At 37.2% G+C, this 288358-nt stretch overlaps 1 protein-coding gene across 3 annotated transcripts; it reads left to right on the top strand.

Moving 5' to 3' along the window:
- Nucleotides 1-75389: 75389 nt before the first annotated feature.
- unc13c (unc-13 homolog C (C. elegans)) lies at nucleotides 75390-243425 on the top strand. 3 transcript variants are annotated; one of them, XM_028475041.1, is made up of 34 exons: nucleotides 75390-75778; nucleotides 84235-88490; nucleotides 102331-102353; nucleotides 102837-102883; nucleotides 104623-104701; nucleotides 109036-109041; nucleotides 110118-110189; nucleotides 117697-117916; nucleotides 120012-120239; nucleotides 131665-131806; nucleotides 137270-137439; nucleotides 140549-140664; nucleotides 140890-141053; nucleotides 149919-150075; nucleotides 152757-152825; nucleotides 162202-162291; nucleotides 165127-165255; nucleotides 178372-178505; nucleotides 183531-183616; nucleotides 204284-204410; nucleotides 208009-208105; nucleotides 210026-210169; nucleotides 210387-210464; nucleotides 213369-213446; nucleotides 214182-214208; nucleotides 221391-221479; nucleotides 221837-221974; nucleotides 223697-223820; nucleotides 224656-224715; nucleotides 227889-227969; nucleotides 231537-231684; nucleotides 237235-237327; nucleotides 240564-240723; nucleotides 241680-243425. In XM_028475041.1, exons 2-34 carry the CDS (start codon nucleotides 84416-84418, stop codon nucleotides 241963-241965), a joined length of 7737 nt encoding a protein of 2578 aa, XP_028330842.1. In that variant the 5' UTR covers nucleotides 75390-75778; nucleotides 84235-84415; the 3' UTR covers nucleotides 241966-243425. The 3 variants fall into 3 exon arrangements, with proteins under 3 accessions (XP_028330842.1, XP_028330852.1, XP_028330861.1); XM_028475051.1 differs by lacking the exon at nucleotides 109036-109041 and having other exon boundaries at nucleotides 110136-110189; XM_028475060.1 differs by lacking the exon at nucleotides 214182-214208.
- Nucleotides 243426-288358: the final 44933 nt, after the last annotated feature.

The raw sequence follows: 288358 nt of genomic DNA, 5'->3' as shown, positions 1-288358 counted from the left end.
TAATAATAATAATAATAATAATAATAATAATAATAATAATAATAGCAAACCGGTGTATAGTCCGGTGCGCCTTATGTATGAAAAGAGACCCAGTCACACCCATTCATTGATAGTGCGCCTTATAATCCGCTGCGCCTTATAGTCCGAAAAATACGGTAATTTAAAACACTATTTAAGTGTGTGATTTTTTACATTTGACCGTAACCTTACCCCATACAGTTTTTGGAGTATAGAGAAACTCATGCATCTGGTAACCTTGCTTACAAGATGGATTCTCCTGGTGTTCACGAACACCAGAATCCATCTTGTGCTGTTCCCGCCTTTGCCTTTCGAATCCGAACCGAACCGGTTAGAACCAATCATGAGGCAGTGTTGTGGTTTAGGGCGGGATATCCGGGTGTGACAAAGGCAGAAGCTCAGAAGCAAAACTGGAGCATGCACATTTGCGGGGAGAGGAACTAGCTGGTCTACCGCTATTAGCATAGCTCTGAATCAAAATAGAAAGATGTCGACGCAGGAGGATGTTAACGTGTCCTTAACTCACATACTTGTGTTGCAAAAATGGCAAAAGTCACTTAACGACATAATGACCCTAGCATTACTATCCCAAAAGAAAGTTTTTACCAGCGGCGCATGACGATGGTGACATCATCATGTGTTACAGTGTGTTTGGCTAAAACAAATCATGGTGGACAGGCACTTCCCCCATCAGCTTCTAGCATTCTGTTCATGTCCCTCCCTGGTTCCAAAAGGATTCGCGAGACACAGGTGTGGAGAACTCAAGTTAGAAGGGGGGCTACACATCAATCTGGCTCTTGCCAGGTTAAACATCTGGGACAGGGGTGTAAAACTCATTTTAGTTCAGGGGCCAAATACGGAGTAGTTTGATCTCAAGTGGGCCGCAGATTTTATGTGGGGAAAATGAGCAATTTCAACATTATTGTGCCTGTTTGCATTTCTGACAATATCCAAGCAATAAGTGATAAATATCAGTCCCAACTGGATCGTCACATTAAGTATTTTTTCAATTGTTTAACATTAAAAATTACTCTAATCATGCAATATAAGCACCAGGAAAACTGTGAGCCCCTGCAAATATTAAATTACACAGTGATCCATGTTTTCTCTGTAATTATTACTTTCTCCTATGGGCCAAATTGGGTGCTCCAAAGGGCCAGATTTGGCCCCCGGGCCATGAGTTTCACATGTGATCTGGGAGAACTGAATGGAAATCTGCACTTTTTGAACGTTTGTCTCATTCAAACTCAGTATAATTTGTGGTCACATTTATCTTATCCTTGATTGTTTATAACTTGGATGAGATTCATGTGAATGTTGGTTTTTAATGGAAACAGTCCTACAGTTGTCTAATAGTTTACTACATCCTAGCTGCATTGTGAAGGTTTGACCTTTCTGGAACTGCAACACTACAAGCTTCATCAAAGTAAAGTTTTTCTAACGGAAATAGAGTTAACAGAATAACAGAATGCACACTAAAATAGTTCAATTAATAGTCACAGCAGGAACAGTTGAGGGATTTTAGTGAAACATTTGCTAGTCTCAGAGATGTTTTCTTATAAAGGTAAAATGTTCTGATAGAAGGTGAGCGTGATCTCTTTTATTGTCTTTAGTGATCTGCTGTTTGTGTTTTCTAAGTACAACTGGGTTTCTGAGGACATCCTACTTGATTCCCCTAAATACAGGGTGCCCTGGCTGTACTTTGTCAACCCAATGACCCAGTAGAGCTGAACTTGTCAGCAACAGATGTTACTAATGAGATTTCCAACCATTATATCTGTTCCCAACAGTGACGAGGCATGTGTTCAGTAACAACTTAAGCAGAGTAAATGCTCTGTACAAGCACTTCTTATATTGCTGAGCAGATTAGATACATTGAAACACAGCAGTGATTTTACTAAGTGTGTTTCCATGGTGCTTTGGGCAGATTTGGTATAAAATTTAAAAAAAAAGAAACCTATTAAATGTAGTTGGGTATCAAGCATTGTGTTGCGAACGTGTTGATTCCATCCATCTATTTATCATATTCATTTTATTAATTAAAAATAAATACCGGTGGTGCTCATGCCTGCTTTTAAAACCTCAAAAAAAAAAAATCTCAATTCTTCAAAAAAATAGCATTTTGGTGTTTTTCATGAAAATAGAAGCTCAGGACAGAGCTCTCTCACGTTTTAATATAGCAGAATCCCTTAGCAGGAGTCTTTTGAAATGTCGGTGGCATTTGTTGCAACTGTATGAGAATTTTTAGAATTAATATGTTGCTATTTGCACAAATCGTAGATGCATAGTATGACTGAAAGCCTTAGACAGCCCACTGGGCTGTTTTCTCATACTAAGTTACTGTAAGTGATCCATTGTTGAGTTTTCAAACCCATCAAAGCCGAATATCTAAAGAAGGATGCTGATTCCACCGAGATTTGTCTTTTTAGTTGTTCACGAATATGGTTTGTATTTTATGTTTGTCATGTTTCTAAATGAGAGCTAATGATATTGAATACTATACTTTTTTTTTTCTTTATGAGGGTGTTTGAACTCTTTATGGTTCAGAACAGAGGTTTCCAAACTCATTCCTGTAGGGCTGCAATAGTGCATGATTTATGCTATGTTCATATAGTAGGTCTTAATGCACAACTCAACATTTTTTGTGTGTGTGTGTGTGTGTGTGTGTGTGTTCATATTAGACACTAAATACAGCCTTTATCAGTATGGACTGTTTATATAGAAGTACCGTAAATATGGAGGCAACTTGTCTCGTCGTGTGTGCGCGGTGCTGATGGAGATTCTGTACAACCAAAGTCTGCACCATTACAGTCAACTAATTTTAAGAAGATGATCAAAAATAATTTCCTCCTCCTATGACGCAAAATTGTGTGGTTTATCGCGTTTCAAAGCTGTAAAAGGCCATATAAATGCGACCTGGCCGTCAGCAGTCGCATTGCAGAAAACAGATACATTACGTGTCAGCTTTAGGACATGAAAACAGCCTGCTTGAGTCGGATTTGAAAAAAAAAAAAATCGGATTTGTGCTGTCTTTAAGAGATGGGATACAGGTCACAAATAGTGAAATAAAAATAATCAGATTTGGGACCTATTTGCCTACAGTCTGAACATAGCCTGAGATCTGTGGTTCAGAGGAATCAGAATGGCCTGGCTGAACACTAGATGTGTTTCCATTACAGATTTTTGCAAAATCAAATCAACATTTCTAAATGTCGACAAAGTATAATTGTGCCTTGAGTGCGTTTCCATTGAAGGTTGTTTTGGGCAGGAGTCTCGTAACTCCCGTGAATTCTCATCCCGTGAGACTTCGCTACAGGAAGATGGAAGCTCCAAACCTCCTTACTGTATAAAACTCTGTATTCCTTTGTTGTTTCACGTCTGATGTGGCAAAAATAGTTTTTAAGTATAATGCTAAGGAATGTCCTGGTCTCCTCTTCGGTTTACATGTACCGCGCCCTGTTTTCTTCGAGAGAAGTGGTCAAGTGACCAGGTATGTCACGTCATATGACCACGTACATCACGTCACGTTCTGTGACATGTATTTGCAGAAAAAGTGTTTCCATAGCGCTTTTGCGACACATTTCAATATCGAAACATCTGAAATTCCCCCTCATGAAAGCGTGAAAACGTTTTAGCGAGTGTTTTTTTCAAAATTCAGGTGATCCGCTCTTTAGATTTTTCGCATTTGCAAGGGTAATGGAAACGCGGCTAGTGTGCATGAAAATTTGAAAAATCATCTTTGCAGTCAAATCATTTTATTATTGCTGTTCTAAAACATGTGATTGCGCCACTTGGGCTTAAAGTTTTTACCCATTTTGTAGAAATGTTGTTGCGATGGTTGGGGAGGGGGCTTAGATCTATCCTTGTTCTATACCTGATATCATTGAGATGCACCTTACAGGCTCTCTGCACGATCACAACCTCATCAGTCACAGCTTTATTAAGCACAGGGAGCGTTTCTGCTTTATGATGCACTGACGAAGCTTTAAACTTATGAGCACTGGTATTTGTCATTGTTAGCAGATGGAAGTTTTGGGAGGTGTATATTTAAGCAGCCTGTACTCTAAAGAAGGAACCTTCCCTTGGTCGTGCATCACTCGTGTTGGATATCAGTTTTAAGCGTAAAATTGAATTCACTCCATTGGTACGATTTAGAAAATATATAAATAAAAGGTAAAAATCTTTGTCCTTGAGTAGATCTTTCAACACAAACACACAGGGTTTGTTATTTAATCTATAAAATGTCTGATGTTCCAATGTCACTGAAATACATCCTCTTTAAAAACATATCAGCAGACGGTGCTGCTTGGATAAATTGTTAAGAGATGCCAAGTTCAATTGGTTTTTGTGGATGACTTATTTAGAGACCATCATTTAGATTCATTCTTCTCTTTAAGGACATGTGTCTAAGCGTCTGATACCAGCAGAGATGACTAAAAGAGGGAACAAGGCCAGATAAAAACACGTGGTGGTATTACCTAAGACCGTATGTGTTACTCTAAGCTGATTCTGAACTGTGATGAGAGGCGACACCTTTCTGAAGCAGTAAGAGCCTCCATGAATCACACTGCGCTCACCGCCTTCTTTCCGTCCCTACATCTCACTGCGAGTCCTCATTTACTATGTTGTTTTTCCTCCCTTGGGACTAACTGTGAGGCTGTCTCATCCCTGTTGGTTTCTGCACTGACACACGTACCAGAGAGCACCATCGGCAACATTAAAAGTGCAGCAGGAACGACGTGCATTTGTCACCGTTTTCACACTTATACACTGTTGCTGCCACATGCTGTTCAATCTATTAGTGTGTTTTTGTATTTTCCTGTCTCATCCTCTCTGCCTTTAAAAGTAAAGCTATAACTGCTGATGAGATGACTTGTTGTATTCAGCACCATATAATTAAAGTTCAATTAATGATGACTGAATTACAATGGTGTCTTATCAAAATCACAAAAGACTAAGTATTACAACTTTTAATTTTAAAAGTGTTTCATTGACTGTTTGACTAAATGAAGAACAAAGTAACAGATACTGATAACTGATATATGGTTATGATAACTGTATGATAACTGTATATATATATATATATATATTTATTTGTCTAGTTAAAATACAAACTAAAATAAGAGGCATTCATGCGTTTTTTTAAAATTGTGTAGCATTTTTATAAACATGTTTAAATTGATTGCGTTTAAATGATATATCTGTTTATGTGTTCATTAGATCCCCATTAACTTCCACCATGGTGATTGCTAATCTTCCTTGGGTCCATACAAAATAAAATAAAGATTCTAGTACATGTAAGAACAGAAAAAAATTAAAGACAGTTATAAATGTACAGAAACATTACATAAAATGGTGCATCACGACACATTTTAATGACACCAACAAATAAATAAAACAAAAACATGATAATATACATTAACATCGATAAAAATATGTTAAAGGGGACATATCATGCAAAATCCACTTTTTTAGCCCTTAAATGCATTTTGTTGTATATTTAGAGTGTTTAGAAGTACAGAAAAGTTCAAATTAGTCTCTTCAGGTGCTCCGTTGATATCTTTATTTTCTGTTTTGGTCATATTTTTCAATCTGTTTCGATTTTTCGATTCTCTATTACGTTTTTTGAACAATGACGTCACAGTATTTGCAGCGGAACTGCCAAAATCGACTCCAGGTCCAACACTTCGAGCAATCCGCCATTTTTATTTCTCGCTTTTATTTTGTAGTCCAAGCTCAAGGATGCCAAAGTTACGAGAGGATAAGTCAAAATGTTTGGTTGTTGGATGTAGTAACCCACACGCTTCATTACAACGTCTCCCAGCATCAGAACCTTTTCAAAGTGCCTGGTTGAGTTTTATTTTTCACGGAAATGTACCCACATCTGTGGGTAAGATCATTTTTGTGTGCGTGAAGCACTTCAAGGATGACTGCTTCTGCAACCTCCGCCAGTATAAAGAAGGATTTGCCGAAAGACTTTGTCTGATTGAGGGTTCAATTCCTTCTATCTTTGGAGACGACGAACAGAGCACTTCGGTAAGCTGTAAATAACGCTAAAAAGTGTGATGATAAGACGTCCCTGTCATTGTTTTGTTAGCATTAGCAGTTGCACCGTCTTCAGACTTCATATGTTAGCGCTGTGTGCTCGTTTTAGATCCTTGATGATATGGCCCACGTGGTTTAATTTAAGTCTAAAGTTTTCATTAGTCATTTCATTTTGCCGTTTTTGTCTTTGAAAAGACTGTATTAAAATGCATTTCGTGACGTTAGCTTGGCGCTAGCTCGGTGCTTGTGTTAGCTCACTTGTTAGGGTTCTGCAGGTTCATCATCTTCATTTTCATTTTCATCTCGCTCTGACTCTGGCTCAAACCTGTAAGGCTGGATGGACAAGTCTTCTGTTGTTGACATTTTGTAAATAACCTCTGAATAAAAAGTTTATGCGCCGCTCCATAGCCGTATCTCTTCTATCAAACTACAAAAATGGCCGAGCAGGGTGGAGTTGAACCGAGTGTCACCTCTGCAACCTGGAGAGGGGGCGGGGTATGAAGTGTCTCATTTGCATTTAAAGAGACAGCACCAAAACGAGTTGCTCTCAGAAGCACATCAGAAAAGGGGTAGAAAAGGGGTGGAGCTATAATTATGAGGAATTCAGACCCAAGCATTGCAGTTCCGCTTTATATAGACCACAACTGTATGATTTATATGTAAAAAGGAAGGATTTAAAAGCATGATATGTCTCCTTTAAATGAAGTTGACATGTCTTTCAGGTCCCTCTGCAATTTGTTGTAAAAAAGACAGATATGTGTATATAGTTGGTATTAGGACGATTGGTGACTATCAGTCAAACTCCTACTTAGTCACTGACTAAGTAGGAGTTATTGAAGCAAGTCGAATATTGTTCAACTAGATATGATGAGAGCATTTGACCTTTTCTTGAAATAATCTCGGTTGGCCAGTTAAAATAATCTTCTTCATAATTATTAGTAAATTATAATGCATTTTAGTTTCACTGTATATAAGCAAACCTTGTATTTGTATGCTCACTGTTGTTGAGAGAAATCTTCAGCAATGAGCGGTGCTGATAATCAAAGCTGACTTGCTACTTCATGTGTGCAGGAGTAATGGTACGACACTCTTTGGGATCTTGTTGTGTAAGCCTGTGTGTGTGAGTACAATTGTTTGTGTGTCACGACATTTGTACAATTTTCTAAGGGCAAAGAATATCTTATGACGGATGGAAAGGAGGATGAAGTGAAGTGGGATGTTGAGTGATGTGAGGAGATGTGCTCGGTGAGCAGAAATGTGTTCTGGGCTGGCAATCCCAAATTCAACTCTCAGATTTCCCTTGTGTCTATGCAGCAGATAGAATGTACACCAGTGCTGACTACTTCAGTCTTAAACTTTAGTCCTCTTGGATTCCTGAGAAGCCTTCAGTTGTTACATATATATATATATATATATATATATAACTTCTGATACTGTCAAATATTCTGGCCCCTAGTGGTGAAATAACTCCTTGTGCCAATTAGTTTTGTGTAATCATTATCGGTCTGGAATGATGTCATCAGGATCATTTAAATTAGGTTAATTTAAACTAAGTTGATCAAAACTTAATCAATAAACCTGATCAGATTCGGTAAATCATTGATCCCTGAGAGGAAATTGGGTGACATTAATTCTGTTCTCATACATCTTTATATGACATAAATAATTAAAAAGGAGCAGTCAGAATAATCTATGTCACTACAACTTATATCTACTTTTTAATTGTATCTTTATTTTTGACATACATTTTTGTTTAATTATGTGTTTTTTTATTTATTTATTAGTATTTATTTTGGTTCCTCACTGGAGTTAAAAACAAATATTTTCTTTTAAAAAAAAAAAAAAAAAAAACGCGGAACTTAAAAAATGAAAGTGGAAAACACGAAATTTGTGAAAAATTTAAATGGAATTTGGGAAAAAATAAAACAGATTTCATAGGGCCCTTTACATGTGAAAAAAAAAGTCAGATTATAGCAATATATGGAAGAAGGGAAGGGAACAATGCTCCACTGTAGTGCGCCACATTCACTGGCAAGCGACAGTGCAGACCTGTCAGTTCGGGACTTAGATGGAAGCTGAGCAAATAATGAGAGTAAAAATGGCATTAGACCATTATTTTTCCCACAATGCCAACAAGGAACAAGAGCACACAGAGAGTGCAAACTTCAGCCAAACCCAATATCCCTTTATTCAGATATGTACCATTATCTAGATTGGTGCTCATTACTGTGTGGCAATTCTGAGAATTTTAGTCCTGGCCTGGTGCTTTGTTTTATCAGTAATATTTTGTTATTTGTCATAACTGTTCTCTTTTGTCATGTTATATTCTCTCTGTATTTTAATATTTTTACATTTTAGGTTACCTTTTAAAATTTGGCCAGGGTCACCAGATGAAAACGAGCCTTTTTTGGCTAAACCTGGCTAAGTCTGTTTATTATTGTGCATTGTCCCTTTTAAATGATCAATAATTTCAAATTTTGTAGGGACATGGGTTAGGAACCGGAGGGTTGCTGGTTCAAGTCCCGGTGCGGACCAAAAATACGGAAGTTGTTCTGGTAGCGGGGTGCCCTAGTAAAAGCATTCCCACTCTGACATCTCTCCATTAATGCATGTCCACAGGTCCTGTTTGTGTGGGAAGCATGTCCCTAGAATAAAAGAGTGTAAAACCCAAATTTCCCTTCAGGGATTAATAAAGTATTTCAAATTCAAAAGAGCTCCTGTATATTTTATTTTATTTTTTGCACCCTGCTTTGGACCGGAGCACCCAAATTCATTGCATCACTGTAATGGCAATAAAAAGTCTATTCTATTCTTAATGTATGGGCACCCCATTTTTTTTAGAAGGGATAATTGGGGAACCAACTTAACATAACTGAGTCAAATTTCATAAAAATCAGTCATTTACAAACCGATGTATGAATTTTTGAAATTTTGCTAATGATGAGAGATAGGGATTTATTGATTTTTGAAACTGATCGCGGAGGCGTTTTATTTTCCTGGTTTTACACAGCTTTCTCTGTTTAGGGAAATCAGTCTCAAACTGGCCGTTTTTTCCCCTCACCCCTCCTCTCCTCCTGTTATTGATCCCTTTTTCACCTAAATATGTTTGCGCCGCAAATGGCTGCTCCGGTGTGTTGATGTGTATTCTTTCGCTGCAACTGCCAAGTCAAATTCCTCGTATTGTTCTAGACCTGGCCAATAAAGTTGATTCTGATTCTGACAAAACCCAGAGGTTCGACCTAGCCTGAGACAAAACCCAGAGGTCCTGCCCTGCCAGGGAAAAAAGCTAAAATAAATAAGTAATTGAATGAATAAAGAAATAGGTTAGTATACAGTGATTTTAAAACATCTTCAATTCATTACATTATGAATATCAAACCTCTTTTTGAACTGAAACATATTCGGACATTCCTTTAGTTGTATATTTAAACTGTCCTATAGTCTCACTCCACATAAAGAAACACTTGTTTCTTTTTTTTTTTAATGATTGTTATGAAATTGCATTTAAATCGGGATCCCTTTCACTAAATTATGTTATTTTAAATATGACCTAGTTGTGCTTCACCATTGGGGAATGGGGAAGCACATAACAGGGTGGTGAGTGGGCCACGTAGACTAAAGACCAATCTGGAAGGTGCAGGTGGGCACAGTGGGGTGGTGGGCCTTAGGGGTTGCATTGGGTGGTGTGGCTGGGGACTGGTATTGTGATGTCGGTCTGTATTGGTCTTGCGGTGTGTGGAGGGGCCTTTTTTCTTCTGGTGCGGCTCGGTACTGGCCGCATGTCTTAATGTCTTTGCAGAGGGTCGGACTGGGGCGGCAAATCTGGCTGCCATTGGGGGTCGGTTTTGTTGGCCACCTTATTGGGTTCTTTAGTGGGGGAGGCTGTCGGTCACGCACCGATCGCGCACGGCGACCACTTTGAGTCCTCGCAGATCCCCATGACTGTACAGGGTCCACCGCACATACTGGTGTCAGAGGGAGAGTGAGAACAGACGCGATAAAGTGCGTGCAAAACTAAGAGAAGCTCTTTCAAAGTGAGTTCATTTGCAGTATGGATGCGGAGTGATGGTTGTCACTCTGCCCTGAGTGCCTTGCTCAAGGCAGTAACTACAGTGATACGTGCATTCATGCCAGTCTCTAAAACATCAGAAAACTCTCCAATAACACGTGATAAAGTTCATACATTTGTAACTAATCTCCATTGAGAAAAAAGCCGCTAAGAGCGTTCACAAAGATACAGTACCAGTAAGTGAGGCTAAATTTCGGTTTTGAAACGAAGCAGAGAGATGATTCTACATACTGCAGCTTTAATAGATTTAACTGTTTAACACAATTTCTATGTATTAACTTGATGATTCAGTGTATTGTTTGCAAATTCACAAGATGCCATTAATTGTGATTAATTACGTCAGATTTGGTCACCTCTTGTTGAAACCATAAAATTAATCAAATTTCTTCATCCTTTTCAACCCTGAACATGCAAAGAATTAATCTACGTATGCTGTGTATGACTCAGTACAAAAACAAATGTGTGGTCACTAAATTGAGCACATGAGCATCTGTGTTTCTCTGATTGTATTTTATTAGTTTAGGTGTATTATTCATGTGATTTATTAGTGAACCCTGTCTTGCTCCCTGATCAGGAGCACCTTAGGCTACAAGGTGACTAGAATCCACTAGTTTAAGAAAAAAGAGAATATATAAATATTATCTAAGATGGTTACTGTCCTTTAAATCAATTGTTTATTTGAGTATGGGCTCATGTATCACCAAGTGTGTATTCTAATAAACACTGCTGTGTGTGTTAATGCATGCGGAGTTTCTATTATTGATTTAAATGTTTATTAATGACTGTGCGTATCAGAGGTCATGTGCATGTGTTTTGTATAAAAACACAACTTGAAAATTGCTTATTCATGGATATGAGTTAAGTGTATTTAACATAGACATACATTTCATCAGTCCTAGTTAAATGTAATGCTGCTTTAAATGAAAGTGTCCATTTTTGAGGCTGCAGAGTGGTAGTTGCAGCCAGCTGCTCTGACACTAAAGCACTTCAGTATTTATCACTCCTCACTAGTTTTATGAAGCATTAGACATTTGTTAGCACAGCCTAAGAGCTTTCTAGATGCTGAATCAGAGAAATACATATACATGTCAAACTGTGCGTAGGTGTACTGCAGCTATTTCCCTTTGTTAGTTTGCAGATTGCTGACTCCTGTGAGGATTGTTTTGATTTAATTAAATAGCTTTTAGAGCATTTCTCTAAGCTTGTTATGGATAACCCCTCGGGCTCTGATGTGTAGACCACCTGACTTTAACACTCAATCCACTCTCAGATCATAGTTTGCATCACAATCGGTTTTATCTCTCTTGAGTATGGCCAAAGACAGATAGCTAAAGTAAATGTTAAGGATTAGTCTTGTTGGTGACGTCATATGGAAAAACAAATAATGTATTTGGCCATTAATTGGTGTTTGTTGCTTGTCATCGTCTTTGTTCAGGCCAGATCTTGCTTTTATTAGAGATGCAACTGTTTTATCAAGTGACAAACAAATATAGTTTATTCTTGTGTTTATCTTCCATACCTACTACTTTCTATACAGGGCAACAAGGGTCTGCTATCAAGTATAATTCAGGCACACACTGACGCTCATTATCACACAGCTACTTAGAGCTTGTCTATGTAAGGAGGCTGAGCAGGATCTGCATTAGGACAGCATGGACAATAACAATACTCTGGTTTGGAGAAGATGAACATTCCTTGGTGCGTTCGCTGTGATATCCTCATGTACGTGAGTTTATCGCCAAAGTGTTGGAATTAACTTATGTAAATGAGGAAAAAGCAATTACAAATTCATTTAGCGGAACAATATGAGCAGTTAAGTTAAATATGAAAGTAAATGTGTTGCAAAATAGTAGAGCTTGTTGAACGTGATGTATAAATGTGACTGTTTACTGCAAGGCCTGTGCACATGCCTCTGCATACATCTGTTGAATCAAACAGTAGTTTAGTCCACTGTGCTTGTTTTCTTTCAGTCTCCAAGCGTCTTCCTCCCCTTTCTACTTTATTCCCTGGGTATTGGGAAGCCTCTCCAAGCAGTCGAGCGTCATTTCATGTCACCATCATGTCTGCAGAACTGCGTGGGGAAATCGGCCCCAGTACAACAGGATAAAATGTATCACACAATCTGTTCAAGGTAATAGGTAGAAATGTGTGTGTGCTCATTCGTTTTGGTTATGAGCGCTTAATCAACCATTAGCATTAAAAGATTTAAAATTAAGGTTTATTTTTTCACAAATCCTTCCCTATGCTCCTTTATTGTCTAACTCATGTTAGATGCAAGTAAAGCAACCAGTTTTTTTTTTTTTTCTTAGCATTTTTCTCAAAATGGCAAAAAGTTTTCTTTCTTGCTTATTGGTGTGTTGCAACCAACTTGAAAAAGTGCATATCATCACCTACTGTACTGGAGTGTGTAAACTCATCTTAACTCCCTTCTCCTCTCTTTGTTATAATTTGTTGCAATATAATGCATAAAATCCCACGGCTTCCTTCAGTGATCTTTAACATTAATACATTCATGGGAATAATCACAGACACGGCCTTTCAACTTCTTACTTTCCCCTGATTGTTTTCCTTCGCTGCACATCGTTTCCCATAACCATCTCTCTCTTTAAATATGTCCACTTCCACCTCAGAGTTCCACTTTCATTGCATATTTATGAGCAGAAGAAGAAAACTTCCAAACAAAACCTATTCTGTATGTTTTTGTGCTTAATGTTGAACTCAAAAGTTTTCTAATATTGAACAAAAGTAAAACTGGTGCAGCACCCTGTGCCTTTGTGAGGAATGCAGATGTAGTTCGTACGTGTGAGGAAGATAGAAATCTGAGCACTGCATGTTAAAACCGGGCTGATGAATGCTTTAACCTTTTTATGAATGAAGTCTGCATTTAAAGAAGCACTTGAACCTGCATACAGGCAGATTGATTCTTCTTTGATGTTCTCCAAACTTGACAAACCTGTCAGTGATGAGAATAGTAATTGTGCCCTTTGCTTTTGATACACTTTTATAAATAACAAAAAAAAAAAAAAGAGATCTCAAGAGATGTGTGTTGTCGAGAATTGATTCTTGCAATGTAGAAGCCATGTTCCTTACGCTCTCTGAAACTGGATTTATATGTTGATGCAGAGCAAAAAAACTTGTATAGATCTGTTTTGTCATGTTTTAAATAGATTTTCACAAGAATGTCATGTAATTACATACTGCAAAATGATGGCCTCCTTCCTAACACTCTGTAGATCCCTGTCTTGCAAATTTCTCAAACCTTTGGGGTCAAGGACTCGTTACAGGGTGAGAAGTTGAGGTTGGATATGTCTTGGTTTGTGTGGATAGGCAAAGCATTTTTCATCCCACAAATTGAAATTATATCCCCACTTTTGACTGGATCTATTAGGGTTCATTGTGACAGACATACTGTATGAAATATTACGATTTTACGATTATTTGTGATTATCAACATAATGAAAATAAACAGAGATATAGTAGTCCCTCGTTTATCGCGGGGGTTACGTTCTAAAAACAATCCGCAATAGGCGAAATAGTCAGCTGGTAGGACCAGGTAAAAGTTCTCTCTGTAGCACTGAGCTAGGATGGCATTAGCCGCTAATCACACCGGCTTTTTTCACCGGTGGTTTATGTTTATGAGAGGAGAAAAAGAAGCGCAGCTTCTTGCTTCAGCAGGCAGTGAAACTCACAGAGTTGGATGTGTCACTGGTGGGCTGGTGGGTGAACGCAGTATTAGCCAATCAGAACACAATGCATGTTCATACACTGTAAAAAAAAAAATGGATGCAAAATTTCACTGACAAAAAAAAATAGCGAAACACTGAGGCCGCGAAAGATGAACCGCAATATAATGAGGGACTACTGTATACAGATTTTTTTTGCCTTTTCAAAAATGCTTTATTAACATTAGATCTTGGAAAAAATAAATAAATAAAAGTTTTGAAAGTATTAAATAATCAATAAATAAAAAACAAAAACTAAATAAATACCACCATAAAATAATAACATTCATAAATTGGTGATCTAACATGTAAAAAAGAGAACAATTATTGTATTATTATTTTGCAAAAGTAATAATAATACTTTTTACTGTAAAATGTAATCAGCCAGAGCGTGCTTTGTTTACCCAGCACATATGATGTCTCTCTACTTTCCCTTGGCCTCACCTCGTGGCTTACAGCAGCCTTGTAAATCGCAACACTTTCTAGAAACTTTAACTAGTGGAGTGGAATTATACTTTTTGTACCTTTACGTGGACAAACTGGGAGGGATGATTGTCTCGAAGATGTTGTATCATATTGGAAGTATTGGCAGCAACTTTTCTCCGACATGTTTTGCATATTCGATACCCGTTGGCTCTTACTGCACCCTGGTCGTCTTTAGAATATCCAAAATAGTCCCACACTGCCGACTTTATTTGTTTTCTGGGTGGATGCGACTCCGGGAGTTGCTCCTTGTTCTGCCATCATTCAGAAGTGAGTGAATGCACTCTCTCCGCTGACCTCCGCACAGTGCTGTTCTCTGACCATTGACTGGAGAGTGCTCCGCCTCAGGAATCCTATGACTCCAGACATATCTGCGGTATGCCGTGGGTTCTAAAACCCCCACGGTTAACCTGCCGCGGCCGAAAATATTCACGGTTATAGAAAAATCAGTTAATCTTTACATTCCTACTGTAGAGATGATGAGGCACAAGAGGCCGACTAAGTGTTTATGTCAGGCTGGGCTTGCAAATAAATTAATGTAGTGGCCATTATTTACAAATGAATATTCATGAAACCAAACCCATCTGGCCCAATGTGTAAAAGTAATTGCCCCCCAGAACCTGATTAGCTGGTTGTGTCGCCCTTTACTGCAACAACTGAAATCACTAAGTGATGACAAGTCTTTTATATTACTGTGGAGGAACTTTGGCCCACTCTTCTTTGCAGAATAATTTTGACTCAGCCATATTTGAGGGTTTTTAAGCATGAACTGCCTTTTTATGATCACATTACAAAATTTAGTTTGAATAGAATTCCAGACTTTGACTTGGCCACTGCAAGAACCAATTTGTTTTTTTTAAGGTGGATTTTCTGGTATGTTTTGGTTAATTGTCCTGCTGCACAACCCAAGAGCTCGTGATCTTTTAGGCACAAACTGATGGCCAGACGTTCACCTTCAGAATTTTACACTAGATGGCACAATTCATTGTTTAATCAATTACAGCAAGTCGTCCAGTTCCTCAAGCAGTGAAGCAGCACCAGATTGTCACATTGCCACCAACATGGTTGACTGTTGATATGATCTTCTTTTTCTGAGTCATTTCTATTTTTACGGCAGATGTAACGATTCAGACAACTTCCAAAAAGTAAAATTTTTGTCTCGTCAATCCACAGAATATTTCTCCAAAAGACTTGGCGATCATCAAAATGTTTCTTGGCTAATGTGAGACAAGCCTTTGTGTTCTTTTTTGTTGGCAGTGGTTTCCACCTTGGAACTCTCCAATGGATCCATTTTTGCCCAGTGTTTTTCTTATGGTTGAGTCATAACACTGAATAAAATTGAGGCCAGTCAGATCTGCAGTTCTTTGGATGTCGTTCTGCGATCATTTGTGACTCCGTGTCTCAGGTAGTAGAGGGGTTGTCTTCTGATCGGGAGTTTGGGGGCTTGATCCCATTCTATACCTGTCTATGCGTCAAAGTGTCCTTGGGCAAGTCACTGAACCCTAAGTTGCTGCCAGTGGTTGACCAGCGCCTTGCATGGCAGCTTAGTCCCATGGATGGGTGAATTGTTTGATATTGTAAAGCGCTTTAGGACTACTTCAGTGTAGGTATAAAAGCACTATATAAATCAATACATTTTTTTTTACCACGGTTCTGTCCCCAGTTTTCTTCTTTATGGATAAAGCTCTAACTGTGCTTTGCTGCAGTCCCAAAGCCTTGGAAATGGCTTTGTAGACTGATAGATTTCAATCACTTAGTTTTTCCCATCATATCACCCACCCCTGAAAAAGCCTGCATTTATTAAGCTTGTGTAGGAACTTCCTACATTTTCACATTTGGAAATTAAACAGATGAGCGTGTCTCATCACTCTCCACTCTGTCCGTAATTCATTTTTGTCTGATAAGACAACAGACATCTGTCATCTCTGCAGTGTGAACTCTAACCTCAGATTTGCGTATCCGCTGCGTAACTGCAGCGTATGCTGCTGTCCGGCAATCCCCACCGCCTCCGGTTTTGCTGCGTATCTGTTGCAGGAAGGACTCAGAAGATCCCGCAATTTCACATGTAATCGTGCAATATATGTATATCTTAATCTTAATTTATTTATTTAAGTAGGGACAATACATATTAATGAACATTCAAAAAAATGTAAATATGCCAGATTGTAGCCAACGGCTAATTTCCATCTGCTGTCCCTAGACAGGCTGATGTAATAAAATGTTACACTTAACAATAAGACATGGCAAGACACAAAACAATATATAAAAAGATTACATACAGGACAAAAAAAAAAAAAAAAAAAAAACATAGGGATCATAGAATACAGCAACATTACATGTTAAATGGAACACTGGGACCAGAACAACTACACACAAGAGAAAAGACAGGATGCTGTGGGGCCAAGAAATGTACAGGGTAAAGAAAAGCAGTTCACTTCCACATAGTCAGGGTTGGTCAATCACAGGAGTGCAACAATAAATTTACATTATCATAATAATTTATTTAAAGTGCCACTGTGCATTGCAAAGAGCCCTGAATTGCCTTTTAATAAAAGAAATTAAAAAAATAAATAGTTATAATAATAAAAATATATATTTATTTAAAGTGCTGTAGTGCATTGCACACAGCCCTAATGTGCTTTGTCTCATATTTGTTTATTTATTTAAAGTGCTGTAGTGCATTGCACACAGCCCTAATATGTGATTCAACCATGGATAAATCCAATATTTATTTGTAAAATAAGATTTTTAAAGTACTCAGATCCAGCCAAACATGGTATCAACGGTCAGGTCTGGGCCCCCCGAGTCTGAATATATAATTTCTGTTTTATATTTTTAAACCTGCTTTTATTCCTGCATTATAAAAAAAATATTATTATTATTATTACACATTCTGTTAAATGCACATAAAAAGATGGGAAAAATTCCCTTTGCTTCGATCGAGGGTTTATTTGTGCATATGTGTACTTTGTGTTGGAAAAAACCTCTCAGAAGTGTCCTTGTGAGGCCTGAGGCTCTCCTACATGTGACATGTTGCATTACATCATATCTGTGTCGGCCAATTGACGCACGCACGCACACACACACACACACACACACACACACACACACACACACACACACACACACACACACACACACACACACACACACACACACACACACACAGAACTTGGGTACATGTACACAGAAACAAACACGATGAATTGCTGGATTAGGAATGAATTCCTCCCTCTCTCTGCTCACTCCACTTACATTTCCACTGGGCTGTGATAACACACTCAGAGGATGAGGCTTTTCCTTGGATTAAGCTCCCTGCCTCCGACTGACAGGACAGTGGACGAAAATCACATGAAGTGGTATCTGCAACTCAAAGACTGAGAAATCTACACAAAATAACAGGACGTCCTTTTCTGTATGCATACACTTAAATGTAAATGAAATCAATGTCTGCATAAAAACACATTTGGTTTGATGCCTTAAAAAAACAGGCATTTATTACAGTATTCATAATATTTTAATGATTATGAAGATGTGTGTATGTTGTGCTGAATGTTGTGTGAGAGGTATATTCACGATGTCGTACCATGTTTTCATCACAGTGAAGCTGCATGACTTCATCAGTGCCAGAGGCAGCTAGCCACAGATTACAGTAAACCCCATGTCTATTGGTGTGTTTGTGTGTGTGTGTGGGATTGTAAGCCATACACCACGTGTACACTGTGTGCGTTACTCATGTGTTTGTAGATCTCAGTGTAAATCCTCAGTTTGCAGTTTGGAGTTATTAAATGTCTCTCATTTCTCCAGGGATGGTGGGATTAATGGTGTGGGATTATTTTTCCTTTAGATCCTTGAGTGAGTGTTTGATACACTGGGGTGGGCAACACATCTACTTGTAGAGTGGTCGTTTTCGTTTAGTCAGAAAATCGATCATTCCCTGCAAATGAGTCGTTCAATGTTTTTCGTTTTAGAAATAACCTCTTAAATTAAGAGCTTTTTAGATTGTACTCATGTAAAACTGTGAATGAAACTAATTTCGGTTTGGGAATATAATCGTATCTAACCTTCCTGGATATTACTTTAATTACACAGGTATAAATTGAAGTTTACATGTTTGTGTGGTTGTTCTTTTTAGAATAAAGCAATGATTTGACTCAAACCATTTTTTTGGTCCTATTTCAGAATTTTCACATTAAACACACCTTTTTTCTCATCTTTTAAAATGAAAAAGAATGTACCCAAATCCATCAAATCCCATCAATGTTATGAGTAATGCTGTCAACAGGCTCAGCTCAAGATAAAGAGCGTAATGCCACATAAACCAGCACCAGCAGATTTTTCTTGCCACTCACACACAGCAGGAGCCGTTTGCACATCTGGATCAGTTTTTAAACCTGGAGCAACAGCATCATTCAGAAAGACTTTTGCTTTCAACAATATCTTAAAGGTAAGATGACAATGTAGATCTATCTAGATAACTGTAAGGTGCCATATTTCCATCAGCCTCTGACAACTATTATTAAAACTGGTTGGTTTAAGCTCAAACAAATTAATGAAACTTTTTGTATTTGCAGTACTTGCGTAAAGCACAATGCATTAAAAATGTATCATATGGATATTTTTAGGACTAATAGTCTTTTTTTGTAATGTTAGTTATTCATATTAACTGCAATGTAACTTGTAGCACTAACATACCATTCTCAGAAGGTATAGGCATTTATCTTCACCAGCAGTAGCAGTAAGTAATATTTTTTCTTTTGATTAGATTTTTAAAGTTGTCAGTTGTAGTAAATGTGTTCCCAATTTTTTTTAATGCAAAAAATTATTTGTCATTTTGAATTTCTCTTTGCTGTATCTTTCACTACCTTGGTTTTCCAAGATGCAGTTTTGTGTTTTTAATTCAAATGCAACTAATGTAGTATAAATGAACTATTTCCCTCTCTGGCATCATTACCTGCGAGGCAAAAGTGTTTATAATGAGACTTGTTTTTATATTGTCTAGTTTTATACTCTGTTTAAACCGAGATTTACTTCAGTTTGTGGCATGTTTCACTTTATTTCCATTTTCTATGTACAAACTGATCTACCCTGAAACCCCTTGTCTCTAGTCAATCTCCCGCCCCATCACCACCACCCCGCCCATCCCAGACTCAATCTTTTCACCATTCCAAATCCCACATGGAGCAGATTTACAGCAAAGTAATGATTTCTGCCAGAGCCACCTGTTTCAGGCTTTAGAACTATCTCACTTTTGAGGAAATCTCAACTGTAAATCTCCTTACATTGTGATTTTTGGGGCAATTGAATGGACAGATTGATACTTCACTTGGTATTCTCATTTCCTCTTCACATTGATTTAGTTTGGCAAATGATATGTGAACTGTGTGTCTGTGCACATAAATGTTTATCTTTCCCCAGAGCACATCATCAAAGACAGTTTCCCCCCCGAGTATTTGAAATGTTGATTTTCATGTGGTTACTGTATCTTCTGAGTAATTTAATGGTCAGGCAGAAAGGGACACAGATGTGAGCTTTGAATTCCATAGGATTTAACTATTTGTCTTTGCTAATTGCATTTGTTGGATAGTTTACAAGAAAGAGATGTTTTGAAACGAAAGCCGCCAAACAGCTCCTGTTGTTTGAGACAATGCTGTTTTCATGTTACTGGCAGTTTGAATGTTCATCTCCAGTGTAGTGAAAAATAAATACCTCAAACTGCTGACCAAGAGTATTACCGACAAGTTCATCATCGGTGCTCTGATTTGTTGTGACATTTTCATGATTTTCTGCTTTGAAAACGCTCATAATATCCTGCTTATATTTACCTCCGCCACGCTGCCATGAATGCTTTTCACTGTTTCCCTTTTATGAGAACGTTACATCAAAATAATCTATTCTGACAGATGTGTGTCTGAGTACTATAGTTCTCCCGCTCCAGACGTGTGTGGCTGTTTTGGAAATAATACATCTTATGGAGAATGTTGGACGAAACGACATGTTTTTTCCAATTTATGTGTGCACTTTGACGACAGTTTGAGGACTTCATTACCTTTGGATACCACTAGTCTTATTAATGCTTTATGGTTGAGAAGTCGAGCATAAAGACAGAGCCTGTACCAACCAAGGGTTGAACATGGATTTCAAGGGAATTTCAAATATCAATATCAGTGTTTTGTGTCATTTAAGACGAGAGAGATGAGTGAAAGATGTGCAATTGGATGCTGAGAAGGTGAAATGAAGGCTGACCTCTGGAAAATGAATAAATTATGTTAGAAAATGTATAAACAACTCATTCTTAACAAAATGTAAGAGTGTTTTGTACGCGCACAGTTTTGACTGGAGTCGACTGTAACAACATTGGGTTCGAATGGTTAGGGGCCATATTCTATCTGGCTTGGCTCGTGTCTCGTCTAACTTTTAGGGCCTGTACTACGAAGATGAATTTCCTCTTATCGCGCTAACTTCCAGGATTTAATTAGTGCATGCTGTACTGTGAAGCTGGTTAACTTCTTACGGGGATAAATCACCATGGTAACCTGGTCGGGACCAGATTTTGTTCAGGCTAGAATCTGAACAAGTACTAAAGTCCCGCCTCCTGACCAATCGGTTCTTTTAGAAAATGACCTGTTCAATAAAAGGTGGATCATTGTGAACACGTAGCTGTGTGGATCTGATGTGACGCTGACAGGAGAGAGAATATTTAAACAATGCAATCCTTTTCATTTACCCAATTTCATCCCATAATAAACATATAGATAGGTATCTGATGACTGATCTACATTAGTCAGCTGATAAAGCCTGCGTGCATTGGGTACTTTCAGACTGATAAATTAATTAATTAATTTATGGATTTTAATTCTTCATATTTTTTAAGAATTATTCCCCAATTTTGACGGAAGTTGCTCTACTCAGTTTCTGCCTGTGTGTGATTGGTCTGCCGCTGTAATCTCCACCCCCGTCACAGGAGCGCGCACGTAGCAAGGCCGAAATCAACTCGCCTAACATGGTGACACACAGAAAGCTAATTGAATTGCGATCACGGAAAACATATTGCACTGTGAATGAGAGGACAACCTATGAGTCATATCGAGATGCATTTCGCATTGCAAAGGCAGGTCAATCCTACTTCATCTGTGAAATATTAATCTTGCCTGTGTTCTGTGAGGATGGGAGAAAACAAGCCAAACTAAATGCCATCCCGTCCAGCACTGCATCTCAGACATGGAATATGAAGTGGAAGAACAGGTGCTGGATGCTGTCACAAGAACCCCTTAATTTCTCTTTCAGCTATGCAATGTCACTCAATTAATGGTGTATGTGTGCTAAGGCTGAGCAATATATCAAGATTTAAGATATTTCAAGTTTTCTACTTTGGGGATATGAAAAAAATACAATATCGCCTGTAATGATATATATATCTATATATATATATATATATATATATATATATATATATATATATTTACAGCTTATTTTGTTAAAATACGTTTTTTAGGAGTCACTGCTTTCACTACTTCTCAGAACATCATGAAAAGTACATTTGGATGAATTTCTGAGTGCGTCCTAACCCAGGCCTTCATCTAAAACTCTAGAACTCACTCACACATGCTGTCTCTTATAGTAGTCTGGTCTTTTAGGGGAATAATTGTGCAAATGTGTCTACAAGCATGAAATTTGGCATACTTTGACCTGCTGAATTTAAATCTGGTGGGAGGCAGAGCCAATTCTAAATGGGGTCACCATATTGGACAAAAAACAGGTTTTTCTGTTACTATCCAACCAAAAGTCACATCATTCAAATTAAAAATACATTTCTAAAGTTCTGGACCTCAGGGATTCTAAATATGATGCTTATTTGACGCTAACCTTGACTGGCATTGCCATACTGGAAAATCCAATATGGCCAACTGTGAATATTTAACGTTGAACATTTTTCAAACAAAAATGTCTACAACATAGAAGCTTAACAACCCAGCTCAAGGTAATTTAAATTGATCAACTGTTTGTTAATAAATGTCTGTGTGGCATTTTTCATCAACATTTTTTCCCTGAATTGTCTTACTGGTCAGACTTCATTTGAAAAATTATCGAGATTTATATTGAATATCGCCATTTTGAGAAAAAAAATATCATTGTATGAGATTTTGTCCATATCGCCTAGCCATAATGTATGCTATATTGAATACCTCTCTGTCCAGGAGGAGTTTCTGTGCCTTCATCTTCTGCCATCTTGCACTACAGCAGTAGAAATATTCAAAGCTTTCAATGATTTCATGCGGGAAAATTGTAATGATTGGGGACCCTGCTGTGGCTTAGATAATGATGGTGCCAGGGTGGTACTGGGTCATCACAGCGGTTTGGTCATCCATCGCCAGGCCTTGGCAACCAAGAATATGCCAAAGCAGCATGGATGAGGCAGTAAAAATTGTACGTAACCTAATTAAATCGTCTCTTTTCCGTTCTCTGCAATGAGATGGGCACTCGCTTCGGAAAGCTGCTGCTGCGCTGGCTGTCCTGGGGCTGTCCTGATGCGTTTATGGGAATTGCGTGAAGAAGTGCCCCTTTACCTTGCGGGAATCAGCTCTCCATTAGTGAAGCATATGAAGGACATTAATTGGGTCATAATGTTGGCGTCTTTCTGATATCTTTGAGAGGATAAACACACTCCACACCTCCCCTGCAGGGCACAGATTACCATGTCTTTTCGGCACATGATCAAGTATCTTTATTCAGGAGAAAGATGGACCTGTGGTGTTGTGTTAAATGAGGCTCGGTGGAAATGTTTTAAAATTTCACAGCTACAGTATGTTTACTGCAGCTCATTCCAATGTATTTTTTAGTCTATAAACAGCTGTAGTTTTATATACTTTATTTTTCAATGAAAGAGAGCAAGGGGATACAGAAGCAAGCTCTAAACTTCCAGAAGAAATAAACACAAATGATGTTTATGTATTGTAGCAGTTTCAGTCAAGCTTCAAGAGACAAAAGCATATTTTCAGCATATGTCATATTACATTGAAGTTATAACTGACCTTGAGAAGAGAGAAATACTCCATCACAGTTAAAAAAGACATAATATCCAAACATCAACAAGGTCAGTGTATATTGCCTCAATCACTGTTCGTTGGCCTTTTGTTTTGTTATTATTTAGACCTTCGGCCAGTGCTCTGCTGACATTCCATGCCTGAAGTCCAATGTGTTTGAATCATAACAAGAGATGATGGTTACTTCCTCCTCCTTCGTGCACAATGCTTGGTATCTTAATCCTTCACCTGGCGTAGCTTTGATTTGATAATCCCGTTATTTTATTGACAGTCTTTACAATTGTACCAATAACCAACTTAGTTAACTTTAACACATGTACAATACACGTTTTCAGTGTAATTCATTACTGTTATTGTTCTATAATGTTTGCTTGTCACCAAAGCAGGAGAGAGTGTAAAAATGTTGCCTAAGATGTCATTAATTGTAATGTGATCTATACAAGCACAAAATGTTCAGTACAGTTGAGTCAGCAGTAGAAACGATATTTAAGTGGATACATCTTGTCTCTCTATGTATGCGGTAACTATAGCAAAAGAACAAAAAGCAGTTTTGCAGATGATTATAAGACTCTTATTAAACGTTGATGCAGGTGGTTCTATAGCTTCCAGTAGGAGAAATTATAAAGGCATTAAAGTTCTTCTTTATTGCATGAGACATCGTGTCTGTACTTTTTTATGACTGGAACCAGGTATTCATTTAGGGGTCTATTCTCCCGTCTGGACTTAAGCACTTTTTTGCGCGACTGCAGTTACGCGCTTTTCTTCTACGCGTATTCTCCGGTCCAGGCTGCTGACACGCCCACCATGGGTAAAGAGCCAAAAAGCACGTATGTGTGAATGAAGGCAGGTTGAAGGAAAGGATGCAGTGTTGTCATTTTTTTTTTGGGCTGTCTAGAAATCACAGAACATGGAGTTTTCCCAACACTTGCAAATGTCATTGAAATCCGTGAAAATGATAAAGTTCACTTATAATTTGAAACGCCTTCATTGATCAACAATATAACAGGTTGATTTGATCAGATCATTGATCAGATTATTGCAGTGTGACTGAGGATCGGCTGTATTCTTCCGTCTGAGTCACAGTTAAAATCTCTCTCCTTGATCATCATCATCATCATCATCATCATCATCATCATCATCATCATCATCATCATCATCATCATCATCATCATCATCATCATCATCATCATCATCATCATCATCATCATCATCATCATCATCATCATCATCATCATCATCATCATCGCTGTAAAGCGTGACCATGTAGAGATATGAGGAAATAACCCGGCCGCAGAGTGTCTTGCTTTAATACAGAGGGATGTTTGCAGTGAAACACAACTATTGGCTTCCATAATACGCAGTTTTAAATATAGTTTAAAGTCACCTGAGTTCAACCTCATTAAAATATGTGTGGGAACAGTTTCTGGTCCATCCTCATCTGCATATGACAGCTTGTTTCACTCTGTAGTGGATCAAACTGTGACTTTATGTTGGACATAGTATGAAAATAGTTGAATCACTGTGACCAACGTGGACAGAAGTCTGCGTCTGTCAGAGTTTTAATTAATCGTGCAGCAGCAGCTGAGTGATCACAGCTGCTGCTGCACGACGCACGAGTCCATGTGGCTTCAAATGTAACTAAGTCCATATTTCTAGTGCAACATAATGTTTCACCTTATTGGGGCCCTGCAGTTATTCCAGGGTTAGAAACGCGTAAGAGGAAAAGGACTTACGCACACCGGAGAATGCGGGTAAAGCCAGATTTGAATGGGAACACCCACATTTCAGGGCTGCTCCACCCACAGTGTGTAATTGGGATGAAGGCGCATAGTGACTGACTTAAGTACAGGAGGAGAATAGCACACAGCCAAAAACAGCGCCGCTGTGCAGCTTTTTGGACTTACGCGCATGGGAGAATAGAACCCTTAATGTTTTTTGCTCAGTCTGAGTGAAGCGATCACTAAAAACCATATCATTAATGAACTAAATACTAAAAGTTTGTATTGATGGAAGTGCAGCAGCCTTCAAAGGGCATTGATGTTGACAGTGATGAAAACAGTTAAACAGAAGACGAAGGTTCTTTGAACTGTTCACCTTACGTTGAACCCAGCAAAGTGCAATGAGCTACATGTTGGTGAGGCATGATTCACTAGAAGCAGACTGATATTAATCTTGATGTCTCGATTGCTCATATCACTACTCCCTGAAAGAAGCCTCATTACATCACACACGAAAATGCAAACACATTCCTTTTTAAGTTTTGAATAAAGGCAAACCTTTCATTCTCATGATGATAATAAAGGTGTTTTATGTGTCATTGTTAGAATTAAGGAAATTGCCAGCATTCTTCTCAATTGTTGCAGAAGCATATCCATTTTTTAATATGTCAATTAAAGAAACAACTTTATTTTTGTGCCATCTTTTATAGAATACAAACCGAGCGCACACTGTATGTGCATTTCTCCCATTGCCCAAATGGTGTTGACTTTGGGACTGAGGGACTTAATAATGAATTATGTTTGTAGCTCTGAACTCTGATTAACTCTGAGCTAACTTGTTTTGCAATATATATCAGATTAATAAAAACGACTCAGGGAAAACCAAATTATAGTGTGTTTCACTTGAAATATGACCACTTTTTCACTGAAATGAATCCAAATCATTCCTTCTTCCTTTATCAATGAAACTACACTTTTTTTTTTTTTTTTTTTACAGCTAATGTAAACATTTCAATAGGCATTTATCACTGTTTATTTTTGTTATTGTGTGCATGTGTGTTCGTTTGTGAGACAAATTATAAAAACTTTGAGCTATTAAGCTCAGTTCACATGCTCATTACCCCTACCTTTTTCACACTTGCTTGCAGACTTGCGTGTGTGTTTTGTATGGAAGTGGGATTGCACTGGAGCTCGTGTCTGTGGCCTTCAACCTGGGTAAAGCTGTCTAGTGTGGAATGTCACAAGACATCACATCACTCCTAATGTTCTTAGATCGTCTTCCATTCACTTGAGGAGTGAAGGCAGTAATGATGAAAAGAGAAAATGCCACCCTGAACACACCTAAGGCACACAATCAGGACTAGGCTAGATTAGAGAAAAACTGACCACCAAACGGTCCAATTCTGCCACACTTTAAAAGTTTTCAAAGGCTTTAGTTAACCTGTGGCTTTCAAAAAAAAAAAAAAAGCATAGACTGAAACTGCAGTGCATATGTTTAATACAGTTTCTTAGTGTTTGGTTGTGTTTTGGTTTTTAGACATTAGGAATTTTGTTGACTTGGCCCTTTGCATATGGTCTCGGGTTGACTCTGGTCCGTTCCGTAGCTGCTTTTTATTTTTATATATCATAGTAATACACACTAAAGCTCACATACTTTTATATGTATATATTACCACTGCCAAGAATGTCGTTTTTGCCAGCGATTATATTTTCATGAAATTTCCAAAACTTGCTAAAGAACTGGTGGAATGATCCAGATCAATAATTAAATCTGGATTAGTTTTAAAAATAGATGAATCCCTATGTTCAGCTCTTTGAGCTAACTTTCTACAACACCTCTTGCTGGTGACTTTGTGCATTACATGCTCTAGTCATGAGTTCCGTTACACTTTCTGTTTTGAGCATACAACAGTACAGCCATTTGCTACACATTTCTTACAAGCCTTTTAAAGTGTGATTGATCATGGTACGATCAGGTATGATCAGGATCACTGATCCAGATAACTTCCAATATCTGGCAAAGAGGATATATGGCACTTATGATTATATTATATGATTAAAATTATTCTTTATTGCATGAGACATTGTGCCTGTACTCTGATGCTTGATTCCATATAGTGCTGTCAAGAGATTTAAAAAAAATTTATTATGCTCTGTAATTAATTAATTTAATTAATCTCTTTTAATTTGACCTGAAAATTCCTGAGAAATGCCCTTCATTTAAATGAGATTATAGTGGCAGATCAAAAGATTGATATACAGTATAACAAAGTGGCTTTATAAAGTCATTCATTGTTTTTAACAGACTTGAACCTTTTTCATTCCGCTATACTGGAGCCTAGTCCCATGGGCTGCCTGCCACCATTAGTTTGGACCATCATTTGGCTCTGAACCCTGTCATCTTGTCCGAGTGTCCGTGCCAGCTGCTATATGTTTAGCATTGAGGTGGTGGTGGGGGCTGCAAAAGCTCCGGTGATTGGCAAACTATTTTTCACAACTGGGCTTTTGTTTTCCATCCAGTGTTTTTAAAAACCAAAATTAACGCAAACGAAGCTGAGAAACTCGGCACTCTCCCTTTTTGTATTATAGTCTGTGCATTAGTATTATTAGTAAAACGAGAAAGGTTCCTGTTTGGAGTGGGGGAAACAACGCTGTAAAGAACGAATAAGTCATTAGCTGTCAGAACCTGTTACAGTCATTTAAATTAACATGTTCCCCAAGATGCATTCAGGGTCCCTGGGAAACCAATGCAGACAAGACATGAAAAGAGTACATGTACGGGTGAAACTGGACGTACGGTTACCCTATTGTTTCCTGTTGTTATCGTGGCCAGTTGCTGCAGTCATTTGTGTGCATCTGAAATACAATCTTTTAGATAGACAGCTGACACGACCTTTCCTTCAGTATCATGACCAAGGTAAAAAAAATCTGAATAAAAAAACTTAGTAGGCCATTACATTTCCTGAACATATATTTCTAACTACATTTTACACACTGTGTTAGGGCTGGGCGATATACCGGTTCATACCGAATACCAGTATATATTTTCGTTATGATTTATTTAATATACCACCTTACCGGTGTATTTGATTACACCGGTAAGGCGCCGCATTTCAGGCTAGACCCTTTTCAACGTTGCACTTCTAAATAGGAAGGTAAACAGTAGCGCTCTGGTGTTAGTTACCGTGTAAATCATACGTGTAAATGGATCAGAAAGACACAATTGAAAGCTCCGAAGTTGCATGTGACAATGTGCCTGAGTGTGCATGCTTCTGCTACAGGAGAACAACACTCACGGACACGGAGGCACGGTTAGCTTAGCATGTCGGCAGTTCAGCAGTAATACACAAAAAAGAGAGCAAAGGATCGCAATTTGTAATTCCTATTACGTGGAAATAAGTCCTGATGGAGCTGCAAACAAAACACTACCTTATTCACCATAAGAAACCACCACACCACTGAGTATGCAGCATTTAAAGCTAGAAATCAAGCTAATGCTAAAGCTAAGTTTGTGCGGCAAAGAGCCATTCGGCTGCTGTTGCAAACTTGTATTATTACTAGTGTGGAATTATTCTATAATATTTACTCATCGTGACAGTAAAATAGACCATCCTAAGTCAATCTACTGCAGTAACTCCTCTCTCAACCAGTAGAAAATGCTGTGAACACCCAGTTATGTATGAAAAAATAAATACCGTCATATACCGTGAAGCTGTTAGAATTTTGAAAAATACCGTGATATACATTTTTGGTCATACCTTCCAGCCCTACACTGTGTATCTGCTCTTGGAGCCTGAGACTCCAGAGTCTCCCTTTAGGTGACTGTATTTGTGTGATAGTGGTATGTGACATTTGTGTTTTTACATGACTGGTCACTGTTGGCTCTGTGACATCAGTCACTTTGCATTGGCGATGGCCTGTCCGGTTCATAAGCTCCACTCGCTCTATCTGTCAGAGGTAGCCTTCACGTGGGTGATAGCCACGTGTCGGTGACTTTGTGCTCGTTTGTCAGACAGTATGTCTCTGGAGATGTTACCATTGGCAACCAGTTCATCAAGTTCCTAGGTAAAAAGCTCCTTCAATATAGAGACCTCTTATACTTTTATGATGTATAGTGACTTGACGTTTTACAAATGATTAGAAATGTCAGAGATTACAACTTTTTTCTTCTCAAGGAGAGGTAGAATATTGCCACACATTATATATCAAGAACAAAACAAGAAACAACACCAAAAATGAATCCCTATTTAAATCAGAATTTAAATCAAAACCAACAAAAACATTTAAAAGAAACATTATTCTATGAAATGATAAGAAATCTCAAAATTGCATTATATATTAATATCTGTTGTTCATCATTGACTGATTGGATACATTTTACAAAGGTTAAATGATGAGTCATGCATGCTGTTTTTTCTTGTCTCTGTTTTAGAATTGAAACTTTGTGTATAATATCAGTCTATAAAGTTTGGGCTGCAGCAGAAAGAATGGAAATAAAATAACTCCATAACGTTGATTAATAATGCAAATTTTCATTATTAATCAGTCCTGATATCATTGTGATTGACGAGAGGTATTACGCATGCTGTGATTATTGCATTTATGTCATTTATAATAACACAGACAATGAATTTCTCCTCTTTAGTTGAACTAGTTAACAAACTGGTAGGAATGCCCATTAAGACATTAAACTGTGTTGTGTTTAAGCAAATCATTTATTCTCTTATCTTTGACAAATAGTTTAGTTTTGTTCGATTTTTGTTTAAATCATTATCATTACCTACACTACATTGTTTGTCATCCAGCCAATTAATTGCACATCTTAACCAATAAACAGCATCTAATGTCTTTGTTTGCCTAATAAATCACATCAAGGCTCCCCTGGTTGATAAATGACATTTCCAAACAAAAACAATATAAAGTAAAGTATGTTTGTGTGAATGACTTGTTCCAGGGCAACACCCTACAATGCAAGAACAAATATATTACATTGTCATTTAGTCATTATTATTTATTGTTTAACAAAAGTAACATTTGGTTGATAAAATGTCGAAGCACAAACTATCTGTACTTTTAGAGATAAAGCATTTAAGGGTTCTTCACATAGTCAATATCTTTTACTCCAAACCCAACTCAATTTCCATTCCGCCATTTTACATGTGTCGTGTTTTAATTTTCCAAGTAAGGGAGAAAAAAAAGAAAGCTCTCATCCTCTTGTTTATGTGACCTGTGGGATGAACCACCTCATTTTGTCAAAGAAAAGACCAAATCCTGATCTTGAAACAAAATCCTTTAAATTGAATATGATGATAATCTAACACAGCTACTCATAACAGACAGGATATTGGTGACGGCAGCCATGATGATGACTTGCCATGAACTCCCAAGACCTTTTTTTGCGTTGATTGGATATAGCATGACCTATTCTTCCTCCTAACAGGAAATTGATTTTCCATAATGAAATTCATGTGATCCAAACTCCTATAATGACAGTCATTGGCAAGCATGTCTGAGTGGACTCATGGGGTACAGGCTCCTTCAATCTGATTCAGCTAGTCTTGCTTTGGAAACCGTTCATATGGCAATGTTTCATCCTGGTGTTACCATGGAAACAGTATCACTTGCCTTAGTGCGGTGGTTCCCAAACTTTATATATTCCCATACCCCTTCATACATTTAACCTAAAGCCATGTACCCCCTACTCATGCACACTTAAAAATCACAATATTGTAATGTCATGTAGCCCTACAGTGAAACTTGTCTTTTAGTTTTACCTATCCTGTTGAGGAATAATATATAATAACAAATAATAATAATCTGTATGGACACAAGAAAACATCTAATTCAGAAGTATTACTTGTTTTCTTTATTCAATTAATTAATCGAAATCATATGAAGAATGGCTGGAAAACAGAATGCTGATGCTTGATTATTTGTTTAGTCTATATTTCCACCCACTCCCTTTCGAACACTGTGTATGCAGTAATATACTGTATGTAATTGTTTTCTGGAGGGAAGCCATTTGCATCAAATATTTTATTGTAATTTTTTTTCAATTATTGCATTTTTTCGAAATAAAAACAGTATATCAACAATTAGACTATTGACATTTTCAGTGTTAAATCAATCTTCTTCTTTTGGAAAAAGAAATCTAGCAAACATTTGTTGATTTGTTGAACATAAAGCAGTAATACAGGCTCCTGACTGCTGCTCTATTTATATTTTACTTTCCAATTTTGTTAATGATTCAGTGAAAATAACATTTAAAGATGGTTAATTTAATATTAAATCAGATTTTGGATGGAGATCATTGGTGAATAGAGCTCTTGAGATCACCTCACATGGTCCGTGAGGGCTACTTCATGTGTTGATGACCCCTGGTCTAGGCAATATCAACCGACCAGCAGCAAAAAGGGGCGTTTTAGTTTGTAAGCCGGTACACCCCATTCAAAGGCAGAAACATCCCATTTTTCTTATTCGCTTCTGAATTGTAACTTAACATCCGGTCTTCATCTGTATTTCATTCGACCAGCAGGAAAAAGGGTTAGGGTTAGGGTTCGGATTAGGATTACTTCTGCCTCTACTTCGACAAAAGTCAAGTAGCTAAAATGACGTTTTTTCAAACCCTTTCTGATTGGTTGGTGAAAAGGTACCGCAACCCCCACTGAGGCGGTTTTGTAGCTCATCCGAAACGCCCCACAGCTGGCCCGACCCTGCTCGGTCTAGGACCCATTGCCACTCATGGCCATGGCCTGACTCTTTAAGAGAGGAGAAAGTACATTTATCGAGAAAAGCCAACATTGTTGTTGCATACAGCACTTAACAGAACAGATAGATAAAGAAATGTTAATGATCTTTACTTTATTAGAAACATAAAAATAAACTTGCATAATGTATAGTCCTCTACAATGAAAAGTACAAGACTAACTATACATGTATCAAACATAAAAAACAACTTTTGGTATATGTGTTGGTTCTGGACCCTTACTAACAATCTTTATAGCGTCATTACAAGCTAATATCTGTTCCTTTCCGTGTGCTATAATTGGTTATGGACTGTCAAATGAATCGAGGCAGAATTTACACTATAATGCAGCGGTTTAGGGATGAATATTTCCACTTGTAATTGCCAGAAACTGGGTTTCATATCCTGTTTAACCCCTCGTAGTTTCATAGTGGGAAACTAAGGACTTTTTCTACTGCTTTGTCTTAGGTAGACTTAGTTAAGTATGTTATGTATCTTAAAGTTCATTACCAAGGAGTTAAATTATTTTCCTCCTGCATAATTGGGAGTAACAAAAATACAAGATAAGAGTTAGTGGTTAGCGGTTAAAGTTTGGATGACAAGAAATTGGGTTGTTTTGAATGTATTCACTTATCTACAACTTTTTAAAAGAACTCCCATAATTATAAGAAGTCATATGTAGGCCAACTGGCCAATATGTAGTGGGTCATTTTACTTATTTTATTGTGAGGACACTCACACTGTGCTCTTATATTTCTATAATGTGAAACTCATATGTTCCCTGTACAAGCTTGCAAACGGACATTTCGTACCTTCAAAATGGTTCTGTGCTGCAGGGTTTAGTTTCCCTGCTCAAGCTCATTACACTAAAAAAATGTAGCCATTAGAATAATTGTTTCTTTTTAAAGCTTTTCTAGCTTGGTAATGCATTAATATGTTGATATGAAGTAGTGAAATTCCAAATGTGAAAATTCTAAAGCTATAATATGTGAGTTTTTCATATGATCCCAGCAACAGACGGACTGCTGATACTGTACAGCTTTATTCTCACTGTGCTTGTACTCCACACCAAGAACATTCATTTATTATTTCTGTCAACATTCACATAGTTTTACGCTGCAGTTCCCTTCTTACTGTCTTTGAATCATCAATTTTTGATCAGACGTTTTTCAAAGGTAGCTTGTGAAATCTTCCTCTGTCCCTTCCTTTTCCCATTGTCATTTGTTTTGTTTCTGTTACGTGTGTGCGTATATGTGCATGTGTGGATACGTGCACATGCAAGCGAGCATGCCATGCAGCTAAGAAAACAAGATGTGGGCGTGTGTCAGCCTGGATTACACCCAACCGGTCTCATCACTCTGGCACCCCCACACTCCAGGAAACTCTGATGTAATCTGAAGAGTCACACAGCCTAAGGATGAAGGCTGGAGTTGTCTTCATTGGTGTAATTTGTATGTTCTTGTTCTTCCCACCTATATATGCTGTGGTCCTTTGAGGTCTCAGCAGCAGAGAGCAGTAAAACAACCAACTGCAGAGATGCTTAAAGCTAATATTGAATGTAGTGTATATTGTTTGTGGGTATCTTTAACAGACGTTCCACTTTGTGTTTGTGTGCACAAATTATCCTTTTATATGTATTCCTTTTATTGCTTAAGGTAAATAGAAACCTAACAGAAAACTGAGAAATGGTGATATGCTCTACTGACAAAATGAAAAACATAATTCAGACTGGTAATGGTCCCCATTACACTTTAATTCAAAGGAAGAGGACATCTGAGTGGACATGAACTTGCTCTCTTTTTGCATTTCGTCCATATCTAGAAGGCTAAATAATGTCCAGCACTAATTCCAGTTTCTGTAAATGTCTCTTTGCTGTAAAAATGTCTTGTTGCCTGTAAGAATATAATCTCATAGCTGCAAATGTAAGCCTCATGTAGACAATTTTAAGTGAAAATGCAGATGTTTTTTTGCATTTGGCTGTTTGTTTACACGGAAATGGTGTTTTGGTGGTTGAAAATGGACCGCTGGGGGGTGTCGCTGGTGCCCCACTGTGCCTGGGGAGTGGAGGGTGCTGCCGTGCTCTGTGGGGCCAGTATGGTTTGGTGGGTGGGTTTCCGGCCGTGCTGCTCGGCACGTCCCTGGGGCCCGTGGTGCCACGTGCCCGTCTGCAGCATCTATTCTCTTTGATGGCCCGCTCTATGGACGGGCCGGACTCACACCAGACAGGCCTCCTACATGGACACTTCACTTCACTCCCAGCTGGTCTGGCTCACTCATATTGTGCACCACACTCCTGTCCAACCCTTGGGGGGCTGGATGGCAGGGCTGAGGGTAGGGGGGGGACGCCGCTTGTGCTACCATGTAGTGGCACGGGGGCGGCACTCCCTCAAACTCGCCTCAGATCATTCCACATGTGTGCAACACTCATGGATTTGAATAATGTTGGGCAGAAATTGGTTTGAGTTTAAAGAGAGATCAGCTTTATTTGGGTTTGGGCCATATTCTGTTGGGTCGGGTATAACTTTGTAGGTCAAATTTAGGCTCTACTCTTACTTGTGTTCAGAGGAAGTGTTTCTGCACAAGTGTTTATTTTGGTTCATTGCAAAATTACACAGCCATCTGTTGGCCTGGCTTGTATATTACATCGTTAATAGTGTTTCCCACGGTCTCATGTGAACAAAGATCATTTTGAAAATGTTGTCGTGTGAATGTAGAACTTTTTGGAACCAAAAACTGAAGCAAAACGTTGTTGTGTCCGGAGCCCGATTTTTCTAAAGTTCCGTTTCCAAGCACTAAAAATGTCGTTGCCGTGTAAACGGACATCCAAAACGCAGCAAAACATTTGTATTTTCACTTGAAACATTGTCCTACATTGTCATACAAAGACATCCCAGCGCGCCGACATAAATCTTTTCCTCCATACAAAAAAAAAAAGGCATCCCTTCAAACTGCAGACACTCCCTTTTTTCCTACATATCAAAGGCTAGGGATCTTCTTTGACCAACACGCAAACCTACATCAAAAAGACTTCCACAGACTTGTATCCCCTGCTAAGTAAACCTCCAGAGCCTAACCTCTGACTGACCAACACAAAAACAAAGATACTTGAACTGTTTAACAAATTTGAATGCAAAGTTCATATTTTTGTCATGCTGCTTTAAGAATCTACGCACTGGAGATCAGACTCCCAAGGTTGTAAGGTTGCATTAAAACGTCAATCTACTTGTTGATCTTTCTAGGTTTACACAAACAGCTACAGAAGTAATGCATACAATAACTCCAGTATTCACTTGCTATAAAATATAATTATCCAGAGTATATTTATGTAATTTTAAAGAGAAATTATGTCAGTAATGTGTCTCAAGCATCATGTCACGTTTGCTATCAAAATGATCAGAAAATCATGATCTATGTACCTATCTTATGACTTATGAGCGGCATGAAAAAAAATGAATAAATAATTACTTTTATATAGCGCTGCTGCACTGAGGCTGGGCTGACTGAGCGCCCATCGTCATAAATTATGAGGATGTTGAGGTGTGTTTGAGGTTGCCCGCCCAGGGAGTAATTTGTGTCAGAACTTCTACTGATGGTCATGGTACCTTTTAATGAAGAAAACTCAACATTTAGTCTCGATATAGAATCATTTTTGAATGATTTTTTTAAAGAAGACAAACAAACAAAACAATATAATATGATACCAATCAGAAATACACCGTTTGGTTTTTCCGTTTTCCTGTTTCTGGTTTTAAATAAACAAATAAACAAAAAAAAACTACCCGTTTTTTCTATTTTTTAATTTGATTTTGAAACAAAATAACCAAAGAACAAAGGGTACACGGATTATGGAGATTTGAGTAAGAAAAGCTCTCGAGCCATCCCTGACTATATGGTGGCTTCCCTCGGCCTCCTCTGACCAGGAATCAGTAAAGAGAACCATGATACAGGTCAAAAGAAGAAGAAACATTCTGTAATTAGGGCAGACCAGCTACAACAGATGAGATCCTTGATATACAAGCAGAAGCTACAAAGAAAGGGCAAAAAGTGATATATGTGCATGGTGTTTAAATCCCTGGATTGTGAAAGCAAAGAGTTCCAGATAGTATTGAGGACATTCCCCCCAACAACATCACTAGTATTGATTCAGGTCTCCTGTACCTTTAAAAACCAAAGGTTACATATTATTCAGGTTATTTTAGAATGACATTTAGCTTTTAGCTTGTTATATTGATAGGTGCAGAATGTGGAGAATTTAAGGAATCTTTGAGACAATGCCTTAGTGTAAAATGCAATAGATTTTTCTGTTGGGCCAGCAAACAAAGTAGTTTCTGCAGCATGGAATATAGTATATCTGATTCTATTTCTAACCCACACTAAAGTACCTTTCCCTGTTGTTGTTGACAGTCATATTTAATCAACCTTCGTCAAACAGAGGGCTATTTAATAGTACACTGTTTGTGTGGATGACATTATCACAAAGATAATTTGTCATAAAGTCAGTAGCGTTCTTGCATCCTCTGCGGAGCGCCGAATTCTAACAAAGGTGAAAAGTGACATATGAATTGATTGGCCTTCTAAGAAGTCAAAGCCACTTTAACTGCTGTCATATTCATTTGGATTCCAGTGCATAGCTCTCAGCAGTGTGCGCTCTTTGTTACGACCTCAATAACTGATGTCACTGGGCATCGCAGCCACTGGTTGGAAGAAGCACCTCTGGGACAGCCCTTTTCTCATCTGTAGTAAAAGCAACAAGGAATGTCGTCTCCCTGGGCTCTCATAATGCTGTTTTCTACGCGGTTGTAGAACTAGCCAAGGCCAGTAGCAATTTAGCTTCCCCTTCTTACTCAGACTTTGTGTGTTTCATTTTCTGTGACACACATACACCTAAATAAAATGTGTCAACAGTGTCAGTGTGGAACACCCCCTTTTCCACAAAACTGCACCTCTATTTCTCTCACACACGCACACACACACACGCACACACGCACGCACGCACACACACTTTTTACCACATCCAAACCAATTTGGTGGGCTCAGCTGTTTAACAGGGATCCTTTTTCCTGTCGTAACAAAGCAACCCCACCCACTGTCACCCACACAAGCTACTCTGTCTTACTGTGTGATCAGTAGAATTCGTAAACATTTGTATCAAAGGCTGTTGGTAAGGATTTCTGATGTTGCTGTTAAGGTGAAGAAATGACTGAAAACTAGGGGCTTGCTCTCATATGTCACATCATGTAACCTGTCTGCGTTTATCCTCTGTGTGTGTCAGAGATAGGGAGACAGGAGACAAAACTGGTGTTTGTCACTCATTTAGTGCAAATATGTGTGAAAAAACAAAAATAACAGGGACAGCCCTCAGCAGTTATTATGGGCTGCCAAGTCTTCTGAAGGAGTGTAGCCATGACGAATGACTTCACATATACAACTCAAATTCACATTGACAATATTTGAAGACCGGAGACCTCCGCCAAGCAGCTACATGGTAAAACTCAGGATTACAATGACTACCTGTCAACATTGAGCTGTGTTACCATGACTGGCAGGTTTAATGCCATCCTAGAGGAAGATTGAGTTTGTTTACTTTGTGAACTAGATGAAATTAAAAAATTATATTCACCTTTTGTTTTACTGTCCATTGTATGATAACATAAGGAATGTTCTTCTTAAAAAAACGTCTTCAATTTATGTAGATTTTTTTGGTTGGATGATTACAAAAAACCTGAGGTGAGTTTCAAGAAAGGAACCTTTGTTAAACCAAATTTTATTTCAAAAGCCTGTAAAAAAGAGACAGAACACATTATTCAAGATGGAACTGTGCCAGGAGCCTGCAACTTTGTAATGTTATATAAAGTTAATGTAATTCAACTTTCCAGTGTCTTATAAGCCCATGAGGGTTGGGAACATTGTGTGCATGACGTGAAAATAAATGCAATCAATCAATCAATCAATCAATCAATCAATCAATCAATCAATCAATCAATCAATCAATCACTACCTGTCAACATTGAGCAAATGCAAACTCCATTTCATTTCCATTTTCAACCATAATACAATATCCTTATACATTCTCAAACCTCTGCTATTTTCATAGTTCAGATAGGTTCCTTAAAGACAGTGATGTGTGTTTACTGAGAACTCCCAGCACCAAACGAGATTCGACAGAGACTCAGACTGAGACTTTGTTTATTGTCATTCAAACTTGAACTTCACAGTACAGATGAGAATGAAATTTTGTTGCACTGGCTCGTATTGCAGGATAAAAAACCAGCAGTGAGTATTACAAGGTAATTAATATTTAAAAAAAATAAGGTGCAGATACAAATAGATGTCATATTTGCCACAAATCAAATATATAGAGTAAGCAAGATTGTATTACATCATTGCAATGATTTTAAGGTTCTCTGGCTGGTTTTGAAGTGTCTTAATGGTCTTGCTCTTCTTATCTTTCAAAACTGCATTTATCCTATGGACCTATGGATCCTGAGGTCCTTTGGTGCTGGGCTTTTAGCAATCCCTAAAGTCTGGACACACTCATGTTGAAGTGTCATTCCAGTTTAATGGACCCCATCTGTGGAACAGTCTGCTGGAGCACCTCAGAGCTGCAGGGAATGTTCATGTTTTTTATTATTTTATTTCATTTTAACTTTTCATTGTATTGTATTCTACTACTTTCTCTAATTGTATCATTTTTATAGTTGTAGGATTCCTATCTTTCTTTTACGTTGTTTTTATACAGTTAGGATTACTATATATGTCTGTATCTTTCTTTGTGATTGCTTTTCCCCAGTGTTTCCTCAAATGGAGCGCTCTGCACTGGGAGCTGTGACGGGTCGTGGCTGCAGTGGTGCTGTCTCGTGGTTCCTCAGTGGTTGTAAACGGTTTCTGTCATACTGCTGTGCTGGGGGCCACAATCTGAAATCTGCTCCTGGTGCAGATGACTCCTTGTGGTGGTGTCTCCTCACCATTACAGATTTCCACAAAATAAAAGCGATGTTTCTAAATGTCGAAAAAGTATAATTGCGCTTTGAACGTGTTTCCACTGAATCTTGTTTTGAGCAAGACCCTCGTAACACCCGTGAAATCTCATCCCGCGAGACTTTGCTGCAGAAAGATGGACGCTCCAAACCTCATTATAACGCTCTGTATTCCTTTGTTGTTTCACGTCTAATGTGGCAGTAATCATTTTTAAATATAATGCTATAAAGAAATGTCCCTGTCTCCTCCTCTGTTTACATGTACTGCACCATGTTGTTTTCTGAGAGAGAAGCGATCATTTGACCAGGTACCTCACGTCATGTGACCATGTACGTCACATTCTGTGACGTGTATTTGCGGAAAAAGTGTTTCCATAGCACTTTTGCGACACATATAAATGTCAAAACTTCTGAAATTATTCCTTATGAAAGCGTAAAACCTTAATTTTAACCTGTGCATCTGTATGTGTCTGTGTATGGTGGACGGGGTATGTCGGGCGTGGGCTTTTTTAACCTTGTACTTGGAGCTGTATTCTTTTGTATGAAAAGTGCTTTATATATAAAATATTGATTGACTGATTGATTGATCAACAAAGGATTTTTGGGAGTGGTTGAGCAACATTGGGTGGGACACCAGTGACAAACCAACTTGACTATTCATTCAAACCACCATAACACATACTGCTGAGTAAAGTTGCAAAAGCCTCTATAAAGTCGTTCACACAGTAGCACTGTAAAATAGTTTCCTTTCAGCCAGTTGCTGAATTTCTCAGACTAGATTCAATTTAAAGACTTGAACTTGAGACTGTGGGCAGGATATTTTTGTTGCGACCTGCTCAGGGTTTTACTGGCAAAGGTGATTGGGCGTGACCTTTTAATGCCAACTCGAAGCCGGGACAGCGCAGCTCCAAATCAATCCAGAGACGCATTTATAGATAGGTGGCCAGTCAGCAGCAGCAGCAGCAGCAGCCAACCTACGGAACACACCAGCCCCTTTGCTAGACTGTCTTGTCTTTTCCTTCCTCCTCAAAGCCAAAATACTTTTTTTAATGACTGAACAGCCGGGAATACAACTGACAAAACAAAACAATCCATCGGAAAGAATTTCGTTTCTACACAGAAGGGGTGCAGCCATTCACCTCCATCATTAACTCCACAAGCACATTGGAGATCAGCTCAACCTTAGCAGGGTCAACAACATCATTATGGTCGATGACATGGCCAAGAAAATGGACCAATCTCTGTAAAAACTGACATTTCTTGAGATTTCCTGCTCTTTGTCTCTGGAAGACTGTCCAAAACTGACTCTTCTGTAAGCCTTTTCACACTCTCGGAAATCTCGCTCTCGTTCAGTTCTCACATGGCCTTGGCTGACAACGTGTCTGACAGAGATTTAGATTATTTTTCTCGTTAGGGTTAGGGTTAGATTGCTTGAAAGATCTTTTTGTGGAAACGTAGAATCGGTCTCCATGGCAGAAATGCCGAGTTAGCTGCTAAAGCTAATGCTGCACAAGAGCTGAAAATTCAGGTTTTTCTTGGCTTTTTAAACAGTGACCAATCTGCTGATCAGTGCGGTTTCACGTATCGGCCTGTTTAGTGTCCATGTTGTGCACTTTCTTCAAATTTGTAAATTTCATTGAAATAATAGCTTAATAAAAAATAATCATAGACCTGGTTAGTTAAGGGTGTACCTCGTAAATGTACCTTTTCAAAGTGTAAACTCACACTGTCCTTCTCATACTCATCTTGTCCCATAAATAACAATGATACATTTTGTTATAAGCGCTTTTCAAAAACTCAAAAAGACTTTACAGTTGTTAAAGCAACTACACAAATCCAAAAAAGAAACTAACAATAATAAAGGTAAATACAGAAAATTCTTAACAATCACAAGTTAGCTTTGGAGAAGGAATGTGGAAGCAGAGGAGGTTTGTCGCTTTAATACTGCTTCTCCCATCAGTTTTTCAAAAGTGCTCGGATATGTGCATCATTCCCGGGTAGAGTCCGAATTCCGCCCACTGGAGACACAGGTAGTCTGTGTTTTCGTGCACCAGGTGTAACCTGTGTGGAAGCGACAGGACTGCCCTTGCTTCTACACTGCTGCTGAGCTGCTCCCATCGGCTTTTAAAAGTGCTTGGATTGGCTGAAAGTGGCTTCCGTAGAAGACACTTGTCCCTCCTTGAGTTTGAATATGTGTAATATTAATAATACGAACACTATTAAAACACTAACAATCTCTGAAATAACATTACAAACGCTGTTAGATTGGAAATATTAACAGAGGGAACGAGCTTGTTTACGTTTATATCCCTCTCGACCTAAGACCCCCCTTGGTCGCGCATACACAGTTCCAAAGTGTGAAAAGACTTATTGGAGCAAAGACGAGAAAGTTGTCTTAATGGCACAGCAGACTTGTGATCCATCCATCCATCTTTCCATCATCTTTTCACCAAATATTTAAAATAATATATTCACAGATAACTTCACACTAGAAAATACATATGTTATTACTTAGTTTTACTTGTTATATCTCTCTAAAGACAATTAGTATTAAGTGATAGAATGCTAGCATTAATTATAGAAGTCTGCTTGATTGTGTTTGCCCTGTTTCGTCTGCACCTTTGGAGATACTTGTGACTACAGACTTAATGATAAAAGGCAAACAGCTTGTTTGAAAATGATTAGATTAAATGATCCTTGGGCATCCACTTCAGGTCTGGGAATTTATAAGAACGTTTAGCTCTTTGAATCCAAATCATTAAAGGATTTCATCCAACACATTAAATTAGAACCATCTGGCTTCCAAGGCGACGCAGTTTTCAATGCATGATAAATTTATTAATTATTTTATACTAGTGCAGTGCCCATAGGAAGCATGTATTGCTATAGAAAAGTGGGAGGTTAAACAGTTTTTTCATGTATGGCCAAATGAGGTTGTGTTTAATGGTGGGACGTCAGAGACATTTAGGTTTGTGTGTAGTGTGATAACTGTTGATGTCATCATCAGTTTTTCCATTGACTCAGGAGGTGGGGCAAATCCAATGTTGCCTTGAACCAAGCAGCAGCCATGTTGAAACTCTCAAGTCAGTTTGATCCTGATCTGCAGAGATATTTGAGGAACACACAGACACACAGACAGAGATTCCTTGCTTAGATAGAGAGATTGTTTAATATCACAATTTTAAGCATTAATTCAATTTAACTTTAATTATGTAGCGCCAATGACGATAATAAGTCATCTCATAGCTCACATCACAAAATATAAAGTTGTTAAGAAACAACCAAAAAAATCCCACATGAACAAGCATCAGCGATGGTGGGGAGTCCACAGCTGTTGTGCAATTGTCTTGCAAGCATTCCTTCCTTTCTGGCATTTGCAGCAGAAACAGTGTTATTTTAGGCCTAGATTATTCATATTTTTTTTTAAATAATTGTTCATCCATAGTACGTGACGTAAGCTGCTCTGCACGGTTTTTCCGTGTTTGTGATTGGTCAGACGCTGCAAACAACACTTTTATCTGACTGCACATGCAGGTTGGTATCACCTGGCTTAAATTAACGTGTTGATAACCAGTTTTGTAGTACAGTTGCTCTGGGATTGAGAATGTGTGGTTAAGCTAAGCCCACAAACGGATAAATATCCCTAACATATTTATCCAGTTTCATAATATAGGCCCTCAAAGTCTTGTATTGGAGAATACTAATGATAGAGTATAGCGTTTGAGTCCCAATTCACTCAAGGCACTGCAGCCTTGATTGAATTAAGAAGTGATTCATGGACATATTAGACTATTAGCCTGAACTCATAGCAGACCGTTATGAAAGCTGCAACATATCCTCACCAGATCTGACAAAAGAAACTTGCGACCCTCAAACTAATTTTGTGTGGCCCCCAATGCAAATGCTCATATTGACTTCAAAAACAGACACATGGACAACAAGAACATACACATTAAAATTCCAACAAAAATACATAAAATGAAAGTAGAATATACAAAACCACATGAATCACAAAGACATTAAAAAATGACTTCATCCAAAAACACATGAAGACAAAGAAACATAAAATGACAATAAAACACGGACAAAACATCAAATATGGAACAAAAACACTAAAAATGACTCCAAAAACTAAGTATTATCCCAAAAACACACAAAAAGACAAAAAAACTTAAAAAACAAGAGAAGGATATACAAACTGACAGGAAAAATACACAAAATGAGAGCACAAAATACAAAATGAGAACCAAAACACACAGAATGACTCCAAAAAAAACATGTAAACCCCTTTTGTCTGCATTTAAACGTAGACTGGTGATTATTCTAAATATTGACATAAACAATCTGGTTTTGAAAGGTGGTACGGTAGTAGAAAAGTGTTGTAATAGCTATTTGCAATTGCTTTCTATTATATTTTTTTTTGTTTTTGTTAATATGTATATATCTATACATGCATATGTATACATATATACTGTATATGTATTTTTTGTTTTGTTTGTTTTTTCTTTTTCCTCATTCAAGTGCAAAATAAACACAATTACTTATATATGGATAACTGACAATCACATTTTTTGCTCTACTAGAAGTTGCCCATATCTGCTCTAGTATCATACACCATCATCTCTTGATGAAACTTGAAATTTAGGTTTGTTAAGTACACTAACTATTCTGGTGACAAACAACAACAAAATGTAAGCTCTTGCTAAACGGCTTACATTTTGCAAGGTCAGAGGCCACGTTCTGTTGCATGCAGTCATTAGAATAAAAATAATGAGTAGTCTTCACAGGGTTATATGTTGTATATATAAAGAGCAGGATATGTTTATCAGTGTCTATGATTTGCATGATATTTCTCATGTTAGGCCAATTAAAATGAAAACATGAAGAGAGACGTTGGACCAAACAGCCTGGGGAAAAAATCAATCAAAACCCAAGACTTGGACAGATTTGTCTGGATCATCTGATTATTGTGCCAATTAAATATTAGATACATATTAGAGCTCTGTGGGCATTGCTCAGACTCTGGAAACAGTGCAGAATATCATTGGCTCTAAAGGTGACTATGGACAAAAAAGGGTTGGTCTATTTCTAAGAGAATCACTTGAAAAGTGTTCAGGTATAGAGGAACCACATTTTCAAAAAACGGTTGGCCTGTGAAATATTGGCTCACATCAAATTTTCCGAAATTAAACAGTGATAAAACTGATGTTTTAATAATTGGGACAAAATCCACTCTAACCAAAACTGACAGCCATTGACAATTCCTCCATCTCTCCCTCTCATCAAGTTAAGGGTTTGGATGTCCTCCTCATCAGCAACACTTTCATTCACTTCACACATCAATAACATCACCCGGTCAGCATACTTTTCGTCTTTGCAATATCAACCGCCTCCGCTCATCTCTCACACCTCACACTGACACCATAGTAGTACAGTCTGGATTATTGGAATTCCCTCTTGTTTGGTCTTCCTAAAAAAACCCTCCATAAACTACAAATGGTCTATTTCTCCTTTTTTTCATTCTTTTTTTTCACTTTTCCCCCCAAATTTTTTTCTGCCTTTTTTTTCTTTTGAAAAATGAAAAAAAAAAAAAGAAAAAATAGAAAGGAAAAAAAGAGAACCCCTTCTACTCACCACATCACACCCATCCTGCAGCCGCTCCACTGGTTACACATCACACATTACATGTATTACAAAATATTACCTCACCTTTTTGGCCATCCATGGTAACCTTGCTCCCCTGCATCTCTCTGACCTTCTTCACATGGCCATACCTGCTCACTCACTCACATCCTCCTCCTACATTCACCTCCGTGTCCCCTCTGTGCATCTCACTACCATGAGAAGCAGAGCTTTAATCGCTCTGCTCCTTGGCTACTGTATGAGTTTTCACTTTGAATAGGTAAATTTATAAGGTAATAATAGTAATAATAATGATAGGGTGTGCTGGATTGGACTGGATTTAGATTGTTTCTGTACCCACACTGCAGATTCTACAGTTCCTGTCATCAAGCAAATTTAAACATTAGTCAAAGATAACACAAGTAAACACAATGCAATTTTTAAATGAAGGGTTTTATTAATGAGGAAGAAAAAAAATCCAAAGCTACATGGTTCTGTGTGAAAAAGTGTTTGCCCCCTAAACCTAATAACTGGTTGGGTCACCCTTAGTACCAACTACAGCGATCAAGTGTTTGCGGTAACTTACAATGAATCTTTTACAACGCTGTGGAGGAGTTTTGTTCCACTCATCTCTGCAGGATTGTTGTAATTCAGCCACATTGGAGGGTTTTCAAGCATGAACCGCCTTTTTAAGGTCATGTCACAGCATCTCAATAGGATTGAGGTCAGGACTTAGACTAGGCCTCTCTTCATTTAGTTTTTCTTCAGCCATTCAGAGGTGGACTTGCTGGTATGTTTTGGATCATTGTCCTGCTCTAGAACCCAAGTTTGCTTCAGCTTGAGGTCACGAACAGATGGTCGGACATTCTCCTTCAGGATTTTTTGGTAGACAGCAGAATTCATGCTTCCATTTATCACACCAAGTCTTCCAGGTCCTGAATCAGCAAAACAGCCCCAGACCATCACACTGCCACCACCATATTTTACTGTTGGTATAATGTTCTTTTTCTGAATTACGCTGTTACTTTTAAGCCAGATGTAATGAGACACAGACCTTCCAAAAAGTTCAACTTTTTTCTTGTTAAGTCCGCAGAATATTTTCTCAAAAGTCTTGGAAATCATCAAGATGTTTTCTGGCAAAAATGAACCAAGCCTTAACATTCTTTTTGCTTAGCAGTGGTTTTTGTCTTGGAACTCTGCCATGCAGGTCATTTTTGTATACGAAAAACAATAACAAGTGCAAGAAAAATGTTACTGCTAAAATACTGCTCGAAATGAGTCGGCCCTTTACTTTTGTCTGCATTTAACATACACCATGGACCATACAGTGACACATAAGTTATACCACATTATCTATAACTTTATTTCATTTTAAACAGACATATGATCATTGTTTCTGAAGCTGCTGTGCGGCATTACTCACATTAGCGGTTGTAAGATTGCATATCCTGTAACGGCTGAAAGTTGCTGATTCATGTCTCTCAAAGGTCGTGGAACGATGCATCATGCAGACCAGTCATGACATGTTCCCAATTCATCAAAGCATTCTTAACAAGAATAAAATGTTTTAATATTTAACTTGTGAGATCTGCACACTTGGATCAATGCAAGTACACAACAATTTTTGACCTGGCTAATTTAATGCAGGCATTAAGTCACAACTTTGCTTCATCACTCCTGATCACGTGGGAGATGTAGTTCAGAAGTAGGAGGAGGAGGTGTTTGTAGTCCTGACTGCACAGCAATGAATAAAGTAAATTAGAGAGAACTAACTGTATACACAAATAAGCAGTATGCAAATAGTTTGTATCCAATGATGGGTGTAGAGAGCTGCCTTTGGACATAAATGGTTGTCATCTTGGGGAACTGACTGCACATGCGCAAACACATAAAAACACGCTATTGGAACAGAGGTAGAGCAGCAACGTGCCTTTGAGAAGGGGTGTGGCCTCAACCTGCCTCCTGCTTAGGAAATAGCGATGTTTAGCGATTTGGGCTTTGAAAAGCACAAAATGCTGACACTTTCAAACTTATAGGTACTGTAGGATATCGGAAATTGAAAAATAAATAATTTATAATTATATTATAAGTTAAACAAATAATTAAAATATCAATTCACCCTTGGGTAGGCACTGCCTACCTTGCCTACCCTGACTGCACATCACTGTCCAGAAGGCATTCAAAAAAAGTGGTTTGGTTTAGGGTTCGGGTTAGGTTATAATCCAATATTGCAAAATTTTTTAGGATTAGGGTTAGGGTAAGGTTTAGTCTTAGTCACGTGACCTAAACTGGCCAATGACTAACCTATCATGTGACCTAAACTGGCCTAATAGGGGCGCAGCGTATGGATAGAATGTTGATATATTGATACGGCAACCGTACGGATAGCTACTGCCTTCAAAAAATGCTTCTCACTACAGACCAGCAAATACAGCCTAAGAGATCAATTATTGTTTATTATACCAAAAGCAAGATTATAAAACAAAGATGTCTGTCTGTTCTAGGGGTTCATTTGTGCAGTACCAAAGCTTGGTAATTATTTATTTTTTTTACTTGCATTGATCCAAGTGTGCAGATCTCTTTTTCACACAAATATGTTTTAAACTGTGGCACCTTTGCAGATTTGGTCATGAGTGCGGTGATTCTACCTTTAATCTTTTATTTAAAAATACACTACTCTGAGAGAACATGCACAATCCTTGCGGAGAAGTCCCAGGGAGGTACTCTTACTCTACACTGTAAATGAACCCAGGCCTGCTAGGAGTGCTAAACACTGCCCACACTTTACCAATCATACCCAATAAGCCATTAGGGCACATTTCACATCTTTTATGGTATTGTGTGTGCACCAAAGGTGCAGTGACTGTTTCACAATGCTCTGAACTGCATCATTTTTATGACAGCTTTTCAAGTGACAAAAAAGGAAACTTTAAGATGTTATTTCTGAAACTTTTTGGTAAATGTCATTTGATGATAAATGCACAGGCTTTCATTGAATCAGTTTATCTTCTCAGGTCAATAGAAAACATTAAGAAATATGTTATAAGTTACTGAACCTATAAATGTCATACACCCCAATACATAGTAAACAAATATGAACTAAAACACAAGTCTAGTGTGTTAGTCTAGTTTAGACCTTCTTGTTTTCATTTAGAACATTAGAACATTTCCTACCAGTGTAAAACACCTTTTTTTAAAAGAAAATATGTCTTTCTTTTTAAGTCAACTAACTGAAAAGATCATTTTACAAAACTTCATTTAGCTGATTTTGAAATTGAATAGATACCAAATTATGACAAACTGAGTGTGTCATCTCATATATATTTTGTTTGGGGGGTGGGGGGGGGGGCAGGTTTTCTCATGCATCACTGGCTCTAATTAAATAGAAAAGTGGTTCTAAAAGCATTTATCATAATCTAAAGTTTCTCGTCTAGCTTTGTTCCAATGCAAGCTTTTTTTTTGTCAATGCTCCAGCAAAGCCTTTATTGTGATGCCTAACAACACGCAGGGCATTTGTATGTTCTTCCCAGTCAACTTTAATAGCTTTCGTTTATTTATGCGGACAGGATTGAATGAACTGCTTAATAAACAAAGTAATTGCTCTTTTTTCTCTTTTAAAACTTAATATGTCCTGTTTTATTTTCTAAGGCAAATGAGAACGCAGTTTATGGCTAAAGCATGAATACAGCCACATTTGTCAGTGTGTGTGTGTGTGTGTGTGTGTGTGTGTGTGTGTGCGTGTGTGTTTTTGGTGTATATTTTGTAGAGGATTTTTTGAAGGCCATCTGTTTCAAACTCACTTGTCTTTCTCATCCTGTCCAAACTCCCACTGCTCTTCCGCCCACAGCTTCCTTTCTTTTATGGCACTCAGTGTGTATTTTGTTGACTACGTCATAGTTTTCGTAGAACACTTTTCTTTTTAAGTGACGCTAACTACACTAGGGCTAATCAATTATGTCTACTAATACAAAACTAAACAAGAACATTGTCACACATTGATCACATCAAATCTGTCTGTGTGTTTTTACAAACATTAACATCCCATATCAGGTTGATAAATGGCAAATCATTCTGTCGACCAAAACTATGTTGTGTTTTATTCAAAAGACTGACTAAAACTAAATCAAAATGTGCTCTCAAAATGAACACAGATAGCACTCAACGTTAACACTTGCGTATTACATTACTACATGGTTTTAGAATACTGCTTTTGCTTCGACTGCATACACCCATTGATTACTCATGTGCACAAGTGACAAAAGATCTCTCCAAATATCATCACAGCATCTCAATACTCCTCTCACCATGCAGGTCAGATCAAAAGAGTAAAAATCAAAAACAGATTGTTGTGGCAGGTTTGGATGAAATGAGACGGAGTCAAGTTTTAGGGTTGCTGGTCAGATGCGGACACAGGGTTTATTTGGTCAGGGGGTTTTGGAAGCAGACCAGTCTGGAATTCAGAGGTTTCAGTGTGTCCCCAAATGATTCTGCCGTTGTTCTGTGCTCTCAGTAGTTATGTGCTCTCAGGGTTTTGAATGTTGCTGATAGTGGTAGTCATAACAATGACAAAGCCTCCGAGAAGAGACCTTGGTAAATGCTATCAGTGTACGATGGTATCTGGCCTGCTTAGGGCAATCTGACCAGGGGAGATTCTGTAATCACGTATCACAGATCATGGGGAAGTATTCTAAATCACATCACATCCATGTTGCACCTTTTGGAACAAAAGACAATCTTATTAATCTTACAACTGATACTTAACTAATTCATTTGCTTCATCTTTGCGTCTTGTTTACATATCTGCACAGTACCCTCAAGCATACGCAGAGTTTGTGGGTGGGTAAGGGCAGCATTGCCCCCCTAGTGGTGAAAAGTTTTCATTACAGTTTTCCCAAATTCATTACAAAAAAATATTTTTTATATAAAATAGTTTTCTGCTGCTTTGCTTCTAACATATTACTGTTAGTTTTATGTCACAGATGTTAGTTCTACCTCAGGTGTGTAGTATACGTTTTCAGTGAATTGGTACCAAGCTTTTGAGACTTTAGGTTGGTTCTTCTTCTATTGCGCAATTCTTCTTCACCATGTAATTTACAACGTTAAACGACCCATTGATGCAAATTTTTGTGGTCAACATTACCAATTATGTTACTAATCATTTTTGCATTATCGTATATGTTACACACATTGTGGTTGGTGCAAATCTCGAGACTATATTTATTTCTATTTTTTCATTTGCCCCCCCCCCGGCAAGAATCTCAAACTCCGCCTATGCCCTCAAGCCAATAGTGTTAACCATCTTTTGACAGTAAATTGGGAGGCACGATTGGTTTTCCATGACATCAAGTTGAATCATCCCTTCCTTTGAATCCCACTGTCCCAGTAATGAGCAAACACACATTTCAACAACTCCTATAGGATTCTTTGCATCAGCATATTTGTGCCTGTAATTAAAGGGTACAGTAAAAGCCAAAGCCTTTAAAAAAAAAAAAGTCACAGAAAGCATCACATTGTAACAGTAAAATCAGGGATGACATTAATAACACAAGTATGGACTTTGTAACTCCATGATAATTGCTCTCAAAGGAAATCCAGTGTTGCAATATACAGTACATCTGTGGATGTGTTTGTTTGCATGAGTAAAAAAAAAACTGTGGAAAGACAGTGAGGCAGTGGCAGATAAATCAAAGCAGGACCAGATTTATCAGCCAGGCTGAAACATAATTAGTCGACTATAGCTTGGGTGGGAATATTATCTTTTATCTGGTTGTCTCTGCACAGACGGTTACAGCTTCATTCTAGCAGAAAAACCGCTCATGTATTCATGCACAGTATATGTCTTTGTAAGTCTTTTTGAATACATTCAGGAATAAATGTACGTATTGGACTTGAATAATCAATTGTGTGGATGATTAAGTCTGCTGAACTCAAGTGAGGCTTTTCAGCACAGAAATGACACATGATGGACCGCTCTCTTTGTTCCTTTTTTACAGTTTGAAGATTGACACCAATCGAGGAGAGGGCAGACAACTCATCCAGCAGACAGCCAAACGTTTGGGAAATTGGTATGACCTTTCAAAACTGTATAGTTACTGTTAGCGTTAATGTTGCAATGAAACGTAGCAGCCGTCGACGTCATTTGAGTCGTTTATGCAAAACCTGAGGATTTTTAGAAACCATCAATCAAATTTCAAAATGGTCTTAAAGTTTGACCTGAAAATGTACATGGTCTCTATATTCCTGTGTTAAATACTGCACCAAAGACCTATTGTCATTCATTTGGACAAAATTACAACAAATGCATGCAATGAAAATGAATGACATTTTTTTTAATGTAATCATTAAAAATAGCAAGCAAATTCAATTTAAAAGTAAGATAATGTGGTAAAAACCTGACTAAATATGAGTTTTTTAATTTTTTTTGTGCTCAGTTTTTTTTTTTTGATTGAATAATAAAGACACAAATGTACTACCCATAATAAAAAAGATGAATAAAAAAAACATATATATATTTGCATTTGAACACTCAATATTTTTGATTGAAGTGATAATTTTGTTTATTAAAGTGTTTTTTTTTTTTTTGATTGAATAATAAAGACACAAATCTACCTTCATACTATGAAACCAAATAACATTGTCCATATTTTGTATTACATTATGTCTGATAGTTGCAAAATGATTGTGTTAAAATATAATTAAGGTGTTTTCAAAAATGCTCAGTTAAATGTAATGTCACCTTATTCGAAAAAAAAAATAGAAAAAGAATTTAAAGCATATCTGTGCCGAGCACATTTAACATGTTTATAGATAAATCCCAGTCAAACTTTCTGTGAAACTTTTTTTTGAATATGAGCTATCATAATAAACACCTTGGATATTTTTATCCACGAGTTTACCTTAAGAGCCGAGGAAGATATTTGCTCTATTTTGTACAACTAATAATATTGATGTTGCACAGAATGGAAGCGTCAACTTATTTCAAATAGACATGAAAGCTGTTTTTCAGGTGTTTATGATTGGTTGTCCTTTTTCCCTCAGTTCGGATGATGACACAGAACGGTGGAAAAAAGTAGAAAAGCTAAACCGCCAATTACATGTCAAATAAAAGGTAAGACATATATTATAAACACAAGTTATAAAGCTATGTTGTGGGGGTATGGAAAACATCAGTTCAAATGCGTATTAATCTCAGTTTGGCCTTTCATTTTCTCATGAGAGGGTAATATTTTCTAATCCAGTTCTGACTTTTGAAAAAGCCTGTGACAAGCTAGTTTTTAAACATGCCTACAAGTCCCTTTTTGTGTTCTTATACAACAGTTTGATGAGCTGAAGACTGTCAGTTCCTTTGTTAACCAGAAAATAAATGACTTTGAGTTTTTCAACTTCTTTCTTTGGCAGCATTTTTGTTTTTGTTTTTTCATCATCTTTTTTTTGGAAGGCAGTAGCTGAGTTAGGCCTCTTGTTGCTGTGGTTACAACACAGTGTAAGAAGAGCAGTTTATGGGCTCATATTAATACTTTGCTCTGCTAATACTCAAACTACATTTATTCTAATATTATTCTAATTTATTTTCACTTAAGTTCAACTATTTTTAAAGGTTTGTTTTTTTCACAGAGCTTTTGAGCCTTGGCATAACTAAGTTTTTGCTTGGATAGTTTAGGTGCATTATTGCTTCACACTGTACATCCACTCTATCACAAGCTTTTGTCTCTATCTATCTCCCTCTGTTCCTCTCATGCACTGGGCTATTTGAGCCAGCACTGCTCTTAGCATTGATATAACTGATGCCACTTCTGGTGGTGACAGGTGCTATAGTGGCTCTGGCACATTTGATGGTGCTTTTATCTACCAGCGTGCTTTGTGCTGTTGTTATCTGTCCACTGCAGCCTGCTGCAGGACAAACCAGTAAACAGGAAGTGCAGCGTTGACACTATGCACAGTCAAGAGACTTGCATAGTCTCTGCTTATTATTAGCTCAAAGCTAATAATAAGCAGCAATGCAACTATTCCAGTTTGAAGCATCACAGAATTCCACCTGAACATGAGCGCATATTTGTGAGCTGGCATGCAGACAGATATTTTTTTCAGTGGGAAAATAAATGCCAAAAGAAATCAGGAGTATTTGGGATCCTGTAGTAATGGGATATGTGGTAGTTATTTAAATCCCAGCACTTAAATATGAAATCAACCAATCTTTCACACGTGTTCACCATTTTTATTTGTGTGCATTTTTGGGCATTTTTCTTCAGTTTTATTTTGGATAAAGAAGTTGATGAAATGAATCAGCTTGTGTACGCTCCACAAGTCAGCTGCAGGTGAACTAACTCATGGATATGGATGGAAATATACGGCATAGTTTCTCACCTTCATCAACTTAGAAGTGTGAACAAAAGAGAAAGATAAACAGTTCCCAGTCAGGCTGAATCATTAAGCATTAATAAGATAAGATACTATAAAGGACACCGCAGTTTCTGATGACAAGCCCTTTGATGCTCTACTGTTTTACAGAAACTAAAGGCCAAACACTAGTTTGTAGTAGGTCAGAAAATGATTGTTTGCTTTAATTAGGTAAGAATGAAGCTTTCTTTGCAAAAGGTAAGCATGTAGCATCCCATTGGTTTAGGTGAAATAAAATGTTCTAGAGTTGCAGTGCAAATGCTCACTTCAGCTGACAAGTTTGAGATTTTTGAGATATTTTGACATGGGCGACTGTGGCTCAGGTGGTAGAGAGGTCGTCTTCTGATCCAGAGGTTGGGGATTTGATCTCATTCTATACTTGTCTATATGTCAAAGTGTCATTGGGCAAAACACTGAACCCAAAGTTGCTCCCTGTGGTGGATTAGTGTGCCTTGCATGACAGCTTTGTCCAATTGGTGTGCAAATGTGTGTGTGAATGAGCTGATATGAGCTATGGGACTACCTCTGTGGTTATAAAGCCCTACATAAATCAAGTCCGTTTACCATTTGACGGATGAACTGGGAGTTCAGCAAAAAAGCTGAGTTCTGAGTTGTCTTGAACATGTTTCTCAGTCAGCTCACTTCTTGATATTTGCTACATTCTGTTACACATCAAAAATCACAGGTCATGAGTCAGGAGTTAGTTGTTGCCTTTCCCCACACAAGAGGAGATTTGGTTGTAAATACTGAATAAGTTGTATATTTACAGTTCCCGGCCCCGACCGTCTCAGAGCTGATTACCATAACAGATTCACTCTTAACACACCTCAGACTACAGGATAATCATATAAAACAATGTTATAAAAGTGGGCATACTCTGTGCAATTTTTGGCCCATTTTTGAGCCGATTTTTGACTTGTGCGTCTTTGATCAGACCGAGTCTCTGCTAAATCGTGTGTCGTGCATGTTTGAAATCATTGTGAAGTTATCACTGCCACATCTGTCCAGACAATTCCTGGTCCATCACATTGCTACCTTTTCTTTTTTAGAGCTCTTTTTGCTGAGAGTCACACGTGTCTATCCACTTCTGGGTTCTTCTTCTTCTTCTTCTGTTTTGATGGCGACACTTCAGAGTTCTTCTCCTTCTTTTTTTTCTGATTTTTACGTTGTATTTCCGGCAACAAGACTTCGACGTGTTGTGTGAGCGGTCAAGTTGTGTCAGAGTGTCGGTTTGTCTAGTGTGAGAACATGATTCCTGAGCTGCGAACATTCGGACTCTGCACTTGAGTCACCTAATTTGAGCTGGAGCTGAGTACACTGATTGAAAAAATTGCACAGTGTATGCCCGCCTTACGATTGCCATCCTTGGTTGGAAAGGGGGAAAAGCAGAACAAAAAAAGGCTTATTATTTTGTATGTATGTACCCCGCATGCTATGCTGTGCCGAAACACAAATGCCCCTCCCCTTTCCTCTCATTTGACCTGCATTCAAACTTCAGAATTTCTGTCTTGTTCAGTTGCTGCTAGATAGTATCGTCGATCCAAATTTGTAACAAACACTACCACTTAATCCAATTAATTCTGCAATTGCTATTTTAGTTTTGGATTGCATGGTGCACATATCATCACAACGTTTCTCATATTGTTTACGTAGCAGTGCGCACGCTCACACGGGACAAAGCCTATTGTAGTTTGTATATTGAGCATGCCTCTCCCAATCACACTTTGCCAGCAAAGCATTCCACACTCAAGCAAGCTACTGTTTCACTCATACTATCCTAATAAAGCTTGGGCAAGATACAGATTGCATGGTGTGAGTAGGCCCAGGGCTAATGCACAGGGATGGACAATAGACACGTACAGATTTACTGAATTCAGAAAACCTAACAGCTTGATTGTTGTAAATATCTGTATCATATTATTATTATTATTATTATTATTATTATTATTATTATTATTATTATTATTATTATCCATCTATGTGTATCTAATCCTTATTTTTAACAGTCTTTTACTTAATTATACACTTATTTAACGTTTATTCTTTCTTCCGTCTTTGTTAAACATTTTATTCTTTTATTTGTGATTTTAGTTTTCATGAAGTGGCTGTAACAAAAGCAATTTCCCCTGGGATTAATAAAGAAATTCTGATTCTGAAACCCCCGTGAACCTATGATACACTTTTTGACGTTTTAAACCCATTCCTGCATTCAATGGCAGCATATACATTTGACAAATAGACTATTTTTAGTATTTGAAATGAACCTAGTTATTAACATTGTTACCTCAAATAACTATGACAATTAAATAATTACAAATTACACATCCCAGGACACTTAACTCCAACCATTCAATTTGGATTTCGAGTGTTGAACAAAAGAGACTTTCTGTTAAACTGGAAGGAAATTGAAGTGTAGACCATTTGCATTAATTGAATGAATTGTAAAGAGAGAGCGAGGGAGTGATTAGTGCAAATCAATGCAGACAAGTTGGGACAGTAGCTTTAGATTGCTCTAGCTCAGAAATACCTGCAGAAATACACACACATGCACTCCAGCATATAAATGCTACAAGAGTGACTGAGTGAAGAGATGTTCAGTGTATTAATTATTAGATGTGTGGCAACATGAGGAAATAGAATCCCAAACTATGAATGGAATTTTAAAAAGTTTTAATCTCACGTCAGACGTTAAAACACTCTAGTGATATCTTTGAAATGTAAATTTGAGACCAGCAGTATTTCAAAAGGAAATCCCAAATTGCTTGAATCTTCTGGGATGACAAAGAAAAAGAGGCCCCACAACAGAATCCCTTACATTTTAAATGAACTTGTTCAGCACAAGCTCCCTTTTCCTTCCAACATAAAGATTTATGCAAACATCCAGTATAAAAACAAACAAGCTGAGATCTCAGATGAGCTCGAGAACAATCACTATTTGACTTTGCTCGTTTTGGTTAAAGGAGAATTGTGTGGTTTTTTTTATGAGAAATTAGCAGTAGAAATGAAAAAGAGACAAGTTACTCATTTCAGCAGATGTAAAAAGAACTTTACGATTGAGTAAACAAACAAGATATTACAGCAAGTGAATGGGCAGTGTCCCTGAGGTAATGTAGGCTCAGCTCAATATCAGTCTGCTTCCTCATTATAACAATCAGGGAAATAATTGAGAGTAAGATGAAAGAACTGTAACACATTTAACAGAGTGCATTCCAAATCACCTCCAACTGCACTCTGACAGCAAATCACTCTTACTAAGGGTATAAACAGCAATGGCAATTGGGACCATTTTGCAGTAGAGCTTACATACATACAGTATATATAGCACAGCACAGAGGCACTCATCATGGCTGCACAGGAGCAGGTCTTGAGCACCAGAGCCATAGAGGCAGAGATCTACCACACCAGACAAGACCCCAGGTGTAGACTGTGCAAAAAGGCCCCTGAGACAATCCAGCACATAACTGCAGGGTGTAAGATGCTGGCAGGGAAATCTTACATGGAGCGCCATGACCAAGAGGCTTGTATAGTGTACAGGAACATCTGTGCAGAGTATGGGCTGGAAACCCCAAGGTCAAAGTGGGAAACACCTCCAAAGGTGGTAGAAAATGATCGAGCCAAGATCCTGTGGGACTTCCAGATACAGACGGACAGAATGGTAATGGTGAACCAACCAGACATTGTGGTGGTGGACAAAGAGCAGAGGAAAGCCGTTGTGGTCGACATATCAATACCGAGTGACTGCAACATTAGGAAAAAGGAACACGAGAAACTAGAGAAATACCAGGGGCTCAGAGAAGAGTTGGAGAAAACCTGGAGGGTGAAGGCATCAGTGGTGCCCGTGGTCATTGGGGCACTCGGGGCAGTGACCTCCAAACTGGAAGAGTGGCTCCAGCAGATCTCAGGAAATACATCAGACATCTCGGTCCAGAAAAGTGCAGTTCTAGGAACAGCAAAAATACTGCACAGAACCCTCAAGCTCCCAGGCCTCTGGTAGAGGACCCAAGCTTGAAGGAAAAAGAGAGACCGCCCGCGGTGGGTGAGGAAGAGTTTTTTTTGGTTTTATTTATGTATCACATGTTGACAACAAACAAATTCTCATTTGATGGAAATATTTGTCTTTTAGCATCTGACACAGTGTTCTTCAAGGACAGATTCTGATTATTTAAGCAAGGTGTCTCACTTACAATCTGCACTCACTTTACCTACTGCAGTCAACAGAAGAGGTGCTTATTATGGTAGCTTAGTGAAGCAGCTCAGAGGAACTCAATGGGAGCGGAGGGACAAAACGTTTACAAAGGACTGCATCGACCCCCTTGTTCAAAAATGAATGGCTTATTTTACCTGTAGATTGCTGCTAGCTATTTAGCAACATTGTGACTATTACACTTGTCAATACGAGTGAAGCAATTCTTCAAGAATAAAAGATCTGCAACTTCTCATTGTGTGTCCTTGCCTGCAGATTAACAGCTGCTTTGTTGTTACGGTGTCACTTGTTTATTTTAATTTTCTTCATGGGACAGTGTTAATGTCCTCGTGTATGATTAAGGAACAAGCAAAGGGATGTGCTTTGGTGTGACTTTTTAAAAAACATAGTTATAGTCCGAGGGGAACAAAGCACTAAACTTCATTACTTGAGTGTGCACATGCTCCTTGGTAAAAACTACTATAGTAAAAGTAAAAGTAGCTTAGTCCAAACGTATGAAGCATTTGCATTAAAAAAAAAAAAAAAAACTCAAGTATTGAAAGTAATTGACCATCTCAAACATAATTTTCTTCATCATAAGTAAACTTAAAGCTGCTATCCGGAGTTTCTGAGAGGACGTCTCGATGTTCCGCCCTTGACAGCTCCACTTCCTCCCACTGCCTCTCCCAATCTACCAGAAGCCACGCCTCTACTTTTCTGTGCGCGCATTGCGGAACATAACAAGGTCACATCGGGTTGCATTGATATAGATCTATGTGTCAGGTAAGAGCCAAAATCATATTTACCTGTTTGCTGTTGTGACGCGAGGCCTTGTTTCCGTGCACAGTTCCGCATTCACTTTGATTGACACTCTCAAAAGCAGGAAGTTAAAGCCTATTGGCTGGGCTCACTCTGCGATCGTTTCCATTTGTATAGGGGTCTATAAGACGAAGGAGGGACTTATATACATTAATGTATATGAATGACCACCGGCAGAAGACCATAGTAAAAAAATAGGTAATTTTATGAATTTCAAAAGAATCATACATAAACATATTTCTCAGAAACTACAGATATCAGCTTTAATAAAACACTGATGCAGAATCTGTTACATGTTTATTTCCACAATAGGAACCTAGTAGTAGTGTATGGGAACAACACCCTGTGGTGTTTCATTAACTACCGTAACACTTGGGTTTATGTTTAGAAACCACGTTAAATCAACAAATTATTGTTAGTCAGAAAAAAAGGGCTTTTCAACAGGATCAACAAATAAACACAAGAAGTCTCAATAACCAACTCCTCTGCATCAACCAATACAACTGTTTTATATTGCCAAATAAACACATCTAACCAACAACTGTGTTTTTATTCGAAAAAAAAAAAAAAAAAAACCCCGCATCATGGTGATTACTTACTAATAATGCGGTATTTAGCGTGTTTTTGTTTAGATATCCAGACTTAATCTTGCCTGCATTAAATTACTATTTTGAGTTTACAAATGACGTTTAGCTTCAAAAACCTTAAACATAAACCTATACGGCAATGGATGCTCTGACAGAATATCTTTGTCTTTCCCAAGGTCAATCTCTACCTAAGTGATTGTCCAAATAACAACCCTTTTATTCAGGACTCTCGTCTCTCTGATTAGCTCTTGCATCGACGAGCATGACGTATTAAATGTAGTACTGCGTAAAACCATGCAAGGCTTAACTGAACCTTCTTTTGTAATAAAACTGAAGCAATGAGGAAATTGCTTCATGACATGAGATAAAAAGTTCTTAGTTTTGAAGACATCAAAAGAAAAGTAGTGGAGTCAAAAGAACAGTATTTGTCTTTGAAATGTGGTTAAGTAAAAGTAATACATACCCATCAAAACAGATACAGTGACAGGTAAACTAGAGATACTCAAACATTGACTTAAAGTGTAACTAAACCCCAAAACCACTTTTTCTGCTGAATACAAATGTATTTGGAGATGAAGTAATGGTGTTGCATTTTAGTTAAAATATTTCAATTTGGCATATTTTGTTGTAAAATGTCAGTGACTGCCCTCTATGGGGTTAAACCCGGCTATTACAATTGATTTACTAGATCATGTGACATTTTGGGACCATCTTGCGTCACAAACGAGCACTTTTGTAAAAACTAGCACCTGTTGGCTTTACAATCTGTGGTGAGTAGTTTGGATTGAGAGAAGAGTGAATAGAGGTATATTGAGTAATGAGTAGCTAGTTAGCATAGCATAGATTGTTCATTGGATATTTTATAGTATAAACTGGGCGTGTCTTAACTGCTCCAGGAGCCCCGCCCAAATTCAAAGCATTTTTTGAATTTCCCTCCTAGTGGCTGGTAGGTTACTTGATTACTGTCCACCACTGGTTATAGTATAACTAAAAAAGACATTTTATCATTGCGTTTCCAAGCCTGTGCCCTTTGAAAGGAAAATTACTGTGACAATATGTTTACAAAGTATGCTTTTTGGAGGTTTTAATATACTCTTTTCAATGGGGTGTGATTAGTAATTTTTAGTGACATAACTTTATGTTGCAATATATAATCTGCCTTTACAAAGTGTGCTATAAAGCATGAGGAAGTGCTCTTTTGTCTCAATGAGTTTATGTTGTGTGCTAAAGGCTGGCTGAGTAGGACTTTATCTGCAATGCAGTAGTTGGATGAGTTGGAGAGAAAACTCAGACTCAAACTCCCTTTGATTAATCAACAGCATTCTAATTAATACCATGTAATATTGAACTGTCAATGTTTGTCCATAACTTGCCATTTCTGAGGCAAGTTATTGGCAAAAGTTATTGTGTGTGTGTGTGTGTGTGTGTGTATGTGTTTGTGGGGGTGGTGTGGCTTTGTAAAATTTTCAAATATACATAAATTGTTCTGTCCAACACTCATTGTTTAACACACTTAATGTTGGAGCACTACATAAACGTTTTTACTGCAGCTTGGCATTGTGGGAAAAGAGATATCTCTGATTATTGGCACAATCTTTAACTCTGTAGTGTTTGTCCCATTTTCTTCATTCTTCTTCATTGACCCTGTGTTGGCCTGTAGCCTAGTGGTTGGACACCTGGAAGGTTTGATCAGAGCTCAACAGTTGGTAACCTTTCTTGCTTTAACCAGCGGTTCAGGCTGGCTAGAGCTTCAGGGTAAACTCTATTTGACTTCAGCAGCAGTGAGAACACAAACATCTGGATTTGGCTTCTCTGTTTAAAAGTGTCATTCACATCTGTTCAATGTAGCATTTAATAAAACCACAGCTTTTGTTGTTTGCCAACCAAACCACCAACAAAACATAAGAAGAGGAAGAGGAAAAGAACAGGGGAAATGGACACTTGGTACATGCACCAATACACCTTTATTTGTCTTAACAAAGAAATTAATAAAGCAGATCAGTTACGAGGCATCTTCATGGATACTAGATTATGACTTGATCGTTACTTTGGGCTCCTTGTGACAGTGAGACAGATTCCATCAAAGACGGAACTGACAAACACTATCCTTGTACACAACAGTACACGATCCGCATACTGTTTATTTTTTGGCTATTTCGTTTCAAAACAAAATGAAAATTACAAATAAACTGTGTGCTTATTTTGTTTTACTAATTTAAAATCAAAACAGAAATACAGAAAAATCAAAAACCAGACAAGCAATGGTTTTCTGTGGTGTAATGACTCTACTGGTGCTCATTGTATCTTGTAATCAACTTCCGTGTATGTTGACGGCTGAACGTGAGCATCTTGTTACAGAAACATCCACAGACTGCATGAAAACCGGAGCAGAACCTGAAAACTGCCGAAACAAATCCTAAACAGTCCTATTGTGTGTTTGGAGACATGTTCCAGGACCTGGGGAGGGCAACCAGGTGCACCGTAGTGGTCTCGTTCGCTCAGATTGTGACGTGTCGAGGGACCGTCACTTGGTACCAGCGACAGCTGCTGGTTTCTAACTGTATTGCAGGAGATACAAGTATTAAAAAGTTACAGATCGCATTTGCCAAATGTGTTCCAAAAGTCCCGTGCACAGAGACAGCCAATAGAATGTCCCAGATTGATGACACACATGCGGATGTTAATACAGATGGACAGATTGGATTACACACAGACAACTTTGTTTACAAATCCTAATTCTACACACACGGATTGAAACACACACACGGATCAAGGTACGGATACACAATTTGTATTACGCACAGACAACTTAGTTTACAAATCCTAAATCTACACACATGGATTAATGTACAGACACAGAAATTGTATTACGCACACACAAATAGTTTTGTTACAATAATGGCTGTGCAAGAGAGAGTTAGGAGCTCAACAGCCAAATTATTTCCTCTCAAGTTTAGTAATGTGATTGCATAGACATGTTTGACATCCAATGGGCTGGTTCTCTAATTTAATGATGACTGGGAAAAAGCTAGAGAATGTATTCTCAAATGTTTGTGGCAATATTGCCTGCTTATAGTCATCCCAATGCAGGAAAAGTCATTAAGCTGCACTTACAGCACTGATGTCACAGCATAATGTAAAAGCAACTAAAGCGTTTCCTCGGGGGAAAGAAGTGTAATTTTCTGGGGCGGGCAATTTAGTCACCTGACCTGAATCCAACTGTATCACGCCTTGTGGAAGAGGTGGAGGACCCAGGAGCAGAGAGGGATGGAGGCAGCAGACAGGCATAGCATTCATAGATCCAGTCCATGTTATATTGTAAACAATAGCTGGGTTTCATTACCCTTGGAAATGCGCAAAATCTAAATAGCCCAATAAAAACTGATGATGGAAACACCTGAATTTTGAAAAAACACTCAAATATTGCAAAAAAGGAGGAGGAATTTCAGATGTGGTTTTATTTATTTAGTTAGATCAGAAATTTGTTAGTTTATATAGATTGGATACCAGATTCTGGATAGAGTTTTGGTAGTTCAGATAAAGTTGAGAGGGTGAAAAAGTTGGAAGAATTTGGAGAGTGATGAGAGAGCATTAGTATGGATGTATGCATGAAATAAGAGATTACGTTACTGTTTATCTCACAATTCAGCACTGTTAATTCTTTTTCTTGGTCAACACTGTTATTTCTGAATAAAATCTCCCCTGTACATCATTGTCCAGGTTACACATGCATATTCAGTGACTCCTTTCCTAATTCAACACGTGCTTTCAACAACTGCTGTCCACCTTCCTAAGGTGAAGGGGGAAAAAAATATTACACAAGATATTATCAGTTTAAGAGATTGGTGGCTTAGCAGTTTGGGAATATGGCTGAAATAATTGTTGTAGGACTGGAGAGGCTGGATTAAAAAAAACTGTTTAAACCAAAATTTCCATCCAGAATCCATTGATAAATATTTTATTACATACATGTGATTATATATGTAGATAAATATATTATTCATACATTTTTGGGATTCATAGTCATTCCCAAGAGCCACAGAACTTCCCAGAAAACACAAAAATCCAATGCATCACAATTTATGTGAAGATACAGCTGCCTGTGATTATAAACCTGGCCAGTAGGTGGTTCCGTGTGCACATGAAGCTTTGAGAAATGAACCCTTTCTCCAACCAATTGGCTCAAGTAATGTATCATGGTGCTTTATCTCACCATCACTAATCGTCAAAGAAAAACAGGAACACAGGCAGCAGGTGACTAAACAAAACGCAGCAGTACATGAGGACGAGGAGGGTAATAACAGACAATGAACCAACAATCATTCTGTTTCCAAACACTCAGCTAGTAAATAGTGAGGGAGGCTTGATTGGGAACAAGCCACACCTGGGTGCAAAACATGAGGCAGTCCTTTACTATCCACTGTTCCTTTATCCCTGGAAATGATGAAGAGCATCCAAGTTATTTAAGCTGAGGAAAAGAGGTTATTTTTTTTTTTTTTTTTTTTTTAATCTCCTTTAGCCTAGGAAACACTGATGCATCTTTTACCAAAGGAGATGAGATAATGCTGACCCACAATTCCTTGAGGCAACATCATTTAAAGGAAAATGCACACCTGAGCGCTCACGGAAACTCACAATGTCCGACGGAGATCATGTAAGTTACCAATGCAATATTATGCCTTGAGCAACTTTAAGTAATTAATCTAAAACTATGTGGTTCAAGAAAAAGGAATCAGATACATTTTTAGCCACAATATGTTTTATTCAACATAATTCATATTTCTGAGTAGAAGGTGAGTGTGAGTAACCATTGTCAATGTAATGTTCTTTTAGTTTCACTATTTTTCCTCGTATCCTGGTAGCCTCTTTTCCTTTCATTTACATTCAACCTTGTGATAGCTGAGATTATATCAGCGGTAAGCGGCACAGGGGAAAGTGTTATAAATGTGCTTTTAGTAGTCCATTTTCTCCCTGTAGCTTTAAAAATATATGGATTTGGTATTTCTTACAGAGGGTATTGATGATTGATGACATTAACTTCAAATACAATTCTGATAAAACAATTGGTTAACCCTAAAATAAATCACATTGTGCAATAATTCTGCCACCTTCCTACTTCAACTCCTACAACCTTTACGGACCATCATTGCATTTTAAATCCCTGCTAAGATAACTAAACTAACAAAAGACTATTCTGGAACAAAAATAGACTTTATTTGTGTGGGGAATGATTTATTTATTTGCCAAAATGCCGGCTTAATATTAGGGGTGAGTATTGGCAAGGATGTTACAATACAATAAGTATCGCGATACTTGGGCCACGACACAATATTATCGCAATAGATACCAAAAATCAAGTTGCTGGATATGTTCATCAGAAGATATTGATCATTCAGAGGACAAATTGAGTCAAAACTATTTGCTTCAAAACATCCAATTTATTATTTATTATTAGTGTTTTTGGGCATTTTCACTGAAAAAAAGAATCATATAACCAAGTGCAACATATAACCATTGCAACGCATTGAAAGCATTGTAACCACCACTGAAATATTGCACAAATACACAAAAATATTGATTAAATATCCAAAGAAAAAAAACATTGCTTTTTTAAAATTAATAAAACGATTTAAAATCAGCACCCCAAAAATGCGATATATCGTGAAATCGATTTTTTTCACACCCCACTTAATATGCATGCTTGATTTGTTGCAAGAAATTAGAAATTAGCATGTGACATCACATGATAGTGTTATCAAATTCAAGTTATTTTTTGTAGCCCTCAAATACAATAACTCGTAAAATTATTCAATACTGTTTTAATTGTATAGAATTTTATGCACTGCATTGTCTTTATTGAGAAGGGATTTTTTTTTTCTAGCTCCAGAAGGAGCCATATGGTTGCTAAGTTACCAAGGTGGTGCTAAATGCTAAAAACTACATGTCCATTCCAATATTCATGGACCAAATTATCACTGTCAATCTGCGGAGAGATTGTTTTTTTTTTTTTTGCTTTCCCTTCAGTATCTTCTTTACAAAATACAAAGAAGAGAATCCTCTGTGTATTTTAATAACTTTGAACTGTAACTCACAATATGTTTTTATGTTGAAAATATTGAACAATATCCAAGTTGCTACAGTTCACCAGGTGCTCATATGATGAAAATGTTAATGCTGTCAAATAGCGCTGAGAGCAGCCTGCATGCATGGCAGATGTGTGTGGACAGCTGTATAATTTGAATATTCTCTTTTAATGTGCACTCTCTCATCTTAGCATAAATGAAAAGATATTTTCCTTCCAGCTGATCGGCATGGTCTAGATTTAATGCTACATCAGCCTTGGGGGAGCTCTTTATGCTTCAGTGGAAAAAATGCTCACTACTAATAGGCTACATGAATGCCATCTGCTTGTCTTCTTAGTGCCAACTTCTCTGTTTTTGTACCTCCTGATGATAAGTTCTGTTATGGAACATAGATGTTGCCCAATATATATATATATATTTTTTACCTATGTGGCATTTTTTTTTTTTTTTGCTTTTATAGCTGCATGGCACTGACTCCCACGTGATCAATAGCAAAGATCAGAGTTCAGAGCGTTGGACATGGCAAATAAATGAAAGAATAACTGGACTGGAAAGTGTTGATCTGTAGTTATGTTTTATGTGGTACATCGTGCTAAGCCAACATAATCAAAAAGAAAAATACAATCTGCCAAGCATATAAAGGGGAAGGAATATTAATAATTACTGGAACTTGGCTGACGGAGAGAAGAACACATTTTATGTTAGAACTGGGAAGCTGTCTAAAACTAAATGTGCAGAATCCAATTTACACCCTCAACAATACACAACAAGAAAACTGCTGAGTTTTTTTTTTTTTAACACAAACCTTGAGTTTGAAAAAGCATGTGTTTCTTTTTCAGAAGATTTTGCCCTCCTGTCAGGGCTTGGTTTTTTATAGTTATCAGCTGCCCCCCCCCAATTTGATTAAAGCAGGGGTGTCAAACTCATTTCAGTTCAGGGGCCAAATAATAATAAAAATAATAATAATGCATTGGATTTTATATAGGCCTTTATCATAGACACGCAAAGCGCTTTGCAGAATTAAGGCATTATTCTTTCACTCCACACTGAGTGGTGGTAAGCTACTATTGTAGCCACGTGATATAACATGATATACACAAGTTATTTTCAAATTAGTATACATTAGGGTGACCATATTTTGATTTCCAAAAAAGCGGATACTTGGGCCGACCATGGCATACTCAAAAAGTACTCAATGTTTTCTGGAATATACCTTGTACTTACTAAATAAAATATTGTAGATAATTTAGTTGCTATTGTCCATAACGTTTAAAATCTCACTTCTAATTTTTTTTTTTTAATCTTTTTATAACAAAGATTAAAAATATGATCTCAAATCAGTGGTGACTCATGTCAATAATTGACCGTCAGTCGCCTTTATTATAAATCAAAATAATCTGTCTTTGAAAAATCTCTTATACTGTACTGTATATACAAAGATCTCTGTGATTGAGGTATTACCAGAAACATCGCCTCCAAGAAATTAAAACCATAATTATAGTATTTATGAATATACACCATTAAATGACTGTAAAAGTGTGCATCCCATGCTGATGCTAAGCTTTATTCAGTCTATTGAGGTGTCGACCCAATTATTATTCAGAAATCAGCTGTGAAACAACCCATCATTGCACTGAGGTCATCCTACTAGGAAGTGGCCGAGTTATAATAGGTGTAATATTCTCCACCATGGCTGTGGTGGAGAATATTACAAAATGTATTCATTCTAACAATGAATGTGTGTAATGGCTGCTGACCTGCTGAAATAAGCCAAAGCTGGTTAAAGGATCTAATTTGCACTGTATCTATAGCAAGCAAACATCCATCCACTCATCCATCCTTGGCTGGTTTTACATCTTATCTCTACAAGTTTTAATCAATCGTTCTGTTGCATTTATCATAAATATAATGGCTTTGCTTAAAACAGATGAACCAACATTAAAGTGTAATACTTTAATAGGATGAATTATGTCTAGAACTACCTCATTTTGGTGTCAGCATCATTCAATGAATTTCAAAATAGTATCCATTGGGGTTGTACAAAATACAAAGTTCACGAGACAAGACGATATATGACACTGGGCACAGGGAAAAAAAGGACCAAAAAAAGCAGTTTATGCTGATATTTGTCTAACTCACATACACTAGTCTGGGTATAACCTTTTCCACTCAATAGGACATTAAAAAATACATATATGAATAACTAATAATACTAATCAACTAGCACAATTGTTAGTATTTAAAGTGTAAAAAGCTGAACTCTGCAAATAGAATGTAAAAACAGAGACTGACATTCATACCAGACTAAAATTAAACCAAATCATGTCAACATCACATTCTTCAAAAAAATATTCCTATCTGTGATCTTTGCATAGCAAGTTTTTTTTTTCGTTTTAAACACCCAACAGTAACTGTTTACACAGCCCAGATTTTATATACACTATAACTTTTTCCAGTTTTTTCCTGAAAATGATTCAGTTTATTGTGCCATTGCACTCTGAAATGAAAGAACAGAACAAATAAGCAATTTGATTTGAAAAAGAAATCATGGAGTCTATGAACAATGCTGTTCACCTGATGCTCATGAGGGTTTGGTACCACCGTGTGTTCCAACACTGCTTTTATGCAGACAGAGGGGGTTGGAAGTAACCAAGAAAAGTTGGAACACCTGTAGGAATTAATAGCACCAACTTTCAAGGCTGATTCAACCTTCATTACTGCAGAACAGCTTTACATTGTTAACCCACTTCATGTTCCCTGAAAAAGGCCTATTTGTATAATTCTGATATGTACAATATTTTTCACTTTTAGGTAACCAAACCTTTTTTTTTTTTACCTCTGGCTGTTCAGTCCTTACCTTTGTACCATTTCAAGCTATTCATTGGACTCGCACAACTTGAATTGCACTAAATAACTGGAAAAGTTAGGGTGTTTTAAAACTTTTGACCGGTAGGGTTTATACATTTTTATTTTTTATATATATATATATTTTTTTTTTTTTTACATTATTAGCATGACTATATTTTGTGGCAGCAATTGAGACTTTTGGAAATTTACTTTATCTCCTGCCGTTGAAAAAACACTCACTTGGGATAGATGTATGGAAAGATATTCTTGTTCATGTTCTTCTTTCTGCCTGCTTTTAAATACACTGAACAAAAATATAAACGCAACACTTGTGTTTGCTCTTATTTTCATGAGCTGAACGCAAAGATCTAACATCATCTACTGTATATACACACATAATACCTATTTCTCTCAAATATTGTTCACAAATCTGTCTAAATGTGTGTTAGAGAGCACTTCTCCATTGCAGAGATAGTCCATCCTACCTCAGAGGTGTGGCATATCAAGATGCTGATTAGACAGCATGATTATTGTACAGTTAGGGTGTGCATTAGGGTGGCCACAATAAAAGGGGGGATGGGTCAGAAAACTAGTCAGTATCTGGTGTGACCACCATTTGCCTTCACATAGAGTTGATCAGGTCATTGATTGTGTCCTGTGGAATGTTGGTCCACTCCTCTTCAATGGCTGTGTGAAGTTGCTATTAGCAGGAACTGGAACATACTGTCGTATGCGTCGATATAGAGCATCCCAAACATGCTCAGTGGGTGACATGTTTGGTGAGTATGCTGGCCATTCAAGAACTGGGATGTTTTCAGCTTCCAGGAATTGTCTACAGATTCTTACAACATGGGGCTGTTCATTATCATGCTGCAACATGAGGTGATGGTCGTGAATGAATGGCACAACAATGGGCCTCAGCATTTCGTCACAGTATCTCTATGCATTCAAAATGCCATCAATAAAATGCATCTGTGTTCGTTGTCCATAACATACGCCTGTCCTTACCATAATCCCACCACCATCATGGGCCACTCTATCCACAACATTGACATCAGCAAACCTTTCACCCACATGATGGCACACAGGCTGTCTGCCATCTGCCCAAAACAGTGAAAACTGGGATTTATCCATAAAGAGAAAACCTCTCCAACGTGCCAGATGCCATCGAATGTGAGCATTTGATCACTCAAGTCCGTTACAAACTGCAGTCAGGTCGAGACTCCGATGAGTACGACAAGCATGCAAACGAGCTTCCCTGAGACTGTTTCTGACAGTTTGTGCAGAAATTCTTTGATTATGCAAACTGATTGTTGCAGCAGCTGTCTGGTTGGCTGGTCTCAGACGATCATGGAGGTGAATATTCTGGATGTAGAAATCCTGGGCTGATATGGTTGTGAGGCCGGTTGAATGGACTGCCTAATTCTCTGAAACGCCTTTGAAGACAGGTTATGGTAGAAAAATGAACATTCAATTCACGGACAACAGCTCTGTGGACATTCCTGCAGTCAGCATGAAAATTGCACGCTCCCTCAGAACTTGCGACATCTGTGGCATTGTGCTGTGTGATTAGACTGAACATTTTTAGAGTGGCCTTTTATTGTGGCCACTCTAATGCACACCTGTGCAATAACCATGCTGTCTAATCAGCATCTTGTTATGCCACAACTGTGAGGTGGGATGAGTATCTTTGCAAAGGAGAAGTGCTCACTAACACACATATAGACAAATTTGTGAACAATATTTGAGAGAAATAAGTCTTTTGTGTTTATAGAAAATGTTTTAGAACTTTGAGTTCAGCTTTGGTTTTAAAATGATTCAGTCTTTTTGGACCCACATTAAAACTTAATCATCTTAACGGAGTAAAAGCAAATTACATGCTTGGTTTTTACTGCATAGAAAACAGTGTTTTTGGTATTTGTTAATCTGCTCAGATTTCACTCTTTACCAAACCCTTATATTTTGGTTGCACTTTGGTTAATGATTTGAATAGAAAAGTATAAAAAGCCTTCTATGCTCCTTTCTCCACGATGCCACATCCCACAATGCAATGGGCAAAGATGTCGACAGACGGACTGTTTACGGTAGAGATAAAAATAAACTTTCAAGCGCCTATTGTGACCATTTCCCTTACTTTTTGGAGTAAATGATGTTCGATTCATTGATCTGAGGCATACACTATAATTTTATCTAATAAAAAATGTGTTGGTAGCAGCCTTAATCTTAATCGGGTTCCTACAGTTTCAGTCAAATTAAATTCAAGACTTTTTAAGACTTTCTATTGCCATTTGAAATTAAATCTAAGACTAACTCCACAGTAAACCGAATTGGGGGAAAAATTGCAACTGGTGGCCACCAAAGTAAACATGCAAAAATACACAAAATGACAGTAAAATCCACAAATGAAATAGATAAAAATAATAAAAATCATTCTGAAAACACAAAAAATGACTGCAAAAATAGCCCGAAATCTATAAAACAAAGAATAAAAACCATGAAGAAAAATGTTCGTTGGACAGGGAATTTTTGTTAAATTTACATTTCCCCATGGTGTTGTTTGTCCCACTAAAACCACGTCGATGTCTTGTAGTTGGTTCCGCTGTCGTGATTGCAAAATGTTACAGTAAATTACACATTTTAAAAAAAAAACAAATGTTACCATTTATTTTGAAATGTGACACTAATTACAATCATACGTTCAAACTTATGTGTTAATACTTAAGACTTTTGAAACTTTAATGTAAGACATTGTAATGACAATTAAGCCCTTCTTTTTAGATTAATGAATTTAATGCCTTTTAAGACTTTTTAAGGATTCGCAGAAACCCTTTTAATGCACATACAGATACATTATTAAAGGACAGAAAAAGATGTAATAAATTGGTTCTACTGTCACAAGCCAATGGGATTAGTGAGAGTGGCGAATGGCAATAGAGAAGACCTCTGCAAACGTGGCCAGCTGTCCTCCTGGCTGCAAGCATTGGGTCTCTAAAAGAAATAGGGCACAGAAAGGAAACCAGGCCACCTCATAGTAAAACGTACTCACTTCAAAAGGACTACAGGTAGTCTGGCCTCATTCCACAATGACCTCAAACCAAACGTCAGAAACGATAATAAAACATCATTTTGCTGATTCAGGTTAGGCTGTTGGATTCAGTTGTTACTCTAGCCAGCAGGGGGCGAATGAGGTCCACATTGGGATGTCAGGCTCTGAAACCTTCCTCCTCCATCACCACCTCTCCATCCGACCACTTTCCCATGTGACTGAGAGAAAGAGGGAGGTAGAAGAATGTGATTTGGCTCCAAGGCCAAACAATTAGTGGCTGTTGAAGGAATGCATGACACATCTCTACTGGGACACACACGCACACACGCACACTGATTGGTTTTGTATGTGTGTAATCACACCACCAATGCCAGGGTTGGGCTATTGGGTTGAAATGATGCAGTTCATCATGTGCCTCTCCACCTGCTTTGTTTTACAACTATATGTTCATTCATTTGTTCATGTCCATCATGAAATTAGAGCTGCAATTAGGAAAATGTCACACAAGGACATGCAGTATTAAAACAAGTGGCATTTTCTAGTCTCCTTATACTGTATGCCCTGCAGATCTCAAACAGGTGCAGTCCTTCAAAAACAATCCAAATCTGAAGGTGTTTTATTATACAGTATACATCAGGGTTGGGGTCAATTATAATTGTAATTGCGTAATTGATAATTAATTACAATTATGGCAGGATTGTAATTTTAAAATATGTCATAATTGTAATTAAATTTTCATTGAGTTGAGATTATTGACTTCATAATTGTAATTGCCATGAACAATTCTATAAAAAGAATGAGTTATAATTTAACGCAAACCCAGGGAACCATGTTACAGTTCTATGTACATATCTACACATATGTAGTTTAAAAGAATTATTAAAAAAATAATGTCAAAATACAAAAATTTAAATTGAGGGGTATACTGACACAAAAAAGACTCAGATGTCCACAACAAAAATATTAATACCTATATTTTCATTGATTAGGAAGATTAACAAAGTAACTAATAGACAGGAAAGAAATTACATCACATATATATATATATATATATATATATATATATATGATGTATAGTGTGTTTTATGGCTGATTTAGGACATGGGTCAAACTGACCCATTATCATAAGAGATGCTAACACCAGACGAAGGTTAACTGTTATTAGGTTATTTGTTTGAAATTGAAATTTAGTAATTGAGATTGTAATTGACTTTCTGAGAAATAAAACTAATTGTAATTGAATTACAATTGGAAATGGGTAATTGAAAACGTAATTGTAACTGAAAAATGTAATTGACCCCAACCCCGGTATACATCCATGACAATTCTGCCCTGCCAATGAGCAATCATGTATGATGACGTGTCCACTGAGAGGCACAATTAGATGATGATGATGATGATGATGTGTGTGTTCTGAGAATTGGCTTATAGTGACTTTATGTTTGCCTCCATTATAAACCTGTGTGTTTGACTGTAAAATATGAGTGTGTGCGTGCCCATAACCCATAGGCCCCGCCCACCTACTACTAATGGCGGGAAATAAAGATAAACACAGAAAAGAAATGTGACTACAACTAGTGTGAGCGCCATGACTGGGGCCAAAGGGGTGGCCCGCGGTGGCACGTGCCACCCCTAATTTCTGATGTGCCACCCCATCCAGATTCACCCAGTCATTTGTCACTGTGTGCAAATATTGGGTAGAAATGCAACATTTCGATTGCTTTTGTTCCTATTATTTGTAAGTTGAAACAAATGTAAAAGTCTGATTATTTTATTACAGTTGAAGTCTCAAACTGACTGTCAGCCTGCAGCTGGCTAATAATACATTTCCCCACTGTGGGGTCAATAAAGTTACTCTACTCCAGTGTTTCTCAAATGGGAGTACGTCACAAATTAAATTGTAGCTTGCACATTTTTTTTTTTTTTTTTTTGTTGTTGAAACAATGATACATCTACAGGGGTCACCAACCTTTCTTAAACTGTGAGCTACTTCACAGGTACTGAATAGTCCAAAGGGCTACCAGTTAGAGAAGCATTTCTTAAATACTACATTTTCAAGGTTTCACTTTAAGTTTCTGAGAGAACTTCTCGATGTCCCGCCCCCAACAGCTTTACTTCCTCCCCTGTCTCTGCCAATCTACCAGAAGCTACGCCTCTACGTTTGTGCACGCGCATTGCAAAACATAACAAAGTCGCATAACGACACTTTTATAGTTAGAGTGCCATAACTTTTAATCAAAACATGTTTATTACCTGTCCATGAGAAATGTCGCCAAATCCTGGTCCGTTCGGACTGCTTTTAAAAGCAGCGAGTCCCTCCACTTTAGAAAAGCAGCTCCGAGATAAATTCTGTTGTGGTCACGAAGACGTTTATGTACAAGCTTTGTACCCGCACTTTTCTTTTCTTTTTTTTTAGTAAACGCTTTATATGTTGGCAATCATGGAATGGGTAACTAGAGTTTCATAGTGCTCCTCCATGTCGCTATGCTGCTCAGTGATACCGGTTTGCTGTTGTGATGGTGCACGCGCATTCACTTTGATTGACAGTGACCCACTCCAGCTCCAAGTCAAAGCCTATTGGCTGAGTGAAGTCGGCGCTTTCTTGCATTTGTATAGGGGTCTATAGGACGAAGGCGGGACTTATATACATTAATGTATATGAATGACCACCGGCAGTAGACAATAGTAAAAGACTAGTTGGGTATTTTTTCGCATTTCAAAAAATGATACATAAACATAGATTTCTCAGAAACTCAGCTTTAAATGAGGTAGAAAATTATTCCAGCAAGTATTTTTGTCTTCTTTTTGAATGATATGTTAAGGTTTCATTTATTCAGACAACTGTTTTTCAAATCAAAGCGATCAGCAGACGCCTCTAAAAGGCGGTTGACAGTCGAAACATGTCAGGGGATCAAAGTAAATTTCCCGAAAAACAGTTGTCTGAATAAATTAAACCATAACATATTAAAGGTAGGAAATGTTGAGGTTTCAACATGAAACACTTGTTTTCTCCTAATTTATGCAATTGTTTCATTTTCATTGAATTTAATAGAAAATGCACCTTGTTTTTGAAAATATATATTATATACTGTATATCTATTCTATATAACATACCACGGATCATATACCAGACCTGCAACATTTAATGATCCAATGAAAATAAACATTTAAAGATGGTTAATTTAACACTAAAATTTTAATTTGACTATTTTTGACAAATTTTACCAAGTACTACATAGACAAACTGACCAACCAGCCACAGTTTGTGAGGACAGAGGACTGTGTTTCTGACCTGGTTATCTGCAGTACGGGGGTCCCACAGGGGACCATTTTGGCTCCTTTCCTTTTCACCCTGTACACTGCAGACTTCTCCCATAACACGACCAACTGGCACCTGCAGAAGTTCTCTGATGACTCTGCCATTGTTGGCCTCATCACCAATGCAGACCAAGGGTAGTACAGAGAACTCAACCTGGACTTTGTGGACTGGTGCCAGCGGAACTGTCTCCAGATCACCGTGCGTAAAACCAAAGATCTGGTTTGTGGACTTTCGCTGGCAGAGACCCATCTCCTCCATACAAATGAACATTCAGGGAAAGGACATTGAGATAGTGGACCTGGTGTGGACCTGGGTGTTCACCTGAACAATAAGCTGGACTGGACTGATAACACACATGCTCTCTACAAGAGAGGCCAGAGCAGACTTGACCTTCTGAGGAGACTCAGGTCCTCAGGAGTGCAGGGAGCACTCCTGAGGACCTTTTATGACTCAGTGGTGTTATCAGCTATCCTTTACGGAGTGGTCTGCTGGAGCAGCAGCACTGGTGCTGCAGACAGGAACAGACTGAACAAACTAGTGAAGAAGGCCAGTTCTGTCTTGGGCTGCCCCCTGGACCCTGTGGAGGTGGTGGGAGACAGGAGGATGATGAAAAACTATCATCTGATGGAGAACGTCTCCTGCACCCACTGCATGGTACTGTAGGAGCACTGGGCAGCTCCTTCAGTAACAGGCTTCACCACCCGCGGTGTCTGAGGGAGAGATACTACAGGTCCCTCCTTCCTGCAGCAGTCAGACTGTTTAACCAAGCCTTCTCCCAGCAGATCAAAAAACACACCCACAAACCGGACAATTCACTCCTACTTCTTGTGCAATAAAAATGTCACAAGATGTCATTACCACCTGATCTTATTTGTATTTGCATTGCTATAATAATTTATGGGACCACTTGTGCAATAACATGTCCATCCTTATATGCACTGTGTGCATGATAGTGTTCATACAGTGTATACAGACTTCCTATACATCTTGAAGTTACCAGCTCTTTTTCAAATATTTTCTAATGCATATTTATTTTTACATTTTTATCTAATTTAATTTTGCACTGAGTGATTTTCTTCTGCAATCCTGCAGAAATAAGTAAATAGTCATGCATTCATCACTCTAATCTTAGAAATGTTCAAACTTTTGTCCTGGGTAGGAACTTTCAGAGCTGGCATTTGATCTACAGCATGAAATGCCCATGTTGCAAATAATGATATAATTTAGGGTAAACGGTATTATTCACTGGGATTTTTTATTTTATTTAGTGTGCCACCATAATCCGAGTCTGTGCCCCCGCAGTGTCCCCTAACCAAGATTTCCTGAACCCGCCCCTGCTGTGCGCGCGTATGACATCATCACTCAAAGGTTTCTGCGGGAATGTGCAGCGCTTTAACGCCAGAGACGAACTTTTTTTTGTTGTTGCAATAAAAATACATAACCATCTAATTGTATGATCCATACTCTCTTGTGTTAGTATGTTATGGTCATGCACACGCACGGGATTGCGCACAAATGTATTTTGAATTTATGTTCTCGTCTCTCCATTACAATTCGTCTAATTGGATCCTATGTGTGTGTGCGCGCGCGCGAGTGAGTGAGTGAGTGAGAGAGAGAGAGAGAGAGAGAGAGTTGGTTGTATTTTACATGAGAGGGACGGACATATCAGCCACTACACAGAGCCTCAGTCTGGGCACCAACAGCAGCAGCACCGCTGCATGGCTCCATCACCACACCGTACCCATTTAGATCTAAGGACCACACACACACCCCGAGCTGTTCCACTGTCTACGTCTGGATAAATAATAGACTTACAGCATTAGAAACTGGGGGAGCACAGTGAGGCAGAAGGGGATACCATACCGACACTGGCGTGGATGGAGGATGCGTGTGCGCGCAGAGGCAGGGATGTGGTGTCTGACGGGGAGATGATGCTGTGAGCTCAGGCACCAGCCCTCCCCTCCCCTCCCCGTGCTCCAGCAGCTCCACACGGATCTTGCTCGGCTCACCATCACCGCTGGCGTCCCGCACAGAGGGGATCGTGCTCGGTCCAGGTATGTGTGCAGCCACGGCCCTTATTTCACCCTTTCGGTTTGTAATGGCGTGAGCGCATCTTGGCTGTGACTTCATCCCGTGGCTTTCTTGTTGCTTCCCTCCATCCCTCCGTGGCCCTGTCAGTGGATCAATGAGACGCGTTTTTTTTTTTTTTTTTTTTGAATGGTGTTGAAATATGGCATCGTCTGTCGATGTAGCTGTTCAGTGCAACGCAAACACGACCAAGTGTTGATAGTAATCAATCATTTGGTGATTTATAAATCTGATATTAACACTGTTTATCCAAAATCTCACCTTCCTCTGTGCGGTTACGCATCACGCGCGACATGAACGCATGCCATTCTGTGTTTTCAAACTGAGAACAGCCTCTTGGCACTGATACGGAAATATTTTTGATCTACAACGGACGACAATCTGTTGTGATGTTGGCTGGTTTCCCTGGCAGATATATCTGCTGGGAAGTGGAGACTGCTTTATTGGTTAAGAATAGGGAGGAAGGAAGACTGTAGCCGAGGATGGGTGTGTGAGGGCAACATGATCTGAGGATACACACACACACACACACACACACACACGCACACACACACACTGCTTCTCTTCCCGCTTTCTCCCATAGCACCAATTGCACGCTTGAAAGCAATCATGCACGGAGGCATGTGCTTAGTGCACATGTGTGTATGTGCATGCACGGCTGCACACACCCTAGTGTGCACTAATCCGCGCTCATAACCCATTATCATGTGTTCTGGAGACATGACGTAACACATGAGCATCTCTCATGTCAATGCCTTCCTTTCTAAAAAAAAAAAAATGATATGGCATCGAACGATATGGCATCACATCATCATAACCCATGTCAGGATGTGCATTCTTCAATTTATTAAACTTAGAATTTTATTTGGAGAACTATGTAGTTATAGAAGAAATAGGTTAGTATGTCTCAAATTTGACAGTAAATCTCATCAGAGGAGAGTGGTAGAAATGGTACAGGGAGTGGAGGAGTAGTGGTTTAGAAAGCTTTGGTAATCAGATGCCTTAGGAAAACCACTGGGATGGGTGTCTGCCTGGAAAGCAGTGCAGGGGGATTTAGAGTAGTAGCAGTATTTGAGGATGAGAACATTGAGGGTGGGTGTGGCTGAGGTACTCCCCACTCTGGAGATTTTGTCAGCCTTATTCTAGGATAGGAGGAGCTGCACACTAGGACTAAAGGGATTCCCACACTTCTTTTCTTGCAGCAGGGAACGCTATGTTAAATAAAGAGTGGGGTAGCTTAAAACATGTTGGGGATGGTATGATTCCCACCGAAGAAACTCAAGGTTTGGTGCCTTGCTTAAAGTGCACTGTAAGCTTTAATTGTTAAAGGAACACATGTATCACACAGAATGTATTGTGAAGGTAGAATACTGTATAGTTGTGTGTGTTGGATCAATAGCTGTACATCCATTGTGAGTTATTATGAATGAATAGCAGGTGTCCTGCAACCAGCAACCACAAATCCTATCACCCAGTAGAACACACCCAGTTAGCTCCCATTACGTTACCATCCCCAGTGGAGAAAAACAGTAATGCATGTCTTCCACTTCTCGATTAAAACAGCATGTTTCAATGTTTCTCGCATCTTTACACCAAAACTAGGAGTAGTTCTTGTTTATTATTTTTTTTTTATTTTTGGTTTGATTAATTTTAAAACATGTATTTAATTAAGTTTGCCATGCAACATAGCTTTATTGTCTAATAAAATTAGTAACTATTTGAGAAAATCAGGCATTTATGGAAATGTGCATTTTAGGTCTGGTCATGGTTTTCCTCACCATGCCTAAAATGCATTTTCCTTTTTTTTTTCCATATGATTTTTATTGAACAAAAGATACAAACAAAAAGGCCCCTTTTCACATTGATACAGATTATAGACAAAGTTAAAAGACAAAACGAAAAAGAACCAAGGGGCTAAACAATGTGCTTACAATCAAACAATAGATCATTGAAAATGTATTTATTTTTTTTCATAAATGAAACAAGTCAAGTACTGGCAAAATGTTCAAGCTCGTTCCTCCAGTGGGTAAAATGAGGCTTAGATTGGAGCAAAATATTTAAATGCTTTAACTGACTTCCCAGTTTAAAGAGGTTTTTAAGATATCTTTATGCAACATATTTATTCCACACTGAATTAAGAAAATACAGTTTTTTTTCCCGAACACCAACTCTGAGTACGGTATAATATACAGTGTCAATCGAGATCTACACAGGATCCTGACACCCGCACTGGGGACAGCACTGGATAAAACGGACTACAATCTAATCCTGCTCATACGTCACTACACACAGAGTTAGTGGACTACCAATGACCACATACCCATTCAGGAAGTTGTCTTCTGAAGCTGAGCAGTCTGAGAGACCGCTTCAAGACCACAGACTAGTACACATTGCATGGGTTGCACAATGACAACATGAGCTTGGACACCCCCTACAGTGCATCTTCAACCGGAGGTTGGGACTGGGAAGGGTTCCCTAGCTGTGGAATACACCCTGCATCATCCCAGTCCCTAAGAAACCACATCTTGGTGAGCTGGACAACTTCAGGCCCTCTGCCTTGACATAACACGTGATGAAGACCATGGAACGACTGCTGTTTTATCACCTGATGCCACAGACCCACCACCCTCTTGACTCTATGTGGTTTGCTTAAGGGGTGAAGTTGGTAGTGGAGGATGCCATCATCTTTTTTGCTCCACCAAGCTGATTTCTCTCTCACCTGGACAGAGGCAATGGTGCTGTGAGGATTATATTTTTGGACTTCTGCAGCGCCTTTACTGCCATCCAGCCTCTGCTCCTCGGAAACAAACTGACAGGGATGTCAGTAGGATCAGACCTTGTGGAATGGATAACAGACTACCGGACTGACAGACCTTATACAGTATGTGTGACTGAGGCACTTCAGGTCCAACACTGACTAAAGCACTGGAGCACTGCAGGGAACTGCACTCCCTCTAGACCTGTTCACTCTGTACATGTCCATCTTTTAGTACAACTCAGAGCTATACCTCATTCAGAAGCTACTGGACGACAACGGCCAGAAGAGTACAGGGAACTGATTCAGGACTTTGTCACATTGGCCAATTTTACATGGGAGCTTTAATTCCTCTTCAATTCAGAATTAAAGTTAAATCTTCTTTAAACTGACCTTGTAAACACTTAATTCCTCATGCAAATTTAATTCAGAATTAAACTTAAATCCAAATTAGGTGGCTAGTTTATTTAAATTTTTAAATTCAGAATTAAACAATTCCTTTTTGTTGTAAAAACTCCACTTTAAGTTAACTCTTGTCGATCTGCGCATGCGCGACTTGCCGCGATGACACGCTGGTGACGACATAATCCAGGATGGCCACCCGGACTGGAGCCAAGACTATTTATTTGATAAAAGCCTTAAATAAACATGGATAAAATGAAAAGAGTGTATGGACGGAAGCATAAACATGAGGACATTCACACGGACACACCAACTGATTAAAAACACACATGGACATCGGCAAACGGAACAGGCTTCATCAGGGCATGAGAATCCGTTTATCACTCATTCAGTCGTTTTTCATTATGTAACAAAAACATGAAAAATGTACAGAAAACAAAAAACGAACACCTTCATCCATTTTCTCCATTACCAATTGGCCAAAGTACGTGACCCCGGAAGTGAAGCGTTACACATTCCGCGATATCTTTAGCTTTGCAACACTTAGGAGTCTAAATCTTCCGAAATGTCCGTGAGGAGGTTCTGTGCCCAACACCAGCTAAAGCAAAAAGGACACGTTTCTGATGCACAGCTGGAAGCAGTGATCTTGTCATGCCGAACTGCCGTTAGCATAGCCGTTAATGTTGGATGAGAGTACACTTCTGGGTCACGTACTTTGACCAATCAATAATGGAGAAAATAGATAAAGGTGTTCGTTTTTCGTTTTCTGTATGGAAGCAAGAGCTTGAATTTGAAAAACAAGGCGTTTTCCGTTTTTTCATTTTGGTTTTGGAAACAAATGTCAAATGAGCGTTTTTTTTAAAAAATTTTCATGGGTTTGTTACATAATGAAAAACGAATGATACGGATTCATGAGCTTCACTAATGACGCGCTAATTGTTATAAGTACATTTTTCACTCGATGTCCTGTATAATGGAAGTAAAGCAGCTGTAGCATTAACAGCTGGCTTTGTGTGACCAAAGTACGGTGTTCTATTTTCTTTCTCCGCTGCTCTCCGCGGAGCAAAGTGAAACAGTGTGTTAGTGTTGAGCTGCTGCTTCAAAACTACACTAAAAATAGAAGTGACAACAGTTCTTATTATGTGGTCTTCTATGTTGTAGCCAAAAAGAAAAGGTTTTTATGTGTGTTTTTTCCGATAGACGTGAATACGTCACTTTCACCCCGTCTAATTAGAGCCCTTCCCAACCCCCAGACCTAAAGCGAAATGGAATACAGCCGAATAAAGCAGTTTTCCATGTAAACCTCATTTCGGAATGACTATTTCTATATCTATCTATCTACTCCAGTTTTCTCACTCAGACATTTTTTTTTTATCTGATTCTCAGATCACATTGCTGTAACACACACAATAGGGAACAATATAATCTAGTTATCTATCATTCTTTTCTCCTAATCCTTGCATCATTACACCCTAATGGGACGTTACAGGCGGGACCTCCTGGGCATTACCAAGACATTTGCCCATAAACCCCAGCTTTGGAAAAGAATGACGGCTTCATTTGTCAAAACGTAACATGGAGATGTCAGGATGTTGACTCTGTTGAACAGAAGCAGTTCCCTAATTGGTGATCAACACTCATTAAAACTCTAGTACACTTACAGTGTGATCTGTCCAGACATTGTGCAGCTACAATGATGTAATAGTGCTCCAGTGTCAGCTGCAAAATACACACCGATTCTTCTTGAGAGAATCAGCAAAGACAAGATGGTTATATAAAGTTATTATATTTTTTTGTATTCTCTCAAAAGATAAAGTATTATTATTAATATAAGAATAGAGTTTCCACATATTGGAACAGCATATATGGTAATAGAAGTTTCTGATCCAACATGATTTTTATTTTCTTGGTATTTAAATGAGTTTACAAGCATTATCAGAATGGGTATTTGCTGCCTCACAGTTGAAAGGTTAATGCATTGACTTTTGGTGGATTTGATCCCTGTTACACTCGGTTAACACTTTAAAATGTGTCATAGGTTTGTTGGTGTTTCGAAATTGAGTGCAGATTTAAATAAATAAATGATGTAATATGTTTATTTGTTTTTAATTTGAGGTCTCAACTTTTACTCATTGGTAAACTCCTTGAAGATAAAATCCTTCCCAGTCCCAAAGTGGGTCATCCCCAGCTCTACAATAGTAGCATATTTTAGTGACTCCTTCTCAGCATGTATAACCTGCATTGTACCTAGAATTGTTGTTGTGGTCTGAAATTGGTTTGATCAGACCACAACAAGAGCTGTTATATGCGGGACAGACTAATACTTATTATTTTTTTTTACCACGTAACATAATAATAACAATGTATTTACTTCGTTATTTTAGGATGATTTCAGATGTATCTATTACTTCAAACACAGTGTTGATATTGTTGTCACTGGAATATAAGAAATAATAAATGAATTAAGGAACACGTTTGCCTTTAAGGAGGTTACGTGTTTAATTGTTTATTATAAGAACAAATTTGTTTCAAATAACAAAAACTTGGTACCTTGATTACCTCCACTAAGCAGGTAATATTTTCACAGGTGTTCATTTATTTATTTGTATTAATTGTTTGTTAGCAGGATTCAAAAGTACTTAGCACATTTTGACAAAGTGTTGCCCAAAGATAGACCTTACGCCATGGAAGATTCTGTTAAGTTTGAGAAGTGGATCCACATTCTGAATCAGCTTTAAAGATGGAAAAATATCTATCGCTTATCATTGTCGAAATTAAAAAAATAAAAAATTGAAAAAAATTGCTTGATTCGTACTTGATTGAACTTTATGAAATTTTATTTCACAGATATCACACATGTTAGCAAGGGTTTTAGGAATGGCACGGAATCATTTACAACCATTTTTCTTTTAGTATGCAGTAGGGATGTAACGATTAATCGTAAGGCAGTTAAAAATCGATTCATAGGTATCACGGTTGATATCACTTTTCTGAAAATTGAATCGCAGTACTTTTTTAACCAGCAGAGGGCGCTATCCACAAGTGTAGGCGGCGGGCGGAGTCTGCTAATACTTTCTTTCTGGCCGCCTTTACTCTTAAATATGTTAATAAATGATTAATTACCCCTTAAGCACTGAAAGAATATCTGTAATATTACTTGAATATCTGTGAAAGTCACGTTTTTCTATTAGCTCTGTCTGCTAGCAAAGCTTCTCTTCTTCACTGCAAGATATCTGCATGCCAACTGACCACTGTGTTACCAGCGCTCTCTGCTGGTCCAAACAAATATGACGTAAATCAGTGCAATCACGGTTTTTTTTTTAAAGTCCAATTGTTAAGGGACAAAATACGTTTTCAGTTGCACTTTTAAAAGAAAAAGAACTATTTATGCAGTTTTGCATTGTTTATTATAGAACCAGAATTGAAATTAATAGGCTTCATTTTCATTTGTATCATTCCTTTATTTATTTCATTCAAGATTTATTTTTAGTTAAATTGCATTGTTTTGAATAGTTTATCAAGGAATTCTTTTGACAATGAAAAATAAAAGGAAAATAGTACAGTATTTGTCTACAGTCCCATTTTGTAAAATAAATCGTGAGAGAATCGTATCGTGAATCGAATCGTATCGGGAGTTGAGTGAATCGTTACATCCCTAGTATGCAGTATTCTGTAGAAGGCCATCCAGCTATCCATTGTCATCTATACAGATAATTATTATTATGCATTTAGTTCCAACATGTTTTTAATTCTTATTATTCTGTTAAATTTGGATTTACAAATGTATGTCTATCTTGTCACAAGTAGACAGTGTTTTTGTTAAGTGTATAATTATTAGTTAAGAATGAAAATATGATTCTGAGTCCTAGTGTATACACCTTTACACTGTATTTGTTTATGTGAGGCACAGGTTTGGGTCATGACCCATCTGTTACCAAAGGCTGTTCTTGGCTTCATGCCAGTCTGTGAGAGCGCTGAGTCATGAACCTGCTGATGCTCGGAAAGATGCTGTGCTCCTTCTTCCCTCCTCATATTTGCAAAGGCATATTTAATTTTTATTTTTTTTTATCAGAATCTTAGAATAACTTCATAATTGGATTATAGTCAAAAAGCAGTATGCTGTGTATGTTACATAGGCAGAATGTACTCTTGTTACAAAGTGTTTATTTCTTTAAAATGTACCCATCCAAATGTGATCACTTGCTGAGATAATTTGGTTCTGCAGTTTTGTTGAAAAAAAAAAAAGTATAGCTTAAGCTGTGAATCAAATGGTCGATTTCTCCTGTACAAGCTTTATTTGTTCTACTTCAGAGGCCAGCAGTGACAGATCACTGTGATGCTGTCTTTCACCACTCATTTACAGTGAGCATGTATGACTTTATGGTCATGAGTCTGTCGACGTGTAAAGCTCAACAACCCTGAACTAATGTGCAGCAGCTGTCAGATCCTCTGCACAACAAACATTCCTCTTATGATTCAGTTGACCACTAAATCAAAAACACACCTTTTGAGAACGTCAAAGTGAATTATCATGAGTTCAGAACAGTGTTGACCAAAAGATGTCTGGTCATTGCTTTGCAAAGGCGCTTAAGTACTTCATTTAAACTAATTAATTTCAAATATATTTGACAGCATTAGTAATTAAGTAAACCATTAAGGTAATGAAAACATTCATGTCTACATAATGACAAAAACAAATACTCAACATTACACATTCTAATTAGTTTTAAAATTTAACAATTGAAGCATGCTATTGGTTGAAGTAGGTCATTCACGTGTTTGAAGGGCTCTTACGTACCTACCTCACTAAGTGTACCGTTGCATTAAAGCAGTTACAATAATTGGCTTCTTGTCAAAGTTGGATATTTCACTGCAGCTTGTAGGTATATTGAATTGATTTAGCTGAGGTTTTATTGTTCACACACCAACATTGTATTTTTCTCCTAGTAATGCATGTCATGCAACTTGCTCTTTGCAATTATACAAAATGTGATTGGATTGCAAAAACTGCATATTGTGTCTGTTTGGTTTGAATTTTTGAGTGTAGTTGAATGTTGTTAGGAGGGGTTTATGTAATTTAATTGTTCTTATGCAAATGACAATAAAGGCTTCTATTGTTCTATTCTATATACCAAACCAAAATCATCAAGATTTAAAAAAAAAAAAAAAAAAATCTTTTTTTAATTAGTGATCTTTAAACTATATGCAAATCAACGTCATATTTAAGTATCTTCCATTCATGATTTTATTCTTTTCTGCTTGCAGGGGGATGTTCCTTTTCTGGAGTAAGGCCACAGGATTCTGAAGTGATACTGCTTGCAAAAAATTGTGGGCTGTTTTCCAAGAGTCAGACATAAGTTGATTTGTGCTTGGCTCACCTACGCTGTCTCTCCAGCCAACTACTCCTTTCACTACATGACAAAAACAGTCGACAAGATTGCCATCCATGGTTTCTGCCCTAATCAAGACTATATCATCCTACATTGAAAAGATTTGCAAAGGAATGTTTACAAAGAAATTGGCAAACACAATAAAGAAGAAAGAGAGAATTGAGAATAAAGAGTCGAGATTGGCCACTGATTTACAAGCACACAATCCAAATATCTCCACCACACTAAAGACTACGGTCAAAAAGATTTCCAAATGCTCTTCGGCACGTAACATATCTCTAGAAGATGAGGATGGAAAGAACGATTGCTCTTCTTTGTCCCCCACTTTCAGTTATCGTGTAGCTATAGCAAATGGACTCCCGAAGAATTCTCTTCTTTTGAACAATAATGAAAATATTTTTCCTGAAGTTCTTTCAAATGATAGTAGTGTTTCTGACTCTTTGAGTGAGACGAAACCTATTCGAAGACTGGATGAACACAAATCACACACAATGCCAGTAAGACGAAACAGAAAGAGCCTCATCAGTTTGGCTCCTTCTGACGGCAGTTCAGAAGGGGAGCGAGTGGAGCGGTCTAGTCTACAAACACTTCGGCTTGGTGCCCTGCGCAAGTTAAGAAAATGGAAAAAGAGCCAAGAATGTGTCTCTTCAGACTCTGAGGTGAGCAACTGGAGAAAAACCTTTGGCATCCGGAGCAAATCCCTGGATCGTGCTGGACGGCAACAAAAAAGCTCTACCTTGGAACCTGGCTCTTCCTCAACAGGTTGCATCAATCAAACCCAGGATGTGATGGAAATGATCTTTAAGGAGCTTCAGGGAATAAGTCAGATAGAGACAGAGCTGTCAGAGCTTCGTGGCCATGTAAATGCCCTAAAAAGCTCAATTGATGAGATCTCCAGCAGTGTTGAAGTAGTTCAGAGTGAAATTGAACAGCTACGGTCAGGATTTGTTCAGTCAAGAAGGGAAACACGTGATATCCATGACTACATTAAACAAATTAGCCACCAGGCCAATAATTCAACTTTGCGGTTCCTCAATGTTCCAGAAGAAAGGTCAGAGAAAACAGAGACTGTCATATATAAAATATTAAAAGATAAAATGGGTCTCACTGAAGCCCTTAAAACAATTAAAATTGAGCTTGCTCATCGGCTAGGGCAGCAAAGAGAATGTTCCAATGCAAAACCTCGCCCTATTATAGTCATTTTTGCAACCCCTCAGGACAGGGATGTTGTCTTAAAGAAATGTTATAAACTGAAAGGAACTGGAATTATAGTCACTACTGATAGTTTAACTCATGATGGAAAAGAGAAAAAAGATAAAATGATTTCATTATCACAGACTTATGAAAGCATGGATATAAAAGTCTCTGGAAAAGACAAAATAGTAGAAAGTGATGACTGGGACTCAATGGACAGTGATAAAGAGTTAGATGAGTTAAGCAAAAATAAATATGCAATGGTAATTTCCAAGCCCGTTCACAAAAGCAAATCAGAGAAGAGGAGGTCCCATGATCATAGCAGATCTGGAGATGATACAGGCTACGCAGGCACAGTTCACTATGCTGATGACTCTTACTATGACACAGAGAAGCACGGAAAGGCTTACTACTCTGATTTGACACCTGGCTGGCTGTCCCAAAGTGACTATTCAACCCCAAAGCTAAGTCGCTCTGAGTCTGACTGCTCAAAACTTTGCCAATCATATTCAGAGGACTTTTCAGAAAGCCAATACTTTACACGGGCAAATGGCTATACGTTGTTGTCCTCCTCAGATCAAGAATTGTGGCAAAGAAAGCAAGAAGACATGGCCTCCTCTTGGTATGCTAGTCCTAGTGATAATCTCGGTCACGATAATCAAACATATGAACACAATGAAGGCGAGACTACAGAAACAATTGACAGTGGGGTCAGCAATGGACTTGTTTGCATGTCTAGAGATAGAAGCCACTACAGTGGCTCCCAGCCTTCTTTGCAAGGTGACCTGTCACCATGGAAAGATTGGCATCATTTGGAGCAGGGCACTGACTCTGGCTTGGAAGCTTCTATTGAAATTACAAGTCCCTTTGACCCATCAACTATTCCTGGTTTTCCAGAGAACATCACAAAATGCCAGGAAGTTGATTTACAATTTGAAGGAGATGAAGAATTTATGATGCTTGATAGAGAAGTATTACCACCCATAACAACTCACATTATTGCTCCCGTCACCGAACGGGAGACTGTAATTAAAACATCGTCCCGACATTCTAAAGAGGGATGTAAGGTAATTCCAAAGGAAAGCACCAAAGTATCTTCTCAAGAAATTTCTAAAACGGCTCCTAAAACAACACACAAACAAAACAAACCCGTTGCGAAAGAAGAAGCTAATAAAATACTGCCAAAAGAAGCTCCAAAGGTGTCTGCTAAAGTTACACCTAAAGTGCAGACCCCCAAAGCAGTTTCTAGAGAGCCAGCTAAAGAGTTGTCAAAACATGCAACTAAAGAACAGTCTCAAGCCCTTCTTAAAGACAGTGTTAAAGTCACAGCAAAAGACACTACAAAGGTAAAAGTTAAAGAAGCACCGAAAGTGACATCTAAATTGTGTTCCAATGAGCCAACCAAAGTCACCTCCAAATCAGCTCCAAAAGAAGTACCAATAGTTACTCCAAAAGTAAGCCCTAAAGAGTCACCTAGAGACAGTCCTAGACTAACCCCACTGGACACTCCAGTCTCAACTCCTGTCTCAACACCTAAAGAGTCTCCTAAACAATCCCCTAAAGAGTCTCCTAAAGTATTAGTCAAAGAGCCACCACCACTTACACCCAAAGAAGGTCCAAAGGTTCTTGCTAAAGAGGTAACCAAGGAATCTCCAAAAGTACCACAAGAAACACCAAAAGAGATTCCTAAAGTACCATCCAATGACACTGCTACAATACCTGTTAAAGAAGTAGCCAAGGATCCACCTAAAGAAAGCCTTAATGTTGTTTCAAAGGAGAATCACAAGGTGATCTTAAAAGAACCCGCGAAAACAACTGCCCCATCAGAAACCCCTAAAATACTATCAAAAGCTCCAGTGGATGCTCAAAAAGATACTTCTAAAAAAGTTCCTAAAGAAAAATTCCCAGAGCTTGATGTAAATCATAGCTTTCACCAAGCTCCGAGCAAATCTTCATCAATGTATCGTAGTCAGAGTGAGATTCGAACAGAAAAGGTTGAGGAGGTTCCCAAGTCGTGGAGCAGTAGACTTAGTATAGATCTTAGTGAAAAATCTTTTGGTTTTGGGTTTGGATCCACCCTGCAGCGAGCAAAGTCTGCTCTAGAAGTTGTATTGAAAACTGGTTCTCCGACCCCTGCTCCTCCTGAAGAGCAAACAAACTCCTCTTCATTTATGGGGCGTTTCCGCACCTTGCCAACTCCCAGTTCAAAGACTTCATATACTACAGTGGAATCAGAAGTGAGCAAAGAGCCTGTCATCAACAAGGCTCAAAAAGAGAGAAAAAGTCCAGAGGTTGTGAAACAACCAGTGGATAGTGAGAGTGACTATGTGGAAGTAATGGAGCAAGTACTTGCCAACTTAGAAAATAGAACTAATACTAATGACACAGATGTTACAGAAGAACCTTTGGAGTGTCAGACTTCCCAGGACTATGATGAATCTGAAGATATCGAAACCTCTGAAAATATGCAGGCTTCTCAAGATATTGAGGCATCTCAAGATTTTGAAGCCCCAGGTGACAATGAGACAGTTAAAGAGACACAAGTTTTGGAATATGATTGCAGTTTGGAGGAGTACTATGATAAAGAATTAGGTGAGGACGATGAAACTCAGCTCACTGAGGACACTGCTGAATATGATGCAATGGTGGAATATGTTGATATAGAAGAACCAGATGAGATGGAAGACAACGACTTGACAGAGGAGATGGACGTGGGTGATGAAGAGTTAGAGGAGGTTGAGGAGATAACAGAGGAACCTATAGAGGTGTCTGAAAAAGTGGAAGAGCAGCAGAAAGGTGAAAACAAAATTGCTCCAGAGGAAGAGAAGCCTGAGGAAACCCCACCTAAGAAGCGTGTAAGACCCACATTTAAGGAAGCAGCTTTGAGGGCCTACCGGAAACAGATGGCTGAACTGGAGCAGCAGATCCTGGCAGGAGGTATGACTCTTCTTTAATCAGTGTTCATCAATGTCACTTTTTATACAATTTTTATTCATTTATACACTTTTTCTGACTTTTTGTTGTGAAAACTAAAATTATTGTTAATTATTCAATAACTTTCTTGATACTGAATTGTAAAACCGAGTGTAACAGGTAGTTGGCCTCTCATGTCAAAAGGTAAAAATTGCACTGATTAGCTGATTTTTCCACATCAAACAAAAGTATCTTTGTTTCTTTAAACACAGTGGGAGTATTTTCATATTAATGCATTTGAAGAAAAGATCAGGACAGGAAACTGGGTAATTTTAAATAGTTGATTTATTGATTGATGAAGGCACAAGTCTTTGACCTTCTTGAAGGGTATCTTTGATATAGCTATTGACTTAAAGCTAACATTTGCAGAGATGGGTGTCTCTTTGATAGTGGAAATAACTTGTTCCACTGACCTTGTATTCTAACTCTTGTGGCGCATACTGAATTTTTATGCATTAGACTTACTTTCTCTGAAGGTTTGTCATTTAGGATAAAAATTGAAGAAAATCTTTAAAATAGTTGACTTTCAAAACTCATTTTCTGTTCCAAAGGAAATAAAGTTGGACTCTTTAAAGAGTCATTGTGCAGGAAGAGAGTTAAAGCAGATAGAAACATTAGACTGTCCATTTTGAGCCATTACCAACAAAACGTTTTTTGTTTTTCATTTGTTATTCTACAACATTGTGGCAGAATAATGTTGCCATTGTCTTGTATGGTTCTCAGTGTAATTTATTTACCAAATACAATTGTTATTGTTTTTATAGGTCATGGATCAAAAGAAGCAGTTTCATGACTGCAATCAAATAAGAAACAATGGGAATATCCTCTGTTACTTAAAATCCTAAAGCTTTTGACCTACTTAATGAAGCTGGGACTGTTATGGTTTAGGAGAGAAATATTCTACATCATTGTGATCAGTATTACACACTCACAAACGGCTAAGATAAAAGAAATGTCAATTTCCAGCAGAATACATTATTTATTTCACTCTTGTTCGATAATGAACTTGTGTATTTTGGGACAGAAATTGCCATCTGTCACAGTGTTATTTGACATTTAAAGATAATATTTGATTGATTGAAATGTGTATTTCTAATGTAAAAAAAAAAAAAAGAAAAATATTCAACAGATATTTTCTTAATGGATTTTAAACCAGGCTCTAAATATACAATGTTTTAATATTATGTGCTAGGTTTGATTCAGACAGACTATTGACTCTATTACCTGGAACTATCTGTTATGACTGCTCGAACCGAGGGTATGAATTTCATCCTGTGTAGATTTATCTGTCACTTTTGGCTGAGTATCGTCCCTATTTGAGGGTTTAAAGAGCTGATGTCTCATTGAATGAAGAGTCCAGTCTCCACCTTTTTTAAAGCTAACTGCTGAGCTGTGAAGGGTAACAGGCAGCATAATTCTGTTTCTGATTGATATGGGTCACATACACATAGTAGCATTATAGCAAGTATTCAAAATGGGATTAAACACAGATCTCAAGAGAGAAAATAAATAAATAACAGTGTTTTGTGTAGATAACTGCTATAAACTAAAAGTTACAGGACATTTCATTGGAAAAAGAGCTAACCATTTGTACTAAGCAGTGTGCCAGTATTTTTTTTTAGCTATTCTGCAGAGTTTATTTAAAATACGCTTCACTTTTTAAATGTGGATGGGCTGATTTGTCTGGTTTTCCCATCCGATATTCTGTTTAAGTTTTTCTTATGTATGCGATTTCACATGAGCAACCAAATGTAAGGCCTATTTCCTGGTCTTATTATTTAGAGTGACTGGACCTGCTTAGTGCTAATTTACTAAAGAAGCCTCTTGGGTTAGAGGTGAAACTTACTCAAGAAAACTATTAGGAACGCCACCTGAGAGCGGCCACGTGAGCGTGATCACTGCTTCACAGCGCATTGATCAAGGCTGATGTCCTGCTGTTCCCCAGTCTTGCTGTGTACAGATTGCTGGGGGTTTTCTTCCTGGTTATTTAGCGTCTTTTTAGTGTTGCTTTAATCACAATAGACAGTTAATGGAAACACAAACATCATCAGTTACAATCAATACATATTATGTGTATTTCATAATTTTATTATAAAACTGTGTAAAATGGCCGCAAATGCAAGCCCACTCTGTAACCCACTTAATTATCTTGATGGGTTCATTTCTCCTGTCGCCTCTCTGTGTTCATCCTGCATGTGCTCTGAAGCATGTGGGCTGGTCTATGTGGGAACTGTGTAGGGAGTCTCAGCAGAGCTGTTTCTCCTGCCAGGCCTAACTTCAGCTATAGCTACAGCAGCGTCTGTATTCAGATGCTAATTCACAATCCCAAAGGCATTCTCTAACCAGGGCAGCCTTGCTTAGAATATTTATAGAGGTCTGCTGCTCGTGAAATTTGCTGTTTGCTCCCGGGAAAGCAACGTAGATAGACCCTCTTTACGCTTAGCGCACAATTTTTCAAAGTATGGCTTAGAATAATGCATTTTGTCTTTAGTGATGCTATCAGATCCCTTCTGAATCCATATTGTTAAAGGACAGTGTAAATAACAATGCTATCCATGACAGTTTAGATTCTCTTGCAAATTATCAAAAGGTATAGAATTATCCTTAGAAACATTTTCCAGTGTGGGGGTTAAGCACATTTTTTTCACCTAATTGAATATGAATATTAGGGATGCACCGAAATGAAAATTTGTTGCAGAAGCCAAAGCCGTATGAAATATAAACGCTTGGCCGAATACCGAATAATACTGAATATTGAATGCGGGTTTTCAATTTTTTTTTTCTTAAATAGTGCATAAATATCTTAGAATACATTTTTAGACGTGTTTTTAAAAGATTGTAAATGTTTATTGAATGTTCTGACATTTTTTAAATATTCCAGTAGCCTATGCTTTTCATAAAAAGCACAACAAAGTTTTTCCATTTATATTAGCCATTAAAATAAAACAAAAACATGCATTCCAAAAAAAAAACTAAAGTGCATTAAAGGGGAAGTATGATGAAGAAATCACTTCATAATGGTTTTGCTACAGTGATATAGATCCCTTTAGCCTCATTCAGAGGGCCAGAGTTTCCTCCCTCCCTTGTTATCTCACAATTTGTAAAAAGTCAGCTCCAAACGGATGAGTTGGATTTTGCCCACGTTGGTCAGGTGGCATCACCTAACACGCCTCCTAGAATGTGAGCTCCTCCCTCGCCAACTATCCAGCAGCTAAAACAAACACTGCGGTTTAATATAGAATATATATTATACTTTATTGCCATATATGTAAATGCAAACTGCACTACTTTTTCTGTTGCCGATCGTGTTGGGAGTCACTGCTTGGAGCCACGGACCCATTGCTTACACACATCAGCTGTTAGCACATCGTGCTAATGCTACACGAGCCTATGCAGGGAGACCCTACATCACTTGTAAACTGAGGAGAAATGATCGGGATGTTTACCGATTTGTGGATTTTAAGGAGAAAGTCCGTCTGTGTTTGTGTGTAGAAAGGCGGAGCTACTGCAGCTGCTCCTGCTGCTCTGGTTCTGCAGCAACGCGCAGACACTTTTCCGACTCAAAATCACTGCACGTTGTTTGATTGCATCATTGCGTCACACACAACTATTCAGCCTTGCTTTTAACTCACTAAACCGAAGCCGAATGTTGCTTTTTTTGCAATATTCGGCCCAATATATTCGGTGACTGAATATTTGGTGCATCCTTAATGAATATGCCTCCTGTCATGTTATGTTATTCATTTTGTTTAAAATTTCCAAATAAATAACTGATGTGACAATATTCTGCCACTTTAAGTGCTTAAGCCTAAATCATGCTTCTGTGTCACGAGCCACGGCGTCGCTCCTCTGTAATGTACCGCCATGCTGCTAGGTGGTTGTGGCTGTGTGTGGTTGTTTATCTTTTGGTTACAGTAAACAATGTTTTATGTCTTAAGCATCTTAAAATGCAATTTCTTTTGGGAATAATACTTACCTAACCATGTGTGTATGTGGTTAGAAACAGACATTGGTTGTGTTCAAAATCGTATACTAATGTACTACACATACTAAGTCTGATGTCAAAATGTGCATGCGCACTACCGGAAAATTAATTTTTGCCAGTTCCACTGTGAGTTTTGCTCCTTCCGCCATGCTGAGATTGAAAATTAAATTTCAAAGCTAATGTTCAAAGCTAATGTTATTTGACGAGTGCTAAATGGCCCCCTTTTTTTGGGGGAAAAATGTACAACTGCTCAATATACGAGGCAGGAGAGGTTCCAACGCCACAAAGAAAGGATAAACAGGTTAATCTTCTTCATGGTGAAGGGTGATTTATTTTCCAAAAAAACATGATTATAATATACATTGCAATAAATAACAGTTAACCTAATCTAACTTCACACGAAATAAGATGTTGCATTCATATAAATCTGATCATGACAATCATTTTTTATTTAATTGGTCGATTTTTTTTTTTTATCGAAGGTCGACTGATGTGATGCTTTAAGCATTTTTAAAAATCCGTACAGCAATCTCTGTGCATGGCTAATCCAGCACGGATACATCTCAGTATGTCGTAGTCACATACTGAGATTGTAAGAGAATCTCATTACTAAGGTAAACTGTTTGAGTGTACTTCTGTACTGTGATTATAACCCTAACCCTAACATAATCCAATAAACAAATACAACATGTGTACGTTCACTTTGAAAACAATAATCAATTATTCATTTTTTAGCAAAAATTCATTTTCCGGTAGTGCGCATGTGCGCATATACAATCTCAGTACGATACGCACTCAGTACATGACACCGGCTTCAAGCTAAAAGTCAAACATTCCCTTTTCAAAATAAAAGCATCTCTTTTTGTCCTCCATTAGATTTTTAACGCTTTTGTAAAGAAGTAAACCGGAAGTTTTGTCACTAGCACAACGGCTCTGAATATCTCTGAAATGTCGGCATGAAATGTGTATATGTGAGTTTTATGGATCAAATGACCACATGTTAATATTTTACTTGGTCACTTTCTCGCTTAAAATGGTTTCAGAACTTTCAAAGGTAAAGATCAATTAGGGCTGCTCGATTATAGAAAAAAATGAATCATGATAATTTTAGTCATAATTGAAATCACGATTATTTGTCAACCAAAAAATTATTTTTTTTTTGTACAAAAAAACATAAAATATATTCTTTAAACATAAATAAAATCCTTCAAACACTAAAATCAAGTATGTTCACTTTTGCACAAAACAAAACACTTCTTACACGAGATGTCTTTGCTCTAGATGGAAGCCATAGCAATGACACCAACATTGAGTGCTGAGACAGTTGATGATCTTCTGGATGAGTATAATAGAAACGTCTGTAATGTCATAGATGTGGTGGCTCCAATCAAAACTAAGAGAAAACCAAACACACAGAAAACACCTTGGAGGAGGACTGAGATAATGCAGAATTTGAAATCTGACTGTAGAAGAGCTGAGCGTAAATGGAGATCAAGAAAACTCCAAATTCATCTAGAACTGTACAAAATAAGTCTGCGAAAATTCAATGATGGCTTGTTCAAAGCAAGGCAGCAATACTTTTCTGAAATTATTGCCAAAAATGTCAACAACTCTCGCACGTTGTTTTCTGTAATTGAAAAGCTCACAACCCCCCCAGATCAGATAGCCCCTGAATTACTGTCAGCTGGAAAATGCAATGAATTTGCTGTATATTTCAATGAAAAAATACAATCAATAAGGTCAAACATCAGAACAAACCAGCAAAATCACAAAAAGCTTGAACAGCTTCAACCACTGAGGGATGAGTCAACTACAATGTTAGAGTTTATTACAGTGAACCCAAAAACAATAGAGGAGACTGTTCAGCAGCTGAATCCATCAACGTGTTGCCTTGACACAATACCCTCAAACTTCTTTAAAACTGTTGTAAAGTCAATTGTCACTGATTTGTGTCAGATTATTAACTGCTCATTCCAATCAGGCACCGTACCAAAATCCCTGAAAGTAGCTGCTGTGAAACCGCTGTTAAAAAAGAGAACACTGGATGCCTCTATACTGGCTAACTATAGACCAATCAGCAACCTTCCATTCATGGCCAAGATCATTGAGAAGGTGGTCTTCAACCAACTGAGTCAATTCTTAACATTCAACAAAATATTTGATAAATTTCAGTCAGGTTTTCGTTCTCATCACAGCACTGAAACTGCTCTTATCAAAGTGATCAATGACATAAGGTTGAACACTGATTCAGGAAAAGTATCTGTTCTCATTCTGTTGGATCTAAGTGCTGCATTTGACACTGTAGATCATACAATTTTGTTGCACAGATTGCAAACATGGGTTGGACTAAATGGAAAAGTAATGCAATGGTTTAAGTCATACTTGGAGGAGCGAAGCTATTTTGTAAGCATTGGAAACTTTGAATCTGACAGATTACCAATGTCCTGTGGGGTTCCTCAGGGATCTGTTCTTGGACCCCTTCTGTTTAACCTTTACATGCTTCCTTTAGGACAAATTTTACAGAACTGTAAGGTTGATTATCAGAGCTATGCAGATGACACACAACTATATCTATCACTGAACCCAGATGACCATGGTCCCATTGAGGTGTTGTGTGACTGTTTAGAAAAAGTAAACTGCTGGATGAGTGAAAACTTCCTTCAACTAAACCATGACAAGACGGAGGTGATTGTCTTTGGTAACAAGGAAAAGAGGACTGCTGTCAGCAATTATCTTGAGTCTCGATCTTTAAAAGCTAAAGACCAAGTCAAAAACCTTGGTGTTCTGATTGACTCAGATCTTACATTCAGCAGTCAGATCAAATCTATCACAAAAACAGCCTTCTACCACCTAAAGAACATCTCCAGAGTGAAAGGTTTAATGGCTCAGAAAGACCAGGAGAAACTGGTCCATGCTTTTATCTCCAGCAGACTGGACTATTGTAATGGTCTTCTGACAGGAATCCCCCAAAAGAGCATCAAACAGCTACAGCTGGTTCAGAACGCTGCAGCTCGGGTCTTAACCAGAACAAAGAGGTCAGAGCACATTACTCCAGTTTTAAAGTCTTTACACTGGCTCCCAGTCAGCCTCAGAATAGACTTTAAAGTTCTGCTGCTGGTGTATAAATCTGTGAATGGGTTTGGTCCAGAATACATCAGTGACATGTTAGTCAGGTATGAACCCAGCAGGTCTCTCAGATCTATGGACACAGATCAGATAGTGGAGCCCAGAGTTCACAGTAAACATGGTGATGCTGCTTTTAGTTGTTATGCTGCAAAGAAGTGGAACAAACTGCCAGCGGAGCTGAAGTCAGCATCCAATGTGAACATTTTTAAATCAAAGTTAAAGGCACTTTTTTTCTCTACTGCATATGATTGAGAGAGAGATTTTTTGTCATGTTGTTGATGTAATGATGATTTTACTGATGATTTTAATTGATTTTACTGATGTTCTTATTGATTTAAATGTTCTTATTGATTTTAAACAATTGAATGTTTTATCATGTAAAGCACATTGAGTTGCCTTGAGTATGAAATGCGCTATATAAATAAATTTGCCTTGCCTTGCCTTGCCTAGATCTTCATCATCAAACCCGAAGAGTTCTCATAGAATTTCACTTGCCACTTGTTTACAAGGCGTTTTTGCTGTGTTTCTCCTGCCATATTTCAAGACCACTAGCAACAACTTTCCTCGTGTTGGCCTGCAGGCTAGCTTTGGCTTTGAGAGGGGCGGAACGGATGGGAGGAGCTTGCATGTGCACGGATTAAACAACTCAAAGTTAGTATTAATGTGTGTGCCAAGCTTTATTATTTGTAGATGTCCGAATTAGTGGATTTGTTTTATTTAGCGAATGAAACATATGTTAATGAAATTAAATAAAACATAATCGTTTTGTTGTCTATGATGTTATTTTTGTAATTGGGTGTAATAATCGAAATTGTAATCAAATTTTGATTAATTGAGCAGCCCTAAAAATGGAGATATTTAGCCTCAATGCGGTTATTGTCATTGTAAGTTCAAAATGAACCTTGGGAAACTTGGAAGTATACATCACAGGGAATGGTCACCATACTAGTCATACTAGCCGTACTAATAGTATATAGTAGACAGTATTTACTCATTGATGTGTAGTCTATAGCATGGGTTCCCAACTCGTCTCACCCTGGGACCCACATTTTGCTTTGGTCATTAAATCGCGACCCACTTTTTTTTTTTTTTTAAGAATGTATTTTTGTTTAAGTAGCTGTTGAAAACACACATATATAGTGTTTTTTAAAAATCTACATATTTTCCTGTGCAACATGTATTTCACAGCATGCCTAACAAAACAAAAGTTTCTTTCAAAATAAAAGATAAGTCCGACATGAGAGACATTAAGTATTTATTTATTTTTTGCCAGCTGTCTGCGACCCACCCTGTACAGGTCCGCGACCCACTTTTGGGCCCCGACCCACCAGTTGAGAATCACTGGTCTATAGTACAATAGTATGCAATTTTGAACACAGCCACAAACTCCAAAACGTGCGCTTTATTATTCAATATAAATATATACAAAGTGCCAACATTTGGTATAAAAACGTACTACTTTCATGTATCAGGCTTTAAACACTTCATGTTTGCGGTTCTCTGTAATCGGAGGGTTACCGGTTTGGTGACACTAGTCATCACTCTGTCCCTTAACCCTAACTCCTCGTGTTGTATGTCACTTTGGATAAAAGCATCAGCTTAATGAAATTGTAATTGCAATTGTAATTAATATTCATTTGCTTTTCATGAAACACACATCCTCTGTTTTTGATGAAACACACAAACACACTGTAGGTACAGAGACATGGCAGACAACCGGTAATAACAGAAAACACACACCTTTTGTCTTTGAATGACTCTGTTCAGCAGTGATTCACTTGTGGTGTAGCCTCAATGTTCCGCAAAATGTAAAAAAAATGGCGGTGTCGACAGAGAAATGAGCATCTGAGCAGACCAATCGTAGCCCTTGCGGGATCCGCATTGCTTCAATGGCGCTAGGGGTCTGCGTTGACGCAGAGGACCACGCGTAGCTACGACAGCAACATGAAACAGAAGCATGGTGATATTGGGTTAAGGAAATAGTGGTTAAACTGTGCTCCCATTGTGTTTTGATTTATTTTTGATAGTTATATCCATCAAGGAGGTAATGTTTTCACCATCGTTTAATTCTTTTTTTTGTTTGTCAGGATTACATCAGAAGTAATTACCAGATTTTGACAAAAGTTTAACCAAAGATAGACCTTATGCCATGGAAGATTCCATTACATTTGGAGGGGATCCAGATCAATATACTGATTGTTTAGATATGTTTGAAGAATCAAAAAATCCCTATCTCATCATTTGTGAAATTTCCATAATGAATATCTCGGTTTGTAATCGACTGATTTTTAAGAAATTTGACTGTTATGTCGTGTTGTTTCTGGACCAGATTAGAAATACTCATTTTATTATGATTTTTCAAAAAAAACAGGGGGTGCCCATACATTTGGACCTACTGTATTGGTAATTATGGGGATTGAGATTTCTTAAAAGCCTTTATAGAATGTCTGATCATGGTACCATGATCAGGATTAATGATCCAGATACAGTAACTTATAATAATAATAATAATAAGAACAAGAATTTCTGTCAAAGAGGAGATTTGATGCAGAGGTTTGCGCTTTCTGAGTGCTCTTGGTAAAAATGTGATAGTCTTATGCTCAGGTCTTCTCAAAGTATAATCAATGTTTAAACAAGTTGTGCCAACTCAAGTCTTAAAGTCCCAAATCATTGAGTTTTGATAGACAATATCTTACTTCCATAAAATAATGCACTCAATTCTAAGATGGCACATTTACATTTCTGCTGATTGCATGAAACACTTTTGTCCCCCTAGCATCTGTAGATATATGTGAGGCTCAGGTTGAGTTTAGTCATGGGGAAAAATGCAAATATTTCCAGCTTTTTAGTGTTTAGCCATCTGTACCGTATACTATAATGTATATCCCCACTGCTAGCAAGAAGGTTCCATCTGTTCCAGCCTTCTGAGTTTGCTTGTTATTGGCTGGACTTTTGCCGAGTAGCCTACGTTGATTATGGTTTTCGCTAAATAACAAACATGTTTGAAATCTGGATTTCTGAATTAACTGTCCATTGTATGATCTTGTAAGAGATTAACTAGATCCATTGTAACTAGGCCTCACCATGTTAAGCATATAAGATGGATGAGTGGATTGTTGCTATATATAAATATATACACACACACATATGTTATGCTATAACAAAACAATTGCAATATGACACTGCAATACACACAAGCAATTGCTACACATGGTGTTCACTCTTTGGTCAATGCCTGTGTGTTATTGGCAGACCACACTGTACTGTTAGGCAATGTGTACTGATCGTGTTTCAGTTATCAGTCACACACCTGTTCCTGACTTGTTTTTTTAAATTACATTTGCCATTTAAAGAAATAAAAACACAGCAGAACTAAAAATCCATGAAAACTTGTTGACCATTGCCAAAAAAGCTGTGATCACAAGTCCCAAAAAAGCTTTGTATTAAGTCAATAATTTTAATTCATGTAGTGCCAAGAAAAAAATAGCAACTGCTAAAGACCTTGCAGTCTTGCAATAAACCGGTGAGAAACCCAACAAGTCAATTCCCATGTGTGCAGTGGAGAGGAAAATCTTTTTTTAACCTCCAGAAACCTTGGAGTGAGCCAGAATTGAATGTGAGCGCCCATCTCCTATGAGTGGATGGAGTGAGTCGAGAGCAGACATAGGAAAGGATAGCGCCTAGAAACCACACATTGTGTGATTTAACTTTTTCAGATGCATGCTAGAGAACTTAGTGGTATAACCTATAAGTTGTTTTTCTTTCGGCTAATGAGTTTTCAAGTCTACGAGTAAATCTGAGACATTAAACATAAACAACAAGTACATGCCAACCTCTGGTAGCATCTCCAGCAATCAAGTGTTTGTCGTAACTCTCTTTTCTCTTTTGAGAATAAGTAAAAGTTAGGAAAGCCACCAGAGGTTTAACCATCTATCCATCCATCCATTTTCTGACCCGCTTGTTCCTGTTTTTCAGGGTCGCAGGGGTCTGCTGGTGCCTATCTCCGGCTCACACTGGGTGTTAGGCAGGGGAGGTTTAACTAATAGTACATTATTTTATGAAATGCAATCTCTTGCCAGACTTAAATTGTTAATTTTTTTTGAGCATCATCAAAGTGTTTAGGGAAAATCCAAATGCCAGTCCTAATGTTGAACTGTGACCTACATTTACTGACTCTACTAAATGAAATATACTTAGTTATATAGAGCTATTGAATAATTTGTCATACTTATTGGTAAGCTGACCACTCATGAATGATCAGCACAGTTCTATCTATTCTTTGGGAATTGCAAATGAAGAAAATGAACTTTTGAACAAAGTATGATGTGTAGCTTTAGATATTTTCTTTCATCTTGCCAGGCTATATCTCAAGTGATTTCATCAGTCTTGCCGTAATCAGGCCTTTTAGTGGCTATTGACATTGAACTCAGTTGTCCAAAATATGTGGTTGAATCAATCTTTGTCAAGTTTTTATAAGAAACAAATCAATGTAGCAAGCTCTTTCGGTGCCCCATTCTGTGTGTAACCTAATTTGGCTGTGGACCCATTTGGTCAATGGTCAGGCCCCAAAGCAGTTGTCTGACAGCAGGGGCACCAGCCCAAATCTACTGATTGTGTGTGTTTGTTACTGTGAGCACATTTTTAACAAAGGCAACCTGGAAGAGGCAGGAAGTAAATAATCATGATAAAGTAGATTAATGCACATTTTAAATTAAGACAAAAATGTGTGTTTTTAACTGTTACTAATACTTGTAGCATAAATACGTTTTTATCTATTAATCAAGATCATTGTTGCATCTACAAATAAAAAAAATGGTCTATATATTCTGTATTAAGTTAGTTAACATGTGTGAATGTGTCCAATTCTTAATGTTTGACTGCCTTAATTATCTTAGAGTTCAGTTTATTGGCCTGTTGTTATCATTGTACCATGTTTCTTTTTAAGAAAAAAAAAAAAGCTTTTCACTATTAGCAGGATACGGTGAATTAACTTGGTTGAACTTTTTAATTCTGGACTACAAGGAAAACAAGACGGGGTTTATTTAAATATGGATGAGTACAACTGCTTGCTAAATAACCGTCTTTTAAAAACAACTTAAGAAAAACCTTTACACCACATAACACAATATCATCGTTGAAATAAAAGCATTTTCAATTTCAGCCCATCCATAAACGCACTCATTATGAAAAGATCTTCTCTGGTAGTGAACACTAATAGCGTTAGAAAGCACTTTGGATAAAGGCATCCGTTGTACTGTGCTCTCAGTCAACAAGCACGATTGTTACTTTAATGATCATCAATTATTATTTTTCATTTCAACGAGTGGTGACGTTGGAGTGGACAGAGAACAAATCTAAGTGAAAGAGACACAGGTTAGATTAAAGCACATTTTAGCACCACACAAAGTGGAGTGCTATCCAACCGCTGCTGTACAGTATGAGTGATGCATTCACTTCATATGAACAACAAATGCTCTATTCTGTTGTTTCAACCAGAGTAGCAACTTGATCCATGTCTTGTGAACAGCTGTTTCCTCTTCGTAACACATTAGATCACAATTATGCAGCTATTTATCACTCATGGATCAATAGCACAGTAATTACACCTTCTGTTGTGTTCAGTCACATGGCTTACTCTCTTGCACTCAAAACAACATGATACGAAATGGTTGTGCTTTAACCTGTTAACCAAGATCATTTCTTATCAGATAAAATGATAGTGTATGCCTCATAGATCAATGTCTAGAACATCTCCAAAAAATTGTCAACATCTTCATCCTTAATATTCAGTTTGTTGACATTTTCAAGCATTGCATTGTGGGATGTGGAGTCTTGTAGCCGGATGCCTCAAAGTGTTTTTACTTCATTCTTACTGTGATTTCAGTTTTTTTCTTCGCCAGACAAGGAATACAGTAATTCTCTTTAGGGCAGATGCCGATAACGATTTTTTTTCCATCAGTCCTAGCCGGGGACCGATACGCACTGCCGATTTTCTTGAGCTGAAATTGGGAGCCGATACTACTTTTGCTCCCTCAATTTACGTCATAAAAATGTTGAGTCTCTCAGTTTTTTTAATGGAACATTTATTGAAATTAACAAAGGAACAACAACAAGTAAAAAAATTGAACAAAATATTAAAAACAGGTGACGTAGAACAAGAAAAATTAAATAATATTTCTGCTCTCTGTAAATGATGCGGATCGGGAAACGCAGCAGCCCGCATCGGCCAATGCCGATACACGTAAAAAGCACAAAAATCGGCCGATAATATCGGTCTGTCACTAATTCTTTTGACATCATTGTTGTGTTTTCTAGTTTTTTCCCAGTTTTTCTGTGATATCACAATGTGAATAAAAACACTTCTATACACCATCTCTGCAACTGCCTATCCCACAATGCAATGCGCAAAAATGTCAACAAATGTAACTTTCAAGCTGCCTTTTTAACCTCTTTCCTTTCTTTTTGGAGTAAATCTTGTTCGATCCAATGATCAATGAGACCTACACTATTATTGTATTTATTAAAATAATGATAACGGGTAGCAGCGTTAAAATATTTCCCTTGTCACCATTGGTCTGAGCTTACACTTTTGATTAATTTGAAAATATACAGTAACACTGCTCTAAGTAACAGTATTTGTGTCATAAGATTAATTCTAACTGCTCATTTTCATGTTTTTCTTTTGTCTTTCAGACATCAGTGCTTTGGATACTCAGGTTTTAAGTCAATGTTTTTTACAGTTGGGCACTTGTGATCTCATGTGTATGCACGTGTGTTCTGGTGCTGTGTGATATATATCTATATATATATATATATTTTTTTTTTTTTTTTGTGTATGTAAAATGGTCTTAAATTAGATATTTGGTCAGTGAGGAGGGAGCGTTACACAACAGGCAAATCTGCCCTGAAGCTGGGAGAGCGGCAGAACTGTTAGTCTTGAATCCACAAATTACATTGATGTGGAATAATTTGTTTTTTGCCTGTGGTGCTTTTCTCCCTCCTTCCTGTGCTGTTTCCCTATCTCTCATATCGTTTGTTGTCCTGAAATGACCCCAAATAGAACTCAGATATTATTACCTTAGTGTCTTAAACTGATACTGTGTTCTTCTCACTGCATGTAGCTCTTGTTTGCTTTGTATACCTTTTCCGTTGGTTGCCTGTGTTTGTTGTTTGACGCTGTTGGTTTCCTCTCTCTGCAGCCTCGCAGTATTTTGGATCCCAAAGTGCTTGGTTTGCAGTCTGGAGGGTGAGTGGTGGCTCATTTTCCCATGTTATTGCTTCACAAATAAACAAAACGGGGCTGTTCTGTTGTTCAGTGTTGTCATGCTGTGACACATATTGGCAAAATGTTAAAAGCACACTGATTCACTAGCAGGGTTCACCACTTCATCTTTTTTATTTTATGTGGAAGCTCTTTTATATCACTGATGGATTTTTGTAGACAAGATCTTACTTTCAGGCCATGGATTTAACAAACCCTGTGGGATGAAACGGTTTATGATCATATTTAGCCTTAATTACCCTTACACATGCTGCGAAAGTGCAGCCATCTGTAACATACATTGCACATACTAGCAGCCAGGGCACCCTGGTCAAGGCAAAAGCCTGTGCAGCTTGTCAAATTGTGTATCTTTGGGTCAAATCACTGATGTCGCCAAGGGGGCTGACAGAAAAGCTTGAGGAGCTTTATCTGTGTGGAGGCACATTGAGGTCAATAGAAAGGCTTTGACTGACAGCTGAGGTGATGCTACTGAGAACCTCATGGGAAAAGAAGAACAGAGTGAGGAAGCATCAACATGTGCACATGGGAGTTAGTATATGGAGATAGCACGAGGAGTAAAGCTGAATTCTGAGTGACAGTAACTGCTCTTAAAGCATTATGTGAAAATGTTTTGCCATCATTTGAACAAAATTCCATAATCACCTTTGAGTATATTGTAATTCAAAGTGTTCTGAGTGGACAGTGGACCACTGGACCTTTACATTTAGGCTTTAGAGATCCAGGAGCGTGACGCTAGATTTCAGTCAATCAGAGATCTAATCCAGAGTGCTCAATCAGCTGTTTTGCACGTTACTTTTAGCTGCACGACTGAAGTCAAGCGTGTTCACGTACCAATACGATACGTTTCATATCAACTTTTCCCCACTACCTGTCAGTTCTCTTGAGGATAATTTTTCTGCGCACAACAGTTACACGGCAAGGCAAGTGGAAAAAGGAAGACCAACGTGGAGAAGCAACAGTCTAAAGGCACAAACATACTCAGATGGAGCGGACTCACAGAGGTTCCTTTGACTCGGTATGTGGGGTGGACTGCAAGCGGTCCACTTTCAGTCTGATCGCAGTCTCGCCCACATACCGAGTTAGAGTGATAACAGGTGAGATAAATTGCTTGTAAACCTAAGAGAGGAGTATCCATGGTGGAGAGTGATACGTGCATTCATGTCAAAGTCTCAGTCTAAAACAGCAGAAAACTCTCCAATAACACAAGATAAAGTCCCTACATTTGCCACTAGTCTCTATTGAGAAAAAAGTCGCCGGGGCACCACAGTTGTGCGCATTCACGAGGATACCGGTAATGGATGGTAGGTTTCGAAACAGGGAGGGAAAGGGGGGAGTGTGGTTCTTTCTATACAAGTCTCACTATTCTACATACTGCAGCTTTAACTTGCCCTTCTCTCAAGCGTAAAATAATGTGTTCGACTGCTTTTTGCTGCAAAAAAAGTGACTAGTCCTGTCCTGGTAAGCATCTGGAATCTATGCAGCCATAGAAGATCAAAATGAAGATGAGAGTAAAAGCATGAGGTTGTGAGGAATGTGAGGCATATGAGGTGAAGAGGAAAAGGTAAGTCAGGTTAAGAAGGAGCCATGATCCATAGCGTGGGCTGACTGTGTAAATCATGACTCCTCTTTTCATTGCTGTAATGTCTCCCCCAGCATAGCATTATTATGATATTAATACATCTTAAATCTGTCTGCTTTTACAGGGTTGGCAGTATTCTTTACGGTATTGACAGCATGCCAGATTTACGCCGCAAGAGGACAATGCCTCTTGTCCGAGACCTGGTGAGTCATCTACCTCAACAAGGTTTTGTGTGATATATGTCAAAACTATTGAAGACCCCGTGTTATACCACCATAGTAGATTGATGGCTGGGGTGAGTATGGATCTTAGGGGAAGGGAAAACATTTTCACTATTAAAGCTGACTGAACACATAGTGCTTTGGAAAAACAGTGTTTATATACATATAAAGTTCTAGTATAATTTAGAATAAGTTCTAGATCAAGGGTTCTCAACATTGGGGTTGCAAGACACTGGGAGGGGGTCTCCAGATGCCTTCAAAAAAACTAAGAATATTTTTTATCACATTTTTGCTTATTCTTTTACATTTTTTACACCAAACTTGTCATATTTTAACTCATTTTTTATACTTTTTTCATGCCATATTTTTGCTACATTACTTTCATTTCTGCCACTTTCAAGACATTGTCAGCGCTTATAAACCCTTTGGACCACTTTTTCCACCTCACTTTTAACCACTCTTTTTTGCTTTTCCAAATTAACCATATTCACGATTTGTCATGCCCATTATTTGCCAGTTTAAACTAATTGTTCCTACTTTTCGTCCCACTCTTGCCACTTTTAAGCCAACATTGAACCCTTTTTACCACTTTTTTTCTGTCTGTTTTAGGCCACTATAATCAGCAACTTTTAGCCAATTTCTGTGGTTTTTAAAATGCCATTTCACCACCTTTTCCACAATTTTTGGCCATTTTTCTGATTTAAACAAGGATTTACATTTTTAAGATGACTATATATATGGGCCAAATCATACTAAACTTCCTGGATAACAGAACATTATTCAGATAAATAAATTATCACAGATTCCTAGAACAATGGACCATAATTTTGCTGACTTTATGGATGGGCCCCAAAAAGCTCTCCCCTTTATCCCCCCTTATAGTTGGTCCTGTTTCCACATGACTGTTCTTCTATGTTCATGTCTGTGTTCAACCACCTTCAGGTACAGTGGGGGGTCCCCTTTCTCTGGAACCCTTATTTTGGGGGCCACGGGCTAAGAAGGTTGAGAATCACTGTTCTAGATCATCACTACAACCTGCAAGATTAAATTCAATATAATGTATGCCACGGAAATCGTCTATAATGAAATCTGGCTATTAAGATGTGACTTTGTGATTACTTGATTAATTAGTCAATGAGCTGTTTATGATGCTGCAACACAGTGATGTGCCAGCTTTTGTTTTTATTGCAACATAATGTGTCATAACATATCCCACAGTGCAGTGCAGTCCAGTTTAGCGCTGTAGCACATGGCTAGTCTTTTTGTCAGATGACAGTCTGCTGTGATGCCAGTAGTATTCATGTGTGTTCATAACTGTCTGTCTACGATGTGCTGCACAGATTGTCTGTTCCGTGTTTGTCCGTATCTCATTTTCATTTGTTTGATCTTAAATTGTTAAACCTATTAAATTACTGTAATAACTTTATTAAGACAATCCATTAAAAGCGCTTTTGTTTGTTATGTTTATTTGATGGAAATACTGATTGATTGAATAATGCAGCTTGATATTATAAACATAGATGCTGATGAATGTTTAATTCAACGTGAACAACATGAAGTGATGCTGTATTTGTTCATATCTCTTATGAATTAATAACCAACAATGTCTTGGTAAGTATGGGTTGTCGTTTTTTTATTAAATTTATTCATTTATTTTAAGAAATATTTTTGGATTCTGCGTGTATATTTGCCATTCCTACATAGACCCATAACAGCTATGGGTGATATTTTTCAGTGAGTTGTCAGATTTCAGCCTCGCCGAATGCTCACAGTGGAGCCAATTTCTCCTATTTTGTCGTCCGGCAGGGGTGAAATAATTTGTTTTGAACTTGAAATGTTGACAACTCAGCCCAAAAATATATCCAAGAGACTTCATTGACTTCTGATTTAATTGTGTGAGGCTTTTAAATCATGTAAAAGTGACACTGAGCAAGCCTTTTACACGTGGGATGAAGTCAGTAGTCGGCTAACGTTTCGGATCCCTTTCATGCCTCTCCTTTGTCAATGTCCCCCATTTGCTGTGCGATTGCTTCAGGGCAGCAGCAGCGTTCTATTGAACCGGGCAGCATGGGTTCCCCCATATTACAATGGGATGCAAAAAAAAAAAAAAAGAGTGGAACAAACAACAAGTAAAAAAGTTATAAATTGATTTACTACTCTATGCCATAGCTGGATAGATAACATCTGAAAACTAGGATACTTATTGTAATGCCTGCAGCAACCTCAGCAGTGCTGGTGCATGTTGATAAACTTACATCAACACTCACAGTTCATGTAGAGGTCGCATTCCCTCCGACATTCTCCATGGCCTCCATGGATCTTTACCAAAGCTGGGATGTTGAGACTTATGGATGGTGGTAAAGACCCATCCAATATTGTCGGATGTCCATGTCTGCTATTCTTTGTTATGTAATCGTATATGGGATATTTGTTTATCAATCTCAGCTCACCCAGAATAAGTACAGGGTTCTCGCCAGCGCTCTTGAGCGTAGGGGCCCCCGACGTTGCAATTTTCTTCCCCTATGGAGCAATGGCGCCCCCTACACTCAGTTTTCAGCAATGTAGGGGGGATTTTCAGTTGTTTTTTTTCCTTTTTTAATTGGTACCGTCGTAATCATTGTTGCTCACTTGGACACAAAAGGGATTTCCAGGGGTCAACAGGTGGTTTTAATTCTCTTTTTAATCTGCATAACCCAGAAACACATACATCAGCTGCGCCGTCTATTTAATACAGGCGATTTGCTTGAACGCTCCCATCTTTAGCTGAGGACCCCAAGGACCCCTGCAGCCACTTAGCTGCCCTCGATGTTGCCTGTGTGCACCGTCCAATATGAACAGTGCTTCAACCAGACGTATTGTGTCGCGTACATGAAGCTGCTCGTCATGTTTATAACTTGTAACGGATCATTCTACATGCACACACGGATGTGAATACCGTCGGGTTGAAACACGTTCGGGCTTAAAGAGAGATTGGCTTCATTCTGGTCAGACAGGTTCAGGCCGTGTTCCCTCAGGCAGGGTCTTCTTTTTTCGGCCCGATTAAAGCTCTGCTGTGTGCATCCTCCACGTGTGATTGTGTGTGTGTGCGTGCGTCCTCCACGTGTGATTGTGTGTGTGTGCGTGCGTCCTCCACGTGTGATTGTGTGTGTGTGTGTGCGTCCTCCACGTGTGATTGTGTGTGTGCGTGCGTCCTCCACGTGTGAGTGTGTGCACACTCAGTCTCCGTGTGTTCCATTACGGCAGGTCCCACATTATACCTCATTTAAATTTGAAAAGCGCGTCTTTGAATCACTGCTTTGAATAAAATGTTATTTCTTGTCTATACAGTGTGCGTGAGTATTTATTATTGGAGGACATATATATATATATATATATATATATATATATATATATATATATATATATACACACACCAAGCATAAGTAACTCTCTAACTACTACATTCATCATCACCTTCACCAATTCAACAAATAACTTTTAGCTTTAAAGTAAAGCTGGAACAAAGATATAAAAAAAAAAAACACAAAAAAACCCAACTTTAGCTTTACTTCACAGAATTTGGCCCTCTGAGAGTTATACATTTCAAAGTTTTCCACACCGGTTGTGCTCACTCGCGGGTTGCGCAATCCCCCTATGCTGTGAAAAATTCCTGGTGAGAACCCTGAAGTACTGTATATATTTATATTGCTGTTTTTTCTTCTACTTGTGTGTGTGCGTGTGTGTGTGTATGTGTTCTCTGTTCTGTGTCAATGAGGATGTCTCTTGATGTGTTTTTTTAGTTTGTTTTAAAATTGTTTGTGACTGTCTGGGCAAATATGTGTGCGTACATGTGTCGTTGTTCAAGTGTGTCTGAGTTTGAGTCGTTGTGCAGTACACTTGGTTTCACTCATTTGTGTATTTGTGTGTGTGTGTGTGCGTGTGTGTGTGTGTGTGTGTGTGTCTTGTGTTTCTTTATTTGTGTGAAACTAATGTGCAGAGCAGACAGCAGAAAAATATGATCAAAGCTTCATCCAACAGAGAACTGAATCTAAATGCCAAGCATGACTGCAGTTTAATGACTTCCAATGCATGAGTGGATAAAGAACCAAGCCACAGCTGTATAATCTCACTTGATGAACAGTTGCATATTTCTAGAGCTTTATGGCTGAATCCAGCAGTCCTGCATGGCAGTTGAGACACCTATCTATGCGCTTAGTGTGGATAATAAATTAACTACCTCTGCTGTTTGTGCTCTCGGTGTTTACCCTCTCGCTCCTTCTCTAATTCACTTCCTGTCTTTCTTTTATTTTCGACTCATGGCCTCCTGGAAATAACAGGCTCTGGTAAGGTCACTCTCTGTTTGCCCTTGTGTATGAGTTGACTTTGAGTTTTGAACTATTGATTTTGAACTTAGCTCAGACTTGTCTGAAATTAATAAGACATTCAGCCTCAGTCATAAACATCAGTAGAAAACAAAATTGTGTACCCTTTGTTCTGTGGTTATTTTGTTTTAAAACCAAATCAAAGTAAGAAATACATAGTGTGGTTATTTTGTTTTACTGACTTAAAACCAAAACAGAAATACAGAAAAATGAAAAACCAGACAGGCAGTGTTTTTCTGTATTAAAATTAAATTTTTTACGGGAAAACTAGAACGAGAGCTTAATGATTTAAGCTCACCACACAGAGAGGACCCACAGATGGGGGTGGACTTTTACATTTGGACAAAAAAGGAGCAATACATAAATAAGGCAAGAAAAAAAAAAAAATATTTCACGTAAATCATGCACATATGTGATTAAAGGAACCAGAGGTGGTGTAATGAATCTACTGGTTCACCTCGTTTCTTGGGATCAACTTCCGTGTGTTTTGACGGCTGCCGTTAGTGGCTAGTGGTATTATAACGTGCAAAATAAATATTTTTACTGCCCTCAAAAAAGCTTTGTAATTGATTTTGCAAAAGTGTCAAATCATAGAATTCCGCACATTTATTGTTCCTCACACCTGCCTCACAGTCCATAGTCAGTCACCAGTTTATTTGGATACTATTTGGACCGTGACGCCACAAAACAAAACATTAACGTGAGCAGCTTTTTACGAGCTGAAACATCCACAGACCACAAGAAAACATGAGCAGAACCAGAAAACTGCTGACATAAATCTTAAACAGTCCAATTGTGCCCGAAGACCTGATGCAGCGGACCTCAGTTCTCTAATTTTCCCATAAATATCCAAATGTCTCATAAACAGAACAACACTGCTTATCTGGTTTTGGTTGTAAGTCAGTAAAACAAAAATAACCACATTGTTTATTTGTTATTTTGATTTGTTTTTAAAAAGCAATAACCACTGGGTACACAGATTTAAACACTTTACAAATGCCAATAAACATGCTTCTGTTTCGCTGCTTATTCCTTAGACTCTCACTGCTCGAAAGGCAGGCATCTCATTTGCTCTGGTGAACCGGTCCACGCTGAATAATGAGGAGCTGGTGAGTATTTAAAAAACTGTTTGATTGTTGTGACTTTTTTTTAGAATTTATTATTTACTTACGGGGAAATTAAACAACTCAAACACCAGCTTTACCTTTTACTTAATTTGCTCAAGTACTCGAAATGCTTTATGGTTTTCAGCAGCTGTTCGACAAAGAGGTAAAACATTAAAGGCTCAGCTATCCTTTATTTATGTCTGAAAACCAATGTGTTTATTTCAAAGCAGTCTTTTTTGCCACTGCCTTCATCTTTGTATACTTTAACATGGAGGCTACGAGGTAGAGATAATAATTATATCCATCGATCTTTATGTGAGTAGCACTTTTCATACATGTAAAAAATGCAACACAAAATTCCTTACATAATGAAAACAAGAGGAACAAACAGAACAAAATGCACACACACACACACACACACACGCACACACGCCTATTTTAGTGATAATATTAACAATAGAAGTACGATATAATGATAGTACTTTTTAGGAAATATAAAAAATAAGAGGCCACGAAAGGTTCCATCTTTGTTTCTATTTACTTATAAACTGCTTTGTTTGGTTCGTATTGGTACACTTTCTGAATACATACAGGTATATGGAAGAAATGTGTGTTCGTGGTTGGGTATAAAAAGCACTGAAAGTTATAGGTGTCCCGATGTTCCAATATTGTTTTCAGTCTGATATGAGGAAAAAAAATCATTGAATTATGAGATAACTTATAATAGGAGAAGATTAACTTTATTGTCCCCGGGGTAAACAGTAAACAAACTAGTTCTAAAATGTCTAATATAAGCGCTCCAATGTATTGTAGAATGTAAATTGTAGAATATGCTAATGTTTCAGTTAAACTAGTTGTTAGTTTTACTTTAAAAATGTAAATTTAGTTTGTATTGGATTTATTGATGATTATTTTCAAGGGTGTTCTAATTTATTTTTTATTTATTTTATTCAATTGTAGAATATTCTTATGTTTAAGATTAAATATGAATATAATTTATATTAATCAATGGGTCACTTTTTCTCATACCTGCCGTTGCTGATTATTGTTCTCTGTTTGAGTAATATCACCATTTTTAACATCCACACTACAAAAAAAGAAATGGAGGTACAGTATGTATGATTTTTGCTGATATCGTGTCAGATTGATATCAGTTTCGGCCAGGGTTGGGGTGAATTACAAATTTCTTGTTCCTTGTTCAATTACAACTCAATTACAATTACGTGACCTGCATTTCTTCCAATTAAAATTACAATGATTATGTACCCCCTGAAAGTAAATTATAACTACATTCTGATTTACAAAAGTTAAATTACATATAATCACAATTACTGATAGTTAGCTTTCTGTTATCTTATGATAATGGGTTAGTTTTGACCCATGTCTTAAATCAACTGTAAAATACACAAAAAAAATAGTTTTTCATCTCTGGGTTACCTTGTTAGGTTTCCTTTACCATAAAAAATATTTTTAATAATGTTTTTATTGTGCGCATCTGAGACTTTTTTCTGTCAGTATACCCCCGAAAATGGTAAAATTATCCTCAAGTTAACTGACAGGTAGTGGGGAAAGTTGATATGAAACACATTTTAATAATTAAGTACATATATGTAAGCCATGGAACTGTGGCGTGGTTCCACAGGTTTGCATTTAAATTGTAATGGACAGTTCTTATAGGATTTCCATGTCAATTACAATTACAAAGTCAATTATCTGAACTCATTTACAATTCGAATACAATTACAACAGTAACAGATTTTTAAAAGTCAGTGAGTATTAGACACAACCTCGGCGGCGTGTGGGGGGGGCCAAAGGGTGATGACAATTTGTTTTTGTTTCAGGCTAACACTTTAGTAGCCCTGAGTCTTTGGTCTCAGTAAATCCAATAGAGTGCGATCAAACAGCAATTGGCTGAGATATCCTCTCCATCTTCTCCAAGATCGATTCGATTTCACGCAAACGCTCCAGAGTATCCTCCTGCTTACTTTGAGTTAGTTTATCATGAGATTCTGATGACTGGCAGCCTTCCCAAAACAGCTGCCAACATACTACAGACTTTATGATAGGTCAGAAAGCTGCCAGCTCCAATCAACAGCATTCTTACTATCATGATTCCAATCATGTATATATCCTCCACATCCTCCACGAGGAGTAAAGCCAGGCACACGACCTTCCATCAGTCCCAGGAATCCATCATGTATCCGGCTGAAAACGTTCCGTTCGGACACGCAGGCTCACCTCGGCCTGATCTTCTCATTGAGAAAATTTGATCAATAGCATTTAGTGACCAGCTGACCAATTCATAATATCTGACTACATACTCGCCTTTATTCAGTGCAAAAACAAAGCAACAAGTCCCATCATTTTATTTACACAATTCTCTGAGATTGGTAGTAAGCGATTGAGCACGAAGCTGCAGAGAGATGGAAGTGTGTCTCAGTTGATGGTGTGAGACACTTTTGTGTTGACCTCTGAAGCTCTCTGTGCATTAATTGATTGCAATTCTGGCCTCCCTGAGGGAAGGCAGCGTAACAGGAGGCAAACAGAAGGAGAGAGAGCAGCTTCTCAGCAAGACAAACAAGCAGACAATTTCACATCCACTGATGTGCAACAAGGGGCTGCCTAAGCCTACTAGATTATGGGATATAAAACTCCTCATCACACACAGCACAAAGATTTTATCTTTATTGAACATCATCAAATATTAATCTTGGTATGTCTGTCTATATCTTCCAAACATTTATTCGTCTCACACAATTGCTCCTCGTTTTTTACTGATGTTCAGCTGCTGGATGGTGACATGGTCCGGATTGCTTACTAATAGCTGTGGCTTTGATTAAAGAGGCTTTAGGGATGAGCAAGTCGTGTTCTACATAAGGAAGAAAATATGTCGGTAATAATGTGTCGGACAAAAGAAGAACCATGTCATTTTTGTTGCAAAATAAATGGAGTTTGGTTAAACAGCAAGAGAGATTGCCCCATTAAAAAAAATAATGAATAATAGTTAATCATGAGAGCTGATGACTGCACCAAGCTGTAGATTGTGTGGTAAGTAGGACGAGCAGATGTCTGAGTTTTATCGGCTGCATTAAGTCCATGAGAGTATGTGGCTGTGAGTGCAGCTGAAGTCAACAATCATAAGCTGTTTACGAGTGTAGTGGAGTCAAGGAATGAGAGGAAATGGAAAAAGGGACTATTGGGTAAGAAAAGAAGAGGATTTAAGACTAAATGGGAGAAGATCAAAGCAAAAAGTGATGTGTCGGGACCTGCTGGCCTCGATTTTGCTGATCATGCTTAGGGAGATATAAAGCACTTCCCTTTCAAATTTGCATCATATTGCTTTTGTAACATTTTCATTCAACTTGCTTTGGTTTAATTCGATTTGATGATTCGTTCTCCCTTAAATTACTTTTGAAACTGTTCCTCTTGATGTTATTCTCTTTTGCATCTATTGTTTGCTGCATGTCTGCGGTTTAGAGCAGAAAGAGACATTATGTGTGGGCTGATAACTGGCTGCTTGTTCGCTCAGTATACTGTGCTGCATGTGATCAGCGATTAGGAGTCTTTTAACAGTGGCTCTTCACAAAAAAGCGAGGGCGAGTTTACATGCTGAGACAAATCAGTTCATCTAAAGCTTCACATGGGTCAAAAAGTAACTGGACTATGGAAGTGTATCGCTGCCACAGCGGAATAAATATACTGTATTTTGGATTGTACAAAAGTGATATTATGTTGTACAAAACATAACATACTTGTATTGAACGGATAATATAGTATATTATACAAACATGTACAAACGTATATTGTAAAAACAATGTACTTGTATTGTACAAACATGATCATATATTGTACGAACAATGTAATATCATGTTTGTACAATAGAGTATATTGTACTATGAACAATATAGAATATTGTACTATGAACAATATAGAATATTGTACAAACATGATCATATATTGTACATACTATATAATTATATTGAATGAACGTAATAATATAATGTACAAACAATATCATTATATTGTTCAAACATAATTTTATATTGTACAAACAATATAATTATACTTTACAAACCTGATTTTATATTTTACAAACAATATACTTATATTGTACGTACAATATAGTATATTTTACAAAGATTATCATATCAGATTGTCATGTTTGTACAATATACTATATTGTACAAACACTATACTTATGCTGTATGAATAATATAGTATATTGAACAAACAATTTTATTATGTTGTACAAACAATATAGTATATTGTAGAAACATGATATTATATTGTACAAACAATATAATTATATTGTATAGACTGATTTTTTTGTACAAACCATATACTTATATTGTACGAACAATATTGTATATTGTACAAACAATATAGTATCACGTTTGTACAATATAGTGATCAAAAATATATTTTTACATGTGGCAGCTCTACGCCTCTGTAGTAAACAATGAAAAACGCTGTTTGGCGTGTCATGTCGTTTCATCGAGATGATGGGTGTGTGTTGACTGGTGTAGGTAGTGTCAGTGAAATGGTTGTCAAGGACAATAGGTGGTTCAAATTGGAAAGACAGAATGGAAAGTAGAGTGGAGATTAGTTTTCTCTCCATCTCTGTGTTCTGGCAGACGCTGCAGCTGTCAATCAGTCACAACAGTGTCATGCACCACATCACCTTGGTTACTTCACACACTAACACATGCAATGCTCCCTTCACATCTTCTGCACAGTGTGATGTGATTTAAAAAAAAAAAACTGAGAAGAAAATGTAAGAAACACAAGTCTGACAATGAAACCGTGTGAAACAATGCAAAAGAGAAAGAAACCCGGTCTATGTTTAAAAACAATCCGTGTACCATTCGTTCAGTTTTAAAACTGAATAACCAAACTGGAATATGTGTGGTTATTTTGTTTCACTGACCTAAAACCTAAACAGAAATACAGAAAAAAAAAAAAAACCAGACAAGCAGGGTTTTTGTGTTTTAAAATCTTCTTTTTGTGTGATATTTGGATATTTAAGGGGAAACTAGGACGAGAGCTTCATGTTTTAAGTTCACCACACAGAGGGGACCCACAGATGGGGGCGGACTTTTACTCTCGGACAAAAAAGGACCAACGCATGAGTCACATTACTGATGAACTGGTGAATTGAAACATTATTAATACATAAATTAAAAAAAATGGATGTTACGAAAAGCACACATGATATGTGATAAAAGAACCAGGGGTGGTGTCATTAATCTACTGGTGCCCCTCGTTTTTTGTGATTAACTTCTGTGTGTGTTGACGGCTGCCATTAGTGGCTAGCAGTACAATAACATGCAAAATAAATATTTTCACTTCCTTCAAAAAAGCTGTGTAATTGTTTTTGCAAAAGTGTGAAACCATAGGTCATCATCTATTGTTCCTCTCAACAGCCTCGCAGTCGATAGTCAGTCACCTGTTAATTTGGATACTATTTGGACTGTCACACTTCTTGCTCTGACAGAATGACGTACTTGAGCTCTCGCTCTAATTTCCCCGTAAATATCCAAACATCTTACATTCAGAACAAGATTTCACCATTAACAAGTTAGTTAGAAGGACGCTGCTTTTTGGTTTTTTGTGGTTTTAAGTCAGTAAAACAACGGAATCACCAAAGAACGAAGGGTACACGGATTAAAAAAAAAAATAGAGGCTCATTAACCCAATTTAAATCGTTGAAGCTTTTGGTATTTTGGTCAAGGCTTCCTGGTGTGAATACAGTTGCGCTTGTTTGCAAGCGGCGGATAAATGTCAGACATCTGCTTCATCTCATCATGGACAGATTACAAAGGAAATCTGTGTGGCTCTCAGTGTTTCATATGGACACTTCCACTGTCCAACAGCCTTTCTGTTGTATCAGCAGAGCATCGAGATCCTAGATAGCCTTCTTGTCCTGTCATCACTGTCATTGAATCATCTCATTCGCTGTGAGCAGTGGACTCAATGGAGTGCACAGCTTCTATGCAGGTGTTAAAGCATGTTGTCAACACACTGGAGACTGGCAGTGGGACCATGAATGAGGAGAGGGATTCAACCTCTCTCTCTCTCTCTCTCTCTCTCTCTCTCTCTCTCTCTCTCTCTCTCTCTCTCTCTCTCTCTCTCTCTCTCTCTCTCTCTCTCTCTCTCTCTCTCTCTCTCTCTCTCTCTCTCTCTCTCTCTCTCTCTCTCTCTCTGGATAATGCTCACCTTTAAAGGCCTTATTTACAGCATTTATTGATTCCTGAAGGAATTGGCAAGCTTCTGCCTATATCCCAGGCCTTGTGGATAGCAAGGCTGCTGCAGCAAAGCATTACGTTTGAAGAGTTTTCTGTTACACAACAGTGAGTCTGGACAAGCCTTCCAAAGACTTTGACGTTTAGTTTTGGGTAGAGATGTCCCAATACAACTTTTTCATTTCCAATATGATACCGATATTGCAGCCTTGCGTATCAAGTAACAAAGTACAACACTTCTGCTGCTTGTGAAAGGCTTTTCAGCAGCAGGACTCATTTTCAGAACAAAAAATCGCACGTCTCCATTCCAGAAATCTGGAGTACATGATTTTCTTGAGACTAAATTAAAAAAAAAATGAAGTTTGAGCTTTTTTATGTTAGGTAGGCCCCTTAGTTTTATAGTATTTAAAGTTTTTAAAAATGTTAAACTCAAAGCTGCTCTGGGTTTAATTGAGCATTTGCAGTTATTTTTTCTTTGACACATTTTATCTACAAATTGTATTTATTATGAGTGCTAAATTCTGCAAGTGTTCAAAGGTAACAGATTTCACTTGTTTCCATGTACCAGTATTCTACAAGTTCTTAACAATATATATGGAATTTGATTAAAAACCCTGTCTTAAAGTAAAAGGAACATTTCTTTTACTTTATTTTTTTCTTTACTTAAGTACATTTAGCAGAATGTACTTCTTACTTTTACTACTTCAATACATTTGCTTTTACCAGAATAATTTTTCATTCAAGTATCTATACTTTTAATTGAGTACTTAGAACTTTTAGTACTTTTGCCATCTCTGCTGATGACCCTTCTGCTATTGATAAGGTGATAGAGATTGTAGGATTGCTGTTAACTTTTGCTTTGGGTTCATAATTGAAAAAACAAAGAATCAAATGTTTGAACTGTTTCATTAATTATACATTTGAAACACAATATGAAACAATCTAAAGCTTTCAGGCTCTGATATATATATATATATATATATATATATATATATATATTTTTTAATCATAAAGGTAGTCAGTTGTGTTCCCTGTCCTTATAACCTACTGATCCCAGGCTCAGCCAAATGTTTCTCAAAAGCAATAGCAGAACAAACTTTGCTTTATTACCTTTTGCAGTTTTTATGAATTATTTTTTTCTCCAGCTTATGCTGCTGTGAGACACCACCACCATTCTCCCACAAGATTTCTATCAAATTCTCCAAATCTACTTTGCTAACTTTAATAATACATTGTTGTTTTTCTCCCTCTTTTTCTTTTTTTTTTAGAAACTGCATGTGTTCAAGAAGACTCTCCAGGCATTGATCTATCCAATTTCGTCCACAACACCACATAACTTTGAGGTGTGGACAGCGACGGCGCCCACATACTGCCATGAATGCGAGGGTCTGTTGTGGGGAATTGCTCGCCAAGGGATGCGCTGCTCAGAATGTGGTGTCAAATGCCACGAAAAGTGCCAGGACCTGCTCAATGCAGATTGTTTACAAAGTAAGGATGTGCTCAATCCTTTTTCTCTTCATTTAAAGTTGCAGCACTCAATCTGGTGTAAGCAGACTCAACTGTGATCCACTATCGACAGGGAGTGTAAGGGGTCGAGTCTTTGTGAAGAGAATAACTAACCTAAGCATGAAGTTATTCAAAGTTGTGAAGCCTTTCATTTGATATTCCCATTAATGATTAAGTGTGGATTAATTAGAAAAACTTTTATGATTTATATACATATTGGGAAAGTAGACATGTTTGTGTTTTTCCTGCCAAAAGCAATAGCTAAAATACCAAGTCTTTGATTGGTTAACTTTGCAGCCAAAATCTTTCTAAATTAATTAATTTTACTCTTGGTGTTGTTACATGAACTACCGATATTTGGACATTTTTTCAATTCCGAAATCAAATGGATCCTTTTGTAAGAACAGGGATTTTTTTGATCACAAGAGTTATTGCATTAAATATCGGAGGCTGTTTGTTTTTCTTGCACAAATGTTCGACTTGGCTGATATCCAGTCTTTTGTGTAGTTTTACCGATCCAGTCTTCCACTAATAAGGTTAAAAAAAAATAAACTCCTTCCTTTTGATTGCATTCCGTCTCAAATCGCAAAGTTAAGCTACTTTGTTAATTGGAATTTTCTACCAAATTATGACTATTTTAATGTGCTGCTGTTTAATTATTTTCCTACATAGCATATGGATGCTTTTTTTTTTTTAAATAGTTTTTGTGTATAATACATAACGCACTTGTCCTTGTACTCTTCTCTGTTTGATGCATCTGCCCCTCTCTCAGTGGCACTCATTACACCCTCCAATCAGAATCTTTAATCAAGCTTGTCTCCATAGTTACAGTGTAGATAATAGGAACAATATGACATGGTATGTTCAGGATGATCCTTGGAGCAATACTTACACACTTTAAGTGGATTAGCTACAGCAGTGATGTTATAAAACTGTTTTATAACATGTTTGTAGCAGTACAACAGGGTTTTATACCACAAGCTGTAATTAATCTTCATCACACTTCATTCTGCTTTCATGATCACACTGTGGGTCCATGATACAGCCAGATATACTGTAGATAAATAATTGTCATGCGTTGTCCATTAGTTTAAGCTCGTTCATATTTCACACGTACGTCACACTCATTCATTCGGATGAGTTTCTTGAAGCTTGAACTCTACACCACCTTAGGGTACAAGATTATTTACATCTGTTTTCCTTAGTTCTTTGGTTATTCCTGTTTTAAAACCAAATCAAAATAACAAATAAACAATGTGGTTATTTTGTTTTGCTGACTTAAAACCAAAACAGAAATACGGAAAAATCAAAAACCAGACAAGCAGCGTTTTTATGTTTTAAAATTAAATATTGTTGTGTTTGTGTGATATTTGGATAATTAAGAGAAACTCGGTGGAGAGCTTCATGTTTTAAGCTCACCACGCAGAAGGGACCCACAGACGGGGGCAGACTTTTACGCCCTGACAAAAAAAGGAGAAACACATAAATCAAATAAAAAATTGATGTTATGAAAAGCATCCACATATGTGATTAAAGGAACCAGAGGTGGTCTAATGAATCTACTGGTGCTCCTTGTTTCTTGTGATCAACTTCCGTGTGTGTGCTGACGGCTGCTGTTAGTGGCTAGCTGTATTATAACGTGCAAAATAAATATTTTTACTGCCCTTATAAAAGCTGTGTAATTGTTTTTGCAAAAGTGTCAAATCGTAGAAGTTCTCACACCAGCCTCACAGTCCATAGTCAGTCACCTGTTTATTTGGATAGTAATTGGACCGTAACGCCATAAAACAAAACATAAATGTGAAAGCATGAAAACATGAGCAGGACCAGAAAACTGCTGAAATAAATCTTAAACAGTCCTATTGTGTGTTGAGACCTGATCCAGGACCTTTTGAGGGAAACCAAGTGCTGTAGACTTCAGCTCTCACACTAATTTCCCTGTAAATATCAAAATATCTCACAAACAAAACAAGATATTTTTTAAAACAGAAAAATGCTGCTTGTCTGGTTTTTGAGGTTTCTGTATGAATACTCTAATTAAATCACCTGCAAGCTAAAACCCTTGTCTCTTACTTAGGGGCAGTGGAGAAGAGCTCCAAACATGGAGCCGAAGACAAGACCCAGAATATTATTATGGCGATGAAAGAGCGCATGAAGATAAGAGAGAAAAATCGTCCCGAAGTTTTTGAGGTGATTCAGGAGATGTTTCACATCACCAAAGAGGAGTTTACCATCCACCTGAAGACAGCCAAGCAAGCTGTGCTGGATGGAACCTCCAAGTGGTCGGCCAAAATCAGCATAACAGGTGAGCTTGGCTTTTATCAACCATCCCATTATCTATTCACGTCATTAATGAAAATAATTAATAAAAGAAATCAGTGAGTCGGATGGAAGAGAAATGTGGTAAATAAGAAATAGTGCTTTTGTTTTCAGCCATTACCATCAGTCATGACCCTTGCACTGTGCCCCTCGACCTCTAAACCTTGGCTCCTACACCAAATCAATACAAGTGTCATTACTCAACCTAAATGACAAGCACTGGTATCCAGATCAGCATTTTGTTCTATTAACCTCTGGAGCTTTGTCATTAACTTCTGGCTGTGAACTTCAAGCACTGGCCTGTGCTAAATTTTATCTACAAATAAGAATTGATTGGATAGATGGGAAGAAATAATTTGTGGTTAATATCATGAAGCCTATTACGGTAGACAATAATTTATGATGTTTGGGCCTTCATAAAGAGACTGTAAGAGGGGGCTAGAGAATATTGCACTAATCCATTATCAACCTGCATGTACCAAGATAATCGTGCACATTTGTTAACGCTTCAATTTTTGCTGGGAATATAGAGCAAGATGCAAGTTTAGCAGTGAGTGGAGTGAACTGTGTGGTCACAGTGTACACACTAAGGGGCAGATTCACTAAAGGTTTAAGATTATTAAAACATGTGCAAATGTCACTCCACGCGCTAATAAGGGGTACAGACTCTAGGGAATCAGGACTATGCAAAATCAGCGCGTCAGAAATGCGGCCACAATCCATTTAGAGCGTTTCCCTCTCATAGGGGTGCAAAAAAATGGGAGGAGTGAATGCAAATAAATTAATGCAGTGGGCGCAATGCAATTCATCAAATCTGGAACTGTTTGAAAATAGTACGACTGACAAGCAGGTGCAGACACACACGCAGAGATCAGCTGCAGTAAATGTTGACACAAAATACACCGGAGATGGAAAAAAAGACTCCAGTTAACCTTTCTAGTATAAGAAAATGACTTAAATAAAACAATAGTCAATATTAACAGCCATTGAATAATAAAATGTGGAATAAAGACAAGTGTGTGTGAGGGAGAGAAAAAGCTGGACACCCGAGGTGGGGCGTGTGGACTCTGGTGTGTCTGCGGTGTATGGAGCGGTGTGTCTTTCTCTCCATTTTTTTGACCTTAAAACTCTTGTGTCGCATTGATGGCAGGAGCGTCAGGCCAGAATTTACGCAGCAATTGCATAAGGTTCACATATGAGAGTGCGTGACAATCGCTGCTCGGGAGGGCAGACCTGCTGGATGATGCACAGTAGATCATCTTCAAATGGTTCTGATCGACTGATTGACAGACTGTATTGCTGCATTAACTCAGATCAATGGGATCAACAAATCAATAGGGCGGTTTCTGTCCAAATGTTTGTTGCCTCCAATTGAACTTCTTCAAATATAATTTTGTGCTTCTGTGCACTCACCTCTCCATGTTGGTGTCTGTGATTTCTGCTTGGGTTTGTTACATGCTGCTCACGAAAGGATGAGGGGTATTAAAACATGTACAAACGTCACTCCACGCACTAATAAGCCATACAAACCCCAGGGAATCAGGAGTATGCGGCTGCTGCACGTCGCAATGCGCTCACAACCCATTTAGCGCGTTTCCCTCTGATTATTATGTGAAGTAGGCAGAGCAAAAAAATGGGAGGAGGACATGCAAATAAATTAATGCAGTGGGCGCAATGTAATTAATCAAACCAGGAACTGTTTTATGCGCCGAAACTAGTACGACTGACAAGCAGGTGCAAACACACACTGAATAAACATCGTGTGTTCTTCTGCACATGCGCTAATCATTGCTGCGATCTTAGTGAATTCCTCGCAGCAGGTGAAGAAACTGCGTCACCAAAGAATTTAGGGACGCATCTGGTTTACCACCCTTTATTTCAGATCTTAGTGAATCAACCCCATTGTGTTTTTTGTCTTATTTTCTTTTTCAAGAGAGACCTGGCCAATATAGGCTGCAGCAAACACAAAACACAGTTACTATAACATATAATGAAAATAAAAATAGAATCATCAGTATAAAAGTTAATCAGAATAAAAGTGCATGGTAATGAAAAGCATACAACTGATCATTCAAATCACATGCATATTTTTTTCTTCTTTTTTAAATATATAAGAAAAGCAAATGTTTACCACAAGTTCACTGAGATATATAGCAGAAAGCTAAGCTCTTTTTGCATCATGTTGAAAAAGCAATTTAAAGTGGAAATAGCATTGTCCCCTTTTTTAAAAAAAATATGTGGTTCCACTCTCTGACCATAAAGTTTTTGTTGTAAAGGGCAACATTTAAATTGAACATTAAATTGTGTGTTTTTGTTGCCAAAAGCCTTTGCCTTTGTTTTTCATATTTCCTGATGAAACCAAGCTTCTTTTAATCAATTCCACCTTTGGTGTTCTTTGAGCGATGATCTTAATTATGTACAGTTTTTGCTCATTAGTTAGTTTCTTACTTAATTATGTACTAACTTAATTAGGTTGTTTTCAGTTTGTTTTTAACCAGAAAACAGCATAAAGATCATTTTGTGTGAACCCCATTTCTTAAGTGAGTCCTTTAGTGGCTATATCTGTGTGTTGGGTATAGAATATACATGGTAGAGTTGTTTCCTCTTGCTTATTCTTCTAGACCAGGATTCTTGAATTAAAGTTTGTGTGCTGTTACTGGGTAATTCCTTGGAGTTATTTTGGAAGATCAACTGTCATGGAAAGTGCATATATCATATATAAAAAGTAAGGCGTCTAAAAGTGTTTTTTTTTCTTTTATTTTGAACATAGCTAAGTATTTTTTTTTTATCTTGCAACATTTTGAGAATGTTATATTGTTCTATTATTTTTGCCTTATTTCACTTATTGTGTTGAGGTGTGCGGTAACACATATACATTACGAGCAGTATTTTTACCATTGATTTTGTTACAAAAAAGAATGACCAGAATTATTTACAAAGTTAGTTTTAGAGATCATAGAAATTCCTTATTTTATCAAATTAGGGTTATTAAAATTGAAAGTTATAATTGAGCTGCAAACATTTCTTTTTATGTTTAAAGCAGTGAGTTTAAAGATTATTTGTGAGTGCGTCTGATAATGTTGATCACAGGAGGAAATTAGATTTTAAACATCAAACAGCTCGTACTACTTTAAGACTAATGTATTTGTGTGTTGTCGGTGTGAGGTTGTGGAATGCTCAACAAAATGATTTGATGGTTTGTACAAACATTTGTTAATTTAAAAAAAATGTATAGGGCAAAAAAAAAATCTACCAATAATGCTTTAGAAAGTCGACTCGTGATTTTACATTTTGATTTGTCATTTTTAGGTTATTAGAGAAAATTGTGTGGACTGATTAATTATGTATTTATTAAGTTTTAGGGTAGAAATATAGGAATTTTTCATTTAGATTGTGATATTATTTGATGTGATAGTCTATGTTGGTTTGCATTTTCATGGAAGGAACAAACACATGAATAAATAGTGCCAGCTCAAGCTCTTTTATTGCCCACCTTACATGTCAAGCAGTGTCAATAGACAAAGAGCGAACAAAGAGGAGACGGACAGATATAAGATGTGGTGGAAAATAGTTGGAATTGAAAGGGTGAAGACTTAAGGAGGAAGAGAAAATGAAAAAAAGTAAAGAATAGAAGGAAAAGGCAAGTAATAAAGATGCTGTGTCACTCTGCCATTACCTTGCGAGTTTATCGACCAGCCTGTTGCAAAAATTGAGTATTAAGCTTTCCATTGATTGATACTGTTGGCTTTGAAGTGAGATGATCGAAACCTGAAAAACACAGAACTCTAGGCTTTCACTTTGGCACATTGATCAAGTTAGTATTATTTACTGGGGTTTGGATTATGTAGAGGTTTGGACAGGTGTGGATGGAAGGCACAGGAAGAGGCAGATGGCTTGTGATGCAGGATGCAATGAGGGGCCAGTCTGGTGTGTGAGGATGAGGTTGCTGAAGGGAGATAAAGCTTGATGAAGAATGAGCAGACCTAAAGGTTTAAAGAGGAAGATTGTAAAAGCAAGCAGGGAAAACTGCTGCGAATGCTAAACAACTAACAATCAAACCAGGACCAAACTAGAAAAATTACAATTCTTGGCAGCTGCATTTAAGGAAAACCACACTGGCTGACAGGATGTGGCTGCAGAGCTGGGGATGGGAAAACAGCAGGTTGATGAACTGTTGGATTGTCGATGTACATGGCAATCAGCAACCAGAGAGCCCAGAGGCTGGGGCAGGGAGCACACACACCAAAATAGAGACACACAGAGATTCTTGGGGTGTAGCTGATGGACAGCTGATATCCACACAGTGTTTTACTGTGGTTTATAACATTTCTACTTTCTATGTAGTTTGGAATTAGCAGATGTGTAGAGTACTGATGTATCCTGCTCAAGAAGAAGTACTGTTACTTGATTGAAACTGTATTGAAATCCTACATAAAATACCCAAGTACAAGTAAAATGTGGCTTAATTAAATAGTACTCAAACTAAATGTTACTATTTACTTTAGTTTATTTTTGATAATAAATCTTGACACAGTTCCCATGCATAAAGTAAACATGTAGGGCTGGGCGGTATACCGGTTCATACCGAATACCGGTATATATTTTTGTTATGATATGAATTTTTAATATACTGCCGTACCGATTTATTTGATTACACAACTTTCGGAACGCTACGCTGTACCTCGTTTCAGACCGGACCCTTTTCAACGTTGCACTTCTAAATAGGAAGGTAAACAGCAGCGCTCTGGTGTTATTTATGGTGTAAATCATACGTGTAAATGGATCAGAAAGACACAATTGAAAGCTCCGAAGATGCATGTGAGCATGTGCCTGATTGCGCATGCCTCTGCTACAGGAGAACAACATTCACGGACACGGAGGCACGGTTAGCTTAGCATGTCAGTAGTTCAGCAGTAATACACAAAAAAGAGAACAAAGGATCACAATTTATAATTCCTATAGCATGGAAATAAGTCCTGGTGGAGCTGCAAACAAAACACTACCTTATTCACCATAAGAAACCACCACACCACTGAGTATGCAGCATTTAAAGCTAGAAATCAAGCTAATGCTAAAGCTAAGAGCCATTCGGCTGCTGTTGCAAACTTGTATTACTACTAGTGTGGAAATATTTTACAATATCTACTCATCATGACAGTAAAATAGACCATCCTAAGCCAATCTACTGCAGTAATTCCTCTCTCAACCAGTAGAAAATGCTGTGAACACCCGATTATGTATGAAAAAATAAATAACGTCATATACCGTGAAACTGTTAGAATTTTGAAAAATACTGTGATATGCATTCTTGGTCATAACGCCCAGCCCTAATCTCATATATAAACTTATAAATCAAGAGACCAAATATTGTACAACTGGAACTTTATTTCCTACAAAAGCATCTGTATGAAATAAAAGGTTTGTCAAAATGTGAAATTATATTTTAGATAAAATAACACCAATGAATTCTCAGCCTTTAAGTATAGCTACATTTCTGAACTCTAAAACACAAAAAATAACCAGCATTCAATGCTGTTTTTGGCATGGTCCATTACGTTTAATCTGATTGGTCGGCTATGGTGTAATGCATTTGATTGTTGTCTGGTTATTTCCTATTTTGTAGTTGCACATGTCAGTTAATCATTTTAACACAAAAATAATAATTTACTCAGTAACTGTTGGGTGTAGAAATATAACAAATTACTTGTTTTAAAACATACATAAGTACAAGTAAAATGACTGATTTTGAAATATACTCAAAAAAATACCCATAAAAGCAACTCAATTACAGTAACCAGAGCACTTGTAATCTGTTACTTTCACCTCTGGGAATCAGGATATACTGAGGGATGTCTTATAAAATGCTCTAAATTATTTAACCATTGTGTAGTGCCAGAAAACATGGAGCAAGAGAAATAAAGGTCAACAGTCCTGGAAAAGACTCAATTCTTGAAAAACTGTTTTTATTCCATCTGGTTCTTCTCAGTGTGTGAGCGGATGTAGTCAATGGGACACATTAGCTTATCTAAGCTGCCAGCTCCCCCTGCAATGTGATGATATCACCCCATCCAACCTGCATTCTGCCACACAACTACCTACACTGGCTGGAAATAACATTACATTTTAGAAAAAGAGAAAATACATTAGTATTTATGTAACTTTCACTTCACGAGGTACTTTTTAATAAAAGTGTTTGACAACACCCAAACGCTAGCCATATAGACCTCATAGAAAAGGCGTGGCAATGTGCAAAGAAAACAAATGCTTTCATTAGTAAGTTTTTAACCACTGGCAGGTTCGAATGCTAATGCTTTTAGTATGATTAAACGAAAGTTAAAGCATGGCCAATGAAGTGTCCCATCTATCACGCAATGTTTTTTGTTCCAACTTCCAGATAAATCAACTTTACTTAGAAAGGCTGGGCAGGTTGTTTTAACAACAAAAATGTATACAATCAACATCTTTTATTTTTTCTCATAAAAAGGGGCATTTTTTGGGGGCTTTAACTGTAACTTTTAGGGATTCCCGATATAACTTTTTATTTCCGATATGATATCGATAGCAGCCTTGCGTATCGGCCGATCGCGATATCGATCCGACATCAGCATGAATCATACATACTTGTTTTTTTTCTCTCTCTTTTCTTTAATAAAAAAAATAATAATTACTTATTTTGTAGTGTGGAATGTTAGAAAAGGGTTGATCGAGTGATGTTACTCAAACAGAGAACGATAGTCAGCAACAGTCGGTATGAGAAAAAACTGACCCATTTATTATTAACCAATTGGTTACGTAATTTTTAACCTTCAACATAATATTTACAGTATTCTACAATTGAATTTAAAAAAAAAAAATAATAGAAATGAATTTTTTTTAAATCTGGAAATTTGAAACCGATATCCATCTTCAGGCTAATATTGGACCAATATCTGATATCAGATCGGGACAACCTTGAACAATAACTGTAAAAGATCCTTCTTCATACTGGGGCTACAGCGGTGGCAAAAGGTTTTGTGATTGATGCTATATTTTGAAAATAAATATTGCATACATTTTTCAAATGCTATTTGTTTTACTCACTACAGTTACAGCAAGAACACATGGGGTAATTCATGAAACTACTAAATAAAATAGTTTTTATGTTAATGTTAATGTACAAAATGTCCCATACATTCAGGATCCATGATCATATGTTTAAGCAGTCAACTTTCTAGCCTCAGCAAACTGGTTCCAGTAGCAAAATCAGTAGAAATATCTTCTAATTTTTGTCATGATTCAGCAGAAACACACTGGGTCCTGTTCTAAGTAGGCAGAACTAGCTGACACAGTTCCAATTTACATTTTCTTGTTCAGACTTTTCTCTGTGCGCTCATGCTGTAAAACTAACAGCATCCAGTGCCACATGTAGTAAAGGCGGTGACTTGAATATTAAGCTTTGATGCTTGATGTCATCCCTACAGTTACTAGTGTCAAATCATTTAGCTCTTAAAATACTTGAAGTTCATGTCTTGGGGTGGGAACCTCTGGGTACCTCACGATACGATACGCAATACAAAGCTCACGATAACGATTATCTCACAATATGGCGATACTGTGATTATTGATATATTGGTCAGAATTCAATCTTGGATAATGGTAAATGGTAAATGGACTTGATTTTATATAGCGCTTTATCACCACACTGAAGCAGTCTCAAAGCGCTTTACATATCAGCTCATTCACCCAATCACTCTCACATTCACACACCAGTGGGACAGGACTGCCATGCAAGGCGCTAGTCGACCACTGGGAGCAACTTAGGGTTCAGTGTCTTGCTCAAGGACACTTCGACACATAGTCAGGTACTGGGATCGAACCCCCAACCTCTCGATCAGAAGACGACCCACTACCACCTGAGCCACGGTCGCCTCGATAATCTATGACATAACAAGAAAAAAAACAAAGATTAAGTGAAAAAATGCAATTTTTATTTTATAACTTTGAAAGACAATAAATTGAAAAAGTGTCCTATGAACAGTGACACTATTTTAGTGCAACATTTCTGTAAATAAGTATCAACATACCAATGTAAAGAAATAAGTATCTCCAATAGTGCTTTGTGTAAACAAAAAATAGGGTTTTTCTTACCAGTGACACCATTATAGTGCAATATTACAGTAAACAATATATTGGTTCCTTCAACAAACAGTAACAACATTTCTGTGAAAACGTACCTGCACATTTTAGTGAAAAAGTAGAAAAGGTTTTGGGAAAAAAAAAAAAAAAAAAAACGATCATCGATTGTGAGGAAAAATATCGCGATATATCGCCGTATTGAGATATCGTCACACTCCAATTCATGTTTTCTTATTGTAATGTACAAGATCTCTGAAAACATGTGACGTGTTCTAAATGTTTATAATGACAAAAGAAATAAACTACTACTAACTCCTAAATAGTAGCTATTGCGCAGTAGAGCTCAGACGGGAACTAATATAAATATTAAGGTTTGCTGTTGGCGTAACGTCCATGTTTGCTGTTTATTGATAGACATAGCCTCCTTGTGTGGGAGGATAATGAGCAAATCTCACTGCCTTTAAGTCATAACTGAGACTGGAAGATCTTTGATGCTACAAAGAAAATCTACTTTGCTGTAAGGGTGTGTGATCTAGTAGATCGTTAAGGATTAAAACATGACAACGATCTCCCAAATCACGGAGATTTGGAAATGGAGTTTATATCACCTATAGCCATTTTGAGAAAAATATATATAAAGAATATTGGTTCATATCACCCAGGCTTAATGTAACCAATGCAGTAACGTTTTATCTTGTAAAGGATTTGATTGTCTAAAGTGTGTGAAATGAGGTGTTGAAACACTGCTTGAAGTAGGATTTTATTAATATGAGTGTGTTACCTTAAAAATAAATGAAAATCACTAGACTGATCTGCTGCCTTTTTATGTAGCAACTGATGCTAATGCTAATGCTAATGCTTCACCACTTTAGTTAAACAAAGTAAAATAACTTGTCAGCCTTTTTGTTTGATGTTAATTGTACTTGGAACCAGTTTGATAAATTCCTTACATATATTTTTACAAATTGTTTGATAATTACCTTGTCTTAAATTATCTTTTATTCCTTTTTTCTATTTAGGGCGATGATTTTAAGGAAGTGAATTGTTTGTTTTATTAGTAAAAAAACTTTAAAATAGTCTAAATGATTTGAATGAAAAAAAATCATGATAAAATTGTGACCGTGATTTTACAAAGAAAATAGCGTGATATGATATTTTTCCCATAGGGTTTGCGTGATTACAAAAATGAAATTAAATCAAACCTTGGTTTTTATCAGGCAATGTTTTTTTTTTTTTTTACGAGTTCCACCTCTTTTGGGTTGTGATTAATGAGAGCTCTACAGCAGAGCCTTAGGGCCACTCTTAATGTTTTTTATTGTTTATCACGTGTGGCAACACCAGTACCCACACTCACTCCCCCTCTGACTGGCAGTGACCTGTAATTTGTGTCTTCATGTAATTTCAGAGTCAATTGGCCTTACATTTTTTGGTAAATGGTATGAAAAGCAATTCCCATTTTTTTAGCATTTATTTATTTATTTGCAAGGAGGGCCATGCTGCACATTAATCATTGTGAACCAGAGGTAATGAGCCAAAGTTAGCCCTTACTGGCTCATTTTTATGTGTCGTTTTTGGCCATGTTTTAAATCGGCAACCTGAAATAAGCAGGGAATAAGGAGTCATTTTATTGTCGTGTTGTTTGCGTTATCAATGCATAATCACGATTGTACAGTTACTTTTTAAAAACCCATACAGGTTTATTGCAAATGTTCCTGTGATTTGAAAGATACACATTTACTCATTATTTTGAGCTTATTGTTAAATATAAATTTGATTTAAAGGCATACTGTGTAACCTTTGGCCAGAGACACACAAAAAGACCGGTAGCTTTCATGCAAGCGCCCCTAGTGGCTACAAACGCCAAAAATCAACAAACAGGCCTCCCTTGTCTTTCGCCGCAGTCGTCAGCCCCCTATGCCGAGGGTCAGGGCGGACTGGGGACCCTGCGCACGCCGGGTCGCCCGTTTCCTCCGACCCCCTGCAAAAAGGGCCGACAACGGCAGCGAGGCCAGGGAGTAGGGGGGGACTGTAGACTGTAGCCGCGGCACAAGCCCAGCCCCGCTTAGAGCCAATCATTATCCCTAAATTACGGATCTGACATGCCGACTTCTCTTACTAAAGAATCCACGTTTAACTGAGCTATCATTAGTGCATCATTAACCCAACACAAAACTACTATATTGTGTTCTTTTGGCTGTAAACAGAGGCTAACTCGTTTCAGCTGTCCACAGGAATGGCGCCGGGTCGGGAAATGCCCGTATGTTTTGACGTCACGTGGGAACTGTATATAAATCCGAGCCTGTGGTCATGTGACTGCCGTGAAGTGAAACGTTCTCCAGGCATTCTCCAGGTCACATGACCTGCCCAAAGTCGGTCCGTCTCTCCAAACCTACGTAGTTGGTATTTCGAGAGGAAAGCCCCGCTTTGAGCATTGATACTGTCAAGCGCTGTATATTGGCCTGAGGAATCATTTAAAATAACTCATATGGGTCAACTCCTTAGGTCAAAAAGTCCACGGTGTGCCTTTAAATATAAAAAAAATGTGATAAGACTTTTTTTTTTTTCTTAGAAAGATATACCATAAAGCAAAGGAGTTTTCATTTAGATGAGTGCAGATTGAAGCCTAATAGCAAATGTCAACGTCCCAAACAGTTTGTGCCCTTTTGGAGGTATTTGATTTGGAGTTCTAACAGGCCACAGCTCCCCATACCTCTACATCCTGCCCAGCAGCTAATGTCAGCATTGGGCTGAAGGATATATATGTACCTTGAATTATTTAGACTGTCACTGATGCATTTTTAATGCAGCTTTGTCCTTTTTCCTTTTTATGGTGCCGTAAAATATTGTTGTTTCTCCTTCTCTCTGCACTTTACTTTTGTGTGAGCAAATACGATGACTAATCATGAATGTAATCCAAGAATCTTCCATTTGTGGTTAACTTAAAAGCAGGAAATGAAAAATCAAAGACATTCTGAAGTGATACAGAAACAACACATTTTGTGTGTCCACTGTACACAATAGAACATTTTTTCCTCAGCTCTCAGCCAGGTGTAGTTCCGACAGGGTTTGGTTTCTCAGGGTTTTTTTTTTCACCATTGAGGTCATAATTCATCAGAAATCGACTGTTGGATGAAATATTGACATATGGATGTCTGTCTGATCTATTGTTTACTGTTTATTGTAATTAACTTACATAACGGGAAGAACCAAGCTGCACCATGATCATAAGATGGCTGAAAGCTACATTTTGCTCTTAATAACCTTTCTTTTCTCCACTCCATCTGTTTGGTCTCCAGTGATGAGTGCACAGGGCTTACAAGCAAAGGATAAAACTGGTTCTAGCGACCCTTACGTCACGGTCCAGGTGGGCAAGACTAAACGCAGGACGAAAACCATCTTTGGCAACCTTAACCCCGTCTGGGACGAGAAGTTTTACTTGTGAGTACTTTCTCAACAGTGACAAATCTGACATACTCCTCATTGTTCCAAACCCTCTCACCCAAACAGTCAGACTTTCACCTCTGATAATAACCTTTCCTTCAACCACCACATCAAACAAATCATGAAAACTGCTTTTTTCCACCTCAAAAACATCTCTCATCTCCGCCCTTCACTTTCCTTTCCTGCCATTGAAACTCTCATTCATGACTTTATCACATGCCGCCTTGACGACTGCAATAGCATTGTCTTTGGCACAACCACCACACTTCTAAATAAATGCCAGTACATACAAAACGCAGCCCCCGCCTCCTCACACGCAACCGTGACCACATCACCCCTGTCCTCCAAAATCTCTATTGGCTCCCCATTCCTCAAATTTAAACTCTTTCTTCTCACCCACAAAACCCTTCATAACCAGCCCCCCCCCACCTCACAGACCTGCTCCACCCGTACCCTCCCTCTATCACCTGCCTTTTCTTTACTGATGTTCTTTCTTTTTCTGATGTATATTTTATTTGCTTTAATCACTGTATTTGCTGTTGTTATTTTTAACCTGTAAAGTGTCTTTGAGTCTCTTGAAAAGCACTTTTTAATCAAATGTATTGTCATTATTATTATTATAACTTTCTAATAAGGTGACCTCTCTCACTATTTAATTCTCTCTTGGGTTAGAAGTTATCTGTCGAACATAATCTCTAATCAAAAAGTGCAATATTTTACCTGTTCTTGCTGAGAAGTGCACAGAAAACATGTCAATCCAAAGGTAACTTGAATGGACGTCCACTAACCAATGGGTTATTTCGATTTTATTTTGAAGGTTAAAGAACCTTCAGATTTTAGAAGCAAAAGTGCAGTGCATCCATCCATCCATCCATTGTATCCATCCATCGATTTTCTGCACTCAGGGTTGCGGGGGTCCTGCTTACATTGAGTGTAAGGCAGGGGTGTATTGGGACAAACATTTTGCCCTAGCATTTTCTATCCAGACCAGCCCACTACAATATCAGAGGACACCATGCAGAAGCCGTTATTAACTTGGTGATGCTCAACACTTTATGTTTTAATTTTAATTGTTTCCCCAGAAAACCTTTTGAACCCCTTTTTTTATCTATTGCCATTTTGCAACTTTGTTTGTCCAATTTTTGCCCATTTTCAAAAAGTTCAGACACTTTCTTCAGAGTTTAGCTTCCTTTTGCCAACAAATATAATTTTTGCAAGTTCTTTTTGACACGTATTGAATTTTTGTCTTTTCTTTAATTTTTTTTTGGCCACTTTTCATCCAAATAAGCTAACCTGCCTGCACTTTGACTCTTTTTGTTCCACATTTTCACTATTGTTTGCCCATTTAAGCTACCCTTTGCCATTACATACTACCTGATTCCTCTTTATTTGCTAATATTTTGCCCACTCTTGACTGCTTATGGCCCATTTTAGTTACTTTACGCTCTATTTTGCCACATTTTTGCCACTTTGGACCACTATTGGCCACCTGTTACCATGTCTGTCTCCACTCGCTCATCAAAAAAAAAAAAAAAAAAAAAAACGTAGTGGCCCAGACCGGCGTAAGGTGGTGTACACCCTGTGCAGGATGCCACTTTCCAGTCTTGCTTAAAGAGAAAAAAGATATTCTCAGCCAGTCTCTTAATGTAGTAATCAATAAGGCTCACTGGTCTTTCTCTCAATCTCAATCCACAGTAGTTTCATTACCATGGATACTATAGTCAGCTGGGATAGGCAGCAACAACCCTGGATAGTATCAGCAGCTACAGAAACCAGACTCGTGTCTGAAGGAAGTTGTTGACATGATTTATTGTAATAGTTATTGTTGATTTTGAAACATTCCTTCGCAGTGCAAGGTTAATTTTACAAAGTGTGTGTTTTGATTAGTATTAAGAACTCATTAACTACTACTCTGTAATCCCAGTAATTATATAACCAAGACATCAGGTTGTTCTTTTTCCTGTGCAAGCTCTGCCATCATGAGTGGATTTGCATCTCCAATATCTCAGCCATAGCACATTAAATACAAGTGCCCAGTTGCATTTTGCAGCTGTGCCGACATTTTTATCTACGTGAGTAGTGGCTAACAATGAATATGAATCCTGTGCATTTATGTGCTCAAAGAAACGGAAAAAAATAATAAGGCCAGTCTTATTGTAAAAAATAAATAAATAATGTGTTTCAGTACATTGATGCAGTTTTTCCAGAAGCTTTTACCTTGTAGAATACAGTGAAATAATAACCAAGGCTTCTGACACAGCCGGAAGAATATTCACAGTTGTTTCTTTTCTAAAGACCATGAAGGATTTGACCCTGAATGAGTACAAACCTAAATCAACCGCCATGATTTTCTAAAGCCTTTTACCAAACCCGAAAAGAATCTTTGAGCACCTTTCAAAAATCATATAATTTGAAGATAAACTATCTTCTGAATTGACCTTGAATGAACTGTGTTCCTGACAATGAATATATTAATCAAATCCCCAATGGGTGAAAAAAACCTTCACGATTTTTTTGGGCATTTAAACTAACCAAAAAGTGCTAAAATTTTTATTTTTTTTTTAATCTATTTATTTGGTGCAAAAACTGTCCTGGTTAAACCCTCAGTACTTTATGTAACATGATGGCTCTTTTATTGATGAAAATTGCAATGATTTAATTTGTTTTACGAAGATTATCGTCTCAAATATAACTAAGGTTGGAAATAGATGTCGTGCAAAGAGATTTTGTGATATTAACGCCACAGATGTGTTATTAAAGGGTCCAGGTTGTATCAAAGTATTGTAACTTGGTCTTTATTAAACAAATATATATTGTATTATCATATATTATATATTTTTTATATTACGTACTTTGTCATATATATCAGTTTGAAACTTGAAAGGCTCAGTCAAAGTTTAAAATCAAATGAGGTCTATTTTTCCGATTTCAATATAGTATCGTACCAATCTCGTTTACCCAATAATGTGTCTCAGATTGTATTGTGAACTCATTGTATTGTCTCAATCCTAATAATAAACTCTTAGGGTAAACTTCAGTTTTTAAAAGTGTTTTCTTTTATATCCCAGACACAGTTATACAGATGAATGAGAAGATGAATCTTTAATAACCCAGCACGAAGCTTGTTAAGCTACCTTAATAGATGACATTTTTAAATGCCAGAAGCCGATATAGATGTTGAAAGAGAATGTATAACTCTTTTCAAGCACCCACACAGCTTTACTGAAATAAAATTTCCTGCAAACAGTTCTTAGGGGATGTTTTACAACACCTATAAATAAACCATTGGGTAGGGTTTTTATTTCCAGACATTTTAAGTAAGAAAAAATGCTTTGTGCATACAGCAAGAAACTTTAGGCCCAATTAAAAAAAAACTAATTGAGAAGATATTAATGTTGACCCACAGGTCAGCTCCCAAATCCACTTAAGAAAGAGTAACGTCTGCACATTAATTATTAAGGGTCTTTTCTCTACTGATTACGAGCTAGTATTTTTTTTCTACATTTTGAGAGTAGATGCTGGATAAAGAAAGTTAGCGCGATTCTTCTCAATGTTTTTGCATACCAGTGGCAGTTGGGTAGTTGGAGCTTTTGTCCCTTTGTATGTCGTTGTTTAGCTTTTTGCTTTTTTTTTATTTTTGCAATGAGTGTCACATCAATGTAATGACACCAAAATGCTCCATGATTTCATATAATATAGAGCTATTTGTGCTTTCCTTTTTGTTTCATGTCTCAAAAGTAACAATTTAAAATATTAGAGCGTGCGTGTGTGTGCATGTGTTATGTGTGCATGTGCAGATAAGGCCTCCACACCTGTAATGAGACTCCAGTGGAGGCTGTAATAAAACTCTTTCCCATTACTACAGAGATGTAGATTAATAGAGTGGTACATTACTGTGTGCATGGCAGAGACCAAGTACTAGTCCACAATTAAAACAGCCAAGGTCAACCCCTTCACTAAAAAGGTATTGTATATAATAACCCTGCAGTGTTTTACTAGTTTTTGTACCCAAATTGAGCTCTGAAACTACAGTAATTTGTCCCAAGTAATTTAAAGCTGCTACCTTTGATAATTTATATTAAATGAAATCATAGTTTAGGCCTAAAAAAAAGTATGTAATAGGTTGAAATTGCTGGTTGAAAGTTTGTTTTTTGTTTTTTATCTTAAATACTCAATTTGTTGACATTTTGCGCATTGCATTGTGGGATGTGCAGTCGTGGAGACTTGTACGAAGAAGTGCTTTGACCTCATTCTGATATCACGGTACCTGGAACAAATTAAATCATGAATGGTGTCAACTTAGAATCACTGTCCTTCTTTTCACAGTCTATAAATCAGTTTACAGGACTCAACATCCCAGAATGCAATGCATGAAAATGTTAATAAACAGAGTGTCAACCTTGGAGATAAAAACAAACTTTCAAGCGGCAATTTAAATTTTTTTCTTCTTTGTTTTGAGTAAACGATGTTTGATTCATTGATCTTTAAGGCGTACACTAGAATTTTATCTAATAAAATAATTATTGGGGGGGAAGTAGCAGCTTTAAACGATGGAACACAGCAATCCTTACCCGAAGTGCTGTGACTGAATATCTCTGTTTCTAGTAGGGCTGTCACACACACTCATCGCAGCCCAAAATGCATTGTGATGACGTGACTCGAGCCGTTATCACAGTTTTACAGGCTTTAATGAAGGGCGTAGTAAAAACACGCTAAAAATAAACAATCAAACACACAAACAACCGTCTTACACCATCATACACTCACACTACCGAATTGTTCACTCTTTTCCCCCGCTTATATCCACGCTTTCCCCAGCCTCCCAGCCAATCAACACTCAGAACACATGTAAACAAAGACACACATTGATGCCTTCTCAGCCATGTGTGAATACACACAAGTGGAACATAACCAGAACATAGAACCCAGACCGTTACAGCATAGCAGACCAGACTGGGCGGCCCGTGCGTGGAGCGCAGACCTGACTGAAGCACGCAATCATATTTGATCCCTGCGCTCCAGCAGCAAGTGAGGAGTGAGCGAAATCAGAAAAATAATATTCAGTAAATGTGAACGCTGAACAACTAAACGCAACACAACGACGTCAATATCCCGTCCCACGACTAGCAGAAATCACTTTAGAAATAATACCACGACAATATAGAAGTGTTTTTGTGTTTATTAAAAAATAATATTAATGTAATAGAGATTAAAAAAAAGTTACAAATGAAGCTCGGCCCAGCACGACAGCTGAGCGGGAAAATGAGGCGGGTCGGGTTCGGGCCAAGAATCTAAACTCTGATGCTATATGCAATGGCGCCTGTATGATTTGAATGTCTTTTCTCTGTGTTTGGCTTCTCTAAACTGCTGAGCTGTCGGTGATTGGCAGTTGTTGTTTTCTCTTTTAGCGTTAATGTTATCGTGATCGTTTTGACGTGATCTAATCCCTACTATTCACAGTGAATGCCACAACGCCACTGATCGCATCAAGGTGCGTGTTTGGGATGAAGATGATGACATCAAATCTCGAGTGAAGCAGCATTTCAAGCGTGAGTCGGATGATTTCCTGGGACAGACCATCATCGAGGTCCGCACTCTGAGCGGAGAGATGGACGTTTGGTATAACCTAGGTATGTTATCCCTGTGGTCACGAAGGTGGTTAATGTGCTTGTAAAATAATCATATAATGGGATTTATTCAAACAGTACTTTACAATTTGTTTTTTTTAATAATTTTTGGGGAAAAATATGCTGTAAAAAATGACTATTATATGATAACATATTGTTAAATTACAGTATATATTATGTATTACTGCTAATGCACGGAATGGCAGCATAATAGCAGCCCCCTCTACTGTTTGAGTATTATCACTGACGTGTGCGGCCTTTGTTTGTCTCTTGTGCTAAAAGGAAGCAATCTGTGGTAATAGTGACCCCTGCCCGCTGTTGCTGTTCAGTTTTAAATGTTCACAATGAATGTTTAAGCAGGCTTTTCTAACATTAGAGTCCATCCTCTTGCTGCTCTACTTTTAACGCCTCTTCAGCCAACCGCTTTGTTTGGTTTGAAGTGCTCGTCGATGTTTTATTCTGGTCGTTATTTATTTATTTTCTACTTGTCTGTCTCTTGACCGATGAACGGCTGAGAACTAAAGTCGCTCATCATGCACAGATGGGATGAATTGTATACAGGTATGAGTGCACAGAAGGGGTGGGGGGCTTTAAAGGCTCCCATGAATCCCTACAGCTATGCATTCATTAGCTTTCAGTTTAGTCAGCATTGTTGTGTCGTTGGCTTAGTTTAAACACACACCCTCTCCAGGCATTTCACAAGTTACTCCTGTTCAAAAGTTTGTTAATAGAGCATTTGTGATTCAGAGACTCTCCCTGTTTTATCTCCTTGTTTATTGACTAAGACATGACACTGGACCCTCAAATGCTCCCATTACATGTCTAGCCTTGCATGGTGTCTCTCTTGAATGAGTGTGATATTGTTTCCATAAATGAGTCAATGTAACATAGTAGTTACATATAAAGTAAATATGTTCAATATTAACTTTTTGCAGTTATTCAACGTTACAATATTGCCCTACACCAGCGTTGGGGTCAATTACATTTTTCAGCTACAATTGCATTTTCAATATACCCAAGTTCAATTACGATTTCATTACGATTACAGTGACCAGCATTTTTTCCAATTACAATGCAATTACAATTATTATTTTTCCTCAGAAAATCATTTACAATTACATTCTCAATTACTAAAGTACTACTACTACAATTAATTACAATAACTAAGACTGAAATAGATAACCTAGTAAAAGTTAACCTTCCTCTTGTGTTAGCATCTCTTATGATAACGGGTCCTAAATCAGTTGTAGAATTCACTAAAAACAAATATCTATCATCTAATTGATTTTCTATTTATTGGTTACCTTGTTAGGCTTCATAATCAATTAAAATATAGGTTTCATGGTGTAGGTGTCTGAACCTTTTTTCTGTCAGTATACCTCTTGATTTATTGTTTTATTAAATGGTAAAATGTGGGGAAAGCTTGATATGAAACATATTTTATATGTTAATTGTTAACTACATTTGTGTAGAACTGTACATATAACTGTAATATGGTTCCCCAGTTTTACATTAAATAATAATTGACATTTTGATTCCCCTATGCTGTGAAAAATTCCTGGTGAGAACCCTGTTGTGGTAGTGTGGTAGAAAGAAATCACAGTACTTGCCCAGATCAGGGAAATCCTCAGTGTACTGAAGTAATAGTTTTTCAGTACACTGAAGAATTTTGACATCATCACTCTGTGCAATTATGATGTCTGAATTCTACAGAATTTCGTAGAAGTCCAAGCTGGGAGCCATTACAATTTTCAAGGGAGTGCTATTGAGTCATTTTGCTATTCACATTAGCAATTCCTCCAAAATATAAAAATGTACAAATTTTAATGAGTTTTTGAAAGAGTCTAGACCCTCAAAAATGTGATAATTTCCTCTATAAGCAAAATAATAATAAAAATGAGGTGCATTATAATAAGGTCCTTCGCACCATTGTGCTCGGGCCCTAATTATCCGAACTCAATTACAATGTACTTATATTTACAACAGCAACTGATTTTTTGAATTACAATTACATTTTCCAATTTTTAGTATGAACTTATATATCGATATTTATGTAGAACGCCCTCCACAAACTCCTACTTTTATGTAACATTATATATATATATATATCTCCATGGAAATAATAGGTTAGCCCTACTTTTAATGTAATTGCTCCACTGGATGTTAAAATAGCTAGCAAGTTAGCACTAGGTTCGCGGTTTTCCCATAAGATAGTTTATTGTGTATGAAAAAATAAAGTTTGATTTATAGTAATGCGTACAATGACTAAAATACATCATAAACACTGTCTACCAACTGCAAACGCATTACTTTAGCACACAGAATGAACTTTAATAAGCCATTTACTATATATCCAACTGCCTCAGGGATTATATTCTGGGACTTCCAGTTGTAACAGGAAATGCCATGTTTGAAAGGTCATGATGGAAAACCCAAACAACATTCTTTTTTACCACTAGTTAGTACTGTAACACCATGAAAAAAGTAAATTCAGAAACACAAAGCTTAAGGCACAACAACAAATATTGTTTTTTCAATATTTGTGGAAAAACCAATAACAATGTTGACCAAAATTACATTTTTTTGTAAATATCGGCCGATAACAATGGTGGGCCAATAATATTGGCCATCTCTAATACAAAGTTAATAAAGACTTTGTATTAGCCAGAATATTGAGAATAATGCTGTTTACCTTTTATGGCAAATAGCAAGACAGCCAAACTTTTGGCATGTACTTAATGTGTGCAGGCATGGTCAAGAGCTGACACATTTCTATAAAAGCAACAGAATGTGGGGGAAACAAGGTGATTTAAGTGTTTTAACAGTGTTTTTGGTCAGAAACAATTGGTCAACTTGGATTTCCACATGTACCAATCATTATCGTGGAAATGGGAACGTTTCAATGCCTGTCAGCGAGCAAAGATGAATCTGGCTTCACTTTTGAATAATGAAAATTCCTCCTGCACCTTCTGTCATTATGTTTTAGGTTGAATTACGTTTCACTTATTTATTCATTTTACAATTTCATGCCAAATGATGCTTATGATTTTCAGGTATTTTACACTTCATGTCATTTCAATGAATTCATATGGTTTATTGTTTTTCCTTTAAGACAAACGGACTGACAAATCCGCTGTATCAGGTGCCATCCGACTCAAGATCAGCGTGGAGATGAAAGGAGAGGAGAACGTGGTGCCTCCTCATGGCCAGTACACATGTTTACACGAGGTAACAGCATTCATCATCTTTGTCTGAGTCAGAGAAGCTTCTGACTCGTACCTAACTCATCATGGAAAGAGAACATCTGGCCTGCACAGGCAGCTCCGATACGATAAGAGACTTAATTAGCTGGCATTCAGTGCTCAGAGAAGCATCTCTTTTTACACTGTTGTGACACTGTGCTCCATCACCCTAACCCTTCTTTTCCGTCTTATCTCTTGTGCCATTTTACAGAACCTGTTCCACTGCCTGACCGAGGTGAAGAACGGCGGGGTGGTGAAGATCCCGCAGGTGAAAGGGGACGAGGCGTGGAAGGTCTACTTTGACGACGTGTCTCAGGAGATAGTGGACGAGTTTGCCATGAGATACGGAGTGGAGTCCATCTATCAGGCTATGACGTTAGTACCACCCTGATCTATGGCCTTTTTACGTGGCCAATCTGTCATTGTCTCATTCGACAGAATGGGAAACAGAGGGAGATAAAGGAAGGAGACCAGGAACAGAGGAAAAGTAGTAAAGATGTCTCCTCAGCAGAATCAAAGCGTGGAATGCTATTCAGATCCTAAGTTTGATTGATTCATTCCTGTTGTCTCGGAAGAAAGAGAATCCTAACCTTGCTTGGTCACATTGATCACGGATGCTCATAAACAGCTTGGTTTCCCTCTCTCACTCTGTCTCTGATCCTTTATGACCTCCTCCATCCATAAATGTCTATCTGTTCATCACGCACACACACACACACACACACACACACACACACACACACACACACATAGGCACATGCAAACACACCACGTGAAACGTTAAAAATCATTAAATATTGATCAAGGTCATGCAATGCCATTTTACACTGCACATTGTCGAAGTAATGTTACCACTGCAGAAGTCTGAACCAACCATGTACTGTATCTATTTTTCAGTCCACTGGCAACTGCTTTATCATTACTTTATTGTCTTTCCACATAAACCGCTGAATCTGACAAACATTTCACACGCGCTGATTATGATTGATACGTTTTTTTTTTTTTTTGTTTTTTTTTCCTAAATGAATTCTGCTGTTTGAAGATTCTTTTGTTATGGCTTGTAATAGATCTCTTCTTGTATGTGGTTTGAATTTGATCGATTGAAAGTCTTCCATTGCAGTGTGTGACCAGTGTTCAACATCGAACTGAGCAAGGCAGGCAGTTAAAGCTGTACAGGCTGTTAAACATGAGGCTCATGCGGATGTTCACTAAGCTGACCACTGCAGCTAAACCCATTTTAGAAAATACCCTTTGCACCAGATAATTTTATCATAATGTATTTATCTTTTCTTTAGTTGTTTTTCATTTAAAATGTGAAAAAACAATCATATTTTAGCTTTAAAAATTATATTAAAAAATGCAAAGAGGTTATTTTTGTCTCTTTTTTAATTTGAACTTTTTGGTCATCAACTATCGCTGCAGCACCACTGCATTGTAGGGTCCACATTTCCACAGCAGCTGCACCTTTTTTGTGCATTTCCTCACTACTGAATGTCCTTGTTAAGCAGTCCCTGTGGCTGGCTCAGTAATTAGCTGCTGCCTAAGTAAATCAGACACTAATCACGCTCAGATTGTGTTGGCAAATCAAATAGATGGCTCAGTTCACAGTAGGGCTTTCATTTGGGAAGATCTGGCAATGTGTATTTATTCCTGGGCTCATGGCCTCATTTTTTTTTTATTCCACTTTATTTGCATTTCACATTTTAATATTTTGTTTCAAAAAAATAGAGGCAAATTGTTGGCTTGATGTGAAAAATGTGTGTAAAAAACCTGCGTAAATTTTAGATTTACTCAGCTACCCACTTGATTCAGGGTATGACTCACCAGCACATACACACAGATTAGCCAAAGCATATGTGACAAGTGTGTCCTGTGAAATTAATGACTACACTAGACCTCTGATTGTGTGCGTTCAGATTAAGATTGTGGGTTTTTTAAGGACAACTGAATACCTTCAACTTATTGAGGCCATTGCCAGAGGGGAATATTGTTTCAGTGAACTAGCAGCCCAGGGGCCTCATGCGGCCCACGCCCTACATCGTATGCAGCCCCCAAAGTAAACACAAAAAATAACTCCAAAAACGACAACAAAGATATACAAAATTCTTTAAAAACGTTAAAAAAAATATACACCAAATGACAACCAAAAAATTACAAAAATACACACAATAACTCCAAAAAATATACAAAAATGTAAGAAAAGACGTAAAAAAGCTACACAAAATGACAACAAAGATATACAAAAATACCTAAAAAAAAAAAAATTACTCAAAATGACAACCAAAAAATTACAAAAATACACAAAATAACTCAAAGACCGAAAAAAGCTACACAAAATGACAACAAAAACACACAAAACCACTCCAAAATAAGACCAAAACCCATTAGTGTTTCCTGTATTAATGATCAAGAATGTGGCCCTCTGATCAGAAAATCTAATTTTTGTGGCCCTCACTGTGATAAAAGTAGCCTTTTTTGCTCTATGTGATCAGTGGCAGTTAGTTCTCAGACAAATTTTAGGGCCTGTGCTAAGAAACTGGATAAGCATATCTGGGATTTCTCTTCGTAAGCAGGCTTCACCTAATCAAACAATCTCTGTCAGAGTGCGCTGAAGCAGGATTTAAATACAGTACGTTCACTTCAACCAGGTGATTTCAGCCAGGCTACGTGTGCGCGCCTGTGAAATGTTTGGAGAATGCAGTGTCCGAGGATCCACAATCACGGAGAAACTGTCTAGAGCAATGTACGTGACAATTGAGGAATAGTTCTTGATTTCTGATCAGCCAGTTTCACTTTATTACAGCACAAGCGTGTTTCTATTCAGGTAGTCCTCAATTTATCACACACACACTGATGAGAGCACATTGTTTCACTGTAGTATATTCCTGCTTATGCTGTCAGAGTCACCATAGCGCATGTATGGATGAATGAATGAATGAAGGACTTAATCCGTTCATGTATATTGAGAGTGCCCGACACAGGCTTCATCAGCTGACTGTTGATCAGTCCATCAGATGTAAATCTATATCTTTTCTAAAGGATGTCATCGGTTAATGAAAGGATTAAATTCATCCATTAATGATATTTCTTTCCTAAACACAGCTGTCAGATCTGCACCAACCACGTCTTCTAAGAATGTTCAGGTCATTTTCCAGGAGATCTGATTGGTCAGGAGGTGAAATTTTAGTACTCGCGCAGAACTTATCCATTTCATAACCTATTACCGACCAGGTTATGTGTTCAGCCTAAGTTACCATGGTGATTTAGCCCGGTAAGAAGTTAGCCAGTGTCGGAGTACAGCACACATCGAATAAATCCCGGAAGTTAGGACAGCCCTTTGAACATATTTGCGACTTGGTTTAAGAGTGAAGGCTTTGTGTTTCACTGGGTGCACCTTAACGCCAAATGTGAATATCACAACCAAGTCAAGGTAAATGTCATCATAAATGTGGTGTAGCAGATACTAAGAATGGCCTTTCATAATGTCACTTCTGCCACACTCATGATCCTATAGTGTTATTGTCATTTTTAGTATGTGGCCATGGACCTGTGGGCTGGGGGTCTCTGGGTTGTATAAAGGAAGTGAAAAGACACACTGATATGGAAAGGCATTTACAAAACATAATATTTTTTTTATTACCGTAATTTTCGGGCTATAAAGCGCACTGTTTTATTGGCAGCATTACATTATTTTCGGAATCCACACAAATGCTGCAGCATAACTTAGGCCGCACACTGTTGGCTGATGACGGTGCCAGTCAGACAACTCGGCCCATCAAGAACGGGCAGGTAGGTGGGCTGCTGTACTCAAGTTCGGTTTCACGGAAATGTCCATGTTTCAACTCACAGGAAGTCAGCTCCTCACTGCCCCACGTCTACATATCAGTCCATTTACAGCTTTTTATGGTTACTTTTTACTGGAACCAGACTGATACACCACTTTGTCTGCTCTTCTTACCGTGAACTACCGCGGCGCGATCACAGCGAGTCGGACTCTGAGTCAGAATACAAACGGCATCGCTTCTGAACAAATCCAACGTGGTGATTAGGCAACTTCATGCTGTTGTGCTACTATTACAAACTGGCTGACTTTTACTGTAGACGGAGCAGAGATCAGAACAGGCTAGCTGTATCCAGGCTGTTCTGATCTCTGCTTCGTCTGTTCGTCCTCCTTACGGAAGCGTCTCCATCAGCCTCAGAGTCCAGAGCACCGATCAATCCTGGACAAACACGCGGTGATTTAACAACTTTAGTGTGTTTATGCTACTATTACAAACTGGCTGACTTTTACTGCATCCACACTGCTGCTGCAGTGGGCGCTCTCTCTCTCTTTCTCTGACAACATTTCTCCGCGTTGTTGCCATGATGATTTTCTCTTTTCAACTACATACTGGACGACATGTTTGCTTTAGCGCTGCTGTCAGCTAAACGTTGTTTCACTTTGACGTCATATTGCACCTTATGAACGATTGCAGGGTTGTTTAAGTGCAAAGAACCGAATCATTTAGTGGCCTTATTACCCGCTTTATCAGGTGGAGTTAATGCTGTGGGTCCGTACCCTGTCTAAGCTGGGTAATTCTCAAATCAGACTCTGTTACACTTCATCAAGAATTTATTGGTCCACTGTACCTTTCAGATTTCCTCATCATGGAGCTTTGACTCCCAGTCACTCCTGACATGATGAGTGCATAAATCACAGCAGCTGGGAAGACTCACTCACTACCTCCCCCCACCCCCACCCCCCCAATGCCCACCAGAGCAGCTTCCAACAGACCCCTACCACTTATGCACTTTCGTCATCTCACTCCATCACTCTTCCTATCCTGATTCAAATCTTGGTACCCTACATTTCTCAGGCTTTACAGAGATTTTATACCATCCAATTGAAACTATAGAATTGCATGCTGGTGTGCGACTCAGATGAGGGAGCCCCACCCCTAGAGAAAATTGAATGAGGAAATAAAGCTCTAAAAGCACCATGGGAATATACCTTCGTCCCATCATCACTCTCTGTGCAATGCTCCCTTAGTTGGCCTAACCCCACATGCTCCTGGGTAATTTGGTGGCTGAACTCAGAGTAATTAAATGGGCTTCCTGATGAGAGCATGTGTCTGTGTGTGCGTGTGTGGATGTGCGTGTGTGCCAGATTTGCTGATATAACTCTTCGCCCTCATAAAACCATTGTACAAGTGATTTTTTTTCCTTACCAAATGTCTCAGTAAGCCCTGCAGTTTTTGTCATTTGAAAATATTTGTAGGAAAATACGTTAGTTACATGTTTTCGACAGCTGTCACACATAACTAACGGTTACCTCACAGGGCTGAACGGCTAATTTGTTGAAAAATGGGGTGCTTTTATGTGAGCGTAAAAAAAAAAAAAAACATGATGACAGACGATGAACAATATATGTTAAAACAGCACTGCTCTATAATCTTAAGAGAAGATGAGCGAGTGTTAAACAAATGGTATATTTATAGAGCTCAGCCTACTTTCGCTCTCTTTAAGCTCTTGGGCATCCTTACTGTAAACCATGTCCAATCCATCCAGATGTTCACTCTCTCTGAGTCATCCTGTAGGACGATAAGGAAGCGCCTGTGTATGAGGCATTATATTAGAAACGTACAGATGATTGTGTATTTTTTTTGTGTGCTTTATCTAGGATAAAATGCCTGTATAATGGAAGGAGATGCCAGTGGATCTCCTCCATAATTACCGCTGAATCATTTTTAGGAGTCTGTCCACATTGCTTGTGAAGCTGCAGAATGAAGTGTTAGCAGGAGCATATGCTCTTCACTCCAGCTCCAGCTCCAGATCTGCCATCGCAGGCTCCACAACTTAATTACTGCTATTGCAGATGTGCCCTATAGACAGAGGTATTGTGGCATAGCCATAGTGCTAATGCGTATGTGTCTCCCCCACGGCTTGAAAAATTGGGAGAGTAGTTGTCTGAGTCAGGAGAATGGAAAGGAAGATTTATCTCAATATAAGAAATAACTAAGTTGCAAAAAAAAAAAAAAAAGTGCTGGCCTCATTCTGCCCTGCGGGACAGATGATTGGTTTATGTTCAGGGAAGACTGATATTATAGCGTCACCGCTGTGCAAGTTACTCAACTTTCACAGATTTATTCCCATTAGAATATCGTTTTTTTTCCTCCCCACTGCAGCTGATATACTGTATGTTCGTATTGATTTGTTGGGTTTTTTTCTTAATAATTTTGTAGTTTGATAAGCACTTCGAGATGATTATTGTTGTAATTTGCGCTATATAAATCAAATTGAATCAAAGTGAACCGTGTTTATAAGCTTGTCCTGCTCACATTTGCTACAGAATTGAAAAGTCAATTTTAATAGTTGAATTAACATCTTTATTTCCTTTCTCCCTGGATTGTTTACATCTTAACCATTACAAGATCCTTTTACTCACTCTCACATCTATTTGTTCCATCCATTACTTCGCAGCATTGGGCCTCATTAGTATAGGTTGTGCACCTTTAATTTATGGCATCATTCATCACAGTACATGGATAGAACATATGCTCTTAGGCTTTTAATGAGGGTAATTTTAACATGAACATCAGTTTGGTTTCCGCCCACTCCATAGCACTGAAACAGCCCGACTCATAATCAGCAACGATCTCCTCCAGGCTGCTGATTCCGGTCTCCTCTCCATCCTCATCCTAATCTGAGTGCAGCCTTTGATACCATTTCACACACCATCCTCCTTGACACACTCCTCTTTATTGGCATCACACACACTGCCCTCAACTGGTTTAAATCTCACCATTCAGGCCGCATTCAGTACATTCAACTAAAATCATTTGCATCCCACCCACCCCCAGTCACTACAGGTGTTCCCCATGGCTCTGTCCTGGGGCCCCTATTTTTTGTCATCTACTTACTCCCTCTCTGCCATATATTTCACCACATACATTTCCATTGCTATGTGGATGACTCCCAGCTCTACATCTTCACCAAGCCCAACATCTCACTTTCTTCCTCCTCCCTCACTCATTGCCTGACTGAAATAAAATCATGGTGATCCAACTTTCTGAAATGAAACCGTGGTAAAACAGAAGTTTTATTAATCAGTGCAAAATCCAATTTAACCAAAGCTGACAGTTTCTCTATAACCATTGACAACCATTCCATCTCTCTCTATCATCAGGTTAAAGGAGCCATATATAGAATTATTGTGAATTTTAAACTTATAAATATGTCTTAAATACCTATAATCTAAATTTGAGTCTTAAGAAACATGTCCTTACCTGCCATGCCATATGTGATTTTTTATTTTTTATTTTTTTGTGTGTGTGATTACATAGTTATATATACATTAATACATATTGCCCGCCCGGCAAACCTGTAGTAGCTTTTTTCCACCAGTCGGGTCAGTATAAGCCTATTTACAGCAGAGCAGTCCCTGAACTAGGCCATCTCGGGCGTCAAAGCCTTTTTTCTGTGCGCAGTTTTTACACAGTTTGATTCACTAGCATCACCGTTGTGTACAAGTCCATATTTCCGGCTTGTATTAGTCTGTTAGGTGAAATATACACCAGTAGGTAGATAATTTCAAACATACGCGTTAAATAAATTGACGTCACTTCCTTTTTGACTGTTTTTGCTGTTTAGATTCACATAAATAAAATAAAGATCACACACAAACACTATTGTTTTTTCATATTTTTAATGATAATAATAATAAATGCAAACTTACAATAACAAAAAAATAGGTTTAATCCTATCTAAAAAAAAACCTGCCACAAGAATAATGCCACCTGGTGGTGGCAGAAACTGCTTGCAAATTCTACATATGGTCCCTTTAAGAGTCTGGGTGTCATCCTTGACAGTTCTCTATCTTCACTTCTCATATCAATAACATCACACGGTCTGTATACTTTGACCTCCGCAATATAAACTGCCTTTGCTCATTTCTCACACCTCACACTACTGCCATACTCGTTCACAGTCTGGTCACCTCCTGTCTGGATTATTGTAATTCCCTCCTGTTCGGTCTCCCCAACAAAACCCTTCATAAACTTTAACTCGTCCAGAACTTAGCAGCCAGGATCATCAGCAGGACCCCCGTTACTTATTATTATTATTATGATAAAACTGTGTAATTAAAGCAGGTGGATAGTGCAGTAGAAAGCTATCTCTAGCACAAGTTTAACTATTTTTTCCAAACGTATTTAATGTAGTGTAGGTTTCTCAAAGCTATGCTCATAGCTTGTGTTGTAATATGGGTTCTCATTTTGTTTCTCTTGGCTTGTTCATGTGTATTTTAGTTTTTTCTTTCAATCAATGAACCAACTTGTGTCTACAAATAGCTGTTGAATTCCTCTACGCAGGCAATTCTCCTGTCTGTCAGCCAAATACATGTGTCCTGGTTTTCCAGCATTGATGAGCAACCGGCTGGCTAATGTCAAAATTATAATTCTGAACAAAATAATATAACATTTAATGACTCTTCTGAACAAATTATTATAATAATGAATGACTTCTGAACAAAATATTATAATAATAATAATTAATGACTCTTCTGCAGCAAACGTCACAGAACATTCAATCTAGAGCCTTGATATATACATAGCAGACATTTGTGAGTCAAAATAAATATTTTTAATACCTGATCATTTCAATTTTGGCAGTTAATTTTGAGTTATTATTGCATCACATATTTATAAAATATACTGTCCATTTGTAACTATCTATATATTTTCCTGTGCAACATGAAATTTCACAGCATGCCTGTCAAAAGAAAAGTTTCTTTCAAAATAAAAGAGTTCAACATGAGACATCAAGTAGGCAATTTATTTATTTTTGACAAGCTGTCCGCGACCCACCCAGTACGGGTCCGCGCCAAACTTTTGGTCCCAACCCACCAGTTGAGAATCGCTGCCTTAAGTATTCATACGGAATCGTATTGCATTCAAAGTCCGGTTTTACTGAATAATTTATCATTGTGGATGGTTTTTTGGGGCTATTTTTTACGGAAGAGGATTAGGGCCAGTTTTGATGGAGAAAATAATTTTAGGCAGATCAAGAATAAAGTTGAAAATCCGCCTTTGTTTTTAATTTTTTTCAAATGTATATAATGTAGTGTCGGTTTCCCGAAGCTATTCTCATAGATTGTAATATGGGTTTTTATTTGTTTTCTCTTACCTTCTTCATGTGTATTTTAGTTTTTTCTGTCATGAACCCACTTGTGTCTACAAATAGCTGTTGAATTCTTCTCCGCAGGCATTTCTCCTGTCTCTCAGCAAAATACATGTGTCCTGGTGTTCCGGCAGTGATGAGCAACCTGCTGGCTAATATCAATGCCTACTTTGCTCACACCACAACAACCACCACCACCACTGCCTCTGCATCAGACCGCTTTGCTGCTTCTAACTTTGGGGTAAGTCAAAACAGTTATTGACGGATTATTATTGACTATAGTTGCTGCCGCTGTGATGCTCTCAACAAATTGGTATCAAATTGTAAATGAAACTGTCTGATTTGAGTTTAGCAGTGCAAACAAATGACTCTAAAAGTAAAAAAAAATATATAGTTTGTATCAAGTTGAAATATTGTTTTGCTAAATAATTGCTGATTTTACTGTTAGCTAATATGACCTAATTGTTTAAGAAATTTTATGTGGAACCTTGTATCTAAAATGATTGAAATTAACTGCCAACAACAACAAAAAAAGATTTATACTGTCAGTGAATAACCCCCGCCAACCTGTCCAATGCATTTGCAATTTCCCCTCCAGCACTTTAACACCTACAGCAGGGGTCACCAACATGGTGCACGCGGTAGCCCGCATGGACCATAAGGGGTGCCCCCTTGCTGTTTTTTCGATCACATAACTTGAGGGTCCACCAGCACACAAAATGTAAAAATAAAACCATCCAGTCCTTTGTTTGTGGTCTGTGTAAGTCTTACAACACAGAGAAAATTGCTCCGTTTCAAATTTTCTGCATTTGTGATGTCACAAATGAAATTGGGAAAGAAGATACCCTCTCCTCCACTGGTAACTCCACCCATGGACTCCACCCCCAACCTGATGAAAACTTTTGAGAAAGTTCGTCATTGTTTTTCTCGCTAGCGAAGGAATGATGGCTACCCGTAAAACTAAATACAGAACTTTCCTGCTCCCGGTGCCACGCCTCCACAGTGAACGTACACTGTAGTGTACGCACTATTTGTTTATGCGGAGGTGTACTCTGCTCTTGTGGTTTCCAGCACATCTTGTGGTTTCCAGCACATCTTGTGGTTTCGGCGCATTGGTGAACCTGTTCTATCGCCTCGTATCGCTGATCTGACGTGTTTGTGACACAATGTGATGCAGCAGTTGGACAAAACAAATGATTTTCACCTTAAATGCACTATTCCTGTAGTTAGAAGAGCAGAGGAGGAGGAGAAAGTGACTTAGCAGCTTAACACTCCAGTGAAAGTTTTAATGACTGCTGCTGCTGTGAGACCCTAAGCGCTGAGACGGACTCACTATAACGATAGCCGCTTAAACATTTGTGTTTTACTGTAATGTGCAGTTTTTTGTCTGAAAACAATAACAACAGTGTGGGAATAGCAAAAATAAAATCGCTTTAGGGATCAATGACTCTCATCGTAGAAAAGAGCGTGAGCGTTTGACACGCTCACACATGAATATGCATAAGTAGGCCTCTAAACAGATTACAGAACTGCTTAGAACGTCACTTTTTAGAAGGCTAAAACTCTGGAAAACAGGCAACTTTGGGAAAATACACCTATGTTTTTGGAGTTATTAGAACAAATTTTTATTTTAACCATATTTAAATGATTATTTTCACTGAGACATTGAGGCAAATTTGTTTAAGTGTTGCATATAGTATGTTGTTGAAGAAGCTTCAGATTGTGATGAGATGTGTTTTTAAAAAAATACAAAGTGGATTTTTCTAAAATGTAAAAAAAAAAATTGTTTTACGATTAGTCAAAATGTTGTTAGTGGCTAGTTAATAGGAACATAAAGATTTTCTATGAAATGTAATGAAAATAAAACAATTGCATGAATTAAGAAAAAAAAGTGTTTCATGTTGAAAAATTTCTTACCTTTTTTAAGTTACTGCTAGTTTTCCTTATTATCGTACGCTAAACCATGAAAATGTAGTATTTAAGAAGTGAATCTCAAGCCAGTGGCCCTTTGGATAATTGAGTACGTTTGAAGTAGCTCACATTTTCAAAAATGTTGGTGATCCCTGACCTACAGTGTGTGTGTTAAGGTGCACTGTGCTGTAAACTATCAATACTGTTCTATGCGTCTCTGTGTGTGTGTGTGTGTGTGTGTACCTGCATAATCAGAGTCTGCTTCCATAACAAAGGTTTTCAGTTGTTGTGAAATTCAGTTTCTAACGATGGACAAAGAATTCATATACACATTTCTTTCTCTTTTTTTTTTTTTTTTATTTAACAAAGAGTTTGTGATTAAAACGCATTCATTTCACAGGTCTCTGTCTATTGAAAAAAATGCTGAAAATATGTTTTTATTTTTAATAAACTGAAGCATCACATACCCTTATCAAAGCTTAATTTTCAATTTGATCAATCATTAATTTGTAGTGTTGTTTTTCATAGACATTTAGAATTTTTAACGCCATAAAACAAAACACAAAATTGCCATAAAAAACATAAACCATTTGTACCAGTAGCTAATCAGCAAAAAATAAAAAAAAAGTCCATGTCCCCTGTGCCAATGGGCAGAGTTTGAATGACAGTCCGTGTTTACTTCAGACTGTGTTTATGCAGTTTGTTTTTAATTGTGTTTCTTGTTTTCACTATCTGACGCCAGACTGCTGACACTCCTGCGTATAAAAATTCCCAGTCCCTTGTCCAGTCATTTGTCTCCAAAGTGTTGCCTTGAAATTTTAATAAGCTGATGTTGTTTGGCATAAAATATCATATTCAGACACTAAGCTGAGCCTGGCACTGCATTTTATGCCAGGAAGTAAAATGTAATCACTGTAGGAAAAGAAAACTTGACAAACCCTAATATACATTTTTAGACATTTTGAGCCTGGTGACACTCACAAGTAAATCCTTCACTTTCTATCTTGACAGAGGGAGAAATTTGTCAAACTACTAGACCAGCTGCACAACTCACTAAGGATTGACCTGTCTAAATATCGGGTGAGTAAAACTCTGTGTGTGTGTGTGTGTATTTGTGTGTGCTGCTCGTGTACTGTATGTGCATGAGTGAGACTAAAGATCATTGATCGACTGTTCTTTTAAAACCAAACTGATGTCCACTTAAATTGCACTTCTGTTAAATAATCACATTTTATTTGACTGCTGGGGCTGCTCTCTGTTTAGAAACCGCTGTAAGCGTTGCTTGGCCTGTTACCTTTCTATTTACTGCTTGAAGCTTCTAAAACCATCCAGCATTTACATTCTATTACTGTAAGTTGTACTCTGTTGGGCTATTTCTTATTGAACAGGAGTGCGTGCACACCCGCCATCTGTTTTACTTGATACTTACATTACCAGTGATTTTTTATACGACTGCGGAGCAGAAAAAAAGCATCACTGTTACACTTTGTTGTTAATGTCAAGCTTGCAGCCATTCAAACATCACGGGGACTTGGTTTAGGAGTGAAGGCTTTGTGTTTCACTGGGTGCACCTTAACGCCAAATGTGAATATCACAACTAAGTCAAGGTAAATGTCGTTGTAAATGTGGTGTAGCAGACAGGGAGAGAATGGCCTTTCATAATGTCACTTCTGCCACACTCATGCTCCTAGTGTGTTGTTATTATTTTTAGTGTGTGGCCATGGACCTGTGGTCTGGGGGTCTCTGGGTTGTTGGGTAAAGGAAGTAAAAAGACACACATTGATGTGGAAAGGCAAATTATTTCTACTCTTCATAATGATAATTAACTTTACGTTATTACTTTTTACCTTGTTATTCTTTTGCTTTTGTATGTAATGAGGCAATCTGGACTTTATTAGCTCTGTTGTTACTTCCACGTTCAGAACAAATAGAAACTTTAAAATAAAAATGAGGTTTGCCAAGAGTTGCCTTCTCCGCTGCAATGCCCATGGCATCAGTTTTCTAATATAACTTTTAGAAAAACCTTCAATACATCTTTTTAGACGTTCAGGCCTGCTGGGAAGTAACATTCATTGTTTCATCAATTATGAAAAGTCTTAGAGCAAAGCAGCTCAAGATCATCAACATGTTTGACTGCAGAAATGATGGGATTTTTTCCTGAAATGGAATGTTTGGTTTTACTAGAATTGCAAAAAATCGAAAGGAATAAATATGAAAAAGTGATATACTGTTTTATTTTGAACAAAAGCAAATATACAAAAAAACCAATATTACTTCATATAATTCTGATTAAATTAAACATATTACACACTTTCAAAATTGTCATACAACATATAGATATTTTCTTTTAAATTTCTTGATATTTGTACTCGTTTGTATGCCCCTTCCCTTTCAATAACTAGGTTTTGAATGTTTTCAGGTAATAATTTATTCTTGTCCTGATCTACAACTTGAAGAGTTTGAAAAACAACTAAATCAGAGAATTATTGAGATGAGGCCTTCAGATATACTGTATGTTCAGGTTCTGTGGTTAATACCTGGATGAGTTGTTGTAGTTTTGGACTTGTCATGGTTAACCAACCTGTCTGTTACTGTTTCCTGTTACTTCTATTAGTGAATAAATGCTCTGTGCTGGAGTTCCAAAGTTCTTGAGAAAAAAATATTTCAGTTACTTTGTTTTCTCAACTGTTCATGTATTCCTTAAGTTCTTCTCCAAGTGATATTTTACTTTTCAGGCGGTCTATTCTTTTCACAACAAGTATGGCAGTAGTCGGGTCTAGGTGCAACTTTTAAAATCCCACTAATCTGTGAAAGAAATTATTTGCACGGAACCAATTGGTTTTGTTTATTTATTTATTTATTTATTTATTATTAGTGATGATTGGAAACGTATTATTCTTTTCACGGCTGTGTTTATGTGTACTATCTGCTAGATTATATGATATATTAATAAGGCTTTTTTCAATTTTTTCCATTAAGCATAACGTAATAAATGTTTAAAGGTGCAGTCTGTAACTTTCAGATCCCTCCCTCCCCCTCCCTCTCTGCTGCTCTCTTGCCCTGACTCCAAAGTCCGTCCCTCAGAGGAGCTAACAAGCTAACGTTAGCCCGACAGCAACATCACAGTAATATAACATGCTATTTTAGCGCGCGCACGAACAACACATGCACTACAGAGTTCTAGTGTAATAATTACAAATCAAACATAATGTAAATCAAGCAGCAGAAAAGTTGCCAATTCTATCTTCTAGTCCAGGGGTTCTCAACTGGTCTCACCCTGAGACCCACATTTTCCCACGGCCAATAAATCGCAACCCACGTTTTTCAAAAATAGCTGTTGAAGACACCTATTCTCTCGTTTAAAACATAAATATATACATTTTCCTGTGCAACATGCATTTTACAGCATGCCTGTCAAAAGAAAAGTGTCTTTCAAAATAAAAGACAAGTCCAACATGAGAGACTAAGTATTTATTTATTTTTGACCAGCTGTTTGCGACGCACTCAGTACAGGTACGCGACCCACTTTTGGGTCCCGACCCACCAGTTGAGAATCATTGAGACCAAACACTGTAAAAAAGACGCCACGGCGGAAGGTGGCGGGGCCTGTGAGCAACAGCTGTCAGACAGTCCATCAAACACAATCCTGGCTCTTGATTGGTTCTTTTTGCTCGGTCGCGGTGCATTCTGGCAATCTGCCAAAGGCTGGAGGAGCAGCAGGGGGGGCTCAATGAGCCGGTTTTTTTCACACAAACTACTAGTTTCATGTAAAGCTGGAAATGTTTCCTTGGGCCATTGAAGGTGCTGCTGCCTCCTCCTCTGGCAAATTGAAATCCTGACATACAGCACCTAATCTCTCAGAACAATGCTGGGGGATCTAATCCTGTTACACACACACACACACACACACACACACACACACACACACACACACACACACACACAACAATAAAACACTAATTCCCCTGACCCTGTCTATTGACTAGATTCTTACTTCCACATGCATGACATAAACACATCTGCCTGCTCCCTCTTTTCACATGTGCCCACACAGTTGCAAACAGCAGGTGTGAAGCTAGAAATCAACTCTTACCTTTTACATCACGTAAAAAGTCAACATGTGGTGTAGTTGGTGGCTTTTAGATGATGTGTTTTTGTGCCACAGGGCTTTGTGTGAAGCCATCAGTGATTACAGGGACAGGGACACACCCGAATAGCAGCAGCAGATACTGCTGTGAGCCTTTGGTAGGAGAGAGAAGCTTTTAAAGAGACAGAAAATGCAGTTGCATATAAAGAGCGTGGGATGGAAGGGATTTATAGAAATAAGCAGAGATGCTAAAAGAGGAGGGTTTTGGACAAAAGAAGGAAGGAAATGGGTTGAGTGGATTGGAGCAACATGCAGAACGAGAGCTTGGGTGGGAGGCAGAGGGGGATGTGAACGGTAAAGTGTAGAAGAGATGGTGTTTTTTTTGTTTTCTGATGGACAGGCTGTCTGGAAATGACATGTTTGCTGAGAGAAATCATGGAATATCACGTTGGCCCCCTCGACAGAGCTGCCCTGCGCTGCTCACTTGTCAAACCTGCCACGGCCTAGTGGTTCACACACACACACACACACACACACACACACGGAAACACCGTCGATAGTCAGGCTTTCATTTTCCTACCCTGTGATGCCACACCACAGTGCACGGCCTGCCCGCCTTTACTGAACAGTAATAAGATTCAGACCTGGCTGCTCGGCTCACACCGTATGAATGAATGACATTTGGAGGGAGATTGAGTTTGCTTTTTTTTTTAAATAATGGGGTTGAATCAGCAGAGTGAGAGCCTGGATGGAGCTGCCACTCTACATTTTGTCACCAATGCATTTCTTACATTCAATATCCCTTTCAAATATCAGGACATTGTGACACCTTGTAAAGCCAAGCAGGAGCAGGTGTTTTTTGGAGGAACATTAAATCTCAGTGTTCCCATTGTACTATGGATTTGGACCATTGTCAACATAAATCACTAAGGCAGGAATAGGGAGCAGAAAATGATTGAAGGTATAGCTTTTTGACAACCTTCCTTCCCTTTCTGCACGTCACAACTAAGCAGGTGGATAGTGTTCCATAAAAAGACAATTCTATTCCATGGTTTAGTATTTGAACAGCACCTCCTTTGGCCATTTACCAACCATCTGTCTTTCTCAAATGGGGGTAAGTGTACCCCTAGGTGTACGTGATGACACTACAGGGGGTACTTGAGAGAGAGGAAAATTAACAAATGAAAGCATTAAAATATAGGGTTTTTAAAATTATAATCAGATCGAATATTACCAGCAACTCACAAAATGAAAAACAAAAACACCAAATAAGACAAAAATATATAATGAACAATGAAAATAACAGACAAACAACAACAAAATACACACAATGACACAAAAAACACATGCACTAAAAGAGAAAAAAATACTATTATCAGCAACACACAAAACAACAATAAAGACTCACTAAATAAGAGATAAATACACAGGATCACGATAAAATACACAAAAATAACTGAGAAACATACAAAACAACATAAGAAACAACCACACCACACCAAAAACACACAGTCAGAGAGAATGATTTTAATAATACCAACAATACACAAAATAAGACAGAAGTATACTGAATAATACAGACAAACAACAAGAAAATACACAAAATGACACCAAAAACTCACAAAATGATTATAGAAATTATCTTGATTAGTGAGCTGATTATTGCTGTTGTCTTTAAAGTGGCAATTTCTCTAAAATTGCTATAGCAATTATAAGGGGTGGTGAAACAAAAAAAAAAAAACAATAATCAATTATTTCTAATTTTATTATTGAAAATTATGAATAAAGTCCTGAATTTCCAAAAATCAATTATTGCATTTTTCAAATTGTAACAAAAAAGCAGATGATTGCTAATTTGGATACAATACAATATTGAAGGCGTTGTGAAGTGTTACTTAAAAGAGAAGTCAAATAATTCAGCAGTTACTGTTGTTAAATAGTAGATCAATAATCAGCAATAATCAAAAAACAAATTGATAACTGTTAATAAAAATTGAAAATCGGTTCAGGAAAATGTGCTGATGCACCATTGCTCTATTAACAACAATTATTTGGTTTTGTTTTGTATGTCTGCTGGTGCCTCTCCTAGTATATCATTAGGCACAATAATGTACACCCTGACCTGGATAAGATGCCAGATAAATCATATTCTCTCTCCATTATAGGCAATTTAAAGCCCCCATTTGTACATTCTGTAATGCACATGTCAAATTCAAGGCCCGGGGGCCAAATCTGGCTCTTGAAATCATCCAAATTGGCCTGCAGATAGAAGTAAAAATCACAGATACTGTACCATGAATCATTGTTTAAATTACCATTTCATTCAGTTGTCTTAGTCCTCACAAATACACAATTTCAATGATATTCTATAATATGTGGAAGGGATTACAGTTTCCCTGTGCTTATATCACAAAATGGCAGTCATTTTCATTTTTAAAATGTAAAAAAAAACCAACTCTTATTTTTTTTCCCAAAATTCTGCATTTTCCCTTAAATTATTCCACACAATTTTAGAAATTAATTACAAATTGGTCACACAATCAAGGAAATTACAGTGTAAATCCTGCAGGGACGGATATCTGTATTTTATTATCATTATTATAAGCTGGTGCCTTACATACCTAACAAATCAATGATACATGGAAGTGCAAACTATAGAGCACTATAATGTTGAAATGACTTATTTTCTCTACCTAGCTGCAGCCCACTTGAGATAAAGAGCTCTGTTTTTGTAAAATTTTTCTGACAGGCCTGTAGTATTGGGAAAAGATAAGGTAACAGACATTTTCCTATTCCAGCTATAGATACATTTATCCTGCATAGTTCATCCTTATATGACAAATATCATTTTCCAGCCTGTGGAAGAAGTAAATATTTGGAGAGCTAAGCCAAGTGTTGTAAGGGTTTAGGGAAATAAAGCACTTTGCTTGCATTCTAATCTTTAATTAATAAAAAAAACAAAAAAAAAAACCGTCTAGTTCAAATAGCAAAAATGATTAATTATTCACAATGTATTCTCATTTTCTATTTCATCAATGATCAGGGTGCTTTAACATCCCATTTATACACTGAAGAAAAATGTAAATGTTGCACTCTAGTTTTTGCTCCCATTTTTCATGAGCTGAACTCAAAGATCTAAAACATGTTCTACTGTATATATGCAAATAAACCTTTTTATCCAAAATTAAAATATTCATCATAACTCCCCGAATTTTTACCCGATTTTTGCACGATTTAGTTTGTTCCAAACGTCAGAGATTTAGTTATGAAACAGGATGCTGTCAACAATAAAAAATACCTGCTTTCATGTTAAAATACTTTGTACTATGCTCTAACAAAGACATGTGGAAAGCTATGGCAACATGGTACATTTAAAAATGAATTAATTTGATATTTCAGTAAAGAAACAAGTTTGGTTATTTATTTGAATTTATTACACTTTTATTTGAAAAACAAAATGTGAAAAATCACAATATATATTGTTGTTGTTCATTTAATTAAAAACACTTATTTTATGTAATCTAATTCCTAAACAGGCAGAAAGAACTAACGGTAAAAAAACACATTGAGCAAAGTGTGATTTTACCTTTTGTTTTCCATATGAATTATAGATATCTCTGTGACCATGTAGAGTAAAAATACACCTCTTTGGAGATGACATGGGAAGTTGAAGACAGATGGGGTCACACCATCTCTAAGCCTGACAATCTGACCCGTCCTGTCAAAATGATCAGGTTTGAAGTGCTCACTGATGAAATAGTAGTAGCAACACACCCCAGTATTAAAATCATTCCTCCTCAAGCCTGTATCACTGGAAAACCTTCAAAATGTGAAGAAGAATAAAACAGCAAAAGACAATGAGAGAGAATATCACTTCCTGCTCTTATACACGTAAATAACATTAGTTACAATGACATGATATTATAAATGGTAAAATAACCAACAGTACTTGTGAAAGGTAATCCCACGGGATCTGGTTTCAATACTGCGCTGGTTATTGTAACCAAAAGCTGCACAAAACACCGGCATAGTTCAATTCAATTCAACTTTATTTGTATAGCGCAATTTACAACAAAGTAATCTCAATGTGCTTATCAAAATATAAAATTCATAATAAGAAAGAGAAAACCCAACAAGATCCACATGAACAAGCATTTAGCAACAGTGGGAGGAAACGACTCCCTTTTAACAGGAAGAAATCTCCAGCAGAACCAGGTTCACAGGTGGCAGCCATCTGCTGTGACTGGTTGGGGTTAGTGGACAGAAAGACCAACAGAACAGGATAGAGAGATAGAACATCAGTGTGTCCCAGACTAGTTGAGCCGTGAACCACAGATTAGGAACTGCCATCATCAGCTTCACGACACCTGAAACAGAGCAGAGAGAGAAGGGCGAGGAGAAGGCACTGACTGCAGAAAAACATGATACAGTATTATCAGGTCTGCCTGCCTTGGCCTTGGTCCTCACTCCCAGTGGCCTAGTCAGCACTTATTATAAAGGTTGTTCTCTAGTGCTAGCATAGAGTGAGGAGATCACTCCAAAATGGCGGTAACGTTTGATGCGATCCAGCACGTCACGAGGTGTCTACGTATATAATAATGGGTGAGGTGGGATGGATTATCTCTGCAAAGGAGAAGTGCTCACTAACACAGATTTGTGAACAATATTTGTGAGAAAAAGGTCTTATGTGTATGTTGAAAATGTTTTAGATCTTTTAGTTCAGCTCATGAAAAATGGGAGGACAAACGAAAGTGTTGCGTTTTTATTTTTGTTCAGTGTAATTGAGGGTGACAGACAAGGTGCCAGTTCATTACAGCACAAACTGATAGGAACAAATGTACCAACACATGTTGAAGAATAATAGTCAATCTACACCAAACCCATTTGTGCTTGAACAAGGCAGGTCCGCCACCACGGGAAGGCACCGTGTAATTTATACATCATTTCCAAAACCTTCAACAAAGTTGAAGTTTGTAAAAGTTATTATTTCAATCTTTCCTCCCTCCATGATGCTACATTTGCTTATTCTCATGGTAAACAGTTGATGTCAGCAGCTGACATAAATAAAATCCATGAATCTCATCAGCGTCCCTCACTGCTCGCCTCAGCTCATAATTGACTGTCTGTTGTCATCACTGCTGTTGTTATTTCTTATGACAACTGATCTTTTTTTCTTCTTTTGTTTAGTTCCATTTTAATTTTGTCCCATAGGTTTTCAGGAAAACAAAATATATATATTTAATTATGTCTCCTGTTACTGCCTGTAGAGGCACATTTTGTGCATTTTGTCTCAGCATCTAATCACCTTGTTTGAAGCTAATGCTGCAACTATTGTGATGTTCAGTGTTTTAAAGCTATTGGGTACAAATAACATATTTGTTCTGTTCGTTCTGTGGAAACCACGATTAAAGTGAATTACAGTGCAAATGTTTTGGATCAACAGGTCTAACAAAGTGTTTTCAGTGTATTATTGAGTGTCAAGTGATATTACTTGACTAGATTTATTATGATTATTGAGATAAATTACACTTTGATGTTTGAACATTTCCTCTTAGAATGTGCCTATCCTTAAACTGCTAAACAGTTAGAAATATTCATTATATTTTTTTTATAAAATGTAACAGTTCAAGTGTATATATCTTCTGTACAGCCTGATACTGTGCCTAGGCCTTGGGTTCAAGTCAGTCACTTTAGAGACTTTAATTTACTCTAAACGTAGTGTTTATCCTGGTAAGATTGTTTTATGTTTGAACTTCACAAAAAAAGTGCATTTTCTTTAGAAAAAATATTTTTTTGAAAAAATACAATCAGTAGCAAAAAATGCTTCTGCTGTTGCAGGAAAACTGAGAGTTCGTGACTTCTAGATGAGATTATTAAAAATAAATGAAGTCAGTAAAGTTATGCTTGACAAAAGCAATGAAGGAATAGAAATGTGCCCAATTGAGTTATTTTTATAGGGGACAGTGAGGGAAATTGTTGTGTTAATGGGGCTGCAATCGTACACGTCGTTGTGCATTTTTGATTGGGTTTGTAAGAAAAAAGGAAATGTTACTGGAGCACAGACAAAGTGGTAGAAGTAGGTTTGTGTATGAGAATAGATTCTTTCCCTTGAGCTGTCAGAGCTTTTTATGCAACCCGTCACGCTGCTCTGCACCATCTGATGACTTCATGGCCCTGATAAAAAGCTTTCCATCAGCAGAGACCTCCCCCTTCCATTAAACCATTAGACGTCATGTCCGCATGATTTTAGGGCATTGGCTCTTTGATCAATTTTCATGCCTGAGCCAAAGCTGTGTGACCTGGTGGGTGGAGGGGTGTCATCACGTGTCTGCTCTTCACTGATCTTCCTCTTTTTTTTCCCCCGGCTAGGATAATTTTCCTGCTGGGAACCCAGAACGTCTTCAGGACCTCAAGTCCACCGTTGATCTTCTGACGAGCATCACCTTCTTCAGGATGAAGGTAGCTTGTCTTTATGCTCAGTTGGTGTTAGATTGATTGATATTTATGTGTTCTTTGTGGTCTTCCAACATATGCAATGCAATACAAAGACTAAGCATTCATTTTAACAACCAAAAATGGAATGGGCTGACTCAGTAACTGCTTATCGGAGCCCATCCTGAAACAGCGTTATAAAGAAACAACTCAATAACAGCGCTATTCATCAACTTATCAACTTATGCTTCAATAGGAGCTAAATATTTAGGTTTTTTAAAGAATTTTTTAACATAGACAGTGAACTACAGGGTTAGAGTCAATTATAATTGTAATTGCGTAATTGATAAATAATTAATTATAAATGTAATTTACAAAATCGTAACGAAATTGTAATTGAGTTCAGATAATTTATTTTAGTGTATTTTACAGCTGATTATCATAAGAGATGCTAACAGAAAGCTAACACAAGCGGGAGGTGAACTTTTATTAGGTTATTTAATTCAGGCTCAGTAATTAAGTGATTAATTGTAATTGAAATTTAGTCATTGAGAATGTAATTGTAATTGACTCCCTGTCAAATGACAAATGACTTTTTAAGTCATTTGTTCTAAATTTACTTTATTCAAAAATATAAAACCCCTCTTAAATCATACCTTTCTTCTCTTTGTTTAAAAGGTCATATATGTATTAATTATTTTATAATAATTTGTTTCCCGTTCGCTGAGAGCTCGATAATGTTGGGTTTTGTTAGTAACAGACTGAGGACGTTCTAACTGGTCTGCTCTTTTTACCATTACCTCTGGAAACAACGATGCCTTTTCTTCCTGAGAACCTTTGCAAATTATTTCTTTTTCAATGCATTTCTACTCCATTCTGTAAACCACGCAGATGGCCGTCCAAAAAACCCCAAAAAAAGAACATTAGCTATTTCAGAAATATTCTGTCCTGCCAGTTCACTTGTCCTGTTCACAGTTAATTCAAGCTTCAGAGATTAATCGTGTCCATTTTGACATTTGCTTATTCATTTTTTGAGTTTTTGAATTGATGTTCCTATCAGGGTTGGGGTCAACTATAATTGTAATTGCATATTTTCTAATGAATTACAATTATGACATAATTATCATTGTTATTGTAATTGGGAAAAAATCAGTTGCTGTTGTAGTCATAATTTAATTGAATAGAGCATTTACAAAAGTTGTTTTTTTTTAGTTCAGAGGATGGGAACCATAAAAATAAATTCAATTTCAAACATACATTTGCACTAACAACCTTAAAGCAAATGCTTTTCTGTTTTTGAGCTCAAAATGTGAAATTCTTTACAGAGCGAGATAAAGAGCTCTTTGAATATATTTCAGTTTAAGAGAATGAAAAGAGACTTCTAATACAATATGAACATGGTGTTTAGTGTTATTTGTTTTCCATATATTTTGGTGCTGAGAGTACGTACTCGACTTTGTTAATGTATCGTTTATTCTTTTTTCTAATGATGCTGTAATATCATTATATCTCATTTTGTGTGAACTTGACAGACCAATTGTTTGATGTTTGGATTGAGTAATGGACAGGCTTTATATGATTTTTTTCTTCTCCCTGCTCATTTCTGGACATAAAATGTAACAAGGTTGAATACTTCATCCATACCATGAAGGAATGAAAATAAATGAAATTAATTGTAATTGTGTTGAGATAATTGACTTCATGATTGTATTTGACATGGAAATTCTATGAACATTTTCATTCATACAATATAATCAGACGCAAACCCAGAGAAACCATGTTACAGTTTTATGACTTACACATACGTAGTTAACAGTTATTTAAATATGTTTCAGATCAAGTATTTATCTGTATTATTTTTGTATATTTGTTTTATTTCATTTTTTTTTTTCCTGGAGGTGTGCACTTGTATTTAATCCCTGTTTAATTAACAGTCTTTTATTTAGTTACAGTATGTACATTTTTTTTTCTTCCTTTTCTATTTTTTAGTGTTTGTTCTTTTCATTCAATATTCAGGAGCATCTGTTAAAAAAAAAAAAAGCAATTTCCCCCTGGGATAAAGTATATCTGATTAAAAAGGTTTGATTAACAGAAAAAAATATATTAAATGAATTATAGTAAAAGAAAATTTGAATGACCTGAAATGTGAGCTTTTGCCTCTTTGGCCCGTTACAGTAATCCACATGATTTATTGTCTAGAACCTACCGCCTGCAGGCTAATGCAGTAGAGTAGACATTGTGTAATGTCTTGACCTGCTTTTTGCCATAAACCATGATGTTTAAAACGCTTTCAACAGCGCCTTGTTTGTTTGGCATCCGACAGCAAACCAACCTGTCTCTGACTTTATATAAAAAGCTCAGCTCCATCCGACTCTCTTTGGACGTGAGTGGCTTTGTAACACTGGAGCACTGAGGCATACCTAAGATGGCAGCTGTGAGCAAAGGAATGAAATCTGTCACTTTACGTTACAAAAGCTTTCACTCCACGCCTTCCCAATGCATCGCCTCACTGTGTATATATGGTATGCACGGGTGCTCACGCCCTAGCTACAGTGTTAACGTACCAAAGTAGACTGTACCAGGACCAGAAGGCCTTTGTCGCCCATATGGAATAACATTATACATAATACATGGAGCTAGTCTGCCTTTCCCTCCAGGAAGTGAATTAGGTATGAACCTTTAAAAGCTCTACGACTATATAATTTGTTTTTAACTCATGAATGTTTGATAGCGATAAAGACCATTCAATTATATTTCATTTTATTCTGATAGCAAGATTTAGAACAAGTCATTGCTCTGGTGATGTGCCCTGGATATAGAGAAATGATTTAAACCCTATGTTTTTTTTCTGTGTGCGTTCAGGTACAAGAACTTCAGAGTCCCCCGAGAGCCAGTATGGTGGTGAAGGACTGTGTAAAAGCCTGTTTAGATTCTACATATAAATACATCTTCGACAACTGCCATGAACTGTACAACCAGCTCCTGGATCAGGTAATCACCTCTGACTTTCAGCTGGTTAATAATTAACCATTTACGCCTTCATTCAAATGATTTATGGTTTCATTAAAATCATGTTATAAGAGCGTTATGGTGCCTTACGCTAAATGGCTCCTATAGACCTCATAGCAGTTATACAGTATTATTACAGCAGGAGATCATCTGCTTGCCACAAATACTGGAACGTAAGTCGCCTGCAGTTATATCAGTGGAAACCGTCAACCAGGTTGATCCACCATTATGATCAACTATGACAGAGGTGTCAGGGGCCAAATACCGTGCAGTTTATCTTAAGTGGGCCACAGATTTTAGGCAGATAAATGAGTAATTCCACATCTATATATGTTTATGTTTAGCACTGATAATATCAAAGCAATAAGTGATGGCTGTCAGTCCCTGCAGCTTCTAAATGTTATTTTTTTTTTAGATTTTGTGGCCAATTTTTATGTAATTTGGGGGAACTTTGTGGAATCATTTGAAGACAATTGCAGGATTTTGGAAACATTCAGAGTTCTTTTAACAATTTGAGATTAAAAATGACTGTCATCATGTGATACAAGCATGGGGAAAATGTGAGCCCTGCAAGTATTGTGGAGTTTCATTGAATGTGTGTATTATTTTGGAGATATCTACAACTGAAATAGTTGGTCATTCACACAATGATTCGGGGTTTCTCTGATTTTTTTTTATTTTCTTGTGCGGGACGAATTGGATGCTCTAAAGCAGTGATTCTCAACTGGTGGGTCGGGACCCAAAAGTGGGTCGCGGACCTGTGCTGGGTGGGTAGCCAACAGCTGGTCAAAAATAAATAAATACGTAATGTCTCTCATGTTGGACTTGCCTTTTATTTTGAAAGAAACTGTTCTTTTGACAGGCATGCTGTGAAATTCATGTTGTTTCATATGTGTTTTTCTCAAAAGCTATTTTTGAAAAAAAAAAATTGGGTCACAATCTAATGTGGGTCCCAGGGTGAAACCAGTTGAGAACTCCTGCTCTAAAGGGCTGGATTTGGACCCCCAAGCCTTGAGTTTGACACGTGTGAATTATGGCACGCTAAATAGTGGGAGGAAGAGGATTGCAGCAGGTGTTGACTGTCAGCGTCCAGAAAATATCTCATAAGATGTAAAATGAAATTGTCAAATAATACTTGAAAAATGTCTTATGAACCTATTTTTTCATATTTATCCTTTTTATTATACTCTATCTTGCTATTTTTTCTTGACTTAATTTGCTGTTTTTTGTTTATTTTTTCTCAGCACGTTACCTTCTCGCCGACAGGCTCTAATGTTATGTTTCTTTTGCTCATATTCACATTAGTTTATGTTGCCCTCCTAAAATGTTCAAGCTTCACCATGTTTGGCAGCTTTTATTTTTCTCAGTTCAAAGTTTAAAGTACTTAGGCAGTTTGTGGTACACACGACCATTACAAAACAGACGGTTTACTCCACCCGACACATTCCTCACACGTGCACTAGCCGAATGCACTGAGCGATGACATCTTTAACAACCCCCATTACAATCCACTAGAAAATAATAACTTTGTAAAAGTATGATGAAAATAAGACGTAGGCTGTGTTCAAAATTGCATATCAATAAACTATAACACTACAAACTCCATGAGTATATACTGTCTCATATATACTATTACTATGGTTAGGAGGTTTAGGATGGTGACCGTTCTTACTGAAGTATACTGTGAAGTTTCCCAAGATGCACTGTGAACCTACAATGGCAAAAACTCAAAGCAAACTGAGGCTAAATATCTATATGTTGATTTTCCACGTTTGAAAGTTCTGAAAACATTTTAAGTGAGAAAGTGACCAAGTAGAATATCAATATGTGGTCATTTGATCCATAAAACTCTCAGAAATTAATTTCATGCCGAAATTTTGGAGATTTTCTAAGACCCTCCATTGTGCTACTGATAAAACTTCCAGTTAACTTCAAAACAAGAAGCCTATTTACAAAAGTGCTAATGGAAGACAAGAAGAGATGCTTTTATTTTGAAAAGGGAATGTTTGACTTTTGGCTTAAAGCCGATCCAGGACGATTTTACGTTCTGCTTGCATTGCATCATGGGGCAGTTGAGTATGACTAATGAGCCCACCGTGCATGTCCCAATAAAGTATGCATCTGGGTATTTCTCGCATACTCAATCTTTCCATACTTTCAATTGTGGCCATACCAGCCTGTCATTGCCCGATCTCGTTAGAGGTCTGGGCCTGGTGAGTAGTTGGATGGTAGACCACTGAGAATTCCAAGTGCCACACTGGGGGGCAGTTGCTCCAGTGGTATCTGTCATTGTGTCCTTGGGCATGACACTTTACCCACATTGCCTAGTATGAATGGAGTGAGTGTTGGTGGTGGTCGGAGGGGCCAATGGTGCACTATGGCAGCCTCACTTCCGTCAGTCTACTCAAGGGCAGCTGTGGCTACAATAGTAGCTTACCACCACTAAGTGTCAAGTGAAAGAATAATGCCTTAATTTTGTTTAGCGCTTTGAGTGTCTTTGATAAAGCACTATATAAAATCCAATGCATTATTATTATTATACTATCTAATATGATACTCTTTTTGACTTTAGACTTAGAATGAGAAGTTACTCTGTGATTTTGAACCATGTTTTCTTTTTCCCTAGACATCTATTTCTTTCCAGGTTGCAACAGTTGCTGTTATTTCAGAATATTACAATTCTCATCTGTGCGGTCAAGCACACTTGGTGTTCAAATCCCTAATTTGTGGTGGTCCTCACCCCTTTTTCACCTGCTATCAACTGTGTTGGCAATCTCAGTAAATCTTGTGCAACAGGCGAACAAACTTTAGTGCAATGCAGTAGCACTTTTTATTTGGGATCTTAGTAAATCAGGCCTATAATGTATTATAGTACTTAAGAGTTGAGTTAAATTTGGTCACTGCATGTTTTATTATCTCCTGCCACAAAGTGGTAAAGGGGGATATAGGTTTGAGCTCTGTTCGTCCGTCCGAGTTAAAGGGGACAGATTTTCTCAGAAACTGTTGAAGATACGATAACCAATTTGATGTGTGGCTTCAGGGTATCAATACCTTGATGGAGCTCGAAAATAAGAAGTGTGCAATTATTTTTTCCGGAGTTATTGCCCTTGGGCCTTTTTTTTTACTCTGTTCGAGGTATCTTCAATGGTGACAGCTTTTCTTAGAAATCATTTAAGATTAGGGATGTAACGATTAATCGTAAGGCAGTTAAAAATCGATTCATAGGTACCACGGTTCACATCGATGCTCTGAAAATTGAATCGCAGTACTTTTTTTAAACAGCAGAGGGCGCTATATATTAATCCTTCCAGAAGCGGACGTGACGGGCGGAATCTGCTACTATTTTCTTTCTGGCCGCCATTTACTGTTAAACATGCTCATAAATGATTCTTTACTCCTTTAGCACCGAAAGAATATCTGTAATATTACGTGAATATCTGTAAAAGTCACGTTTTTCTATTAGCTCTGTCTGCTAGCATAGCTTCTCTTCTTCACTGGTGGAATAACTGCATGCTAACCGACCACTGGGTTACCAGCGCCCTCTGCTGGTCTAAACAAATATCTGACGTAAAATGACTGTTTTTTTTTTTTTTTGTTTTTTTTAAAAGTCCAATTGTTAAGGCACAAAATACATTTTCAGTTGCACTTTTAAAAAGAAAAAACTATTATGCAGTTTTGAATTGTTTACTATAGAACCAGAATTTAAATTAATAGGTTTCTTCTTCATTTGTATTATTCCTTTATTTATTTCATTCAAGATTTATTTTTAGTCAAATTGCATCATTTTGAAAAGTTTATCAAGGGATTCTTTTGACAATGAAAAATAAAAGGAAAATAGTACAGTATTTTCCCCAAAAAATAAAGGAATATTTTTCAGTCATTTGTCAACATTCCCATTTTGTAAAATAAATCGTGAGAAAATCGTATCGTGAACCCAGTATCGTGAATCAAATCGTATCGGGAGTTGAGTGAATCGTTACATCCCTATTTAAGATAGTTAGTAATTTTATATTCTGATGTGACAATATTTTCTTATGTATACATCTAAGTTAGATTTAGGACATTTAGGAAAAGGTGGAGGAATGGTGGGGGATGTTGATGACCATCTTCTTGTTTTTGCTGCATCCAAAATTAAAAAAAAATACGAGATGAATCAATGCAGCCTCTAAGATACATTAGCTTGTTTGCTGTTTTGGTTTTTGGATCTGTATAAACTTTACTAAGATGCCCCCACTCCTCAACGTGATCATATATTTTTATGAATAGGGCAACTAGTATGATAAACAGTCAACTAATTAAAGCCATTTTGTTAATGTGTTGCAACATCATAATAATAATAATAATAATAATAATAATAATAATAATAATAATTAGAATGGGAAAGCCTTGTTTTAGAGCTACTTGCAGTACATGATACAACTATATTTTGCATATGGTCAACAAACTAGCAGTTCACCATTTTGGAAGGAAAAAACAAGGCAGATTGGCATTTACCTAACACCTAAAACAGTCATATCTACATGTACACCTTTTCATGTGCTTTTTGCTTCAAGGGAACAAACAGTAGTTCTGTTTTTTTTATTTATTTATTTATTTTTTTTAAATGTTTTACTTTCCAAAATAAATGACCTCTATTCTACAGAACACAATATATTTTAATAGTCTGTCTTCTCCTCAAAAGTTGAATAATATGTTTCTTTTGTTTAGACAGCCTAAGTGGTTGTGAGCAATTAGCACGCTGGTGAGATAGACACATGCACTAATTACATCTTTATCCACCACATTTCCACAGCAGACCGACGCTTTATCAATGTTTCCTCTGTGGTAGAGAAGAGAGATGTTAGCTGCACCTAACGCAAACCTCGCACTGAACTATGCTGTTATATTTAGGACACGTTTGCATTAGTCACGGCATATAATGAACATTTTACACCACAATAAATAATAATAATCAGCCTTTATTCTCAAATGTTTATTTTTCTTTCTTTTTATTTGGATCCAGCTTAGCTTTGGCTAGAGCTATTGCCACTCTTCCTGGAGTCCACACCCAATATAATTGTCTTGTTAATGCAGTATACAATTACATATAACACAACACAACAAAGCAACACAAACAACAAACTGGAACAGTTTACAAAACAAAAACAACATTCATACAGTTAGACCTACAGTAGTTCCAATTATAAATTCCTTCAACATGTGGCTTTTAAAATCAGATGATTAGATATAAAGCATAGAATGTATTCACCTTCACTCTTCATTGTAAATACTGAAATAGAATTAACTCATGTTTAATTCATCATCCCTTTTGTACTACTCATCACTGCACTACTGCACTAATATCCTATTATTATTATTATTATTATTATTATTATTATTATTATTATTATTATCCTATTTAGTTTTGCACATATTAGTCTTTAACTACTGTTTATATTTTCTAGTAGATTGTTTTTATTTAATATTTACATTGTTAGAGAGAACACAGTTCACCGTGTGTTGTTCCGGCAGTAAGAGAGAGACAGAAAACGATATTTAAAGTGCCTTTTGCTCAATAAATAGACCAATAATATCATGTGAACACAAACAACCAATTAACCTAAATGTTTGATAGAAGAATGATGCATCAGCGTTAAAGAAGCACACACACTCGCCCTTTACGGAGCTCATCCGTCTCTGACAGCTGTCAAATCTGCCATGTTTCAGCACCACGGACAGTGCAAAATCAGCGCTAATTTAGCCACTTATCACAAAGGTCAGTAAACTTTCCGAACACAAAAACCCGAAAATACAAAATATAGCTGGACTTTACTCTCTCTTCCTCACTCGTGCTCGTGTGTACAATGACCTTTCCAGTGATTTTAACTCAGTAAAAGACACAGCTGTCCAATTATAATAATTCAAAATGTAATCAAAACACCTAAAAGCATATGAGGTGCTGGAAATATAAATAATTGGGGTGCTCTGGCAGGATCCGGCCCAAATTAAGCTCTGCTTTTAACAGACAGTTATGCATTTGATTGATACTGGTTTTATATGGACTATGCCTTAGACAAGCTGTCGCCTTAAGGTACATACACAAAATTATTTCTCTGCTTTAACCCATTACTGAGGAGCAGTGAGCAGCCACGGTGTAGTGCCCACGGAGCACTTAGGGTTAGCGCCTGATCAACATCTCACAGTGACGGCTCAGGTTGGATTGAAACCAGTGACCCTCAGATTACATGCTCGTTTCCTTAACTGTTACTCCACCACTGCCTCTGTTTTCTGAAGTATGGGAAAACGAGAGCTATTTCTGTGGCTAGGACAGCAATAAAGTACACCCGCTAAAGCATGACATATTAGCAAAGCTCACTGCTACTGCCTGTGCAACAAAATTACCCAAGGGAAGGAGGGAAAGAATGGGGAATCTACTTAATCTATTTGCAAAATCCTACCTCTGAAAGCAGGATAATGTGATTTTTATTATTGAATAATGTGATTTTATTGAATAATGTGATTTTATTATATTTTTACCATTTATTTTCAAGCCAAGGAATCAAAGAATTAGACAAATAAAAATACACAGTCTGGAGGCTTCATCCTCCTGCAGATGAGTGCATATGTGTGCCTATTTGTACCTGTATATGCGGTTGTATTCGGGCTGAACGATTTAGCAAAATAATCTAATTGCGATTTTTTTTCTTCAATATTGCGATTGTGATTTAATTTGCAATTATTTTTTTCAAGGGCCTCCTCTCCTATTTTTCATTGAACACAAGAAATAACTCAATCTGTTTCAAAATAAACAATTTCAGATTTATTTTTACTTGAAATAAATATAAAATATACATTTTAAAGCACAGATTACAACAATAAAGCAAGCAAATCTGTGGCTTTACCTCTTCAACATATCTAACTAACTTCACTTTTCAGGAAACATGTGGACTGCACTTCTTAGACACTCTCTGAACTTAATAGGACAGTACACGACAGAAAAAGAAAAAAAATTGCAGCCTTTGCGATTAGAAAATGATATCGCGATAGTATCGCAAATGCAATTAATCGTTCAGCCTTAGTTTGTATGCACTATGTTAAAAATAACCTATAGCCTAATTAGGCAGATGAATTAAATGCTATTTATTTTGATGAGGCAGAGAGGGTGACATATATAGAAATATATATTATATTTTATATTATATTATAAATATATATTATATATATAATTAGTATTTTTTTGCCATGCTTTGTTCTATCATATACAACAGATTTGCATTTCTTGAAGGCATCACAATTGTTTTGGTTCTACTCACATATTCTCTTGAGAATTTGCACAACTTCCATGAACCGAGGTCCTGCAATTTGTGTCACTTTGTAAGAAATTATGTTAGTTAGTTGTATATTAACGTTGATTTTTTTTTTTTTTTTTTAACTGGGAGTAGAGAAGTACTTAAGAATAAACATTAGCCACAATCTACTCTCTAGAGGAATAAAACTCTATCTATATTTGTGCTGGTGCCCCTACCATGTATTTCATCCACAGAGATACAGTGATCTCCTAGCTCAGTGCTGTATCCACCTCTGCTAAGGCGGAAACCCACGGGTGTGTTGTTGACTGTACAGAGACAGCAGGCTATTTAATCACCTCTGACAACGTATTTGTTACAACCTGAAGTGAATACTGATCAGCACAGGGAGTCTCCTCTACATTTCATACGTACTGTATCTATTCCGGGCGGGGTGACACAACCTTCTGTGTCCTTCTCATATGCATATAGAGACAGTATCTGCATAAAAGATTCTCCTCCTGCTGGGACCTCTGTTTTATTCCTCATATCTCAAGTTTTTGAAGTGTTTTGTCGTAAAATATGAACTAAAAATGCATTCACATAACACTGCTGATGGTTGCTTAATCTTAAGCATTATGATGATAGGGGGACACCTGTGGATATAAAAAATGGATTTAAGATGTTGCCATATCTTACCTTGGCTTCTTCTTTGCTCGGAAAACCTTTGTTGATCCATTTTACAAAGAGAAAACATCAAAAAAGCACCAAATATGAACTCTTGGAGTGGGCATTTAAATAGTATTTTTATGTTTTATGTGTGACCTTTGTTGTCATAATACTGTGACTGCTGTAATCCATGTGATGGACAAGGGTGGACTGGCCATCTGGCATACCGGGCATCGTCCCGGTGGCCTGTCGACCCGAAGTGGGCCGGTCCGGTCCGCTACATTTTTTTTTTTTGTAAAGTAGAGTAATGCCTGTTATCAGACATGGTAACAGGTGGCCAAAAATGGTCCATAAAGGCTAAAAACATGGCAAGAAATGAGTGAAAAGTGACAAAAATGGGCCAAAACCAGTCAAGATTGGCCAAAGGATGGGTAAATAAAGAGAAACCAGGTGGTATGTAATTGTAAAGGATAGTTTAAATGGCCAAAATGTGGCAAACAATAGTGAAAAGGGCAAAAATGTGGAACAAAAAGACGTAAAATGTAGAGAAAAAAGGAAATAAGTGGTATTTTTTCAGCAAAAGTTAGCTTTTTGGATGAAAAGTGGCCAAAAAACAATAAAGAAAGGACATAAATTGGATAAAAGTGTTAAAGAACTAGAGGAGTCCTGATCCGATATTGATATCGGATATTGATCCGATATCAGCCAGAAAAAGAATATCGAATTTTATCGGACTGCATCTAAAATAGAGTTTAGATCGGGCTCAAAAAATCCAGCCCGACCCATTAACTCAAATTGCAGGCCCAAGCCCGAAGCAAACTCAACGTAAATTATCATTTTATTGAACGTATTGGAGCCGGTAGATCAATATCACACAAAGAACCGTCTTACACCATCATACACTCACACTACCGTGAGAACTGAATTGTTCACTCTTTTCCCCGCCCTTTCCCCAGACTTCCAGCCAATCAACACTCAGAACACATGTAAACAAAGACACACATTGGCAGAGAAAGCTGCACGTAACCATGATGCCTTCTCGGCTATGGGAAATCTCAGCATCAGTTAACCACTGAATACACACAAGTGGAACATAATCAGAACATAGAACCCAGTCCGTTACGATATGCAGACCAGACCGGGCGGCCTGTGCGTGGAATGAAGCACGCAATCATATTTGTTCCCTGCGCTCCCGCAGCAAGTGAGGAATGAGCAAAATCAGCAAATAATATTCAGTGAATGTGAACGTTGAACAACAGAATGCAACACGCCGTCAATATCCCATCTCACTATTAGCAGAAATAATTTTAGAAATGATACCACAACAATATAGAAGTGTTTTTGTGTTTATTAAAAAATAATATTAATGTAATAGAGATTAAAAAAAAAAGTTAAAAATGAAGCCCGACCCGACCCGACAGCTGAACGGAAAAAAGAACCTAAACTCTAATCTAAAATCCCCGATATAAGCTATCTGGTAAAATGTTCTGCTCCAGCACTTCTATCCATAGGTGACTCTGGTTTACACTCCAACAAAGTGACCTACTGTTGCTGACTATTGTTCTCTGACTAACATGACTTGATCAAGTCTTTTCTAACATTCCACACTACAAAATAAGTAATACAAGTATGTTTGATTCGTGTTGATATCGGATCGATATTGGTATCGGCCGATACGCAAGGCTGCAATATCGGTATTATATCGGAAGTGAAACAGTTGTGTTGGGACATCCCTAAAAAAATTGCAAAACTTTACAAAAAATTAAAAAAAAAAAAAAGGGATGTTTTCGGCAAAAGGAAGCTAAAATATAAAAAAAGTGTCTGAATTTATTTTTAAAAAGGGGTTAAAAGGTTTCCCACTTAAGGTTTTCTGGCTGAATAACAATTAAAATGTTAGTGACATAAATAGCCACTGACATGTTGAGCATCACTGAACTAATAACAGCTTCTATGTGTTGTCGCTGATAATGTAGTGGGCTGGTCTGGACACAAAATGGAGGCTTCTGTGGGACAACAAGTAATATTTTCTCTTGTAACTGACACAGTGGTTGATAGAGTAAACTTTTGCAGCCCAAATCCACAATGATTAAAATGATGAACCCTGGGTGGATGAGATCAGTTGTCACTGATCTGGATGTAAGCCCCATCTGTGTTTCTTGTTTTTTTTTTTTAGATGAAATGTAAAAGCAAAATGTGATGTCAGTGATACATACCACAGCGCTAATGCCTCAGATCAGTGTGTCCTCAAAGCACAAAGCATAGGAATTACAAGCCAGTTTATTATTGTTGTAAATGATTAGAGTGTAAGGAGCGTATTCAGGAAAAGATTGACTCGTGTTGCAATTATCATCAGATCTGGTTTCCTAACATATTTTCTGTACGCTGTTGCTAAGTCAATATGGTAAAGCTTGTTAAATAATTCAAACTAAATTATTCAGTAGTGGACCTGTACATGTTTCATTACACACACACACACACACACACACACACACACACACACACACACACACACACACTGATTTGATGGTGTAAGAAAATGGGAGAATTTGTATGAGATGTGCTGTAAAATGGTGAATAGCTGTAGTTTGTTTTTGTTTTTTCAATACTCTATTTTATGGCAAACTGGAGCATTAGTTGCTGACTGGAGGTGAGTGGGGTCATACTCTGCGTGGTTTGAACAGATGGAGGAGTCAGTCAGAGGCTATAGTTGCACCACCTTTCACCTCAGCTGCACCGTCAGGACATTTTGCCTCAGGATTTAACGCACACATGTTTCCAAGCACATCAAATACTGGTCATACTTAATACTTAATAAATATCCTGCTGCTTTGTGTACCTTCTGGATAACATTTAGATCGTTCAAAACAGGCGCTTTTGTTTCCTCCAATGCTTTTAAATTAGTATTACACTAATGAAAATGGAATCAAATATTTGTTTTCTTTACAACAGGGTTGGGGTCAATTACATACATTTTTAAATTAGAATTACATATTCAATTATCCATGTTCAATTACAACTCAATTATGATTACGTTAACCTGCGCTTTTTCCCATTACAAATACAATTATTATTTTTCCTCTGAGAGTAAATGACAGTTAAGTTCTCAATTACTAAAGTTCAATTTCAATTAATCACAATTATTGATCCTTTAATTAATAAGCCCATAAATTATAACCTTACTCTTGTGTTAGCTTTCTGTTAGCATCTCTAATGATAACGGGTGAGTTTGACCCATGTCTTAAATCAGCTGTAAAATACAATAAAAAATATTATCTATTATCCAATTTGTTTTTCATCTCTTGGTTGCCTTGTTTGGCTTCCTTATCCATAAAATGTTGGTATTAATATATTTATATGTATTTATTAATATTATAAAATGATCCTCAAGAGAAATTACAGGTAAACTTGATATTAAACACATTTTAATAATTGTTAGCTACATATGTGTAAGCCACAGAACTGTAACATGGTTCCCCAGTTTTGCATTTAACTACACTGTAAATTACAGTTTTTTTAGAATTTCCATGACAATTACAATTGCAAAGTCAATTATCTGAACTCAATTGAAATGTAATTACAAGAGCAATGTGTTTTTTTCAATTACGATTAAATTTCTAATTACGTCATCATTGTAATTATCAAAAGTCAAAGTCATCTTTGTTGTCAATTATTCAACATGTGCTGGACATACAAAAAAATCTAAAAGACGTTTCTCTCTGAGCCACGGTGTAAATTAACAGTAGAAAGATTATAAAATATATACAGAATATAAAGGATAAAAATAAAAAGACAGATTTCCAAAAATGTTCAGATACTGTGCAAGATGTGCATTTAAAAAAAGCAACAACAAATGTACATGGACTTGTGTTAACCGCAATTAAATGAATATAAGGCACTAACTTAGCAAATGAAATAATTATCCCACGCCACAAAGTGGAAGGAGGATATAGGTTTGGACTCTGTCCGTTTGTCTGAGTTAAAGGGGACAGCTTCTCTCAGAAACTGTTTAAGATACGATAACCAAATTCAGTGTTTGGCTTCAGGGTATCAATACCATGATGGAGTTCGAAAATGAGAAGCGCGCAATTTTTTTTTCCGGAGTTATTGCCCTTGTTTCGTTTTTCTTTACTCTGGGTGAGTTTGTGTGTTTTGACCTACCACTGTTGCCGTAGTAGTCGGAAGTTGCCATCTTGAAAGCCTATGGCCTACTGGTCTTTGCTAACTAACTTCTTGTATTTTCGGCTTCAAAAAACACATGCTTGTGAGTATGTTTAAGTGTACTGTTTGATAACACTCCAAAGACTGTGTTTGTGAAAGTTAAGCATAAACGTTGTGTTATATAAATCACAGCCGATTGCGGTAAATGTTAGCATGAGCATATACATGGGTTTTCCCATAGACGTTAGCATGAAGCTAGCTGACTTTTTGTATAGTCATATTTTTTATCCCCCGCCACAAAGTGGAAGGGAGATATAGATTTGAGCTCCGTTCTTTCGTCCGAGTTAAAGGGGACAGCTTTTCTCATAAACTGTTTAAGCTAGGATAACTAAATTCGGTGTGTGGCTTCAGGGTGTCAATACCTTGATGGAGTTCGAAAATGAGAATGTAATTTTTTTTTTTTTTTTTTGTTTAAATTTCTCCTTTTTTTATGGCTGGGGATGTTGATGACTATGTTATGTCTTTCTTTTGCATGTTAAGAGTCCTTTTGATTTTTGTTATTAATTTTTTTAACTTAAATGATGCGTCTGTGTTGCTGATGAGGTACTGTCTTCATAAAGTGTGTGTGTGGGGGGGGGGGGGGGGGGGTTCAGCTTCCTGATGGCCTGGAGGATGAGACTGTTCATCAGTCTGGTGGAGGTGGCTCAGAGAAGCCAGTACCGTCTCCCAGAAAGCAGGAGGCTGAAGAGTTCGTGTGATGGGTGGGTGGGGTCACACAATGCTGGATGCTTTGCGGGTGAGGCGGGTGTTGTAGATGTCCATGAGGGAGTGGAGTGAGATGCCACTGATTTTCCCTGCTGTGTTCACTATGCGTTGCAGGATCTTTCGATTACAATTATAATTGATCTCAACCCTGGTTGACAACGATGGAGGATTAACCTATAAAATAATCCTTATTTTCCTTCATGCTGCTTTTGTCTCACGGAACACATTTTCTTCCCTACAGAGTCGTAAGCAGGACCTTCCTAGAGAAGAACAAGGTCCATCGATTAAGAACCTGGACTTCTGGCCAAAACTCATCACTCTCATGGTGTCTGTAATCGATGAGGACCGAACAGCCTACACTCCTGTCATTAACCAGTATGTGCTGATTCTATTTGTGCTTTTAATCAACTTTTATATCTGAGAAATATACACATTCAATTCTCTACAAATGTTATCTGTGATTTGGCTGTTTTGGTTAAAACTATATTTATTTTACTCACCTTTATGACCTAGTTTTGATCTTATATGCACTCAACTTATATGGAAATAACATGTGTGCTACGTTGTGCTATTAATATGCAAAGCCCTTAAATGTGGAACTCCTGCCTTCATCTTCCGCTAGTAAATCCTAAGCTTCCTGATGCATGCCATTTGCAGATAATTTGTGCATGCAAATGTAAATTTTGCCAAGGGTTTGGAAGAATGAATACATTCAGTAGGATTTATAGTATATAAAGATTTACATTTATGCTCACAATATGCAATTTTTTAGTGCTGATTTGTATGCGTCAGTTATTTGCAACTTCTAGCCTCCCTTTATAATCATACTGGATTATATTGAAGCAGTCTTAAGTTGTCATAAATTATTTTGATTTTCTTTGCGTGGTGATGAAAAGAAGTAAGAGGAAAATAAAAAATGCATTTGCGTAACCATTGTTGCAAAACAGAAAAATATATTTCTCTGAAAACCTGAAGCCCAAGGCAGTTGAGTTTTATAATAAAATGTGTTTTTGATGGCAGAGGAATTAATACTAGTATAAAGGATCATAGATCTGTCTACAGGAAAAAATTTATTGGAGTCTTTGGTGGTGATTTTTATTCTTTCCAGTGTTATTTTTATTGACTAAAAATGTTCTACTACATTTTTTTAAGTGTCAATAACTACACTGTGACTAAATTAGGGCTGTCAATTAATGAACATAAGATAAAGCAATTAATCGCACATTTTTCTGTAATTATTGCAATTAATTGCCGCTTGTGATAGATATTCATTTATAGAAAATCACGGAACTCTTCTAGAATTACCGTAATACACAGAAAGTACATTTAATTTCAAAGACCATTTGAATAACTTTCTTTCAGCTTTGAATGAACTCAGTTTCCAAGTTTTGGAAAAAAAAAAAAATGTTTATTATATCCACTTACAGAATATAACAAACCCAGCCCTATATATTAAAATGCAGGCTCACCACTTTAAGAATAAATATTTCAAGAAAATAAGTTTAAACTCAGAGTTGTGGGCGTGAAATACATGACTTGAACTCGACTTGGACTCGAGTCACAAATTTAATGATTTTAGACTAAACAAAATCACAAAGACTTAGACTTGAAATGAGTCGTGACTTAACTCAGACCTCCTCCTCTTCCATGACAAAATATCTTATAAAATGTTATTATTATTAATGAGCAGTAAGTCTGCTCAAACCAAGCTGGGCTTAGACGCACGCGCACTGGCAGAGAATTTGATTCCAATAGTTGATATACTTTGGATTTATAGTTAATACCGTGATTAATAATTGATATACCTCGTTCTACTTCCCCATATGATTATTGATTGTTTAACAGAGGAATTGTGAACATTTTAAAATATAAAAATATGCTGGATTGATTTGTTTATAAAAAGTAATTCATTGTTTATATCAGTTGAATAAACTTTGTAAAATGGCACTAGCTGTGATACAATGTACTCATGACCAGAAGTGTAAAAAGTACTGTTATATTGTACTCAAGTAGAAGTATTGTTACTTGATTGAAAGTATACAAAAAATACTCAAGTACAAGTAAAAAGTAGCTTAATCAAATAGTCATCAAAATAAAAGATAATAGTTACTTTCACCCTCCACGTTTATTGTTGGTAATAAATCTTGCCACGGTTCCCTTGCATACAGTAAACATCTGTATAAACTTAAAAAGGAAGAGACCACATCTCGCACAATTGGAACTTAATTTATTTTCCACAAAGGCATCTGTATAACATCTGTCTAGCCATTTAATTTTTTTTAGTTTCACAACGTTGATCATTTTAAAACAGTAAATACAGTATAATAATTTACTCAGTAACGTTTGGGTGTAGAAAGGTAATGACAGGGATGTCCAGAAGCGCAGTTGGCAGGCGGAATCACCTACTACTCTCTTTCTGGGGTGCCTTCTCTAAGGTGCCTTCACACCGAACGCGACTGCAGTCGGGTTCAATCGCCCGTGATGAGTCGCTTGAACATAGTGGTGCTTTTTTGGTCACTTCATCACTCCAGTGATGTGATTACCGTGTGTGTGCGTGTGTGCGTGTGTGCGTGTGTGCGTGCGTGCGTGCGTGCGTGTGGCTGGGTGACAAGGGGGAGAGAGGGTTAATTACTTCTTCCCCGGCCTTTTGTTTACAGCACTTATCATCAACAGCCGCTTAAATAGCCATGTGTTTTACTGTAATGTGCAGTTTCTTGGCTGAAAACAATAACAAGAGTGTGTGGATAGCGTCTTCAGACACGCCTACTCATGAATATGCATAAATAGGTCGCAAATCAGCCTCTTTTTAAGGGAAAGTCACTTTTCAGAGGCCAAAACTCCAAAAAAAAAAAGGTAAGTTTGGAAAAATAAATATCAAATAATATGCCACAATTACACTAATATAAATGCACCAAAAAACCCCTATATAGCATCATTTTTGCAAAATCTTCCGGGTGGGGCATGCCCCCCAACCACCTTAGGTGTTGCGCGTCATTGGCATGAGTTTTAGCCTTAGCTTTTTTTTTTTTTTTAAGCCTACTACTTTTTTTTCAGTACATCTCTGTAATGAGTTACTTTACTTTTTTAAAACGTACTTAAACACTTAAAGTAAAACTAGAACTGCAAGCCGTTATGAAAGGGGGCCAAGCCCAGGTTTTGCGGTACCCATGGAAGTAGGTCACGAAGGATTGATTGATTGAATTGAATTGATTATACTTTATTAATGACGGGCTTGGGGCGAGCGCCAGGACACAGGCCAACGTGCCCTAATTAGTGATCTACAAATAAGCTCAAAAAATTACAATTATCCATAAAAACAACTCAATTACAGTAACGTGAGTAATCTGTTATTTTCACCTCTGCTCATGACTTGTTAAGACCTGTAAATTAAAGTTGAGGACTTTTGACTTGACTTTCACTTGAACGGCTTTGACTTGAGACATGACTCAGGACTTTAGTGACATCACTTCGAACTTTTTGTTCCCACCTTTGAAACTTGTTACATGAACAAAGGTTCAATAAATACTAAAACTTTTTTTTTTTCCAACTATATATTTATTATTTTTAGCTTTTACAACACTCAACAACGGTACAACCTCTCGGAGACATATCTGTGCTTCTGTTTCTTCACAAAGAATGACAAATTGCAGAAGTGTACAGAGACTTCCATAATTCCAAGAAAGAAGACACAAAATTGGAAATTAAAAAACAAAAAAAAAAAACCTCAGTTCAGTGAGTCTCAGGAGTCCTCATTATAATCCTCGGATAGGTCCAAACGTTCCACATGTGATAAATGGCCTTTATATATAGATTCAGACAAGTCATTTTTTTTCTTTCAGGAGATAAATAATCCGTTCCAGTGGTAGAATTGTCGACGTCTGTTTAGCCCATTGTCCAATACTTATAGTATACCCATGTCAATAAGCAACCGTTCACAATTAGTGTATTTGGGATATTTGGGATAAATCCCCAAAATAAAATCACAAAATGAAACTTACTGCTTTTGATATTTGCCCTTGAGTAGCTCTCTGCTGTAGTGTAGTCTAGTGAGTCCTGTAGTCATGAAATGCATAGGGAAGAATTTAGCTTTGCAAAGTATGCAAATGACTTTTACTTTCTTCAACGAGCCACCAGGCAACTTTTTACAGTGAAACTTTCTGTCTAATAGTCTAATGTATTTATCTTTGACTAAAACTAAGTCAAAGTTTGCTGTCGAAATTAACACTGACTGAGACTGAGAGGAGATGACATGAGGTATTTTTCTCTCCTTTTTTTCTGACCCATAAGATATCCTCTGACATGGCCACCCCATTTTATCCCTCTTGTTGCTGATTTATGATACATATTTAGGCTGTTTATGCTCTAATCTTTTTCTCCACTTTTTAATGATAGATTTGCAACATTCATGCCCACTGCGTTCACGTTTTCTCTGGTCAAGTCCTGGAAAGGGAGAAACTCTGTTGTTTTTTCATTATAAAATACAGTCATGGACTTGTTGCTGTTGAATAATAGCTTGTGCAACCAAGGGGATAAACAAAAACAGTCTGCGTCCCTAGCTTACAGCTGAGAAGATGGTTACATGGCAATCAAGCCTTCTAAATTTATTTGGAACATAAAATCGGATTATTAAAAATGTGACGTGTAAGAAGCTTTAGAACATATTAGTTAAAATCCTTTTCATGATGATGATGATGATGATGATGATAAACACAGTGGCTGCAGATAAGAAGTGTTTTCATTGCCTGACTTTTCCTTCATCAGAGAAAAGAGAGAATCTGTTCCAACGATTATTTTATTTTATTTTAATTTTTGACTCCAAGCACAAATCAAGCTTCCTTTCTCTGTATGTGTTCTCTTCTATTGAAAAAGCGTGTGTCAGAGCAGGTAGAGTTTTTGTGCTTGTAGCTGCATTTTCCCATCTGGGAAGATGATACAGTATCAATAGAAATATCCTGACAAAATGTATGGTCGAAGAATAGAGCAGTCACTCTGGGTTCAAGTAAAACACTTGTAAAGGAATACATTCTTCTCCCTCCAAAGCCATCTCGCCATCTATTAACATCTTCCTGTCATCATCTGAAGATATGAATAATTAATCCTTTGACATCTTATATGCTGGACAAATAGCAAATGACCTCATAAAAAAGGTGCCACCCATAGTTCTCATCTCCATCGCTCTGCCTTTCCTTTCCTGCTCATCTTTAAGCCCGCTTCTCAATTCAAGTTGAGATTGGAAAAAATGGGGGATTATTTGATTATAAGATTCACCAACCATGTCCTCTTCCACATCTGTTAAGTCATTTGTTAGAGATTCTGGCTGGGCCAAGCCATCAGGCCTTCCACTAGAGCATGTCATTATATGGAAATGAGTCTGATTGGAATCCATTTCAATCCCACCAGGTTTCCACAGGAGCTGAATGTGGGCAGGATCAGCTCCGAGATCACATGGAACCTCTTTGCCCTGGACATGAAGTACGCAATGGAAGGTCAGTAAAGCTGCTCATCGGACAGTGCTCAGCAGTGTGAGATACAGTATGTGTTTGAAGGAATGGTGACAGATCAGCCCTTGTGCACATATACTTGTACACCTCGTGTACACAAATGGTCCGTCTCATAAAAGTGCAACAAAAATGTACTCCATGAATATTATTTTTTTTTTACTTCCACTGCATCAGATCTTTCCAACTACTTCTGACCTATCCATAGATATAACATTACTTATAATTTGCAAACTGTTTTTATGTTTGTATGAACTTTTTGTCATGAGAACCCCTGGTATTTTAAACAGCAAAAACACCAAATATGCAGTATTTCCAAAAAATAATGTGCAAAGTAAAATATGTTTGATTAGGATATTACAGCCATGACCATGACAATAATTGATAACAAAATTTATTTTATTGCAGTAATATTTTTGGCACAAGGACAGTTTTAAAGAAAAACCAACACTTGTAGGCTACTCCGTATGTACACAAACAGTCCACCTCATAAAAGTGCAATAAAAATGTACTCTATAATTTTTTTGTTTTACTTCCGCTGCATCAGATATTTTTAACTACTTCAGATGCATCCAAATATATCATATTTATTATAATTTTCAAACTCTTTTTATGTTTGTATGGACTTTCAATCATGAGAACCCCTGATATGTTAAACAGCAAAAACACCAAATATGCAGTATCTCCAAAAATAACGTGCAAAGTGAAATATTTTTGATGAAGATATTATAGCCTAAACCATGACAATAATTGATAACTAAATTGATTTGAATGATTATTTTTGGCTCAATTATATATATATATATATATATGTGGGTGTGTGTGTGGGTGAAATATAGTGAATAATTGTGATTTTTTTTTTGTTATTATTGTTTTTCAACAGCTGTGTGTGTGTGTGTGTGTGTGTTGCTGAGCAAATTGCTTATTGTTACTTTGTTGAAACTGGCTATTTATTGGCTTTTGTCATTCTGTTTGTCAGCTACATTGCTCTGTTCTCCTCTGTTGCCCATCTTGATGATGGTGTCTATCGATCACTAAAGAGAAGCTACAACTTTTTTTTAATTAAGAGGAACCCATGATGAAGCGGCACAATCAGGAACTAATGTCAGGCACAAGCCTTTACACAAACAATGATAGAATTCATCGACACAGCACTCCTCCTTTAGTTTCAGGTCTATTTTACACCACGTATTTCTGGGGGAAAAGAAGAGAGTCATGTCTCCGTTTTAAACCAATCAGTGGGTGGATTTTTAGCACTAACTTCAGCATGCATCAGTAGGTGGTGGTGGAGATTCAAACACATGGTAGTCTTTTCCCCAGCTTTGCGTCACTGTTATGTATGCATTCCAATCGATGTGCCATGTACGTTTAAAGAGAACAGTAAGAGCTGAAATGGACAACTTTTACTACAGTGAGGTCCAGAAATCTGATTGGGTAATCTGAGGGCCACAGAATAAAAGTAATAATAATAAGTCACAACGTTAATACAGTAACGGACAAATCTTTTTTTTGTAATTTTGTTGTTATTTTGTATGTTTTTTTTTTAAGCTCATTTGTGTATCTTTGTGTCATTGTGTGTATTTTTGTTGTCATCTTCTGTTTTGGTTGTTGTTTTTTTGTGTTTTTAGAGCCAATTTGTGTATTTTTTGGGTCATATTGTGTATTTTTCTGTGATTTTTGTGTCTACTTTTCTGTCATTTTGTGTGTTTTGGGGGTAGTTTTGTGTATTTTTTTATTTGTTTTTTGTTTTGTTTTTTTTTGTTTTTTCCTTGAACTGACATTAGAAAACTATAAATGTTCAATGCTAATTTATTTGCTTTGTGAAAATATACCATAAAGAGCAAGAGACAATATGTACCGTAATCAATGTTTTACCCATCATAGTCTCTATTTAGAATAAACTACCATATTTTTTCTATTGAATAATACGCTGCAATGGAGAATATAGTATATTCCGCTTTGGATTACATTCATTCCCCATCGTTAAGTGGTATAGATTTTGTCAATGGGAGTAAGTTATTTTTTCCTAAAGATAGAGAGACTTAGTAATCAGGTAATAAATCTCAGATCGGATCACACTGCATTGGTGTGGGCTTTGACTTCAATCTCCGCTCTCTTTTTTAAGCTCACCTCCCAGAAAGCACTTAAATCTTCCTTGAGGCAGTTTGGAGACTAGTGGCTGCTGGATAATACATCTACAGGGAGAGGCTACGTAGCAAAGGCTTGGTAGAAAGCTTGTGTTAATTTGTGTAAACCTGATCAAGGTATCACCCTTAGCCATCAATTTGTGGGATTTTATTTTTATTTGTATTCAGACATATTTTGACGCATATGTGACAACAATGCTCATCTGATTAACTTGGCATTTTTAACGTTTGCATTTGCTACACAGCGACACGTCTATTTCTATTGTTAGCTATTTAACTCATATATAAAGACCTGATAACCTCAGAATCATAGCTGTGCCTAGTTTAACATAACAGGAAATGCAAGTGGTTCATATTAATGATGGAAATGATGGAGAAAAAAAAAGAAGGCAAAAAACATGTGCTAATCTGGTCAAGTTTGTTTATTTTTCTCATCAAAAAGTACAAATAGAAAAGCTGTTTTATTTGCATCCAGTCTGGATATTTCTGGGTGTTTTTTTTTTTTTTTTTTTTTTCCCCAGTGGTATGCCATCTTTAGTTGCCATAACAACCAGATAAAACGTGCCCAGCATAGGAAATGCAGCCTTGTATCATAAGCACCAGTGTTTATTTTGACAACTTTTGACTCAAACACAACTTAACATTAGTCAAAATGTAGTCATCGGGACTTTTTCAGTTATAGTCTAGTATCAGTCAACTAAATGACATTAAGATTTTAGTCGACTAAATCAATTACAGATAGTCAACTAATAGTTTATGGAATTTTTTAAAGATTAATTCTGATATGGGATGGTATTAATGTTTGTAAATATTAGAGATGTCCTGATGCAACTTTTTCCACTTCCAATACGTTACCGATATTGCAGCCTTGGGTACTGGATGATGCCGATACGATAGCAGCACGAATCTTCTATCTGAGATTTTAGATGCAGTCCGATAAAATCCGATATTCGTTTTCTGGCTGATTTCGGACCGATATCCGATATCAATATCGGATCTGGACACCCCTAGTAAATATATACACAGACAGATTTGATGCGATCAATGTGTAAGATGAGTTCTGATTAGATTTTGATGAAATTATCATTTGCTTTCATCTGTTGATGAAAATGTCAAATATTTTGACATAGTTTTCATTCACATACATTTATTCCATAGTGTTAATATTGTCACTGCAAAAAAAAAATTAAGACTGGTAAGCATACACAGTTTAGTCATTAAATTTTGTTGTAAAGATTTCATGCTATTTTTAACTTTTAGGATAGTTTGTCAAACTAATGGTGTGATCTTTATTTGGGCTTTTCCAACAATGTGTATTAAACACAGCAAAGTCAGCATCGTTGTATCAATTCCAAGTGTTTATGTTACTGCTATTTTTATTTTAACATTACCAGGTTGTCGCTGTCTCTTTTGTTAGCTACATTAAATACACTATGAGGCTACAGAGGTATTTCTTTTATTTTGAGGGAACTGATATGTAAAACGTGTTTGTGCATATTGCCATGAAAATAAATGCAACGACATCACAAATGTTTATCCAATTAAATCCAGTCCAAGTACTAAAAAAAGAACTAGAGGACAAAGTGCCGGTGATGTGACTAATCAAATTCAGAAAATAAACCCAGAAAAAGCATAAAATACATTTATTATAAGCTAAGGTGTTGCATAACAAGTTACTTACCGTCACAAAGAGGATCAATAATGTAAATGAGACAAAGGGATCAGGCTTGGCTACGTGTTTGTATCTGAGTCAGCTCAGCTGGATGTCTGACCACCTATAGAGCTGCTGGCTGCTGTCACAGCAGGTTTGTGTGTTCTCTGAGGATGTGAGGGTTGGGAACCAAGAGCAAAATTGTGGATTCTCAAATATACCTGCAGTCTCGCTGGTGGAGTTCTCTTTGTTTTCTTTTTCCATAATCCCAGCAGAACACAACTGCATGCCCACAGACAAATGTCCCAGGAGAAGGACATGGCTTTGTTTGCTTTATCATAGAAACATATTGTATGAAGCTTTGCTTATTTTCATTTTTTTTACTAGCTGAGAATATCCTGTTTAATCCGTATGGCTACCAGTTTGATATACAGTAGTCCCTTGTTTATCGTGGGGGTTACGTTCTAAAAATAACCCCCAATAGGCGAAATACGCGAAGTAATCAACTTTATTTTTTACATTTATTATACATGTTTTGACAGCATGTGCAGACAAGTAAAAAAAGAAAAAGAAAATAAATAAATAAATAAATAAATATATATATATATATGTATATATATACATGTTTTAAGGCTGTAAAACCCCTCACCACACACTTTATACACTTTTCTCAGACAGGAATTAACATTTCTCTCGTTTAAACACTCTCAAAGTTCAAACCTTCGATTTTAAAACATAAAACCTTTTTCAAACATACAGCACTTTAAAGTCACACAACTAACTAACAGACATTGATGCCAAACGCAATCAGAGTCTTTGTTGACGATGACGTCACATCATCACAGACACCGGTCTGTTCACCCATTCAACCATGGAGTAGAAGCTGTGTGTGACCACCTGGAGCTGTATGACATGGTCTTTATAACCAGGACCGGACTAGGAAGGTTTTGGCGTGGAGGAGAATCATAGAGGAGGTGGTAGTAGCAGGTGAAAGTTCTCTCTGTAGCACTGAGCTAGGTTAGCATTAGCCGCTAATCACACCGGCTTTTTTCACTGGTGGTTTATGTTTATGAGAGGAGAAAAAGGAGCGCAGCTCCTCACTTCAGCAGGCAGTGAAACTCAGCGAGTTGGATGTGTCGCTGGTGGGTGAACTCAGCATTAGCCAATCAGGAAGCAGAACACAATGCGCATTCATTTGCTGTAAAAAAAATGCATCCAAAATTGCACTGTAAAAAAAATCTGCGAAACAGCGGCGCCGCTAAAGGTGAACCGGGATATAGCGAGGGATTATTGTATACTGAAATATTAAATTTCACAGTTTTACTTTAATCAGAGTGAAATATAACGAAGGATGACTAGCATTAACTTATAAAAGGAAGGAAATACTTCAATTTTAACATGCAATACTTTATTCATCTTAATTTATGCAATTGTTTTATTTTCCAATGACCACTTCTGAAACATTTTATCGTAAAACATCATACTACTTTTAACTAATGGAAACATGTTTGTACTTGTATATATCTGTATTATATTTGTATTACTGTTATTACTACTTTATCTTATTTTACTTTTTTTCTACTTAATGTGTGCACTTGTTTCATCTTTTACTTGATTATGTACATTCTTTTTTCTTTCTTTCTTTCTTTGTGTTTATTCTTTTCATTTGTAATATTTCTTGAGCTTCTGTGACATAAGTAATTTCCCACTGGGATGAATAAAGTTATGCTGATGCAATTCAACAATTATGTAAGATTTAAAAAATGGTGTTGAATCACCAAATCTGTGTTAAAACACCAAATCGGCACCATTTATAACAAAAACACTGTGATACTTGAACATATTTGTCACAATGTTGAAGTGAAAATAAACATTTGAAGATGGTTAATGTTAAAATAAAACGTACTCTAATGAGACACTGACTACATCCGTCCTCTGTATGTATCATTGTGAGTGTGAAGCCTGGTGCGTAAATTACATTCTAGACTGAGCTCATTGTGAGCTGGTCCATGCGGGGCGGGCTACCTGGTGCCCGCGGGCAACGTGGTGGTGACCCATGGCTTAGAGTCAGACAGGTCAGTTTCTAAACAGCCTGCATTAGACGCTAAATAGGAAGCAATTAAAAGGGTGCAAGTATTCTTTAATGAGACCATTTATTTGTATTCAGAGAATAACCCTGGGATGAAGGAGTACATGCCACATCAGCGTCTATGCTCCTTCTTTTTTTCATGCTCTGAATGTGACGTTAAGGTAGTAAAAAGAGCTGTTCAGCAAGTCCAAGTTACTGCTGCTTTTTTCATTCAGCCCTAGGGAAGCAACTAAAAGCGACCTTTTTACATAACACACATAAACCTGGCATGGAAGCCGACAGAGACATCTTGAAGTGTGTGTGTGTGTGTGTGTGTGTGTGAGTGTGTGAGAGAGAGAGTGAGAGAGAGCGAGAGGAGGAGGGGAGGCATGTGCAGAGAGAGTCTGTTTCTGTGCATGGAAGAATTTTTTGTCTGCACATTTGCTCTTGCATTCAGTTGTGCTCGTGAGAAAGAAATAATGAATAAGAGTTGTGTGTTTGTGTGCATGTGTGTGCGTCTGTGTGTTGTTTGTGTGCACATGCATGTGTGCGTTGCTTAATGAAGTCTTTGATGCATCCTCAGCTTCCTGCGTGAAGGCCTTCGGTGCCAGTGCTGGTGCAGAAATGGAAGCTGCTAAATTTAGCATCATAGTGAGAATCTCTCGATGTGTGAGAGGAGAGGATGGCAGCGTTCGCTGGGGGAGAGAGAAGGGAAGGAGTTCATTTTAAATGAGAGAAAAGACAAAATAGGTGGGAGTGTGTTTGAAAGTGATTGGCTGTGACTAATAATAATTCGAACTTTCTATCACACACTGTGTACGAACTAATTCAACCTTATAAATAGTATAAGAAGACATAGTGTTAACACTAGTTTTTACGGAACACTTATTAACCATTAATTAGTTGCTTATTAGCATTAGTAACATATTGGCTCTTAATTAGTCATCATTAAGTACTTATTAATGCCTTATTATTTTTAATGCCAAATAATACACTTAATGTCCAAATAGGGTTAGGATTAGGGTTAGGATCAGTGTTGTGCTCGTTACTGAAAAAAGTAACTAGTTACCGTTACTAGTTACTTCATCCACAAAGTAACTCAGTTACTATTTTGATTACTTACACCAAAAAGTAATACGTTACTGTAAAAAGTAACTTTTGAGTTACTTAGAATTAAAGAATGTATTATTTATTTTGGGTCATTTGTGTCCATGCAGCTTCATATTAGTGCTGTAATAATGTAAAAATCCACTGTTGATCAACTGCTATAAAACAACTATAAATGATGTGCATATAAAGCACATAACAGCTGCTCAAAAATTAAAACAGTAATTTTTCAGCCTTAGCACAGTAATGTAAAGTAAGCTGTGCATATTCCAGATGCAACTTCTGCTGTTGAAAATGCTTATAAAAATAAATGTTACACAATGCTAAACATATCAGTCTAACGCGCTGCTGTTAGCAGTGACTCAGCAGTAGCGACAGGCTTCTTATTTACAACAACACATCGTGCAATAGTTTGGCTGATCTGTCCCTGGATAACGGTCACAGTCCGTTAAAATCCAGCCGCAGCGTTAGCTTAGCTTCACTGATGCATCTTTTGGAGACAAAAATAAGACGCGTATTTCCACTCTGAGAAGCTCGTGCTGCTCTCGCATTGACTCGCCATGATTGGCGCACGTGATGTAAACAGAAACACGCTGACAATGCTTCTTCTTCTACTGTTGAATATGTAGCGCCACTGTTAACAGGAAGTACACTGCAGCTAGCAAAGTAACGGACAAACGCACCATATTGTAACGCTAACAGCGCTATTTCTTTAGACAAATATTGCGTTACAGTACTAGTTACTGTCAAAAGTGACATTGGGGCGGTAACACTGGTTAGGATTAGGGTTAGGGTTAATGTTAACCCTAACCATAGCATGTTGAGATCGTAATTCATATACAACAACTTCCTTATTTACTACTAATAACTAATAATTCTGAGGTTATTGGGGGAAAACTCTTAGTTAATGGCTTCCTGGTTGTATGATAAAGTCATGCAGAATAAAGCATTAATAAGTACTTAATAATGACTAATTAAGAGACAATATGTGGCTAATTTGCATGCTAATAAGCAACTACTTAATGGTTGATAGGTGTTCCCTAAACTAAAGTGTTCCCGAAATGGTACAAGAAGAAGAAAAAATTTGAAATAGCTTACTGTTATAAGTAATCTGTTATAGAACCATGTAAATTGTATTTTATTTTTGCAATGTTCAAGGCGCTTTTTCGTTTGTTTTTTATTATTATTCGATTTAACTCTGGGTTATTTTGGGGTTGTATCACTAATGATACTTGAAGGGTCTCCAAGGAAGGGCACAAACAAATTACATACATGCAAAAACCCTTTAAAAAGCTGTCTTAGGAACATTCCAGTTCAATATAAGTGTGAAGGCCCTAATGTCCACACATGCATGTTCATTTAAAATGTATTAGATATAGCTCTGATAAATTTATTCAGGAAATAAGATGGTTTTAGTACCATAATGGGATTGTATTGATCTGTGATCCCGAGGCTCATTCCTAATGCTTCAGTTCACGTGAGACAAGGATTAGTTTTTTTTTTTTTTTACTATACACTCTATAGTTTTGATTACAGCTGTACAGTTGTCATTGCTAGTTTTAAATATTAAAAACTTGAAGTCTTCATGTAGATCTGATATACTGTCAATAGCATTAATGTGATGAATAACTGTTGATCTGTCTTTGCAAACATGAGATTTGAGGCTTAAATTGAATGATAATCTTCAATTTTTGTTGATTCGGATCTTTGACAAAAGTAGAAAATGTCCATTGATGATTATATTATATGGTGAGATGCATGTGTTGGATAGAGTTTAAACGCTTCTGATCAAACTGTAAGAAAGTGTGTCGATGAGCTCCTAATTAGAGACAAAAACCATATATGATTCATGGGAAAAACCACATTGTCCTTTGATCCTGCAAATACATGTAACAAATGCTTTCAAGGATTTTAATTGTAAATCCTTTTAAACAAAGTGGACATATTAATGATTGGAATCTTTGGCTTTGTCTCCATTCAAAGCATTGTTAGTGGGATTGAGTGTGTGCACGCTTGGCTGGTGTTGTGCGTGTCAGTGGGGCTGTGCTCTGAGCTCCGTTTGACAGAAATGGGTCAAAGACGGAAGAAACGGTAATGACGTCTTAGAAAACCAAACTGGCCTCTGCTTGGGTTTATTCTGCTCATGAGCAGATATGTTTTCCTCTCACTATTTAGGAGCTAGTAATGTGGGGTTGAATGTTGTCACTGACACCGGGAGGGGGTGAGGCTCCTGTGACTAGTCTGCAGTCCCTGAAGGCTGCGTCAGATGAGACGACATCCTCACCAAGGACCTTGAGCTTACTCCCCCCTTAGGACAGCGTACACACTTTACCACCAGCAGGCTGGAAAAAAAACACACACACACGCACATACCACATACACTTCCTCAGAGACAGGTGGACTCTGGTTTAACAGCTCATGAGCAGTCAGAGCTCGTTGATACACATGGTGACTAGTGACGTAGCGCGTTTGCGACACATTTCAATCTCGAAAGGTCTTAAATTCCTCCTCATGAAAGCATAAAAACCTTTTAGCGATATTTGAGTGTTTTTTTCAAAATTCAGGTGTTTCCATTACCAGTTTTTATTGCACTATTTAGATTGTGCGCATTTTCAAGTGTAATGGAAACACAATTATTGTTGGTAGAAACATGTTGACAGGACATTGGAGTCGAGTTTGGTGCATATTGGCTCCACAGAGACAGATGTAACTGGTTTCTCTGTGCAACACTGCTAAAACAAGAGCACAGACCTACACCAAGCGCCAAATCTCCTCTTTACCAGATATTGGTAGTTATCTGGATCAGTGATCCTGATCATGGTACCATGATCATTCACACTCTAAAGGATTGGAAGAAAGAATCTCAATAGGTCGAAATGTATGGGCACTCCATGCCAGGCACAATAAAATTTAAATGAAAATCGGTGGGGTAATTAAAGAACCGACCAGATATATTTGAGTCAAATTTCATAAAGACCGATCAGTTAATGGTACCTACCGTGGCATAAGGTCTATCTTTAGTTAACATTTTGTCAAAATTCATACTTTTGAAGTAATCCTGCTAACAGACAAACAAAAAGGTGAAAATATGGCCTCTTTAATGGAGGTAGAAGTGCTTTGAAACCTGGAAATAAAAATCAGAAACACATGCTGCCTATTGAGCTGTGATGAGATCAATATTGTGGTACTAAATGTCACAGAGGCAAAATATTAGACAGATGGTCATATTCTGATGACCTTTTGACTCTGGTCGACTGGGACCAATTCCCACAGATCCAATGCTGGGAAAGTGCTTGCAGAAGTGGTATGAATGACAATGATAGTCAAACAAAGCTTTCAGAATAAATATTGTAATGACACAATGTGTTATTCATGGTTTAATAATTGGCCTAGTTAACTGTATTAGCTAACATCGTACATTTAGTTGCATCATATCCATGCAGCTACAATTAGGTGCCACCTTTTATTTTGCACTATTTTTAAAGGGGCAGTATTATGAAAAACTTTATAATGGTTTTGCTACAGTGATATACATTCCTTTATCCTCATTCAGAGGGCCAAAGTTGAAAACGTTCTGTTTCCTCCCTCCAGTGTTATTCCACATTTTGTCAAAAGTCAGTTCCAAACGGGCGAGTTGGATTTTCACATAGAGGAAACACCTCCTCTTGAGAATCCTGGCTCCTCCTACCCTATATACGTAAGAATGTGAGCTCCTCCCTCTCAAACTACCTCACAAGTAAAACAAATATAATATAGAATGCTGTATATATTGTACTTTATTGTCATCTATGTAAAGCTGCATACACAAAATGTGTTCTCTGCATTCAACCCCTCCCTGAGGAGCAGTGGGCAGCCACGGAGTAGCACCCGGATCAGTTAAATGTATTTGTTATACCGCCTCGTATCGCCTTTGACATGATCTGACGTGTTTGTGACCCAATGCGACGCAGCGGTTGAACAAAACAAATGATCATCACCTTATATGCACTATTCCTGTCGTTAGAAGAGATGAGGAGGAGGAAAAAGGGACTTAGCAGCTTAACACTGTGGTGAGTGTTTGAAACAGATGACTGACTCAGCTGCTGCTGATGTGATAAACACAGATTGTGAAACAGCGCTGAGACGGACTCACAATCACAATAGCCGCTTTAATAGCCATGTGTTTTACTGTAATGTGCAGTGTTTTGGCTGAAAACAGTAACAACAGTGTGTAGATGGCAAAATATAATCGCTTTGGTGATCACTGATCTCCCTCGCAAGAGTGTGGCATGAAGTCTGCGTCTTTAGACACGCCCACTCACGCATATGCATGAAGGCCCTAAAACAGCCTGTTTATAGAAGCATCATGAAAGTGACTTTTCAGAGGGCTAAAACTCCAGAAAACAGATGAGTTTGAGAAAATAAACCTAAAATACTATGTTGTTGGGGTTCTTAGAACAAATAGAGATGGGTTGAAAAATAGCATAACACTGGACCTTTAAACCCACAGTGTATTGATAAAGGAAGATGATTGCACAATACATTGGTGGTACATTACTAGCCCACCATCATTTCATGCAACTTCATTGATCCCTTTCCACATTCAATGTCAACATTTTACTATGTGGTTTTACTGACATTTAATTTGGTGTCAGCAGGAAGTTACTTCATCTTCAATAATAACTTCATTATTTGAATAAGTATATTTCCTTACTTAGCAGTAAACATCACCACCTGTCCAACTTCTGTACCTGCTTATCGTTTAGCACTTTGAGATGACTTTTGGGACTGGGAGGGAATAAAGTAGATGCGAAACACATGAAATTGTGCTCACCTCCAACATTTAGTCGAGTGAAATTTTCTTCATTAAAGATTTAAAACCATTTTCAGATGACTCATTGGGAGGTGAGGTAGCTTCCGCCTGTTTTTGTTTGCAGTATTTTTAAGACCATTCTGCTTGTGGCCTCATTTTCTGCCAGATTCACTTATTAATTCACTCCATTGAAAAGAATCACATTGGGCTCAGTCATATGAAAAGGATTTCTCTTAATGTTCATTCAGAATGGACGAAGAAAGAACATTCATTGTGTTTCAGTTTTATGGAAAGATCACTTTTGTGACTAATGATGAGAAGTTTGTTGGGAGACAAATGCCTTCGAGAACGCAACGTGTTGTTATTACTTCTTTTTGCTCTTTTGAAAAAATTAATGACTGGCAAAATAAACAGCTATTTTTGGTTTTCATTTTTTCAAACATTATTTTTGAATAATATGTTAAGTTTTCATTTATTCAGACAACTGTTCCTTAGGAAATCCACTGATCAAAGTGGACATGTTTCGACTGACAACTGGCAGTCTTCATCATAAGCGTCTGCTGTCCACTTTGATCTCCTGACATGTTTCAACTGACAACTGCCAGTCTTCATCAGAGGTGTCTGCTGATCGCTTTGATCTTCTGACATGTTTCGAGTGACAACTGCCAGTCTTCATCAGAGGCGTCTGCTGGTCGCTTTGATGTTTCCTTTGAAGTTTCATTGACTTCCGCGTCGTAATTCCAGCAAGATTATTTTTTGTTTTCTTTTTGAATAATATGTTAAGGTTTCATTTATTCAAATGTTCCTTAGGAAATCCAATTTCATCTCCTAACACGTTTTTTACTGTTATAGACGCCTTTGAGGAAGCCTAGCAGTTGTCAGTCGAAACATGTCAGGAGATCAAAGTGGATTTATTAACAAACAGTTGTCTCAGTAAATGAAACTTTAACATATTATTCAAAAAGAAGACAAAGAATGTTGCTGGAACAGCTAGTTTGTGTGGTCAGTAATGTTGAGTGAGGACTATGTTGCACTCTTCTCATGACACACTCAATAAAGGAACACTTCAAATACTCTAATTTGCAGGCAGATAAATTAAATATATTTTTAGAAGTGTGTTACTTACTCTGCATTAAATTATGTTGCTGCTAAAAAATTATACATTTGAACTTCTGATCTGCTTTTCTATTGTCACAAAAGGAAGAGTAAAAACAACATTGACAGTGTTGTAGGTCATTATACTACAACAACCTAAGGGAGAACAGGGCTGCAGCGTGCCATGTATGGGGGGATTACACACTCTCAGATTTATTTAAGAATGTGTTTACGAGGCTTAGTGTAGTAAATAGCTTTTTATAATTGCATATATGTTTTTGCTGCAGTCTCTGATGTCGCAAACTGATGGTAAATGCTGATTCCTCAAGTTGCCTTAAAAGTTGGTTTACATTTCCTTTGTCTTAGAAAGCATAGATGGCAGGTTTAAAAAAAAATGCACCCACTGACCTTTATGTTTCTGCCTCCCAATTGTCCTCCATCTACTTTCTCTAGGTGACTGTGGCTTTGTGACAATGTGTGTGCGGTCAGCTCAGGGCAGAGGTTGTGTTGTGTGTGTGCGTGGGTGTGTGTTTAGATGTTGCACTTGTCGCAGCAGAATAACTGCAGGTTTTTTTCTATTGAATTAAAAAGTCCCCTGTGCACAGCAGCTTGAAAGGTGAAACCAGGTGAAACCTGTCATTCCTTCTGCATTTTACATGTCAAAAACATTTCTCCTGCCATGGTAAGTTTGATGTCACATTACCATAAAAGCATGTGACATTTTTCTCTGTTTGACTCACTTTTAATGAGTTTGACAACATTTCAGGTTTTCATTTGCAAACCTTGTTTAACAGTTTCCTGTTGTGGGAAGGTGTATACACATTTATGGGTTGTGAGACATTCAGTTAATTAAAGATGCAGTTCGCAACTCTCAGATCCCTCTCTCCCCCACCCTCCCCGCTGCTCTCTTGCCCTGCCACACGGAGGCTGCTGCATGCACATGAGCAACACATGCACCACATATTTCTAGAGTAACAATTACAAATCAAACATAATGTAAACCAAGCAGCAGTAATTAATTTTCAAGCAGAAAAGTCACCAATTCCATGTTCTACTCCCCCAGACCATACACTGTAAATAAGACAGCGCTCCAGCCCGAGAAAGGGGCAGGGCCTGTGAGCAACAGCTGTCAGACAGCCCATCAAACACAATCCTGGCTCTGATTGGTTCTTTTTGCTCGGTCGCTTGGCTTCAGGAGCAGCAGGAGGGACTCAATGAGTCTGTTTTTTTCACACAAAAGTTTAATGTAAAGCTGTCCTTATATAGTGACAGCTTTAGCAAATATGACAAAAAGTCACTTTTATAAGAGTTGCAGACTGTACCTTTAAGGGCAAATGATCATTTATTAATGTTGCGTACAAACGGGTGCAAATCTGAGTGATCATTGTGTCGTACGACCGGACTAACGTGTGATTTATGAAACATTCGTATCTGACCAATCCCAGAGTACTAATATGGGGGTCTTGATAAATCTGTGGGCTGAATTTGATCGTCATTAACATGTTACGCCCTCAGAAAGATTTGAATTAAATTCTCAATAACTAACTTAACCAATGCCTAATGATGGTTAAAATTAAAGTATTACTCACCCAAAACCTAAAAACATAAATCCCTGCTATTTAATCATGACAATTATTTACATTTTGGCCTAGAAAAAGTCAGGTTGCACAGCGACCAAACCTCATCTCAGGGCAGAGGTGGAGAGAAATGTGTTGTTTATCGGCCTCAGAAGTTCGCATGCCTGAAGCAATAAATAACACATTACAAGTAATTAACAAATCCAAATAAATGTTGTGCCTCTGAGCTCCTGCCCAATGGGAGGGGTTTACCAGTGCGTTTATTGAAGGAAAATTCATTTAATTTAGTTTTTATTAATCAGTTTTGATCTGTTCTGAATGTGTGTCTGCCTGTGGTCAGACCTGACGTGACATCTGATCGTAGTGTAAAATCACGTCAGAATTGATTAATACCAAAGCTACGAACGGTTGATAAATGTGGGCCAATGAGATTTCTAACAGAGCCACAGTTGTGTGTATTTAGTCCTGAGATGCTAAAATCTAGTTGATGGAGTGTTGCTGTCCTCCATGCTTTATACCTTTTTCTCCAAAACACCATTGTGGCTTGTTATTACTGCAACTATTCTTCAATTACCTGTTTATAGACATATTTTTTGTGCCTGGTTTGTTTTTAATCAGAGAAATATTATTTTCTTCCTTTTTTTATTTATTTATTTTATTTTACCATGCCTGCATCTTTCCATCACAAATTTGACTGTTTTTTTCCTCTTTACATACAGATGTAATAATAAATAAATGTCAATTTTTCTTAAAAAAGTAAAACAAATGGGTTGGTATCATTTATTGATGCTGTTATTTTCTGTTGTTTATTTATAATTCAGCATTATTATGAGGGAAGTGACGTCATGACATGGGGTGCGTGATGGGGGAGGGGCGGGTCAACGTGAGACCAGCCTCGCTGAACATTGAGCATGAAAAATATTTTTAAAAAAATCTTTGCTCTCAAAGAACTTTATCACTGTTCTGAAATGTGATTACACATTGTCATATTTTTATGAGTTTGGAAGTTTGGAAGAAGAATAGTCACAATGTTTACCTTTTTCGATAAATGTTACATTTTTATCCATTTTGTTGCAATGGGGGGATGGGGGACTGAATTATATTTTTTTTATTCTTTAAAGGGGGTCGCAACAGAAAACGTTTGAGAAACACTGAATATGGGTTTATTTGATCAAATTACACAGTTCATGGAATAAATGATAGAATACTTGATCGGCAAAATATTCACTAGCTGCAGCCATAGTTAGGAGTCTGCAGTGTGTTGAAGCTGGAATATATTTAAACCTGCAGGAAAGCATCCCAGCAGGACCATGAATCTCACACCCCTGACCTCTGGAAGCCAGTGTCACTACTTTGACCTCCAGCGATCAGCTGCAGATGGTACCTTCTTCATATTAGCCATGAGCATCAGAAATAGACATTATCTATATAGACACATGACGCAGACACACTTGTGTAGCTATAGTGTGAGAGTTTCACAGAGCCATTTATCTTTTCTGCACTGATCTCTTCCTTTTAGATCAACATTGTGTTTCTGGCACTCCTTATTGACTAGGCATTAAGTTGTGTTGCTATTGCATGTATTCACATCTTTTTTGCTCCATCTTCACATTTGCTGACAAATACACAAAGACCTTCTGATAGTGCCTGTGCCACGTCTCAATAATGAGCATCGCTTCAGTTTCGCACACATTTTTTTTTTCTTCACCAAAACACAATCAAAGATTTTGACTGTGAAAACCTGCCTTTGCAATTTGTTAATCCGAGTCTGAAAACTGGTATTGAAAGCAACAGCTTGAAAATGTCAGCATTACTGCTCACAGAAAGCCACTTTGATATGTAAAACATTGTGTTGTGTTTGAAGGCTTTACAGTACAGGTACATATGTCAATTACACTCGTAAATATTTTCCTCACAGCTTCTACAGTTGCGTACGGTTGCACCCTATTTGTATGCCGTTTGAAGGCTTTCATGATGTTCAACAGGGTATAGCATGGCTTTTATCGGATTTAAACCCCTCAGCCTGGGTGAAATCAATTGCATTTGGAACCTTCTTTGATGCTGTGTGGGTGTGTACTGTTTGTTTGAATGTGGGTTTAGTCCTGTAGCACATTTCTATAAGCTTCTTTTCCATACATGTTTTAAAATGCCTTACCGTATATACGTAGACACTTTTATTGTTGATCAGCTAAAATCTGGCATTTGTAATAGCGTCTCCTGTGCATTATGAACAGAATAAGTTATTTTAAACTCTGAAAAGTGCAACAGCAGCAGATTAAGAACAGAGTGTCCGCGGGGTCTTAAAAAGTATTGAAAGTTGATGAATCAATTGCGGGATAAGTCTTATCGCGATTTCATCAGGTATTGCATTTTATTGGTATTCATGCTTTGACTCGGTTGCGTACTCGTACTTGATCGTCTCTGGGGCTGCGCGCGTACGGGTGCGACGTCACGTGAGTTCATGTTCCGGTGCGAAAACAGACGAGAAGAAAACTGAAATGGGTAAGTGCAAATTCTCTGACTCCTGGCTCAAGATTCCCAAATTCAAAGATTGGATAAAGCCAGTCAAGAATAACAACCGGGAAGCTTATTGCACACTTTGTAAGAAAAGGATTAGCGTAGCATTGATGGCATAAATGCAGTTAAAGTCAAAACTGAAGAAAAGGATCAAAATCCTGCATGAAGTGTAAAACACACTTCAAATTGAAGCAGACCATCTTGCTGAGCAGGCAGAAGGAAAATCCGGGTCATTAATGGCCCAACTTATCACCAAGTCCAACACCTTGCGCCGAAGGCACAAAGAACAGCTCAAAGAGCTGATGGACACAGTGAATCACACACTCTAAGGCACATGTCCTAAATGCGGATCAGGTTCTAATAAGGTCTTGTTCTTGCCTTGAATAACTGCAGTTACTTGTTGTGAACTGAGGGGAATGTCAATAAACCTGCCTTTAGTTTAATTCATTCTTTCCAGTTTTATTCCTTCTCAGCTTACCTCATTTCTGCTAAACTGCAAACTACATCTGTTAAATATGTGTTGCTAACAGCTTAAAGTGGTGATGAGGTGTTCATTATTTTTCAGTTTTGTTTTTTTTTTTAAAAAAAGGCATTGAAATTAACCTCAGGATTCCTGCATATACCCTGAAGAAACATCACTAGCTACAGAACAAGTGAATGTATACAATGTAATCATACCACTATTTTTGTTGTGTGTTTACTACTTTTTAAAGCCGCTGGGGTCGATTAATAATTTTTTAAAAACGGTACCCGTATATCATCCACTATTGTGGGACTTAAAAACGCTGCTAAAGCGACATTTCTTGTGTGAGCAAAACAATGGCGAATGTTTTGGCTTACACAAAAGAGACCCCATATCACGGGAAACTACACAAACAAAACTGGAATCAAGTGAATCACTTTCTTTTCTGGTGAAGAAATACAAGAAAAAAAATGTTTTAGCTTCGGCGCTGTCTTTGCATTCAATACGGGACTCCAAATCCCACAATGCAATGCGCAAAACTTTTCCAAAATTCACACGACACAACAAACCCATTGTTATTGGTGGAGTCAATAACAAACTTGCAAGCGGAATTTTCCACATTTGTAAGTAAATTCTCCCATGTTTTGGAACAAATACCTTTGATTTATTGATAAATGAGGCCTATACTATCTTTCTCTATGTTATAAAAAATTTAAATAGTTATTGTTCCTAGCAAAAGGGCAAATCAAAACACAAACCTTGTGTTGAGTTTAAATATTTGGCTATAAACCAAGGGCTTGCGTGCTACTTCTACCACGGACAGCTATCACGATTTACTGTGTTAGGGGGTTGTAACCATAAATAATCTGATTTTAATATTTTAAACTATTGTAATTATGAAATAATTATTAAATTTGTATAATAATGTGAAATACAATAATAATATTGAAGCAGTAACAGTTAAAAACTGAGTTTTATTGAATTTTATTTTAAAAATGTAAATGCAATCAATAAGAATATATTGAAAATAAAGTTAGTAAAATATACAGAGTAAAAATGTAGCATTTCCATTGTTGAAAGTGTGATGGTCTGCAGTTTGTTTCCAGCAGCATCTCAGATCATCTCACAGTTCAAATTCACAGAAGCACCAACACAGCTGCTCACTTCACCAAAGACCCAAGTTAAAGAGTCAAATATTTGCACTGAATCATAACACATGAATGTTGTGTTTGCATTAACCCAAATTTTGTATGTTCTCTGAGAAGCTGATGTTCATACAATGTAGTAGTAAACTCTCAAAAACTCATGAAAAGCCAAATTAAACAAAGAAAAACACTTTGGTAATATGTTGGTATATTGATTAGAAAACACTACCTCCAGTAGGAGGATACGGAATAATTGACAAACCTATGGTTGTGACGATCTACATGGCTTACTACATGTTTATAGAGCTGGTGATTTTGTGGGGGGACTGAAATGACACACATTTAACTTCCATAACTTCTACACACGTAGGTTTGTCTGACTTTAAATCGACTTTGGGTGGAGGGTCTTCTTCTACCTTTTATTAGAGGTTGTAAATGAACATATTAGTGTGCTGGTGCCCCGTCAGATTGAGGTCAGAAGCTGAATTGTTAGCTTGAATTTCTGGTATATATGACCGTGCCATTCTCATTCCTTTATGAAGTCTTGTGGCCAACGAGCGTAATCGACACAAAATGCCTCAGCCTTCGACCGGTAGATCTCATATTTCTCCTTCTCATCTCATCTGTAACTGAACACTGCACTTTCACAATGAGTTTCCTCTCACTGATCTTTCTTACATAATCGTCCATGTTCCATGTCACCTCTATAATCCAACCATTGCTTCGGTGGCTAAAAAAATGTTTTGCCTATTCATTGAATATTGCTTTTTTTAATTGAGTTTGTTGTTTTTTTTTTTTTTTTTTTCATTCAAATGGCCGACATGGTTCATATTCTTTGTCAGTAGTTTGTTGCTATCTGTTCAGTTAAATTGCCCACTACCTTGTCATTACCTTGTTTGACTTTAAGCAGCTACAAAAAATATCAGTGCTTGTGCATGTGTTAATGCAGATTTACCAAAATTCTACATATTTCCATGTTCTCTTTCATGGATAAACATTTGGTTTCTTTTCTGTGCTGCCCTTTGCATCCTTAATTTTCAGCCCAGAACAAGACTTTACGACTGTCATAGATACCGTTAGACTACATTGAATACCAGTGACGTGCCGTGAGCACTAGGGTTGGGTAGCAGAAACACAGAGAAAATGACAACAACTACTACTCGGAAAAGCCTCAGTGAGGCGCATCCACAAAGCCAATCCTTCCTTTTGTACTATTCACTGTGGAAAGTACGTAACATTTTCTGACCTTTCCTTTGCTGAAGGTCTGGTAGCTCAGGTGTTGGTCTCCTATCTTTTAAAAGCTGTCGTTTTTCCTCAAAAAAAAGTTTCTTTATCGTCTCTAGCAATCATCCTTCCTGTAGTGTTATCCCGCCCACTAGCTAGAGAACGTAGCAGCGACCATGTGATATAATAATAACAATAATAATAATAATTATAATAATAAATTTTATTTGTATAGCACTTTTACAGTGTTCAAAGACACTTTACAGGGATAAACAATAAGTAAAAATACAGAGGCATAGACTTAATTAAAAACACAGTGTAATAAACAATAGATAGACTACAAGATAAAATGGCTATACATTAAAAGCAGTCTGGAATAAGTGGATTTGAGGTGTATCAATTCACTAATGCACTGTGAACGAGCATATAGCATTTACCATAGCACGGTTACGTCCAAAGGCAGCTGCATTTTTACTTAAATAGTTTTCATCTTGGAGAACTGACTGCGCATGTGCAAAGACATAAAAACACACTATGGGAACAGAGGCAGAGCAGCAATGTGCTTTTGGGAGAGGGCGTGGCTTCCTCCTGTCTTACAGCGGAGTGAGACTGTGCAGCGTTTCTGCCGTGCCAGGAAGTAGCGGTGTTTAGTCATTTAGGCTATGAAAAGGACAAAATGCTGACACTTTCAAACTTATAGGTATTGTAGGTTAGTGGAAATGGAAAAATAAATAATTTATAATTAAAACTAATAATCAAAATATCGTTTCACCCTTGGGTAGGCACTGCCTACCTTGCCTACCCTGACTGCACGTCATTGTTGAATACTGTGTTCACTAACCTGTGTTTTTCATTGATCTGAATTACAGAGCATGATAAGCACCGCCTATGCAAAAGTACCGAATACATGAATCTTCACTTCAAAGTCAAATGGTTCCATAATGAGTATGTCCGTGACCTTCCGGCCTTCAAGGGAGTTCCACCCGAGTATTCACTGTGAGTGTCCTCTCTCTTTCTCAGAAACCCACCAGCACTCATACATGCACACTACATTATACACTGTTCAGGTCAAACCTTGGAACAATAAAGCTAATGTTGCACCTTCATGTTGGTTTCATTGTTTTTATGCACAAACTGTTTGATAGAGTTTACTTTGTTTGTAATCCTAAATGGTAAAAGGACCAAAATAGCTCATACTATTAATTTTGTTTTAAAGCAGAGCAATAGACCCTTTGATTGTTTGTAAACATTGTGAAGTATTTTCCTGGGCGGGGCTTAGCCTGGAGGCAAACCACCATAGATATATCTAAACACTAGATGACTTTCCTGTGCTGTTAGACAATGGGGAACGATGTAGCAATGTGGCGGCCATCTTACCTCAGACAGCTGGCCCCGCTCATTACATCGATGTCAATGGCGCCTGTGCTATTTAAATAATGCTAACTTGCTCAATTTTCTCTCAATTTTCAAACGGCAAGCGGTAATTTCAACATGTACAAGCATCCTGTGTCATACCTACGTATAATAAGCTTTGTAATAAGGCAAACTGATGGTAAATCCGTCAATATTTAATTGAGTTGGGGGGTATTTTGTTTAAGCTGATCACTCACCAACAGCTAACGTCAGAATGTTAGTTGTCTGTTGAGCTACGCTGGCGAATCCTGCTTGCGTCATCTAGTGGTTATATATATCTATGCCTTAGCCAGGGGCGTGCCATGTCACTCGTGACGTGGGCCATTAAGAGGTCTATCTAAATCTTAATCTTAATTATCTATATTTGAAAGAGCAACACCTACATATAGGAATGTAACGATTCACTCAACTCCAAATACGATTTGATTCACGATACTGGGTTCACTATACAATTATCTCACGATTTATTTTAAAAAATGAGACTGTAGACAAATGACTGAAAAATATTCATCTTTTCTTTTTCTTAGAATATCTATCTTTCATTGTCAAAAGAATTCCTTGATAAACTATGCAAAACAATGCAATTTAATTAAAAATAAATCCTGAAATAAATAAAGAAAGAAATAGTACAAATGACGAAGAATTAAATACTGGCTCTATAGTAAACAATGCAAAACTGCACAATAGTTCCTTTTCTTTTTAAAAGTGCAACTGAAAATGTATTTTGTGCTTTAACCGTTTGACTTTAAAACAAATCCCATATAAAAGAAATAATATAAATAAACAAACTATGACTTTCATTCTCTCTCTCTTGTTTCTCTCTTTCCTATCTGTGCTCCTCACCTTGGATTTCACATGTTCTTTTTTTCTCAACTTTCATTTTGTCTTGGGGAAGCCAAAATGCTTCCACACTTCTGATTTAAAGCACGGTAGTGCGTCTTGAATTTAAAATTCTAAATAGATAGTGCCCTCTGCTGTAAAAAAAAAAAAAAAAAAAAAAAATATTTTTTTTTGAAGTGCTGTGATTCAATTTCATAGTATCAACGTGAACCGTGACACCTTTGAATCGATTTTTAACTGCCTCACGATTAATCTTTACATCCTTACCTACATTTGATAGTTCCTTGAAATGATAATTAAGAAAAACTGCAAGATCATGCACGGCGATGCTTCACAGATCAGAAAAATCAAAGGATGAGCCAAAAAATGGCAAAAAAAACCAAAAAAAACTCAACACACAAAACAAATTTTTGACAAAAAAAATCTCAGTTTTGCTGCTCCTACATTTGTTTTTAGTCTCCTGAGTAAATAATTACAACATTTGACCATTTCAAAGTGCATTTAGCATCCCATCTTCTCACTTCATGTTTTTTGTCGTATATTTAGTATTTACCAAAGTAAGGCCTGCTTCATGTCCTTGAATATAAAAAGGGTATTGATATCAATAATCTGTTATGTGTGAAGCATTTTAAAATCTGCCATGAAAAATATAGCTTACCTTGTCAAACAACTTTTTCCGGTGTCAAAGAAATTAATAGAAATGAGAAAACACAGATATGATTAAATCTTCTGCCTGGTATTACTAATGGGAATAAGCCATCCATATTTTATTGTATATCACTTTACATTTTTATGTTATAAAACAAATACCAATACCAAAAAAACAAGGGCTGGTTTCACTGCAAAAAAGGGGTTGAGTAAGTATCAGAATAATGACTCACACTCCCCTGTCTCCAACACTGTCACTCAAACACCGTCTCCAGGATTTATTTTTCCACAGGAAGTTCACATCATGCAAGCACATTCTCACACAAACACCCATTTGTCTGCTTGTCCCCCTCCTGTTTCGGTCACCCCTCTCCTTTTGTTCTCATCTGTGAGCGCCACAGAGTGCTTAGTCGTGCACAAAGCCTAGTAGGACAATATCCGTTGCTTTAAGGACAAAGTCTGGCTTTATTTCGGACTCGGAAATTAACAAAGTTAAACAAACAGAACAGCAGTAAAACTCTGATGACCAATGTGTTTTTCTTTCCTCTGCTTCTTTACTGTCTCCTGTTTCAGCATCTTAATCTGAGCAGTTTATAAACTAAAAGACAAAATAACTGACATTTAAAAAAGAAAGTGCCTATTTCTACGGTTGCCGTATGGACAACCCCTGGTGCTATTGGTACGGTTACCGAAGTACACATACGTAGCGTTTTAGGGTTAGGTTTAGGATTAGGATTAGGGTTAGATTATAACCCAATATCACAACAATTTTTAAGGTTAGAGTTACGTTTAGGGTAAGGTTTAGTCTTAGTCACGCAACCTAAACTGGCCAATGACTGATTTGTCACGTGACCTAAACTGGCCAAATAGGGGTGGTGCGTAAGGATAGAATGTAGGTATATTGATACGGTAACTGTACATATAGCCACTGCCTTTAAAAAAAATGGCTGATCAATAAAATCACCCAACGGTCTTTTTATACAGAAAATGGTTTATTTTGAAACTGTGAGCTACTTCGTAGGTACTGTATAGCTTAAAACACTACCAGTTAGACAAGCAGGTCTTAAATACAAAATGTTCATGGTTTCACTTTAAATAGAGGCTAAGATAATAAAGAAGGCTAGCAGTAACTTAAAACGGTAGGAAATTTATGCAATTGTTTAATTTTCATTACATGTCATAGAAAATTATCATTTTCTTATTTTACTCGCGACCAACAAACAACTTTTAACTAAATGTATAGCATGTAACATTTGTAAAATTTAACAATTACGTCATAGTTAACGCAAATCCACCAAATCTGCAGCACTTAAAAACATTTGTCACAATATTTCAGTTAAAATAAACATTTAAAGTTAATTTAACACAAACATTTTATTTTGTTATATTTTAGCAGTATTTAACTCTACTAAGTACTAACTACATCTGTCCTTTGTATTTATCTTTGTGAGTTTTAATCTTGAAAAGTAAATCAGATTTTAGATGGAGCTCATTGGTGACTAGAGCTCCTCAGAGCCCCTCACATGGTCCACGAGGGCGACCTGGTGCCCACGGGCACCATGTTGGTGACTTCTGGTTTAAGGTATTAGCGTTGCTCATGTGATTATTTAAGGAAAGACGGACCAAAATAAAACCCCTAAAGCTGTGGTTTAAGCATCATTGATATGATAGAAGTCTTTTTTTTTTTCGTCAGGTGGTTTGAACCATTTGTAATTCAGTGGCTTGATGAGAATGAAGATGTTGCCATGGATTTCCTCAATGGAGCGCTGGGAAGAGACAAGAAGGATGGGGTGAGTTCAATCCAGATCATTTCTCACTATGTTCCCTCTTCCACAAGTTAATCCTGTTTCAAAATTTACAAAGTCAGGCCATGAAGCAGTAATAGAGGTTTTTGGAGATACAAAGAAGGCTTTAAAGTTAAAAAAAAAAAAAAACACACACAATAAGAACATGAATAAATACATCACCACCTCTCTGAAGGGTCCAGGATTACAACCAACAACCTTTCAGAGGTGAAGTGAGAACTGATAATACTGGTAATAATGACCTTTTATTTGTATTTTTTTTTTAAAAATTTTTTCTAATTTCTTGCACTTTAATATTCTGTTTTCCTCATTAGAGTCAACAAGATTAAAATCAAAGTGAACAGGGAGCGTTATTGTGGAAATTTCAACAATAAAAATCAATAATATCTCTGTCCTATATTTTATTTTGCTTTGCAAATCATGTGACATGTTTAACATGCCATGCTGATCATAACACAATAGCTATTATAGGAATAAATGCTTTTGGGAAATCTTAATGAATATTTATTTGTCAATAATCTTCACTTCTGTAGTTTATTACGAGGACTTAGACAATGAGTGATAAGAATTATACTATTGAATAATTATTCATATTACAGTAATTTGCCTTAAGAGGTGCCATTGAGTTAAAAGTGTTTCCGATCACTTATTTATCCAGTAATACTTTGTCATCCAGGGTTGTGAACGCTCAAAACTATCTACTCTCCATAACAAACCTTATGATTCAACCTCTCAAAGTATAAACATTTATTAATCAAACGAGGTAAAAACCTACCATACATAATAGTACTAAAAGAGCGCTACGCTCACTAAGCTAATGATAGATGTATATACACTTTCAAGGTAAAAAAAGAGAAAGAAAGAAAGAAAACTCAAGCATAATTTCAGTGTGAGTGCGTGTGTGACTCGACCAAGGAGGTAATATTTTCACCAGTGTTTATGTATCTATGTGTTTGTCTGTTAGCAGGATAATTCCATAAGTACCTAACAAATTTGGGAAATATATTAACTTAAAATTGAGCTTACGCCATGGAAGATTACATTATATTTTGAAGAGGATGCAAAACAATATACAGATTCTGGATCATTTTGAAAAAAGGAAAAAACCCTATGTTTCACCATTGGCAAAATTAAAAAAAAAAGTGATTTCTCAGTTTATAGTCAACCAATTCTCATGAGTTTTGACTCAGTTATTACTCCACTGATTGAGATTGTGCATTTCATTGCAATTTTTCGAAAAAAAATTACGTGTCCATACATTTTTACCTACTGTACCGTTATAGGTCAAAATATACACAATTTCTTACAAGTTTCACAGAATATTACGAATATCTGGCGAAGATGATATATGGCGCTTTGCAGAAATGTGTGCTGTCTGAGTGCTCTTGTTAGCATTAATGTCTTCAAAAATTACTCAAGTTGCTCTAAAAAGCACAGACAGTGTTTATTAAGTCCCTTACTAACCTTCTACAGTAATAGAATTTATTGCACTGCCCAAAACAGGGACCATAGAGTTGGAAAGATTTGCTTTTACCTCATGGGATAATAGAAATAAATGGACCTCATTTGTTGAGCAATGTTAATAAATGTAAAAAATGACTATGGATTTGACATCTACCTCCAAAGGGTTTCACAGCGGTGTGTGCAATTTCAGCAGTTATTAAGCATCATTAGCCCTTATTGGTCTAGAGTTCTGCTCTGTAAATGATGAACTTACAGAGCACTCAGCATATTAATCGATTGCTCCCTTTGCCATTCTCACAGAATCACACTATTATGAAGCAATAAAAAGTCTTATGGTTTTGCCATTTTGCTCTTTTTACAGTCCCTCTTTCATCCCCCTGTTTCTCTCAAGCTCTTTGTTTTAAGTTGAGCCAAATTCTCTCTCTCTCTCTCCCACTGCAGTTCCAGCAGACCTCGGAGCACGCCCTCTTCTCCTGTTCAGTGGTGGATGTGTTCACTCAACTAAACCAGAGTTTTGAGATTATCAAGAAGCTGGAGTGCCCCAACCCTCAGGCTTTGGCTCACTTCATGTGTCGCTTTGCAAAGGTCAGGCTCCTAAAAAAAAAAGTGGTCCAACAAAAGCCTCCTGGTGAAAGCTGAACGTTTTCACCGCAAGCAATAACTCTCTGTTTAAGACTGTCAGCGATCTAACTATCCATCTCTGCATAGCTATTCTACTGGAACTTCAATTCAATTCAGACAATGACTCATATTTGTATTAATATTTTGAGCATCTCTAAACTGTTATTTTCCCTCCCTGCAGACTATCAACAAGGTTCTCCTGCAGTATGCTGCCATCATTTCCAAGGACTTCCCTTTGTATTTGAGCAAGGAAAATGTGGTAATTTCCCACTCAAAGTATTTTGAATTATTAATGCTCTCAGGTGCTTACCTCGTGACTTTGTTCAACAGTGTCTAGAAAGGAAAACGTAGGACCCCCCTGCTTTTTTTTCTGTACCTACTACGAGAGATGCAATTATTCATGTCACAGCCCCATGGCAGAAAAAGAGAAGTCATCAGTATTTTTCTTGGGTTTCTGTCCATTGTTAAATGTGACAGATGACTAAACACAGACTCCTGTAAGTGTCCTAATTATCCACACTGCTCTTTGAAGTTGAAGTGAGAGATAAGACAAGCAGAGGAGGCAGATGTTTCTTTACAGTGGTGACAGGCTCATTACATCTGTCCCAGAGAAAACACAAAATGTCCCTTCTGAGAAAAGGCTAAGGACACAGCTGATGGATTTCAAGAAAAGCAAGTAAAATAATACTAGAACTACAATCCAGATTAAACTGCTCAAATCTTTGACAGGCACAATTGTTTTTAATGTATTCATAAAGCTGCTGGAGATATTAAAAAAGAAGGAAAAAAATCAGATAAACACATAGGTGCAGACCTCGTTTATAAAAAAAATAAAAAGTCAGATGATTTCCTTGAGTAAAAAACAATGTAAAAGTTTGAAAATACTGCTCGAAAGTCCCATAAATGGATGCACAGAAGTGTTTTTCCTTCATTCTTACTGGGATTTATTGAGTTTCTTTGCCAGACAAGTAGGACAGTGAGTGGCTTGACACCATTTTTTTGTAGTTTACTTTGTTCCCAGTATTCCCTGTGGTATCGCGTCACTCCGCGAGACATTCAGCTTTGGCTGGATTCAGATTTTTCTGTGTAAACCTTTACTTTCAATCTGTGAAAACACCATAAATGTGTTATAAAGTCATTTTGAGAGAGTTTTTGAGGGCAAACACAAGAAATCACAGTAAGAATGAAGAAAAAAACATCTTTATACATCAGTCTACACGACTCCACATTAATCAACAAAGTGTTTACTTTCATGATAAAAAACAAACTTTTGAAAGTCAATTTCAACCTTTTACAATTTGTTTTAAGCAAATTATCTGTTTTCTTCTCCAGAAGATTTAAATAGAGTGAAAATAAAAAGTAAAAAGGTCGTGTCTATCTGTAGCCTTTCACACTTTTTGCAAAGTTAATAACATCTATGCCAGTATATAGCAGTCATTTGAGCTAATATGATAGAATGTGGAGCTTTGTTACTGTATTTCATCTGGGTCCTATTTTCAAATCTGGTGCCCTGTGCTGGTTAACGCTCTCCATTAATGTCAAACCTAGATTAACTTCATTAATTCATTTTTTTTTTTGTACGGTGGCCCTAAAGTCCAAAGCACGAATGCAAAAAAGAAAACACAAAAGACAAAACACGAATGCAAAAAAGAAAACACAAAAAGAAAAAACATGAACGCAAAAAACAAAACAAACACAAAAGACAAAACAGGAATGCGAAAAAGAAATCGCAAACATAAAAGACAAAACATAAACGCAAAAAAGAAAACGTAGACACAAAAAAGAAACCGGAAGAAGTAGGTGGGGGGTCAAATGAGATATAATTGAGCAAGGCAGCTGTCGTTCAGCTTTTGAACTGGAACTTTTTCAAACATGAAGGTTGCTGGTGAATCAAATGTAGCTACTGCTCTCCGAGAATGTTTTCATATCGGATATACAAGTACTACTGAATATTCTCCGAACTAATCACGAAGTTTCAATCAGTATGCGTACGCTGAAGACGCACTTAAAAGAAGCTTCTTTCTTTTTTGTGTGTGCGTTTTCTTTTTGCGTTCGTGTTTTGCCTTTTGTGTTTGCGTTTTTTCTTTTGTGTGTGTTCTCTCTTTTGCATTTGTGCTTTGCACTTCAGGGCCGCCGTACTTTTGTGTATAACATGAACCTAACCACATTAAAAGTGAAGAAATTAAATAAATGAAGGTGTGTTTGTTATCCTGCCAGCTGGTGCACATACACGCACTTCACTTTCCTAACTTTTAATAGATTTGAACTTTGATCCTTTGCTTTTGCCCATCTTCTCTACAGGCCTGAAGCACATTCCTTTGTTACGACACGCATTGCCATGCCTCATTTTTATTTCACTAACCAAATGGGCACTTACCCAGTGGTGCAAACATGACAGACTATTAGATTATCAATAAGCAATTTCCACCTGTATCATTACAATATTACAATTACATTTAGCAGATGTTTTTTCTATCCAAAGCACAAGCAGTTAGGGTTAGTGACTTGCTCAACATCCCACAGTGATGGCGCAGGTTGGATTCAAACCGTTACACCACCACCGCCAATCATACTTGTCTGTAACTCTGCTCCATGATTTTATGACTTAATCCTTTCTTTGGCCATTTCTTTCAAGTTATAGGATTATATAGAACTGGAAACTTTCTGCTGCTATGTAGAATATCTAATCACCATACAAATGTGCTCATAAATCTGCCAGTCAGCGAGCCATTATGTGGGGGCCGCCGAGACTCCATTGGCTGCTTTTGAGATTTGAAAGACACCAATCAAGGCTCTCCCATGGGACGTAGAATTATCTTCCAGTAGCATTTATTAACGCTGTCAGAACATTGTAGTACCATACTGTCATCAGTTGCTTTTGAGGGGTGATAATGTACATGTTATGTGACTGTCTGCAAACTCTGAGAGATGACGATGGATCTTCATTAAAATCTGCATAAGTTATCTGTGGTGCCTGTTTAATTTACTGTGAAGCAAGAGAAAAGTAAAAATTATTACAAACACTAGACTTTTTTTTTCCTCCTTGTTGTTTTTCTCGGCTGAAAAAGAAGTTGTTCTCATTTTTGTTCACACCGGATTCACGCTTGATGTTTGGAAGCGAATAATTCAACATATTTTAATTTGCGGTTGTTGTATTTTTTAGCCCTGCATTCTGCTCAACAATATCCAGCAGCTTCGTGTCCAACTGGAGAAGATGTTTGAGTCCATGGGAGGGAAACAGGTCTGTGAATCTTCTAATACTGTTCCGACATTTCTTCATCAGGTTTTGAGGTAACTCGCTTCCACTTCAGGTCAGAATTCTGATGCTTAAACCATACAAAAGTTGACACAATGCCGAAATGCATTGTTCTTTCTTTCTCTACTCAAAAAAAAAAAAAACACAAGATGATTGAGGGACTAGCTAACCATCCCTACAAAGGACACAGGAAACCTCCTTTCTCAGCACTGTTCTATATAGATACAGGCTACGTTAGCGTTATGTAAATGATCACTTGAGGTGACATTTATGTTGGGTGAAAGTGGGTTGACCTCAGCAGGGATGAACTCTAATCCCTCCATCAGTACCACATGTATTCATCCATGGACTAATCTGACATGTAGCTCAGTTTGCTGATATGACCCTTTGTGACTCCCACCTCTAACCACAAACTGGTGATCCGTTTGTTTTCCACCATATCTGATCCCCTGTACATGTAACAATTTGTTGTATTCCATCTCTGTAAATGTTCAGTTAAAGTAATCTGTCCATCACTTGTAGAAGAGATGAATAATCTCCTAACTGTATGACCTGAGAAGCATCCGGCATCTCACGACCTTTTTGTGACTTTTGTGCATGTTTCTCTCCAGTTTTTCTAACACCTGTCTTGCCTTGCGTCTTGTCTCCTGTGGTTGTGTCTTCTTCTTTTCTTCCCCCCCCCTCCCATTTCTTTTTTGTGCTCTCTCTTTCTGTCTCCAGGAGGAGGGGGTTGTGTCCTTCTGTAAGGTGTGTGCAATAGGATTCGTCAACACCCCTTACTACCATTTACCAGATGTTAGCGAATGTTACAAAAAATGAAAAGCACGCTCCTCTCACCACCCACCCTTTGCCAGCCTTCACGCTCCTTTGCTTCTCACCCTCAACCCCCCTCCCTACCCCTCCAACAGCATGTGCCACAGAGCATACGGAATTTGAATTACCCATCACCGCTCTGGACAGGCTGTTCAAGCTTACCATCCCTTTCGCTCTAGGGATAGTGGCCGTAATCACTGATGCCATCTTTATTTTTAGCTTGCCTATTTTTTTTACCGTCAATCTCTATCAATGGCTATTTAATAATGGGATATAATTATTCTAGCCCGCCACCCCCTCATTTATTTATTCACTCATATCAACAGAAGCTTGATATGGTGTTGGCTGTGGCTATCGATTTCCTGATTAATATTAATATAAAATAGCATCAAAAATATATATATATATATTTTTGTATTAATTAGGAAGTGAAAGGTTGTTATTTTGCTGCACAGGTAGCAATTTATCACAACACATTCTTCTGCCAATGTTTACACTACATAATGATCAAAAGCTATTATGATAGTGATTATATTAGTAACAATGACTGCGATTACCAATGATTAGGCATGCACTGCTCTGATGCTAATTGTCATGTTTATCACACAGGCACAGATATGAAAAACAAGCACATTTTAGGACATCAGAAAAATCCCCTTCCTGATATGATGCTGGCTCTAGATTTAAATTACCAGGGGGGTATTTCAGAAAGGAGGTTCTCGAGTCTATCCATAAACTCTGAGTTAACATACCCCGCGATGGGAAACTCTGAGTATCCGGTTCCTTTACAGCTGGTATCAAGTGGTATGAAGCTGGTATAATGTTTACATACTCAACTCTGAGTATGTAAACCTTGAGTTACTCATGTGCACGAGCGCAATGTAATCATCAATGGAGCAAAGATATCACGAGCTACCATTGCAACGAGCCGGAAGAGAGTGATTTCTTTCAGTCCAATGGAGCTGGTAGTTCTCCTGCAGGTGTGTAGGGAATATTCAATTCAATTCATTTCAACTTTATTTATATGGCGCAAATTACAACAAAGTCATCTCAAAGCGCTTAATAAAATATAGTCCATAGTAAGAAAGAAAGAATCCAACAATATCCACATGAACAAGCATTTTAGCGACAGTGGGAAGAAAAAAAACTCCCTCTTTTTTGATAGGAAGAAATCTCCAGCAGAACCAGGTTCAGAGGTGGCAGCCATCTGCTTCGACTGGTTGGGGTTAGTGAACAGAAGGGCAAACAGGATAGGATAGAAGGATAGTCCTTCCAAGTGTCCCAGACTAGTTGAGCTGTGAATCATTGATTAGTCCATCTGAGTGTTCCAGACTAGTTGAGCCTGTTCTAAGAGGAGAAAGTAACACCATTGGAGCTGCCAAGGAGAGAATACAGCCTTGGGAAAAGTTAGAAAGCAGTAACTCTAACAGTTAACTGTACATAAAATGCTATCAAACGTACAATTAATTGGTTAAAACTGTTATGTTCATTTAGGGTCAATCTGACAGGAGAAAAGCGCACTTAGCAGCAGCTAAAAATTAAATATAAAAACATCTTTCAGAACTGTAATGCATATTTAGGTCATCATCTCACCACTTTTTGATTTGAATTTGACTTTTTAAATTGTTGTATCATATTGAAGGGTATAAATGTGTACTCTCCCTTTCCATTTGCCACAACTTTACAAAAGATGTCACTAGGTGTTTTAATACAAAGCAACCTTTCTGATTGTGCTGCATCCCCACTGTTGTAAAGAAAATGTAAAGCAGCACTCAACATTTGTAATGGTGTGAGAGCACATCTATTGTGTGTGATGTTAGAAAAGTGTGGTCAGAAAAGAGTGTAACAATAAGTTTAAGCGTTCCTTGAGAAGCGGTAGCGTTCCCAAAGATATTCCTCAGGAAAAGAAAGAATATCTAGTCTTGAAAGGAAACACCTTTTCAGAGAATGACTTACCTCACTTTCTAGAAACGGAAACTCAAAGTTTCCCTTATTTGAGCCCAAACATACTCAGAGTTTGAACATAACCCGATTTCTAAAATACCCCCCAGGTGTGTTAAGCATACTGCACTAAAGATCCTGGGAAGTCCACTGCAGCTCTTTTCTCACCCTAGGTCCTGGACCCGGATACTGCACGCAGAGAGGATAGGTCTCCTTAGGATTTATTTCAGCTGGTATCCCATGTTATTTCTACCAGCAGTTTTCTGTTACCGCTTCTGTTTTCAAACTGTGTGTAGTTGTTTCAGCTCGTATGTAAAAAGCCTGCTCATTTTTAGGTCTTGCAGTGTAATGGTCCAAAAAAACGGGCAAACAATAGATGTTTTACCTTGAGAGATTTTAACAAAAATAATGAAACAGCTTTTGTGAGGGCAGAAAAAAAAGTCTTCAATTTCTTAATACCTAGTGCTACCAACCCCAGCCATCACACACATGGAAGTTGATTACAAGGAACAAGGGGCACCAGTAGACACATAATACCAACTCTGGTTCCTTTAATCAAATAATTTTTTGTCATAATCTCCCCAATTTATTTTGATTAATTTATGTAATAACATTTATTTTCCCAGTACACCAGTCATGTGACTTCATTTAACTCCCTGGAGTTCAAACGTATCACTGTTTTGCTCACTGCAGTTCATGCATCGAGCACTCAAGGCCCAGGTAAAGCAGCACGTCAGCATCCTGTTCCTGAGTACACAGCTCCACCACTGATACACCATCAATCCCATGTCTCTTATCGCTTCGACAGCACAGTGGCTTCAGTTATAGATGCTTGTCTTTTATCATCAGCAACAGAGGGACTCGTGACAGCTAAGATAACTCAGCTGCAGTTGACGAGACGTGTCAAACGTCCTAAAACTTCTGACCATGCTGTGCTCCAGGTTAATGAAATAAATCAAGCCTATTAAAAACCATTAGTGATGCTTTTCTCTAGTGACTAATCATTATCTCATATCAATATCTAATCTCCAATTCTAAACAATCTCTCAAGAATTAATGATATTGTTGCATCTAAAACAATAAACGGTTTATGATGTACTTTACCATTTGAAATGATCATAAACTAATCAAACCCAGATTGGTTTTGCCATTTGTTTTGAGCAGTTCACCTATTGCTGCCTTGATTTTACCACTTCAGAGATGAAAGCACAAACATGTCATGTGTTGAGTAAAATTGCCCTTTTTTATATAAATATATACAATCTTAGCTTTGAACTAACAGCCTGCCAGCGAGTAGATATCGCATCGTTGAATCAGGCTCCATAAAGCAAAGCTGGATGCAAACTGATAGGCTGTCAGCCAGGGGAGAGGTTGTACACTCTGGAGGACTGTGGATGTCCGTCAGTGTCGAGTAAAACCAGCAACCATAGAGGAGCCAGGTGCTGCAGGAATTCTGAACATGATGTTTTCTCAGTATGAATTTTAATGAACAAAGTGAGAGGTGCCTTGATTGATTCCTGATGGCCTTGCATGTTTAAAAGTCCACACTAGAGTACACTCTGACTAATTAGAGAACAGGCAGCCAATATTGTTTTGATTTTAGCAATGTGAATGATTGGAAGACATTGGCGAGAAATTAAAGTTATTTTGACAGTTTTGATTGAATACATATATCTGTCAGGTGCAGAGTTCATTAAAGAGTGGGATATTGTTTATGTAACCCTATTAACTAGGAAAATCTCAATAAGATTAAAAATATATATATTTTTTTAACAGAGTCCTAGAAGTAGTTGGGTTAAGGCAGTGTTTCTCCAGTGGGTGTATGTGCACCCCTAGGGGTGCGCGACGGCACTACAGGGTGTACTTGAAAGAGAGTGTAGAAAATCACAAATGATTAAATATATGGGGGGTTATAATGTTTATATTTGGTTAAAAATGAATAATTACACTAAAAATGACCAGCAAATCACAAAACAACAACAACGAAGACATACTAAATGAGATTAAAAAAATACACAAGATCACCACAAAATACACAAAAATAACAGACAAAACATACAACATGAGATTAGAAACAACCACACAACACCAAAAACACACACTGAGAGAAAATAATTGAATTAATACCAACGACACACAAAAACGACAACAAAAACACACAAAATAAGAGAAAATTATACAGAATAATAAGAAGAACTGACAAACAACAACTAAACATGATACACAAAACACATAAAATGATACACAAAATGATGATAGAAATGATCTTGATCAGAACATGAACTGAAAATACAAAAGTCTGTCTTGGTCCCACACCAGGTTGGAGATGACCTGAAATGATAAAAACTATAGAAATAAATCTATTCAGGAAGCACTAAATATGGTTTCTTTCTTTAAAACTTGTGTTATCACTCATTCATTCCATCATTATGCTATATTGTTGTTTTTTCACAGAATTCTGAGCAAAATGTCGGACAAAGGAGGAACTTGGATTCAAAAGTTAGAGGAAAGGGGAGAACCACTGGGTTAAGGGACTTGCTCATCATTCCAGAGTAATGCCTCACAATGGATTTGAACTGGCGACCTTTCGGTGACAAGCTCATTGGCTTCCTTCCGTAACCATTAGGCCACCACCATGTTGCAGAATGGGCAGGATTACCATTTGACAAAGGGTTTTTTCTTTGTTTTGTTTTGTTTTTTTAAATGTCACAATTTCCACAACAGGCAAGCTGCAGATTAACGCCAAATCTAAAGCTTCCTTTGAGCTGTGTAAGAAATGATTAAAGATCAGGCCTACAGCAATTCCCTTTTTTTTCTTTTACTATCACAAAGGTGTTATCTGTCACGCGAACGGTAAAAAAAAGAAGTCATATCACAACCGGAGGCAGTGTTCTGCTTGACACACAAATCTTCTTCCACTGAGGTGTGACCATGTGTCCATGCAAACCTGCACAAACAAATGTATTTTGTATTTTGCAAAAACACAACTAAATCTAGGGCCATGTCTATAAATGGTTTCTTGTACACATCCGCTTCCCAGCTGAGCCATTGTCCATTAGAATGTGTAAGATGAGCAGCTCCATGGCTAAGCTTATCGGTCTAATGTGAAGATCTGTCATGCATGTGGCGCAGTGCCTCGCCTCACACATTCATCTCAGCGTGCAGCCTCGACAACATGTGTGCTCCACACCCCCATCCCAAACATCAATATTTGGACATTTGTATATGGCACATGTAATTTATAAGCACCGTAAGATAAACAGATGCACTCACACATACAGTCATCGACACAGAAATTCACTCTGGCGTGAAACACAATATCCTCTGTCCACCCATGCATTGAGTCAGAATTTGTCTAAAACACAAATATGAACACGCACATATTTATCATAAGCGCATGCAGGAATATGGCAGTTATGGCTGAGTCTGATGACTCAATAATTGTTATTCAAGCACATTGGCCCTCATTTATCAACAGTTCTTATGTTCAGATCGGAGCTTACGACGTGCGTTCAACCATATTCACGCAAGCTTCGGTATTTTGTTGCACTGTTGTGTTGGGAGTGTACTGTGAAGTGCAGCTCGTACACTGGCCATGACCGCTCGCTCGATCTCCGCCGCCAGGAGAGAACCAGCCATACATATCACCCAGGCAGACATCGGTGAAGAGGTGGGTGGGAGCGACTGTGTGTGTCTCTGCTTGTGTATTGGTTGAGGTTACAAGGGGCGGGGTCATTTAGCATATGTGTGAAACATTTAGGTTCAACATTTAGATTTAGATTTAATATTTAGATTTGGATTTAACATTTAGATTTGGATTTAACATTTAGATTTAATGCTTTTTTTTTACCTATATATATATATATATATATATACAGTATATGGTTAAATGTTGTGTTAAATGTTGGAAAATGTGCTGAATATGAGAAAAGTCAGATAAATAATCAAAATGTGTTTTTTTTTACACTTGGCACCCCATATGTACGCTGCGGTGCAGAGTCGCTGTGCGCGGAGCTCCATGGATGTCGCTCCAAACACACCGCTCCAGGGAGCTCCTGTGTCTTTCTCTGCATGTTTTGACCATCAAATTCTCGTGTTGCGTTGATGCCAGGCCAGAATCAGATGATCAGCTGCGCAATTTCCGCAGGGATGGAACAATGTTCACATCTTGAGTGTGCATGACACAGTGCTGCTCAGGAGCTCAGACCTGCTGGATGATGTTTTCCATGGACTGATTAGAGCAAAGTTGCAGGACCTGACGGAGCAGCCACATTAAATAAGAAGAGGGGGGGGGGGGGAAATTACATCACGTTTTAAAGTTTATTAAACAGCATTTTATTTGTTTCATTTGTTTTCTCCATTATCGAATGTTTGTACAGCAGACAGAGAAGTCCAACTGCCTCCAATTGAACTTCAAAAAATTAAATTTTGTGCTTCTGTGCACTCACCTCTACACATTGAACGTGCAAAATGTTAATTTAAATAGGGCGGTGTCAACCACATCTATATGTGCAGCTATTAGTTCTGCAACGTTAGTGAATTCCCCACAGCAGGTGAGCAAACAGCACCACCAGTGGATTTAGGGACGCACCTGGTTTACTAGCCTTCATTTCAGATCTTATAGTGAATCTGCCCCAGAGTGTGCACACAGATTTGCACTTATTTTCATGCAAGGTTGATACATGAGGGCCAATGTTTCTAAATTAATCAGGTTTCTAATTATTATACTAAAACTGAGCACTCACATGTCTCTGAACATCTGATGGAAAGTAGAACAATTCCACACATGTACACACCAGGCTTAATGTCAGTCAGCTCCTCAAAGTTAGATTTTTTACAGCATTTCTTCCCCTTGTGTAACTAGTAGTAGTGCAGCAAAATTACGTTCTTTTTGAGAGACTGCTTGCTGCTTTGTGCTTTCACTGTGTCTCATGACCGTTTGAGCAGTCATCACTGCAACACTCAGAGGTGAGCTGTCCATTGGTATTCAGAGCACTGCTCTGCACAGATGGCGGGCACAATGAGCGGGAAGGCCACCAGTGAGGCAGGTTACCTCCTCTGCCCGTTATTCCCCCCGCATCACTCCCGCCTCCAGCCGAGGAATCCTCAGGAGATTCAGTGTCCTCGCACAGAGTGTGTGTCATGGTGTAGTAACTGTCTGTCTGTCACCAACAGCTGGATGCAGAGGCCAGTGATCTTCTAAAGGAGCTGCAGAATAAACTCAACACAGTGCTTGATGAGCTCAGCGGGGTGTTCGGATCGAGGTGAGCTTCAATGGGCGTACTGTGTGTACATATGTGTGTCAGTCTGAATCTATCCAGGATTGATTCAAGGGCATATTGTTTCCACTTGAACTTTCATCTGTCAAATACATTTTAAAAAGGGGCTGGTTAGATTTTGATAAACACACACACACAAGGCACAATTTGTTTGATGCCCTGCTGTGTGTCATGCTTTGTAAGTCATTACACATATCAGTAAGAAGAAGAGCAGTGTCGGCTTCTTTCCCCTCCCTGATAAATAATTAAAAAGAAACAGCAGGTGAAAGTCAGCAAGTTGCTGACCTTGACTTTTCTACTGTGGAGTGCACATTTAAAGTATTGTTGTTGTCTGTCACACAGCTTCAAACCTGTGATCCAGGACTGTGTGAAGCAGATGAACCAGGAACTGGTCCAGATGAAAGGTCCAGTCAAAGGAAGCAACGCCGCCATGGATGCAGAAACTGTCCTCAGGCCTCTTATGGACCTTCTAGATAAGAAGTAAGAAGATAGCGGGCGCTTTGAACTTTGCTCAGAAATAGTTATCTCTTTAGTTAAAAAGAAAAACTACAACAAGAAATAGAAAACAGAGGAAAAAAAATATCTTCTTAGCAAAATAATAATTATGCGTTTTTTTTAACATAACAATCCAACAAGATCAAAAATAATATTAACTGAAGCACAGCTATGGCAGATTAGTCATTTGAAACTCAGGGTCGATGATTGACCGTGAAAAAAATCAAATTATTTCCCACTTATAGTCATTATCTTATAATTTAATGTTAGGTAATGTGTGATGCTGCCCTTTAAATTCCCTATCTAGTTTATGTTAAAGTGAAGATCCAACAGGAGCAGTGCCTCAAAGGGAGACTGAAAGTATCAGTGGTATTATTTCAGGATTAGAATGAATTCCTGTGACATTCTTTAACAGCATTCTTTAAAGAGCAAATATACCTCAGCTGAGCTTTTGGAAATCATTCCTAACCAGTTGTCAAAGCAACATTGAGGCCAATGGGGTATTACAGGGAATCCTCTTAATAATATGGAAATACCAAATCCATCTTCCAGCCTCTGAGAGCACGCTCTCACAAAAGGCCGAGAATAAAGCTCAAAGCGGCTGCATTTATTGCATGAATCCCAGGTGTTTTTTCTTATTGTATTACTGGTACAGTCCCCGTCTGAAGTATGCATTCATGTGGGTTTAAGTAGAGTTGTCAATTATGGCCAAATGAGAATGTGTTTGAAGGTTAGATGTACAAAGACGTGTACATACTCTGTAGTGTTATAAAGGGGTATATATACGGGTTCAAAGTAAAATAGCGTGTGCAATTTCCCTGGTTTAATTCTATGGGACATGCACATGATAAATTGATAAATAAAGTTTGCACCAATGCTGCGGTTTAGGTAGAATCTGATAAGACACATACATTTGTACAAATAAAACTATTTATCATTTAACATTTCCTACATGTGTGGGTCACACTTCCAGAGGAAACATGGTGGGTGTGTGTGTGTCTCGCTACTCCTCTGTGGGCTCACATACATCACGCGCTTCAGCCGCACACATGCACGCACTCAGTGACTCACATCAGGTTGAAATGCGTGATACTTGAGAGCTTTGCTAGTGTATCAGCGTGAGAGCGGCTGCTCAGACACCCCTCTCCCCTTTCCGGTTTAACCCTCCGTCCGGTGTAACCTGCGTTGATTTCAAAATAAAATGAAAATAAACATTTTGAAACATAATCACCAAAATAAGGAACAGTCAAAAAATATGTTTCCTCATAGGAGAATTCAACAGGAGCTCAAAACTTGTGAAAGAGCTTTCAACTATCTTCCTCTCTCTCACACATGTCTGCTTGGCTGTGTGCACGCACGACTGGTACGTTCTCACGTAGCTACTCAAGCTGTTCAGCGATTGGCTCTGGCCGCACACGTGTTCTCGTGGCTCTGCTTTGTTTGCGGTAGACAATTTTATGAAATTATTCATTGCCTGTAGCATTACAATACAAACAAATGTGACGTGGCATAGCTTTGAACCAAGCTGCAGCTATGTAGCAAGTATGAGCTCTGTCTGTTCCTGAACACCAGAGATATTTTAGGCACACACAGACAGACAAACAGAGATTCCTTGCTTTCATAGATAGATGAGAGCATCATACATGTTCTGTTTGAGACTTGTGCATTAAGCGTTGACCTGACTGACTCTTCTTTACTCCTTTACAGTCTGATGTTATTTGCCAAGATCTGTGAGAAGACGGTGCTGAAGCGAGTTCTTAAAGAACTGTGGAAAATAGTGCTGAACACCATCGAGAGAACAATTGTTCTGCCTCCACTTAGTGACCAGAGCGTAAGTTGGGATCACTAATTAGTGATCCTCACACTAACTGCTTCTACACCGTTTGTCCCATTTTGACAAATAAAGTATCAAATTCAGAAAGTTCCAGAGATGTATGCATGTACTTTTATAATTTGTAACTTTTAAATTTTTTGACTTATTACATTTTTTCTTTCCCATTCATTTCTATTGGAAATGTCAGCTTTTTCAACTTTTAAGCACTTCATCCCCAGCCATTTTGACCATTTAACCTTTAATATGTTCAGCTACTACCTTCAACCCATTTCAACCTTTTTCTGCCTTATTGCTAATGTTCAGCTATTGCTAGGTTAATGCCGATGCTAGGCTAATGCTAATGCTAGGTTATTACTAATGCTAGGTTATTGCTAATGCTAGGCAAATGCTAAAGCAAGGTTAATGCTAACTAAATCAAATGCTATGCTAATGCTAATGTTAAAGCTAATGCTAGGCAAATGCTAACGCAAGGTTAATGCTAGCTAAATCAAATGCTATGCTAATGCTAATGTTAAAGCTAATGCTAGTTAATGCTAATGGTAGCTAATCCTAGGCTAATGCAGCGGACGCAATGCTGCATCCTCACTTGCATTTTCTTGCAAATATTCTAGTTTGCCTTTTTTTTCGCTCTCTTTTTCAAACTAACGCTTACTTGGTTTGCTTTTCTGTTTTTTTCTTAATGTCATTAGAACTAAACTTTGTATTTCTAACCCTGTTGAAGTTTTTTTTGACGTTTTCTTCCTTTTTGCTGTCATTTGAGTTGAGATGTTAGTTCAGCAGTAAATTCAGTCTCTACGTTCTTTACTAATCCGTTATCTGTAATTGCCCACAGCAAGGAGCTCAGATGATCTTCAGTGCTGCCAAGGATTTAGGACAGCTTTCCAAGCTGAAGGTAATTTTTCAGTTGGTCAATGACAGATTGTATTTGCAGACTAATGTAGTTGATTTGCAGCACTCATCATAGAACTCTGTGAAGGTATTTCCAGCTCTATATCCCCTATAGCTACATATACAGTATGCTTGCCATTTTCGGCGAATGCTAAAACAAACTCATTAAAAAGCTGTAGAAGATGTACAGTTTGGGCCCAACTTTAAATATCCAAAGCCCACTTTCATACACTAGATAGCTTCTGCTTGCATTGCACTCATATGAGAAAAAAAAGACATAGTTAAAAGGACTTTCTGGTAAAGTCCTAACATGAAATAAACAGCTAACAATGCCACAGATGTTTGTTATTGGCAATCAACAAACACAAATTGAAGTGACAGAGAAGAGAAAAAAAAAGCGTACAGAAGATTTTTGGCTCTTATTTTACATCCCGGTGTGATGCAACATAACAAGGCAGGTGTCTAATTGCTGATGTCAGTAGGGAATGTTTAATCCCCTGAGCTTTGTGTAGAAATGCATCGGAATGAATCACGAGCAACCCTGAGGTTTCACTAACAAATACAGCTTGACAGCACCTCTGAGGGCTGTTTTAGTTGTACGTCACACAAGGATGCCTAAAACTAATTCATGTTCCTCATGTGTTCCACTGGCAATTCATTGCTAGGCTTGTTTGTCTGGTGAGTGAGAGTTTGTCAGATGTCCTATGAGGCAACATCTGGGTGCTGATCAGTTCACAGATGGATTTTCTGTCTTCATCCCAGAGCAACAAAGTGTTTTATCATCCTTGTGTTTCTGTGATTATGCAGAATAATCTCAGTTCATCCACTTACAGTATATTTTATGGTCCTCTGCATCTCTTTTGGTGTGAGGTCGATTTATTGTGTTTATTGTCAGGTTTTTTTTTTTTTATTTGTGTGGGTAGGTGGTTTTGTAAGCTGGTATTAGCCTTTGAATTGTCTTTGTCATAATTTTTCAGCTCTTTTCTTATATTTCAGGGACATGTTTGTGCACTATAAATAATTACATTTATACTATTTTCCTTTTTCCTTCTTTGACCTCTGACCACCTTGTGATGGCAATGATTTGTTTGAAACAAAGAAGTGTATTTTGGGCTTATATGTTTATTTTCTTTGGAGAGTGGTCTTTGAGCGTGTTAATTTTAGTTTAAAAAAAAAATATATTCTATGCGCATGAATCAGTTTTGCTATAGACGTCTCGCAAAATGTGTTGCAAAACTCAAGCAGCGCAGATTCACACGAGAAAAGTAGTTTGTGCATCTGTAGCGGTAGATTGGAAAGGTTGTAACCGGAGAGTTGTGGTTGTAAACCATCATTTGCGCAAGTAATTAAAAAAACATGTGAATAAATGTTAGACTGATATTTGCACATAAAATTACAGCTGCAAATTTGTAGTCTATCATTTTTTTCTCATCATTTGTGACATTAAATTTATTTCAACGTGTAGATTTTTTATACACAAGCTCAAATCACATTCTACAAGCTCTCACATTTTGCAACATATCTACCTTCATACCAGCCTTCCAGCAGAGCTTTTCCACCTCAATGCTAGCAATGTAGCAGCTAGCACGGACAGCGGTCCTCCGGACGCTACACTAGACAGAGTGGCCAGTCCACACTGGACAAGATGACAGGGTTCAGAGCCAAAATGAATAAATCCATGAGTGACAAATGAACAAAGGATTTGGGCGGGTCTACTACTACTAGAAGTGATTACTTGATGTTATTACAATACTATATTTTGTGATGAATTAATGTTATTTTTGATGTGCTAATTTACAGCACTGTGATTGATGGGTCTGTTTTATTTATTTTATATTATCTGAAGGAGAGAAGAAGGAACAAATTTGGTGTTTAATAATTGTATTGATCAGTGAAGTGTTCTTACTATTTATGATGTGCTAACTTAAAGCACTGCATATAGATCTGATGTTTTATTTTATTTCTATTTTCTATTATTTGTAGATTGAATAAAGTACACATCAATATTTCCCCTGATGGTCTAAACTAAAGGTGTCAGCAGCCCTTTATAGTCTCACATACAGAGGAATGGAAATGGTTCAAGTCTGTTAAAAAATATAAATGACTTTATAAAGCCACTTTGTTATATATCAATGCTTTGATATGCCACAATAATGTAATTTAAATAAAAATAGCTCAAGTTGAGGGTGTTTCGCAGCAATTTTTAGGTAAGATTAAAAAAGCACAGTTAATTCATCACACAATGTTTTTAATTTATTGACAGCACTAATATTTTTACATGTTTTTGTGTTTTGTGTGACATTTTAAAAATGACAAATTACTCAGCCGTTACTACTTACAGCTGTTAAGTGATGCTGTTAAAAAGACAATTCAGAGGAGCCTAACTTTACTCTCCATCAACTTTTTCTTCTCGCATAAAGCAAGAAAACACCTTTGTCTATACGTTAAATAATAATAATAATAATAATAATAATAATAATAATAGTAAAAAACAACGTTTATTTGGTGCCCTGTGTGTGCTGCTCTCGGCTGCCTAAATAGCACCCCTTAATTAGTGAGGTAGTGAGGGAAGGTAATCGGGGGGGATGTGATTCACAGAGAGTAATATCAACACATGCTCTGCATTTACTTAAGAGGTAACCAATCGGTTGCCTAAATAGAGTGTCAAAGAGTAAGAACATAAACATGAAAATCAAACACAAAGCAGTTCACCAAACCCATGTTCTGACAGTATGAAGTTTACACAAGGTGCCAAACACAAGACACGTACAGCTGTTACCTACAGCATTACTTAAATTTAAAGAAAATTAAGCCCCCTTTTTTAAATTAAATACTTAAATATTTGCTCTTCAAGAGAAATACATTGGAAAAGGAGTTTTGACTGTAGTTTCTCTGTGCAATAAATCCACACATCAGCAAAGCTCTGAATACACCTGACAAAAACCTCTTTCGTGATTGAATGAGATGCTCCTGTGATGCACTAAAATAAAAATAAAAACTCTAATTTATCATCTGGCTGACACTAAAGGAAATATAGCTGAACTTGTTTGGTCGGCATGCTATAAAGAGTCTGACTTACTTATAGTATGTGGGTAAATTCCCTCATAACTCAAGATTTAATGTATCTTTGGAAGATTTTATGCTTGCAATGTTTGACTTTCTCTCCTATCACCACAGGAGCATGCTTTTCGAGAGGAAGCCAGAAGTTTGACACCACGCCAGTGTGCAGCAATGGACCTAGTGCTTCCCACTATCAAGGTGAAAAATGTGTTGTTATTTATGGTGATCAGAGTTGCAGGACATGTGAATAAAATAAAGGAGCACTTAGCAAATCAAAGATACATCTACTGTTCATGTAAAGCATAGAAATTGTTGACAGAAGACATTAATTTGGAAACACTTAAGGTTTATTGTTCAAAAAATGTTAGTAAATTGTTCAATAGTCATTAAGGGTGACTTAATGTGCACTCATATAATCATCCTCTGAAATAATCTACTCATAGATCTACAAAGAGATGAGAAAAATCTGATAATGCAACAATAACCCAACAAAATTTGTGATTTGAATTATGGTATGATAGCAATGTATCAAAAGCCCTTGAATTTTAGAGTTTTCTGCATTTAAATAAACTTTTTCAATTATTACCCAAATTCAATATGCTTAAAAAATATCCTAAAATAACAGCTCCCAGTGAAGAGATCTACAGCACGTCCCTGCACTTTAACTGTCTTTATTTATGTTCCCACAACATTTTCCAAACCAAGTCCCAGCTCTGAGCAATGAAAGCTGCCACCAGGGAAAACTGCTCCGTGAATTGCAGAGATAACGAATTGATTTCACAGCATATTTAAATCAATCTGGAATTCTTCTCATCAGTATTCTAAATACGAACAGTCAATTAGCAGAGTTAAGATAAGGAAAGTCGGCCCACCAGAGAAAAAGCTGACAGGCAGGTGGTTACCTTGTCTGTATTGTGTGCATCACGGTTTCTCAAATGGGGGTACGCGATGGCGGTATAGAGGGTACTTGAGAGAGAGAGAGAGAGAGAGAGAGAAAGAGAGAGAAAAAATTAATAAATTAAAGCATTAAAATTATGGGTTTTAATAATGTTTATTTTTAGTTGAAAAATACAATTTTACTAGATATTACGAGCAACTCACAAAATGACAACAAATACACACAAAATAGAAGAAAAATATACTGAATAATAAAAGGAACAGACAAACTGACAAACAAAATGACACCAAAAACAGAAAAATAAAATAAAAATATGTGCTATTCTCAGCAACACACAAAACTGCAACAAAGACACGATAAATGAGACAAAAATACACAAGATCACTACAAAATACACAAAAATAACAGAGAAACAACCAAACGACACCAAAAACACACACACTGAGAGTGAATAATTTAAATAATACCAACAAGACACAAAAACACACAAAATGAGAGAACAATATACTGAATAAAAAGAACAGATAAACAACAACAAAATACACAAATTTACACTAAAAACACAAAACTATGATCGAAATGATCTTGATTAGAACATGAACTGAGTCTTGGTCCCACATCAGGAGGGAGATGACCAGAAATGATAAAATCTATAGAAACCAATCTTTTCAGGAAGCACTAAACACTGTTTTGTTCCCAGTATTTTAAAATTACTCCTTCATTCCATCATTATGATCTATAGTTGTTTTTCCTCAGAGTTCTGAGCAAAATGTTCTAGTTGGATATAAGTGGGTACTTGGATTCAAAAGAGAAAGGCGGTAGGACCTCTGGTCTATATTATCCAAATGGACACAAATTGGACAAATGCTTTGAAACTGAAGGAAAAATGCAACAGATTTTGATGACTTAAAATGACTCCATCCATGAAACCATCAATCCCTCATATTCATCTTCTTAGCCCCATTTTTCCATGAGGAACATGGAGAAAGCTTACTAATGTAAACTGTGAACATGCACATCTCGCACAGAACGACTCTTTGGCAATTAGCTGTAGCTACGATTTATTGCAGAGTCACAAAACATGTTTCCAAATGCCATAGATTAATATGGTAACGTTAGGGATTTGTACAAGCAGGAGCATTTGAGTGTTTGTCTGGATTGAAAGGTAAAATCAGCCTGTGAATGCATTTAAAGATTATTCCAGTAGAAATATTTCATCCAGACTGAACTCTGAACCCATGAACACTAATGGCTAGGATAATGTGCAAGTACAGTGACCCGTTAAAGTCATGTGACAAAGAAGTCCATTTAACAAATTTCCAGTAGTGCTTGATGTGCCCTTGTCTTTGAACTGTAACCCATGAGTAATGGTGGGGAAAAAACTGCTTTAGTTTCCCTACTACATTGTGAATGGATATTCTGGATGAAACTTATTATTAACACACAAGCATGTACCGGTACTTATTTTTATTCATTTATCAATGACGTCAGTTGTTTATCAATAAAAAACCTCTGGACAGGAAATAATTGGACAACTAATGTGTTAATACATTTTTGAGCTTGCGGTGGTGAGGCGCTGGAGGTTGTCATTTTAGTCAGATATCTGCTTTTCCTTTGTCACTGTTGACTAATGTCTGTCCAGCAGCCATGATTCACTCTTTAGATGATATACAGACCATGGGCGGCACATGTCTGTCATTCTCAATGACTCATGAGTCCTTGATGATGCAGAAATACATGTCTTTAGTTGTGTAGAGGCCTCACCAAGTGCTGACCTGACACAAGTCACAAAGCATTTGGCAGTAGTGACTTCACTGAGGTGGGATTCAGGAAAGATGGCTTAGCTAAGATATCACCTGGCAGCCATGAGTAATGCACCCACCCATTATTCTGTCTCATTTAGTTTTCCATCAAATTATTAGATCCATTATGACTGGCATGCTGCTGACTTTAGGAGTGGTGGAATCCATCTACATTACTATAGTGACTAAAAACAAGACCAAGATAGCAAAAAAACTTAATGTCTTAATGCAGTGGTTCCCATGTACCCCTTTTGCATTTTTGTCAAATCATTTGTACCCCCTCTTCATATCATAAGTACCCTCTCCATTATCTGCTTTTTCATTTGTGGACCTGCGGGCTCTCCTTTACCCCTAACTGTGTCTCCAACATTGGTTCCCTAAGACTTAATCAACAAATTTAAAACAATGAATGTAATTTAAATTGGATTTGAAAAAAAAAAATAAATAAATAAATAAATATATATATATATATATATATATATATATATATATTTGAATACCAATGCAACTTTTGTGATTAACCCTATATGTCACCTTGCGTTTTTAATATAAGGTGACTTTGAGAGGTTACAAAAAACACCCGAGAAATACAATTTACTATTATTATTACTGTAGTAGTAAGTTAATATGGTCTTTTATATGTAAAAAGTAGCTAATTATTGTCTCCAATTGTCTCTACAGTTTAAAATAATCCTGCTTCAATAAATTACAACAAAATATCATATTTTATTGAACATTAGTACTTAGTTTGTGGTGAATTCGTCAAAAAGCAAAAAAACAAAATAGCCTAAAGTAATACCCCCTGCAATGTGCCTGTTTGGGAACCACTTTCTTAATGAAATACCTCCTGTTTATGAGACAACTTTTTAAAATGTGTTAAAGTTGTTGATTTTACATCTATCTGGTTTACTGTCTATTCTATTGCTTGGTAAATGCGCATTGTCTCTCTAATCCTGGGGCAAATTCCCCAACTGTAAGTTGTTGTTTGTTATATATATATACATTAAAAATAAATGTCCCTCCACTCCAGGCTGTAATTGAGCTGTTGTTTCTCTTTTCTTACAGCAATATTTCCATGCTGGAGGTAATGGACTGAAGAAAACTTTCCTCGAAAAAAGCCCCGATATGAAGTCTCTCAAATACGCTCTCAGCCTTTACACTCAACCTACAGATGCCTTGATCAAGAAATATATATGCACCCAAACCTCTCAAGGTAAGGAGCAGCTTGCTCACGTTAACGTTACATGAACTTACAACTACTCACTCTATGTTCAAACTAATGAATTGAAAAGCTGCTCTCTAAGTGCAATAGATGCGTTTAAAAAAAAATGGTAAAACATGGACAGATGTTTAATCCAATATTGCAACACTTTAATGGAATTCCAAATACATGAGTTTGTAAATATTGTGGCTCATTTAGCAAGATTAAATCATGTTTCATGAGATGAACTCACACTTACAGAGATATCCTGAGGTGATAAATAAAATTAGGTGCCATTCAATTTGTCAAAAACATCCATCAGGAGCATGTAAGCGGTTCAGTTGCCAACGCCCAATATTCTTAAGAGGTTTATGGCGTCATATTCTGAGGTTTTAGTTGCCCCAACTGAATCACCAATCATGAATACTCCGTTAAAATGAACAAATTATTAAAATACAAACTATCCCCCCACTTTGTTACAAACCAGGGCTCGAAAGGTTTGTGACAAATGAGGAGACGAAACAGTTTGACCGAAGCACCAGTAGTTTAATTTACCAACAAACCAATTTCACATATAAACAGGCTAGACCAGGGAAGACACAGCGCTCAGGTGTGCTCAGTTATTCTGAGTGGCTCCTAAACTCCACCCACTGATCACAAAAACACAGATAGAGGAGATAAATCAAAGAAGAGGTGCTTTACATGATCAAAAAGTGCAACAGAAAACATTCAACAGCTTAAAAATCAGTGAGAACATTAAAATCAGCAGCAAAAACAAACATTAAATCAAACTCAACATTTGCAGGGGCTCACAATCTTCCCGGTGCTTATATTGCATGATTGCTGTCATTCTTAATGTTAAACAGTTGAAAAAACAAAAAATTCTTACAAAATCCTTAAATTTTCCTCAAATTACGATTCCCTTAATTAAATAGTAATTGGTTGCAAAATCTAGGGAATTTAAAGTGAAGATCGTGTTGGGACTGATATCCAACACTTGTTGCTTGGATATTGTCGGTTTCTTATAAATTTAGTATTTTATGTATACATAGAAGTGCAAACTAGGGCACAGTACTATTGAAATTACTTATTTTCCTGAATAAAATCTATGGCCCACTTGAGATAAACTGCTCCGTATTTGACCCCTGAAGTAAAATGAGTTTGACATCCCTGTCTTAAACAAACAAAAAATAAGACAGAAATTTATAAATGCCAAAATTCTGTGACATTTTGAAGCCAGAAATTGGATTTATATACAGTACACTGTAAATGTCTCTAGACTGTTTTGCATATTTTCCGTAGACACAGTATCTCTGATTAGTTTAGTTCCATTTGTGTTGGAAACATTGGATAATTGTTTTGCTATGCTTAGTGCACAAGAATATTTGTCTTTTTCAGTAAATGAGCAGATAATAAGTCCAAGCTGTTAGTCCCCCTGCACCTCAAAGGCCTGAGGCATTATTGTCACTGCTGCGTCTTTCCAATTTCACACATTATAAACATATAAACACAGTCATGACTAATATATTGTAGTGTAGCTGTGCCTGCATTGCTTTCAGTGTACGTTTCCATGTGTCTCAGTGAGGACGTTTCTTCATGTGATTACAAAAGGCAGAAATAGCTCCAGGTGTCCTGAGACTGTAGGGTCCTATGCTATGAATATAGATATTTACAGTATATCCTGGATTAATCTCCATTAGCGGGCTTCAACTAACTAAACTTTTCCTGTCAGAGAGAAGCAGTCCTGCGACAGTCGATTACAACAATTTAAGCCCAGTGTTTTCAGCCTCGGTACATGCACGTTCACATAAAAGGGGTGGAAATTGCAGCGTCTGACCAATCAATGGAGAACCTGGCAAAGCGAGCGTCTTTACAATGTACGGACAGCTTATGATCTTAAACAAATATAATGAATTTAAATCCATGATGACAGCGAAGAGCAACAGGGTTAGTGCAGCACACCAGGAGGCGGAGCTTTTATACTCGCTCAGATCTGATCCACTTCATAACCTGGTCCCGACCAGGTTAGGTGTTGCTTAAGTTTAAAATTATGAATAATTAAAATCCATAATTCAGACCAAAAACAACACTGTTGTTACAGAAAAGGCAGGAATGAAAGAACCCATGCAGGCAGGAAGCTGCTGACACTGTTAATGCGTAAAAGCGTGAGATTATCTATGTTATTAATCCATTGGATGATAAACGGACAGCGCTCAGTATCACTTCATTACAGCACACACGTTTTTCTATTCAAGTAGACCTATTTATCACACACACTGGAATGAGAGCACATTGTTTCACAGTCTGTAGTATGTTCCTGCTGATGCTGACAGCCTCACTATAGCGTATGAATTAATTAATTAATGACTTCACTCATCCGCGCATACGAAGACACAGGCTTCATCAGCTAACTATAGATCAGTCCATCAGATATAAATCTATATCTTTCCTAAATTATGTCATTGGTAAATGAAAGGATTGCATCGATGTCTAAATATTCTCTCTCTCTTCTGTCAGCTGTCAGATCCACACAGTGACGTGTGGTCAGGAGGCGGGACTTTAGCACTGCCTCAGATTCTGAGCAAAACCTACTCCCGGCCAGGCTAGTTGTTCAGCCTAAGTTACCATGGTGATTTACCTCCATAAGACGTTAGCAAGCTTTGTAGTCCAGCACGCACTGGACGCATTTGCCGTACGAAACGTGCCGCATATGTTGTAGAATTAAAAAATTTCTCTAATCGCTTCATATGCGCGTTTGAAGCAAAGCACCGCCCGCCAGCAACACATCCAACTCGGTGAGTTTCACTGCCTGCTGAAGCGAGAAGCTGCGCTCCTTTTTCTCCTCTCATAAACATAAACCACCAGTGAAAAAAGCCGGTGTGATTAGCGGCTAATGCTATCCTAGCTCAGTGCTACAGAGAGAACTTTTACCTGTTACTCCCACCTCCTTGCTGATTCTCCTCCACGCCAAATCCTTCTGAGTCCTGTCCCGGTTAAATGCCCTGTCATACGGCTCCAGGTGGTCACACACAGCTTCTACTCCATGGTTGAAAGGGTGAACAGACCATTGTCCGTATTGACGGCCTGACATCATTGTCAACAAAGACTCTGATTGGTTGTCATGTGAAACGATTGCAGGAGTTCAATACTTTCAGCTCTTGCGAACGTGCGGATGTGCGGATATGCGTAAAATCGGGAGCGCACTCGCACGGCTAACGCACATGACGTGCGGAACGAACCTCACTGGAAAGATTTCGCATCTGGGACGCATCTATCCATTGACTGTATGTAATCTGGACGTATGGACATTTTGTGATGCATCCAGTGTGAACGCAGCATTAGAAAACGACCTGCCCTTTGTTATAAGATCCTGGTTGGTGCAGATCTGACAGCTGAGTTTATAAAGAAGATTATTAATTACAAATGCAATCCTTTCATTTACTGATGACATCCTTTAGGAAAGATATAGATTTATATCTAATGAACTGATTTACAGTCAGCTGATGAAGCCTGTGTGCACGGACGGCTGAAGTCATTAATTAATGAATGAATTAATTCATACACTGGGGCTGACATTATCAGAGGAACGTGCACAATGTGCTCTCATCCCAGTGTGTGTGATAGAGGTCTACTTGAATAGAAACACGTGTGTGCTGTAATAAAGTGTTTAACACAGTTTTTTGTTTTTTTTAATATCAAGTCACTCACTATTATATTCTTGTGCCTGACTATTGATTACCACTTTGGTCAATGACTGAAATAAATGTATAGTGGCATTACGAGGGTTAATTTCCCTCAAGTCCAGCCTCTCTGAGTATCATCACTCTAAATCTTTACACTTGTTTCTTCATCACTGGCTGTAATGGGCTCTTTGGGCCTATGGTACAAAGCTAGATAATTATATCCTGGATTTATCTCCTTTAGCGGGCTTCTTCTAACCAAACATTCCCTGTCAGAGAGAAGCTGTCCTACGAAGGTCGATCACAACAGGCTCAGTTAAGCGTGTTGATTTCAGTCTGGTTAACCGGCACTCTCTAGTGACAGAGGTGAATATTACAGCGTCAGACCAATCACAATCACAGAGGACCTGAGAGCAACTTACGTCACAATTGAGGAATGACTCTTCAAAAATATGAAGAATTCAAATCCATAATTCAGACCAAAAACAACACTGTTGCTGCAGTAAAAGCAGCAAGTAATTAATGCATGAATTGTTGAGTGTTAATACTTAATTTAGTGAGATTATAAACGGAGAATAAATAGACACTGATCAGTTTCACTTTCTCTTTTAACTTGTCTGTGGCTCTTTGCATTACCCCAGAATACATGAATGAATGAATGAATGAATGAATGAATGAACGAACTATTTTATCGGTGTGAAAGTGCCCGATGCACGTAGGCTTTATCAGCTGACTTCTTTTATTTTATCAGTCCATCAGATGTAAATCTCTATGTTTCCTATACGATGTCATCGGTAAATGAAAGGATTGCATCGATGTCTAAATATCCTCTCTCACATCAGATCCACACAGTGACGTGTTCACACATCAACTTTTATTGGACAGCTCGCTTTCTAAGAGAACTGATTGGTCAGGAGACGGCACTTTAGCACTCGCTAAGATTCTAGCCAGAACAAAACCTGGTCCCGACCAGGTTAGTCATTCAGCCTAAGTTACCATGGTGATTTAATTCCATAAGACGTTAACCAGCTTCGCAGTCCAGCACACACTGATTAAATTTCGGAGGTTTGTGCGATAAGAGGTAATCTTGCTTCGTAGCATACCCCATTTGTGTTTGGCACATGTCGAGCTATTGACTCTTTGTGTTCCTTCATCCACCAATGGAGCTCTTGCTCTTGTCACTTATAAAGGAACTAAAAGTAGTGCTGAATACTTGTCTTGGACAATGGGAGACATAGCGTCTGCAGTTTTTTCTACCTGGAGTGACAAGTTAATCATACTGGGTGTCCATGCATTTGTTTCTCTTTTTCCTTCCTGTTTTTGTTCAGAGTGGGCGAACCACTGTTCCACTCTCTCTCTACTATATATTACTCTTGAGTTTTTTCAGTTCCAGCTGCGAGATGGAATGCTTTGTAAAGTCATTTTGAAGATTCCATCATGGAGAGCATTATTTACCTTGTGATTTGTTGTACATCATCCTTCTTTTTGAGCGGCCTTCAGGCAAGGCGAGATTATTTAGCTTTATTTTTTTTCTTTTAGGTTTTGTTGTTTTTGTTGAGCCTCCAGCTGAGGAAAACTCTTGTTTTGTTAACAGGCTGCCAAATAGTGGATATAAACTTTCTTCTTCTGTTGTTTTTCTTTGGGGGGGCTTCTCTTAGGTTTAGTGTTAAAGATTTGACACACAGCGAACACAAAAATGTCAGGTTTATAGATTGTTTTTTACGGTTGCTACATTTCAAATAAACTTAGCCTCACTCTCATTTTTCAACTGGGTTTCTTTTGCTCATTCATGTTTTCTTCTCTGCAGTTCTTGCTTTGCTTGCATTTCTACCTTTGCCTTGTTTTGTCCAACTCTCCTGTGGCTGTTTTGGTGTGTCTCCAGGTCAGTCATCCAATGGACCGGTGGGGGAGGTGTCGATGCAAGTGAATCTCATCTCTCACCCTGGCACCGGAGAGCACAAAGTCAGCGTGAAGGGTGAGCATTTTTCTCTGCTCAGACCTGCTCTCCCTCATTTCTATTCAAATGTATTCACACCTAGAAATGTTTTCAGACTCAATCTCAACTCCACTAATAAGGCTGATGCAGCCACAATTCTACTTCTACTGCTGGTAATCACAAACACCTTTGGGCTTTTATTTATTTGTGAATTACTCAAGATATTTCAAGTTTGTATATAGCAGATTGTAAGGTAATGTGCTGATGTATGACTTCTTTTATTTTTTTATTTTTTACGTGTTATTTGCAGAGGTGAAAGTAACGGATTACGAGTACTCGCGTTACTGTAATTGGGTTGCTTTTATGGGTACTTTCTAAATCAGTAATTTAACTTGTACTTAAAGGGATCCTCCACTGTTTTTACAAATGTGGACTAAAACCTTTGAAATGTCATTATTAGAAGATCTATGCCTATCAAAATGCATTATTTTTGCACCATATTTGTTTTATTAACTTTTAAAACTGGGACTAATTTACCTAGTGTGCCACCATTTTGAAATGACGTCATTGATGACGCAAATCACCCCTTTCAGCCTATTGAGTTCTATAGCAGGATCATTTAGCAGCTTTTCCGGTCAAAATCAGAGCAGCTCCGGTTGAATGTAAATACGGACAACCTGGATCAAACTGCTGCTCTGAGCTCTTGGTGTGACAGCATCACTGCCGCTCTGAGCAGCAGTCCGATCCTAGGCAACCGAAGTTGCTCTTCTCTTCTTCATGGCGTCTATGAAACAGCAGAGTTGGAACTGTCGCCCCCTGCGATCACAGAATTTTTCAGCTCACGGATTTTGTTTATCAAATATCTGTAAACAGAAGAGGTTTACATCATTTTTGAACTTTTACTGATTTTTAGAGCAACCCAAAGCGGCACAAGTTGTCATTTTGACTGAAAAAGCTGCTAAATGATCATGAATGCTTCATAGAACTGAATGGGCTAAAAGGGGCGATTCGTGTCATCAGTTGCATCATTTCAACATGGCGGCGCACAGGCTCTAAAACGGTAAAGTAGTCCCATTTTAAAAAGTTAATAAAATGAATATGGTGCAAAAATATTGCTTTTTTTTAGGCATAGAACTTCTAATAAGTTCATTTCAAAGCTTTTAGGCCACATTTGTATAAACAGTGGATATGTTTTAAAAGAAGTACAGTAATTCATTACATTTCTACACCGAACAGTAAATTATTGTTTTTTGTTTTAAAATGATCAAATGCATCACATCATAGCCAACCAATCAGATTAAACGTAATGCACAGCGCCAAAACAGCATTAAATGGAGGTTAGTTTTTTTCCATTTTAGAGTTCATAAATGTAGCTTAGAGCCTGGGAATTTTTGTTTTATTTAGAATTGAATTAATTAAAGGTTTGTCAAAAATTTACAAATCTTTTTAAAAAAAATAACACAATAATTTTATACAGATGCCTTTGTGGAAGTTCCATTTGTGCAAGATTTTGTCCCTTCCATTTTAAGTTTATACACGAGATGTTTTCAAGATTTATTGCCAAAAATATAGATGGGGGGTGAAAGCAACTCGTAACTTTTACTTTGAGTACTATTTAATTGAGCTACTTTTTACTTGTACTCGAGTACGATTTCAATCAAGTAACTGTACTTCTACTTGAGTAGGATATATCAGTACTCCTTAAACCTCTGGTTATTTCTATATTTCTACACAACAAACTTTAGTTGATTATTAAACATTTTATATTTTGATTGCGCTTTGAGAGGACTTTTGTTGCAATTTGTGCTGTATAAATCAAATTGAATTGAATTGAATTGAATTGAAATGAATTGAATTAGAGTGTTGCATTCATTGCAGCTCCATTGCTGTTTTTGGAGCCAAACGTGAGGATTTTAAGTCCTTGTTTGACCTGAAGCAACACATGTGCAACTCTCCGCTTACAGCTGCATTCAACATGAATACTTAATATGACATTAAAGGTTTGTGTCTTTTCTGCCAGAATACCCGTTAGAGGAGGTGAAAGTTTCTCACATCTGGGTATGGGTATGTGAGAAACTTTTAGCACCTCATGATTCTATTACGATTATCGAAACTGTGATTTTACAATGAATCGATGCATCGTGATGCACTTTTTCAAAGCTTTTTTTTGTTTCTCACCGTGACAACTGAGGAATTTTTCCTTTTGAAACCATAGCATTTGCATTCAGACACAGAAGACACATCGTATGTGTTAATAAACCATTATTTGTCCGAACCCTAGTTAAAATCAGCAAAATGTTGCAAATTCACTTTGAATAAAAAACTGGCATTTGATATGCGATTTTTCCTTTTGAACCTAAAATTAAAGACATCCTTTCTCAGTGATATCTACAGTATTCACCGCTGCTGAGTAAATGGCTGCAGCGTGCGCACAGCAGCTGGCTAAAGGACTGCATGATTGCTGGATGGGTTCCACTTGGAATCATATGCACAATTTCACCTGGAGAGACTTTTTTCTAACCTTGCCTGCAAGATGGATTCTCCTGGTGTTCACAAAGACCAAAATCCATCTTCTGCTGTTCCCGCCTTTGCCTTTCGAAACCGAACTGTAACGGTTAGAACCAATTATGAGGCAGTGTTGTGGTTTAGGACGGGATATCCAGGTGTGATGAAGGCAGAAGCGCCGAAGCATATCTGGTGCATGCGCAGTTGTGGGGAGAGGAACTAGCTGGTCTACCGCTATTAGCATAGCTCCGAATCAAAATAGAAAGATGTCGACACAGGAGGATGAACGGTTGGAAGCTGTTATAAGCTCAGTTTTAGGAGAATCCAGCATTTCCTTTTTGAAAGAGCAACAGCGAGAGGAACTTTGTGCATTTTTGGAGCTGTGTTGATGTTGTGGCCATAGCAGCGTCTCTGCCATGTGATTGGCTAAAACAAATCATGGTGGACAGGCGTTTCGCCCAATCAGCTTCAAGCATTCTGTTCATGTCCCTCCCTGGTTCCGAAAGGATTCGCCAGACACAGACCTAGATTGATGTGGAGAACTGGAGTTAGAGGGAGGGCTACAGATCAATCTGGTTTTTTCCAGGTTAACTTTTTTCATCTCTTAATAAAAAGTTAAAGGACATATTTTATTTCCACAGTTTTTGTATCATGGGTTTAAAAGAGATTGTGATGCAACGGGTTTGTTTAATACCTTTAAAAAAGTCTACAAATCCTGGAAATGCTTTTTAATTTAAATCACACTTCATCATGTCTTCTGTGTTTTTCAGTGATTGGAGTGAACAACCTTCTCTGGCAGACTAACGCTATGTTCCGGCCATTTGTTGAGGTCAACGCCATTGGTCCGCACTTGGCTGACAAGAAGCGCAAATTCAGCACCAAGACCAAGAACAACAATTGGTCCCCAAAGTACAACGAAACATTCCAATAGTTAGTATCTGGATTCTTTTCTCTTGTTTAACGTGGTGCATAAAAATGTCTACCTCATTATTGTTTGTTATTATACAATGTTCTTGATACGATTTGATTGACGATGCCGGGCAAAAAGGACCCAAAATAAAAAGAAAATACCCTGCTTCTATTAAACTAACTCTGGAAATACTCTCATAATTCTAGGCATGACTTTTCAACTCAGGTGAATATAAAGAAATAACATAAATAAATCACATTTTTCCTATTTAAAGTGCTAATTATAATGTTTTTGAACAAATAAAACCAAAAAACATTACATATTGCAGCTTTAAAACCAAAAATTGTCATGACATTCTCTAAAAAAATTAAAAAAATACTCCCATCTCTGCATGAACAAGTTTTTCAAAACGTCAAACTAGAACAGTCTACTCAGCCCAGATTTAAGATATGAGCAACTTCATTGTCAACAATATTAGCATGTCTACAAATTTTTGGTAGCAGACCTTTGGACATTAACTATGTCTTTATGGGACATATACCACTTGTACACTCTTTTTGAACGATATCTTGTCACACCACCTATTGTCCCACTCTTATTATACGCCATCAATTATTTTACTTCTGGAACTCAATAAAGATCATCCAATGTGGTGTCAGAATGCTTTACGTCAAAAAGATTATCTCATTTTGACATCAAATCAATGCTTTCACCATCTTCCTCTTATTAAATTTAATATCAACAGCCCCGTGATTAACATCTTTGCTGGCGATAAAAATAATTAAACTTCAAGAAATTATTTTTTATTACCTTAGGGTCTTTTTACTATCTTTATGATTCCTCATTCCAGTTCAGACAGACTGAAACAAGCTAACACTTCCCTTTCCTGGTCTGAAAACAGCTTTATATTTAGTTTTCTACCACTTTTATCAGAACTTGAACAGTAAACCTTCTCCTTTTCCTGTTTTTTTCTCAGCGTTCTGAGTAACGAACATGGTCCAGAGTCTTACGAACTACACATCTCAGTAAAGGACTACTGCTTTGCCCGTGAGGATCGCATCATCGGCATGACAGTCATCCAGCTTAAGGAGCTGACGGACACAGGAAGCTGCTCCGCCTGCTACCCGCTGATGAAGAGCATCTCCATGGACGAAACAGGTCTCACCATCATGAGGATACTTTCTCAAAGGACCAATGATGAGGTGGCCAAAGAGTTTGTCCGTCTCAAGACTGACACTCGTTCAGCGGAAGAAGTTTCATAGTGTGGAACATGCAGAAAAAAATGCAGTATGTCAAAAGTTGTGTTGTCTTAAATAGACGGGTCAAGTAAATAAAATAAAAAACTGAGGGAGAGGAAGCGCACGCATTAGCAACAGTTATTGGTTAAAGAGAGATGGCAAATGGCTAAGGAGCAGAACGTCCAAAGAATTGCAGAAGAGGCCCAAGTAAGACGAGGCAGCAAAAAAAGCATGAGAGGGGGAGAGAGAGGGTTGTGTTTGTTTGTTTGTTTGTTTGTTTGTTTGTTTGTTTTTGTGCATGTGCGTAAAACATCTGTTGGAATGTTCATTTTAAAACTACAGTATGTACAAGTGTTTACTTACCGTATGCTTACTATTCAGTATTATATTCGACAAGTTACGTTCATGGGACATGCTACCTTTTGTACAACATTTAGTCTTTTTGAAGAGAGATTTGTTCCAATAAAGTGCCAAACCAGTGGGGAAAAAAAGAAAATCTACGTATATGAGTAATGTGAACTTATAGTATGGTTGAAATTTGCTCGATTATTTTGTCTGATGTAAGTCGATTTTTGACCGTGTGGCATTTTGATTGTTGCAAATTCGTTCTTTTTGCACCTTGGTTATTTTTGGCTTCACATTCTTCCACACAGCACTGTGTCCTCTTCTTGGTCATGTCTCTCCCATGATTCCACAGTGACCACCGAGCAGGGTCCTGTTAACCTTGCCTTCAAACTGTTTGTACTTTAAGTCGACCTGAAACTAGACGGTGTTTTTTTTAAAATGGCAATGACTGCTATGTAAACCTACATAGGTGTTCGTAAATTTTTTAACCGTTGAAACAATGACAGCAGCCTGCAGTGCAAACAGTCTTAGCAGAAAAGGTGGAGATGTCTTCATTTATGTTTGGCTTTTCGACCTTTCTTCCTTTCTTTCTGGCCATTGGCTTCCAGCCTTCTCTGAGTGACCACTGTGAACATGAGCTTTGAACGGGAAGCTTTGCAACAGTTTACCATTAGTTTTGTATCATTTTCTGATTACTTAGTTATTGATAAACTGCCAAAGTTATATGAAATATTTGTACAAACGCAATCCATTACATGTATGAAAATATAGATGTACATGTTATCTATTACTTTTTTCAATGCTTAATATTTGATTGTTAATAGGGTGGTTTGAAGACTTTATTTTTCCTATTTCTTGTGAAGCTGTTAAAAATGAAAGTTGCACACATTACTTTACACATTGGTTATATCAAGCCTCTATCATTGGAATTATTTTTCTTCATAAAGGAAAGAGTCTAATATTTGGTAAATATGCAACATTCCTATGTATTGCACTGATGGCGAATTGTATGTCATGTAAATATATTTAGTGAGATATTGTACAAAAGTCTACTTTTCTTCTATGTGCATAAAGTATGTGCAAATGTGATAATATATCTGGGTCATTTTGAACAATTGTCCAGTAAGATTCCCTTTAAGTCGTAGAGACATATTCTTTTTTTTTTTTTTTTTAGTTTTTTAGTTTTCTACAGTGAAACTTTATTAAACCTTTTTATTTTTTAGTGCAGAAAACAAATTGTCATGGCCCTACTTCCTGTTTTAATTTGAAGAGGCAATTTCTAAAAGTAATTAAAACAGAAAAAAAAGAAAAATGGTTATACATTTTTTTTTTTAGATATTATGGGGTTAAGTTATATTGGCTTTTATATGACGTAAAGACACGGCTATTTTTAGTGTAAAAAATGGGTAACTGTACATTTTTTTTTCACCAATTTGTGGCGTCTGCAACGCCGCTTACATTTCCCTATAGTACCTCTGCTATCAGCGCAGGTGAATTAAAGAAAACTAGACAAACTGCATTTCCCAACAAAAATGCAAGTGAGGACGCATAAACTGTCAGATTAAACCCCTCGGAGTCAGTATAAAGTCAGTATACCCCTTACTGTATAGGTTTGAATGGGTCTTTTTTTTATTCTTTATTTTTCCCAACTAATAACTGTTAAACTTACGAAAACTTCAGAACATCATAACTGTCCTGAGTAGTCTGTAAGCTGAGGTATAATGGTTGGTACAATAGGACTGAATTGACTAAATCTGCAGAATAATACTAATAATGTACACGGAAAACAATGTTAATCCATCCATTTTCCAGCCCATGCTCCTTTTCAGGGCCTGGAGAGGAAAAAAATTAAATAGACATGTTTAAATCATCCACCTTTTAAATCTTGCATGGATAAAGGACACATCTGCATACTTTATTTTTTTGACACAAGGCTGAACGATGCCTTTATGAAAAGATTACCATGTCAGTGTTGACCATAAAAAAAATCACATTTTCTAATGCAGGAAGATGATTCAACCTCCTTTTTTCAGTTGTATGATTTTGGCAAACACTGCAGAGAAAAGAAGCATTACTCCATGGCACTAATACAAAGGTAAGTGTGGTAAAGGATTAATGCTGTGCATAGATACAATAGTACAGTATCATCCTATCATCTTAGCATGTATGTGTGTGTACATATTGGTTTTGGGCTTCCCTGAGGTGTTCCATCAATACAGATTGAATATTCTTAAAGACATTTATCACCATGAAAACTCAGTGGTAGCATGTCTAATGTTGTCATCATTCAAAATGACACAGATATATACTGTCTGCACCCAACCATGAAAAATATATATTTTTTTTTGCAACTCTACAAATGATTATATGGTATATGGACTTGATTTTATATAGAGCTTTATCACCACACTGAAGCAGTCTCAAAGTGCTTTACACATCAGCTCATTCACCCAATCACTCTCACATTCACACACCAATGGGACAGGACTGCCATGCAAGGCGCTAGTCAACCACTGGGAGCAACTTAGTGTTCAGTGTCTTGCCCAAGGACATTTCGACACATAGTCAGGTACTGGGATCGAACCCCCAACCTCTCGATCAGAAGACGACCCACTACCACCTGAGCTACGGTCTCTCAGGTGGTAGTGGTACGGTCCATATTATATCTAATATGGAGAGGTCTTACTTATTGATACCCAACTTTGGATAAATGGGTGCGCCAAGATGTAATTGAGCAAATTTAAGTTTCATGATTATTAGACGGTTCTTAGTCACACAAGTTATAATTTTCTTTCCTACATTAATACATTATAACAAAACTCTTTCATTAAACAAAATGAACTGGTCAAGACATGAGATAAACACACTATTTGTGGTCATGGTTAGATACTGTAGATGGATAGATGGATGGAAGGATGGCCTCAACAGCAACACATTCACCACAATAACACTATTAAAATTGGTTTAAAACACACAGTGAGGATCCTTCTAAAAAAAAAAAAGATTGCACTTCTTGTAGTGTTGGCCTTTGACAGCATGTGCAGACAAAAGAAAAAATAAAACAGATGAAAATTGTTTGCAGTGTAATGTGTAATGGCTTATAATCTCATGTTATTGTGGAGGGGATGAAGGTGTGATTACTGAAAAACATAATTATGAGTCTGCAACTGTAACCCCCAGAAGCCTAACAGAAGAAAACACTAACCCAAGTAAATTCACGCACACAACCTTGACCTTCCATTTGCATCCGTCAAATTCTTGTTAGAATTGTTGCTTTCGGTCCTTCACAAAGGACTCGTGTGTGGTAGTTAAATGATGAAGTGTGCCAAAGCGAACGGTTGGTTTGTTTTCACAAAGAGTATGACAACAACACTGGGAGCAAATGATTGTCATTGACCATTAGGGACAGACAGTGGCGGTCAATTGAGTATGTGACAGGAGAATAACACAGCCATGAAGCTCAACAAGAGGCGGGGCCATTATCCAGAAGTTATGGGCCACAGGAACACGTTTATCTGTGGGATGATGTGACACAGCCAGCTGTATGTATGAGTAACAGCCCACCGGCGTGGAGCGCGGCCCTCCCTCTGTCCTTCAGAGGAAAAGGAGATTTGTTCCTCTGGGAAAGATTAATGAGCTCTCATCAAAACCTGATAACATTGTCCCAGCATACATGCATAAATATGTTAGTCCTGACTTGTGACTGAGAAGGTGTACCATTTTTAAACAATTCATAAGATAATACAGTCACTATAACAACCCTGTAGGACAACCTCACAATAGAAGGTCACTGTGTAATCCCAGTGAGGCCCAGGTCTTGTCTAACCACTTCGGAGATTTTGCATTATTTTTCATGGTTCAGGGAAGCTCCATGGTTCACAATAGCTGCTCTAGCACGCACATCGAAGGTGGATAGACTGGCATGCATTGGGCACTGGGAAAGCACTCATTAGGGCTTTAACTTCAGACACATTGTTCATAACTAAACATTCTATGACAGGTGTAAGCACCCACATTTTCCCTCCATTCACAGTCACCTTCATTATTTATAAGCAGTCTTCATTCACTTTACGTATACCAGTAGAAAGGGCACAGTACATTACAGCCCACTGCACACTAGTGACATCACATTATACTTTCAGCCAAGGTTGAGGTCAATTACATTTTTCAGTTACAATTATGTTTTCAATTACCCATGTTTAATTATGATTAAAGTACGATTGCAGTGATCAGCTTTTTTTCCAATTACAATTAAATTTCAATTGTGTTTTAATCGCCAGAAAGTCAATTACAATTATTCACAATTACTGAGCATGAAATAAATAATCTAATAAAAGTTAATCATCTTCTTGTTTTAGCTTTCTGTTAGCATCTCTTATGATAGTCCCAATTCAGCTGTAAAATACACGAAAAACAAATATCAATCATCTAATTTATTTCCTATCTATTGACTACCTTGTTAGGCTTCCTAATCAATGACGATATGGGTTTTAATATTTTTGGTGTGAGTGTCTGAGCTTTTTTTGCGTCAGTATATCCCTAGATTTATTTATTTTTTAAATGGTAAAATGTGGGAAAGCTTGACATGAATCATACTTTAATAATTGTTAACTACATATGTGTAGAACTGCACATAGAATTGTAATATGGTTCCCCAGTTTTGCGTTAAATTATAATTGACAATTTTTATAGAATTTTCATGGGAATTACAATTACAATTTCAATTATCTAAACTCAATTACAATTTAATTACCATTACGACAGCAACAATTACAATTACAATTGACCCCAACCCTGCTTTCAGCACAATCAAAATAGCTGAGAGCCAATCATTTATTTATTTTTTTCTCTTGTCTGCACATGCTGTCAAAGGTCAACACTACAAGAAGTGCAATCATTATGAGCCAGCAATGCATGTTTTGTTATTGCAATAAAATAAATTGTTTTATTTTATTGCTTAATTGTGACCATCACCAGCCCTCCCTAAGGAAGGGTAAGAAATCTTTTATTATAGGGAGGATATAAAAAGGGAGAGCAGTGTTACACCTAAGTGGAGAGGGAGGGGGAGGGGAAAGGGAGCAGGGAGGAGAGACTCAAGGTAGGAAATAGAAAGGGTGGGGAACAATAGATTGTTTTACAGTGAGGGTGAGATGTGAAGTTGTAGAACATTATGTGCTTATTATGTTGTGTAATCAACCCAGTATAGTGACAAGTGTGAAGCTTAGCTATAATGGTGGTGGCTGTGGACAGGGGGAATGAGTGAGTGGTAGTACCTAAAGCAGGTATTTGGGATTAACGTGTCTAAAGTTAAGCCCAGTATGAGTTTTATCCCACATCCCAAGGCGTGCCAGTGCATCGTAGACCAGTATATGTGCAAAAAACCGCTACCGCAAACCCAGGAACTTCCCCCTTACCCGCAGATGCAGCCAGGCCAGCAGAAAGAGTGGGGGCCAGGGATCCCCAGGCCACCACCCCAATCAATTTTGAATGTGCTACCCTAACTCTCTCTTCCTTGTTCTTCTCCCCCTCTCTAGGGTTTAACATTGCTCTGTCTTTTCATATCTTTCCCTCTAATAAAATATAGCTTACCTCTCCTCAGGGAGGGCTGGCGATGGTCACAACTAAGCAATAAAATACATTTTTTATTTTATTTTTTGCAATAATAAAACATGCATCGCCGTCACAAAAAAATATTGTGACATAGTGTAAATGTTTGATAGCACATGCAGACAAGGTAGATCTGTGCACATGAAAATTAAGTTGATATGTATTTGGCTCAAGAAAACAACTAAAACTCTTTCTTCCATTTCAATGCTGTATAAGCTCAATAAAAGACCAAAAAAAAAAAAGAATGTTCATGTAGGTTTTCAAGTAAACTATGTGGGAATACTGTATTGATTTCTCTTTCGGGAAATATCTAATGAAATATTAATCAATCTAGTTTGGGTCATTGTAAATAAAGAACTTTAAATAGCCGCTAAGGCCAAGCTTATGACTAATTTATTAATAGCTTTGTTTACTTTTCATTATTTTGTTTATCCTGCTGTTAGACGTTATGTATCAGCTTCAGTTATATTGTCTGTTATTCCCAACTCAAGTGCATGTTGCAGGCCAGCAGAGAGATTAATGTTCTATGTTTCCTTTTGTGGTTTGGGGATGGCCTATAAATGCAATGGCTGCATTGGGAGGGGATTTTTTAGGGATGATTTCATCCATCAAACCTTGAATGCATCTACTTTGCTTTTCATTGTCTGAATTTATGCATAAAAGGTCACTGATTTATATCACAATTACTTAAAGTCAATGACTGCACTGACACAGGTAGATACTGAAACAAAAACTACACAAGTACCTGACAGAACTACAACTATGCAACATAAAACGTGTGTGATTTCACCAAACTGTTAAATATTGCACCACAATATTTGCATCCATATGGGACACAATAAAGAGCGTACCTAAAAACTGAATATGCATAAATAGGCATAATTATGCAGTATTAGTGTCAGTGTATAAACAACAGCTGCCCATTTCATGCGGTTGCAGTTAAACCAAAGATATTTACTACTGCCTGGGCATTAATAAATCATTTAGTTTTAAACTAGTTACTAGAGTCCATAGTCAGAGTCATAAAAATATTATAATTTGATTTATCTGGTTCTATTGTACACACGGCATTCAATGTAATTTGTTGGAAGCTGCCTACAATTATTTCATGGTGATTTTGACCTTTTTTTTTTTTTTTTTTGCAAATAAATTATGTTTGATTCATTGCTTTATAAGGTCATAGACTATGATTGTATCTAATTAAAAAAATATTGCGGGTAGCAGCTTTAACTGTACTAATGTCACGGTTGGCCTGATGCATATAGATATTACACTCTTTTTGTCAAATAAACAGAGTTCGGTATTCACGTCTTATTAAAGTCACCACTTGTAGGAGTGTGGTGCAATATTTAACAGTTTGGTGAAATCACACACGTTCATGGGTAGGTGGGTAAAATCATGTGATTCCCAGTTTCACTTTGTCCCTGTTGGCTTTCCCTTTGCTCTTCATCTCTACTGCCTTCCTTCTCAATTTCTTCTCTTCCCGCTTTAATAAATCAACATGATGTGCCTCCTCGAGAGGTTGTATCTGTGTCTGTGTGTGTGCATGTGTGTCGAGAATGTGAGTCCCATATGGATGCAAAGCCTATACATCAGCATATGCGTTTGTATATAGTGCACGTAACTAAATTAAACTGGAATTTAATTTGAAGTCAGCTCTTATATCACCATGGAGGAAAGTCCACGTGTTGAGTCCCAGCATGGAAGCAGAGAATGCCTTAGTTTGATGATTCCACGCAGCGCGGGCTAGGTGCAGTGACCTCTGCAGCAGCACTCAGAACAACGCCTGCTGATTTGACCCCTGATAGATGAGAGTTCTAAGTGAACCATGACACTGAGCTGTCGACCGTTAGCGAGTTATTGGCTCCACCAAAGCTGTAATTGTTTTTGCTGGATGACAGCTTTACGGTGAGCAAACATGACGACAAAAGGAGAGGAAATATAAATCATTTCCTGTCGAAGTATAGCCACCTGAGTGCAGTTTTTACACAACGGGACATGATTTCATTTAATGGTTTTGATTAAAAGGAAGTGCCCAGTTCCAAAAGCTAGTCATAAAGTCATTCAATCATAAGGACATCAATTTTTAGTCAACAAATCATTACATTTTAAAGCATGCAGCTGTCCTTTGATATGAACCACTTTAAAAGTCCTAGGCTTCAGGAAACATTTTAATAGAGGTTCTAAACAGTAAGTGTCCCATTTTTGTTGGAAAGCGCCTGATTCATTCATGCACTAATAGCGTATTTTCTACCACGGATTCACTTAAATAAACCCTTGATAATTCTTTGTCTCACTTTAACATGCCGCACACTGTTTCTGCCTGAAAAATCTCTTGACTGAAATATTCCTCTGCCTCTGCTCACCCAGGACCAGTAAAGCCCAGGAAAACAACAACACACAGATTATTTGTATTCATTTCCCATAAATCAACTCCATTGTTTCAAAGTGAGAACAGGGGACAAGGTAAGTGCACCAAACATCTATCTCTCTCCATATATCTCGTGGGAGTCCACAGAAAGTGCTCTACGTGTGGGATAGCTTTTTCGCTCACTAGCAGCCAACAATTGAATGCTTTTTATGTGTATATATATGTATAGGCTGTCTTGTGGATCCATTTTGTTGGGTTTTTTCCGGCCAGTTTGAAAATCTTGCTAAGCATTCCTTAACAACACCAAAATCACAAGCGGGGATGGAGATTCAATTATTTAAAAAAAATTTGAAGGCTAAATTTTGCTGCCACATGTCTTAAAGGTGTGGTATTATGCTATTTTTCACCCATTTCCATTTGTTCTAAGAACCCCAACAACATAGTAAATGAGATTTATTTTCCCAAACTCGCCTGTTTTCCAGAGTTTTAGCCCACTGAAAAGTCACTTTCTCGGCAGCTTTGGGGCGTGCTACTTCATCAGAGTCAGTCAGCTGCTACTGCTGCTGTTTCAATCACTGACTCATTGGAGCTGCTTTCTTCTCCTCCTCTCTTAACCACAGGAATATTCAATTTAAGGTGATAATTATTTGATTTGTCCAACGGCTGCGTCACATTGGGTCACAAACACGTCAGAACAAGGCGATATAACGGATACTAAATATGGAACTGCTATGAAGGAGAGTTTCCCAAAATCCAACTCACCCATTTAGAGCTGACTTTTTACAAAATGTGGTGTAACAAGGGAGGAAACAGAACTTTTTCCAACTTTGGCCCTCTGAATGAAGACAAAGGGATGTATATCACTGTAGCAAAACTATTATAAAAATATTTTTTTCATAATACTACCCCTTTAAGTAGCAGGCCAGAGTGTCCCCATTATTCTAATCATTCTATATTTACCTTTTATTAACCAGATAAATAAATGTAACAATATGAATTGTGATATACGTTTGCTTTGTTCATTCATATATATATATATATTATATTAGCTATATCCCCCTCCCCAATCACCCCCCCCAAAAAAAATAAAATACATAAAATGATTAAAAAAACTATGTCACACATACAATATTCAATAAACTACGAAAATATAGTAGAACAGATTTATAAAAAATACAAGCAATGAATATGGAGTCATTAGGTTATTGTGAAGAGATAAGTATAGTTTCCTGGCGACTTACTGTAGGGGCCCAAAATGTAGCGCTACATCCCTGATAAACCGTTCCAAGATGTGTGTAACATACACAGTAATGCAAAATTATAGCACTTAAAATATTTGTATATTATGTACATTATTTTGAAAATGAATGAAAGAAAACAGGATTGAAAATTTGGGCCACTCGAGGAGGGGGCAATGCTCCTCCTCCCCCCCTCAAATTCAGCGTATGACCAAAAATCCAAACAGTTTCAGTTGTGGCGGTAGTTGTAACTGAAAAGAACAAATAAAATACATACTGTACATTACAATGGTGGAGGGCTGAGAGAGCTCTGCTGGTATTGAGTCTATGAGAAGGTGGGAATTGTGGGAGGGAAGTCCACCAGCAAAACCATCTGTTCATGTCTAATTACAGCTTTGGGCCTCATTTGCATTGTTTTTGACTCAAAATGCAATGAGGCTGTAGACCAATCTTTAGCCTGTGTTTGAGATAAAGGCCTCCTTTACCGCTGCCTGTACTCCTAAAAAACAAAACAAAAAAATCAGAAATAAAGATCCTAAGACTTTCCTAGCTCTGTTCTACACAAAACTAATGTTTTTAAAAACAAGTGAGAAAACAAAAATTCAGAGATGGCTAAAATATCATCAAAAGTTACTTTGTGTGATGATTTTAATAAGCTCAATCGTTGTGCAGACGTAGCTGTAGCAGAATGACAATGACTTTGATAATGACATGCAAAAATTTTGTTCAGCTGTCAGACGTGGTAAATGAATGCGGCGTGCCTCCTGTATATGCATTTATGCAGCTGCATCATTCCCGCCTCAATGTGGCATGACTTCATAGAGGATGATCTTAAACTGAGGCACTCAGCTGCAGCACAGTGACAGCTTAGCTATTAATCAAAATCACCTTTCACACTTCTAGCAGACGATGTTAGCTACCAAAGTGTGTATGAGTGCTTTGCTCAGTCGGGTCCTGAAACCTGACTGCATTAGCAGAAATGCTTTAAGAATTAGGGAAGAACAGCTTTCACTTAGAGCCTGCACCAGTTAGGGAGGAGTTTCCCTGTTGGAAGCACAGCGTGTCGGTTTCACCATTAGGTCACTGCAGTTTGCCCTGTTCACTGGCAGACTGCGGAGGATGGAGGAAAGCCCTGTGGCAGATGGTCAAAGAGGCGTTTCATCAATTCTACTAAACTACTTGTTTGCAGTATTTGCAGTCATCCACTAATGCATAGCATCACACCATCCCAAGCCATTACCATTATATTCCTTTTTTTACATGACATGGAGTGAACGTTACTGTTAATGAATCTCGTTTAATTTTAACCTAAAATGTGAAATTGTGTTTTGCTTAATTCATGCAAGTGGAATAAAGACACTCCAACATATTAAAGTTTAAGTTTATTTTATTTAAAACAGGGATAATACATATTAAAGGTCCCATATCATGCTTTTATTTTCCCAAACTCGCCAGTTTTCCAGAGTTTTAGCCTCTGAAAAGTCACTTTCTGAGCAACTCTACACAAACAGGCTGATTTGAGGCCTACTTATGCATATTCATGAGCGGGCGTGTCTACAGACGGACAATGACTTCCTCCTCCCCACACGGTGACGTAGGACCAGAGGACGGCCCACCCTCCTCCCACCCACTCTGGAGCCGAGCTCATGCTGCTTTATAAACACGAGACAAAGCGTGGGGGCAGGGCGATCACCGGTACATGCAAAGACTGTGGAAATTGCATACATAGCACTGCGCGAATGACGCTGACATGCTCACCTTTGTGATTGACAATGTAAATGTCAGTCACGGCAGAGCTTCCTGGAGGCTCAGTGCCGCATCAAATTAGTCATCAAAGTAATAGCTGTTTTTGGGTGTTTGACACTTTTTGCCCTATTTTATGCCTTACTGTAGCCTTATCTCCATTTTTGTGTTTTTGACACTTTTTGCCTTTTTTGTGACCTACTATTTCCAAACATCCGTTTCTGGGTGATTGACACTTTTTGCCCTATTTTATGCCTTACAATAGCCTTATCTCCATTTTTGGGTGTTTGACAATGTTTGCCCTATTTTCTGCCTTACTATTGCCTTACCTCTGTTTTTGGGGGGTTTGACATTTTTTGCCCTATATTATGCCTTACGATAGCCTTATCTCCAATTTTGTGTTTTTTTTCACTTTTTGCCCTTATTTGTGACTTACTATAGCCTTACCTCTGATTTGGGTGTTGTGTTGTGTTGCAATTTTTATGCTTTAGCGTTATCCCTGTTTTTGGGTGTGTGACGCTTTTTACCCTATTTTATGCGTTACCATAGCCTTACATTCATTTTTGGGTGTTCGTCACTGTGTCGCAATTTTTTTGCCTTACTATTGCCATACCTGTGTTTTTGGGTGTTTGTCACTTTTTGCCCTAATTCATACCATAGTATAGCTTTACCTCCATTATTGGGCATTTGTCACTTTTTCACAGTTTTTATGCCTTACTATAGCCTTACGTCCGTTTCTGGGTATTTGACACTTTTTGCCTCAGTATAGCTTTTACTCCGTTTTTGAGTGTTTGACACTTTTTTACTATTTTATCCCATATTATTGCCTTACGTCCGTTTTTGGGTATTTGAAATTTTTGACCTATTTTATGCTGGTTTTGGAGTTAGCCTTACCTCCGTTTTTGGGCGTGTCATTTTTTCACACTTTTTATGCCTTACTATAGCATTACCTGCGTCTTTGTGTGAGTGACACTTTTTACCCTATTTTATGCCTTACTATATAGCCTTGTCTCTGTTTTGGTGTTTTTGACACTTCTTGCCCATTTTTGTGACTGACTTGAGCCTTACCTCCATTTTTGGGTGTTTGTCACTTTTTGCCCTATTTTATTCCTCACTATAGGCTGATCTCCGTGTTTGGGTTTTTGGGGTGTTAGTCAATTTTTATGCCTTACTATAGCGTTATCTCTGTTTTTAGGTGTATGTCACTTTTTGACCTTTTTCATACCTTACTTCCGTTTATATGTGTTTGTCACTTTTTAACCTATTTGGTGTGTTACTATAGCCTTATATCTGTTTTTGTGTTTTTCACAATTTTTGCCCTTATTTGTGACTTACCTCCTTACTTATGCCTTACTATATAGCCTTGTCTCTGTTTTGGTGTTTTTGACACTTCTTGCCCATTTTTGTGACTGACTTGAGCCTTACCTCCATTTTTAGGTGTTTGTCACTTTTTGACCTATTTTACGACTTACTATAGCGTTATCTCTGTTTTTGGGTGTTTGTCACTTTTTGACCTATTTTATTCCTTAATATAGCCTTACCTCCATTTTTGGGTGATTGATATTTTTTGACCTGTTTTATGCCTTACTATAGCCTTATCTGCATTTTTGAGTTATTGACATTTTTTGCTGTATTTTATGCCTTACTAAAGCCTTTCCTCCGTTTGACACTTTTTGACCTAATTTTTTCCTTACTATAGCCTTACCTATGTTTTTGGATGTTTAACACTTTTTGCCCTATTTTATGCCTTACTATATATAGCCTTACCTTTGTATTTGGGCGTTTGACAGTTTTTTGTCCTATTTATGCCTTACTATAGCATCACCTCCATTTTTGGGTGTTTGTCACTTTTTGCAGTATTCTATGTCTGACTATAGCCTTACTTCCGTTTTTGGGTGTTTGACACTTTTTGCCCTATTTATGCCTTATTATAGCCTTTCCTTCATTTTTGGGTGTTTGACACATTTTGCCCTTTTTTATGCCTTCCTATATACAGCCTTACCTTTGTTTTTGGGCGTTTGAAATTTTTTGCCCTATTCTATGCCTTACGATAGCGTTATCTCTATTTTTGCGTGTTTGTCAGTTTTTTACCTATTTTATGCCTTACTATAGCAATACCTTTGTTTTTGGGGGTTTGACATTTTTTGCCTTAATTTCTTCCTTAGAGATAGCGTTATCTCTGTTTTTGGGTGATAGACACTTTTTGACCCATTTTATGCCTTACTATAGCCTTACCTCTATTTTTGGGTGTTTTTCACTTTTTTACCTGTTTTGTGACGTACTTTAGCCTTGCCTCCGTTTTTGGGTGTTTGTCACTTTTTGCCGTAGTTTATGCCTTACTATTGCACCACCTCCGTTTTTGGGTGTTTGTCACTTTTTGCCCTGTTTTATGCATTACTGTAGCCTTATCTCCCTTTTTGGGTGATTGACATTTTATGCCCTATTTTATGCCTTACTATAGCGTTACTATTGTTTTTGGTGTATGACACTTTTTGCCCTATTTTTTGCCTTTCTTCCGTTTTTGGGTTTTTGAAACTTTCTGCCATAATTTCTTCTTTACTATAACCATACCTCCATTTTTGGGTAATTGACATTGTATGCCCTATTTTATGCCTTATTATTAAATACTTCTTTTTTTGGGTGATACACGCTTTTTGCCTAATTAATGCCTATAGCGTTATTTCTGTTTTTGGGTGTTTGTCACTTTTCGACCTATTTTATGCCCTACTATAGCCTTACTTTGTTTTTGGGTGTTTGTCACTTTTTGCCTTACTATTGCCTTATCTCCATTTTTGGTTGATTGACATTTTTTGCCTTATTTAATGCCTTACTATTGCCTTATCTCCATTTTTGGGTGATTTACATTTTTTGCCCGATTTTATGCCTTACTAGCCTTACTTCTGTTTTTGGGTGATAGACACTTGTTGCCTTTTTTTTTTTTCCAAACTACAGCCTTTTCTTCATTTTTTGGGTTTTTGACACTTTTTGCCCTAATTTCTTCCTTTCTAAAGCCTTCCCTTTGTTTTTGGGTGTTTGACACTTATTGCCCTTGTTATGCCTTACTATTGCCTTACTTCCGTTTTTGGGTGTTTGACACTTTTTGCCCTATTTTATGCCTTACTTTAGCGTTATCTCTGTTTTTGGGTGTTAGTCACTTTTTGTTCTGTTTGATGCCTTACTATAGTCTTACCTCCGTTTTTGTTTGATTTACATTTTTTGCCCTATTTTATGCCTTACTATAGCAATATTTCTGTTTTTGGGTGTTTGACACTTTTTGCCTTATTTTATGCCTTACTATAGCCTCATTTCCACGTTTGGGTGATAAACACTTTTTGCCTTACTATAGCCGTACCTTTGTTTTTGAGCGTTTGTCTTTCCCCCCCCCCCTAATTTATGCCTTACTATAGTCTTACTTCCATTTTTGAGTGTTTGACACTTTTTGCCCTAATTTATGCCTTACTATAGCCTTACCTTCGTTTTTGGGGTTCATAACTTTTTGACCTGTATGAGGTCTTACTATATAAAGCCTTACCTTTGTTTTTCGGTGTTTAACACTTTTTGCCCTACTTATTCTTTATAACACCCAAAAACGGAAGTAAGATTATAGTAAGGCATAAAATAGGGCATAAATAGTCATTCACCCAAAAATGGAAGTAAGGCTATGGTAAGGAAGAAATTAGGGCAAAAAGTGTAAATCACCCAAAAACGGAAGTAAGGATATAGTAAGGCATAAAATAGGGAAAAAAATGACAAATGCCCAAATATAAAGGTAAGGCTATATATAGTAAGGCATAATCCAGGTCAAAAAGTGATAAACCCCCAAAAATGGAGGTAAGACTATAGCAAGGCATAAAACAGGGCAAAATGTGACAAGCACCCAAAAACAAAGGTAAGGCTATCGTTAGGAAAAAAAAAATGGTAAAAAGTGTCTATCACCCAAAAACGGAAGTCAGGCTATAGAAAGGCATAAAATAGGGCAAAAAGTGTTAAACACCCAAAAACAGAAATTATGCTATAGTAAGGCATAAAGTAGGACAAATAATGTAAATCACCCAAAAATGGAGATAAGGCTATAGGAAGGCATAAAACAGGTCAAAAAGTGATGAACACCCAAAAACGGAAGTAAGGCTATAGTAAGGCAATGAATAGAGCAAAAAGTGTCAAACATACAAAAACGAATGTAAGTCTATAGTAAGGCATAAAACAAGGCAAAACGTGTCAAACACCCAAAAACTTTGGTAAGGCTAAAATATGTCACAAAACTGGTCAAAGAGTGACACCCAAAAACAGAGATGACGATACAGTAAGGCATATATTAGGGCAAAAAATTACCAAGCCCAAAAAAAAAGTAAGGCTATAGTGAATTTTATGCCTATTTTATGCCTATAAAATAGGTCAAAAAGTGACAAACACCCAAAAATAGAAGTAAGCCTATAGCAAAGCATAAAATGGGTAAAAAAAATTACAAACGCCGAAAAAAAAAAGGTAAGGCTATAGTAAGGCATAAAATACGTCAAAAAGTGACAAACACCCAAAAATAGAAGTAAGGCTATAGTAAGGCACAAAAAAAGGGAAAAAATGTAAATCACCCATAAATGAAGATAAGGCCATAACAAGGCCTAAAACAGGTCAAGTGTTAAAACCCCAAAAATAGAAGTAAGGTTATAGCAAAGCATAAAATGGGGAAAAAACTTACAAACGCCCAAAAACAAAGGTAAGGCTATAGAAAAGCATAAATAAGGCAAAAAGTGTCAAACACCAAAAAATAGAAGTAAGGCTATAGTAAGGCACAAAAAAGGGAAAAAATTGTAAATCAACCAAAAAATGAAGATAAGGCTATAACAAGGCAAAAAACAGGTCAACAAGTGATAAAACCCCAAAAATAGAAGTAAGGCTGTAGCAAAGCATAAAATGGGGAAAAAAATTACAAACGCCCAAAAACAAAGGTGAGGCTATAGTAAGGCATAAATAAGACAAAAAGTGTCAAACATTCCAAAATGGAAGTAAGGCTATAGTAAGGCATAAAAGAGGGCAATAAGTGTCAAACACCCAATAACAAAGGTAAGGCTATAGTAAGGAAGGAATTAGGGCAAAAAGTGTCAAAAACCCAAAAAACAAAGGAAAGGCTATCGTAAGGCATAAAATGCGGCAAAAAGTGTCAAACAAAGGCATAAAATAGGGGGAAAAAATAGCAAACGCTCAAAAACAATAGTAAGGCATAAAACAGGTCAAAAAGTGATGAACCCCCAAAAACGGAAGTAAGGCTATAGTAAGGCATAAAATAGGGGAAAAAAATCATAATCGCTCAAAAACAAAGGTAAGGCAATAGTAAGGCATAAATAGGGCAAAAAGTATCAAACACCCAAAAACGGAAGTAAGGCTATAGTAAGGCAATGAATAGAGCAAAAAGTGTCAAACATACAAAAACGAACGTAAGTCTATAGTAAGGCATAAAACAAGGCAAAACTTGTCAAACACCCAAAAACAGAAATAATGCTATAGTAAGGCATAAATAGGGCAAACTATTTTAATCACCAAAAAACAGAGATAAGGCTATAGTAAGGCATAAAAACAGGTCAAAAAGTGATAAACCCCCAAAAACTTTGGTATGGCTAAAATAAGTCACAAAACTGGTCAAAGAGTGACAAACACCCAAAAACAGAGATGACGATACAGTAAGGCATATAATAGGGCAAAAAATGGAAGAAAGGCTATAGCAAAGCATTAAATAGGGAAAAAAATTACAAACGCCCAAAAACAAAGGTAAGGCCATAGAAAGGCATAAAAAAGGCAAAAAGTGTCAAACATCCAAAAATGGAAGTAAGGCTATAGTAAGGCATGAAATAGGGGAAAAAAATGACAAATGCCCTGAAACAAAGGTAAGGCTATAGTAAGGCATAAAATAGGGCAAAAAGTGACAAACACCCAAAAATTGAAGTGACCCTATAGTACGGCATAAAAAAGGGAAAAATAGTCTCAAACACCTAAAAACGGAAGTAAGGCTATAGTAAGGCATAAAATAGGGCAATAATTGTCAAACACCCAAAAACAAAAGTAAGGCAATAGTAAGGCATAAATTAGGTCAAAAAGTGAGAAACACCCAAAAATAGAAATAAGGCACAAAAAAGTGAAAAAAATGTAAATCACCCATAAATGAAGATAAGGCTATAAAAAGGCATAAAACAGGTCAACCAGTGATAAAACCCCAAAATTAGAAGTAAGGCTATTGCAAAGCATAAAATGGGGAAAAAAATTACAAACGCCCTAAAACAAAGGTAAGGCTGTAGTAAGGCAAAAATACAACAAAAAGTGTCAAACACCCAAAAACAGAGGAAAGGCTATAGTAAAGCATAAAATAGGGAAAAAAATGACAAATGTCCAAAAACAGAATTAATGCTATAGTTAGGCATAAAATAGGGAAAAAAATGACAAACGCCCATAAACAAAGGTAAGGCTATATATAGTAAGGCATAAATAGGGCAAAAAGTGTCAAACACCCAAAACGGAGGAAATGCTATAATGAGGCAAAAATAGGGCAAAAAATTTTAATCACCCAAAAACAGAGATAATGCTACAGTAAGGTATATAATATGGCATAAAATGACCAAGACCAAAAACAAAGGTAAGCCCATAGTAAGGCATAAAATAGGGCAAAAAGTGACAAACACCCAAAAATAGAAGTAACACCATATAGTACGGCATAAAAAAGGGAAAAAAAGTGTCTAACACCTAAAAACGGAAGTAAGGCTATAGTAAGGCGTAAAAAAGGGCAATAATTGTCAAACACCCAAAAACAAAGGTAAGGCTATGGTAAGGAACAAATTAGGGCAAAAAGTGTCAAAAGCCCAAAAAATGGAAGAAAAGTTATAGTAAGGTAAAAAATAGGGCAAAAAGTGTCTATCACCCAAAAACAGAAGTTAGGCTATAGTAAAGCATAAAATAAGGCAATAAGTGTCAAACACCCAAAAACGGAATTAAGGCTATAGTAAGGCATAAATAAGGGAAAAAAAATTACAAATGCTCAAAAACAAAGGTAAGACTATAGTAAGGCATAAATAGGGCAATAAGTGTCAAACACCCAATAACAAATGTAAGGCTATAGTAAGGAAGAAATTTAGGCAAAAAGTGTCAAAAACCCAAAAAACCGACGAAAGGCTATAGTTAGGCATAAAAAAAGGCCAAAAGTGTCAAACAAAGGCATAAAATAGGGGAAAAAAATAGCAAACGCTCAAAAACAAAAGTAAGGCAATAGTAAGGCAAAAAGTGTCAAAAACCCAAAAAACAGAGGAAAGGCTATAGTAAGACTTAAAATAGGGAAAAAACGACAAACGCCCAAAAACAGAATTATTGCTATAGTAAGGCATAAAATAGGACAAAAAGTGTCAAACCCCCAAAAATGGAAGTAAGGCTATGGTAAGGAAGAAATTAGGGCAAAAAGTGTCAAAAACCCAAAAACGGAAGTAAGGATATAGTAAGGCATAAAATAGGGAAAAAAATGACAAACGCCCAAATATAAAGGTAAGGCTATATATAGTAAGGCATAATCCAGGTCAAAAAGTGATAAACCCCCAAAAATGGAGGTAAGACTATAGCAAGGCATAAAACAGGGCAAAATGTGACAAGCACCCAAAAACAAAGGTAAGGCTATCGTTAGGAAAAAAAAAAATGGCAAAAAGTGTCTTTCACCCAAAAACGGAAGTCAGGCTATAGTAAGGCATAAAGTAGGACAAATAATGTAAATCACCCAAAAATGGAGATAAGGCTATAGTAAGGCATAAAACAGGTCAAAAAGTGATGAACCCCCAAAAACGGAAGTAAGGCTATAGTAAGGCATAAAATAGGGGAAAAAAATCACAATCGCTCAAAAACAAAGGTAAGGCAATAGTAAGGCATAATTAGGGCAAAAAGTATCAAACACCCAAAAACGGAAGTAAGGCTATAGTAAGGCATGAAATAGGGGAAAAAAATGACAAACGCCCTGAAACAAAGGTAAGGCTATAGTAAGGCATAAAATACGTCAAAAAGTGACAAACACCCAAAAATAGAAGTAAGGCTATAGTAAGGCACAAAAAAGGGAAAAAATTGTAAATCAACCAAAAAATGAAAATAAGGCTATAACAAGGCAAAAAACAGGTCAACAAATGATAAAACCCCAAAAATAGAAGTAAGGCTATAGCAAAGCATAAAATGGGGAAAAAAATTACAAACGCCCAAAAACAAAGGTAAGGCTATAGTAAGGCATAAATAAGGCAAAAAGTGTCAAACATCCAAAAATGGAAGTAAGGCTATAGTAAGGTATAAAATAGGGCAAAAAGTGGCAAACACCCAACAACGAAAGGAAAGGCTATAATAAGGCATAAGTAGGGCAAAACGTGTCAAACACCAAAAAAACGGAAGTAAGGCTATATTAAGGTATAAAATAGGGCAAACAATTTTAATCACCCAAAAACAGAGATAGGGCTATTGTAAGGCATAAAACAAGTCAAAAAGTGATAAACCCCCAAAAACGGTGGTAAGGCTAAAATAAGTCACAAAACTGGTCAAAGAGTGACAAACACCCAAAAACAGAGATGACGATACAGTAATGCATATAATACGGCAAAAAATGACCAAGCCCAAAAACAAAGGAAAGGCTATAGTAAGGCATAAAATAGGTCAAAAAGTGACAAACACCCAAATATAGAAGTAAGGCAAAAAAAAGTGAAAAAAATTTAAATCACCCATTAATGAAGATAAGGCTATAACAAGGCATAAAACAGGTCAACAAGTGATAAAACCCCAAAAATAGATGTAAGGCTATAGCAAAGCATAAAATGGGGAAAAAAATTACAAACGATAAAAACAAAGGTAAGGCTGTAGTAAGGCATAAATAAGGCAAAAAGTGTCAAACATCCAAAAATGGAAGTAAGGCTATAGTAAGGCATAAAATAGGGCAAAAAGTGACAAACACCCAAAAATTGAAGTAACCCTATAGTACGGCATAAAAAAGGGAAAAAAAGTCTCAAACACCTAAGGCATAAAATAGGGCAATAATTGTCAAACACCCAAAAACAAAAGTACGGCAATAGTAAGGCATAAATTAGGTAAAAAAGTGACAACCACCCAAAAATAGAAATAAGGCACAAAAAAGGGAAAAAAATGTAAATCACCCATAAATGAAGATAAGACTATAACAAGGCATAAAACAGGTCAACCAGTGATAAAACCCCAAAATTAGAAGTAAGGCTATAGCAAAGCATAAAATGGGGAAAAAAATTACAAACGCCCTAAAACAAAGTTAAGGCAAAAATACGACAAAAAGTGTCAAACACCAAAAAACAGAGATAACGCTATAGTAAGGCATAAAAATAGGGCAAAAAATTTTAATCACCCAAAAACAGAGATAATGCTACAGTAAGGTATTTAATATGGCATAAAATGACCAAGACCAAAAACAAAGGTAAGGCCATAGTATGGCATAAAATAGGGCAAAAAGTGACAAACACCCAAAAATAGAAGTAAGGCTATAGTAAGGCACAAAAAAGGGAAAAAATTGTAAATCAACCAAAAAATGAAAATAAGGCTATAACAAGGCAAAAAACAGGTCAACAAGTGATAAAACCCCAAAAATAGAAGTAAGGCTATAGCAAAGCATAAAATGGGGAAAAAAATTACAAACGCCCAAAAACAAAGGTAAGGCTATAGTAAGGCATAAATAAGGCAAAAAGTGTCAAACATCCAAAAATGGAAGTAAGGCTATAGTAAGGTATAAAATAGGGCAAAAAGTGGCAAACACCCAACAACGAAAGGAAAGGCTATAATAAGGCATAAGTAGGGCAAAACGTGTCAAACACCAAAAAAACGGAAGTAAGGCTATATTAAGGTATAAAATAGGGCAAACAATTTTAATCACCCAAAAACAGAGATAGGGCTATTGTAAGGCATAAAACAAGTCAAAAAGTGATAAACCCCCAAAAACGGTGGTAAGGCTAAAATAAGTCACAAAACTGGTCAAAGAGTGACAAACACCCAAAAACAGAGATGACGATACAGTAATGCATATAATACGGCAAAAAATGACCAAGCCCAAAAACAAAGGAAAGGCTATAGTAAGGCATAAAATAGGTCAAAAAGTGACAAACACCCAAATATAGAAGTAAGGCAAAAAAAAGTGAAAAAAATTTAAATCACCCATTAATGAAGATAAGGCTATAACAAGGCATAAAACAGGTCAACAAGTGATAAAACCCCAAAAATAGATGTAAGGCTATAGCAAAGCATAAAATGGGGAAAAAAATTACAAACGCCCTAAAACAAAGTTAAGTCAAAAATACGACAAAAAGTGTCAAACACCAAAAAACAGAGATAACGCTGTAGTAAGGCATAAAAATAGGGCAAAAAATTTTAATCACCCAAAAACAGAGATAATGCTACAGTAAGGTATTTAATATGGCATAAAATGACCAAGACCAAAAACAAAGGTAAGGCCATAGTATGGCATAAAATAGGGCAAAAAGTGACAAACACCCAAAAATAGAAGTAACCCTATAGTACGGCATAAAAAAGGGAAAAAAAGTGTCTAACACCTAAAAACGGAAGTAAGGCGTAAAAAAGGGCAATAATTGTCAAACACCCAAAAACAAAGGTAAGGCTATGGTAAGGAAGAAATGAGGGCAAAAAAGTGTCAAAAACCCAAAAAACGGAAGAAAAGTTATTGTTAGGTAAAAAATAGGGCAAAAAGTGTCTATCACCCGAAAACAGAAGTAAGGCTATAGTAAAGCATAAAATAAGGCAATAAGTGTCAAACACCCAAAAACGGAATTAAGGCTATAGTAAGGAAGAAATTTATGCAAAAAGTGTCAAAAACCCAAAAAACAGAGGAAAGGCTATAGTAAGACTTAAAATAGGGAAAAAAACAACAAACGCCCAAAAACAGAATTAATGCTATAGTAAGGCATAAAATAGGACAAAAAGTGTCAAACACCCAAAAACAGAATTAATGCTATAGTAAGGCATAAAATAGGACAAAAAATGTAAATCACCCAAAAACGGAAGTAAGGATATAGTAAGGCATAAAATAGGGAAAAAAATGACAAATGCCCAAATTTAAAGGTAAGGCTATATATAGTAAGGCATAATCCAGGTCAACCAGTGATAAAACCCCAAAATTAGAAGTAAGGCTATAGCAAAGCATAAATAAGGGAAAAAAATTACAAATGCTCAAAAACAAAGGTAAGACTATAGTAAGGCATAAATAGGGCAATAAGTGTCAAACACCCAATAACAAATGTAAGGCTATAGTAAGGAAGAAATTTATGCAAAAAGTGTCAAAAACCCAAAAAACAGAGGAAAGGCTATAGTAAGACTTAAAATAGGGGAAAAAACAACAAACGCCCAAAAACAGAATTAATGCTATAGTAAGGCATAAAATAGGACAAAAAGTGTCAAACACCCAAAAACAGAATTAATGCTATAGTAAGGCATAAAATAGGACAAAAAATGTAAATCACCCAAAAACGGAAGTAAGGATATAGTAAGGCATAAAATAGGGAAAAAAATGACAAATGCCCAAATTTAAAGGTAAGGCTATATATAGTAAGGCATAATCCAGGTCAAAAAGTGATAAACCCCCAAAAATGGAGGTAAGACTACAGCAAGGCATAAAACAGGGCAAAATGTGACAAGCACCCAAAAACAAGGCTATCGTTAGGAAAAAAAAAATGGCAAAAAGTGTCTTTCACCCAAAAACGGAAGTCAGGCTATAGTAAGGCATAAAATAAGGCAAAAAGTGTTAAACACCCAAAAACAGAAATGATGCTATAGTAAGGCATAAAGTAGGACAAATAATGTAAATCACCCAAAAATGGAGATAAGGCTATAGTAAGGCATAAAACAGGTCAAAAAGTGATGAACCCCTAAAAACGGAAGTAAGGCTATAGTAAGGAATAAAATAGGGGAAAAAAATCACAATCGCTCAAAAACAAAGGTAAGGCAATAGTAAGGCATAAATAGGGCAAAAAGTATCAAACACCCAAAAACGGAAGTAAGGCTATAGTAAGGCAATGAATCGAGCAAAAAGTGTCAAACATACAAAAACGAACGTAAGTCTATAGTAAGGCATAAAAAAGGCAAAACTTGTCAAACACCCAAAAACAGAAATAATGCTATAGTAAGGCATAAATAGGGCAAACTATTTTAATCACCAAAAAACAGAGATAAGACTATAGTAAGGCATAAAAACAGGTCAAAAAGTGATAAACCCCCAAAAACTTTGGTAAGGCTAAAATAAGTCACAAAACTGGTCAAAGAGTGACAAACACCCAAAAACAGAGATGACGATACAGTAATGCATATAATACGGCAAAAAATGACCAAGCCCAAAAACAAAGGAAAGGCTATAGTAAGGCATAAAATAGGTCAAAAAGTGACAAACACCCAAATATAGAAGTAAGGCAAAAAAAAGTGAAAAAAATTTAAATCACCCATTAATGAAGATAAGGCTATAACAAGGCATAAAACAGGTCAACAAGTGATAAAACCCCAAAAATAGATGTAAGGCTATAGCAAAGCATAAAATGGGGAAAAAAATTACAAACGCCCTAAAACAAAGTTAAGTCAAAAATACGACAAAAAGTGTCAAACACCAAAAAACAGAGATAACGCTATAGTAAGGCATAAAAATAGGGCAAAAAATTTTAATCACCCAAAAACAGAGATAATGCTACAGTAAGGTATTTAATATGGCATAAAATGACCAAGACCAAAAACAAAGGTAAGGCCATAGTATGGCATAAAATAGGGCAAAAAGTGACAAACACCCAAAAATAGAAGTAACCCTATAGTACGGCATAAAAAAGGGAAAAAAAGTGTCTAACACCTAAAAACGGAAGTAAGGCGTAAAAAAGGGCAATAATTGTCAAACACCCAAAAACAAAGGTAAGGCTATGGTAAGGAAGAAATGAGGGCAAAAAGTGTCAAAAACCCAAAAAACGGAAGAAAAGTTATTGTTAGGTAAAAAATAGGGCAAAAAGTGTCTATCACCCTAAAACAGAAGTAAGGCTATAGTAAAGCATAAAATAAGGCAATAAGTGTCAAACACCCAAAAACGGAATTAAGGCTATAGTAAGGAAGAAATTTATGCAAAAAGTGTCAAAAACCCAAAAAACAGAGGAAAGGCTATAGTAAGACTTAAAATAGGGAAAAAAACAACAAACGCCCAAAAACAGAATTAATGCTATAGTAAGGCATAAAATAGGACAAAAAGTGTCAAACACCCAAAAACAGAATTAATGCTATAGTAAGGCATAAAATAGGACAAAAAATGTAAATCACCCAAAAACGGAAGTAAGGATATAGTAAGGCATAAAATAGGGAAAAAAATGACAAATGCCCAAAAACAAAGGTAAGGCTATAGTAAGGCATAATCCAGGTCAACCAGTGATAAAACCCCAAAATTAGAAGTAAGGCTATAGCAAAGCATAAATAAGGGAAAAAAATTACAAATGCTCAAAAACAAAGGTAAGACTATAGTAAGGCATAAATAGGGCAATAAGTGTCAAACACCCAATAACAAATGTAAGGCTATAGTAAGGAAGAAATTTATGCAAAAAGTGTCAAAAACCCAAAAAACAGAGGAAAGGCTATAGTAAGACTTAAAATAGGGGAAAAAACAACAAACGCCCAAAAACAGAATTAATGCTATAGTAAGGCATAAAATAGGACAAAAAGTGTCAAACACCCAAAAACAGAATTAATGCTATAGTAAGGCATAAAATAGGACAAAAAATGTAAATCACCCAAAAACGGAAGTAAGGATATAGTAAGGCATAAAATAGGGAAAAAAATGACAAATGCCCAAATTTAAAGGTAAGGCTATATATAGTAAGGCATAATCCAGGTCAAAAAGTGATAAACCCCCAAAAATGGAGGTAAGACTACAGCAAGGCATAAAACAGGGCAAAATGTGACAAGCACCCAAAAACAAGGCTATCGTTAGGAAAAAAAAAATGGCAAAAAGTGTCTTTCACCCAAAAACGGAAGTCAGGCTATAGTAAGGCATAAAATAAGGCAAAAAGTGTTAAACACCCAAAAACAGAAATGATGCTATAGTAAGGCATAAAGTAGGACAAATAATGTAAATCACCCAAAAATGGAGATAAGGCTATAGTAAGGCATAAAACAGGTCAAAAAGTGATGAACCCCTAAAAACGGAAGTAAGGCTATAGTAAGGAATAAAATAGGGGAAAAAAATCACAATCGCTCAAAAACAAAGGTAAGGCAATAGTAAGGCATAAATAGGGCAAAAAGTATCAAACACCCAAAAACGGAAGTAAGGCTATAGTAAGGCAATGAATCGAGCAAAAAGTGTCAAACATACAAAAACGAACGTAAGTCTATAGTAAGGCATAAAAAAGGCAAAACTTGTCAAACACCCAAAAACAGAAATAATGCTATAGTAAGGCATAAATAGGGCAAACTATTTTAATCACCAAAAAACAGAGATAAGGCTATAGTAAGGCATAAAAACAGGTCAAAAAGTGATAAACCCCCAAAAACTTTGGTAAGGCTAAAATAAGTCACAAAACTGGTCAAAGAGTGACAAACACCCAAAAACAGAGATGACGATACAGTAAGGCATATAATAGGGCAAAAAATGGAAGAAAGGCTTTAGCAAAGCATAAAATAGGGCAAAAAATGGAAGAAAGGCTTTAGCAAAGCATAAAATAGGGAAAAAAATTACAAACGCCCAAAAACAAAGGTAAGGCCATAGAAAGGCATAAAAAAGGCAAAAAGTGTCAAACATCCAAAAATGCAAGTAAGGCTATAGTAAGGCATGAAATAGGGGAAAAAAATGACAAACGCCCTGAAACAAAGGTAAGGCTATAGTAAGGCATAAAATACGTCAAAAAGTGACAAACACCCAAAAATAGAAGTAAGGATATAGTAAGGCACAAAAAAGGGAAAAAATTGTAAATCAACCAAAAAATGAAAATAAGGCTATAACAAGGCAAAAAACAGGTCAACAAGTGATAAAACCCCAAAAATAGAAGTAAGGCTATAGCAAAGCATAAAATGGGGAAAAAAATTACAAACGCCCAAAAACAAAGGTAAGGCTATAGTAAGGCATAAATAAGGCAAAAAGTGTCAAACATCCAAAAATGGAAGTAAGGCTATAGTAAGGCATAAAATAGGGCAAAAAGTGACAACCACCCAAAAATTGAAGTGACCTTATAGTACGGCATAAAAAAGGGAAAATTAGTCTCAAACACCTAAAAATGGAAGTAAGGCTATAGTAAGGCATAAAATAGGGCAATAATTGTCAAACACCCAAAAACAAAAGTAAGGCAATAGTAAAGCATAAATTAGGTCAAAAAGTGAGAAACACCCAAAAATAGAAATAAGGCACAAAAAAGGGAAAAAAATGTAAATCACCCATAAATGAAGATATGGCATAAAACAGGCATAAAACAGGTCAACCAGTGATAAAACCCCAAAATTAGAAGTAAGGCTATAGCAAAGCATAAAATGGGGAAAAAAATTACAAACGCCCTAAAACAAAGGTAAGGCTATAGTAAGGCAAAAATACAACAAAAAGTGTCAAACACCCAAAAACAGAGGAAAGGCTATAGTAAAGCATAAAATAGGGAAAAAAATGACAAATGTCCAAAAACAGAATTAATGCTATAGTTAGGCATAAAATAGGGAAAAAAATGACAAACGCCCATAAACAAAGGTAAGGCTATATATAGTAAGGCATAAATAGGGCAAAAAGTGATGAACCCCTAAAAACGGAAGTAAGGCTATAGTAAGGAATAAAATAGGGGAAAAAAAATCACAATCGCTCAAAAACAAAGGTAAGGCAATAGTAAGGCATAAATAGGGCAAAAAGTATCAAACACCCAAAAACGGAAGTAAGGCTATAGTAAGGCAATGAATAGAGCAAAAAGTGTCAAACATACAAAAACGAACGTAAGTCTATAGTAAGGCATAAAAAAGGCAAAACTTGTCAAACACCCAAAAACAGAAATAATGCTATAGTAAGGCATAAATAGGGCAAACTATTTTAATCACCAAAAAACAGAGATAAGGCTATAGTAAGGCATAAAAACAGGTCAAAAAGTGATAAACCCCCAAAAACTTTGGTAAGGCTAAAATAAGTCACAAAACTGGTCAAAGAGTGACAAACACCCAAAAACAGAGATGACGATACAGTAAGGCATATAATAGGGCAAAAAATGGAAGAAAGGCTTTAGCAAAGCATAAAATAGGGAAAAAAATTACAAACGCCCAAAAACAAAGGTAAGGCCATAGAAAGGCATAAAAAAGGCAAAAAGTGTCAAACATCCAAAAATGCAAGTAAGGCTATAGTAAGGCATGAAATAGGGGAAAAAATTTACAAACGCCCTGAAACAAAGGTAAGGCTATAGTAAGGCATAAAATACGTCAAAAAGTGACAAACACCCAAAAATAGAAGTAAGGATATAGTAAGGCACAAAAAAGGGAAAAAATTGTAAATCAACCAAAAAATGAAAATAAGGCTATAACAAGGCAAAAAACAGGTCAACAAGTGATAAAACCCCAAAAATAGAAGTAAGGCTATAGCAAAGCATAAAATGGGGAAAAAAATTACAAACGCCCAAAAACAAAGGTAAGGCTATAGTAAGGCATAAATAAGGCAAAAAGTGTCAAACATCCAAAAATGGAAGTAAGGCTATAGTAAGGCATAAAATAGGGCAAAAAGTGACAACCACCCAAAAATTGAAGTGACCCTATAGTACGGCATAAAAAAGGGAAAATTAGTCTCAAACACCTAAAAATGGAAGTAAGGCTATAGTAAGGCATAAAATAGGGCAATAATTGTCAAACACCCAAAAACAAAAGTAAGGCAATAGTAAAGCATAAATTAGGTCAAAAAGTGAGAAACACCCAAAAATAGAAATAAGGCACAAAAAAGGGAAAAAAATGTAAATCACCCATAAATGAAGATATGGCATAAAACAGGCATAAAACAGGTCAACCAGTGATAAAACCCCAAAATTAGAAGTAAGGCTATAGCAAAGCATAAAATGGGGAAAAAAATTACAAACGCCCTAAAACAAAGGTAAGGCTATAGTAAGGCAAAAATACAACAAAAAGTGTCAAACACCCAAAAACAGAGGAAAGGCTATAGTAAAGCATAAAATAGGGAAAAAAATGACAAATGTCCAAAAACAGAATTAATGCTATAGTTAGGCATAAAATAGGGAAAAAAATGACAAACGCCCATAAACAAAGGTAAGGCTATATATAGTAAGGCATAAATAGGGCAAAAAGTGTCAAACACCCAAAACGGAGGAAAGGCTATAATGAGGCAAAAATAGGGCAAAAAGTTTCAAACACCCAAAACGGAAGTATGACTATAGTATGGCATAAAATAGGGCAAAAAATGTCAATCACCCAAAAATGGAATTAAGGCTATGGTAAGGTATAAAATAGGGCAAAAAGTGTCAAACACCCAAAAACGAAAGGAAAGGCTATAATAAGGCATAAGTAGGGCAAAACGTGTCAAACACCAAAAAAACGGAAGTAAGGCTATAGTAAGGCATAAAATAGGGCAAACAATTTTAATCACCCAAAAACAGAGATAAGACTATTGTAAGGCATAAAACAGGTCAAAAAGTGATAAACCCCCAAAAACTGTGGTAAGGCTAAAATAAGTCACCAAACTGGTCAAAGAGTGACAAACACCCAAAAACAGAGATGACGATACAGTAAGGCATATAATACGGCAAAAAATGACCAAGCCCAAAAACAAAGGTAAGGCTATAGTAAGGCATAAAATAGGTCAAAAAGTGACAAACACCCAAAAATAGAAGTAAGGTACAAAAAAGGGAAAAAAATTTAAATTCCCCATTAATGAAGATAAGGCTATAACAAGGCATAAAACAGGTCAACAAGTGATAAAACCCCAAAAATAGATGTAAGGCTATAGCAAAGCAAAAAATGGGGAAAAAAATTAAAAAAAACCCAAAAACAAAGGTAAGGCTGTAGTAAGGCATAAATAAGGCAAAAAGTGTCAAACATCCAAAAATGGAAGTAAGGCAATAGTAAGGCATAAAATAGGGCAAAAAGTGACAAACACCCAAAAATTGAAGTAACCCTATAGTACGGCATAAAAAAGGGAAAAAAAGTCTCAAACACCTAAATACGGAAGTAAGGCTATAGTAAGGCATAAAATAGGGCAATAATTGTCAAACACCCAAAAACAAAAGTACGGCAATAGTAAGGCATAAATTAGGTCAAAAAGTGACAACCACCCAAAATAAGAAATAAGGCACAAAAAAGGGAAAAAAATGTAAATCACCCATAAATGAAGATCAGGCTATAACAAGGCATAAAACAGGTCAACCAGTGATAAAACCCCAAAATTAGAAGTAAGGCTATAGCAGAGCATAAAATGGGGAAAAAAAATTACAAACGCCCTAAAACAAAGATAAGGCTATAGTAAGGAAAACATACGGCAAAAAGTGTCAAACACCCAAAAACAGAGATAACGCTATAGTAAGGCATAAAATATGGGCAAAAAATGTCAAACACCCAAAAACGGAAGTAAGGCTATATAGTAAGGCATAAAAATAGGGCAAAAAATTTTAATCACCCAAAAACAGAGATAATGCTACAGTAAGGTATATAATATGGCATAAAATGACCAAGACCAAAAACAAAGGTAAGGCCATAGTAAGGCATAAAATAGGGCAAAAAGTGACAAACACCCAAAAATAGAAGTAACCCTATAGTACGGCATAAAAAAGGGAAAAAAAGTGTCTAACACCTAAAAACGGAAGTAAGGCTATAGTAAGGCGTAAAAAAGGGCAATAATTGCCAAACACCCAAAAACAAAGGTAAGGCTATGGTAAGGAAGAAATTAGGGCAAAAAGTGTCAAAAGCCCAAAAAACGGAAGAAAAGTTATAGTTAGGTAAAAAATAGGGCAAAAAGTGTCTATCACCCAAAAACAGAAGTAAGGCTATAGTAAAGCATAAAATAAGGCAATAAGTGTCAAACACCCAAAAACGGAATTAAGGCTATAGTAAGTCATAAATAAGGGAAAAAAATTACAAATGCTCAAAAACAAAGGTAAGACTATAGTAAGGCATAAATAGGGCAATAAGTGTCAAACACCCAATAACAAATGTAAGGCTATAGTAAGGAAGAAATTTAGGCAAAAAGTGTCAAAAACCCAAAAAACAGAGGAAAGGCTATAGTTAGGCATAAAAAAAGGCCAAAAGTGTCAAACAAAGGCATAAAATAGGGGAAAAAAATAGCAAACGCTCAAAAACAAAAGTAAGGCAATAGTAAGGCAAAAAGTGTCAAAAACCCAAAAAACAGAGGAAAGGCTATAGTAAGACTTAAAATAGGGAAAAAACGACAAACGCCCAAAAACAGAATTATTGCTATAGTAAGGCATAAAATAGGACAAAAAGTGTCAAACACCCAAAAATGGAAGTAAGGCTATGGTAAGGAAGAAATTAGGGCAAAAAGTGTCAAAAACCCAAAAACGGAAGTAAGGATATAGTAAGGCATAAAATAGGGGAAAAAATGACAAATGCCCAAAATTAAAGGTAAGGCTATATATAGTAAGGCATAATCCAGGTCAAAAAGTGATAAACCCCCAAAAATGGAGGTAAGACTATAGCAAGGCATAAAACAGGGCAAAATGTGACAAGCACCCAAAAACAAAGGTAAGGCTATCGTTAGGGAAAAAAAAATGGCAAAAAGTGTCTTTCACCCAAAAACGGAAGTCAGGCTATAGTAAGGCATAAAATAAGGCAAAAAGTGTTAAACACCCAAAAACAGAAATGATGCTATAGTAAGGCATAAAGTAGGACAAATAATGTAAATCACCCAAAAATGGAGATAAGGCTATAGTAAGGCATAAAACAGGTCAAAAAGTGATGAACCCCCAAAAACGGAAGTAAGGCTATAGTAAGGCATAAAATAGGGGAAAAAAATCACAATCGCTCAAAAACAAAGGTAAGGCAATAGTAAGGCATAATTAGGGCAAAAAGTATCAAACACCCAAAAACGGAAGTAAGGCTATAGTAAGGCATGAAATAGGGGAAAAAAATGACAAACGCCCTGAAACAAAGGTAAGGCTATAGTAAGGCATAAAATACGTCAAAAAGTGACAAACACCCAAAAATAGAAGTAAGGCTATAGTAAGGCACAAAAAAGGGAAAAAATTGTAAATCAACCAAAAAATGAAAATAAGGCTATAACAAGGCAAAAAACAGGTCAACAAGTGATAAAACCCCAAAAATAGAAGTAAGGCTATAGCAAAGCATAAAATGGGGAAAAAAATTACAAACGCCCAAAAACAAAGGTAAGGCTATAGTAAGGCATAAATAAGGCAAAAAGTGTCAAACATCCAAAAATGGAAGTAAGGCTATAGTAAGGTATAAAATAGGGCAAAAAGTGGCAAACACCCAAAAACGAAAGGAAAGGCTATAATAAGGCATAAGTAGGGCAAAATGTGTCTAACACCAAAAAAACGAAAGTAAGGCTATAGTAAGGTATAAAATAGGGCAAACAATTTTAATCACCCAAAAACAGAGATAGGGCTATTGTAAGGCATAAAACAGGTCAAAAAGTGATAAACCCCCAAAAACGGTGGTAAGGCTAAAATAAGTCACAAAACTGGTCAAAGAGTGACAAACACCCAAAAACAGAGATGACGATACAGTAAGGCATATAATACGGCAAAAAATGACCAAGCCCAAAAACAAAGGAAAGGCTATAACAAGGCATAAAACAGGTCAACCCCAAAACCCCAAAATTAGAAGTAAGGCTATAGCAAAGCATTAAATGGGGAAAAAAATTACAAACGCCCTAAAACAAAGGTAAGGCTATAGTAAGGCATAAAATATGGGCAAAAAATGTCAAACACCCAAAAACGGAAGTAAGGCTATATAGTAAGGCATAAAAATAGGGCAAAAAGTGTCCATCACCCAAAAAACGGAAGTAAGACGATAGTAAGGCATAAAATAGGGCAAAAAATTTTAATCACCCAAAAACAGAGATAATGCTACAGGAAGGTATATAATATGGCATAAAATGACCAAGACCAAAAACAAAGGTAAGGCCATAGTATGGCATAAAATAGGGCAAAAAGTGTCTATCACCCAAAAACAGAAGTAAGGCTATAGTAAAGCATTAAATAAGGCAATAAGTGTCAAACACCCAAAAACGGAAGTAAGGCTATAGTAAGGCACACATAAGTGAAAAAAATTACAAATGCTCAAAAACAAAGGTAAGACTATAGTAAGGCATTAATAGGGCAATAAGTGTCAAACACCCAATAACAAATGTAAGGCTATAGTAAGGAAGAAATTTAGGCAAAAAGTGTCAAAAACCTAAAAAACAGAGGAAAGGCTATACTTAGGCATAAAAGTGTCAAACAAAGGCATAAAATAGGGGGGAAAAAAAGCAAATGCCCAAAAACAGAATTAATGCTATAGTAAGGCATAAAATAAGACAAAAAGTGTCAAACACCCAAAAACAGAATTAATGCTATAGTAAGGCATAAAATAGGACAAAAAATGTAAATCACCCAAAAACACAGGTAACACTATAGTTAGGCATCCGTTTTTGGGGGTTGATCACTTTTTGACATGTTTTATGCCTTGTTATAGCCTTCTCTGCATTTTTGGGTGAGTTACATTTTTGCCCTATTTCATGCCTTACTGTAGCATTATTTCTGTTTTTGGGTGTTTGACACTTTTTGCCTTATTTTATGCCTTTCTATTGCCTTTCTTCCGTTCTTGGGAGATTAATACTTTTTGCCCTATTTTATGCTTTACCATACCGTTATCTCTATTTTTAGGTGATTGTCACTTATTGCCGTATTTTATGCCCTACTATAGCCTTACTTCCGTTTTTGGGTGTTTGACACTTTTTGCCCTATTTATGCCTTACTACTTGCCTTGCTTCCAGTTTTGGGTGTTTGACACTTGTTGCCCTATTGGTGCCTTACTATAGCCTTACCTTTGTTTTTGGGCGTTTGTCATTTTTTTCCTTATTTTATACCTTACTATAGCGATATCTCCATTTTTGGGTGATTTATTATTTTTGTCCTTTTTTATGCCTCACTATAGCATTATTTCTGTTTTTGGGTGTTTGACACTTTTTGCCTTATTTTGTGCTTTGCTACAGCCTTTTTTCTGTTTTAGGGTGTTAGACACTTTTTTCCCTATTTTTTGCCTAATTATAGCTTTTCCTCTGTTTTTTGGGTTTTTGACACTTATTGCCGTATTTTAAGCCTTACTATAGCCTTACTTCCGTTTTTGGGTGTTTGACACTTTTTGCCCTAATTTCATCCTTACTATAGCTTTACTTCTATTTTTGGGTGTTTGTCACTTTTTGCCATATTTTATGCCTTACTGTAGCATTATCTCTGTTTTTGGGTGATTAAAATGTTTTGCCCTATTTTATGCCTTACTATCGTCTTACTTCCGTTTTATGGGTGATGGACACTTTTTGCCCTTTTTTTGCCTAACTATAGCCTTACTTTTTTTTTGGGTGTTTGACACTCATTGCCCTATTTTATGATTTACTATTGCCTTACCATTGTTTTTGGGCGTTTGTGATTTTTTTCCCCTTATTTTATGCCTTACTATAGCGTTATCTCCATTTTTGGGTAATTTATATTTTTTGTCCTTTTTTATGCCTTACTATATCATTATTTCCGTTTTTGAGTGTTTGACACTTTTTGCCCTAATTTCTTCCTTACTATAGCCTTACCTTTTTTTTTTAGGTGTTTGACACTTATTGCCCTATTTTTTGCCTTACTATAGCGTTATCTCCATTTTTGCGTGATTTACATTTTTTGTCCTTTTTTATGCCTTACTAAAGCATTATTTCTGTTTTTGGGTGGTTGACACATTTTGCCTTACTTTGTGCTTTACTACAACCTTATTGCTGATTTTTTGGTGATAGACACTTTTTGCACTATTTTTTACCTAACTATAGCTTCACCTTTGTTCTTGGGTGTTTGACACTTATTGCCGTATTTTATGCCCTACTATAGCCTTACTTCCGTTTTTGGGTGTTTGACACTTTTTGCCCTATTTATGCCTTACTATAGCCTTACATTTGTTTTTGAGCTTCTGTCCCCCCCCCCATCTCCCCTATTTTATGCCCTACTATAGTCTTACTTCCATTTTTGGGTGTTTGACACTTTTTGCCCTAATTCATGCCTTACTATAGCGTTATCTCCGTTTTTGGGTGTTTGACACGTTTTGCCCTTTTTAAGCCTCACTGTAGCCTTACCTTTTGTTTTTGAGCGTTTGTCATTTTTTCCCCCTATCTTATGCCTTACTATAGCCTTACTTCCATATTTGGGTGTTTGACACTTTTTGCCCTAATTTCATCCTTACTATAGCTTTACTTCTATTTTTGGGTGTTTGTCACTTTTTGCCATATTTTATGCCTTACTGTAGCATTATCTCTGTTTTTGGGTGATTAAAATGTTTTGCCCTATTTTATGCCTTACTATCGTCTTACTTCCGTTTATGGGTGATGGACACTTTTTGCCCTTTTTTTGCCTAACTATAGCCTTACTTTTTTTTTGGGTGTTTGACACTCATTGCCCTATTTTATGATTTACTATTGCCTTAACATTGTTTTTGGGCGTTTGTGATTTTTTTCCCCTTATTTTATGCCTTACTATAGCGTTATCTCCATTTTTGGGTAATTTATATTTTTTGTCCTTTTTTATGCCTTACTATATCATTATTTCCGTTTTTGAGTGTTTGACACTTTTTGCCCTAATTTCTTCCTTACTATAGCCTTACCTTTTTTTTTTAGGTGTTTGACACTTATTGCCCTATTTTTTGCCTTACTATAGCGTTATCTCCATTTTTGCGTGATTTACATTTTTTGTCCTTTTTTATGCCTTACTAAAGCATTATTTCTGTTTTTGGGTGGTTGACACATTTTGCCTTACTTTGTGCTTTACTACAACCTTATTGCTGATTTTTTGGTGATAGACACTTTTTGCACTATTTTTTACCTAACTATAGCTTCACCTTTGTTCTTGGGTGTTTGACACTTATTGCCGTATTTTATGCCCTACTATAGCCTTACTTCCGTTTTTGGGTGTTTGACACTTTTTGCCCTATTTATGCCTTACTATAGCCTTACATTTGTTTTTGAGCTTCTGTCCCCCCCCCCCATCTCCCCTATTTTATGCCCTACTATAGTCTTACTTCCATTTTTGGGTGTTTGACACTTTTTGCCCTAATTCATGCCTTACTATAGCGTTATCTCCGTTTTTGGGTGTTTGACACGTTTTGCCCTTTTTAAGCCTCACTGTAGCCTTACCTTTTGTTTTTGAGCGTTTGTCATTTTTTCCCCCTATCTTATGCCTTACTATAGCCTTACTTCCATATTTGGATGTTTGACACTTTTTGCCGTGTTTATGCCTTCCTTTAGCCTTACCTTTGTTTTTAGGCGTTAATAATTTTTTTACCCATTTTATGCTTGTCTATAGCCTTACTTCTATTTTTAGGTTTTTATCACTTGTTGACCTGTTTGATGCCTTGTTATAGGTTTATCTTAATTTTTGGGTGATTTACAGTTTTTTCCCTTTTTTGTGCCTTACTTATAGCCTTATTTCTATTTTTGGGTATTTGCCACTTTTTTACCTATTTTATGCCTTACTATAGCCTTACATTTGTTTTAGATTGTTTGTAATTTTATTCCCTATTATATGCCTTACTATAGCGTTACTTCAATTTTTGGGTGTTTGACACTTAATGCCCTAGTTTATGCCTTACTATAGCCTTTCCTTTGTTTTTGGATGTGATAGACACTTTTTGCCCTATTTTTTCCTTACTATAGAAATTCCTCTGTTTTTGGGAGTTTGACACTTATTGCCCTATTTTACGCCTTACTATATAGCCTTTCCTCCGTTTTTTGGGTTTTTGACACTTTTTGCCCTAATTTCTTCCTTACTATTGCCTTACCTTTGTTTTTGGGTGTTTGACACTTATTGCCCTATTTTATACCTTACTATAGCCTTACTTCCGTTTTTGGGCGTTTGACACTTGTTTCCCTATTTATGCCTTACTATAGCCTTACATTTCTTTTTGAGCGTTTGTCATTTTTTTCCCCCTATTTCTGCTTTACTATAGCCTATCCTTTGGTTTTGGATGTTTGACACTTTTTTCCCTATTTATTGCCTTACTATTGCCTTACCTTTGTTTTTGGGCATTTGTGATTTTTTTCCCCCTATTTTATGCCTTACTATAGCGTTATCTCTGTTTTTGGGTGTTTGTCACTTTTTGCTCTGTTTTATGCCTTACTATAGTCTTACCTCTGCTTTGTTTGATTTACATTTTTTGCCCTATTTTTTTGCCTAACTATAGCTTTTCCTCCGTTTTTTGGGTGTTTGAAACTTTTTGCCCTTTTTAAGCCTTACCTTTTGTTTTTGAGCGTTTGTCATTTTTTTCCCCCTATGACTTATTTTAGCCTTACCACCATTTTTGGGGGTTTATCACTTTTTGACCTGTTTTCTGCCTTACTATAGCTTTATCTAAGTTTTTGGGTGATTAAAATTTTTTGCCCTATTTTATGCCTTACTATAGCATTATATCTGTTTTTTGGGGTTTTTGACACTTTTTGCCCTAATTTCTTCCTTACTATAGAATTATATTTGTTTTTGAGCGTTTGTCATTTTTTTCCCCCTATTTTATGCCTTACTGTAGTTTTACTTCAGATTTTGGGTGTTTGAAACTTTTTGCCCTATTTATGCTTTACTATAGCCTTACCTATTGTTTTTGAGCGGTTGCCATTTTTTTCCCTTATTTTATGCTTTACTATAGTCTTACTTCCATTTTTGGGTGTTTGACACTTTTTGCCCTATTTTTGCCTTACTATAGTCTTACTTTTGTTTTAGGGCGTTTGAAATTGCATTCCCTATTATATGCCTTACTATAGCCCTACTTCAATTTTCGGGTGTTTGACACTTATTGCCCTAGTTTATGCCTTACTATAGCCTTTCCTTTGTTTTTGGGCGTTTGTCATTTTTTTCCCTATTTAATGCCTTACTATAGCGTTATCTCTGTTTTTGGGTGATTGTCACTTTTTGACCTGTTTTATGCCTTATTATAGCCTTATTTCCATTTTTGGGTGATTTCCATTTTTTTCTTTACTTTTTGCCTTACTATCGCCTCACTTCCGTTTTTGGGTGAGTGACACTTTTTGCCCTATCTTTTGCCTACCTATAACCTTTCCTCCGTTTTTTGGGTTTTTGACACTTTTTGCCCTAATTTCTTCCTCACTATAGCCTTACCTCCTATTTTGGGTGATTGACATTTTATGCCCTATTTTATACCTTACTATAGCCTTACCTCCTATTTTGGGTGATTGACATTTTATGCCCAATTTTATGCCTTACTATAGCGTCATCTATGTTTTTGGGTGTTTGTCACTTTTTGCCCTATTTTATGCCTTACTATAGCCTTTCCTCCGTTTATGGGTGTTTGACACTTTTTGCCCTATTTATGCCTTATTACAGCCTTTCCTCTGTTTTTGGGTGTTTTACACTTTTTGCCCTATTTATGCCTTTTTATTGGCTTTTCTTCCATTTTTGGGTGTTTGACACTTTTTGACTTATTTAATGCCTTACTATAGCCTTAAATTTTGTTTTTGGGCGTTTGTATTTTTTTGCCCTATTTTATGCCATACTATAGTGTTATCTCTGTTTTTGGGTGATTGACATTTTTTGCCCTATTTAATGCCTTACTATAGCATTATTTTCATTTTTGGGCAGTTTTTTCACAGTTTTTATTCTTTACTATAGAAATTAAATTAAATGCATTGTCTTTATTAATATTATTATTGTGGTAGTTAACTATATATATATATATATATATATATATATATAGCCTTAATTTATTTATTATTTATTCACATTTTTTATGTCTTACCTCTGTTGTCCTTCGTTTCCTCCGGTCATATCTGACCGATCGGACAGAGTCTGTGGTTCTTGGTGATGCAAAATCCCAGTTGCATCAGGTCAGTAGTGGAGTGCCCCATGGGTCCCTTCTTAGTCCGGTGCTCTTCAACATATACATGCTCCCAACAGGCAACATAATCTCCAAATACAGACTTTCATTTTACAGTTATGCAGACGATACTCAGCTTTATATCCGGACTGACACACCACCTGCCCTCTCATTGTGCTTGGAGGAGATAGAGGCGTGGATGACAGAAAAGCAGAAGTTATCCTGATTGGCACCCCTCATCAGATTCAATATATATCTATCACCAGTGTTTCATTTCTTGGCCAGAACAAAGCAGTTTCTCTCCTGGTAACCAACCTGGGTGTCAAGATGGATCATCAGCAACCATTTGTCCCGCACATTCAAAACCTTAGCAAAATATATTTTTTTCATCTCAGAAACATTGATAAACTCCACCTTTCCCTTTTTCTTGCTAATGCTAAAAGGTTGATTCACGCCTTTATCTCCTCCAGGCTGGACTTCTGTAATGCACTCCTCATCAGGATCTCTGGCAGGTATTTGCAAAAGCTACAGTTCACGCAGACTGTGCTGCCAGAGTTCTGATGAGGCTGCGGAAATACAACAGCATCACTCCTGTACTTTGCACCCTGCACTGGCTTCCAATCCAACAACGCATTCACTACAAAATCTGCCTCCCGACTCACCAATGCGTTCATGGATCTGCACTTCAGTACCTCAAAGATCTCCTGACCGTCCATACACCATCACAATGCCTCCGAACAGCTTTCGCCTGCATTGCCCCAGGACAATGCTGAAAACCATGGGGTACAGGGCTTTTCAGTCATCAGCGCCCAGGCTCTGGAACACCCTGCCGTACCACCTCAGGGCTCCACAGTTTGTTGATTGTTTTAAGAAACATTTGAAAACTCATTTATTTAAGCAACATTTTTAGCCTTTTTATTCTATCTTGATTGTTTTTTGTTTGATTTCATATCACTGTTCTCACTCCCTGTGGCACTTTGAAATTTGTGTACAAATGTAAAGTGCGTTACAAATTAGATGCATTATTATTATTATTATTATTATTATTATTGTTATTATTATTATTGTTATTATTATTATTATTATTATTTTTTTTTTTGGGTAGCGAACATTTTTCTCTTTTTTTTTATACCTTGGTGTTTGTCACCGTGTTGTTGCAATTTTTGTGCCTAAATATAACACTTTTTGCCATATTTTATGCATTACCTAAATTTTTTGGTGTTTGTCACTTTTTGCCATATTTTATGCCTTTTTATAGTCACCTCCATTTTTTTCGGTGTTTGTCACTTTTTTGCCCTATTTTTATGCCTTGTCAAAAACCTACATTTTTGGGAGTTCGACACTTTTTTTTCCTTATTTTATGCCTTACTATAGCATTACATCTGTTTTGGGGTATTTGACACTTTTGTCCCTATTTTATGCCTTACCGCCGGAAAAATCCACAAATTCGTCGCGTCATTGTTTAAGCCACAGGGTTTAAAGGGTGAGAAAATAGTAAAAAGTAATAGACCAGAAATGACTGTATTTTGTGCCTTACTATAAATAGCCTTACCTCTGTTTTTGTGTTTGTATTTTTTTGCCCTTTTATAGCCTTACTTCGGTTATTGGGTGTTTGACACTTTTTACCACATTTTTCTTATTTTTCATGCATTACTGCATTTTAAACACTGCATTATGCTGTTTAGGTTTAAAATTGTCCATCCATAGTTGCTCCGTATGGCTAAACGTGAAGTGATGAAACACCTCTCATAATACGTATGATGCTTCCTCAGCTCCCGTAGAGCTGCCTGCACAAGCATCACACCGCAGGCTGAGGGCTGATATCATTAATCAGTGGAGCGTGCCCTGCTGTTGTCATGGCCTGGTGGCACAAGTCATCTGTTTGGATGGGAGTGTGTCAGAGCCTTCGATCATTCTCTGTTAACGTCTCACCCAAAAGCAAATCACCCAGGAAGTAGAGACTTGCAAAGGGATGTTTAGAGCTATTTATTGCACTGCTTTGTTAATAACAATGTGGAAAAGTAAATATTTCACATGTAACTCTGTTCACCAAGTTAAAGAACAAGAAACAAGCAAGTGTAATACTATAATATCTGAATAATTGATATTATGTAGAAAAAAGTTTTAATTTCAACAATCAGCTTCATTTCACATTTTTACAGTTTTTTTTTTTTTTAGCATTTACAGATACAGAAAAAAAATAATAATACATCTGCAAAGTAATATAAATCAACCATGGCAGCAATTTAGCAACTGTTTCTTATGTTGGCGATAAAAGAAGATTGACGATAACAGAGGTACATAAAAATATCCTCGAAGAAGACTGATGTTACTGTAACTTTGGTGTCATTGTCCGATCCTTTCACGGGCCTGATCCTTTCCTCACTCTACTTCGTGGATTTTTACCGGACTGATTTCGTGTTGTGTTGTGAGCTTTCATGTTGTGTTGTGGGGTTGTATTTGTGTGCGCTTTCCTTTTGTGTTGCGTTGTGGCGTTCGTCATTCTGTGTTGTGTTGTGAGCTTTTACGACCAAAGTAGTTTCCTCCCCCCAAAGATTATCCTAAAAGGATTGGGCAAGAATGTATTTCCTTGTACAATCTTTGCGTCCTTACAGACATGTAGTTCCGTTCTCAGTGTGCATCCAATCAAGATCTGTGTAATGGACTAACATCTGTCTTTATCTGTGTTACCACATGGACGACGCCTCAGTGCTTTTATATCCTAACCCTGAGTGGCCATCAGAAGCTTGTCTGACACTGCCCTTCTGGAGGATTTGTAGTAAACATGGTGTAAGGTATTTCTCCATGGGGCTGGACAGAGGCCAAGCATAGATTTTTACAATACAAACAGAAAATGAGGGTCAAGGTCCAGCCAATCTTGCATCAAGCTTCAATGAGATTGGTTGCAGATGAAAGCTGATGCCTGGAAAACCTTTTGCCAAAGAATGTGAGTGGAATCAGAAAGCCTCTAGGACCTTTCTCATGCTTTAATTGCTTTGCTTTGCAGATGCTCTCGAGCTGACCCAATAACAAACCTTGCTGTGAATCGGAATGAAACAGAGAAATGGAAATAAATAAATTCCATATGCCTGAATACACAGTCAGATAGTGCTTTGAGGTGATTTTGATTATAAACTTTATAATCTAATTAGGATTTACAGAATGCTGCACAACAAACAATGAATCCAAAATAACTCAATAACCTAAGTTTAATGTATCATACATTTCTCTTAACGATCAACAATTTGCAATCATAAGGTGCATGTGGCCTGAATAAAGTTTTTTCTTTGACTAAATCTGCAATGTGCACTTCAGTTGTTTATTCAATAATGGTGTCAAGGTCCATAGTTTTCTGTAGAGATGAGTAATGATCTTCTGTGGGGGCTGAGAGAGCAAACCAATGAAAAGCTTGTCATGACAGTTATGTTAAGAGCCCCCGGTGTAAACTACGGTACCTGAGGCTGGGTCTACACATGGTCTCCGTCAATGACCATTATGCCTTTACCCAGCAAGGATACATCATCCACTACCATGACGGTCTATTGCATTAGCTGTGAAAACCAGTTTTGGTGTTCAAACAGTAGATCACACACAGGTTGTTTTCTTATGAGCAGTTTAAAAGTCATACATCAGAATAGAAAAGCATGCTTTGTTTCCACTACAGCAGTCACCAATGCCATCACCCCCAATGATGGATGCGATGACCAACGGAGGTGGTCTGGGGATGAGACAGCGCTTCCATTATTGCTTCCACTATCAGCACACTTTAGCTCCTTGTGTGAATGATGTGCCTATGATAATAATAGAACAGAGAGCAGTGCAATTTCAACACATTTTACAGCCACATGGCGTTAAAATGACTGTAGGCATATACTGTAAATAATGCCAGCAATAAAAAAAAGTGATGCATAAATTGTTCAGCCCCTGGGCAATGCATCTTCTCGGCTTTGTGTGAAACCATTAGGTCATTGCTGGGTCAGTCTAGCACAAATTAAGATGCAGTTTGTTTTCTACCAGCACTGTGTGCTGCAGACATAAGGCAAAAACAGTATTTTACTGGTAAGTGGGTGCTCATGGGTGATGTATCATTTATTAGATCTGCACTCAGGGTTATGTGTTTCCAAGCAAGTATTAAGATACAGTGTGAGACCCAATAAAGGGCATAAAATATGTACTAGTCGGTACTTTTAGGTATGATTTCAAGCTCGACGGTGCTCGAAACGACACAGCGGCTTCAATAGTAAATAGTGGCATTTGTTCAATATTACGAACATACGTATACGGACCGTGTCCACAGTGCATTTGCAACAGTGAGTTCTTATTTGTGTCATCAGTTTATGTTTTTTCTTGAAACATCCTGTAGTGTCTGATATGTTTAGCTGGTATAATTATTAAATGGCAAATGCACAGCCAGCTGATAACAATTGTGGTTGTTCTGAAAATAAAAAGTTGGGGGGCATTTAATGTTCAAATGACAGATATAAAGCCCATCTAAATTCCTTGTTTCAGGATGTTAAGGTGTGGTTATCAAGTACATCATATTAAAGCAGAATTCCTTCCTGATTCAGGCAATATAGCCAGGACACATGTAATAACCTCTATTCTGGACCGTCTGAATCATGATCGACAACAACCAACACCAGCACACCTCAACCCTGCTTCATCCGGTAGTATAAAACCAAATCAAACAGATTTGTTTCTGTGACCGAGGAGGTAATGTGTTTTTCTGTATTTGACAAAAATTTAACCAAAGATACAGATTCTGGATCTGTTTAAAAAATGCATGTCTCAGTTCATAACTGACAGATTTTTCTGAAATTTGACAAAGTTATGTCGGATTGTTCCTCAATTACTCCACCGAGTTAAATTCTGACTCGGATCCTAATTGCGCATTTTAAGTTTAACTTTTTGAAAACAAAGCTGTGGTCTTCATGTGAATCATTTTCGAGTTCAAGTGAGTGCATCAGAAAGGCACAAGTATGGAGCTTCCTAAACTACCTCGCTCCCACCATGCCACAGCTTACCTCCAAAGGTATGCTGCATTTAAGAAACAGTAGCTTATCTTAAATTGCTGCAGGCTGCTTTCTTTGTTAATGCAGCTACAAAAGATCAATGTCTTTGATAGGACAGTTTCTAGCCTATGCCAAGGTGCCCATTTCCCAGATATGTGGAATGCAACCCAGTAGGAGTACAATAAATTTGAAATAAAATCACATCAGTGATTATTATTTTACTGTAAATCCATTCAAGTTACAGCACTTTCATTTATACTATTTTGTAGCCTACATAATTTAATAAACTCGGTATATTCACTAAAATAAACAAGTGTTAATGCAGTTATCTCCTTAAAGCAGAGAGGGAACTGCACCTGCTGCTCCATTTACTATTGCCTACAATTCAATGATCTATGATGATTGATCTTTGTAATTCTGTTCTATTTGAAATTGACACCAGCGTGATTATTTAGGCCAGATAGAAACTTCCATCAGGGTATTCAATCTACGAAAAAGAGAAGTTGAATAAGAAGAGTAGAATGAATCAAATGTGACTCAATTATTTATATAGAATTTGGGCCATTAAATGATTATGATTTATTGTTAGTGTCATTCTATTATGAAAATCAGTGGTCTCGGCCAATGTTTCTCAAATGGGGTACATGATGGAACTACAGGGGGTAGGGAGAGAGAAGGGGGAGTAACAAATACAAGCATGAATAATATGGTGATTTTATTCTATTTTTGGTTAGAAACAGCAGTCAGCCTTAGTCCCAAGCCAGGTGGGAGATGAGCAGAAAAAAATGTAAACTTTTGAAATAAATCTGTTATCGTTTCATTCCATTTATTTACAAAGTTAGATTATTCAAAATGTTGTGGCTGGACAAAGGGGGTACTTCGATTCGCAAACAAGATAATTTGAGCTAAACAAGTTTGAGAACTTTGAGTCTCCAAAAATAGCGCTATATAAATCCAATACAATATTATTATAATTAATATAATTATTATTAATAATAATAAACACCATGTCTAGTTTTTTAGACTTCAGCAGCAGTCTGTGAGAAATAAGTGTAAATTATACGTTTTCATTGTTGTTGTCAATTGATGGCGGGTTTGCGTTGGCGTCGGCTACGAGAAGCTGGTTAATGGTTGAGTGCTATGTGTGCAACAAACAATGCTTACGCATGCTTGGAGAGCTTTAAAAGTGGGTCACGCAGCCTGCTCAGATCCTGCATGTGCTCTTCACTGATGTGGAAATAATCTCTAGCATTGAGCCAAGCTAGCAAAGCCATGCTAGAAATATTGCCACAGTGAGCAGCCCAGCTATGAACTACTCAGAGGTCCACAATCATCTGAGCAATAACAATGGATTGCATAACCGCTATCATTGCTGTGCTAATTACAACATGTTAATTTTAATAAGTGCTATGACAAAAATGCTAAACTGCAACAATACCATTTGTCAACATCTTTCAAAATATTAAACACACACAGATCCAAATGCACACATGAAAAAAATGAGATTTAGCTCAAATCTGGTTAAACTTAGCATGTAGTGATTAATAAAGGCAAGTTTAAGTTCCAAATTTGAAGACGATACATGATCTTTCAAGATTGTCATTAGAGTTGTTATTAATTTAGAGTTGGATGCATACATTTTTATGTCGCACTACAGTCCCTGTTAAAATTGCCACAATCATTTTTCTATTGCGATGGTGTCATGGAAAACATACTGTAAAACTGACCTGTTTTATGATGGCCTGCCTGAACCTAGTCTGCTTCAATCAAATGGTCAACTGTATATATCAGCGTTGGGAAAAAAAAAACCTAATTTTCTTCTTTTTACAGCTGGCAGCATGGCATTGTAATGGCTGAATGGAGTCGCTACATGGATTGGACTGTTAAATTTTCTGTTCTCCATTTAAAAATCCTGCTGAGATTACCTCATATTGTTTGGCTTCGTTGATCATCTACAAAGCATACCTTCACAAAGGCTTTGGTTTGATTTTAAGCAAAATAATACTGTGGAAAATTTCACTATTATAAAATAAATTACAGGTAGGTATTTAATTTTACCAAAGTTGAATTAATCTGCACTTATTCTTAAAGCAACCAGAGAAAAATGTGTTCTTTTTCTCCAAGAAAGAACACAAGATCTCACCTCTGGTGTCAGCGTAGAGAATAAGGTATACAACATGTTTTAAAGCTCTTCCCTCTCTGGGGTCCAATTGTGCTCAGTCAACAGTGAATGGAGAACAGAGCATGATCCCAAAGGAGGGCAAGCGACTGGGGCAAAAAGTCCTTAACCAACACCGACAGCTCCCAGCTTTTCCCTGCTATATATGTTTCACAAGCTCATATTATAGTTTCCTATGGTTTTAAGATGCTTATTGCATAGCAAATGTGACTGATTGGCATCCATATAAAGCAGCTGCTTACCTCTAAACTTTATTTGTTTATCGCCTGGCTCATCCTGTTTGATTGTGTCTGTCTTCAGGGTGCTTTGGGTGAGCAGAGGGAATGTTTGATTGGCAGGTTATAACCGGCAGTGGGGCGGACTGACATTGAGAAATCTTCTTATCTGGTGATGCTAATTATTCCAGTGAGTTTAGGGAAAGACAGCCTGCACATGGATGCAGAGAAAAAGAAATGTACATCCCAAAAAAAGAAAGAAATACCAGCACTAATGTAAAACATTAAAAAAAGATATATATATATATATATATATATATATATATATATATATATACAGTATATATCTTCTTTTGAGTAAACACAAATGATTGACAATCAGATAAAGACAGTCAGCCTATTATGTCATCCTCATGTCACGCACCCTTTATTACAACAGTGGAAACTTAAAGGTGCAGTCTGCAACGCTCATAAAAGTAACTTTTTGTCATATTTGCTAAAGCTGTCACTATGTAAGGACAGCTTTACATGAAACTAGTAGTTTGTGTGAAAAAAAACAGGTGCTCCTGCAGCCTTTGTCAGATTGCCAGAATGCACCACGACCGAGCAAAAAGAACCAATCAGAGCCATGATTGTGTTTGATAGACTATCTGACAGCTGTTGCTCAGAGTCTCCGCCCCTTT

The sequence above is a fragment of the Gouania willdenowi genome, chromosome 3 (assembly GCF_900634775.1).
Source record: "Gouania willdenowi chromosome 3, fGouWil2.1, whole genome shotgun sequence".
Taxonomy (NCBI): Eukaryota; Metazoa; Chordata; class Actinopteri; order Blenniiformes; family Gobiesocidae; genus Gouania; species Gouania willdenowi.
This window is presented reverse-complemented; position numbering and strand designations above follow the sequence as displayed.

Bases quoted from the DNA above. Each gene is read 5' to 3' on its own strand.
- unc13c (XM_028475041.1), top strand. From the start codon at position 84,416: ATGGTTTCTGCCCTAATCAAGACTATATCATCCTACATTGAAAAGATT. The intron at 208,106-210,025 runs GTGAGTTCAATC...CTCCCACTGCAG, and splicing joins GAAGAGACAAGAAGGATGGG to TTCCAGCAGACCTCGGAGCA. The intron at 223,821-224,655 runs GTAAGTTGGGAT...AATTGCCCACAG, and splicing joins CTCCACTTAGTGACCAGAGC to CAAGGAGCTCAGATGATCTT.